This window comes from Manis pentadactyla, chromosome 9 (assembly GCF_030020395.1).
Source record: "Manis pentadactyla isolate mManPen7 chromosome 9, mManPen7.hap1, whole genome shotgun sequence".
Classification (NCBI taxonomy): Eukaryota; Metazoa; Chordata; class Mammalia; order Pholidota; family Manidae; genus Manis; species Manis pentadactyla.
The window spans coordinates 121,169,660-121,453,300 of NC_080027.1; the positions used below are offsets into that span (position 1 = coordinate 121,169,660).

The window sequence follows — 283,641 nt, forward strand, 5'->3', positions numbered from 1 at the left end:
TTTTTTTAAATAATTATTTTTTATTGAAGGGTAGTTGACACACAGTATTACATTACATGAGTTTCAAGTGTACAACACAGTGGTAGAACATTTATATACATAATTCTAGGTTCCAGCTATCACCCTACCAGGCTGTTACAATATCTTGACTATATTCCTTATGCTATACATTACATCCCAGTTACTAATTTATTTTACCATTGGAAGTCTGTCCTTTTTTTTTTTTTTTTTTTTGTTTTGTGAGGGCATCTCTCATATTTATTGATCAAATGGTTGTTAACGACAATAAAATTCTGTATAGGGGAGTCAATGCTCAATGCACAATCATTATTCCACCCCAAGCTCCAATCTTCTGAGGCATAACAAACAAGTTTTTACATGTAGAACAAATTCTTACATAATGAATAAGTTACATAGTGAACAGTACAAGGGCAGTCATCACAGAAACTTTCGGTTTTGCTCATGCATTATGAACTATAAACAGTCGGTTCAAATATGAATACTCATTTGGTTTTTATACTTGATTTATATGTGGATACCACATTTCTCTCTTTATTATTATTATTTTTAATAAAATGCTGAAGTGGTAGGTAGATACAAGATAAAGGTAGAAAACATAGTTTAGTGTTGTAAGAGAGCACATGTAGATGATCAGGTGTGTGCCTGTAGACTATGTGTTAATCCAAGCTAGACCAGGGCAATAAAACATCCACGTATGCAGATTTCTCTCAGAACAGGGGGGGTGAGGTTCTAAGCCTCACCTCTGTTGATCCCCAATTTCTCACCTGATGGCCCCCCTGCGACTGTGCCTGTCTTAGGTTGTTCCTCCCTTGAGGAATCTTACCCGTCTCTGGCTAACCAGTCATCTTCCGGGGCCATACAGGGAAATGTGAAGTTGGTAAGTGAGAGAGAAGCCTTATTTTTTGAAAAAGTTAGCTTTTTACTTCTTTGCATATTTATGCCCTGTGGCTTCTATGCCCAGCATTTGTCTTGAGGTATCTTTACCACTTGGAAGAATTATGATACTCGGTAGATTTGATATGAGGCACGAATTCTATTTAAGGGTTGTAATTAGGAAGGAAGAAGAAAAGCTATAGAAGTAGCAGGCGGAAGAAAACATGGGAAGATTGATTATTTCTTTGATATATCTTCTTGTAGAGTAACTTCAGCATGTATAGGTTTTAAGCTACTACTTAAATTGCACACACACATTAACATAATAGGAGTATAGTTACATAACCAAAGCATATCTGTAATTACCAGCCATCTGCAGTGAAACCAAGAAAACCAGTTAGGCACCTTAGGCATTTGTGAAAACTTATCTATGATATGGTGGATATTGTCCAAATGAACTTGAACAGTCTGAGAGAAATCAGACAAATTAAAACAACCCATTCCTGGGGACTGTTCACATGCCATATGTTCTTTTAACAATAAATAGTTTGTAGTTGTAAGACTTTGGAGCGCTACAATTTGCACTTCTCCAAATTCTTGGTTGAGTTCCAACAGTATAGATCCAGTCCAATTTTGTTGTTTTACTGTATGCACAGGCCAGCTTAGATATCTCCTTCCTCATTCCCATGGCAAGTCCAGGAACTGGTGGGATGAGTGCATCTACAGCTGTAGCAGTGCGTGGATCTTTGTTGGGGTTTTTTGATGATCATCTTCTGGCATGAGTCTTCCAGAGGGTGCAGATGTTGGAAGTTCTTTTTCATATCATATCTTAGTTCATTTTCAGGGTAGCCCAATTAGGCTTTGATCCTCTGTATAAACACAAACAGACCCTTTGCCTACACTTTTATATGCCCTTTATACCCTTGTGTAGAACTCGTTGGAGGTTACCACACAGGAACTGCCCTTTTTTTTTTTTTTTTTTTTTTTTTTGCTATCACTAATCTACACTTACATGACGAATATTATGTTTACTAGGCTCTCCCCTATACCAGGTCTCCCCTATAAACCCCTTTACAGTCACTGTCCATCAGCATAGCAAAATGTTGTAGAATCACTACTTGCCTTCTCTGTGTTGTACAGCCCTCCCTTTTCTCCTACCCCCCCATGCATGTTAATCTTAATACCCCCCTACTTCTCCCCCCCTTATCCCTCCCTACCCACCCATCCTCCCCAGTCCCTTTCCCTTTGGTACCTGTTAGTCCATTCTTGAGTTCTGTGATTCTGCTGCTGTTTTGTTCCTTTGTTCTTATATTCCACAGATAAGTGAAATCATTTGGTATTTCTCTTTCTCCGCTTGGCTTGTTTCACTGAGCATAATACCCTCCAGCTCCATCCATGTTGCTGCAAATGATTGGATTTGCCCTTTTCTTATAGCTGAGTAGTATTCCATTGTGTATATGTACCACATCTTCTTTATCCATTCATCTATTGATGGACATTTAGGTTGCTTCCAATTCTTGGCTATTGTAAATAGTGCTGCAATAAACATAGGGGTGCATCTGTCTTTCTCAAACTTGATTGCTGCATTCTTAGGGTAAATTCCTAGGAGTGGAATTCCTGGGTCAAATGGTAAGTCTGTTTTGAGCATTTTGATGTACCTCCATACTGCTTTCCACAATGGTTGAACTAACTTACATTCCCACCAGCAGTGTAGGAGGGTTCCCCTTTCTCCACAGCCTCGCCAACATTTGTTGTTGTTTGTCTTTTGGATGGCAGCCATCCTTACTGGTGTGAGGTGATACCTCATTGTAGTTTTAATTTGCATTTCTCTGATAATTAGCGATGTGGAGCATCTTTTCATGTGTCTGTTGGCCATCTGTATTTCTTTTTTGGAGAACTGTCTGTTCAGTTCCTCTGCCCATTTTTTAATTGGGTTATTTGTTTTTTGTTTGTTGAGGCGTGAGAGCTCCTTATATATTCTGGACGTCAAGCCTTTATCGGATGTGTCATTTTCAAATATATTCTCCCATACTGTAGGGATCCTTCTTGTTCTATTGATGGTGTCTTTTGCTGTACAGAAGCTTTTCAGCTTAATATAGTCCCACTTACTCATTTTTGCTGTTGTTTTCCTTGCCCGGGGAGATATGTTCAAGAAGAGGTCACTCATGTTTATGTCTAAGAGGTTTTCGCCTATGTTTTCTTCCAGGAGTTTAATGGTTTCATGACTTACATTCAGGTCTTTGATCCATTTTGAGTTTACTTTTGTATATGGGGTTAGACAATGGTCCAGTTTCATTCTCCTACATGTAGCTGTCCAGTTTTGCCAGCACCACCTGTTGAAGAGACTGTCATTTCGCCATTGTATGTCCATGGCTCCTTTATCAAATATTAATTGACCATATATGTCTGGGTTAATGTCTGGATTCTCTAGTCTGTTCCATTGGTCTGTGGCTCTGCTCTTGTGCCAGTACCAAATTGTCTTGATTACTATGGCTTTATAGTAGAGCTTGAAGTTGGGGAGTGAGATCCCCCCTACTTTATTCTTCTTTCTCAGGATTGCTTTGGCTATTCGGGGTCTTTGGTGTTTCCATATGAATTTTTGAATTATTTGTTCCAGTTCATTGAAGAATGTTGCTGGTAGTTTCATAGGGATTGCATCAAATCTGTATATTGCTTTGGGCAGGATGGCCATTTTGACGATATTAATTCTTCCTAGCCACGAGCATGGGATGAGTTTCCATCTGTTAGTGTCCCCTTTAATTTCTCTTAAGAGTGACTTGTAGTTTTCAGAGTATAAGTCTTTCACTTCTTTGGTTAGGTTTATTCCTAGGTATTTTATTTTTTTTGATGCAATTGTGAATGGAGTTGTTTTCCTGATTTCTCTCTCTGTTGGTTCATTGTTAGTATATAGGAAAGCCACAGATTTCTGTGTATTGATTTTGTATCCTGCAACTTTGCTGTATTCCGATATCAGTTCTAGTAGTTTTGGGGTGGAGTCTTTAGGGTTTTTTATGTACAGTATCATGTCATCTGCAAATAGTGACAGTTTAACTTCTTCTTTACCAATCTGGATTCCTTGTATTTCTTTATTTTGTCTGATTGCCGTGGCTAGGACCTCCAGTACTATGTTAAATAACAGTGGAGAGAGTGGGCATCCCTGTCTAGTTCCCGATCTCAGAGGAAATGCTTTCAGCTTCTCGCTGTTCAATATAATGTTGGCTGTGGGTTTATCATAGATGGCCTTTATTATGTTGAGGTACTTGCCCTCTATTCCCATTTTGCTGAGAGTTTTTAACATGAATGGATGTTGAACTTTGTCAAATGCTTTTTCAGCATCTATGGAGATGATCATGTGGTTTTTGTCTTTCTTTTTGTTGATGTGGTGGATGATGTTGATGGACTTTCGAATGTTGTACCATCCTTGCATCCCTGGAATGAATCCCACTTGGTCATGGTGTATGATCCTTTTGATGTATTTTTGAATTCGGTTTGCTAATATTTTGTTGAGTATTTTTGCATCTACGTTCATCAGGGATATTGGTCTGTAGTTTTCTTTTTTGGTGGGATCTTTGCCTGGTTTTGGTATTAGGGTGATGTTAGCTTCATAGAATGAGTTTGGGAGTATCCCCTCCTCCTCTATTTTTTGGAAGACTTTAAGGAGAATGGGTATTATGTCTTCCCTGTATGTCTGATAAAATTCTGAGGTAAATCCATCTGGCCCGGGGGTTTTGTTCTTTGGTAGTTTTTTGATTACCTCTTCAATTTCATTGCTGGTAATTGGTCTGTTTAGATTTTCTGTTTCTTCCTGGGTCAATCTTGGAAGGTTATATTTTTCTAGGAAGTTGTCCATTTCTCCTAGGTTTCCCAGCTTGTTAGCATATAGGTTTTCATAGTATTCTCCAATAATTCTTTGCATTTCCGTGGGGTCCGTCGTGATTTTTCCTTTCTCGTTTCTGATACTGTTGATTTGTGTTGACTCTCTTTTCTTCTTAATAAGTCTGGCTAGAGGCTTATCTATTTTGTTTATATTCTCGAAGAACCAGCTCTTGGTTTCATTGATTTTTGCTATTGTTTTATTCTTCTCAATTTTATTTATTTCTTCTCTGATCTTTATTATGTCCCTCCTTCTGCTGACCTTAGGCCTCATCTGTTCTTCTTTTTCCAATTTCGATAATTGTGACATTAGACCATTCATTTGGGATTGCTCTTCCTTTTTTAAATATGCTTGGATTGCTATATACTTTCCTCTTAAGACTGCTTTTGCTGTGTCCCACAGAAGTTGGGGCTTAGTGTTGTTGTTGTCATTTGTTTCCATATATTGCTGGATCTCCATTTTGATTTGGTCATTGATCCATTGATTATTTAGGAGCGTGTTGTTAAGCCTCCATGTGTTCGTGAGCCTCTTTGCTTTCTTTGTACAGTTTATTTCTAGTTTTATGCCTTTGTGGTCTGAAAAGTTGGTTGGTAGGATTTCAATCTTTTGGAATTTTCTGAGGCTCTTTTTGTGGCCTAGTATGTGGTCTATTCTGGAGAATGTTCCATGTGCACTTGAGAAGAATGTATATCCCGCTGCTTTTGGATGTAGAGTTCTATAGATGTCTATTAGGTCCATCTGCTCTACTGTGTTGTTCAGTGCTTCCGTGTCCTTACTTATTTTCTGCCCAGTGGATCTATCCTTTGGGGTGAGTGGTGTGTTGAAGTCTCCTAGAATGAATGCATTGCAGTCTATATCCCCCTTTAGTTCTGTTAGTATTTGTTTCACATATGCTGGTGCTCCTGTGTTGGGTGCATATATATTTAGAATGGTTATATCCTCTTGTTTGACTGAGCCCTTTATCATTATGTAGTGTCCTTCTTTATCTCTTGTTACTTTCTTTGTTTTGAAGTCTATTTTGTCTGATATTAGTACTGCAACCCCTGCTTTCTTCTCACTGTTGTTTGCTTGAAATATGTTTTTCCATCCCTTGACTTTTAGTCTGTACATGTCTTTGGGTTTGAGGTGAGTTTCTTGTAAGCAGCATATAGATGGGTCTTGCTTTTTTATCCATTCTGTTACTCTGTGTCTTTTGATTGGTGCATTCAACCCATTAACATTTAGGGTGACTATTGAAAGATATGTACTTATTGCCATTGCAGACTTTAAATTCGTGGTTACCAAAGGTTCAAGGTTAGCCTCTTTAGTATCTTACTGCCTAACTTAGCTCGCTTATTGAGCTGTTATATACACTGTCTGGAGATTCTTTTCTTCTCTCCCTTCTTGTTCCTCCTCCTCGATTCTTCATATGTTGGGTGTTTTGTGCTGTGCTCTTTCTAGGAGTGCTCCCATCTAGAGCAGTCCCTGTAAGATGTTCTGTAGAGGTGGTTTGTGGAAAGCAAATTCCCTCAGCTTTTGTTTGTCTGGGAATTGTTTAATCCCACCGTCATATTTGAATGATAGTCGTGCTGGATACAGTATCCTTGGTTCAAGGCCCTTCTGTTTCATTGTATTAAATATATCATGCCATTCTCTTCTGGCCTGTAGGGTTTCTGTTGAGAAATCTGACGTTAGCCTGATGGGTTTCCCTTTATAGGTGACCTTTTTCTCTCTAGCTGCCTTTAACACTCTTTCCTTGTCCTTGATCTTTGCCATTTTAATTATTATGTGTCTTGGTGTTGCCCTTCTTGGATCCTTTCTGTTGGGGGTTCTGTGTATTTCCGTGGTCTGTTTGATTACTTCCTCCCCCAGTTTTCAGCAATTATTTCTTCTAAGATACTTTCCATCTCTTTGCCTCTCTCTTCTTCTTCTGGGACCCCTATAATACGGATATTGCTCCTTTTAGATTGGTCACACAGTTCTCTTAATATTGTTTCATTCCTGGAGATCCTTTTGTCTCTCTCTATGTCAGCTTCCATGCGTTCCTGTTCTCTGATTTCAATTCCATCAATGGCCTCTTGCATTCTATCCATTCTGCTTATAAACCCTTCCAGAGTTTGTTTCATTTCTGCGATCTCCTTTCTGGCATCTGTGATCTCTTTCCGGACTTCATCCCATTTTTCTTGCGTATTTCTCTGCATCTCTGTCAGCATGTTTATGATTCTTATTTTGAATTCTTTGTCAGGAAGACTGGTTAGGTCTGTCTCCTTCTCTGGTGTTGTCTCTGTGATCTCTGTCTGCCTGTAGCTTTGCCTTTTCATGGTGATAGGAATAGTCTGCAGAACTGGGACGAGTGACGGCTGGAAGGACTTCCTTTCTTGTTGGTTTGTGGCCCTCCTCTCCTGGGAGAACAGCGGCCTCTAGTGGCTTGTGCTGCGCAGCTGCGCGCAGACAGGGTTTCTGCTTCCTGCCCGGCTGCTATGGAGTTAATCTCCGCTGTTGCTGTGGGCGTGGCCTGGCTCGGGCAGCTACTCCAAAATGGTGGAGTCGCGTTGGAGCAGGAGCTGCTGGGAGGCTATTTATCTCCGTAAGGGGCCTCCCTGCTCCCTGCAGCCCAGGGGTTAGGGTGCCCAGAGGTCCCGGATTCCCTACCTCTGGATTAAGTGGCCCGCCCTGCCCCTTTAAGACTTCCAAAAAGCACCCGCCAAAACAAAACAACGACCACAAAAAAAAACAAGAAAAAAAATTTTTTTAATTAAAAAAAAAAAAAAATTTTTTATTTAAAAAAAAAAAAAAAGGTGGTCGTTCGTTTTTCTTTATTCTCCGGTGTCAGCCTCAGGCCTCTGCTCACCGGTCTTTCTGCCCTGTTTCCCTAATATTGGGGTCCCTGTCCCTTTAAGACTTCCAAACAGCGCTCGCCAAAACAAAGCAGCAAAAAAGCAAAAAAAAAAAAAAAATGGTCGCGCGCTTTTCTTATGTCCTCTGTCGCCCAGCCTCCAGTGCCTGCTCACTGTTCTTGCTGCCCTGTTTTCCCAGTATCGAGGGCCCTACACTCTGGCCCGGATGGCTGGGGCTGGGTGTTGGGCAGTCCTGGGCTCCGTCTCCCTCCCGCTCTGCCTGCTCTTCTCCCGCCGGGAGCTGGGGGGAGGGGCGCTCGGCTCCCGCGGGGCCGGGGCTTGTATCTTACCCCCTTCGCGAGGCGCTGGGTTCTCTCAGGTGTGGATGTGGTCTGGATATTGTCCTGTGTCCTCTGGTCTTTATTCTAGGAAGGGTTGTCTTTGTTATATTTTCATAGATATATGTTGTTTTGGGAGGAGATTTCCGCTGCTCTACTCACGCCGCCATCTTCCGCCCCCCTCCTCGTATTTTGTTTTTTTTAAATCCACTTCTCTCTACTGTTTGGGATTCACATAATTTATTTCTATTCCCATAGTTCTTAATCTTAGTTTTTAATGTGCTTATGAAACTTAGTCTAAAACACTATGACTGTCCCTACCTTCTTCCAAAACAACAAATCGGCCTTGGAATTGATGTCAGGCAGGAACATGGGACAACCATCTTGTTTAATTTTCCTGCCTATGATGAAAAATACCGAGATACAAACAGTATAGTAAGAACAGGAGGGATTCCATTCTTAAGGCTAAGATTCCATTTCAAAAAACCAAGGAGTTAGGAGACAGGATTCCTAACATACTTTATGGTAATCAGCCAATAGCCTACCCTATCTTAAGGCAGGGCAAGCAGTCCTAAATAATATGTCCCCACTGCTTGAGGGTAAGCACTATCTTGGAGAAGAACAGGATCAAGAAATTCCTTATGTAAAGTTTATCTTGACAGAATATCTAGAGGACTGACTATGGGTAGTGACATAATGTCTCTCACTGGAGACAGACATCAGGAAACCACATATCAAGCCTATGCCGCATGGCCCTTTGCCCCATCCTTGAAATCCTTAAAAGACAGAATCCTTAAAAGCCTTTAAGCATGCTTCCTGTCTGAGGCTGCCCTCACTCCCCTTTCTTTGAGGATATGTACTTGGCCTTAAATAAAGACTTCTCGCTGCTCAGCTTGCATTTTGGCTCTGACCTCTTCCAGTGGCAAGCATCTTAGTTACTTTCAATTTCATTCAATTTTCTAGACTTAAGCACAAGTCTTTACTTTCTCTGTCCTACTTCAGACAAGTAGAGAAGAGCTACTAAGATCTCTGATTTGGGCTTGCAAGTTCCCGTCGCCTGGGTGACCCAGGAGAGACTGCGGCTATATGATCCCGCTCTTTAGTAGCCTGCCCAAAAATCTCCTTTCTTTGCTTTGGGAAGTTCTCAGAACATCATCTCATGCCATTCAGAGGTCTGTGGCTCTCCCAAATCCTGGGGTGGTAAGGGCTTAGATCCCACGCCATGCAGATTCAAGCAGACATCGGATGCCGGGTGACTCTGGCTTCAGGAGGTGGCAAGGGATCTGTCCTACGCGGAGCAGGAATTCGGTGAGCTCCCCTTTCCTACCTGTGCTCTTCCTTGCTCTCTGCTGCCTGCATGGCTGCTGCCATTTGCTACAACTCTCGCTTTAATGAATTCCTCCTTACCTACACTCATCCAACCTGTTCGAGAATTCTTTCTTGTTCAGAGTCAAGAACCCTCCCCCATCCAGCATGAGGTTTCACCTGGTGCACAGAGACCTCCCCAGATGCAGCTGCCCGACAACAGAGGGATGGGCCTTGGATTTTTGCCTTCGTACCACCTAAAATATTTTGAAAATCTACTATGGATGGGTGGATCTTAACTAGATTTACTGTGATCATTTTGCAATATCTACATACATTGAGCCATTATGCTGCATATCTGAAACTAATATTTTATATGTCAATTATATCTCAATAAAAAAAATGTGCCACTGTAAAAAGACACAAAGAGAATGGAAATGTCTGGAGGGAAATGGGACCCTGGAGCTTGGGATGGGACATGTGGGTGGATGACCTCCCCCCAGTTTTAACTCCTGGATTTGTCTAAACTCTCTGAGCCTGTCCAACTAGCCCACCCCTCTAGTAAGAGCTCACATTACTTTCTCACCCCCCAGGCCCACCCCCACCTTGCATGAAGACACTGCAGAGACCTCACCCCACCAACTCCCCTCATGACCCACCTGGGATGTGCTGGGCCTGACCATGAAAGAAAGGTGTTAATCGAAACTCAACTGAGTCAATTTTAAGATATGATTGGCTTTATTTAGTGATTTATGAACCAGGCAGCATCCCATCTTAGCAGACAGAAAAGAGCTCATCAGAGGAGCTGTACAAATGGAAGACTTCTTAATAGGAAGAAAGAGGTGGGGCAGTGGAGTTATTCCAGCAAAGAATAAATTGTTTCAGGCAAGGTCACCTTCCTTTGGGGGAAAGGGTGTGTGTCGGGGGTCTTTCAGGCCAATTTCCTCACCAGGGCTGACCAGGTAAGTCCAGATGGACCGGTTAAAGCTTATGTTCCTGGGAGAGGCTGAAACTACAGTTAGGTTAGATATTAAGTCTTGGTTTTTGTAGCAAGAGTGACCCCATTTGGGGGCCTCTTGTTTCTATTTGAAACAAGGTGTCGACCTCAAATGAGCTGCAAGTCCTAACCAGCGTGTACCAGCAAAGTCGGAGGAGTCCATGAGGGACTGGATGCTGAATGTGTTGGATGGAGGCGGACGAAACACGAGACAGGACAGGGAGCAGCTTATGGTTTGGGGAACCCTGTCCAGGGATATAAGGTTCAACACCCCGGCAAGAATTCCAGGAGGTAATCCGGCCTCCCTGTTCAAATGGCTCCCAGAAGGATGGAGAAAATGATGGCCCAACATGAGCGGAAGCTGAGATGCCAGGGCTGCCCCCACAGGCAATGGAGGGAGAAATGAAAAAGCTCAGGAAGGTGAGCGTCCGAGAGAGGGCGTCCCAAAGCGGGGCCACTCCCCAGATGACGCTGCTCCAGGACAAGGCCGGGGGAACACAAAATTCACAGAGGAAATGAGCCAGCGAGGACCCCAGCGTTACCAAAATATCAACTGAGGCTCTTGTCTGTAAACCAGAGCTGTCGGCGGGAGAGGTGGGGGAGAGAATGTGGCTCAGCAATACTGTTCGGAATGTTAGGTGGCAAGATAGATGAGCAGCCAGCAAAGGGGATGACAAGGCTCAAAGAAGCCATTCAGATAAGGTGCAAAGAAAAAGCCGCCCGAAGTCAGCCCAGGGAGGGGGTCCCAGGTGGAGAAAACAAAGGCTTTGCAGGGAGATAACTTCCTCCCCAAAGAGATCCCAATGGATGGAACCAAGAATGACCAGAATCACACCACAGCACAGGCACAGGCCACGCTCACTGAGAGGGACGACTGTACGGAAAGACCTGTACATCATACACCCCCCACCTTGTCAGTCACAGCGGTGTCTCCTAACCAGCATGCAATGCATAAGCCTCCTGCCTAACCGATGGAGGCCTTTGTCTACCTCGACTCTGGCCGGATCCTTCCTTGGAGGGTCTTCAAATAAAACTGTCCCTCAGCTTCACTATTGTGTCTCTGCCTTTCAATTCTTTGTCGCAGCGGGAACAAGGACCGAGGAGAACGAACTCAGGCCAGAACAATGCCAGTGGCTACGACAGGCCCACCAGAGAGGCCAGGCGGATGCAGTTCTCATCATCTGCAACAGGATCAGAGTGGCCTGATCCACAGGGCTGGGGAGGTTATTTTTAAAACACAGTGTCCCTAGAAGGCAAAATCGACACTCAACGGACAAGGGTGTTTCTTAACTTGGACCATTAAAATAAGTTAAGGATGGAGAACAAAGAGTGTCAGGGCAGCAGCCCCATAAAATCTCATGATCTCTTGCCCATCTTCTGAGCCTGAGTCAGTTTTCAGACTCAGCAAGGTCCCCAGGAGAAAAAACCCAGCAACACCACAGCATCCACCTGGCCTCTCTGGTGGGCCTGTTGTCACCACTGGCATTGTTCTGGCCTGAGTTCGTTCTCGGTCCTTGTTCCTGCTGCGACAAAGAACTGAAAGGCAGAGACACAATAGTGAAGCTGAGGCGCAGTTTTATTTGAAGAGCCTCCAAGGGAGGAGCCAGCCAGAGTCGAGGTAGACAAAGGCCTCCATCGGTTAGGCGGGGGGCTTATGTATTGCATGCTGGTTAGGAGACACCACTTTGACTGCATAAGGATTCCCTACGTCCTTCCCGAAGGGATCCCCAGCCAACTGTTCACTAGGGAAAAGGAACTCCCAGGTGTTCTGAGGACTATTGGACACAGTGCAAGCTGGCATGATTCCTAGAGAACCAGAGCATCACGGCCCCTGGTCTAACTCGTGGGGCACGTGGGGGCCAGGTAATAAAGTCCTGGCCAAGATCTGGCTTACGGTGTGTCCCACTGGCTCTGCAGATGTGCCCAGTCCCTGAACTTCATTAGGGCTGACATGCTTGTTAGTTGGATCCCTGGGTCTTGGGCTTGTGGGGTAAGAGCTGTCAGAGTGGGGAAGGCCAAATGGAAGCCTCTGAAGCTGCCCACCCCAAGCCAAGATAATAAATACGAAACAGCACCACATGGTGGGGGGAATTACTGATACTAGTATCACCCTGAAGAGTCTAAAGGATGCGCAGTAGTGGTTCCCTAGTATCTCCATTCAATTCAATAGCTGGTCCCTGCAGGATGACAATGAACTACTGCAAGCTCAACCAAACATTAGTCCCAGTTCCAGCTAGTTTGCTTATCTGTTACCGACTGACATGGCCTCGGGTTCATAGTATGTAGCCTTGATTTGGAGAATGCCTTCTTCCCGTTGCCTTCAGAGATGGGGATTAGAAACCATTTGCATCTGTGTGGGGGAAAAACGACATATATTTACAATTTTACCTCCCCTGCAGTCTGTCAGGACAGAGTCCAAAGGGATCTGGACCATCTGAGCATCATGAAGGACCTCACATTGGACCCATTATTTATTGATGATATTATGCTAATCAGGCCATGCGAGCAAGAAATAGCCTTATGTTGGAGGCTTTAGTAAAACCCACATGACTCAGGGGATGGGAGATAAACCTCATGAAGATTCAGGAGACTGTGACAACAGCAATATTTTTAGGGGCCCCATGATCAGGAGAAATCTCACCCCCAGGATAAAACAAGACACTGCATCTTGTACCTCCCACCACAGTGAAGGAAGCAACATATCTGACAGGCCTCTCTGGTTCTGGGGGCAGCATATTCCAAATCTGGAAATCCTTCTCCAGCTCATCCACCAAGGGGCATGAATGCTTTGTCAACCTTAAAAATAAAATGGCCTGTTATTTTACCAGCAAAATGACTTTTTTTTCAGGAAGAGCAAAGAAATTGCCATTCAGGACAAGCAAATCATGGCCAACCAGAGGCAAGTCCAGAGAGAGAGAGGGAAGGTCAGTTTTTATTTTATTAAGTCTTAGGAGAAAATTAGGGTGGGTTGTTTGGAACAAAAGTTCATTAGAGAAGAAAAAAAGTTTGAGGTTGTGGTGGTTTCTCATTGGCTGCAAGTGGTGGTTACTGTGTTACTGCCGAAGGAGGGAGGGGTCTTGCTTTTTTCTCCTTAGAAACAGAAGATAAAATTCCTCTGTAAAAATGTCCTTCCTAGTCAAGATATTTTTCTCTTCCTTCTTGCCCCCTAGGCAGGATGCAAGGATTGGTTCATGCATGAGAGCGCCCCCTACAGGGCTCCTCAACTCCATTTTAAATGAGGTTTCTTCTATTACCACAGATTGTACCTCTGAGTGGGGCCCAGAGCAGGAAAGGGCTGTGCAGCAGGTCCTGGCCAATCTGTAAGTAGTCTTGCCACTTAATATCAGCGATGCAGGTGTTGGCAAAGGGTGTTATGAGGAGCTTAGGGCAAGCACAGTGGAAGAACTACAGCCGGGACACAGAGTCCCCTGGGGTTCTTTTGCAAGGCCGCACCATCTGCAAGGGAGAATCACCTGTCTTTAAAAACCACCCCCTGATGTGATATGGGGCCCTGGTAGAGATGTGATACCCGAACACAGGACGCATATGAGGGCAGAACAGCCCATCATGAACTGAGAGTATTTCCACCCACGAAGTTGTAGGGTCAGGAAGCAGTACTCCATCATAGGTAGACAGTGGTATAGCTGGGACTGAGAACAATAAGGACTTGAGGGCACAAGCCAGTTGCATGAGCAGTTAGCCCAGCCCCTCATATCAACTGCGGTAATTCTTGCACCAGCGCTCCACCCTCAGCTTGCAAAGGACCACATAGGAGGATACCTGATAACGCTTGGCAGAGGGGGACAAAGCACACACTGCATTTATAGGCTGGTTGGTTTGATATGCAAGCTCAAGTTCAAAGCGAACAGTAGGTGTGTTACAAGGAGTGGCCTTGAAAACAGGAGCAAGAGAAAGTCCTTTCAACTGGCAGAACTTTGGGCAGTGCACATGGTCATCTACTGTGCATGAAAGGAAAAGTAGTCTGATGTTAGACTATGTACAGAGGTCTGGAAAGAGCAAGATTGGACTGATCAGAGACAGTGGGTGGACGTGGGAGTGGCATGAAGTGTGAGGTATCGTATGCTAATGCCCAGCAGAGAATATCCACAGTGGAGACACCGAACTACCAAGCAGACAGAATGACTTGGCTATCCGACCTCAGCCATCCCTGGTGATGGGCACTGTGGTGCTGGCACAATGGACACGTGAGGGACGTGACCACAGTCAAAGGGAGAGGGTGCTGTATGGGCTCCACAAATGGCATGGGCTCCACAAACTGAGGTTCAGTTTAGCACTGTTGCCAACGAACACCCAACTTGCCAGCAAAGGAACTCAGCACCACGTTCCCCATAGAGCACCATTCCTCAGGGAGACCAGCTGCCTCCTGGGTGGCACATTGGTTATTCTGAGCCCCTTCCATCCCACGAGGGTCAGGGGTTCATTAGCACAGAATAACAGCATAACATCTGTTTCCAATAGCATCATAACCAAAATAATCCCAACCAGAAAGAGAGATGTTTGTTTCAATCCCCAGACTCAAGTCACTCTAGAAAGCACTGCTGATCATGTTTTTCTGCAATGATCTATACCAACATCCTGAGATGAGGTGCAGCTAAGGTCTTAGGCTAAAAACTGCTGTGATCCATGAAATAATCCATGAAGTGATTGCCTGGGATTCTTTACTCCTTGTCTTTACCAGCCGTCTGTACGGGAACTTACACCGTTTCAGCACTCCACCGACTGCCTTGGGAATGTCTTCTGTACTTGGAGGCGGGAATGTTGCTGGATCACAATCTTTGCTATCAGTCAAACGGTGGTCGAGGTTATAAAAGCCTGCCAAATGTCATTATGAAATGATTATTTGTGCTATACAGATACCTTTGTTATTCGGAAGAGTGACGAATCACATAGCCCCCCTCCACCAGGAGTTAATGAATGAGCCATCAAGGACTTGTAGTGATCCGGCTGTTTTTAAATAACGTTCTCTTCAGCTTTCAGTACTGTGATCAGAGCGTGAGTGGGGGCGGGGGAAGGATGTATTTCTGTCACAAATGCTGAGGATAGAGAAAAGATTACCTGTGTGTAAGTAAGCAGAAAACTTTGGGATGCTGTTGAGGAAGGATGCAAGCTTGACTGCCAGCCACGTGGATGCATCGAACATCTCTATACATTGCCCTTCATTATTCATTAGAAAACATGTTTCGGAAAAAGGAAGAGATCAGTACAGATTGTTTGGCAGCACGAATGACTTTCCTTGCACTGGTTAGCTTTCTGTGTGCTGAGTTTTACTCCTGTGTGTTTATTCAGCAAATAAAATCCTTTGCTAAAACTGGGATTGGGGGGATTGGAGATTGGAGGCCAGGGAGTGGATAAAGCTCTTCCCAGGTCTGACATTGGATTCAAGTATTATTTAACATTTTCTGGAATCTGGCACCTGCAGAAGGTCACAGTGTCCTAAACCAATGTAAAAACGCCATCTCTGACTTTGTGCTAGGCAAGCAAATTCAGGTACATGCCCAAGAGGAGGAGCCAGAACAGACTTACCCCCCACCCCATAAAGCTTCGGAAAGGGACTATCTTGGCCAAGGTCTTATGTGATACTTAACTTAAACGACTCTGTGCCCTTCCCAGAGTAGGCTGGCTCAAGTCCCAGGAGGCCAAGGAAGATTCTGGAATGCAGGCCACTGCATCTTCTTCCTGCCTCCCTACTCTTCTGCTCACTCCCACGCTCCCTCCCACTTCAGTGCATGATTCCTTAGAGGCCCTGGAGTAATTTAGAACCAACAAACTTTAGAGAGAGAAAGAAACATGGGAAGCAGGCAGCTAGAGCTCTTCTGTTGCAGCGCAGAAAAAAGATGCATTGCCTCCTGGTTATTCTCCTGCCGCGGGCAAAGCAGAACCTCCTGGATCCGGCCTCTGTGCTCTTCCCTCTACACCACGCTGGCTCCTTCCTCTCCCGTCTGCTGCCCAGGGTTGGGAGAAGAGGGGAGAAGTTGGAGGGGGTGGGCAGTAGGGATTGTAGGGAGTCCTACATCAGCCTGCACTGAAGACGAGGTAGATGCCCTGGGTCATTGCTTTGAAAACTGGTCCAGTATTTTACAACTAATTGGCCTTTACTATAATTTATGTCTTTAGTAATCAAAAAGTCTTCAAAGTGTTCAAAAGTAAAAAATATATAGGAAAGATACCCTTAAGGGATGCAAAATAACATCATTTATAAATTTGACAAATATCTATTTTAGAATATAAAATCAATCCAGACCAGTCCTTAGACAAATGCTTTTTTAATCTTTCAAATGCCAAAATGATCAAATAGAAAAAAAGAAAAGAAAAAGAAAGTAGCAGACCTCTGAATAGATAAAAACCTTCAAAAAGGACATTTTTTTAAAGGTTTGATCATTATAAGACACCTGGCCCCTGTTCCTGCAAACAAAGCTATTAATATTATCAGCTACTGAGCATCTCCCTGGGAATTTACTGCATGCCAGGTACTTTGAGTTACATGGATTGTCACACTTAATCTACATAATAACTTTATGAGATAGGTGCTATTTTCTCCTGTTCTACAGATTAGGGAAATGAGGTTTAAAGAGGATAAGTAATCTGACCCATATCATTTTCCCAGTAAAAAATAAGGCTGGAATATTAACTTGGCAGGAGTCTGACTCCAAAGTCTATGTGAACAATCATGATGCTATACAGCTTCCTGAGGAGCTGGGAGGGGATAATCGAGCCAGGCATTAACCCTCTCTACCACCTGCACAGGGATCATTCAGTTCTGGAGAGAAGCCTGTGAAGTCCAGGCCACTGTGTACAGTTCTTCAGGTTGTGCACTGCTCAAGCATAACACACATTGAGATGCCATTCACATTGTGGATGTGTTCTTACTTACATGGGAGGCTATATGTGTTTGTGAAGATCTGGAGCTCCGGGACTGGAGCTCAAGACCAAGTCCTGGGATAGGAGCACACACAGCTGTGCACGCAGTCAATGCACATGCACATGTGCAAGACTAACTTTTCCCAGCCACACTCCAGACATCCTATGGAGCTGTTTCTTTCCCTCTCCTATTGCTTTCAGTGACTCAATTACTACTCTCACATTTGTCTTCAAACCTGGGAGGGGAACGCACAGAGAACACATGCTGCCATGTGGGTTATCCAAATTATGCAACAATATACTAACACTTCCAGGAAATTTTTTTTTCCTAAGGAAGAGGTGCCCTGTCTAATTGGCCCAAGGGGGCTGCATTGTCTATCAGAGACTTGTGAGAGTCTTTAACTGTCATCTGCAGCACTTCCATCCCCGCGAGGCCTTTAGTTGCTGAGTGCTTGGCCTGTACCAGCCATTATAATGTCAGTTTCAAACCAACAGAGACAGGCAGATCACATAATCTTTACAAGGAAAAAAAAAGAAGAAAGCTCACCCATAAGATATTTTCTGAAGGGAAATATTGGGGTATTTTCTCAGCAGGTCATGCATCTGGCTAAGCCACGCTTGCCAGTGTTCTTTTTCCATGGAGATCATCTCATTTACTGTATGGCACTTTGTCCAGAGTATGAATAAGAAACCACCAGGCACGCAGTTGAACAGGAGGCAGCGACCCAGACGGCCTCTGCCTGGTTGCTGAAGGGGCCAGGTCATCTAGAAGTCGCCAGCTGCCAGCCAGATAGCAGGGGAATTCCTCTCCTGAATTTTGTCTCTGCCAGCTTGTTACATCACTTATCTGGGAGAAGCCTGAGTGGGAGGCTAAGCTGGGGCATCCTGAAAAGGCTGGGACCCTGGACTAGAGGGGAAATGTGAGGCGAAGAGAGTGGATCAGTGCGTTTCCCTTGAAGCTCCTGTCACAGCCCTGGAAAAGTTCTGCAGGAATAAGTGACAGTAAGAACGACAAAGGACCAGGACTGGCTCCCTCTTATAAGGCATCAATCCAAGGCCTGGGTCATAGTGACTCGCTGCACTTTGTGGGAGGTGAGTGGCTGAGGATCCCCTGCACCTCCATCTTCAAGTGTGCACCCCAGCTGCTTTCCAACAAAGCCCTCTGTCTCAAGCTTTCAAACAAAGAAACCAGAAGACATCCAAGCGTCAGCATCTCAAAGAGAGGAAAAGAAAAGTTCGAGTGGATTTTATTTCTGGAGTGAGATGGATGGAAAAGCCCCAACTGAGCCGGGAGAACAAAAGGTGAGATGAGGTTTCCTCCCAGGACTGGCGTTCTGTGTCGGAAAGTGGGTGATGAATTGCCCAGTTGTCCATATGCACTTATGTGCCCTTCCCAGAGTAGGCTGGCTCAAGTCCCAGGAGGCCAAGGAAGATTCTGGAATGCAGGCCACAGCATCTTGCTCCTGCCTCCCTACCCTTCTGCCCCCTCCCACACTCCCTCCCACTTCAGTGCATGATTCCTTAGAGGCCCTGGAGTAATTTAGAACCAACAAACTTTAGAGAGAGAAAGAAACATGGGAAGCAGGCAGCTAGAGCTCTTCTGTTGCAGCACAGAAAAAAGATGCATTGCCTCCTGGTTATTCTGCCTGCCGCGGGCAAAGCAGAACCTCCTGGATCCGGCCTCTGTGCTCTTCCCTCTACACCACGCTGGCTCCTTCCTCTCCCGTCTGCTGCCCAGGGTTGGGAGAAGAGGGGAGAAGTTGGGGTGGGGGGCAGTAGGGATTGTAGGGAGTCCTACATCAGCCTGCACTGAAGACGAGGTAGATGCCCTTCCCAAGGAACAGGGACAAGAGAGATCCCCATGTCGCCATCATCCCTGAAAATGCCGTGGGCTGTACCAGAGCCCCGTGCCCCAGGCTGCCCAGCTGGGACTCGCCTCCTGAGAAAGGTTTCGTGAAGGTCATGGCGGGTGTGTCAGAGACATTCGCTGAACATTATCCTTGCAGCCCCCAGTCAAGGTTGATAACTCCTGGAGTCGTTTTATCTCACACTCTGGCTTCCTCATTGCCCCTGCGGAGGCTTTTGTTCCTGAGTCCCATTGTGCTACTGAAGTCGAAGGCCCTGGGTGTGGCACAGACACTTTGGCCTCAAAGTTAACCGCATCAGCACGTAGCCCTTCAGGAAAGCCAGCCCAGAGGAACCTGGGCCCCAACCTCAGTACTGGCCTGGGTTTGGTGAATATTAATCAAACAACTGATTAGGCGCAGGCACTCCTGCAAGGACCTCCAGGCAGGGGCAGGAAGAGGGGCTCTGAAAGCAGGAAGGGCAGGAACCAGGTGGAAGGCCAGAAGGCCTGGGCTGCCATGGCTGGGCCCCAGAGAGGGAGGTGCCCTGGGCACAGCATAGAACGAGGGGTGCGGAGCCCATGGCCTGTTCAAACCCGACCACCCTCAAGGCCCCCCCGGGATAGAGCAGGCAGAGGCCTTGGGGGACTGGGCTGGCCCAAGCCAAGTTGAGGTGACAGCTTGCAGCTACAGGGCCAGCCCACGGAGCCGCCTCTTGTCCTCCCCTCTCTTCCCTTCTCCTTTCTTTCACCTCCCACCCTTCCTTTTCTCGCCCCTTCTCCTACTTCCTCTGCCTTCTCTTTTCCACCCCTTTTCCCCCCTCCCCCACCCCACATTCTTTTTTTAGCCCATGTCCCAGCCTGGCCAGAGGCCTTGTGGGACCCAGCCTAGCTGGGCAAAGGGCAGGGTGTGCGAGGGGCTCCTGCCCATGGGCCAGACCACTGACTGTCGGCATCTGTTCTCAACATCAGTGAGGAATATATCCAAGTAGGGAGGAGCAAGCAACAGCAAAGTTCAGTTTGCTTTAAAAAAAAAACAAAAACACAAACTATAGGTCCCAGGAACTGCAGGCAGTAGATAGATTCAATGAACAGAACTCTAATCAGTCCAAAAGTACCCATGAAAACCATATAGGGAATACAGAAGAAACATAATGTACAGTCTGTGTCTTTTTAATCAGCAACCATAGAAGACCAATGAGTCGTGATCAGCCTGGTGTCCGCTAGCAGAGCAGGAGGTTCCTGTGTGTCAGGTACCTGCGCTCTGCTGGGTCCTGTTTCAGACCTAGAGGGAGAGCGGTGAGATGACAGCTGTGCCCTCAAGGAGCTTGTCCGGCTGGCAGGAGGGGCCAGAGCAGGCAGAAGATCGTCGTGGGCTGGGGGTCAAGCAGGGCTTTCTAGAAGTTGTGGAGAAGAAACAGAATAGGAACACGTGTGCAGACAACACTTTGGCCCGAGGGTTAATTTTTAGTTCTTTGTACTGACCACAGGCGCACTACCAGGGAAACAAAGTCTCTTGGAGGACTCAATTCTCCTTTTGCAAAAAAGGAATGGGTGAGGAGAGAAGGGGGAGAGGCTGCTCTGAGCCAGGCACCTGTTGGCACTTCTGAGGCAATCTCATTTAAATTGTGCACCAACCCATGTGGTTCTCCATTCCCCGACAGCAAGCCATTCCCCAAGGCTGAGTGACCTTTCTGAGGTCCCCCAGTTCCAGCTCAAGTTTAAACTTCCAGCATGTAGTCTGTCCTCTGTACTGTGCTCCCACCAGCTCAGAGCTCCGTGTGAGCAAGTGCGTGCAGGGGCTGGACTCCTCCGGGAGTTTCACACCTTCTGAATACAGACACCTCAAGAGCAGGGGACATTTTGGCCTTGGTGGCAGAGACCCAGGCCAAATGTGCGTGTTTGGAGTGGGAGGGTGGACCCATGCTCCTCTCAGAGAGGGCAGCTCCTGTCTGGCTCTTAGACAGAAGCAATCCAACCCCACCACTGAGCAAATTGAGATCCGAACGTGAGAAGGGGGCAGCTTCAGGTCTCGCCACTGCTCAGTCCAGCTTCTCACTCACCTCCTCTCGGGCCTCTTCACTTACAGTGCTTTTTGCAGGTCACCAGCCAGAGGGCAGGATGGACAATGCAGATCCTCTTCACACTATGCCTGCTGCACGGTGAGTCTCAAACACAGCCCAGATTCAGAGCTTACCAAACCAGACCCGAACCTTCCAGGCTGCCGAGATTCCTGGGGGGCCCCTCAGTGGCATTTCAGGGCTCCCTCAGCTATCTGGGAATATCCATGGCTTTCTCTCCTGAGATGCAAGGCCATGCAGTGGACACAGGGAATGGTCGGATCCAGGCCCAGGATGGCTGAACTCGCAAGAACTCAGATGACTTGATGATTTCCAGCTTACTAACGAGAGTATTTTGAGTTCCCTATGTTTCTGTTCTCTTCCAGTCACGTTGATGACTGAAAATGGGCTGCATTTGCAAGAAAAAGGTTTTAGGGTATCAAACAGAAGTAGCACTGCTCCCCTATCACTGATTTTAAACACCCTCAAGTGCCAAACCCAGTACTAGGACATAAAGATGAAGACCCTACCCTACTTTAAAGAGTTTAGAGGCTACAAAGAAACTGGATGGGTAATTAAAAACCTTAACTGTGCATTTACTTATTCAGTCAACACACATTTACCAAGGGCCTACCATGTGCCAGGCACTAGGGCCGGATGGATGAAAGGCAGGATCTCTACCTTGTAGGTCCTGGCAGGCTGGTATGGTGAGGCTGGCCAGATATAAATCAGGCTCAGATGATCAGTGGCCCTGTCTCCACACTGTGGTGACTGGATTTTATTTGGTTGGTCATGGGGAGGCATTGAGGAATGCAGTCAGTATATACCTAGAGTGTCTGGTACCTATAACCTAGTCTCAGGTAGATGCTTAACAAATAATTGTTGAATGAACAAATGAATAAATGAATGAAAATGCTATGAAAATACTAACAAAAATTCACAACTGTGTTTGACTTATAAACACATCAGAATTTTGTTGCATCAAAGGCAGCCAATGTTTCAGAATGCTCATGATATAATCACACCACCTTTTTAGTTGAATCTCCTACTGCTCCCTTTAAAATTTTTCCATAAGAGGAGGCTTCCCCTGCCCCCAAAGGAAAACTCAGGCTGGCCCATGGTTTTTCTGCTAATATATAGGTAATAATCCTAAGTTTATTCCTTTAAGTCTCAAATGTTCTAAATTCGATCTTTTTAAGTATACAGTTATGTATTTTGAACAGCACTTTGTCATTCAAAGATATGCCCCCTTACCTACCTGAGGCCAGCAGTCAGGAGGGCAGGTAGGGGGTGTGGTGGTACCTTCTGCTTCACCTACTCTTACTCCTCCCCATGTGGGCAGCTGGACTTGGGACCCCAGCAGGGTCACAGAGGCAGGAAGGACAGGCCGGAGGCAGCTCTTACTTGATGGGATGCATGGAGCTCTCAGGCCAGACTGGGGTTTAAGCCAGCTCTTCCTCTTGTGGGTGCTTTTGAAGGGTCCCTTCCATGGCCCCTGATGGCCCATCTCCTCCCTTTGGCCCAGGTTCTGCTTTGGCCCCTGCACACCGAAGACCCCATCTCAGATGGCTGCAGCCTGGCTCTCTCCCCTCCAGACCCCACCTCGGGACCAAGGGAACTACTCCCACCTTTCTCACCCCACTGCTGGTGGTGGTGCTGCGGCAGGGGTTGCATCGCAGGTCCAAGCCTTACTCTCCCTCTGTCCTGCCACAGACCTCCCCTGCTCTCAGTCCGTGGTCTCACTCGCCCTCCCTGATAGAAGCCGCAGCAACAGACAATTGCAGGGAACTGATGGGCACATGAAAGCGGGGGCCCCTGCCTCTATTGGAGGGCAGGGAATCTCCATCAGGGACCAAGTGGGCACCACCTAGATCCTAAAACGCTAGCCCCTTCTATAATTCTCACGGTGACTAATAAAAAAATTCCCAAGATCTAAATTATATGTAATTAAGAGCTACTCATCTGTAATCCACCAAATGAGTTCTTAAGGGTAAGCAAAATTTGGTACCAATAAAATTTTAAAATGTGCATTGCAAGTGCTGATTAAGGATTCTCAAGCAGCTTTGCCCTGTGAAGTGGGACCACCCCATCCTGCTGATTAATGGGGAAAAGCTCCTGTTGCATGTGCCACACATAGATCACTAGAATTCCTAGAATCTGGGGTATAAACACTGCACCACTGCTGTCCTGAGATGGTCCATGTTTGTAACTGTGAATGCTCTTGGCTTTAATGAGAAATTGCCATTTAACTTGACCCACAGTGGTATAGTTGGTACTAAGTCATTTAACTCACCCTACAGTAAGCATTGATATGTCCATAGTGTTGATGGCTTTGATACTTCCTATAATTAGACCTCAAGACACATGTTAACAAGCAGAGCCAGCTTCATGGGTGTGTGGCCCATGTGCAGTTACGTCATGGGGCCCTGTACAAGGTGCTCAGTTTCTTGATCTGCTATTGCCAGAGTGAAATTCTTAATAACCTTTGAACAAAGGGTCCTGCATTTTCCTTTTGCACTGGGCCCTGCAAATTAGGTAGGCAGTCCTGCTAACTGGATATTAACCTGGTTTCAGAGGCCCTGAAGACATATAATAAATTGCTGGATGCCAGGCACCCACATCCTAAAGCAAAATGTTGAACCATTTTGTACAGGACAATGGATACCGATTTCAAAGCTGGGTGTTCCAGCAACGGTCCACCGTGAAGCCATCTGTGGATCATCAGAGGGTAGGAAAGCTCACTGTAAGAGCTGTTTTGGGAGAGACATCAGTGTATGATGCTCTCCTCCACCTGTCTCGGAGGGACGGAAGGGATCCCTTCCCCCTACTTTAAGCCAAGTAAGAGAAAAAACTTCTAGAAAGCTACTCAGCAAGCATGCTGTATGCCCCAGGTAGCCAGACAAAGGTGTGCTTCCTGGGACCTAGTGTGGGGCCTACAGAAAGGAGCTGGCCTGAGGCCTCCACCAAGAGGGGCCCCCCAGGACTGTGACCACAAAAAGAGGGGTAGATGGCCAGAAGTCCAGGCTTGGTGGTGGTAAGAGTCATACTAGGCCAGCAGGAGGAGAGGCAATTCTTGCACAGAGTGCGGTGCACCCAAGGGCCATGGAAAGGAGAGTGGGGAGACAGAAGGGAAGGACGCCGCTCTGGCCAGCACCGTGCCCAGATAGCACTAGGATCAGATCGTAACTGTCCCACTCAGCTGTCCTTTCCCCAGCCCCATCCCAAACCCAGAGCCTACAACAGTGATTGTGAGGAAAGGAAGGGGTGGAGAGCAAAGCAAGAGATCCGAACACATCCCCTTCCTCCGCAATAGGCCTCAAAGCCTGGCTGGGAGAAAGGAGAAGCCTTCAGCTGGGTAAGAGATTGGAGCTGCAACTGGTCACTACTTGTCCTGGGAATATAGTTTTAGACCACACTGGACTTCTTCTTATCTGAGTGAGACTATGAAAGCCCCTACCTGAGATTTCAAGGAGCAGGGAAGTCCTCAGAGCGAGTATGAAAAAGCAGTGAGAGAAAGAATAATAAACTTTGTTCCTGCTTGCCCCCCATCAAATTTAAGTCATTCTGAAAACGGGCCATGCACCGTGGCTCAACTATGATTCATGCCTATTGCCACAGTAGGCAGACTCACAATACTGCTCAGCTGTGCTTTGATGGTGGTGCTTGGCTGCTTCTGGTTCTATAGAAAAGTGGTCATTGTAACCATTTTTGCAACCGCAGGCCTGGGGAGGCACCCGTCTGGCAGACCAGTACCCTCTGTGTGTCAGGATGCCCTCTCCCTGCAGCAGAAACCACGCTGATCTGTTCTCACTATTCGACATCTCTCTCTTACATTCCATGCGAACACACTGCAGTCCTGTCAGATGCTGCTTTAGTCCTTTTACAGGTGCTTAGGTGGCAGCTTTTTAAATATCCGCATTAAAGCCGGTGGAAGGAACACCCGCTCTGGGCAGACTTGCATGAGCACACCCGGCACATGAGAAGCGTTAGCTGACCAGTGGGAAAGAGAATTCTCGCATTTCCGTCTCTTGCGTGGGGCCTTGGATACAGCCCCATCCTGGGGCTACTTTCCACCAAGTGGCTCAGCTCTGGGATTTCTATACTGAGTCTTAACTTCACTTTCACGAAGGCATTTTCCGACCTGTCCCCTAATTCTGGCAGAGTTTGGAGGTTGTAACTGCCCAGTCACTGTCTCCAGCACTCTCATTCCTTTGATTTCTTTTTTTCTCTGCCTGCAGCCGCAAATGCATTGAAGGGCCCGAGGCTGGTGACCGGGGAGCCAGGGGGAGCTGTCACCATCCAGTGTCGTTATGCCCCCTTGTCCATCTACAGGCACCAGAGGAAGTACTGGTGCCGCCTAAACCCCCTGACGTGGATCTGCCACACCATCGTGTCCACCAACAGCTACACTCACCGTCAGTACCACGGCCGCGTGGCTCTCACAGACTTCCGACACAGTGGCTTATTTGTGGTGAGGTTGTCCCAGTTGTCCCCAGACGATGTGGGGTACTACCGCTGTGGCGTCGGAAACCAAAACGACATACTGTTCTTCAGCATGAACCTGACCATCTCTGCAGGCATGGGCCGCGGGCTGGTGGGTCAAGTCGGCAAGGAGAATGCTAGGAAGCAGAAGGTACAAGAAGGTTCAAGAGAAGAGGCCCTTGAACACAAAGGGAGTGAGTGACGTGTAAAGCTGGCGTGAAGGCAAGGACTTGGAGAAGTCCTTTCATTTCAGAGGGATGCTGCCTTCAGAAGGAAGGTAGATGTTAGGGTAAACTGCAAGTACATAAGCTGTTTCACACAATTCCCCCTGCCACCTGTGGCATATGTATTTGGACAGAATTCCAAGATGGGAGTGAATTGGCTAATGTGGCTTCTTACGGTCATGATGTCTCTTTGCTCAGACGCACAGGGCAGGTCAGACAGGCAGGACAGAAGCATTAAGAGGGGCTCTGCCTGAGACCGAGGCCCACAGCAGACCACTGACAGCTACCAGGTCCATGCCCTGTGTGCCAAGTTCTGGCGAACTGATCCAAAGTCAGGTGCCCAGAGACTGAGAAGGGCATCCAGGCTGTGAAAAGCCAGTCTACAGGGGAGAAGGCATGTTAGGGAGCAGGCAGGCACAGTGCTGGGAAGGGACTCGTCTTATTAGGTGTCACTACCTCAACCTACCAGGATCGGCTTCTCTGCTGCAGCTGGAGGCCTGCTTCCTGTATCTGAGGAGCACCACATGGTGGGCTGTGGGCCTCTGGGAAGGGGCAGTGTGGAGGTCCCGACAGCTGGATAGGGAGTATGTGGGCATAGAAGGAGATAAGAACACAGAGTGTCGGTATGTACGACAGACCGGAGGATACATCTGGTTTTCCCAAATTTTTATTTTATTCCACATATTGGCCAAAGAGCGCATCGCTAGCGAGGTTGCATTCCGTGTAGCAAACACTTTAAGCCAGGCGTCTTTTGCTGAGTCCTGCAGGCAGCCTGGAGAGCCTTCCCAGGTGGTCTCCCTCTGCTTTCACACAGGTCCTCCCAGCACCCTCCCTGCCGCTGCTGGCGAACTCCTCACGGGATCCTTTGGAACAGCAACACTGGCGGCCAACAGAGGGACCCCAGGAACCGCCCAGACCATAGAAAGACAGGGGACAGGATGGGAGAGAGCTGCTGTGACTCCAGGAACCAGCAAAACAACAGCTTCAGCTAAGGGAAGGCCAAGCCCAGGAACAGCAGGGGCAGGAGCGCCAGGGACAGACAACTGGGTAGATGCTTCCCTCTGGGCAACCGTCTCCATTCCAAGGAGTCCGGCTGCAGCCACCAGAGGTGTGTCTGATATGACAGAAGGTGTCTGGGTGCGGGGCTCCAGAAGCTCAGTAGCGGGTGGGGCTGGGGTTAGCGAGAGAGAGAGGGAGATAAGTCCCGAAGCCGATAGGCCAGGAGAGGAAACAGAGAGCATCAGAATAGCCCTGGATGCAGCCAGGAAGGTCATGGGGACCGTTAGGCCATCAGCCCTGGTCTCAGAAAAATGGTTGCGGGAAACCCTCCGAGAAGCAACATCAGTTTCTAAGGCACAAGTCCTGTGCTCCACTGCAGGAACTTCGCCATCTGCAGGCATGTGGACCTTGGGGCCCAGCGGCTTGGAGACGGCAGCTGCAGAGGGAAGTGCTGACAGGGACTTAGACACCGCTGACGGAGACCGTGGTCCCCAAGCCACACCAAACCAGGCCCCGGCATCAGGGCCCCAGAGGCCCCTGGAGAAGGGGTCCTCCATGAAAAGGTAAACCCCCAGGCCCTCCTCTGGGTTGGGGCTCCACACTGCCCCGTTCCTGACTTCTGGAGCCTTGTGCATCTGCTCACTTCTCTCCCTTTGTAACCACAAGTCAGTAAAGGGCAAGAGACATAAAAGCCAGACACCTGCCCTCATTCAAGGCTCCTTGCTAGGAGAGTGCAGAGTATTTTCATGTAGTTTTCAAGCAAATAGCTAAACAGTAGAATCACAGAATACTCAGGTGGAACCTTTGGGACTTTTTTTAAAGATGAGGAACAGAAGGTCCCAGGAGGGGAGGGGACCTGCTGAAGCCACAGGAGATCACAGCAGCACCCAGGGCCAAGCATGGGCTCCCCAACGCTCACTCAGCTCTCTGTGCTGGAATGGGGCGTTGGTGGGCACCCACGCAGGTGGTGGAATAGGGACAGGATTCAGGGATTCTGGTCCCGGATCTGCTGTTAACCTGCCCCAGGGATGAAGGCACAGCTTCTAGCCTGTGAAATGAGGGGCGACGGCCAAATGGTCCTCAGCCTCCTGTGCTCTTCCCTCTGCCGCCCCCACTACTTCTATTCCAGTGCTTCTCCAGAAGAGAAAAGCATTTCTCGGGTCCTGACTCCGGTCTCTACCATGCTGCTCCCCCTTATGTTTGTGGCTCTTGCTCTACTGCAGAGGAAGCTCCAGAGAAAGCAGATGTGTGAGTTGAGTTTCAGTCGCCCCAAGGCTGGGGAAGGGGGTGCTTGGTCCATGAGACATCCTCAGCACGGGGTCGGGTCAGAGTTGGTGCCAGGACTTCCGGATGTAGAAATGCTAAATTCTAGTCTGAGCCAATTAACCACCCTTGGCTTCCTCATCAAGCAAAAGGGCAAATCATCCCTGCACTTGTGTGTTAGTGGCATCCCAGAGCTTAAGAAACTCTTGGAAGATGGCAAGACATATGCTAACCATGGACCACATGAGCACCAGACAGCAGGTGTGCAGGGCCCAGATGCGGCACCACACTGCATTGGTACCCTCCGCAGGACCCAGCTGAAAGTCTCTTACAGCAATGTGCCCAGGTTTAAACGCTTCTCAGTTGAGTGTTCCATGGTGTTTAGATCTGGCACAGAAAGGGTGAGGTTTCCTGGGAGCAAATGGAGGAGGCTAAGAGTCTCGGCCCCAGGGCCCCGAACGCCTGGCCCAATGCCTGTCAGTATAAGGGTTCAAATGCAATTCTGTGTGAGGGGTTCTTGAAGCCTCGTGGTGGCGGTGGTGGTGGGGCTGGGGGGAGAGGCATTCTCAGGAATCAAATTCAGTGCCTAGGACCCTCACAGCCTGCCCTGTATCTGTGCAGCTCAGGAGGCAGGAAGGGCAGCAGGAGTCACCTTGGTTCGGATGACACACCTCCTGGCATGCCAGCCTGACTGTCCCGGAGAAGGACCCTGGACCTTGAACATGGAAGGATCAGCTGCTCAGACACCATGGAAGGAGAACCAGGACCAAACACTGTGACTCCAGCCTCTTGTCATTCTGTCTCAACCAGTACAGAGGGAAGCTGACCGAGCTGGGGCTTCATCTGGGGAAGTAAACGCTGACCACCCTGGAGCCTAGGAAGGTCAGACACTTGCCAAAGGTGACAGTGACTCGAAGAAGGTTCAAAAAGGATTCTTAAACACTGGTGGAGGTCACCCAGGAAAAGTGTGGAATTTCCATTCCTGGAGGTTTGAAAACATAAGGGGCTTCCAATCTGGGTGAAAATTATGAATTCTCACCATCACTCCTGGTCCTTGCTAGATGCCCACTTTCTGATGCACTCAGCCGACTGCCCACAGTTAATTACATTCATGAATACTGGGCTTGCCTTCTCAAGTAGATGCTAAGCTCCTTTGGGGCATTAATTGTGCTTTATCCATCTCGCTATGCCCCAGAGAACTTCCAGCTCAATAGGACTCCCAACTCAATGTGACTGAACGGCTGCCATGCACTCAGGCCCCTGGAGGGCAAGCAGGTGCTCTGACTTCCCTTCATCTGGGCATCCCCTGGATGACTCCATAGGCAGGTGGCTTCTACATAGAGACCACAAGGGACACCACCCAATCCTCAAACCATCACTTTCCATTTGTCCCCATACTCATTATGCTGTAGACCTTTTCACCCAGTCAAGACTTTCTGGGATTTTCCTAAATTCATGGAAGAGGAGGGTATTTCTCAGTAGAGTCTCGCCTTCTTCATAAAGTTCCTCTTGTTCGACTGTTTATAAATCTTTGATGTCACAGATGGCTGGTGTGGCTGGAAACGGGTTGGGGGTGGGAGTAAGAGAGAAGACAGCCAGGAGGAATTTTATGTGGATTCTGCTTTAGAAGCACTTCATTTCATGCCTGTTGGGGGACTTTTGCTCCACCCGTGGTCCTACTGTCCCTTTAGGAGTCGTATCTGCTCTTTTATTTTGCCAAATCTGTTAACCAGCTGTCTGAGCTTCGTGTTTGGCTAGAACAGTCTTTGAGTGATGGAAGAGAAAGGAAGGGAAGGCTCCAACATCCAGCTGAGAACTGAAGGACAGACATTCCCAGAAGGCTCGGCCCTGTCTCCTGAGGCTGTCAGCAGCACCGTTACCCCTTTGTTGATACCACCTCAGGGCTGGTGCTGAACCCTGACACTCTCCCAAGGAAATCAAGGAGAGGCATTCTTCACAGTTACGACAGGGACCCCCATTATTTTGGAAAAGTAGGGAAGTTGCACGCATCGAACCAGCTGGCATCATGAAATTTCAGAGCTAATAGATCCTTACAGATAAACCAGTCCTAAACCTTCCATGTAGGGTGAGGTGACCGAGGACCCTTGGAGGAAGTAACTTGTCGAAACCTAGTTAATAAAACCAGAGTGAGGACGAGAAAAGGGAACTCACGACTTGATCTAGTGCTTTCTCCATTTCCCAAGCACTGAAAAATGGATCTAAGACAAACTCGAGAAAAAAATCAATGACATCAGAGTTTTCTTGTTCCAGGCCATTTTCATGCACAGTATCTCAGTGACCTGCCTGAAAACCCTGGGAGAGCTGTAAAGAGAGGACAGCCACCATTACTCCATTCAGCCACTGAGGGAACAGGTCCTGAGGGGGACATAATTCAGCCAAGGTCGCTCAGCTCATTAAAGAGCAGGGATGGGCAGAGAACCCAGTCTGTATAAGATCGGGCCGTTTAACTAGTATTTACCAGGGGCGTCCACTGAACACTAGCTTCTCAAGGTTGTTAAAAGGATTGGGAAAAGGAAGGTTTGGTAGATCAAACGAGTCTGAGAAATGTGGGTTAAACAGCAAACAGGTTCTTGTGTGTGGGATTTTCTGGAACCTTTAATACATTAAGGTACACTGTGAATAGCCCGCAGTGGTGTGTAGGGACAGACATTATGTCCCCAGCTTTTCTGACTATTGATTTTTGGTGAAGCGATCTCCCAGGACTGGATTCCTCCAATCACTCCTTATTTGAGGAAACTTGATGCATTAAACCAGGGGCCTGCAACTCTTCTGTTGCGGGCCAGAGAGTAAATATTTTAGACTGTGCCATCCTCTGCTGAGCTCTGATTATTGTAGTACAGAAGCAGCCAGAGATAATACATAAATAAATGGCTTTGGCTGTGTTCCAACAAAACTTTATTTACAGAAGCAGGCAGCAGGCTGCATCCAGCCCTACAGCCATAATGTGCCAATGCCTGCACGAAACCATAAAACTATCACAAGAATCTCCTGTCCCCACTCTGATGTGAAGGATCCGACCTCATCCTCCCCAAAAGTTTCCCTGACCACCCTTCTCAAGGACCCTTCCATTCTCCAGACTCTGATAATATTTTCTGGCTGGGATTCAAAAGTTAGAAGGAGTTCTGCCTGACTCAGGGCAAAGAGGGGGCCAGGCTGGCAAGGGTTAGCCATATGGCTGGAGTTGGGGGCAGCTTCCAGAAGCAGGAAAAGCTGCTAAGTCAGGGTGCTTTAGGGAAAGCTGAGGCCCACCAGCAGGAAGGGCCAGTACAAGTTCAAAGGGGCAGAGCAGAGCCACAGTCAGAGTCTCAGGGCCAGGAGTTTGGAGCCGAGCATGGTAATCATTAGAGATGAGATCTGAATGAAATCCTCTGGAGGAAGGAAAATGGCAGCCCCCAGGGTTCACAGCTCTCTCCGGTGGGCTAACCAAGGCCTGGGGTGGGGCAGGAGACATCGGCTCAAAGGGCCAGAGGCCAGGCAGGCCGACACTGCCACTTGGTATTACCAGCAATTTGGTTTTCTTCTTGTATCCCCAGCTGGCATGATAGGCACATCACCGGGACGAGGGGCGGGGGACATCCATCCCCAGGCTGGAATCAGGGAAGTGTCCCTGGAGATGTCTAATCCAAGACGCAGGGCAGCGCTGACTTTCCTACGGTCCAGCAGGTTCCTGGGGCGAGGGCACAAGTCTCCTTTTCTCACACGTGTACTTGGTGCTGCCACCACGGGTCAGGTGTCTCTACACAGCAGGCCCTGCCCTAGTGTGTTCACATTGCTCACAACATTTGATGCAATCTTTCTGTAAGGCAGGTGGGATGGCGCCCATTTTACAGATGAGAAAACTGAAGGCACAGAAATTAAGGTAAACTCCTAAGGAAAAGGCAAGCTGGGACCTGAATGCAGAGCAGTCTGCAGACACAGCTTAAATCCTTGAACGGTGCACTGCCCTGCCTTCCTCTGTTCCTGGATTTTGGGCCTGGGTATCTGATGAGGTCCTTTCCTCTTCAAGGTTCTAAACCTTCCTTGTTTTCCTTTTTCTTTCATAATCATTTCCAGGAACTTGTTTTATTCAGTCACCTCACCGGCTTGTTCCTGTCCCGGCTAAGTGAAGTGTAAAAGTCAGGGAACTGAAAGCTAAGAATTCAGTCACTGACCCTGAGGTCCCTACTGGCATCTGTGCAAACAGAGGTCAGCTCGTAATCGCCTGTGGGGGTGTCCATCTATCTCAGGGAACTCCGGGCAAATGTCTGACCCCCAACCAGCTTCTCTTTCTCCACTAAGTCTTTGGGGGTGTCTCCCTCTTCTCCAGTAGCCAGTGTGGTCTGGGAAACACAGAATCCACTTACTAACAGCTTCAGTTAGACACTAAGAGGAAGCTCTTGCCTCGGAAAGACCCGTAACGCACTTGAGCCAAGCAGACGCAGATTATGTGATTTTTTTCCATTGGTCCAGACATTCCAGGGCTAAGAGCTTGACAAACGTTGAATAGACAGTGGAGTTTCTATGCAAAAGGAAACGGACCTTCTGTGGGTGGCCATGAGGGTCCAGCACCATCAAGCTCTCCGTGTTTCATTAAGTGATGCTGGCTTAAAGGCCCTGGCCCTCCAGGCCAATCTGCTCGCTTCACTGTCAGCAAGAGGATGCGCTGTCACCCACGGCCTGCTCTCCAGGAGGGGGTGACTGAAACCCAGGTGGGTAGCAGAGGTGCCAGCTACAGCCGAGGACCTGTGCCGCACCTCTGGAGGCATGCAGAGATCACGAGCATGGAAGCACTGGGCCACCGCTGGCCTCCTGGTTCCACTTTGTTGGAGACACACGGTCCCTGATTAGCATCTAGAGTGTTCTGTGTTCAGCCTCTTCTCACCTCTGGCCAGTTCCTACCCCTTACTTATCTGCTGCCTGGATCCAGAGCTACTCGTTCTGCTCCCAGTGTGCAGGGTCACAGAAGAGTCACTACTTTCCCTAATGTCACAGATTCCTGGCTCCCTGACCCTGAGAATCTCAGATGGGAGGAAGAGAGCTGGCACCGCCATGACCAAAGGCATTGTCCAAGTTGCCCTGCAGTTCATCTGAGGATGTCACACTTCAGGCAAGAGTTTGGGAAAAGGGCACTGGGGAGTTTTCTTCTTTAAAGCCATCATGGGGAGGACAGACTGGCTAGCAGACGCAACTGGTCCAAACTCTTCATTTTGCCAGCACTCTTCTTCACCGTGTAGTGTAGACAATTCGATTCAATTACAGCATACATCACCACACTATACGCCATTATACAGATGGGAATGTTGAGGCTCAGATGGGCACAGGCTACAGGGGATATTTTTCCAGTGGCTGCCTGCCAGGCAAACCCTGGGCTGAAGGCCAGGCTCAGAGCAGGAACAAGGAAACTGCAGGTCCCCAGGAGGGACCCTGATGGCTTATGAGAGAGGCTGGGCCCTGTCACCTGACACCCCACCTGTTGACTTTGGATGTCTACTCCAAAAATCTTCCTCCTTCCGCCCCTCCCTGGCCAGGGTATGGAGGTAAGAGAGGGTAAGAGAGTGGTTTGGTAACCTCAAAATGTTTTTTCATTTGTTCCTGACTCTCAGAACCAGAGAATAAAAGTCCCTGGGGCCCCAGGGGGAATTGAGAGAGCCCTTGGAAGGCCAACTTTGCACCTTCGGGTTCTATTGTGTTCTTTCTCCATCACTTACCCTCCACAATGGCTCCTCAGACTGGGACCCCGTCGGTCTTGGGGGCTCACATCACAGTTGCTGCCAAGCACTCCTCCACCAGCCAAAATGATAAGGAGTACAGACAACTCCGACCCCAGAACCCCAGAAGAAATTTGCACTCTGATTGGGAGTCAACAGAGCTAGGAAAACAGCCAAGGGATTGGATATCTGGGCAATGACATGGAGAGGCAGGTAGTCAGGGAGAAGAAGGTGACTCAGTGAGCTCCTGTAGCAAAGAGAAAATATCTGAGGCTCCCGTGTGTTCTTCTGCCTGGTAAGTCAGCCTCTCCGGCAATATCCAGGGACTAGAACCACTCATCTGACCACAGATCTCTCACACCCACCGTGTGTCTGCCACTTGCTGGGCCACCCTGACTTCCCCCTCATTCAGGCTGCCCTTGGCATTGACACTATGCTGCCAGGTCATCGATGCTATGCCCCAAGCTTCAGAAGAGCCCTGAAGAGCCCCTCTGACATCAGCCAATAGCCAGGCAGATATGGAGGGTGTATAATTCACTTTTTTCCTATTACTCCCAAACGGGAGACTCACCTGGGAAAAGGCCTCCAAACATAAGTCTGGGCTTAGAAACTCCCAGAAAGCTTGCCAGAGTTCAGCCAGCTGGACTGCCCCAGTCCCCAGTCCCTCAGTGGGGTCCCCAGCAGGCACTGCCCTGTGGAGCACATTGCCTGCCAGCAGCTCACAGCGGGGCAACAAAGGCAGCCATCCGCATCTCATGGCCACGGCCTATCCCCAGCCCAAAAGGCAAAACTGGTACAGGGAGAGTAAATGCCGTGTTCCTGCCAATGGATGACAGCTAAGATCAGGAGAGAGCAGATTATTATCTGCTAATGGTGAGGGTGGAGTTACTTGGGTATGGATAATCCCAGTCAATGTCCTTAGAAGGGGGTGGAGGGGCTTGTTATTTAGCTTTGGTAGATTCACTGTCACAATTCTATTTTCCTCTGATTGATACTAAAATGAGTCTACATTATTGGTTTACTGAGGAATGCGGATTTCATGGCTGACTGCCCTGCGATTAAACATTGACTCAAAAAAGGGGTTAAACATTGACTCGGCAGAAGACCTGAGCAGGGGAGCCGAGAGCTGGCAGTAAACTTCAGGGACAGACATTTCATGTGTCCACTTTTATCTCATCGTCTGGCAAAAGCCACATTCCTAAGACCATCCTCAGTGAGGGGTGCTGGGGAAGGACTGTATGGCTTGGGCCTCCCCTTCTCTACTGGTGGCTGGGTCAACCCAGGCTCGTGATGCCAGTCTGAGGGCTAGGACCTGCAGAGACCTGTGTACTTGGCCCACTCCGATCTTCCCTAGATCGATAGGAGGTGAAAATGGCAGGCCCTTTGCTGCCCGTGGAAACGCAATTCAAAGGATTCATCCCGAGAGCGAAGGCTTTGGGAAGTGGAGGAAAATGCTCAATGCCGGGAGACCTTAATTCTTGACCCCTCCATGCCATTACCTCCCTGAAAAAAATTGGGCCAGTCGTCCCACTTCTCTGACCTTGGTTCCTTATTGATCAGTGAGGAATCACTCTTTGTTCTGAACACCTGTGTTGTCCCATCATATGAAGCTGAATCATAAGCCCCTTTTAGATGCCAGCCATTGCACATATTGTGCTTAATCTTTATAACCTACTTATGGGGTAATTATAATTAGCCCTGTTTTATAAATGAGAAAACTAAGGTCCAGAGACATTTAAAAACTTGTTAAGGGTCCCCCAGTTTGCAGGTATGGATCCAGATCAGATCCAGATCTGGCCTTGGAGATGAATCCAGATCATTCTGGGACTGGAGCCTATGAGATTTCCACGAGGGTGCCCTGCCTCATCATGCTGGCTACCACCTGGCTGGTGTTGCTCCTTGGCAGGGGTGTGTGAGGGTGACAACTCCTGAGTTAGGCTACATGTCCTTGGGGAAGAGGGATGCGCATTCCTACACGTTTAAAATCTCCTTGGACCTCAGACTGGTCATAGGCACAGTAGATGCTTGTGGTAGGCTGAAAAATGCTCTCCCCCACACCCCCAGCCAAGACATGTCCACCTTCTGATCCCTGTAAATGTTACTTTATTTGGGAAAAGTGTCTTTGCAGATATGATTTGGTTTAGGATATTGAGGTAAGGGGGTCATCCTGGACTATCCACGGGGACCCTAAACCCCATCACAAGTGTCCTTATAAGAGAAATATTTGAGACACACACGGAAGGCAATATGTGCCCAGGGCAGGGACTGAGTGACGCAGCCACTGAGACAAGCCAAAGAATGCCAAGGAACGCCAGCAGCAACCGGAAACTAGGAGAGGCACGGAGATCCTCTCCTGGAGCTTCCAGAGGGGCCACAGGCTCATCCACAGCTTGACCTTAGACGTTTGACTTCCAGAACTGAGAGGGAAAATAATTCTATTGTTTGAAGCCACCGAGGTTATGGTAATTTGTTTCAGCAGCCACAGGAATCAAATGCAGTGCTGGATCAAAACAGAATCCTGGAACTAGAAACTAAGCTTTGGAAGCCATTTGGCCCAGCCCTTCCATTTAACAGATGAAAGCGCTGCAGCCTTAAAGGAGGAAGCGACTTGGCAAAGGTGGCTCGGCAAGTTAGAGGCAGAGCCAGAATCAGGGCACGTGTGTTCTGACCCAAGACCCGTGCCCTGCGCCTCCCCACGCTGACTCACGCCCGGTCCCAGCCTCGGGAAAGTCAAACGAGAGGCTGTTCTTCTTATATTCTTTTCATATTACTTTTTTAAAAGGGTGGGGGAGCTTTTAAGAAGTGATGTTAGGCTTTAGAAGGTGTAATTAGCGCTGTTACCACCGTTATTGCCGTGTTGGGCAGTTGGATCCGCTTGGCCGGTCCCTCTCCCCGGGACTGGGATGCAGGGGCTCCGTTTCAGGGCCGCTGGGTTCCAGGTGGGGAAACCACAGCGAGAGAGGGGAAGCTGGGTGACCCCAATCACGCCACTAGAGTGTGGCTGGGCCCAAAATAGGACACAGGGCTTTTGAGTTGCTGGCTCTCCCCTGGGACTGACTTCTCCTCCCCTTTCCTGAGCGGGATCAGTAGGTTAGCTTGCTTTTCATGTGTGAATGTGCATTTCTGACATAGTCGGCTAAGTTCTGGGGAGTCCTGGGAACACGCACCAGGGTCTGACCTAGGCCGGCATGTGGCTATCACAGAATAAGGGAGTGCGGAAGGGGACCTGGGACCCCGAGGCGCATGAGGAGCAGCTGTTTCCCGGAGGTGCCTCCCTCCCCCCTCACAAGCCACACTCTCTAAGTGTCTGTCCTGGTGGTCAGAGGGCCTCCCTGAACCCCCCTGCAGCCCAGATAAACAAACACAAATCATCCCTTACTGTGGGGGAAGTGAGTTAGTGAGAAATAAGAAAACAAAACCCACAGATAGCTTGACAATGGTGTTCCAAAGGAGAGACGTATCAGAAGGAAGGCCCTAAGACAGAGCCGTAACCCGGCAGAAGCAGGCTCGCCCCGACGCTGTCCCCACATCGGCTTCTCCTCCCCACCTCCGCTTGCTAGTGGGCCTGGAACCAGGGAGAAGAAGGACTGCTTAGCTGCGGGTGCATCTGGGTGCCCACCCCCCACCACGGGGCTTAGCCCGGGGTGGCCGTCGGGGAGAGGAGGTGGACAACCGATGGAGATACTGGGAAAGGTTTGGAGACGACAGAGCCAAGGGGGCCTGTCCCTTGCTTGTCCTGAATAGACCTCGGGTGGTCAGCAGCCCCGCCGGCCTCAGTGCAGCCGCCAGCGGGGCACACAGGCTGCAGGGGCCTTGGGGGACAATGAGGCTCTGCTGCACAGGATCTCCCGAAGGCCTCAGAAAGATGCAGATGGGCCAAACTCACTCCACCCAAAGAAGGGCCAAGAAGGGCTGAGGGGGCCTGGCAGTCCTACCCGAAGGAACCCGGAAACAGCAGCAAGGAGAGCGCAGAGTGGACCACAGACCTCTCGGGGCGAGCAGGGACAAAGGCCACTCATCTCGGTGCTGTTTCCTTCGGGAGCACGAGGCCAACACAGGACCAGGACAAAGCAAGACCAAAATAACAGGGTGCACCTCACTGTCTTGACAGTAACGCTGGCATAAACCACCCCCTGCCCCAGGCCCACTTATCCCAGACTTAACATAAATACAGAGGAGGGAAGGAGGGAAGAAAATCCAAACAAGACCGTGTTAAATCGGGAATGAAGTGACTGAGATGTCACTGAATTGACTGAGCTTGCCTGGAAGTGACCGGGTAATCTGTCCTCACATCACTAAGATTGTGAGTTTAGGATCTGAAATTAAATTCCATAATAGCAAACGCAGTTTCTTTCTCGCCATACAAATGCATGATTGCGGACTGATACCTCCCCGTGAGTGAGTGGTTAGCTAAAATAAGACCCGGGGCTCTGACCGCCCTGTGGTTTGCCGGGACTCTATTTCTCCTTTTCCTGGTTCTGCTTCTGGGGTTTGGCCTATAGGACGCTGTAGGGAGAGCCTGGGTCAGCCACACACAGGTAGGATGGGGGCAGGATCCTGGGTGCGGGGGACGTGTGTGTGTGTGTATCGGGGAGTGGGCTTCACTTGTGTGACACAGGACACCTACGATCATTTGGGGACCCCCTGGGAGTCCTAACCAGGTCATGTCCAAGGACTAACTGAACTAGAGAAGGATCGGCACCCCTTTGCTGTGGTGCCCAGCCCAGGTCCTAACAGGACCCCAGGGCCAACCGTTTGCAGGGAGCCCAGAGTCTTTAATTTCTCCAGGGAGTGGGAAGGGAAGAGCCACGGTCCCCCGAGCTCCTGGAAGTGTCAGGGTTGGTAAAGGGGCTCCACAGGAGATGTGCAAAGAATGGACTCAATTCATGTTAAGCATCCTAGGGAATGGGGGGCGATGTTCCTGAATGAGTGGGGGGATGTGAGGGAGGCCAGGGACTGAGAGCCAGCCTGCCATGCGTGTCGCATCACATGCATACCCGCTTCGTACCGTGCCCTGAGCCAGGTGTTTCACGTCTAGGCCATCCCCTTGGCCTGCAGGTTTTGTATTACTATACCTGTTTTCCAGGTGAAAACAAATATGAAGGTGACTTGCCTAGAATCTTGCAGCCAGGAAGGGGCAGAATAGGTCTCCATGCTTGGTACTCTGTGTCGCACCCTGTAGCTGCAATGATGGAGGATTTCCAAGGAACAGTGTCTCCCAAGGTCAGGAAAGCCTAAAGGAAAGGAAAGCAAGGGCTCCGTGAGAGTCACGTGCCGCTGGCCAGCCGCCATGCCTGTGGGAGAGTGTCCCTTTAAGAGCCCAGGTGTGGGTCAAGCGCGGCACAGTTTCAGTTTTAGCAGTGGCATCCAGCGTCCTCCTGGCAGCTTCTAGGAAGGCAGGGGTTGTGGACTGGCCAGCAGATTGTGTCCCCGAAACTGAGTCGACGGGAGAGGAGGAAGTGGCTAAAAAGTAAGTGTGGCTGCTCTGGGATCCCCAGAGGGGATGCCATCTGGGAAGGGCCTGGGATGGCCGCTCGGGCAGCGCCCCCGTTCCCAGCTCCCAGCCGACAGAGCGTGGGCTGAGGAGGGCAAGGGCCGCTGCCCGTGTGGCTGAGCACGCGTGGGGGAGGAGAGGGATGAGTGAGGATGCCCGTGGGCAGAAGCCCCCACTCCCTCGCTGCAAAATAGCAGGTGGGAAGAAGGAAGGTCTGTGGTCAGCTAAGTGTGGCCCCTGAATTCCCTGACCTTTCCATAGTTTAACTGGGTGTCCTTAGGCTAGTCACCTAATCACTCTCTGAGTCTGTTTCTTAATCTGTAAAATGGGGATACAAATAACACCTGTCACTCAGGGTTGATGTGAGATTCCAGTGAGAAAATGTGTGTGAAGTTGCTTTGTAACCTCTAGAGTGAAATAACAAGCACTTGCTGTTTTTCAATGAACTTTTAATTACTCAAGGACTTACTCAGCAGCAGACGGACCAGGGTAAGATAATGCATATAAAGTGCCTGGCAGGCACATAGCCGGTTCTTTTCTAGTCTTTGGAGTTGTCCACTTCCAGCTTTCTGGTGAGGGCATGTGCAGCCCCTTGTTCTGGGCTTCAAAGAGGCTCTGCGCTCCTTTCCAACTTCAACCCAGCTTTGCTCCAGCTGATTCCTGCCACACCAAGGCATAACGTGTACCACGTCACCCTGCCCTGGCTACGGTGGGGACAGTGAGGTCCTTCCAGGGTCAGTGAGCAAGGCGAGCAGGGCCCACTCCTGGGCATGGGCAGCATTCCTGAGTCCTGGTGCTCCTGCTGGCTGTGCGGCCAGGTGGCCTCAGACATAGGCCTCCCCACTGCCTGCCCTGACGGCATCCCCAAGTCAGCATGGGCCCTGCGGCACAGGTGTAGCATCTGCACGAGCTCCATCCCTCCAACCCCTCCAGTTCCTTTTGAGCATCTGCCCCCGGGGCTGGGGCCACCCCAGCTGCCTGTGCTGTTTTGCACCAAAGCCTTTGCCATTGCTCTCCACCCTCACTACGGGGAATTACAGGTTCCTTAACATCTGGAGCCTGGTTGTGCCAGTGCATGGCTGAGGGCAGAAGGCAGCCCTCTGGTCTGCCCAGAGCCAGCCCTGGAACTCTCCATCCCTCCTTCTCCTTGGCCCTGGAAGAGGTATGTAGCTACAAGAGCAAAGAGCCAGGGCTCGGGAGAACAACTAGCTCTGTGATCACGGCCATCCTCACGCGTGGCTTCATTTCATACATCACGCAATAGCAGCAGCATCCACGCAGTGCACCCACTTACCTGGGCTTCCACGGCTTCATCTCATCCCCACCTGAACCAAAGCTGGGAGGGAGGGAGGGCAGGCATCGCGGTCCCACTTGACATCCGAGGAAACCGAGACTCCGTGAGTTAATGTGAGTGGTGTAAGGCCACCCAACAAGTGCAAATGATGACACAAATGATGACATCCTGGCACGGCCCTTTTGATAAGGTCATGGAGACCTTTTGACCTCACCCAAAAAACAAGATACCCAGCTTGAAAAGAAAAAGTCGTAGTGACCATACGTGTGCTCAGCGGAGCCCCCCTCATCCCTGCCTTGCCCTCTCCCTGGGTGGGCTCTGTGCCGATCCCGGAGTCATGGGCATTGGCGGTGTGGAGTAGAAAGGAGCTTTGCAGGCAATGGATCTGATGACAGGAAACAAAGATGACATGCCTTACACATGGTAGATGCTAAATAAACAGCAGCTATTATTAGTTTCCAGGAGGAAATTTCTCTGTTGGCACGTAGCTCTGGGTTCAGGTCGCTCTTCACAGGAACTACCTTTCCTGTGAAAAGTGGGGAGGAAAGAACTGGGTTGACTTCTCTAGGATTGGACTTCCTGCTCTCTCCTCCCTCGGCTGCTTCCTCGCAACCTCAAGACCCTCCCCAGTGTAACACAGCGACTGAGAGCTTACACCCGGGCTCCAGAGCACCTGCCGTGGGGTCCTGCTGCCGTCACTTAGCAGCTGTACTATGCTGGGCACACGTCTTCCTTCTGTGCGCCTCAATTGTCTCATCTGGGAAAAGAGTTTGCCCTCCTGGGGGGACCACGAAGATCGAATGAGTTAACACAAGGGAAGCACTTGAAAGTGACTCAGTAGGTGCCAGCCGTAATGATCATCCCCCGCGTCTAACCTAGTCCATCATGCGTACCTCCTCTTTCAGGCCAGGCTGGTCCAACCCGAGCAGCTCACCCCCAGTCTTCAAAAGATGCCTAACAGACTTCTATTCTCTTCTCACACTGGTACAGGAAAACGAGAAGGCTGTGTTGGTTTTAGAGAGGAGATGGAAAAGGAACTCACTTTTTTTAAGCTGGCCATTATACAGGCCATAAAGTCCTGTATATAAACAACCTAGATGTTGTTTCATTTATTCTGTATCATGACTCTCGATAGGAGGTAGAATTATCTCCAGTTTACAGACAAGGACTTGCGGCTCAAAGAGTTTAAGTAGCCCGCCTTCAAATCACACAGCCCCCAAGTCAGAGAGCTGCCAGCCACGCTGAGGAGTCCGTGCTCTGTGCTGCCCTTCAGGGGGAGGTCAAGTGCGCAGACCCCCACCCTCCTGTAGGAACACTATACTTTTCAGAGTGCTTCCGTATACATTATCTCATTGCCCCCTTCCACGTTCCCCCGTCCGACAGGAGCGCTTCCATCTAGTTGGGGACTATGATGCCCATTTTACAGACAAGTTTGTCGAGCCAGCGTATTTTGCCCAAGTGGCAGGACTCTTCTGGCAGTCTGTAACAGAGGACCACTCTGGACCTCTGGGTCCTCTTCCATCCTCCAGGCTTCTCTTCATGTTACTGTCCCTTGAGAGCCCAGATCAAAAAGGCATTTGGCACAGTGGAAGACATCAGCCCTGACTTTGTCCTTCGCAGAGAGGGAATGAGCACGTGACCATTCCCAATCCCACCCGACTTTGCTGAGCAGCTCGTCCTGGCCAGGCACTCTCACACAGGGCCCTCTGGGGACGGCCATATTGGCCTCAGTCAGCCCCTGCCTTCCGAAACTTGCTACCTGGTAGACTGTATGAGACAAATACCTACACATCAAGACAGAACGGGATGGAGTCTTGCTGAAAGGTGGCCTGGAAATCCAAAAGGCTTATTCCCAGAGCTTCGTGGAGCTGGTATTTCACATGCTTAATTTCTGCTTAAGTCTTGCAGGCCTCTTTTGACAGGGATGCGGCCAGAAAGTCTTGAATCCTTCCAACTCATACATTCTCCACATCCCTTGACTGTATGCTCTCCATCTCTCAGTCCTCTGGGGTTCTGACCCTCTTCCCCCAACAGTACCTTTACCTGGAGACTCTCCCACATACCAGGGCTTATGCAAACTACATAAATTCTCTAGAGTTCCTGCCTGTCCTTACACGTCTGAGACCCTCCCAAGGCTCTTCCAGACCACACAGAATGCTCTTCCTCTAGTCTGTGCTTGGCCTCTGCGCCCATGGGACATGAGAGTGGGGGTCCCAAATGGACCCAGGCACCTCACCTGGAAGCAGGGGAAGGGGCCAAGGAGAGCCTCCTCCCAGGGCAGGCCAGCTGTTTCCGACCCCTCTGAGCTCCACGCTTCCTGCTCCTCCAAATTCATGGTCACAGGAAGTTCTCAGAAAATGCTACCTTGCTTCATGTCCCCAAAGTGCATGCCCTCTGTCCCCTCTGAAGCCTCTGATGCTGTGAGTCCCAACTTATCCTCTGCTATGCACCAAACGGGTGAAGAGCCCAGAGTGGCCGAAGGCCATGTGGCTCACCAGCAGCCAAGCCAGGACCTGGTCCAGGCAATCCCTCTCTCTCTTGAAAAGGAGGAAACCTAAGATGAGAGGGAGAAAGGTTTGGACTCCAAGCCATGAGAGCTGAAGATCAGTCATTCTAACTGAAGGGGAACTAGTTGTATCAATTTTCTAAGAAGACCAACGCTGTTCTCCAACATGGCCTATACCCCGGTCCCAGTCCACAACTGTGTAGACGTATGTTGTGAATATATCAGTGGAGGTAACTTGGCAATATGAGGATGATCTAGAGTAGCCCAGCCTTGTTTAAGTGAAAAACAGCTCCTACTTAAGAACCAGAAAATGTACCTTCTTGCATAATGTACTAGCATCTGTATATCCCAAAGAACAGGCCCCTCCCTCTGTTCCTCCAAGGAGTGATGAACCGTGGTGATCCAATTCTTCTGTGGATCCAGGAGCCAGGAATCTTTCTAGCACTTACATTTCCCATCTGCAACATGAAGATAATTTCCACCTCTTGGGTTGCTGTGAAGATGGATGAAGCCACATAAGAAAAGCAGTTAGCAAAGCACCTGGTGCACAACAGGAGTCCGATAAATACCTTGTTCTTTATTTCCTTCCTTAAGCATATCCTGTAATACATCTTCAGCCACCATGGAACTGGGGCTGCCCTGACACCTGACTCTCCAGGTTTGGGAGATTGTCTGGTTTTGAAAGGAAGGGATCTCTAATGATTCCCAAAGCCCAGGGTCCTTTCAGCTGCTAGCAGAGAAACTGTGCTTCAAGTTTAGCTTTGGGACAAGAAGGTTTCCTGCTCCTGAGAGCATGGGGGTCTTGGCCCTCCCATCCTCTCCCCTGGGCGGAACTGTGTGCTTCCTCGCCAAGGTCACCCTCTGTGGCTGTGCGTGCCTGATGCTCTCATTCCTGGCTTAGTGCTGTGCAAAGGGTAGTGGGCACACGTGCATGTTGTCCCCATTATGGACATTGATGGCCACCCAAATATGTCACAGATGAGAGGATGCCTAGGCTGGAAGTCAGGATCCCCAGTTTGGAAAAGCTGGCATCTGACTCTCTGTAGCTCAGGGCAAATCCCTTTTACCAAATCCAAGGGAGGGTTTGTACGCCCAGCTCAGCCCGTGGGAAGACCACTCCTGTCTCACAGAAATGTTAGGAAGCTTGCTTATCTAAAGGTGAGAACAGGAACTAGAACCAAGAAGAGTGCTGCTGGCTTGGGCTCTTGACAGCAGGTGGCATTTTGCCCCCCACCACCTGCCTCTGTACCCATGGCTGGTGCAAATGGCAAGTGGCAGATCACTAGGGACTCTGCAGCCAGCCCATCCCCAGTGTTCCGGGGGAGATGCACTCCCCAGCCTTCTGGCACTGCTCCCCGAGAGCCTCTCCCACTGTGATCGTTGTGCCCACTCAGGTGGTCCCCCAGCCAGCGTCCCCTGAGTGCGTCCAGGTTGGGACTGACGCTGGCTTTTGGCTAAAGCCCCACTCCAGAGGTTAATCATTGACCTGATGTGAAATGTCCGGGGCAATTAACCGGAATCAAGAGAGCTTCAGGCTGCCACCTGACACCCATATCTGTCCCCACCTCCCCTAACCCGCTCTCCTCACTCCTCCAGAGAACTGGGGAAACAGAATACCTTTATCTCCACAAGGAAACAATAAGGTACTTTGCTGGGAAATTCCCCCACAGAAAAGAAAGAAGCAAGATAAACAGTTCTATTGCCTTTGGCTCAGGCTGGTGAAGGGAGTCTCTGGGAGCAGGGGCAGGACCAAGGCAATTAGGGGAGTTGGGCGATCATGCCCCAGGTTCCTTCTGCTTTGCGCTTCCTCCTCTTTACAGGTGCTCATTACCACCCAGGGCTGTTACAAGGTTTTCTCTTTAACACTCTCGTCAAGTCCATCCCTAAGTTTCAAGCCTGTCAAAGCCCACGAGGAAGCAGGGACCCCTCTCCCTCCCTCTAGGCTGCAGTTTGGGTCCTGAGAACAGCTGCAGTCAGGCTGGGGCCTGTGACCCTCAACCCTCCCCAGCCCTGGGCTATGCCCCAGACCTTACCTTGATTCTCCATCTTCATGAACTGGCTCATCACGCAGGAGAGCAAAGGCTACAACACCTGCATTGTTAACCCTGACCCCATAACCAAGTCTCTGGGAAATCTTGGGCATGTCACCCAGCATCTCAAGACCTTGATTTCCTTACCCATAAAATGGTTTTGATTATCTCCTTTCTGTCTTATGTAAAGGAAGTGATATAGCTCCGTGAAATCGTGTGAATGCTGGTCCTGTGGTAGTGATGGGGTCTACAAATAACAGGAATAAGAGCAAGGGATGAGCGCACTGCTGTATTTCGGTATATACAGTACAATCCAGTGCCTTGGGGAGCCTCAGAGCTGGGACTTCAGAATCAGACAAAGCTAGGTTCAAATCTTGCCCCCCTCCACCCCACCTGCCCACATGCTTACTCCCCTACGTGACCCTGAGGAAGGCACTTAACCTTTAAGCTTTCATTTCCTCCTGTGTAACGTATGGATAAGAATACCCTCCTCATAGGAGTGATGTCAAGTTTAAATGAGACAATACAAGTACATGATTTAACATGGTGCCTGAAACATGGCAGAGAACAATGGGTGGTTCTGACCCTCTTCGCTACATCTACAACTTTAATTTTTACTAGGTCTCTTCTGTGGGTCTTGGTTCACTCACAGGAACCCACCGTAAAATATGCCAGGCTGCCTCCTCCTTCTAGGGATGTAGGGATGGCAGCTGAGACGGGGAGACGGGGCCACTTGTCGGGTATCGCCTGGCCAGCTGTTTCTGAGATCTTAGGGACCGTGCCTCCCGGACAGAGATACAGAGGAAATGGCACTGTGTCCCTATCCCAAAGGAACTCCCTGCTTAGTTGAGAAAACAAGCATCTACCTAGAACTATTAAACGACCAAACACAATGAGGGATAATGGGACTTTGAGCTGTAAAAGGAAGGCGGAGTCATTCATTCTTTCCCCAGAATTTATGTGAGTTACTGAGGACACCAAGCCGAGCAGGTGTTACAGGAACTCCCAGGTCAGTTAGCCTTGGAAGGCTTTGGCACTCCCTCCCTTTGTGCACTGTCTTTCAGCAGCCCTTGAGAGAAGTTGGCCCGGGCGGCGCAGCCCCGCAGAAGCCACCAGCGATGAAGCTACTCTTCCTCACCTGTCTACTCACTCTTTTCTCAGGTGTGTCTGCCAGGTCCCAGCCCTCCCCTCCCTCGTAGGACCCAACGCCCTGGGGACACCCATATCAGGCCCATCCCCAGGGATGCCTCTCTGAAACTGGACTGGTGAGCAAGCACGGGGATGAGAGATGGCGATTCCCCACTTCCAGGCCAGGGGTCTGGTGAAGGGTCCCCACTGGGAATAGTAATAATAATAATAAAAGACCTCGACCTTGAACTAAACATCTCTGTGTGTTTCTATGGGGTTTTAGGGAAATGACTTCTCCTTTCTGGATCTCAGTATTTTGCCCCAGAAAAAAAAGAAAGTAATCTACAAAGTGGTTTTGGAATTTTAAGAAATTATACATAACAAATGCGAAGGGTGGCTTTGTTTTTTTTAATAAACGAGGGACATCATTAAATAAATTCGCCATTCCATCGTCCTTAAAATGCTTATCATGAATGCATTACAATTAGAATTTAATGATTAATCAGTCATTTTACCTGATCACAGCAATTGTCCAACAGCACCTGTCCAGCTGCAATGCTGGTAAATAACCCACAAGAGGCACATGTGTTAGGAGGAAAATGTCATCTCCCAAGGTGGGCAGCCTGGATCCTTCCAGCAAGTTCTGCCTCCCACGGCCTCAGAAAGTCTCTGTCTTTTGTCCCCCAGCCGTCTCCATGAAGAGTCCCATATTCGGTCCCCAGGAGGTGCAAAGCGTGGAAGGCGGCTCAGCGTCCATCACGTGCTACTACCCGGACACCTCTGTCAACCGGCATTCCCGGAAGTACTGGTGCCGGCAGGGAGCCAAGGGCCGCTGCACAACCCTCATCTCCTCCGAGGGCTACGTCTCTGAGGAGTACAGAGGCAGGGCCAACCTCACCAACTTCCCGGAGAGCAACACGTTTGTGGTGGACATTGGCCGTCTCACCCAGAGCGACGTTGGGCACTACAAGTGTGGCCTGGGCATCAGCAGCCGGGGCCTGTCCTTTGATGTGAGCCTGGAGGTCAGGCTGGGTAAGGATGCAGGTCCCTTAGGTTCCTGTGGAAAAGCGAGAGGGGTAAAAGCAGGGTTTGAGGAAGAATTTCCTGAGAGGAAAGGGTGTCCTGGCACAGGGTGGGGAAGGCGGAGTCCTCCCCTCTCTGGAGGCAAGCACTTTTCATAAAAGAACATGGGAATGAGATAGATGGGACCTCCTTGGGGCTGGTGAACCTTGCAGGCCTTCAAAGCCTGTAACATTTTAGGGTTTAATCAGGCTCCAGCTTAGAAGAGCATCAGGAGGACTGCTTCTCTCACTGTGTTTGTTGCAGGTGGGACAAGAGGTCTATAAGCAGGGGAAGACAGAAAAGGCAGGGAGAGATTTAGAGGGATCCTTAAATTCCTGCCATTAGCGCACCCTTTAGATCCAGACCTTGGTCAAGAAAAGGCTTCTTTTAAAATGTATTTTTTACCTGGAATCCATAAAGTAAATGATCAGTTATTGCTCAAAGATCAGGACCCCGAAGGAATGGGCCGCTGAATGTGCTGAAGCCTGTTCTAATTGAGAAAAGAGAAAAATAAGAAAGACCTTTCTGACGAGGGCCCAACAACAGGGCATTTTAGGCAATCAGGGGAAATTCAAAGATAAAGAGGCCCTAGGTCTTAAGTCTTAGGTCTTAGGTCCTGAGGAAATTTGGAGGGATTCCCAAAGGTATATGCTTTGCTCCTTCGGGACATGCCCAGTATTATCTGTAGACCGAGCAGAGGGTTCATTCAGGTGCTCACAGAGATTGGAAAGCAGACGCTTAAGAGCCAAGGACAGCTCAGAGTTGCCCCTATATAGGAGGTCCAGGACACTGGCGACAGGTACGCAGCCTCTGATTAAACCCTCTAAAAGGCAGAAGTTCATGACTTCACAGAGCAGCCCATTGCATGTTTCCACTGTTGTACATTTTAGAAACTTGTATCATAACACACCAAAATCCACCACCCTACTTACATTCATTCTGTTTGCTTCAAAACGTGTTAATTTGCATCCCTACTATGTACAGGTACCATGCTAGGCAGGTCAGGGGAGTCACATATGAATGAAGCACATCTTTACCCTCCAGGGACTTCCTGGGGGGAAACAATTAGCTACACACAGATGGGATGTAGTGACATGAGAACACAGAGGAAGCAGAGATTAGTTGCCAGCTGGGGGAGGGCTCCATGGGAGAGACAGCAGTAAAGCTGGGCCTGGGAAGACATACGCTTAACAGTGTCCCTCTGGGGAGGAGGGCATTCCAGGTGACAGGCATACCCAGAGCCTTACTGGGAACAATGAACAGTCCTGTAGTGCAAGACAGTGAAATCACAGCTTGCCCCCTACTCCTTATTTTGCAGGTCCTGGGCTCGTAAATGACACTCAAGTCTACACAGCAGACCTGGGTGGAGCAGTGACCATCAACTGCCCTTTCAAGGCTGAGAATTCTCAGAAGAAGAAGTCTGTGTGCAAGAAGATAGGCCAGCTCTGTGTCCTAGTCATTGACTCCAACGGGTATGTGAACCCCAGCTACAGCGGCAGGGCAGAGCTTAGTATTTACGGTACCAGCCAGTTAGCATACAGCTTGGTCATCAGCAACCTGCGGCTCAGCGATGCCGGGATGTATGTCTGCCAGGCTGGGGATGATCCCAGCCATGATAAGAGAAATGCTGACCTCCAAGTGATAAAGCCTGAGCCTGAGCTGCTTTATGGAGACCTGAGGGGCTCGGTGACCTTTGACTGTGCCCTGGACCCCGAGAAGGCAAAGGGGGCCCAATTTCTGTGCCGAGCAGGCAGTGGGGAAGACTGCGATGTTATCATCAACACTCTTGGGAAGAGGGCTCAGAACTTCGAGGGCAGGATCCTGCTCCTGCTCAGTGACAAGAAAGGCTTATTCAGTGTGCATATCACCGGGCTGAGGAAAGAAGACGCAGGGCTCTACCTGTGCGGAGCCGACCCTCATGGTCAGCCCCAGGACGGCTCCCCCACCCAGGCTTGGCAACTCTTCGTCAATGAAGGTGAGACCTGGGAGAGGGAGGGGAGGCAGGTGGCCGTCTGGCAGGCGAGCGCGCAGCTCACCCCTGTGAATCTATTCAATACTCGCCAGTCAGCCAGCGATATCTGCTCACTGACAAGCCCCAAACTGGACGTACAGTGGGCAGCTGTGCAGGAGAGCTGGGAAACAGCCTCTGCCTGGTGTTTCCTCCTGATTCTTCTCTGTTTTCAAAGGCCTTTTGGTGGTTGTCCCTCACTAATAAGAATGAGGAGACTGAAGCTCCTGATAGAGGCAAACCCTGTGGACTGTCTGGGTTTCAAAAGAGCCATGGTGAGGACGTAACGTGGAGTCCAGTGTTGTGGCCGGGCGTGCCGGGGCTGCTTGCCCCTTCGCCCCTACCCTTGAGCAGGGTGGCACCTCATCCCTCACACTCAGGGAAAGGATTGGCTTATCTTGGTCTCAAAGCTTCCGAGGAAGGCAGTGTGCCCCAGCCTCCAAATGTCCCCCTCCAACATCCCTTAGGGTTATTGTTTTTGCTACAGTCTGGCCTACTTGGCTCTGCTTGGGCAAACCACCGACTTGGCGAAATAATTAAATCCCTGCTCCTTCTCATCCCAGAGCACTCTGCGTCGTGTTACCTCATGAGAAGCAGCCAACTGCACTTGCAGGACAGTGTCGCTATCCATGCGACTTTTCTTTTAGGGGCTTACATGCCGTGCGCATCATTTCTGTAGCCTGCATGACCCTCACCGCATTCCTCAGTTGTCCAGGATTCTCCCTGGACCTCGGCTTTAGCTTCTTGGAGACAGACCTTCCTTCTCTCTGAGATGGTCCTCAACAGTCAAACTTATCTATGCTATGTGGTTTTATATTTTAGATCATGCCTTTCTAAATATATTTTCTTAATTTGGAATAAAACCATCTGGCCATTTTTTTGTGGGACAAGCTAATAAACAGACAACATTTCCTGTATAGGGAGATTTTGTAAGAAAGCCAAGGAGAAGGGCTGATAGTTTCTCCTAAACTCCTTCCATTCTCTGTTCAGAAATAAGGTGGGGAAGGGGAATGAAATGGCCAGACTAGGGGTCAAGGTCACTGGCATCTTGTTGAATGGCTCCAGCTGCAGGCTCTGTGATTTTAGGAAAGTCTTTTACATCTTCTGAGGAAGATGAATGATGAGGATGAACCTCACTCCCCAGCCTGGTTGGGACCGTGAGGAAGGAGCTGCCAGACCATTTTCCATTCTTTCACGCCATCTCTGTTTGTGCTTCTAGAGTCCGTGATTCCCCGTAGTCCCTCTGTGGTCAAGGGTGTTGTAGGAGGCTCTGTGGCTGTGCTCTGCCCCTACAACCCGAAGGAGACAAACAGCCTCAAGTACTGGTGTCGCTGGGAAAACAGCCAGTGCCTACAGTTGGTGGAGAGCAAGGGGCTGGTGAAGGAACAGTATGGGGGCAGGCTGGCACTGTACGAGGAGCCAGGGAACGGCACCTACACGGTCATTCTCAACCAGCTCACTGCCCAGGATGCCGGCTTCTACTGGTGTCTGACCAGCGGTGATCCTCGCTGGAGGTCCACAGTGGAGCTCAAGATCGTTGAAGGTAAGAGCCGAACCAGAGCAAGAGGGAAAGAAGGCAGCCCCAGGACCCTCCAGTCGGCAGCTGCCCCCACAAGCTCTCATTCTCTGACCTCACTGCTCCATGCCCATGGGGCAGACCTCTGGAGGGAGCCCACCTGCAGAGGTCATGTGTGCATGCCTGCAACAAGCTCCCGTCCCTGCACACACCTCGCACTCCCAACTACCATACGTAGCACTGCCTATTATCAGAAGCATCTGCCTATTTTACACTAGATATGGCGTCGGCTGAGGCAGAGTGCTCTTCGTATTGAGTCTAGAAGAGAAGAGCAAGGAAAGCGAGGTGAAGTCACTTTGCAAAGTTCTGTGTTCCGTGACAGGCTGCACTGGTTCATGGTGGTGGCCAGTAATAATTATCACACAGGCACAGAATTACATTTCTAACGTATTCAGTAGAATGCATTTACTTACCATGCTGTCCAAAGAGGGAGCAGGCTGTGGACAAAGGGCCCCACCGCAGCCTTTCCCTGCATCATCACCCATCCAAGCTCTGTGCCTGTTGCTCCCTCCCTCCCTGCTCCAGGAGAGCCAAGCCTCAAGGCACCAGAGAATGTCACTGCTTGGCTGGGTGAGACTCTGCAGCTCCCCTGCCACTTCCCGTGCAAATACTACGCTTACGAGAAATACTGGTGCAAGTGGAGCAAAACAGGATGCAGGGCCCTGCCCAGCAAAGCCAAGGGCCCCAGCCAGGCCTTCACGGACTGCAACCAGAGAAGCCAGCTGTTCTCCCTGACCCTGAACCCAGTCACCGAGGGCGACGAAGGCTGGTACTGGTGCGGCGTGAAGGAGGGCCTCCGCTATACAGAGACCGTGGCTGTCTACGTGGCGGTCAAGCAGAGAGTGAGGGGTGAGTCTCCAAGAGTGAGGCCTGTACCCCCCAGAGAACCCCAGAGAAAGGCCCTGCCTACCAGCTTCTCCCCTGGGAGGTGGGGGGCTAGGTTTGGCTATAAGAGGCTGTGGGCAGGGGGAGATTTAGCTCCACATAATCTTATTCTGCCCTCCAAAAAGGGCACCCCACCCAAACAAACATACACATTAAGAAAGACTAGTGGGCTTGCCATTTAACCTCATCCTCAAGACAAGTCCCACAGATGCCCTTCAGCCCATTCTGAAGCCTTTCTGTAGGCAGAGAGATCTTCTTCTGCACAGAGACATTTCAAAGTCACTATCACGTGCAATAGATTCTGTCAAGCCTGCTTTCAAGAGAAGCCAGGTGCCTTCGTGTACAAGGCCCGATAAAGAAAATTAAGGTGACCGCTTCCAGTAAGCTTGCATTTTAAGCCTCTTTTGGAAATGTCACTTGAAATGTTTTATCCCTAATGAGGGTATTTTTAGTCCCTCTGGAAATCCTACTGTGCTGGGTGCGGCGGCTCCGGCTCACTGAGGCACCCATTGCCAAGCTACCACCAGGGGGCAGCACTATTGCACCCTGTCCTGATGTCAGCAGGCCTTGGGCAGGGTCTCAAAGCTGTGAAAAATCTGCCAGTCCCCAAATGATGGGTTAGTCCTTATGCACAAGATCTAAGCATCAGAGCCTTGTAGATGGAAATGAATTTGATATTAATGGACAGAGATCATCTCAGACAACTGGAGAAGACCATCACGCCTCTGTTCCTAGTGTCATCCTGGGCCCTACCTAACAGTTGTGAGACCTCACCCTGACCCTGTGATTCCACAGGAAGTCCCTCTCCACAGACTCCCTGACCTCAAGGAGTAGAAACATGGAGAAAGAACCATAATCCAGACCCACTCTGCTCTCTCCAGGGTCCCAGGCTGTCGTCCCAGTGAATGCTGCTCCCAGTGGGGAGGGGAGTGTCAGAGACATTGAGAACAAAGTCATTCGGGACCCCGGCCTTTTCGCGGAGGACAGAGCAGCGAAGGATACTGGAGACCTAGCTCGGGGGAGTGGTGCACCCACGGACCCCGGCAGGTGAGGAGGAACGCCGCAGGCCGAGCACTTGCGGGTGGGCCAGCAGGACCGTGGAGGAAAGCCCGCCACCCATCCATAGCGGGTGGCTCTCCGTCCTCAGGAGGGGCTGGCAGTGCTCCCTGTCCTTCTTCACGGCTGGGCCATGTCTGCTGTTCAGTTCAATTTCCCAGGCCTGGGACCCAGAGGAGCCGCCATCCTATGCCGTATCTGGGGAAGGCTCCGTGGAAGAATGGTGCTGGGGGCCGTAGCAGGAGGAAGGCATGGGTTAACTGGGAGGGGGGGCAGCCAGAGCCAACCTACCAGCATGTCCCAGGAGCCCAGGCTTCCCTTCCAGAGACTGACTCACCTAATCCTCCTTCCAGCTCTGCGGGCCACAGTGGGGGCTCCCACGTGCTGGTGTCCACGCTGGTGCCCCTGGCCCTGGTGCTGGCACTGGGGGCTGTGGCGGTGGCGGTGGTCAGAGCCCGGCACCGGAAAAACGTCGGTGAGTCCCCAGGACGCTCCCCAACCTCCCTGCTCAGCTGCTCTTAGTGGGCATCTCACAGTCCCTTCTCTTTCATAGGCTCCGAGAAAGGGTCCTGGGAGAGCAGTGTGGGAAAAGATAAATCCAGGCTACCCAAAACTCACATTGAGTGCTGCAGGCCAGCTGTCTCTGGGAGGCCATCTCCGACGGCTCAGGGTCTGAGTTCAGAGGCAGGACTACCAGGACGATGACAGGAGATGCTGGGTCCACACTTCCAGGCCAGTTTGAGAACTACTCAGCCGTGTGATGTGAGGTGTCTCCATTTCATGCCTCAGTTTCCCTGTGGCTCAAGACAGGGACAATAATAACCACCTCACAGGGCTGATATGAGGACAAAGCGAAGTGCTATACTTTGAAAAGTCACAGAGTACAGACAAAGGTCAGGGGAGTTGAGTCTTGATTATCTGTGAGGAAGGGCTGGGGAGGAGACGCAGGTCATTTCCCTTCTGCTTTGGTCATAGTCAGGGAGGAGCAGGCGGAGCCCCTTCCCCTACTTAAGCTGTCCTGGGGGTCCCTCAGAGGAGAGCCGCACATCTTGCTCTCTGTTGTGCCTGGACCCTATTCCTGTACCAACTCCTGCCTCCCACAGACCGGGTTTCAATTAGAAGCTACAGGACAGACATCAGCATGTCGGACTTTGACAACTCCAGGGATTTTGGAGCCAATGACAACACGGGAGCCTCTTCCATCACTCAGGAGACGTCCCTCGAAGGAAAGGATGGTACGTCCCTCCCTCGAGGGGGTGCTGGACCCCCAGGAGAGCCCCAGTTAGACCTGACTGTGCATCTGGGGTGGGACTACAAGGCTAGTGAGGGTGATCCACCTTCCCTGCTTCACACAGAGCTCAGCACCACTGCCGAGGGCACCACACAGCCCGAAGAACCTAAGAAGGCGAAAAGGGTAAGTAAGACGGAGGCGGGGGAGGGAGGCTCCTTTGTTGTGACAAGGCAGTGTAGCCGAGAGATTGCAGTTGGGTGTCCTGGGCAACGACCTCAAAGGGGGACTTTTCGGGGGGGGTGAGACATGTCTTCCTGGCTGTGGGGGTGATGTGGTAGAGGTCAGAAGGGAGCTGCATTTACATGAGCAGCTGTAAGCATGCAGCAGGGAGGGAGTCTAAGGGTGGTGGGGGAAGGCAAGTGCTTAGAAGATTCAGCTGCGGGAGGGGAAGGTCTAATGTCCTGTGCGCTGATTGGGGGGCTTCTCTCCCTGGGCTGTGGGGCTCATGGCCACCACCACCCTCTCCTGAGTGTTTGCTCAGGACCAGCCTTTTGCCTGAGCCTGAAGGACATTTGCTGGTGGCGAGCAATCTGATAGTTACTAGAAGCTCCTCCCCACCCCAACCAAGTGTCACATTCCTTAAAACGCTACCAGAGATGATTCCTAAGTTTGGGTCACATATTGCTCTCCCCTCGTGCCTCCCTAATCTCAAGGCATTAATGCTTGTCCTCACATCTGCTGTCCCTCATGGCAGCAGAGACCCAAGCCTGGAACAACCAGGCGGGGGAGTTTGTCCTAGATACAGCCTTCCCCTCTAACCGTGTGTTGCTGAAAAGCTCCGGCTGGGAGAGAAAGAAAAATGTAAACCATTGCAGCTGACGCCAGCCCCGCCACGTTGCCCCTGGACTGTGTGGGCAGGGCTTCCGGGGACAGGCCCAGGCAGCAGAGGTGGTTCCACTCCATGTGTTGGAAGGAGGTAGTGAGACAGAGGGAGATATTTTTAGAAACTGCAACTTTCCGTTTCTCAAAATCAGTCCCTCTTGGTGAGCATGGGCGCTGGAATAGGTACAGCACGTCAACACAAGCTTGGGTTGCTTAGGCCAAGATGATGAATTCAGGATTCTCAGTGCAGCCCCTCCCTCCAACGCCCACCGCTGAGCCAGTGCCCAAATGCTGACTTCTCCCCTGATGTCCCCGTAGTCCTCCAAGGAGGAAGCGGACATGGCCTATACCGCCTTCCTGCTCCAGGCCAACAGCATGGCTGCCGACGCCCCCGACGGCCGCACCGAAGCCTAGGCCGAGTGCCGGCTGCATTCTCCCAGAGCCCCTGACAATCACCTTCAGAATCACGCTGATCCTCGGGGCCCTCAGCTCAGGGGGCTCCACTGCCTGCGCTCAGCACCCCCTAGGCTTCTCCCACCTGTCCCCAGAGGGCGTGCTGGTCCCTCCCCAGCGGCATCCAAGCCTGGCCTCTGTTCCTGCTGGAGGTGAGGGGACGTGAGGAGTCCCCGCCAGCAGCTTATCTCTAATGACAGGGGCTGATGTGCACAAGGAGAATTAAGATCTTAGAAAGCAGACAGACCAAGGTGGGTGGTGAGGTAATTTCAGGAAGGAGAGCCATTCACCGTTTCTCTGCACCCTCATTATGGGATGTCAATAGGATTGCCCCTCCACTCCGCCCCTCCATCCCTTCTTCCTCTTTCCCTTCCTTCCATGTCTCTTCTTCTCTCCTCCACGGAAAATACATATTTGAATACTCACTAGAATCCAGGCGCTCTGCTAGACACTGGGGCGGAGAAGCTGTGGACCCAGCATGTAGCCTTTCTGTAAAATCACTGAACCCCTGGAAGCCACAGCTCCGCTCGGTGTGTTTACGTTCCCTAAGGCCTGAGATCCTTGGCAGGTACACTCACCTCTACTCGTACTGGGAGAAACCAGAAGCCGCCTGGAGTCCTAAGGCCTTAGGGACCATGTAACATGGGCACCTGCACAAGAAATCATAAACGTACATTCCGATCGTTTTGCAGGTGAGAAACTTGAGATCCTGAGAGGTGAAGAGCTTTGCCCAAGGGCCCCAAGAGGATAAACTAGTGCCCAAGCCAGATTTGGGAACTATTTGGACAGGGATCTCTCTGTGAGACTGCCTGCTTTCCTTATGAAGGCAGAGTTCTAGAATATGGAGAAGGAGGAAGAGAAAAATGTACAGGAGACTCATCTTTCTCAGGCCCCCACCCCAGGGAAGATGTCCCTTCCCCTTTCTGTCACTCACACGGACCAAAGAGGATAGGAGAACGGTCAAACCCTCATAGCCCCTCCATTTGAAGACTTCCGTACCGAAGGGTAGAAAGAGGGTGTCTGAGGGTGCCAGGTACAGGCTGATCTCCCAAGAGCTAAGGTTTAAGGTCTTTTCCCCTCTGAGCTCTGTATTTCCACCAGCACCTATGAGCTGGCACTTGCTAACAAATCAAGAGTGTGACGTCATTAATAATTAAAGACCGTGATTGCCACCAAGAAGGCTCAGACTGCATTTGTCCCCCATACATTCTGCTTCGTAGACGACCCTTCCAGAATACTGCTCTGGCCCCCCTTTCCCTATGTAGTAGGACATGTATCTAAACCCAAGTTTCCCCCATATCCCGTGCTGGACTGAGACTGCCTCCCACCGGGACCCGGATGATCTTCAATAAAAGAGTAGTTTGGGTCTATACAAAAGGTCAGAAACCAAAGCTCTGTGTCCAGCACACAGACAGAGAGGGCATGAGACAGGAGGCCGCGCGGCTCTGCTGCCAGGCGAAGCAAACCCAGACCTGCTGCCCCAGCCTCAGAACCACCTGGAAAGCGGAGTGAAGCCCCCCGTCTTCACCGGCATCCCTTAGCCCAGTCAGGTTGACGCATAAAATTGATCTTCATACCCGCCCTCTGCAAATGCCCCTTCCAAAGACAGGGCCCTGGGCTGCTGGCACAGAAGGTTCTGGCACTCGGGGATAACTAGTCCAGTCTTCCCCATACATGGCCATTCTCCTCCTAGTTCTGGACACAGCGCACCCGGAGCCCTGGGCTCTGTGCTCAGAGACAGGCAGACAGGGCTTCCTTGCTGACTCTTGTCTTCTCAGAAGGTTTCCAGATTATTTCTTCACCCATCTCCAAACAAGAAGTTTTCAGCAGCCTGCTGGAGAGAGGGAGACCTTTCTGGGAGGTCACTGGGCATTATATTTCAAGGCCTTGAAAATGTGTGCTTTCCCTAACACAGCAATTACATTTGTAGAAGTAACCTAACAATAAGCAGGGATGCTAATCTGATCGAAGGACAGGCAGTTCGTCACAGCATAATTTATAATACAAAGAGTGGGCAACCTCGATGGCCAATGGTAGAAGACAGGTAAAATAAATTATGGTACAACCACCTGATGACATAGGAAGCAGGAAAGGTGCAGCTTCTGTATTAATGCCAGTAGCCTGCAAGCCAGCCCAGGAGGTCGTGCAGCCTATCCCAGCCCCTGGAATCAAAGGCCAAGAAATGTCACTAAACGCACTGACAATCACCTGCTATTCTTTTTCTTTCTTTCTTTTTTTATTAGGGTATCATTGATATACAGTCCTCTGAAGGTTTCACAAGAAAAACAATGTGGTTACTACATTCACCTTATTATCGAGGTCCCCCCATACCCCACTGCAGTCACTGTCCACCAACATAGTAAGATGTCACAGAGTCCCTACTTGTCTTCTGTGTGCTAAACTGTCTTCCCCATGACCCCACACACACTGCGTGCACTAACCATAATACCCCTCAATCCCCTTCTCCCTCCCTCCCCACCCGCCCTCCCCACCCCCACCCCTTTGGTAACCGCTAGTCCCTTCTTGGAGTCTGTGAGTCTGCTGCTATTTTGTTCCTTCAGTTTTGCTTCGTTGTTATACTCCACAAATGAGGGAAATCATTTGGTATTTGTCTTTCTCTGCCTGACTTATTTCACTGAGCATAATACCCTCTAGCTCCATCCATGTTGTTGCAAACTGTAAGACTTGTTTCTTTCTTAAGGCTGAATAGTATTCCATTAATCACCTATTATTCTTAACTGATAACGTCAATAGCTGACAGCAGGTGCAGCTCAAAGTCCACCTGACATAATGAACTCTACTAGGGTGTCTGTGCAATAAAATTAATAAGCTATCCTCTCAGAAAGACACATATCCAGGTAGATGGGGGCACACTGATGGAGAAGAGGTAAGGCTGAGACCAGTGGCCCCCAGACGGCCAGGAAGCTAATACAGAAAGGGAAGGAAGACGGTCAAGCTGCAAGATGCAAGAAGTTGTAGAGATGTGGTAAAGCCTTTCCTAAGGCTAATAAAGAAATGGGCAGGCAATCTACCCTCACTAGAGCCAAAAGTCTTTGTTTAAACATTTGGAGGTAAATATTCTAAAATCCAGGTTTTCACTGATGTATCCCATTAAAGTTCATCCATAACTCCCACTTATTTGGATTCCAACCTTAGAATACCAACAGGAATGTGCTCATACTCAGGAAAAAAACCTGACCACTTCTTGTAGCAGAGTCACAAGTAGGTTTACTAAAAAGACCACCCTTCCCAAAGCCCTGTTCAGTGGACAGCTCACTGTGAGACAGGCAAGCCTGTGGTCCAAGTTCTGGGGAAGAAGAAACCGCAGGATGCCTGAGCCAGATCCCTCTGCCTGGGTGGGCTCCCAGGGGAGTCCGGCAAGCAGGGGGATTCTCAGAGCCCGTCTTTGGGGAAAGCAGTGCTGGCTCATGGGGAGGGGCACCTGTGGACCTCAGCTGCAGGTCTGGAAGGGCCCAGGAGATGGTCCTTCAGAGCCTGGTCGCATGGGAGGTCAGAGTTGGGTAACACACTAAGTAGAAGTGGGGACAGCGGCCCCCCCCAGCGTGGCAGGGCCGATCTCCACCACACTGCGTCCTCTGGGATGCTTACGTCATGCTGTCTTCACATCCTTACGAGAAGGATTCTTCTGATTGCATCTGTGACATGGGGGGGATAACAGAACCCTAAGTTACTATGGAGATTAAATGAATTTACCTAAAAAACTTTGAACGGTTCCAGTGTTTCTGGCTTTATTTATTTCCTCAACCTGCCTATCACTGGGCTCTGAATTTTTTCCATCTGGTTCATCCCTTCTGGTCAAAAATTGCCCCTGGGGGATGTTAGGCCCTTGAGTCCCCCTGCCGGTCAGTACGCTCAGCTCAGCAGAGCTTCTCTGGGGAGCGGGATCACAGCCAACAGCGCAGCCCTGAGAGTCAGAAGGGAGAAGTCTATTTCACAAGGGAAAAAAGAGAGGATGAACAAGGATGATGAACTTACTCGGTTTGCAGTGGAGCCAGGGATCAGCCTGCCCTTGGGGTTCCAGCCCCAGTACCCTGGGGCAACATCTGAAGGTAGAGACTGGACGGGCCGAGGCCCCTTAGACTCCAGTGTTCACTGCCCACCTGACAGTCCTCAGACCCCTAAGTGTTGCCACACATGGTGTGAAAATCTCTTCTACCCACTCATCCTACATTTCCCAGCACTGCCTGGCAGGCCCAGGCCCAGTGCCACCAGCCACCTCCACAGACACATGTGTTCACACACACTCACAACACCCAACACACATTCACACTTGTGCAACACACATTCACACACACCAGACATTCAACACTCACCACACATCACACACACAGCACACATTTGCACACACACAGCACACATTTAACACAGTCATACACAAAACATCCAACACACACAACTCACACTCACACACTCAGCTATACACATACTATCATAGCATATGTGACACATTGCCACACCACTCCTCACACTGTCACATGACACATACACACTCACATACCCACACACACTCTCACACCCACAGTCACACTCACATCATATTCATTCATTTATTCTCTCTCCAAGGCAATCCCAGGCCTCGAGTCCAGGAAATGTCAGGCAATAGCTGCAGTACTGGGGAGCGCCCTCTGAACAGGGACAGGGAGAGGTTGCTGAGCCGAGGCCTCTGGCCTGAGGCTGCCCTCTGACACCTTTGCCCACTTGGTGGTTAGAGGAAATCACAACTCTAGCTGCTCTGGGCTGGTGGACACCCAAATGGGGGGTGGGCAGGGCAGGCTGTGCGCCCCCACGCGTACTTCCTCTGCACCTGCTGTGAGCCTCCCATTTGACTTCCACCACGGATGTTGTCGTTTGTGATTTGAAAAGCATGTGACAAAAATGTGTAGGTGGGGGGTGCTGGTGGGGAGCTGTGTGCACAGGACCACAGAGGACCCTGGAGCCTCTGTCAGACATACCCTCCTGGAATGGGCATGGGAATAGGCAGAGGCCTCCAGGGGCACCAGAGGCCGGAGGTGGGGGCCCCCCACCCAGCCTGCGATATAATGTCTGGGTATACAGCCCTGGGACTCCTCCCATAATAACCCAACGCATCTCCATGACAGGCTCTTAAAACACTTCCATGACTGTGTTTCGGCTGAGCCTCATGAAAGCCATATGAGGTGGACAGGGCGGGGGCTGGCTCCATTTTATCGATGGGAAAACTCAAAGCTAGAAAGTGCCATGCTAGAGCCAGAACTCAGCTCTTCCAACTGGAACCCAAAGCTCTTCCCTTTACACCTCATGGCTGATTGCCTCGGTGTTCCTCTTCTCCACCAATCCCGAGCCTCCCCGCAGGACCCTCGAGGGCCTGCAGGGGGCTTTGCCAGGCTGCTGTGACTTGAGGCAGAGTTGCTGTGTGACCTATCACACCCTCCCCCGTGGTCACTGGTGGCCTGGAGCCCTGCCAGAGGGCAGCCCCTAAGGGGGGTAGCTGGTGGGGACAAGGGGTGGCTGATCTGAGGTATTGGGTGAGCTGTGGTTAAGACCCCAAGAACCACTCTCTTCAGGAGGTAAGGCGAGGGGTCATCCCACCTATACTTCCTAGATAATCAAATCTAGGCTCAGGGAAAGGCAGTGAATCCCTCAAAATCTATGCTTAGTATTGCCACATAGTAGGTGTTCAAAACTGTTTGTCTAATGAATTCAAGGCTAAGACCAGCACCTCCTGACTTCAGGCTCAAGCTTCTATCCACACAGCTTTCCTCAGAGAAAACTGGCCATGAGGCTCTTTTATGCTGAAGACAGGGATAGAGCTCGGAAATCAGTGACTGTACGTGGAGCCTGGGAGGCCCCGCTAAGAAAACTTGTCGAAGGCCAAGAAGGAGCATGCCTGGTGGTTTTGAATAGTCTAGGAACTGCCTAGAGGCCCTTTGAACCCCGGAGACTCATTCTCACTCAGCACAACATGTTTTCTCGATTCCTGATTTCCGCTGTGGTTTGCTGGTATTTTCTTTTTTAATCTAAGACTGGTTGGCAAACAAGACAGGTTGTCATTTCCTCATTTTCAAGCCTTGCCCCTCATGCGGGCCAGAAACCTCTTTTAAGCTCCAGATCGCGCCGGGCTCCTGGGAGAGCAGTGGGTTCCCACCCACCTTACCGGAGGCTCCTGGATGGGACTTTGCTCTGGACGGAGCCATGGACCTCTGGCTTTGGCCACTGTACTTCCTACCAGGTAAGTGCCATGCGGAGACACCTCAGACTTCTCAGGACGTATGAACTGGCCACAGGTAGGGGACTGAGTGGGCTCCAGCTCTGATGTGTCTGGACAGGGTTAGTTGCAAACCAGTGTCTAGGGCAGGACAAGATGACGGCCACCTGAGGCACTGTGGCCCTCTCCACTCCCGGCAAACTCCCCTCTCTCCACTCCAGACGCATCTCCTGTTTGGCTGAGGGGTTGGTTCATAAGGGCTGAAGCCGTCACCTTTCCCAGATGTACTGGCCTGCTAATATGGGATCTTAAAGCAAGTGCCTCCAAAGTTCTTTCTTCTCGCCACTATATCCTCTTTCTTCGGATCTCTTTCACTCCTACTTTTCAACTTTCAGCTCTAAATCAGGACCCCCCCGATCCATTTCCTGGGTTCCATATCTCAATTTACAACCTCCTCCTAGGCAGCCCCCACTTCACTATCCCACCAAGACCTGAAACGCAACATGCCTAACACCCTACTTCCAATTCCTCCTCAGTCACCATCCAAGCCAGCTCTTCTGTCTGTCTGAACTATGCGTGACATCAGCTGCAAAATGCCAGAATGATATTTTATCATCTCTTACCATTTATCCCCACCCAAACTTTGGCCCAAACAATGGCCAATTCATGCAGTTTCTACTGTTGTGTTATCAGAATGAGAAGCAATGGCAGCCTCCACTAGAGGTAAAGCAGGGAAGGAAAGGAACAGAACACACATTCACCTCCTAGCAAACTTTCTCATTTCTCCAGCTTGACATGCCTGTTAGTTCCTGATTAATCTTCCTAAAGCTCGATTCTCATCACAGGGTCACCCTTCCCAGCAAACTTCCGTGGCTCCCACAGCCTATAGAATTAAATGCAAACTCCACTACCATGCTCTCCTCATCCTCTGAGCTTGCCACTCTCCCCTGTGCTTCCCTCACCTCCGTGCACATGACTCCTCCCTGAGCACGTGCTGACATTCCTGCCAGCACAGCCTTTCTCGCACCATTCCTCCCACCAGGAACGTCTTTCCTCTCACCCCAGCTTTTATGGGTCCTTTAAATTCCATCTCAACCTCCACCTCCTTCTTGGATGTGTCCCAGAGTCCCCTCTTCTGAACCCCTATAGCTGGTCCCATTCTTGTATTGTGGCTCGGGCTGTGTCTGCCTTATTTTGTTGATTACATGGTAAGCTCCTTGAGGGCCAATACAGTTGTTTACTCATATTTGCTTTCTTTGTGATGGTGTGAGTATGGAAGAAAGTCAAATGTTTGTTGAGTTGAAGATTAAAAAACTCCAAAGCCCTAGGGAATGGAGTTTTAATGAAATGTCAGATTCTATGAGAGGTAATAGGACATATGTGAAGACAGTGGATGGTTAGCTAGACTTAGACCTGAGAGGACAGAGGGGTTGGGGCCAGGGGAAGGACTCTAGGAGTAAAGGGTACTCCTGTTGGACCACCACAGTCCATCCTGAACAATACTACCATTCCAGCTGGGCCCTAGAGGGGTCCTGCTCTGGGCTCAAGAGGATGTGCCCTCCTGGAGCCCACACCCATGCCTCTTCTTCTGGACCTCTCATTCCCTTTCCAAATGACTCTGGGTCCACGTTCAATGACTGTGTGAGCTTCCTCTGTGTCTTCTATCTAGGGTGGATGACCCCTTGGCCTATATAAGGATGGCCACGAGTGGCTGTTTAGAAAGAGATGGACAGAGCTTATACACATAAGCTGGGTAATCCATCATGTATATACCAGTACCTTTATGGTGGGGCAGGAGTCAGGGAGGAGAAAAGAAGGGAGATAGGCCAGGGGCTGGGGGCAGGAAACTTGGGCCCATTCCTCCACCCAGAGCCACTTTTTAGAGTAGACATCCAAGGAATTTGTGCATTTTTCAAAATGCACACCCTTTCAAGATGCCTAACACCCTACTTCCAATTCTTCATCAGTCACCGTCCAAGCCAGGGATAGAACACATTCAACAGTTTATTAGCTTGATTTATAGCTTTAAAATATTTAGACATATTATATTTGGGCATTATCTGTATTCCTGCCCCAAGTCCTGCAAATGCTGGGGTTGTCCTGGTCCCCAGAGCCCAGGGCATTAGGCACCAGCTTTGGCCACACTGCCTGGAGCCGTAGGGGGAGTTCTGTGATAGAGCAAAGGCCCCTCGTGTGGTACAGGCGTTCCTACCTTTTTTACCTTGACCTTTAATAATAATAATAACACATACACCTATTGTTGTGACCCAGTACACACAGGCACAAACACATCTAAAATTTATTCTTGATCTTTGAACATGAGGATGAGTTTTGGGCTTTAGCAGTTGGATGGATATTCGTTTTACCTTTTTAGCTGGGAAGAGCCTGTGAAGGAACGGGTTTTGGAAGAGAAATAGAGAGCTTTTTTTCTCCTTTTCTTTTTTTTCTTTTTGCCATTGTAAGTTTGAAATGCAAATGAAGTCCAGGTGGAGATATCAGAACGACAACTGGAGCTCAGAGGGAAAGACAAGACAGGAGTACACGCTGAAATTTATACAGCGTTGGCATTAAAAGCCACAGGAGTAAATGAATTGGTGTGGGGAGAGTAAATGAGGACAGAGAAAAGAACAGGTTCAAGTACCAGGCCCCGGGGTATCCCAGCACTGAGAGGTGGATGGAGAAGACGTGAGCACAGAGATGGACAAGGAACGGTCGGTCACCCAGAGTGTGGTGTCAGTGGAGCCACAAGAAGAAAGGGTTCCAAGGTGGGAGGGCTCAAGTTCTCAAAATGCTGCCGAGGAGGCCAGGAAGTGAAGACCAAGAAGTGACCACAGGAGGCAACAAGGAGGTTTGGTGACCTTGACCGGAGCAGTGTCCATGGGATGCTGGGGGCCAAATTCCGACAGGTGTGGGTGGAAGAGGAATTGGAGGCATGGAAGTGGATCCAGTGATTTTTGTCGACTCGTTCAAGAGAGAACAGAGGAGGTGTGGCAGCTGAAAGGGAGGCAAAAGGCCAACCAGGAGTTTTTCAATGTGGGCAACATCAGAGCCTGTGCGTGAACGTGCATAAGCCATGGTGGTGCCGGAAAAGAAGAAAGCACCGGGCAGGGAGAGAAAGGGGGTGATCGCCGAAGAGATGTTCTAAGGAAGCTGAGCAGGATGGACATAGGGCACGGGAGGAGGGACTGGCTTTGGACAGGAGGGGAGACTCTCCTTTTGTTGCAAAAGGGCGAAGGGCCAACAGTGAGCTTGGACACACGTAGGTCAGTGTATGCAGAAGTGGAAAGTTGAGTAGCATGTTTCTCATCCTTTTTTAAAAAAATCCATGCTCTGTCTGATACACATAAAAATCTCAAGCCAGCTTGCTTCTTCCAGAAATTCTGCTATGATTTGAGTCAATAGAGTCCTCGTCAGCACACTGTCTAGAAAATTGCAACTGCATGGAATCCAAAGTTTATCTCCAGAGCTCTGCCACCAGCCAAGACCTTGGGGGCCTTTTTGCCAAGACCTTATTTTGCATTATGAAAATTATGCTTTTTCCCATGTCCCAAACATATGTTTATATCCAATGATATATTGAGGGTGACTTTTAAATCACACATCTCTCCCTTACCGTCACCACTGAAAATCAAAACCAGTTTAGAGATTAATGTCACTGAGTAGCTTCTCTAAAATATCAATATTAAGCAAACTAGTTCCTTTAGATACCTTGTAGCCCTCCCTTTCTTCCCCAGAATCATTCAGAAACACAGTTATATATCCTAGAACTACAAAAATTCCAGGGCACCTTGGAAGCCTATTTGACTATGCAAATTAATAGGCCCCACCCTGGACAGATGTAATCACCAAGTTGAAGGGCAGGACCAGGTCATCTGCTTCCTAGCAAGTTCCCCCACTATGAGCCTTACATACACTGTGCACAAGTTCTAACCCAAGGGGTTATATCTATATTTTCTCTGTTTTTTGAGAAAAAAAAAAACACCTGCTATTACACAAAATACCATATACTACATGGCTTAAACAACAGATATTTATTTCTCACAGTTCTGGAAACCAGAAGTCCAAGATCAAGGTGCTGGCAGAGATGATTCTTGCAGAGGGCCCTCTTCCTGACTTGCAGATGGTTGTCACCTCCCTGTGTGCACACACGGCCTCTTAGGTTTATGGAGGGAATGAGGACCCTAATCCTCTAGGGGTCCACCTCATGACTTCATCTAACCCTAATTACTCCCAAAGGCTCCCTGAGCAGAGTCAGGCCACTGGAGGTGCCTGCCTAGGAGAGGGGAGGAGCTCTCTGCTCCGTCTTGCCCCTGCCCGTTTTATAGCATCTCACTCTGGGAAAGCAGCGCTAATGCCCCTTTCTGGCCGGGTTGATCCGAAAACATTTTTGTGTTCACTCTCACATGCTGGGCTTTACACACAGGTGTGTGCCACCTGAACGCAGAGCGATTCCCCCATCCCCTTGATAGGGTCTCTGCCCACTGAACAGGTCACCCCTCCATAGCCACATTTCGTATTCATGAGGCTACTTCACGAGGCTACATACATCTCGGTTTCCAGCAGATTTAAAGCAGCGTTGAGATATTTGTGTGAGGGTTTCCATGTTGGATCTCATGTACGTGTCTGGCTGGCCCTCTGCTTCTCCCTCCCACATTAACACCAGCGGCACCTTAGATCTTAGGGAGCTCCTGTAAATGCTTCCATCCCAGCCCCTCTCTGGCCTCCTCTGCTCCCATCTCACACTCCCAGGGTATTTCTCCCTCTTTACTGTTGTGCATGTTCTTCCCTCTCCCCAGAATGTCCTCCTCAGATCTCTCTGCTCATCCAGAAGCCTCAAGCCCCGTTTCTTCCCTTGACTCTCTTCATTCTACTAAACTCCTTGGAGCTGTTCTTCACACGTGGTCCTTGCATGAATTTCAGGAAGCTGGAGAACTTCTCTCCACCCCATGAGCGCGCCCCGTTCTCACTCATAACCCGCCTTCAAGGGAGCCATTCTCACTGTCTGGAAGGGTCTCCCCTGCTGCACCCATGTCCCCCCGCCACCCCAACATGCACACGTCATCCTATGAGCCCTCTTCCAGAAATATGCCGACACTCACAGGGATCCTTTTAGTTGGCACCTAGTCTTACCTGGCCTCACCCTCTTCTCCACTGGTTCAGCTGCATTAGACCTGCCTTCTCTCAGCCAAAGCATAAGCTTTTTGATGTCAGGCACACATGAACCACGTCTTCTATCCCTCCCTGCTCCACAGCCTCCCCAACACACACACAATGTGCACACACGCACACACATCCATATACCCCCTTGCCTTCCCTCTGCCCATTTCCCACTTCAGTAAAGAGAATCATTCTCTCAGTTGCCCTCCACACCCAGTCCTTCCGGTTGCAAATTAGACCTGATTTACTCCAGAAAGCCTTCCTCAAACCACATCATCCCACTGCAACTGCCTGGACCAGGTGCCCCTGCTTGCTGCTTCCAGGGAACCCTGTGCATCTCTGTCACGGGGCTTGTTACCCCGGCTGGGGGCGCTGTCCATTTGTATCACCCGCCAAATGATTCGTTCTGTGAGGGGAGGGATAACTGCCATCTTACTGTCACACGAAAGGCATTCAATAAATGCTTGATGAATGGTTTAACAAAGAGGATTGGGGGTGAGTGGTTGTTTTGGCTGAATGGATCTGCAAAACAAAACTGGGCTGGGAAACCTGCTGTAGCAGAGCTGAGCCTTGCCTCCCAACACCACCTGAAGCCACTTGGGAGTCAAGTTCCGGGTGGGGTCACCACCGCACAACAACTGTCCCTGGGTGGGATAGCAAGCATGGCTATGGTCTCAGGGGGCTGGTGTCACCAGTCCTTATCGGTGTGGGTTGAATGAGGCTGAAGGTTACTTTAAGGCTTCGGCTGGGAAGAGGTCTGAGGGACCCCCACAGGGCTGGGGACAGACATAGAGATGGACAGGGGGTGTAAACAGGGTTAAGGATGGGAAGAGGCTGAGGATGGGACCAGGACTAGAGATCAGGAAAGGGCTGAGGGGTTACCTTTGCTTCTGGGCCGATAGTGGGCATGGAGCTGGATCGGGGATGAGTGTGACGCTGGGCTGGGGCCTGGGTGGGAAACAGGGCTGGAGATGTGGCCGGGGTGAGGCTCCCTCTACATTAACTGCCTTTCCTCGCAGTAGCTGCGGCTCTGAGGATCCTCCCGGAAGTAAAGCTGGAGGGAATTCTGGGTGGATCCATTATCATCGAATGCCCGCTTCCTGAAGTGCACGTGAGGATATACCTGTGCCGGGAGGTAGCCGAGTCTGGAGTATGTGCCACTGTGGTGTCCAACAAGAACTTTGTCAGGGAGGAATACAAGCGCCGAGTCACCCTGAAGTCGTGTCCGGACAAGAATCTATTCCTAGTGGAGGTGATGGAGCTGACTGAGAGCGACAGCGGAGTCTATGCCTGCGGGACGGGCTTGAACACGGACCGGGGCAAGACCCAGCAAGTCACCCTGAATGTCCACAGTGGTAGGTGCCCGCCTGGCGGAGGCTTGGGAAATGGTGCCACTCAGGAAGGCTGGGACAACCATCAAGCTTTAGCCGTCCTCCGGATTCACATTATTGCCCTATTAGCCAGTCCAACCAATAATAATCAGGATTTCTGTAGTTGAAAACCTCACAGAGTCAGTTAACTTCACGGTGCACAGAACTTTCTATCCAAACTGTAAGAAAGGAACAAGCCAGGCGCTCTCCTCATGTGGCACTGTGCCATGGAGCGTGAGGGAAGCGGGGCGGGGGTGGGACTGAGGAGAGACTCGGGCTGGAGGACACTGGAAGCAAAGAACGTAATCACCTTACATAATCGTCCCGTGAGAAATATCAGGGACAAGTGCAAAGGGAAAAGAGTCATTTTTCGAGCCACACCGATAGACCAAACTTGTTACATTATGGTGCAACCTTCTGCGTATTTTTCCTGAATCCTGCCTTTCTCATTGTCTCCACTGACATACCCACACATACGCAGCACTGATCCAACAGCCTAGGATCTCAGTGGCCTCTGGTGGTTTGGCAGGAAATGTTGACTGGGTTGGGTGAACAAGAATTGCTTGCAGGGAAGTCCCTCGCTCGGTTCTTTATCAGCTCCACTTGGTGGATGGACCCTGCCTGCATCCCCTCCCCGCCACCCCCCGGGCTGAGTCAGCTTCAGCTCAGACCAACAGTCCTTCCCAGGCCTGTCCCCTCCTAGAGCTCACCATGTAGTCCTCTTTCTCTAATAGACTATGGGCCATTCTGGGAAGAGGAGCCAATTCCTGAGATTCCAACATGGTTCAGTAGATTTCTACAAATGCCGATGCCCGCTTGGCTCCATGTGCCTGAGCTCGCCAGTTCTTTGGAATTCACATCCAAAGGTCAGTTCACCAAAGAGAAGGTAGGAGAGGTGGGGGAGATGATGTGGCATTGTAAAAATGGAGGAGGTGGCATGTATTTAGTTCCTAGAGTGGTTGGCAGAGCAGAGCTGAGTCTCAGATGTGTAAGTGCCTGACTTAGGAGAGGGTGCCTCCCTGAGATGTGCTTCTCGGTCCTTGACGTTCATCCTACAGCCTTGTGTTCACTTGGTCTGGTTGCAAAACTTACATATTACCACCAGGTGGCCCTGCTAGTAATGAACTTTGTGCTCCATTCACAAAATCCAACTCTTTTATGAATGGCAGAAACAAAAGACTGGGCAGACAACTCCCAGCCAGAAATCCTCATGCCTCCTGTTCCCCACAGGGTTGTCTTCCACTTTCTGGCATACAGTAATTTTAACAACTCTATATTGCAATAAAAAGATCACTGATGATTATACTAATGATACTTCTACATTTCCAAATCATTTCCTGTTTTAGCTGCATTTTGACATGTAATATTTCCATCATACCTTCACATTTACCCTGTGAGGTAGACACACTAGTTGAATGCTGTTACACTAGACTGCCAAATAGGATAGTGTAAACTGAGTACATCATATACCAGTTTGTGACTGGTAGGTGTGGGCTGGGGGAGACGAGACCAGCTCACACATACAGCACAAAGTGGAGTGGGAACAGAACTACAAACAAGGTTTTTCTCCATGCTCAGAGGAGGGCAAGCTCTTCTGCCTAGAAGTCAGGGAAGGCTTCTTGGAGGAAATGGTGTTTGAAGTAAATAAAGGTAGAATCTGCTGGGTGTAGACAGCATACTAAGAGGGCATTGCAGGCCAGGAGGACTGCGAGAACAAAGACAGTCTAGGTAAAAGGGAACAGTGTGCTCAGGAAAGAGACTAGAGCATATATAAGGAAGGTTGCTTTTTCCCGCCCCACTATCTCTGGCAGCTACCACACCAGCTCAAAGGATGGAGGCCTCTCCAGTGACCCACCCCACCCCCACCCCTCCAACCACCCACAGCCCTCGAGTTTCCAGAGCATCTCCAGTAGCAGCTGCCAAGCCCCCAACCTTCCTGCCATCCACCACAGCCTCAAAGACCTCAGCTCGGGAGGGACTGCTTAGGCCCCAGACAGCCAGCTTCAACCACCACACCAGGCTTCACAGGCAGAGGTAAGGCTGGGCTAGAAACCAGGCGAAGGAGCTTCAGGTGAGGAGAGCCGCTGAAATCTTCCTGCAGCGTCCACCAGCAGAGACCTGTCTTGGCTTTGTCTCCAGAAGCCACTGTGAAATCTACTGTGATGACAGCACATTAACTCATTGGTCCCATTAAACGAATACACTTGTCCACGTTCCGGCAGGAGATCTTGGAGAAGTGAGACCCCAATCTTTGAGCCACTTGGCATTCATGCAAATCTGTTTTGATGGCAAAGAACTAAATGACAATAAAATTAACCATGAAACTCTTAACTATGGAAACTACTTTCACCTGTCTCCTTTTACTTTTTCAGTGTGGTCTAGGAAATTTTAAATTACCCACGTGACTATGTGGTCCTTCCATTGGACAGCCCTGGTCTGAAGGCTAGGGTGCAATGCAGGGCACTGCTGCAATGGACCTTTAAGGGCAGCATGAGAGCAGACTCCACAGAAAACCTCTATTGGGATTCTCTTTGCCTAGGCAAAGACAAATGTGTCAGTAACCTACATCATTTGGGTTTTATAGATGAGGAAATTGAGGTCATGAGAGCTTAAATGGATTCAAATAGAACCAGGACTTCTGATTCCTAGTTCAATAAACTGTACCAGCCTACAAGCAGACAAGAATTCAAGTCAATTCAACAGACATTTTCTTAGTCTCTTTTATGTGCCAGGTATCTTGCTATGTCCTGAAGATGAAAAAAGATGAAAGCATGCAATATCCGGGTCTTATCTTAGTAACTAATCCAAGTCTGAATGTGGTAAGACTTGTAACTGTATGAACTGGGGACAGAGAGGAAAAAAATTGATTCTGGTTTACCAGGCTTGGAGAGGAAAAGAGGACTTATATACTGGCCCTTTAAGGAAAGTAAGATTTCAATATGCCAAGAAAATTGAGGGAAGACTCAGGCAGAGGGAGCATCCTCAGAAAAGCATCCTCTTTCCCACAGTTATAAGAAACTAACTCATTTAATGTGTGCAATATCCTTGCGACGAAGCTGAGGTTCATGACGTTGGAAGAACTGACATCTATTGCCTGCTGCTTAGCCAGGTCGTTCATATGCACTGTTTGGTTTCATTCTAAAACAGTTCTGTGACATAGGTTTTACTATATCCGTGTACTGAGAAATAAGACTCCCTAAGTTAGGAGACTGGTCCAAGATCACCCAGCCAGTAAAAAAGCTGAACCTGAATTTGAATCCAGGTGTCCTGACTCCCCAGACAAGGCGCTCTGGGGGGAGGAGCGATCATTCTGTTAAACCTGTGAATCATCTCCAAAAATGTTGGCGGCTCAAGAGTGCTGCCTCAGCCCTCCGTCTCTCCTTCCCTCCTCAGAGCCCTCGACCACGGCCATCCCACGCCCCAGGTGGAAGACCAAGGGTTTCATATCCTCATCCCCACCGTGCTGGGCCTCATCCTGCTGGTGCTGCTGGGGCTGGTGGTGAGAAAGGTCATTCAAAGGAGGAAAGGTGAGAGGCCGGGGTAGGTTTGGGAGGCTGAGCTGCGCAAAGAGCCCTGGGCCTTTAGTCTTCAGTGTCCGGCCAGGCTGTGCCTCTGGCGTGCTGAGCATCTACACCTCGCGCGTCGCCAAGCGCAGGGGAGGGAGACGGCCTTTAGATTCCGGAGGCCCAGGGGAGGGGGGTTGGGGGGCATGCCCTCTGACGCCCCTGTCCTCTCTCCTCTCCCTCGCTGGGCCGAGCAGCTCTCTCCAGGCGGGCCCGCCGACTGGCGGTGAGGATGCGCACCCTAGAGGCCGCCCGGCGGCCGCGCGTGTCCCAGCGACCTCGCTCCCAAAACAACGTCTACAGCACCTGCCCTCGGCGCCCTCGCGGGGCGGACGCTGCGGGTGAGCGGGAGCGCGGCCGGGGGCGCGCAGGGGAGGGGCGGGCGCAGGCGCTGAGGAGCAGGAGCGGGGAGCAGGGCAGGGGGGCTGCCGAGCGGGGCAGGGGGGCGAGCTGAACCTGCAGAAACAGCCTGAGCGTGGAGGGGAGGCAGGGGCGGGCGGCAGGAGCGGGGAGCAGGGCAGGGGGCTGCCGAGCGGGGCAGGGGGGCGAGCTGAACCTGCAGAAACAGCCTGAGCGTGGAGGGGAGGCAGGGGCGGGGGGCAGGAGCGGGGAGCAGGGCCGGGGGGCTGCCGAGCGGGGCAGGGGGGCGAGCTGAACCTGCAGAAACAGTCTGAGCGTGGAGGGGCCGCCGCAGACGCAGGCGTCCGGGGAAGCCCGGCGCAGCGGGACCCGCTCCTCCCTCCCCGGCCTTCCGCAGGGCCGGGGGTGCGGCCGGAGCCGCCGCACGGCCTCAGCTCAGCCTCCCTATCCCCCCAGGTGAGCGGCAGGACCCCGCCAGCGGCCCCGGAGCCTCGGCACCCCCCGCCCCGCCGCAGGTAAGCGCGGCCGCCGGGTTGGCAGGCGCGGCCGGAACGGGCGGCCCCGGGCCTGGGCGCGGGCTTTCCCAGCGGCTCCTGGGCCGGGAGGCCGGGAACCTCACGTACCGTTTCTTCCTGGGTGTCAGTGAGCTGACTACCCCACAGGCGTGGTAGACCTAGTTACCTGGCTTGTAGCCAAGCACCTCTCGTGGGAAGGACGGGTGCTCAGCAGAGGATAATAGACGGTCACTCTGTGAATAGAAACGGGCTTTCATGTGGAGATTCCATTTCTAGGAGGTCTTAAGGGAGTGGAAGCTACCCAGTTTCACTTCAATATGACGGAGAACTTTCTAGTTACCTCTCTGAGAGGAGGTAGCTTACCCATCCCCGGAGGCAGTTAAGCCTGGCCTAAGGGATGACTGGGCAGGTGTCAAGATGTAGGCTGGTGTTGAGTAGGAAGATTCCTCTTGTCATCTAGGAATGGACATAGGGAACTCGCGTTTCTATAAATCGCCATTGGCAAATGGGTAATAAGCCTCCAACCTCTCCATTCAGCTTTGTTTTCCCAAACTAGGAAGAGAAAACATTTTATTCTCCAGCACATTTTCCTCTCACAGTAGTTAAAACACTGTTACCTCAGGATCCAGGCAAAACTAAGGGTGGCCCACGTCCCTGTTGTCATTAGGGTATGGACTGAGCTAATGCAACAGACCTAAAACCAAGGGCTCCCAAGATGGAAGCCCGTTTTCCTCCCAGACAAAAGCAGGGGGCCAGGTAGAGGTGGCCTGAGCCGTGAGGTCTTCAAGGGACTCAGATGCCTCCTGCCTTGTTTCTCCACCATCATCTGGAGTCTTGCCTGATCCGTAGGCAATGCTAAATCCTGAGCACCATGCCTGCACTCCAGCTTTTAGGCGGGAGAAAGATGCAAGCTGCTTCCTTAAGACCATGACCCGGAAGTTTCACACACCATCTCCACTCATATCATATTGGCCATAACTTACTCATGTGGTCACACCTACCTTCAAGGGAGGCTTAGGACTACAGTCTGGCTGGGCCCTGGTGTGCCTCACTGGAAAGGGGAGAGTGATACCCAGCAACAGTATCAGCTCTGCCAGCCGTCTCCAGGTTCTTGACCTTGCCCTCATCCACCCCTGCTACGCACACTAGCTTAGGTGTGGTCCAGCGGAGCCCATCCTGTCCACCCACCCTCACACCAGCCCTTTTCTCTCGAACTGCGCTCCGATCACACATGCCCTCACTTGGGCCTGTATCTTGCTTAGATCTTACCCTTCCTTCCAAATATTTTAACCTTCACAGGGAGTATCCTCATTTTTTTAAGCCAAATAAATTAATCTCAAAGGATGAACTGTAACGGGCAGTGGAAGCTATATTTTTGAAGCAAGCTGCTGCTCATTTCCCCTCTGGTAAAATACAAAAGGTAATAGTCCCTTTCCATGAACACTTACTGAGTGCCTACTATGTTCTGGGGGCTGGACTTCTAGTTCTCATCTCTTGTGTTTAAATATGTGCCGCTCCCTCCCACAGCCTCTTGGGTGGGTGTTCCCATAATTGAACTACAGTGAGATCGTGACACAGCCCTGTCCCCCAAGAACTGACCCAGCCTGAAGGCAGATGATCCTGAAGTTTCTGTCTGGGAAAGAGGGACGCCACTGTCTGCACATGCTCTGCCTCCTTCCTCCCCTTGGCCACCAAGCCCCTTCCTAGAAGGCACTGTCATACCATGTCACGGCCTCTCCAAGCCCTTGCAGAGGTGCAGGGGATGAGTCACTGCTTCTGAATAACTGCCTGAGAAGATGCATATTTATTCCACAAGTCACATCACCTAATCCCAGAGGGGAATCTCCGCCAGCAACTGGATTTCTTTCAGACCCGTGCTTAGCCACATGATTTTACTGAGCCCCATTGAGACTATTTCCTGCCTCATTAGATCTAAGTGTTTTCCAGTCACCTAAGGTGAGACACCACCCTAAAAATTCCCAGGGTTGGGCCGCTTGATGGAGCTCAGGAATTCCCTTCATGTCTGCCTTCTAGAAGTCAGCGACCATGCATATACACCACTATCGCCCAATTGCCTGCTGTGGAAATCTGCCTGGAGAGAGACTGAAATCACCCTACGCAGATCCAGTGATGTTTCTTTGGTTGTTCCCAGGTGTCTGAAGCTCTCTGGCTCCATGCCGCATCTCTGAAGGCCAGCTGTGAATGTGTGAGCATCTACCACCAGCCCGTTGCCAGGTTGGAGGACACTGATTCAGATGACTACGTCAATATCCCCTCCCAGATTCACCTCTCCAGCTGTCTCCCCGGGCCCAGACCTTGGTGCCAGTGAGCCTTGTCTGTCTGCTGGCTTCCCAAACTCCCTCTGTTTCTGGAGCCCTCATTTACTTCCCACGTCTCACCTTGAATTTTGTCCCTGTTTCTCTGCCCTGAGCATACACAGCTCAGTGCCCCCAATTCTTCTTGCACACCATTGCAGCCCCTGTGGTTTTCAGGTGGGCTGTGGGTATCCAGAGCATTTCTCCTGAGGTGGCATGCTTCCTTTCCAAGCCATATCCCTTCTCTTAACTTTTCTGAGCAAGGGCCTAGGCAGACATTGTATCGCTGGATCAAAGTCAGCGACAAAGTTCGGCCAGAGCTTGAGACTAGAAAATACCCAGGCTTACTATTAGGGAAAAAGCCCTTCCCAGAGACACAATTCAGCCTCACTGGGCACGTGTCCAGAAATAGAAAGGAGAGGCTGCCCAGACTTGAATTCCTTGGCTCTTATTAGCAGGGAATGTCATTAGATTGGACAGTACATCCAGTTATGATGACACCGTAGCCTGACTGGCACCTGCTCAAGCAGGAGATAAGGAAAGGATGAGTAGGATAAGAATGAAGGGACCCAAGGGGAAGGGATGGTGGGAGTGGGATGGGCAGAACCAGCAAGAACAGGAATGTTTGGTGAGTGCCTGCTTTGTGCTGGGCGCTTACCGCACATTGTATCTTTTATCATTTACACTTCAAACCAGTGCCTTTCACCCCCACCCCGATGCCTGTTCCTTCAGATCCCATGACAGTGTGATTTCCATGCCCTCGAGTTCAGCTTCACATCCCAGCGCCCCTCCTTGTTCTTCAACATTTCAAAGACAGGCAAAAACTCCAGTTTATTAGGCATTTACCAAGTATCTCTTCACCACCCCACATGGCAATGAGGCTTTTGGAGGAGAGAGAGGCCTGGGGCACTATTCCTGCTGCCTTCACAGAACTTACAGTCTACAAATAAATACACGTCAGTTAAAACACCGACAGGACTCAAGTTGCATCATAATAAATATAGGAATCTGCTTGTAGATTATTCACAGCATCTCAGAGAACTTCCATGACTGTCACTGGGGCCACTTAAAGGATGAAGTCTTTGTGGACAAGCCTGGGCCAAGAAGGGGACCCATCATCTAAGGTGTGAAGTGCCCGGAGTACATCACAGGAAGGACACTTGTTTGAAATGATGCAGAGAACCAGGAGGGTGTCTAGGTCTAGGCGATCAGAGCCGGTAGAATCTCTCCATCCAGGCCAAGAGAATGTCCACTTCTCCAAAGGCTTTGATCCGAGCCGCTTCTATGTCCAACTAAAGGGACAGGAGAGTTGAAGATCTGCCATGTTAGCCCCAAGAATAGGTTTCCTTGGCCCCCACTCCCAGAGCTGGCCTGACTCCAAATCGTGGAGATAACCTTTGGGATGGCCTCCAATGAACTCACCCACCCAGCACCTGTTCCCTGTCTTTGTGTGTTGTTGCCTTTGGGGTAACAACAAAGGGACCAGTGAGCAGCAGCAGCAGGGGAGACGCCGGACAAGAGCCATGGAATCCCAGAGGGGGTGGATCTGCTCTGCCTCCCCGAGCCTGCTGTGCAGATGAGGAAACCGAGGCCCAAAGGCCCCTTTCCTTTGTATGTTACTGCTCTTCACTGTTTATTTTTAGGCTGATATATCTGTTTCTCAAAAACATGATCAAAATTGGCCAGTATAGGGAGGTTCTGGGGATGAAATTTGAACTTTCTTTGTTTATCTTAATTTGGGAGATGGTAATATATTTCCCCATTTGAGAAACTGGACCATTTGAGGAGTATGAAAAACACTGCAGGCGTTGTGGGGAGGGCTCCCGACTTTCTCCTTCACTTGGGACTCCAACTGCCCAGTTCAAGCAGCCATAGAACTCTCTTGGGGAAAGTCCCCGTCAGTGAAATCATCTCATAGGGGAATATAACAGCGTTTTAATGTGAAACCGACAGGAAAGTAGACTGTGTAGTTTGTGGTGCTTGTGCAAAGTATGTGCTAACTGATGCAGATATACCTGTGCTCTGCTAAGTCAGGTGGAGTCACCTACACTGAATTCTGCACTAGGTTACGCACCCCGGGTGGGGTCACCCACCCTGAATTCTGCACTGGTTTTCTGAGGCTCCCTCATGTGGCAGCCATTCAGGTCAGTCCACCTGCTGGATGAGTAAGGTCTCAGCTCCTGGCTTTGAGTACCTTTTTAAACGCTCTCTGGAACCGCAGAAACCGCCTGCGTGCACTCTCGCTCGTAGAGAACATCTCATTTTCCTGCTGGAGAATAGAAAAAAAAAAAGCTGTGCCCAGAATTGGGTAGGAGCAGAGACAAACGCCCTCCCACTCCTTCCTGGTGAAGCCAGAGGGCCTCCCAAGGCCTGAAATCCTACATCTTCAAGGTGCCGCTGCTGAACTCCTGTTAGATGCAGGGGCTGCCTCCTTTAACTCTCCCAGCAATCTTGCCAGGTAGGGGTGATCCTCCCCGTTTTGTAGCTAAGAAAACTGAGGCCCAGAGAGGCTGACTGCCTTACAACGGGTCACCCAGCTGGTTAGAAGCAGACCCGGGCTGGTCCCCAGAATTGCTGGTGCCCAGAGCCTGCACTCTTTTCCACGACACCCACGAACCCCTGTCAGGGAATAAAAGCCAGAACCACATAAGGAGGTGGGGGGAGGGGGTGTTTCTGAAAACACGCGGTTTCCACGGGCCACAGTCTCAGCTTTGTTCTACTCACGCTGGGTTGTAGTTTTGACACGATGACGATGAAGTTGTTGGCCAGAGTAGAGAAGGACTTCAGGATCTTGGATTCAGCTGCCTTACTGGGGTAGTTTTTGAAGACGGCGTTCAAGTAGAACTTCAGCAGTGCATGGATGAGGTGACAGCTTTCAGCATCCTGGGGGGGGTCCGGGTCACTGCGGAGCCAGGCCTCCGCCCACCCCAGCCCTGGGCGAGCAACCACATGCCGCACAAGGCAATAGGAGCACCGCAGAGGCAGGGGTCTGCTCGGTGCTGCTGGACACTAGAGCGGAAGGGGCCTTCAGGGGCATGTAGGGGGGCACCTCTGGTTTACAGGAGGAGCCGCAGACTCAGGGAGGAGAGACTTGCCCAGGTCGCACAGCCGGGCAGTGGCAGCCAAGGGCCTAGCTCCAGGACTCCTGAGTCCCCATCTGGTAATATCCTTGCTTCTGCACCATGTGGCCTCTCTAATGGCTGTGGGAGGGGATGGACCCTAAAAAGCACCAGACATCTGATGTCTGAAAGTTGCCAGGGAAGAGGACTGCAAGGAGAAATGAGGGGAGGAGAAAGCTCTTATCCTGGAACACAAGGAGTTCACTCTAGCCCCCTCGAGATCTGACACTGATGCTCAGCACCTTGCAGTGACCAGGGCTCAGCCCCTGTGTGCTCAGTGAGTGTCCAGATGGGTGGGGATTAGACAGCAGTGGGTGAGGAAGAAGGATTGAGTGGGAGGCCTAAGCAGATGCCCATGGGGTCACACACGCAAAAGAGAAATAAAGATCGATGGCAACTCCCTGGTGAAAGGTATTTCCAAACCTTAATCCCCACACCCCTCCTATACCCTCATAAACCAGGTACTGGGGTGATGACCCCAGACATGGACTTCTCTGCCTTCCTGCCACCCTGTCCTGTGCAAGCTCAGCCCGGGTCTTCTATCAGCCCCTCAGCCCCACCCAGGGAACACCAGCCGCCTCAGAGGGAGGCCCTGTCCTTCCCCAAGGTTGGATTACCGAGACGTTCTGTAGAACCTCCTTCTGCAGCAGCTGGACGCTCTTGACGTTATCCTGAGCTTGCTTCAGAAAGAGAAAGAGAGGATGTCTCCAGGTTGGGGTTGGCACAGAAGCCAGCCTTGCCAATATGTGCTTCTTCCCCAGGCTCCTGCACCCACCCAGTCTGAGCTCTCTGAGGCCAGAGGGACCAAAGGTGGCCCAGGAAGGGTGGTGCCGAGCTAGCCTGTGGTGGGAGAGAAGGTGCCAGCCATAGAAACTCGCTAAGCGTGACACCCAGGGGCAGATGGAATCCCAGGGGTTCTTAGAGCCCTGGCGAGGGACCTGGGTGATTCCTCTGGTCACTTGAGATGGGAGGAAGGAAGCCTAACTGGTGTAACACCCACTAGGGGCAGGGCTTTGCTCCATATTCCCTGGGGCTGGGGGGCTGCACCTCTGAGCTGCCTCAAGCCCTCGGAGCTCCTCCCGCCACCCACCACGCATCCCAGATCTTGGATTGCAGTCTGAGATTCCTTGTGATGACTGAGCTTTAGAGCTCATTTATCCCACCTCCTCACTTCCTGGTTGTGCAGGAAAGGACACTGATGGAACAGGGGTACTGTACCCCTTGTGCATTGGTTTCCAGGTCAGGATCACCCCTAGGTGCCCTGTCCCCTCCTCCAGGCTGCCCCATCCAGCTCCTCTTTCTGCCTTGCACCTGGACAGTTGTTTAGGGAGTTGGGTGCATTTGCGAGGGTACATGTTAGATCACCTTCAGGCCCAGGATAAATCCACAGTCACATTTCATAGCTGCCCCATCCCACCTCAGCATCAGCCATTCTCTCTACATTTAGCCAAGGCCCAGGCCGGTGGAACAGACTAGTAGGAGGCAGGCAAAGCCATAGGTGAAACTCCAGAAATCGAAAGATTTCCCATGACTCCTCATTGGTGGAGTCCCCTGACATGTAGTCCCTTCTTTATTCCTTTTGGGCTGTATTTCTTTTCCTATAGATTGATCCCATCTTTCTGAGCCTCAGTTTCCTCATGTGTGAGAGGATCTGTGGGCTTGTGCTGCCTCAGACGCCACAAAGTTACAGTCAGCAAGCTGCAAAGGGCTCCTTCACCATAAAATATCAGCCTGCGTGCGCAGTAATGGCTGCAGCTGGGTCCAGAACAACACTTGTCACTCACCACGATGTCTTTGGTGGCCCGGAAGGCCTCCCACAGTTCCTGGAGAACAACCCCCTCTACTCGGCAGGGCCCGAATTGGAATTCTTGGCCTTGGACCCCTGGCCCTTGGCTCCAGAGAAACAGGGTCAGACCCAGGCAGGGGACAGCAGCCATCCGCACTGAGGAGTTCATCTGCTGCAAAGGAAGGACCAGGAGGATCCTGCTGGGTGGAGGGAGGCGTCCCTGAGCCAGGCTGTTTGCCCCATGAGCCACATACCCCAGAATAATGCTCCTGGGCTCTGCCTCAGCCAGCCTCAGGGACACACACATGGAAACCGGAGAGAGGGTGGGTTCCCACGTTAGCAAATTGCTAGCATGTGGCCTTGCTGGGGTGTCTAGGGGTCTTTCTGCCCCTCAATCTCATACCCCCTGGTGTTGCTCCCTATCTGCCCTCCGTGGACATGCCCATCTGCCCCAAACACACCTGACATCTCATTCCTTACTCCATTACAGTTCTCCCTAATCAACCTGCTGCTCAGAATTTGACCAAGAAGAGGGGAGAAATGGGGGAGGGGGGCGAGGGTCACAGTGTGCCAAAGAACATGTGCTGGGAGCCCTACCTGGGGAGGACAGAGCTTTTCCAGGCACCTGCCTCCCTGAGCTCCGCCCGTAAGTCTCCGGGCGCACACAGGCAAGCCTTTTTCTCCTCCCCGAGAACTGATCAGCAAGCTCCATCATGAGGGAGCCGAGAGATCCCTCCAGCCCACAGACAGCAGGTCAGCATCTCATACTCACTCTGCCCCCTCAAATGGCTGACTCACTCTTGACTCTAAAAATCAACTTTTCAGGTAATTGAACAAGAAGGAAGAATCAGATTTCCAGATGAATCACCTTTAAAGCCTTCCACTAAAGTGCCGATTGGAATGACAGCGAAGAGGCCCCAAGCAGGAGGAAGGTAGGCCATTATCCATCATAACAGTGGACAAGGAATTTCTTCTCCCTGCCTTCTTTGCCCTTTGCTTTTCTTCTTTCTTTCCTTCCTCTCTTCCTCCCTCCTTCCCTACCTTTCTTTCTTACTTCCTTCCACAAACATTTAAGAGTCTTTCTCATTCCAGGCTCTGGTCTCACACCTGGTAACACCCAGTCCTTCACCCCACACTGGGCTGGAAGACGGAAAGGGACCTGCTTCTGAAATGCCAACACACACACACAGGGGCTGGAGAAGTGGGGCCCTGGGCCAGCACCCACATCCTCTGTCCTGCTGGTCTGCATTTCAGTGTCTCCCACAAAGTCTTTCTATTCTGTTCCTTCAAACTCCACAGGCTCTGTAGCCAATCTTGAGAATTCTGCTCCGGGCTTTGGAATCCCCCTGGCCTTCCTTGCATCTGGTCCAAATCCCTCTTGGTGTTAAATCAGAGAACACAGTTACATCATCCACAGTCGTATCTTACCCTTACAGAGACTCTGGAAAAGGTGACTTCCGCCAACCCCCTACCCGCCCCGTTCCCAGGGAAGCAGCATCTAATGCTTCAGGAGCCGAGCGCTCAGGAATCCCCACTGCTCACCTTAGGCCCCGGAACTGATGCTTGCGCTTGCTGCCTGGAGGAGGCTGGCTCCTGTCTTAGAGGGAGAGCCAGGCAGGCACCCTCTCCGCTCACCTCTCAGGGGTATAACTGTGGGTGTCGTGTCAGCAGGAAAGGTGTGCAGGCAAGCGAGGCTTTGTGGAGATTCATATACATGGGGACTGAGGGGGGAGGGACGGAGGAAGAAGAGGGAGGTGGAGAAAGGGAAATTGGTCATGCTTTCCCAGAGAATTACTTCACTGCCTAGTCACCTTCGCTTTAAGACAATGGGGCAATGAAGAAAGCAGCCCTTGAGGTGAGATGAGACCTGGGTCTGAGTTCCGGCCCTGCTGCTACCTGTGTGACCAGGGGCAAGTCTCCTGGCTACCCCAGGCCCCTTTCTGCATCTGTAAAGCTAAAAAACCAACAAAAAGCTGTCCCACCTCCCCCAGGGGGCGGCTGTAAGGAGCAAATGAGACACAGAGGGGCTTTGTAAACTGTATACACATGTAAATACATTATTACTGAGCAGAGTAACCCAGTTCCCTTACAGACAAAATCATTCAATAATTATGCCTTATTGACGATGGGACAGTAACCCAGAGGCTAAGGACAGCCCATAAGTACTTCTTTAATTGCACAAGAACAGGAAATTTAGGAATATTTCATGACATGCAACCATCCAGGATGATAAACACTCAACCAAAACATGCCCTTCCTTACGTCCAGGAAGAATAAGGAAGCCCAGAAAGCTGGGACCTGGTGTCCTGGTGGGCTACCCTCGGCCGGTGCTGCCCGGCCTGGGATCACCCAGCGGATGTAGCCGTGTGGCACGTTCAGAGCACCAGTGCGGTCAGGTGACCTGGCTGTCCAGCTGGTGAGGTGCTCAGGCCTCGGTGTTCCCAGGTGTAAAGCAGGGGTAGGCTGGAGCGGCGTGCCCAAGGCGTGTTCCACAGAATCTAGTCCTCGGGGACGTTGGTCTACAAGACGTTCCCTGAAACCAGAGGTTTCATGGTCAGGAAAGGCAGAGCAGCCTGGCATGTGCCAGCCCCTCTGGCCAGTGTATAATGCTTCTGAGAATAATGGAGACCGAGAAGTCCCGTGAGGGCAGGGGCCAGGGGCATGTGGCTAACTTGGCTTAACCCAGCATTTCCCGTAACTATTTGCCCATGTCCTGGGAAACATTTTGGGGAACAGCGGGCTCTGAATCAGGGATTGGCAAACCACGGGCCAGGAATAAGCCAGGAATGGCTTAGCCCTGTGACCTAAGAATGGTTTTTACATTTTTTAATGTTTGAAAAAAAAAAAATCAGAAGAACAATATTTTGTGACACATGAGAAGTATGTGAAGTTCAAGTTTTAGTGTCCATAAATAAAGTTTCACTGGACTTTATAAAGCCACCCCCATTTATTTACATATTGTCTGTGGTGCTTTTGTGCTGCGGTGACAGAGATGAGTAGCTGGGCTGAGCCTGCGTGGCCCACAAAGCCGGAACACCTAGTCTCTGGGCCTTTACAGAGAGAGGCTGCTGAGTCGGGCTCTCAGTTACCTGCCTGCACGAACATTCCAAGAGTCTCTTAAACCTGAGTCCACGTGAGAACGCGGGAGGAGGACTCTGGCGTGAGAAGTAGGATAGCTTCCTCCAGCTCCGTGGAGAAGAGCGAGCGCAGGACAGTGTGGGAAGCAGCCCTTCCCAGTCTCCCCAGTTGGCAGACCCTGCCCAGTCGCTCCGGCACCAGCACCCCCTCCCTCCACCACACATGCCATGCTGTTTGTTTCCTTAAGCAGACCAGACGTGTGCCCCAATCCCTGGCCAGCAGCCTGCTCTGCTACCGATGCCTCTACAAGGACCAAGCTTGAGTCCCGTGCTCCTGGAGGACCCAGGCAAGGGCCCCCAGCACGCCCTTCCCCCCACCCCCCCGTATCTAGGGCATTACTAAAAAACCCCTAACTCCCGTGGGAAGAAGATGCCAGGAGGCACTGAAGAGACGGGAAAGAAGTAAGAGTGTTGGGGCAATAGATGAGGGGGAGGCAGAAGAGGGCCGGAGAGTGGAGACCGCTAAGGCAGGAAGCTGACGGGGAATGTGAGCCCCCAGGGCAGCTGACAGCCATCTGCTGATAGGCAGGACGGCAGGAAGGATGGGCTGTGAGCAGGGCAGGCTAGAACAGAGGCATGAGGTCATGGGTACATCCACCTGGGATCACGAGTAACTCATTCTGTCTAAGGGAGTTACAGTGGAACATGGACATTCCAGGCAAACACATGCCTGAGCTTAGTGTTGCACAACTACCTGGGAAGGAAGGGTAAGGAGAGGACTCCAGGACTTTGCCCCCACATCAAATGAGATTGCTGGTTGTGAGGATGCGCTTTGCACCAGGCCCACTGGGGTTCAAATGTGACTGAGCCGCCCACTAGCCCTCGGAGTCTCAGCTTCTCAGCTGTGAAGTCGAGTCCTCCCAGCGGCAGGACACACTGACGCAGAGCCTTGCTACTGAACGTGTGGTCTGTGGACGAGCAGCAACAGTGATATCTGGGAGCTCGTTAGAAATGCAGAATCCAAATCCTTTCCCCAAAACTGAATGAGAATGAGCATTTGAAGAAACTCCCAGCGTGACCCTTATGTATATTAAAATTTGGGAAGCATCTATATAAAACACACAGACAACCCAGTCTTCCACGTGGTAAATGTTTCACAAAGGCTTCAAGTGAGACGGACAGCCTAGAGTAGGGTCCTCAGTGGGGCAATTTTGCCCCTAGAGGACCATTTGGCAATGTCTGGAGACGTTCTGGGTGTCATTTTCATTGACATGTGGTGGAACGGGCCAGAGATGCTGCTACACCTCCTACAGGGCATAGATGGCCCTTCACCACAAAGAAGTATTGCCCCTGGATGCCAATAGTGCAGAGGCTAAGATATTCTGGACCCGAGGAAAGTAGTGGCTGTGGAGGAGAGAGCTGAAATAGGGACGAAGTCAGAGAAAAGGGAGCTCTCATTGGGTGAGGGAGCAGGGGCTGAAGGGATGGCCAGGGGAGCAGAAAAGCAAGACAGCAATGGGAAGGCTGTGCCCAAGGGCTTCTGGGCGGGAGCAGGTGGGCAGGGCCCGGCCCACCAGCTCACCCTGGGCAAGGTCCCAGTCCAGACTTTGAGAAGTTGGTCCTATGGTTCAGATCCACATATTTTTATCCAAAACTCACCCAGACCAGACTGAAACCTGAGGCTTTTCTAATCTCTGTAATTTCTGTGTCTCTCGAACTTGAGGAATTTCCTTTACAGGGTTGGGAAAGAAGGTCCTCTGAAGATAAACTTTGATTTACAGAACCACTTCCCCCCCCAAAATCATCTTCATTAGATTTAGGGCTTTTCATTTGATAACCTCAGGCCCCCTGTCACATATATCCTTCTGCAGAGTGTGAATTTTAAATTTAAGAAAATCTACTCCCCCCACCCACATCCCCTACAAATTCCCTCACCCTGTAGAGACAGAAAGGGACTGAACCAGGATGGAGAAGGGACCCTTCTTCACTCCTGGGTGAACCAATCAAGAGCCCACTCTTAAATCTGAAGCCCCCTCTGTCTGACTGATGGAAATGCTGTCAGGACAGAAGTGATGAGCACACTGTTGGGGACTTCCCGAGAGCCTAGAGGTTAGAGAAACTTCCATCACCATTTTTCTTCCAGTGAACTGAGTTTAATCTTCACTCTACAACAGATTTTTATCTCCCTATTGGGCTGGGAAACTCATGCAGTAATAGATGTGGGATACCTGGGCATTTTGTCAGCCCTGTCTTGGCTGTAGTCATTCTAAGAGCAGAGAGAGCAGAGGTGACTATCTACTGATTGGCCCCCTTTGACTGGCACTCTGCCATCCTACCTTCTCCTCTGTCACTGGCATAATAAATTATTTGTGATTGCAGGCATTTCAAAGGACAAAAGTAAAAACAAACATAAATTTATTCTTACATTTGTACAGCCTGCTTAGATATACCAACTACTTCCATGTGATACATACAAATAATACTTCCTTTGATAGTCACCATAACCTTTTGCAATAGGGAGGACAGATTTTATTTCTTTGCAGACTAGAAAGCTGAGAGTCAGAAAAGTGGAATGACTTTCTGTAGGTCGTATAAATAAATGACAGAACCAGAACTGGGAGGCAGGGCTACTGGCTTTTAGCCCAGCCTTCCTTCCCCTGTACCACCTTACCCTGCAACTTCCCAATCTTACACACATCTGTCATTTGCTGAACAAACATTTCCTAAGCACCTGCTGAGTGTCAGAAGAGGCAATACATAAAGTGAATTAGTATGATAGCATTTATGTAAAATGGCCAAAAGGATAAATGTAGAGACAGAAAATAGAGAAGTGCTTGTCTAGGGCTTGGAGTTAGGGGCTGGTGGGTGGGAGGCACAGAAACAACTGCTGATTAACACAGGGTTTCGTTTGGGGGCAAAGAAAGATATACTGTGAGAGTATACTAAAACCATTGTATAGTTTAAGCAGTTAAACTCTATGGCATGTAAATTATATCTCAAGAGAGCTGTTAAAAATGATTTAAGACACTGTGCTTGTGCTCTAATGAGTCAGTATGGAGATACACTTGCAAACAGATAACTTGCAGCACTGTGCCCTGGGTGCCATTGACAGAATGACGGAGTCTGTGGATGCGGCAGGATGAGGCAGCCCCTCCCAATCTCCGAGCAGCGCTGGGAGGGGTGGAGAGGCCGCGGGGGACATTTGATCTGAGGCTTGAAGCCTGCGCAGGAGTTTATCAGCAAAAATAAAGGGAGCGCACCTTCCTGAGACCACTGTGACCTCGACAAATTGTACGGCCACACAGATACTGTAGACCAAGGAAAGGAAGGTTCTGGAAGCTGCTGGAAGAGGGATGGCCACTTACTGTTCTTTTGCTTAATGATTAATGGAAATCGGTGAGGAACAGCAACTTAAATACAACTTAAGAGCATGAAAGGGGATCTAGGATGTTGCTGCCCCCTCGGAGCTGCAGGCAGGAATGGTGGGGAAAAGGGCAGGGTCCCAGCTTCCTAAGCAAGGACTTTAGCCACTCACAGGAAACAGAACCGCAAGAGACAGCCAGTTCTGAAAACTGCCACTCCCTCCAGAAGTCAGGCTCCTGCACCCTCCCAGCCTGCAGAAAACATCAGCGTGGGTTCCCAAGGGCATGGGTGCTGTAAATAAACATAGGGCAGTGCGCACGTTGGGTAAAATGACAGTTACAGGGTCTCCTGAGCAGATCCAGGTAAAGAACTGTGGTCATTTTCTCTGTGTCACTGTCTTTCACACACCCCAGACAGCTTTTCTAGCAGAGAATTTTTTTCTTTTAAATAAAGGAAGGAAAATGAAGAGTCTCTAAGACTCTCTTAACAGTCTCATCCCTCTTTAAGAAAATGCACACTGCTCTAGGAGAGCCTTTTAAATGCACAATTCGATCATATTATTTCTCAGCCCCTGAACGGTCTTGGGTTTCTGGTAAGAATGATCTCGCCGCCCCCATTCCTCTTCTTTTGCGTATCTGTGCTCCAGCCGTGCCTAGAACAGAGTTCTCCACCTATCAGGTGTTTGGTAAATGTGGTTGTTCTCCAATCCTTAATTTCAAAATCAAGTAAACGGGGTGCATTTAAAGAAGGAGATAAGTTAAATTTGTGTGACACTCAACTGGTTATTTCTACTGGTAAAAGTCTATATAATGGATGCTATCCAACCACTATATAATCTATATCTACATTCTGAAAAAAACTTTTGTAACATTTTAGGTTTAAAACCCAGGTTACAGAATAGCATCTGCAGTATGATCCCATTTTTGCAAAAAATAAAACGGGCGTATGTGTTGAAAATCATCTAGAAAACCTGAGTACCAAGGTATTAACAGAACTGGCTGAGTGGTGAGGTAATGGCTGTTTTCCTCCTCTATAGTTGGTATTTTCCAAGTTCATGCAAATTCAATAGAAGTACAAGGTTTTTAGTTATTTTAAATTTAAATAAGTCATTCATTTTCCTATCACCCACTGAAAATTATTGAAATTCCCTGACCTGGAAGTGCATATTCTCTGAGACCCAGTCCAGTCACCTTCCCTTTGTGCCTTCACTAACCTCCACGCACCGAGCCCCAGCCAAGCCGACGTCCTCGTCTCCACCTCCGCCTCTGCTCTTCTGTTTGTACGTCTGGGATTCTCTCACCACCATTCCCTTAACCCTAACCGCCGTCTATCGCCTTGACATGGAAAGACTGTCATGATATGTTGTTGACTTTCTAAAGCAGATTGCATATGTACATGTGTGTAAATATATACACACATACGTATACTATAGAGATGTATACACACATGCATATATAAAGTGTTTGTATGTATGTGCACACACACACACACATGCATCCTATTAAGTATACTTATTTTGAAGGAGTAAGATTACAGACTGGGTAGCCTTTTATTTTCATCTTGAAACCATTTGTGTAATTGGCATTATATTCAACAAGCCCCTAGCCCATGAGAGAGAGATTTGCATTAAAAATTTTACCTCTTTTCCAAGGTCTCTTCATTGTAGCCGTTCCCAAAAGCTGCAAGGAATTCCTATCACCCCGGAACACAACAGCGATTTAAACATTTGTGTGGCACTGAACCTCATCCCACCTCCTCCCGTCCCTTCTCTCTCGCTCTCTCTTGTGCACTAAGGTCTTGGGAGGGCAAAGGGGCAGATCTTACTTCTCCACACACTGCTCAGCAGAGCAAAGCAGGTTGTTGGATAAATAAATAGTGAGTAAGATACTTACTATGATTGGAAATCTGCATTTCCACACACACACACACACACACACACACACGAGTGCGTGCATCACTTTCTCTCTCTCCCCACACATATGCACTTACCACATGGATTTTGAAACTGGCAGAGGCTGGCAGGTCTAAGCTTGCCCTAGAATATGAGAAACTAAAAATTATGTCCCCGAAAAGGCTTACATATGATGCTTGAAATGCGAAGTGACTTGGGTTCTTAAAAACATTTTTTTTTTCTTTGGTTCCTTATCTCTAGCATTTATCCCCCGTAATTGATCAAATCCATGAAAGTCAATTAAAAGTCAAAGGACTGCTGAAGAGTAGAAGCTGCTTCCAGGAACGGCGGGTGGGGCCCTCAGACTCTGCCTCCAACTTCCGAAAAATATCCTTTTGGAAAATGTATTACTCATGAAAATGCAGATAGGGTGTTTCCCTCTGTGAAGTATTTCGGCCTCAAAAAGTCATCGCCCCTCTTCCCAGGCCGGAGAGACGGCCCCACAAGAGAGTAGAGCTAATGGACCTCATTACTTCATCCTACTGGAGTGAATTTGGCTTTCCCACAATAAGATAATAATAATTTTAAAAAATGACCTGGGATAACATAACCTGAATATCCAAGTTTCATTAACCTGTGGTTAAAAATTAGAAATTAAAAATCTCAAAGTTTTACGATCCCAAATGCTCAAGTAAGTATTGCAGGCTCTTTGAGTCCCTCTCTCTAGAGTGTTTCTAGAATTCCCAAAGGGGTATTTCTCAAAGGTATGTCCATGAGTCAGTCTGTGCCATCGGGGCTGGCTGAGCCCGCTGTTGCAAGATCTGGCAACTGCCCCAGTGATGGTAAGAATAGAATTTTCCTCGCCAGGTTCTGATTGCTTCAGCGAAAAATGTTTCAAGGTCACATTCACCCCTAATGGATGTTCGGCCCAAAGTATTACAGAGTTCAGTGAGACAGCGTTCCCAGTTTATACTCAGAGCCTTTCTTGGCCCTATGTTGCCCAAATACCACCAGACTGATTGGTTTGGGGGCGGTTTCTGGTAGCATGGGACTAGAATTCAGCATGCCCATCATTGGGTGGTGGCAGAGCAGGGCCAGTTCTCAGCTCCAGTCCAATAAGCCAACTTGTTGTGTAGTACTTTACAAAATATTTCCACAATTTGAGAGTCACAAATTAATGAATTGGTGAGAGAGCAGATATCATCATCTCTGTTTTATCAATTAGAATACCAAGGTGAAGAGAAGTTTAATGATGTGCCTAAGCTCACAGAGCTAGAAAATGGAACTACCTACACTTGACCCCAGGTCTCCAACTCCAAGCCTAGGCATGTGGGAGGCAGGGCAGTGCATTGGGAACCATGCAGCCGTGGAGTCACACTTTGTGTCTGGATTCCTGGCTTTGCAACTTACTAGCTGTGTGACCTTGGATAAGTCACTCGATTCCTCTATGCTTCAATTTCCTCATCCATAAAGTGAGAATAACAATACTACCCATCTAATGGGTATTTATAAGGATTAAAGGAGAAAATGTATGTGAAGAATATGCTGAAGAGAGCCTGACACATTAGGAAGCTTGAGGAAGAATTAGCTATTATTAAAATATTACTAACATTATTTTTATATTTTACCATGACACACATTAAAGTCTTTTATCAATGGAAAGAGCTTGGCACAGCTATAAACAACTTTTTACCCTTTAACTATATAATAATCCATTTAGGAAAAAATTTCAAAAGCATTCAGAATAGTACCCCATGTGGTAACAATAGAATATACTGTGCTAATCCCACTTTCTATCTGTCTGTTTAGGGAGACTACAAAGGTGCTTTAAAACAATAGTAGTCTAACCCCAAGAGAAGTCATATAAGAATATGATATGAAAACTTCAGACCAGAATTCACTGAGTGGGCTTTTTTTTTATTAACAATTGTAATGAAAGTAAATGAGAATTTAATCATTTCCTAATAAGCCAAATCATTTTGTCTTAAAATAATTATGCCCTAAATAACTATTTCTACTTTCCGCTCAAGTTTATTGATCTGAAGATGTCTCTATTTCATCTTCCTTTTTAAAATAAAAACTTTATTGAGATATAATTCACATACCATGAAATTCACCCTTTTGAAGTGTACGGTTCAGCAATTTTTGGTATATTCACAGAGTTGTGCAACCGGCACCATTATTGAATTCCAGAACATTTTTATCAACCCATAAAGCAACCTCATACCCATTAGCAGTCGCTCCTCTTAGTCCCTGGAATTCCCTACTCTGAATGTTTCCAGACACTATATTTGAAAAAGTGTAAAAATAATTTTAACCTTAGAATATTATCTTCCTCGGAGGTGGATTTATATTTGCTTTTAGAAGGAAGGCAGGGATTGGTAACCCCAAATTACTTTAATCCAATCATAGATTGAGATGATTCCAAATGGATTTCCTGTCGCTTTTAGGGCCACCCTGTTCATGGCATCCCAGGACTTCCAGGGGCAGCACTTTGGGATCTCAACCTGTACCTTGGCAGAGACATTACTCTTGCCCCTCTTCAGCAGGCTCTGAGCACGTAATTGTTGCCCCTGTCCTGCAAATCCATGACAAATGCTATACATCTTCTCAGTCTCCCAACTTTTTCATCAACTCTTCTGAATTCAGATGACTTCCCTTGGGGAAAAACAGCTCCAGTGCTGGCCTAACTTCTCTGGGCTTCCAACTCCTGAACCATGGCCCTATAATGATACCCGTCTTGTTTACCTCTCTGATACCATCAAATAGGTTTTTTGTTTGCGTTTCTGATTTTTCCAACTTTTCTTGAATTCTTTACAGAGGGAAGGATCTTAAAAGCCAGCAGCTGTTTCCTCCTTTGTGCAGAGCAGATGGAGGAAGATACTTCAGCATCTCCACCAGCTCCCTGGCAGCTTCAGGAAAAATCCCTCTCTAGGAAAGACCCCCCTCCAACCATGCAGGTCTGTGAGGACTGATGGAGATGATGTAGACCAAGTGCTCGGTGAGTTTTGGAATGATCATGTTTCCCATTTTGCCCCCGCCTCCATAAAACTCAGCCAAAATTTGATCCTTTCAGCAATTTATGATTCAGAACCTTATAATTCATCCTTTGTGAAACAATCGCAGCTCAGCATCATTGTATTGTCTGTGTCCAAGTGTTTTGTCTGTTTTCCTAAATCTTGTTGTATTGCATGGATCCTTATAAGCTGCTCTAAAATGCTTTTATAGGAGGTGGACATAAGTAAATTAAGTCAGTTAAATAAAGGTATTTGGACTGTTGTGTGCTGGACATGTGACAGGAAGTATTGATATTAACACAGGATTGAACCACTCCCTGGGGTAGCAGGGCTTTGAGGTTCTTTGTCAGCCACTTGCTCACATCCTTGCTCATGCTTCAAGGTCTAATCCAAGGACCTCTTCTTCAGAAAGCCTTCCCTGGTCTCCCCAGATAGATGTCTTTCCTTGACCACATTGGGCCTTATATTGTTGGGCAGTGACTTGCCCTACCAACCTCACTCTTTGTATGCCTGGAATCTCCACAACGCCTAGAAAGAGAAATTGCCTTGAAATGAGTTATTTTTTTTTTACAACCTTACTGGTATCATATAATTATCATGCATAAACTGCACATATTTAAAATGTACAATTTGATAAGTTCTAGAATATGCATATATCTGTAAAACCATCACCACCATTAAGATAATGAATGTATCCACCACAGTTTGTTTAATCATTCATTTGTTGGTGGACTTCAAGGCTGTTTCAAATTTGGGGCTGTTGAAAAGAGAGCTGCATGGGCGTTCATGTAGAACTCTTTGCGTGGACACATACGCTTTCTTTCCTCTTAGACATGTACCTAGGAATGGAATGGCTGGGTGATACGGCAGGCGTTTCCTTCATTTTTTACTAAACTGCCATACTGTTCATTTTGCATTCTTAACAACAGTATATGGTGGTTTCAGTTCCCTCACACCCTCCCCAACACCTAGTAGGGTCAATCTTTTAAATTTTAGCTATTCTAATAAGTATGTCATTGTATCTCACTGTGATTTTAATTTGCATTACCTAATGACAGGTGACGCTGAGCATCTTTCCACGTGCTTTTTCTTTCTCTTTTGTCAACTATTTATCTTTGTTGTCTGTCCAAATCTTTTGCTTATTTTTTTAATTGGGTTGATTTCTTACAGTTGAGTTTTGAGTATTCTTTATATTTTCTGGATACAAGTCCATATGATATACAGGACTTGCAAATATTTACTCCCAGACTGTCTTGTCTTTTCATTTTCTTAGGTGTCTTTTAAATAGCAGAAGTGGTTAATGGATCCAATTTATCAATTCTTTTATGGATTTGCTTTTGGTGTCATATCTAAGAAATCTTCAGATAACTCAAAGTCACAAAGGTTTTTTCTCAGGTTTTCTCTGAGAAATTTTGTAGTTATAGATGGTATATTTTGGCCTATGGTACATTTTGAGTTAATTTTATATATGGAGTAAGTATGCTCCAAGTTCATTTATTTTTCCATAAAATATGCAATTGTTTTAACACCAATTCTTGAAAAGACTATTCTATCTTACTAAATTTCCATTATACCTTTGTCAAAAATCAGTTGCCCATGTAGGGGTAGGTCTTTTTCTAGTTTCTGTTCCATTAATCTATTTGTCTATTTTTACATCAGTACTATCCTGCCTGATTGCCATCATCATTGCTTTATATAATCCTCCAATTTATACAATCCCTCATATAATTTATGTAATCCTTTGATAACTTTGTTGTTAAAGTTATTCTGGTTATTTTAGATCTGTTGCATTTAAATATGAATTTGAAAGTGAGTTTGTCAATTTCTGTCTTTAAAAAGGCTACTGAAAGTTTTATTGTGATTGCATTGAATTCATAAATCAGTTTGGGGAGAATTGATGTCTTAATATTGAGCATTCCAATCCATGAACATTGTATATCTCTCCATTATTTAGGTCCTCTTCCATTTCTCCCGGCAATAGTTGGCAGTTTTCAGTGCAGTGATCTTTCTTACATCTTTTGTCATTATTTATCCTGAAGTATTTCAAAATTTTTTATTCTTTTATGAATAATTCTTCTTTCAAGTTCCAATTCTATGTTGCTGGTATATGGAAATAACAATTGATCTTTATATGTTGATCTTATATTCTGTTATCAAATGAAACTTTCTTATTAGTTCTATAGCTTTTTGTAGATTCCACTGGGTATTTCTACATAGACAGGCAGAACATCTATGAATAAAGACAGTTTTACTTCATTTCCAATCTGGATGACTGCTATTTCTTTTTGAATTGAGGTTTAAGGGTCCAGGAGGTACAGGGACCTGAATTTTAATACCAGCTCTGTCATAACTCACTGTGTAATCTTTGACAAGCCACTTTCCTTCTCTGAAACCCCATTATCCTGTAAAATGATCTGTATGTTCTCTCCCACTTCTAACCTTCAGTGAGACAAAGAATGCACTCTGAAAGGTATTAGTTGTAATCCAGTTTCCTGCCTCCAGGCTTCTGAGTCTTACCCTCTTCCCGTTAAGCGGCTGACTCACTGGGCACCTGACAGTTGGGTTGAACTTCACCATTTCTCCTCCCAACCTCCCAGTGAAATAGGGGAGTGGCTGTATTCATTCTTCCACCATTTGTTCTGCGGCCTCCTGTTGGTAAGGCCCAGTCCACAGGGTGGGTTATCTGTTTTCTACCAAGTCCAAAGACTTAACTTATTAAAAGATTATTAGCTGAGGGACACACACCTAGAAAAAGCAATTTCATTTAGTATACTTAAAATTTTTCCTTTTAACATATTCCATTCTCTTGCTTGTGAATTCAGTCCTTATTGGCAATATAATATTATCCTGTGCTGAGATAGGTAGTATAGTCTAAAAAGCTGGAAAGACATATCCCTGTCCCCTAAAATTCCAGCAGGGGAATGGTCCATTCACCCTCGCTGTGTATGGGAGAGGCAAGGGTAGATAAAGTTATATTCGCCTATGTTGGAGAAGGCCCAAATCCTTGAAAATAGGGAAGTTGGGCAACCCTAACCTATGGTGGGCATGAGAGACATAGAGACCTTTTTTAAATTCTTTTGGATCACCCTGATCTGGATCTCATGTCTAGGTTTGGAAGACGCCCATCCTTCTAAGAAAGAGCCCACCTGCCACCAGAGGGAGGGCCTATCCAGCCTCCCTGGCATCCGGGTCATCCCCTAGGCAGCCGTCACCAGTGAGATGGGCTCACCTCAAATTCTAAATCCAAAGCCTGTGATAAAGAAAAGAAGCAAATTCCTCCTGGCAAGAAGTAGCAACTTCATACGATTCCCTGAGACAGACATTTTCTAGAATTCAGAATCATCTGTTCCAACTCTTTCATTTTACAAATGCAGTGTGGGATAAATAAAGATTAACCAAACAAGAATAGGCATAGGCTATTTATTCAGAGCTTGCTATAGCAAGAAAGTCAGCCATGCTTGCATGTGTTCTGACAGAGACTCAAATGCCTGCAGAAGAGGCAAAGCTTTACAGGAGAAAACAAGGAAGCTTTGGGGATGCCTTGATTCAAAGCTGTCGGCATGAAAAAACTGTCAGTGGACTAACTATAAGTAGGACAATCTATGTGATGGGTTAGAAGGGCATTTATAGCTTCTTGTTCATATTAAGTTGGAAGTGGGGACAAAAATTAGGGAAGCTTCAGTCATTAGTCAAGCCCTGGCCATTTGGGACCAATCACTACAGAGATTATGGTTTGGCTTCTTGGGCCAGTTGCTCAAGATAGTGGTCAAATAAATAACCAAGAGAATTGAGAACATATGTCCACACAGAAAGTTGTACACAAACGTTCATACCAACATTATTCACAGTAGCCAAAACGTGGCTTAGAAAAGACCCTAAATGTCCAGCCACTGATAAATGCATAAACAAACTGAGGTATATCCATGTAATGGAATATTCAGTCACAAAAAGAAATAAAGTATTGATACATGTGACATGAGTGAATCTTGAAACATTATGTTAAGGGGAAGAAGCCAGTCACAAAAGGTCACATTTTGTGTGAATTAGTTTACATGCAATGTCCAGAATACGCAAATCCACAGAAACAGAAATTAAATTAGTAGTTGTCAGAAGCTGAGGGCAAAGGGAGACTGGCCAGTTGGGGAGTGACTGCTAATAGGTAAGGGGTTTCTTTTTTGGAGTGACAGAAATGTTCTGGAATTGATGGTTGTATAACTCTATGAATATGCTAAAAACCACTCCGTTGAATACTTTTTAAAGGGACTTGAAGGGTGAACTTGATGGTATGTAAATGACAACTCCATAAAGCTATTATAATAAAAAAAAAAGCAATCTGACTTTGTACAAGTCTGACTTGGAGATAGCAGACTGGCTTCTGGGGCTGGTTACTGTAGATAATGGGTTAGTTTCTTGGGCTGCACATTGTGGATCAGAGTTATGTTTTTATACATAGTCTAGCCATGGTCCATGTGTACAGTCAATCTCTCAGCAGAAACTGAGGCCCAGAGAGGTAAACTGGCTTATTAAGAAGTCTAACAGCTAAAAATAACCAGAGCTGATAGGAGGCCAACCTGAGGTTTAGCATATTTATCTTGTCCAAAAGAACTTACATTCTGCTTGTTGAGGAGACCAAGATTAGACCCAGGGAAAAAATTAAGTTCAATACAGATATCGAGATAAGTTACACCAGGAATTTATAGCTCGTGCTACAGCTTAGCAGGAATGCGCACCACTTTCCTCTCCAGGCAGAACCACTGGTCTGTGCAAAGACTTTATTGATCAAGTAAGTGCTCCCTATGTTCTGGGCATTCCAGCCAGCCAGCAAAGTGAAGAGGTAAAATGCACGGTTCTCTAGTCTGCCTACCGTATTCATATTTTATGTCCACCATTGTTAGCTGCGTGGACTTGAACAAGATACTGGACTTTTCTGGTCTTCAGTTTCCTCATCTGTAAAACGGGAATAACAATGGCACCTGAATTGTAGTGCTTTTGTGCAAATTAAGTGAGCTGACCCTTGCCACACACTTAGAACAGTACTTGATACATAATAGGTTCTTGTACAAGTTCACTAGGACAACCTCATTCAGTCCTCACATCAACCCAGTGTGTTAAGCAGGATAATCCCCACTTTGCAGGTGAAGAAACTGAGGATAGTTAGATCACCTGCCCAAGATAGTGAGTGTCAGAGTCAGGATTTACACTCATGTCTCTGTGAAGCCAAAGCTCGTTTTTCCTTCCTACTGTGCTTCTGAACACAAGATGCCACTGTTGGGTATGAGGACAGTAGAGTGGGAAAGCAAATAGGGCTGTGGTATCAGGGTGCCCACTTTCAACTTTTGGTTCTATCCTTGCACAAATTATTTAGTATCTCTGAACACCTTATCACTTGCAAACTGGCAGTAATATCACTTACCTCACAAGGTTGTCCTAAGGATTAAATAATGTATACAAAGTTCCCAGTGCAGTGTCTGGCGCATGATAAGTACTTAGTACATGACAACAATCATTTTAATTATTGACATTGGAAGTGAGAATCATACACCATTCTTTAGAGTCTTCCCCTCAGTGACCCACCTTCATGAATTTTCCCTTAGCCCCCAACCTAGCTTGATCATTACTGGTTATGAATTTCCCATTATTGGTACTATAGTAGGTCAGGCAGATAGGAGACAAAGGTCTTAGAGGAGAAGACAGGCCCCGTGAGGGGGAGGAATAGACAGGCACAGAGGTAACAAGACAGTGGTAACATGGTAACGTGGAGCTCCTGTGGCCCAGACATCAGAAGACTCAAAAACGCTCTTCTGGGGTCAACTCTGTGGGTCAACCTGAGATACACCCAGATGGGAGATGCACATCCTTGGCAGGTAAAACCGGACTCCTTATTGCCATTCAATGGCTCATGGAAGAAGGAAGTGTTCTAATTTTAGCACTGCGTTCAGCAAAGTTGGTTTCTCAATAGTTCACTGAGAGTTGAAGCCAAATTGTTTATCAGACTGGGTCAGAGAAAACCAGGAGACGTGCAACTGGAAAATATGATAGAAGAAGGATGAGATGGGGTAAAAACCTGGTGGGAATGGGTGATGATATGCAGAATATGAAAGCAGAAAATGCCTTGTTTTCAAAGGAACATAAAAGACCATTTCCTCCATCATCCTGCTTTCCAGAGGAAGAAATTACACTGCAAGAAGCTTAAGCTTTACAGCCCAAATTACTCGGCTAATAAGGGTTCAGTCATGACTTGAATGCAAGAAAAAAGATCTGGAAAAAGTGCCACTAAGTGTTTAAGAGTAGCTAACTGTGGGTGATAAGATTATGGGTGATTTCTATTTATTTTGTTATGTTTCCCTATATTTTCCAAATTTTCTCTGTTGGGTGGTTGCTACTTGTATAATGAGAATTCAAAAGTTATTTAAACTTCATCAGGGCCCAGGCTGAGGACTGGGAGCGGAAGCCAGCGGCCGTAAGGGAAGCCAGTGTGGGAGCCTGGCTACTAGCCTCGGTCTGCTGGCTCCTGAAACTGTGAAGATCAGACTCCTCAATTGGGTGTACAGTTCACAGTGAGGGGAGGAGGAAGAAGGCAAGCAACCCAGGCCAGAATTCTGGCTCTTAGAGCCCAGGGAAGCTCAGCATGAGAGGGGCCTAGAAAGAGGACGCTGACATATTTGGTCATAAAGAATTGACCCAGGAACAACTTAGCCACGAAGCTGGCCAGAATCCAAACTGGGAGGACCACAAAGGGGGGCTCAACACTACCCCACTCTACTGTCCTCTTTTCCATACTCATAACTACACTTTGTACCTGTGTGTTCTTAAACCTCATAATAGAGCCTCCAGCCCATTGTAATTTGTGTTACAATTAGGACTGCTGATGCAAAAGCGAGAGAACCTAAAGTGAGAAAGAAAACCGGGGTACAGAAAGGACAGTGTTCAAAGCTAATGTGGTACAAGCAGGCATGACTGACACCCCTCACTTGGGCACAGTCCCTCTATGTGGAGGGCTGAGCTGTGGGATCACAGATGGGAAGGGATTAAGAGCAGGGAGTGCGTTCGGTAGGAGAGAGAAGACCCAGGTGCCCACCTGCACCTTGCTTCCCCAAAGGACAAGAGGGCCCTGTGTCATATGGGATTCAAGCTCACCCCCTTCATTATTTCTGCTCTTGAAGCACTTTCCAACTCCAGATATTATGCAAAGAAGGCTTTATTCGTAGAAATGCCTTTTGGCCATACAGAACTGCATAGCTGGGAGATACACATGCACGGGCTTGGCGGGGAAGGGGGAAGGGAAGGATCAGTAATTGTGAGACAATTTCCCATCAGAACTTCTTCTTCCACAACCTACACTCAGTAACCATTGATCCAGTTTTAAATGTCTCACAGAACATTGGCAGCCATAGACATGTCCTTAATTTAATAACAATGCATGACGCCTCTAGCCATTCCTCTAGAATTTAGAGGGTTTATTTACTGCGTGAAAACCTGCTCTAGTCAGGTTATAAATATAATCTGTGAATTTCTTTAAATCTTATCATCAAGTATAAAAATAAATAAGTAAAATAGAAAAAAATAAATAAATATATTAAGTAATAAATATACCCAGCGGTAGAAAAGGTATTACCAAAATGTTATAAAACCTTGGTCTAGATTAAGAGTGGGAATGCATAAAACGACCTCAACAAGGACACAAATAATAAGTAAATAGTATACACAGTGACCAGCACTAGACTATAGAACAAAGAGGTGGTGATTCGGGATCATGCCTCTGCAGGTACGGAGGCCTGGGACCCTTGGCCAGGGATTCCCTGAGCAGCGTCATTATTCCGTACTTCCTCTGATGCCATCTCCTCCATCCACTGCAGGAGAATGTCTAGCTCCCCCAAAGCCTTCACCACGGCTGCCTGAGGCGTGAGCTGAAAGACACACACATATGTGGTGAGTGATTCATAAGGCGACAACATGTACGCAGCTCTGATCCTCTCCTTTCATGGGAGGTCTCCTGGGGGATTAAAGGCAACAACATTCTTTTCAAAATGAAGAGCTTGAAAGAAGTTATGGAACCCGAAGAGCTCACAGAGGAAAGAAAATCACTGAGTCCATCACCCTAGTTGTACTTGGGGAAACTGAGGGCTCGGGAGTAGCAGAACTGGGATGACAACCCAAGGTTTTTGAATCATAGGATTAAACTAACTAGACTGGGCTTTTAAAAGAAAGGAGTGTGTGTGTGTGTGTGTGTGTGTGTGTGTGTGTGTGTGTGTGTGTGTGTGTAAGGGCTGAGCATACTTGGACTGAAGAGATATTTATCATGCTAAGCGTAGGACTGGCTGGGTACTCAGAGGTGAATGGCACAACCCCCACCTACAGGGAACTCACAGTCGAGGGAGGGAGAGAGGCAGATGCGGGGGATTGAATAGATGATGGAGTTTCCGTGGAATGACAGAGTTAGTAACTCAGACAGAAGGAGCCGGGACCTTCCTGGAGGGGATGCCTATGTTTCAAGGATGCTTGAAGACTATGCCTCGTCTCCAAGGATGAGTTGGTGTTAGTGAAGAGTGGACTCCAGGCTTCCCCAAAGATATGCAAAAACATTAAGGTGAGAAACGGTATGGCACCGGCATGTGTGACACTGTGTGACTGTCTTTGAGGGTTTGTGTAACTACATGAATGTTGGAAAACTATTGCCTCTTGTTTATGCAGCTTGAAGAACTGCATGTCTCTGGAGTGACTTGAAGGAATCATGGCCATTCCCTCTTGAGTCCCAGAGCATCTTCCAGAGATCACACTCTTTTAAGAGCCTGGGTGGGTATCCCCTGGTTAGAGCAGAGGAATAGTCCACATGACCTCAGAGGGCTATGAACCTGAGAGCTGCAGTATGAATACTCATCCCATCCATCTCAGCTGTGAAAACACACCCTCCCAGCCAAGTCAAAATTGCATCTACCTCTTCGAAGTGACTCAGAATCTGGCTGTATTTCTCCATTGCTTCATCCCCGCAAGGGCATGTCATATGGGCATGCTGAAAGAAATGCCAAAGAATGATAGATTTTTGTTTAATGATGATTAAACATTCTAATTTTCTGCCCTTGCCATGGACAAGAAGTAGGGGGGACCTCTACTCTTTCACCTCTGTTCCTGTAGATACTCTGTTCCTATGGAAAAGTCTTTTCAAACCTCATCATTTGGGATCATTACACTAGCCATCAGCTAGAAGGGGAAGCCAGCTTTTTGGCTCAAATACCTCTGCTTCTTTTTAGAACCAGGGGACACTGGAGGGGCTTGTGACCGCTGTATCAAAGCTGGCCTGCACCCCCAGCCCCAGCTCTAATCTAGATCCCTCCCAGGAAGCCCCCAGGGGAAGAGAGAATTGGATTCCTAAATCCTATTCAGGCCCTATCTTGAGAAAGAGTCCAGTGGTCTGCTGATTGGCTGCTTGGACATGGGATGCATTATTACACTGTAAGATATGTCATCTACAGGAAAAGTGTAATTTTGTGAATGGGTAATTATCACTAATATCAAATAGCTAGCATTTTATAATTCCTTAGACTTTTAGCATGGAGCATATACCTCACAGTCAATAAACCTGAGTTCTTATTACCTAGTCACATGGCCCAACATAGATTATTAGAACTTTTGCACCCAGCTTTTTCCATCCATTAAACAGGGGTGAGAAGGGGCTTGGTTGCTAAGCCACTGAAACTATGCCCTGCGATGGATCTTTTTACCCAAGACCTTTACTCACACAGAGCCGGAGGTCCTTCTTGATGTTAAGAAAAGAGTTGGCGAGACTGCTGATCTTCCGAAGGATATGGTGGTCAGGGGTCTGATAGGATTTGAATATCCTGTCCAGGTAGAGTCTCAGTACGTGGCGGAGGAGGCAGCACCGATCTGCAGGCTGTAAAGAAGGCTAGTGTGTTGGTAGGCGGAGGGTGTCCAGGGAGGGACAAGACCCCAGGGCGATGGAGATCCCCCGACGCATACTTCTCCCAGAACTCCGACCAGCCGAGTGCATACCTTTGTATTCTGCAAAGACTCGGTCTTCCTCAAGATTCTGATGTCAATGATTTCATCTTTGGCTTGCTTTGAAAGAAGGCAAGGCAAGAAAGGATAGGTCAGTGATGGCTGCCAGTGTCTAGACATCAAGACGTCCCATCCCCTCCTTGACCCAGCCCAGTGGGCAGTGTCTCTTTCCAAAACACTTAAATTATGGGCTACAGATGTTTCCTGGGAATGCATCCTCCTGGTAGGGAGTCCCCAGGTGGCCTCTTTGTGTGATCACACTGCCAAGCTGCCAGGGGCCAGAGAAAGACAAGCAGAGAAAGGAAGAGGCAGCCAGGAGGTGGGGGGAGGCCCTGACTCACATACCACACCGTCTCGTATCCCAGAAAAGCCATTTCGCATTTCCTGAAGGTTTGTGGTGATCACACAGCTTCCCAAATGGAGTGTCTTTAGCCCAGCCGAAGGTGTCCAGAAGAGGTAAAACACAGCAGAGAGAAGGCAGAAGGGAAGACCAGGGCATTTCATCTTCTGCCGGAATCTGGAGACCACAGGAGCTAAGAATTGAAAGGAAAGAGCAAAATTTACTGATTACCCCATCTCATGCATTAAGAAGCCGATCCAGTCACCAGGGACATGCCTCCCCCAGGTGGTTTCAGATGGTTTCCGATGTCAGGCCTGTGCATCTAACTTACTCTGAGGAGTCTCCTGGAACAGAAGTCTTCTGGTCCTTGCTCAGGTCTGAGTGTGAGTTGGTGCTACAGGTCCCGGCTCCTTTATTCTGTCCCCCATCCCAACCCTATCGTCATTGCCCAGCAGGTGAGGCCCGGAGCAGCAGGCATTTGAAGTGAGTAGAGGATTACACTTCAGGGAAAAAGTCAAAACTTGTTTTGGCAAATTGACGTATAGAGTCTTTCCTTCCAGAATGCCAGTGTAGCTCACCCTTGTGTTCTCCTTAAACGTGCAGAGGAACATGGGGAAAACAGAACATCTGTTGCTGTTGCTGAGCCACTAAAAACACGTGGGGATAATTGTGTGGATTTTATGGCCACCCTCGAGGGCAGAGAAGCTTAGCTCTGATCAGCATTTGTCTGGGATCAGATTGGCTATTTGGGGATAATAAATTTATTTCAGCCCCAAAGGCAAATAGAAAGTCAATGATTTCATAGCAGTCCTATTGCCAGGAAAAGACAAGATCTGATGGGCAATCAGCCCGATTCCACCTAACACTTCTCTTCCCCTCCAGGGTTCTGGGCACCCTCTACAGGAAGACTGTGGTCAGGCACACTGGGGTAGAATCCAGGAGTACACTACTCTGCAACTCAGGCCAAAGGCTTAATAAGTGATCCCAAAAAAAAGACAGAGATGGAACTCATTCCCTCTTGTGGTGAGGCTGCTTTGTAAGAGAGCACTTTATCGTGTCTGCTGAGTTTTTAGATAAAATGATGAAGGGCTGAGATTAGAATGAGGAGGGCGAAAGCACTTAACTCAGACACAATATTTAAGGTCTCAGTAATCAAGCACTATTTTAATGCAATATCAGAATGAATGAAAGAAATCTATGATGCACAATATATCAACATTTTAAGTAAAGACAGAATCTCACACTGCCATGTTGAGCCATATTTGCTACAAGTTGCCATCAGTGTAGGTTGTCTCTGTTTGTCTAGGACCGAGGGGAGTCCCAGGACACAGGACTTTCAGTTTTAAACTAGAAAAGTAAGTAGATGAATGGATAAAGAAGAGGTGGTACATATATACAATGGAATATTATTTACCCATAAGAAGAAAACAGATCCTACCATTTGCAACAACATGGATGAAGCTAGAGAGTATTATGCTCAGTGAAATAAGCCAGGCAGAGAAAGACAAGTATCAAATGATTTCACTCATCTGTGGAGCATAAGACCAAAGCAAAAACTGAAGAAACAAAACAGCAGCAGACTCACAGAACCCAAGAATGGACTAACAGTTACCAAAGGGAAAGGGACTGGGGAGGGTGGGTGGGAAGGGAGGGATAAGGGGAATAGGGGGCATTACGATTAGCAGACATAATGTAAGCGGGATGGGGGGGCACTGGGAAGGCACTATAGCACAGAGAAGACAAGTAGTGACTCTATAGCACCTTACTATGCTGATGGACAGTGACTGTAATGAGGTATGTGGTGGGGACTAGATAATGGGGGGAATCTAGTAACCACAGTGTTGCTCATGTGATTGTATATTAATGATACCAAAATAAAAAAACAACAAGAAATACTAGAAAAGTCACTGGTAAACCTGAATGAGTTAATCACCCTACCTCTATGTGACCTTGAACAAGTCAACGTACCTCTGTTTTGTTTTCTTAGCCCCAAAATGGTGATAATTAAAATTACCCCAGAAACTAGTTTTGACATTTAAATAAAACGATGTGCAATTTATACACCTAGCACAGAATGAGTGAGCAATTCATTTTAAATAGAGAATGATGTTGATTGTCTTGAATATAGTGGATGTCTAGTAAATACATGCTAAATTCAACAGTTGAGTCAGCACTTGCTGAGCCCCCAGTATCTTGAGTGCCATGCTAGGTGCTAGAGTACAAAGGTAGACATGACGACTCCCGACCCTCTAGGATATTCTGTCTACATGGAAAGGGCTTCTTTAGATGTGGCCTTGAGCACACCTGGGCAAATGATCAGAAGAACTGGGTAGATGCCCAGGACTGTGTGAATAGTGTGGAGGGAGGGAACTCTTCTTACCTGAACTCAGGAAGCGCTGCTGCCCTGGGCTCCTGGGAGTCTGCCTAAAGCAAGAGGCTTCCAGTTACTTAAATATGGCACAGGAAGGAAGTGAGCACCAGCAGGTGACGGATGAAACTCCTTTGGAATTTCTCTGGTGGCATCACACTCCCTCCCATTCTAAGGCAGCCTCGTTTCAGGCAGGATTACCTTAACACCTCCCTCCCCTAAGAAGCCTCTGAGAAGCATTTAGGTGATTATTGGCTATCCTTTGAATGATAAATGTTGTGCATCTTTCTGGCTCCCTTCCAGAAGGAAGATCAAATGGTAATTAGGACAGAAAAGATCACTACATTACAGGACTGGAAGAGAATTCCAGGAGATGCTAGCCCCCCTCTCCTGAAATCCAGACATTGTGGACCCCCTCCTGCTGTTTCTCCTTTGTTTTGCTATTCCCACCATTTCTCCCCAACAGTGGCCACTTTTATCTTCCTCTATTATCACTAAAGAGTGGACCCCAGTTCTTTATTCCTGAACTAGTAGAGCTCACACCAATCCCTTCCCCCATCTGGCTTCCAAAAGCAGGTTTTTCTTGGATACAAGAGATTGTCTAATGTTGCCTTCTGTTTCACGTGCGTTAGCTTTTTCTCCCTAAGGATACTGCAGATTCTCTTAGACAGGGACTAATCTACCAGGTGAGAGCACACTTCTAGACAAGATTAAACCAGATCCGCTGAGATTAACTACAGGCAATACATTGAAAACTATCAATATAGTAGAGATTACAATATATTCATTTTTAAATTCTTTGCTACTTCATACCTAAGATTCTGAAGCCCTGTGTTTGAGTCCAGGATTCTATTACTCACAGGATCATTTTGGCATGCTATTTTATCTTCCTGGATTTCAGTTTATGTAGTGATACAATGTAAACAATAGAATAGATCGTGTATAAGATCTTTTCCAGTTCCATCAATGCTACTGTGATTCTTTGCTTTTCTATCTTTTGGATCAGAACACTCTTCTTTTAAAATTTCCTTTCTTTTCTTTATTGAACTATCGTTGATACACAATCTTATGTTGATTTCAAATATACAACATAGCAGTTCAACAGTTACCCATATCATTAAATCTTCGCACCCACCTGTGTGGTTGCAATCTGTCAACACAGAAAGATGCAGAACACTTTTTTTTTAATGTCCTCCTAAAGTTCATTGAAAATGAAGACCAAAATTTTTCATTGTAATGCTTGATACATATTGAAAATATGTGTGACTATCTCATCTAAGTATCTCTTGAGCTCATGCCTATTTTTCCATCATTGATGCTAAGTAAACAATTTCTCATGATCATCCATAACCATGATAAAAGTAACATTGAGAAACATGGTCTGGCAAGAATACTTGAAATCAAGACTTCTAGAAACTATAAGCTGCTCCCATATCAGTCAATTCTTCTCCATTGACCAAGAAGAACCCAATTGCTTTGTTAAGTTAGCTGCAATGATCAAACTTCATGGGTGATCCCAATTTTAATAATCTAGTCTCTCCTTTTCCTAAGTATCAAAATACTTTAAAATCTATTGAATAGGTCCCATTCCATACTCTGTACAGACACCAATTCAACTCACCTCCTCTATAAAACCTTCCCTGCCTCACCCTAACCTCTCTCTCTCTCTCTCCACCTCCATTTCCCAAGCAAAATTGGCCCCTCCCACCTGCGGAGCTCTGCTTTACCTTGTATATATTCCTTTTTACTTATGAGACTCCGTGGCAATTTTTTGGTTGCATATCTGTAACCCCCACCAGCCTGAGAGCTTGTTCATCTTCATGCGCACAGCACTCAATGGCTTCTGGTAGGTGATCAGTTCATATTGATGACTACTGCATGAGCATACTGCTTTAAAATTGTTCTTCTTTATTTTATATTATACCCTGAGGCCACAGGAGCTCAGGCTCGGCCAAACCCAAAATTGGAGAGATATAAAACAATCAGTAATCACCAAACAGCCTAAAATTAGAGCCAGATAAAAAGATGGGGAGATGAGCATAAAAGATAAGCTGGTTTGAGGTCAGAAGTAATAGCAGTCCCATTAAGGAGTTTGGACTTCGTCCAAAAACAAGGAGTTATGAAAGATTTTGGCAAGGAGCAACAAGATTAGATAGAAATCTACTTGAAGCCGTTGAAATTAAAAGTAGGGAGACTGACTATTGCAGTCATCCCAGAGAGAGATTCAATTGTGGCCTGAACTAGCAGCAATAGAGAGAGAGAGATGTGGGTGAACTTAAGATAATTTAAGTACATTTTAAAACCATTTGGAGACTGACTGTGTAGGCTCAGGAGGAGGAATCAAGGATAGTAGAAATATTGCTAGGTTGAACCACACACAATTTCCATCTATTGTAGGTCAAGTCTGGTCTGGTATTGGCAGTCATATGATTCAACCTGATAATTACTATGGTAACGCTAATGTATACAGTATCCTTTGCCCAGTACTTGGGTCTACATACTAAATGCTCTATACATTGTAATCATCATATATGCAATATATATATAACATACAATGCAAACATTTTATTACATGTATTATATGCATATTCTAATCCAATTCTCATAAAATCCCACTGAGAGCATAAGCTTCTTTAGAGCAAGAATTTTGTCCATCTTACCCACCCCTTCATTAAATACCTGGAATAATTTTGTCCATCTTATCCACTCCTTTATTAAATGGAGTCTAGTTCTTAGTAACCTTTTAATACACACATATTAAATATTCTCTCTATGAGGCAAGACTTGGAACCAAATTTTCTCATGAAGAACCTTAAGCTTAGAGGTTGGTTTTCCCAAGTTCACCCAGCCAGCAAGTGACACAACTTACTGAAAAAATAGCATCTTTCTACTATTATACTGATGTGAGGATATGGAGGCCCAGAGAGGCAACATGAAAATCAAGGAGAGTCAGTGGCAAATCGGGGACTTCCATCTGGGTTTCCTAATTGGAAATTAATGCTCTTTGTGTTAAACTGTGAGTCCTCCCCTGAAAAGTGGTGGGAATGGGGGTGCCAGGGAACAGGATTCCCAGTTCTACATCTGTCCCTACAGGGGAGAGGCCTGGCGAGATGTTCCGTTATGAGGACAGACCCCCTCATCTCCCTGAGAACTTCTCTAAATTAATACACTGCATCTACAATATTAGAAACTCTCTCGCCCTAGCACTTTCCATCATCACCCCCAGGATTTCTGAATCACTGGGATAATTCCATCCGATCATAGACAAGAGCTCAATGTTTGAGCTGAGCCTTGAAGGACAGCAAGAATTGAAATGGGCCAAAATTCAGGGGACGGTGGAGGAGGAAGAGAGGGCTTCCAGGATGGAGATGAGGTGACAGGGTATTTGAAGCCTGGCCAATGGACTGGTTGGGCTGGAGCTAGATGTCATGGAGTGGGGCAGCGGGAGATCGGACTGGAAATATGGCTTTATCATCAAGAACCAAGACTATCATGCCAAGGAATGTGAATTTAGACTAGGAGTCTAGAAATCTATTCTCTAGCTCTTACGTCAGCCCACTATGTGGTCTTGGGGAAATCACTTCCCTTCTCTGGGCCTCAGTTTCCTCAACTGTGAATTGTGGGGAAATGAAATGATTTCAGTCCATTTCAGCTTTGCCTTTTGATTCTATAATTCTTTGGTTTCCTCTCAAGGCAATAGGGAGCCATGAAGGGTCTTAGAGTAGGGGAGAGAAGTACTGATCCCTGTACTAACCATGAGGTCGTCAAGGGCAGCCCCGTGGGTGGCATACTGTTAGTGCTCAGATGGAATAGTTGGGGGATGATATGGCCCTGGTGGAGAAATAGGGGTTACATTTCACAAATGCATCAAGCTAACTTTAGGAAGTAGGGTTTCAAAAATGGGGGTCAGCATGTAATCAGTGCCACTGTAATTATAAAGACAAGCTGGACAGAGGAGAGGGGAAGAAGAATTCCTTCTGATCAGCCACTTTGGGGCAGGAAACAATTTTCTAAACCCCAAGAAGAAAAATCCAGCCACTCTTTGTCTCCCATGGCAAGTCCAGAGTTGGCAGCTCAGGGTTTTCCTGTCTATACGACGTCACAGTGGCTGGCATCTGGGCTTCCTGCCCGGTTGCATCACTTTCCAGGGAAACACACAGGCCTTCAAATTCCACTGGAGGAAGAGCCTCAGCTCACTGGGTGGGCAGGTAGAGGCCTTTCCCAATCTCGTGCTGGGAACTTAGCTCCCCTGCCACCCTGCTGGCCTCCCCTGCCACCTCCCTGCAGGGCGGGGATGGGCGGGGCAGCTGACTGTCTAAAGGGAACGTTTTTTCGGTTCCCTGTCCTCAAAGCCTACCAGAGTAGTCACGTCATTTCCTTTTCCTGCATTTTTTCCATCATGCTGTGTTTAACCAGCTCAACTCACTGCCATCCTTTTCCTGAGTGTTCCTCTGACATAGCTCGGTCCCCAAAGTTGGCTGATTCTTACAGCCCCCTGCCTGCAAAGTAGGAGCCACCAGCGAAAGCCTCTCCTGAACATGGAGTATGAGAACAAAACCCCAGGCATGGCCTCGAATTAACAAGTTTCCTCACTCAGGAGAATAGGGATGTACTCAGTTCCTTTCCTTTAAATTCTACAACTTAGCATGGAGATCCTCCTGGGTGTGGGCACTGGGCCAGATGAACCCCAGGTACTCAATACTTCAGAAGATAATGTCTCATTTGATCCTCATTGGTCCCTCAGGGCATGGTAGGGGAACAGACCCTCTGAAGTAGGAGTTCTTAACATGGGAGAGGGTATATGGGAAAAAAACACATCTTTTCACTAACCTCTAATGATAATTTAGCAGTTTCTTCAGTTATGAGAATAGGAAACAAATACAAATCATAACAATTATTAGCAGGGCTTATGACTTTGTCACTGATAAAAATCACAGCTGTGCTATTTTGTATCACATTACAGTTGTTTCAGACACCTCAAAATATCATTTATATTTACTGCTATTTCAAAATGCTGCTAGATCTTAACTAATACAGTCGCAAAGGAGCACATTTATTATATATTACCTATGGTCATTGGCACATTTCAATAGCTACATTTTAATTGACTGGTTTCTTCTGTAATCCTATGTGTTTTATTTCATGCATTTAGAGATGTTATTCTAAGCAGGCTCAATATGCTTTGCTGGTGTGCCAAGGGGTCCGTGGCACACAAAAGGTTAGCATTCTGGGTTCTAATGGCAGGCACAAAGGCCCATGGGTATGGCAACCATACCTTCCCAATTGTGACACAAAGTCTGAGAAAGATGAAGCTATCTAGGGGGATGGTGGAAGAGATTGTTTTTATCAGGTCTTTCCTAGAAAATTAAGAGTCTATATTCATCACAGGTATCACGGTAGGAGGGTTGAGATGATTTCTGAGCGACAAGGAGGATATCTGGGCTGGTTTGTTGAAGAGTGTCTGGTTTGAGCAAGGCTTAGAAGAACAAATGATTTTATGAGCTTTGGGGATGGAGAGACTGTGGTGGGAGCAGAAGGAACCTTACTCCTTACAGCTGGAGGAGATAGAACAAAATTCTGAGAGCAGAGAGCATCTCTGTACGTGAGGGCTGGCATGCCTGTGGGTGCTGGGTGGGGTAGGAGCAGCTATTGAAGAAGGTTGAAAAGGGTCAATGCAGTGAGCTGTGAACATCATTCTGAGGAAGTTGCACTCTGACACTTTCTGTTTCTAAGAATCAATGACTGTTTCCCTTTGTTCACCTGCTCAGGATCTAGATCAACATCACACACATCACAAGAGCTCAGCAGACTTGCTTACTGATGCATTTCCCTAACTAAACTCAAAGAACATTTCCATGTACTGATATCCTGCAGAGAGACTGCGCTCTCTGATACCCAGTAACGCTCACGTTAGACATCATTCCCAGTCCCCGAAAGAATGTGGCTCTTTTGCTGTTTGTAGCACTTACTGCATGCCAGGCACTAAATACTTCATGAGATAACGACTCATTTGATCCTCAGGCAACACGTGAGATAAGTATAATTACTGTCTTCATTTTCAAAATAAAAAAACTGAGATACAGAGTCTTCCTAGAGTCCCTAGGAAAGTGAACAGACAGAGGTATCCAGACCAGGGACATGCAAAGACAAATTTATCTCCTGGTGTGAAGGCTGGATTCTGAGCCCTCTCTGGGGCCCTGATACCTAGATCAAGCCTGGTGCTTGCCCAGAAGAGGCCTCTGTGACCACACCCAAATCTTTACTGAGGTGGTTCCATGGCAGAGGTCTGAGACTGGGCTGACTGTCTTCAGCAATAGAACTGGATGCAGCGCTTGTCTAGAACACTCTGGAGTTCATACCAAAGAATTTATCCTTCCCGGACTCCTTGGCCAAACGTGATGTGCTGACCCCCAAACCTCCCTGCAGAAATGATTGGGCATTTGCATGGGGGGTATCAAGTGATTTGTCTGCACCAGGGATGGTGCCAAGTGAGAGCAAAGAAAGGTTCAGATAGTCAAAGGGAGAGCCCTGCACAGGGATGAGCCTGCACTAGAGAAAGGACAACTGTGGTCGAGCCTGCAGGAGGGGTGTCTGAGTAGCAGTGAGAATCAGAAGGGCTGCTTGGAGCCTGGCTGGGGCCACAGGAACTGCACACACCCGCATCGAGGACTCAGCTAAGAACCTTCTAGAGATGCAGGCCCAGAGGGAAGCACTGTTGGCCTGGGCCACTGCCTTTTGCCTTGTCTCTCTTGCTAGTTTAAAAAACAAGTAAGATGAAGGTTTTCTCCCAAAACAACATTTATGGGAAATCAGATTCGAAAAGCCAAGAATCATTAAGTGGTAACAACCAACATTTTTAATGAGCACCTACTATACCTCAACTATATACAGGTACTGTGAATGGTATCTTGAATCCTTGGAACAGTTGCGTGAGGCAGCTGTCTCCTTCATTTGTACAGATGAGGAAACCAAGGCTCAGGTTAAATAGATTGTCCAAGTCACACAGTAAGTGACAGGACCAGGATTTCACAAAAAGCCTATCCTTTGATCCATTTGGTCAAATTTCTGGCAAGTTCTGGTTCTAAAAGAGCTGCTCTGAGCATGCCCGGCCACCATGCAGCTGTCAGCGATTTGCTGTGAACGCTGGAAGGAGGATGGAGGGCCCTCCAGGAGGAGCCCAGGCTCTCAGCTGGGCCAGGAACATAGTGTGACACATTCAGAAGTCAGCCTGAGCTTCTTGGCCCTGTGTCGGTCCACGAATTTGCGTGCAACTCCACAGGCTTGTTGCTGGCAAGTCCAGGCCTCTTTTTAAACACCCAGGCTTAGTGGTCCACACAGCTGGTACCCAGAGGGTTAGACAGTCTTGGCCAGAACAAAGTGACTCCCCCAGCAGCGAGGGCAGCGAGCACCAGGGCCAGGAACACCGGACACGGGTTCACTATCTGGATCTGCGGTCTCTCAGCCACGTGACTTGGGCAAGTCCCCCAACCTGCACCTCAGGCGCCTTGGCTGACCACTTGGGGATAAGACCTTCGACTTCCTCTGCTCCCCAGAGGCTTGAGTGAGCTCATATAGGTAAGTGCCTGCCTTGGTTCCTGCCCTTGCACCTTAGCAGTTGAAGGAGGGCCACAGATTTCTCCAGGAAGCCCACTAGGGGCTGATAGAGGACTCAGAGGGTGTTGTGGTCTGGGGGAGAATTTCATACTTGATTCCTAAGCAAGTACTTGTTAAGCACCAGCTCTATGAAAGCAAAAAAACAAAAACCACCACCACAGAAACCAAAAACGCAGCTCTGTCCCAGACGCACCATGGACTACAAACAAGTCAGGACACATTCTTCAAGCCTGGAAGGAGAAAAAGCCCAGGGAGACAAGTGAAGTGGTCAAAGAGAAGTCAGCAGGCAAGAGCAATGGGAGAAGAGAGAGAGAGAGAGAGCTTCTCCTTCAATATTTCTTCCTACCCCTGCTCCCTCCCCCTCCTACTCCTCTCCTGCTTGCACTTCTGCAACCGCTGATAGGACATATTCCTCCATGTGGATGCAGTTCATTGTACCATAAAGCCCTTCTCCTCTCTGTCTCCTCGTGTACGCAGGATTCGCAGGCTGTTTCATTGTAACTGAGGGCCCAGGCTTTTGAGCAGGGCTCCCTGAGTTGAATCCCAGGTCCACAACTAGCTGTATGACCCTAAGTGCATTGCTGCAATTTACTGACCTGTGTAATTGGGCTGGTCAAGAATCTTTACCTTAGAGGTTTATGGTGAGGAGTAAAGGAGAAGGCACAAGAAATTTTCCACCTCATTGCTTGGCCCAAAATGAGTACTCAACATGTATACATTGTTGTGGACATTACAGTTCATTCTGGAACCAGGTTGCTAGGATTGGAAGCCCCTGCCTCTGCCTGCTTATAAGCTGTGTGACTTCAGGTAAGTTGCTTAACCTATCTGTGCCCAGTTCACTCCTTAGGGTTTCATTATCTGTATTGCTAGCATTTATTGAAGTAGCCTTCTGCATCTTATTCATTCTCAGAAATTCTACAGGCTTGTCATGAGAATTAAATGAAAAAATATATATATATTCATATGATGATACACTAAGTATAGTTCTTAGACTATTGCCTGACATATAGAAAGCAGTTTGCTATTATTAGTTTTAGTTCATCCAGATCATTTATTCCATAAATATGAATTTAATGCCTACAAAGTGCCAGTCAGTGAAGAACCAAACTATCCTCACCCTCTGAGTCAGGGAACAGAATAAAACAAGATGCTGGGAAAGAAGAAAAGGGGTATGAAGTGTGCTGAAGGTGAAAATGGGAGTTTTATGCTTAAACAATATGCCTTTTGAGCAAGGAACTGAAGGGGGTGCAGGTGGAGGCACAAGCCCCGAGGGGGTCTGCAGGTGCCCCCTCCGAGGTGCTGTAAACAAAGCTGGTCCTGCGGTCGGCCAGCCGGCTCAGGATGGGTGTCCGCCCAAGGTCACCTCGTAAACGTTGAATCTTCTCCCAGCAGCCTTGCTTCCTCTTAATAGATTATTAATCCCTTTAAAGCATAGCATTGGGGGACTTTTTAGAACCTCAGTTTACACGTGTGCATGCCTCCGAAGCTCAAAGGCTCTGAGATGAGCACAGGCCTGGTGCGCTTGAGGAACACGGTGTAGGCCGGTATGGCTGGGTCAGGGTGAGCCCTGGCGAGCAGTGGGGCGCTCCGTCAGCAGGTAGGGAGGCACTGTGTGCAGCTAGTAGGGCTCCAGGCCGTCCTAATGAGTCTGGCTTTTAAATTATCATACACAGTCGATAGTATAGGAGTCAGTACCCACATTACCAACAGCCAAGGACCAACAGAATTTACTGACCTGCCCCAGGCAATTCACGGCAGGAGAAGCCCCGAAACCAGCAGGGCTCCTGGCTTGGTGCTCTTTATGCTGCAACAAGCAGACTCTCCCCTCGCTGGGGCTGCAGTGAGGGGTGGGGCTGGGCCCTGACCTCACTCCATGCTCACAGCAGCACTTTGAGACCAGTTTTCTGGTCTCCATTTTACTGAAGACGACACTGAGACTTAGGACATTAAGTTGTTCAAAATCACACAGGATTGGAACCAGATCTGTCTGATGTCAGAGGTCCGGCTCTGTCCCCCAAAGCATGCCCTGTAAAATCTCTTGGGTGGAAGTAAAGAAAGGATGCTTCAGCAGCCAGTTACATTATAGATATTGACCCAGGATGGTGCACACAAAGTGTAGTTTCAGCACCGGGCACGTGGCAGAGGCTCTGCAAGTGCCAGCCGTTATTGTTGCTGACCATCTGAGGATGTCCGTCTGCAAACTGGTGTCCATTTTGGCCTCTCTTCACTGGGCACTGGGCCTGAAACCTCCACCCAGGACACCCAGGCCTTGGGCTGCATTGGTTCAGTTCTGTCACCATGACAACCATCCCTCTGTCAGAAACTCTCTCTAGCCTGACATACACACCCACAGAGGATGAGTGTAGGGTCTCAGAAATGTATGTAGGTTGGGAGCAGTAAGAAAAGCAGAGACAAAGACAGAGAAAGTCAGAGACACAGAGAGAAAAGACAGAGACTCAGAGGAGAGGGGAACAGAAATGGAGTGACGTCGAGGAGTCGGTGGTCAGGAGCCCTGCATCCTTGATGATTACCTGGAGGTCAGGATGCTGTTTGGAGACATTTGAGCACAAGTCTGGAAACTTCTCTGCACTAACTCACTTCGGGACTCTGAGTAAATTCTTTTCCCTCTCTAGGCCTCCATTTGCCCATCTGTCTGTGGTCTTTAGGGCCCCTTTCATTTCTAATAGTCGGGCCTCCTCAAATCAGAAGACACTTCCAGTCATTGGTAAAGAACAGTGTTTATTTGGAAAAATCATTCAGTACAATATGCACTACGGCATTTCACTCAGCTCACATCAGAGACATGGGATAAACTCGACAATAAGTTAGCGGGGAAGCCGGCCCCTTTCTGCCGAGATGGCCCACAGGACCTTTCAACAGACATATTTCATTATAAACATAAGAGTAAATAATTTGATCACTTTCAAGTGGGATCAGACAGCCCGGGCCCAGCCAGTGGGATTTCCAGCTGCAGGGTGAGCTCAAACCTAGATGGTCCCCGACCACACCTGAGCCTAGCGGAGAGAATTCCAAAGCAGCTGAGGGGCATCGGCCCAAAGACCCTCATCTGCATAAATATAGGGCCCTCCCCATGCCCCTCCCCTTCAAAATCAGGTGCATCTGAGGGAACCTCTCAGGGGCTGTTCTCCCTGCCTAATGAGGTTCCTTGTCGTCCATCAGCTGAAGATCCTTGATGGTTCTTGTCAATCCAGGCTAGAAAGACGTCCAGCTCTCCCAGAGACTTAATGGCAGCGGATCGGACCTCCAGCTGAAACCAGGGAATTCGTCATAAGAACCTGCCTTGCTAGACTGTAATGGTTTTCCAATCAATTTCTCCATGTTCCCATCCCCACCAGGCTTTCTTTTGACTCGATTATATTTACAAAGCATACAGACCCAAAATTATTTTCCTAACAGGCAACCCAAATTGTTTTCCACAAATAAGCCATTGAATCATGTCAACAACTTCTAAACAAATTTTTTTTAATTCTTCATTCTTTGCCCTCTGTTTTTCTTTTTACTGTTTTTGACAGAAAAAAAGAACATTTGCCTTAACTGGTAAGGTCTGCTTATTTTCCTTCCCACGTAAGCTTGCTTTAGTACTTCTGCGGGCCCAGAAAGTCCCAACCCTATGCAGTGGGGGGGAGAACATGTCCTCCATCTGACATATTAAAAACACCGAAGCTCCTAAGTGTCCTGCCCAGCACCACACAGCCGGTTGGTAGCAGACCTGGAAGTAGAAACCAAGTCCCCTGGCTTATTTCATTTCTTCCTCAGCAAACTAGGAGAGGGTACAATCTAAAAGTATGTCCTATGAAGCCAGATGGCATGGGATCAAGTCCTACCTCCGCTACTTGGTTGTGATATGAAACACATACTAAGTTAGTATGAACTTAGTTAACTTGCTTAACCAGTTGCCTAACTGACAAAATGCAAATAGTGCATATTGCATTGTTGTGAGGAATAAATGTGTTAATACCTGCAGAGTGCTTAGAACAATGCCCGGCTCATAGTAAGAGCAATAGGAGTCTTACTTAGCCACTGTTACAGTATTATACCACGGAGCCTCTCCAAAGAAGCAAAGGTCTGAACAGACTCCCCCTGCCTCCTTGTTATTCAAAGCACTGGTGTCATTTGAGAGTGTGGTCAAAATGCAGACTCTCTCTCGGGACTCCTTCCAGACCTGCTGCGCCAGAATCTGCATGATAACAAACTCCCCAAATGATGCGTGTGAAAAGCACTGCTCCGGTCACCTCTGCAGGAGATGTGCCTTCCACAGCACCATGAGATACCCTGTTAATCACAGCACCAAGTGCAATGACCATACCAGCCACAGTGACACTGGCAGGTAACATGTGTCAGGCCTAACAGCCTATAATTCCCAGGGATCTTTGCTCCCTCTCTATCGCCCACCTTGAGCAGTGTGTGATTTCCCCACGGAATTTAATACAGGTTAGGTCTGATATGTGAGGGTATGAGAAAATGGTGGCAGAATGATGGGGAACGGGGGCCCAGGAAATGAGCAAATAAGAAGACCGACACTCTTTGCAGACACATAGATTGCAAAGGCCTGCAAAAAAATGCTGGTTGAGTAAATGAGTGAACAGGAGTGGAGAGGAGGCTGGAGGGAGGGCACTTCCCCCACTCAGGCTCCTACTTCCAGTGGCCACGTCCACTCCCCCCCCTGCTCTTACCTGATTGTAGTTGTCATGGATGATTCTGGTGGCATTGGTGACTTCCGGCCTGCAGCGACACAGCCTCTGCTCCTGCTGGGATAAAGTGGCGGCAGCACCCATCAGAGGGCCGCCCCACCCTGCCCACTCTTTCCATTCCCTCCACCCCCCGCCCCCATGAGCATTGACACTGCTTCTTCTCACAGTGAGATTCAGGTACGAGAACACAGGCTGGGACCGCGTGGGGAGGAGGGTCTGTTTGTAGGGTCACCCTCTGCTAGACCAGGGCTTTTGCTTTTACTGGGTTTTCAGTTCCCAGACTGGAAGGGGCAGACAGCACCCTGCAAGGTAGGCACTCAATAAATACCTGTTGGGTTAATTAATTAAATCATTGGTTAAATGAATCTTAATGTGAGTGAGACAGGGATCATTCATGACCTCTCCTAACAATTCTAGAATCTGCGGCACAGAGAGGTGAAGTAACTTGCCACAAAGTCACAAAGGACGTCACTGGCACGGGGGTGGGGTGGGGGCGGGGGCCAGAGGCCAGGATCCTAGTCTAAGTTTTTATCAGTTTGTTTGGGTTTGGTTTTATTTCTGATGGTTGTTTTTAATAGGTCACAATGAACTTACAGGTGACCTTTAGGGACAGGCTATACCAGGGAACCCTCCAGAGGTTAATTTGTATGGAAATCCCAAAGGAACAGAAATAAAGAAACTAGGGGTGCACTTCTCACGAACCAGGTACCCCTGGCATGCCTTTCTCACCAGCCAGCCCAGGGATCACTGAGGGGAACACTGCACATGCGCAGTCACCGCAGGAGGAGAATCCCTGGGGACACCGGTTGTGATGAGGCATCAGTGGGGAGGAAGCCCTGCGGGTGGAGTGACCCTTGCAGGAGGCTCTGGGCAGTTTCCCCATGGACAGGCGGGGCGGGGAACTTCCTTTAACTCCAGGAACCATTTCAGAAGGCTGCTTGGGGCCTGCGTGCCCAGGGTTCTCCCTGGGGCGGACAGGGAACAGATGCTTGGAGGTGTGCCGGGCTCTCTGCAGGGCAGACAAGGGACGATGCTTGGAGGCTGATGTGATGAGTGACTCACACACTGTTGCAGAGTTTTCTGCATGTAGAGGAAAGAGTTGGCAATGCTGCTGATTTTTCTCAAGATTTGAGGGTTCAGCTCCTGATGGTCCTTGAACACCCTGTCCACGTAAAACGCCAGGAGGTTCTTTGTCACACAGCACACGTCCAACGGCTACAGACACAAAGTAGAGAAAGTCTCAGGGGCCCCCTTTTATAATCTTAGAGGGCAAAGCAGCCTATGTAGGGGCAGCTGGGAGCGAGATAACAAAAAGTCATTTTTTAAAATTCATATTGGCTTTGGTGTGTCCACTTCTCTTACCACATCAAAGCTACTTATGATGAAGAAACTGAGAGGTTGGGTTCACCCCTCACCTTTTTAGATGGCCAGGAGATGTGGTAAAAAGAGATGGAGCCTAGTCACAGACTAGAATTCTCTCTACAGTGGACCTGACATGGTATCACTGACTTCTGCTTAAACTCTTCCAAGAATCAGTCATCTTGCTTTTGAAAGGACCGATGTCTGAGCAGCTTTCTTGAAAAGTACTTGCTTACATTATGAAGTCTGCCTCTCTGTAACGTCTCCCATCCATCAAAATGTGTTTATTCATTGCATGCCAGGCATGTGCTGGGCATGTATTCTTTCCATTGTAATGATATGTTTATCTTGGCCTCTCTGCTTGGCTTTCCTCCAGTCTGGCCTTTCTAAACTGAAGCGATCATTTGGATGGAGCTCAGATTTGCAAGAATTGCACAAACATCTGGGCAGTTCTGGTCTGCAGCTGTCAGAGCGCAGATCTTTCTAAAGGAGGGCTCCTGAATTCCCAGAGCGCAGCTCAGAGGCTCAGAGCTGCTGGCCAGGTTGTTTCCTTCCAGCAGTTTGCACCCGCCCTAGGACCCAGCAAGTTACTCTACAGGAGATTTACAGCTCAGCCTGAGAAGGAGGTCTGCAGTCTGGACAGTGCTTTTATCCTCATTAGCATTCAAACAGCAAAGCCTCCCTGGCCCCCCAGGCAGCTTTTCCTAGATGGCGAACTCTGCTTGCGACACAAAGCCCTTCTCTTCCTGGGCTCCTACCGGATCCCTTAACTAAAGGGGCAAAAAGTTGCACACCTTTGTTCAATGAAGGGATGAGGGAGGAAAGATAAAGACCTGCATCCTCACTGGCCTCTCTCCTTATGCCACGTCAGTGGTTTCTAGACCTTGAGAAGAGAAAGACTCTGAAGCCAGAGGTATGAGCTTGGAAGGTCTATTCCTGACTCAACCACTAACTAGTCATTCTCCCCCCCAAAGTACACAGTTGGCTCATTTGAAAATGATGGTCTGGGAATAGATGGCCTTTCAGGTCCCTTCCAGCTATGATGTATCCTGCGAGTCCCTTATACAGTTGGCTGGAATAGTCTTTGGTAGATGACTACATCTGTTGACCACAAACAAATCAGGCCCAATAATGCCTAGAAGAATCATCTCGTGCAGAGAAGCCCAGGGAAAAAGAAACTCATTGCAGACATATCTCATACTCTGTCACATAAATACCTGGAAAACAAACCAATGGATGTTTCTGGAATGCCTACAAGGACTGGAGGAGCTCACTTTTAAACACACTCCTCAGTGGCCCCTTCTGTAAACTGAATCATCACCTGGTAAGTCAGCTGTTTCATAAACACACTTATTCTTGTCCCCTTTCATTTGGGCTGATCTCACTGGCCTTCCTGCCTCATCTGTTGTAAAGAACATCAACAGATTTTAAAAGATTTTGTGGTCATGCAGTGTTTGGCTCAGACAGTGGCTACTGCCTCTATTTTAAAGCTGAGGCTTAGCCTGGCTCTTAAGCTTGTTGGTGACAAAACTTCAGGGTGTTTTCTACCTTATCCTCAGCTGCTCATCTTCACGTCCCTCACACCACATGCCTGGCTGCCGTACTGTCCCTGACACATGCCCATTGATCTTCTCCCATGCTCCCAAACCCTCCCTGTGATCCTCTAACCCACAGCCTGCTCGGTTTTTAAGGGACTGCTCAGATCACCTTCCAGAATCATCCTGAGCCACAGACATCCTGTCCCACTTGAGCGCGTGGCACTTCCACTCACTGTCTAGGGAAATGGCACTTCGATAATGCCTCCCAGGAGTTCCCAAGTCCGTGAGACGCAATTTGCCCTAACACAGCAGTTGACACACGAGAAGTCATGAGCGTTTATATCACACTGCTGGTTGGGAAGGGGAAGAAGACAGGGTGATTTCTTTCTCAGCCCAGGGCCACTTCACCACAAAAATAACAATACAGGAAAGAGCAGACACAGGCCAATACCTTAATGCCATGCAGGGTCTCTGATGTGGACAAGATGGTGACATTTTGGAAGGTGTCCTTAGCTTGCTATGGAAGGAAACACAAACATAGACACGAGCAATGAGTACCCAGGTCCTCCTGACACAAAAGCTCATGAAATGAGAAGGAACTTGCTCTTCAAGCTAAGATGTAAGGTGAGGCACACCTTGCTCACACCTTCACCCCGAACCCACACTCACCATGTCTTTTTTGATTTCTCTGAAACTCTCTTCTATAAGGCGCATGTCCACGGAAATCAGACATCTCCTGAGACTTCGGGCGTGCACTGAGCACAGGATAAGCACTGCACTCAGGCAGAGGGAAGCACACCGGGCCTTCATGTCCTGCAGGAAGGAGTGGGAGTCAGCGACCCAGTCAAGCATGGGAAACAACGAAAGACCCCAGATTGAGCTCCCCTTTGGACCCTGCGGCACGAGCCGGATGGCGGCCCAGAAAATAAGGCTCAGTACACCGCCTTGTGGAGTTCAGGGGCACATGTTTCTCCTCTGTCTTTCCTGGACCAGTTGAATGAGCCCTCCCCCTCCCCCCATGCCTCTGCCTTTACCCCCAGAAAGCATAATACAGACCTCTCTCAAGTCCCAGGGAGTATATTTGTGTGTTTATTACTCTATGATGACTCAATACAGCTCACTTCGTCAGCAGGGGTGAAAAGCATTGTTTTTAATAAATTAAGTAGGAAAAACAGGGTTGGTAATATGCCCTAGGAATTAGGCAAGAGGTCTGAAAAATCATAAAAGTACATTTGGTTTGTCATGTTTGCCCCTGAAATAGGTGACACCCTTTAATAATACCCCCAATGTGTATCTGCTTGAAATCATTTGTTCTAAGCCAACTATGAACATGGGAAAAGATGGGAAAGACAAGACATCTGAAAGCTAGTTGGCCGCAGTGGAGAGGGGAGGGCTGCCCTGCAGAGGGCGAGCTGGCGGCTTCCCCTCAGGGCCCGCTGGGCCGAGGGGATGTTTGCAGCTAGTCCCTGGGCAGGGCCAGGCTGGGAGATCCTCGCTGCCTGTTCTGATCCCCCAGCCTCCGTGCCTGTCCTTCTCTCTGCCTCTTTCATTCCAGGCCCTGACAGGGCGCCATAATGCACACACTGAGAAAAGCGCACGAAACCTAATTGTCAGCTTGTCGAGGTCTTTCCCTGACTTTCCCCAGCACGAGCATAGGCTTCACCGAGCTTAGCCTTAAAGGTAAGTCTCGGGACCACGCCTGTGAATAGACCAACCCTCTGTCCTGCATCCTCCGTGACACCTACCACGCCCGCTAGCTTCGGGCGCTGCATGTGCCAAGGCGAGTGGAGTGTGTGTGGCAGTGGAAGAAAAGGAGGAACCAAGCACAGGAACCCAGCAGAGGGGCTGTGGAGTGCCAACTGCTAACCATAGCTACAAAGCACCTACTGTCCCTGCTCCCACCACCACTCCCAGATCTTCCTCGGGAGTCCCAGGCTCTTCTCTGGAGAGCCAAGAAACAGCAAATCCCGCTTAGAGAATCATGTTATCTCTTCTCTCCTTAATTCAGCATCATTCCTAGTGAGCAGACAGCTATACGTTGAAACCTCACCGAGAAGCAGGCATTATGCTAAAAAGCTTGATGGCTCTTTTTCCAACCTCGGTCTTTCTGGCAACACAAGAAAGCAGGCCCCATTGGCAGGGAAGACTGTAGAGTCCCCCAGACCTCTATCTCCTTTAAAGGCAACTGGGATCCTTCTGAAAAGCCAAGTGACTAAGAAGAGAACAGTTTTTCTTCTGACAAGATGACTCTCAGAAGCAGTAGTGTCTGCTCACCCCATGCCAGAAGCCCCAGACACGCTGTGGAGGAGAAAGATGCCTCCCTTAGCTGGTGAGGCGGGTCCAGGCTTCTTGGACCATTCAGATAACAGTAGTTGCTAACATTTATCAAATGCACCACATGCATTAAGCCCTGTGCCAAGCATTTTCCATAATTATCTCATTTAATGCTCACCACCACCCTGTGAGGTAGGTTCTGTTTCTGTCCCCACTTTATCAAAGAAAAACCTGAGATTTAGAGAACTGAAGTAACCTGGCCAAGGTCTGTAGCCAGCAAGCGGCCGAGCCAGGACTAGAAGGCAGGCGGGCTGGCCCTTCAGCCGGCTCTCCTTACTGCCTTCCACCCATCCTGCTCACAGCGCCGGAGATCCCAGCAGATCCCCTTACGGCAGACAGACAGGAACACATTTCTGATCAGGTCCCACTGAGCCACTGGTACTCCTTACATTCAAAAGATATATTTAATACTGCAAAGGATCCAAAAGGTATAAAACAAAAAGGTTATAGTAGGCATCAGATTCCTTCCATCCTTCCTTCCTTCTTTCTTCCCCACTCTCCATCTCTTCTTGTTGAGAATAAGGTACTGGAAAGTTCATCCTCTGCATGGCAAACCCCTCCGCATTCTACAAAACACCTAGGGCCTAAAACATCTTGTGCCGTGCATGAGGAAGGCTAGGATGGCGATGAACAAAGGCCTCAGATGAAGGCTGACACAAAGCTCACCTGTTCCTGGGTGCTCTCGGACTGCTCCTGCGACTTCTCTCCAGGTGATCTTTACCTCTTGGGAAGGGCTGGTCACTTTTATGCAGGTGGATAAGAGGAAATGCTGTCAAGCCTTACTGGGTGGGTCCGCCTGGGGGAACTTGTTTTTCCCCCTCATTTCCTTAGCATCTTATTTCCTTAATTGTTTTCTTTCTTCTTCGAGATAGAGTTGATTAATCACTATTAAGAAATGCCTTTTTCTTCTGGGTCTTGACATGCAGCTTCTAGGAAAAATAAACTCCCCATATCCATGCAAATGAGAATTTCTGGCAATTTTGTGTCCACAGAGAAAAATCCAAGTTAGGTCACTTTCCTAAGAGCTGTGGCATGCCATCAGCAGTGCCCCGCTGGCGAACTCAGGAAGCGTTCTCCCGACAGCCACACCCTGCAGAGCCAGCCGCAGGACACGCTGCAGGTGCGGCTGGCTCCTGCACGCTCCATCTTTCCAATGCCTTGTACAGCTATTGAGCACCTACTGTGTGCCAAGTACTAAATTCTCACCATGCATTATTTTGTTTAATTCGTAATCATTTGTTTTTCCCTCAGGAATGCAAGGATTTCTTTGGACATCACCTCTTTCCTCTTCATCCTGTCCCTTGTAAATAAAGCCCTTTCATTCCTGATTAATGCAGAAAGAGAAAGTGAGGCTGGGAAGTGGAGGGCCTTAGAAGCCATGGCAAAGCCAGGAATAGAGCCTGGAATCCTTGCTTGAGGGCCAGAAGACTGTCGATCTACATTACTTTTTTACACAAACTCTGTATCATGAATTCCCCAGGATTCAGGGTTTGGTGATGGTGAATGAAAGATGGGGTCTAAAACAGGCTTCCTTCCCAAACATGTACTCCCCCAATAAACAGAGCTGGTTTTTATCAAATGAAGCTACTCTGGGATGGAGTACAATTGAAGGAGACCCCATGGGCCCCTTGGACAAAGGGTTAGTACGACAGGCTGGAGCAGACCCTGCCCTTCGGCCAGACTGGAGGCAGAATGGTTGGTCAGGCACTGGTGGAGAAGACAGAGGGACAGGGAGGACTGGGGCTTTTTATGGGGGTAGGTGCAAGGGGAAGGGGCCCCCGGGGCTAAAGCCTTGCTGTCCAGCATCTTGCACATGATGAAATAATGCATGTTAAGAGAAGCGGTGGATTGCAGTGGCCGCAAGGCAGCTCTCAATTTAAACCCTGGCTCTCCATCTTCTCTGTGAGCCACTGGACAAGCTGCCTAAGACTTTTCTTAAGCTACATAAAATAGGTAAAATAAACTGTAAGGATGTGAATGAACTAGTGGGCTTGATCTATGGTAAGTACTTAATAAACATTATTCATTCTGATGCTGTGTGTCCAGCACCTGGAAAAGGAGAACACACCTTTGTCAAGTGTTAATAGGTATCCCCCTGCTCCTTCTGGGGAGGGGAGAAAGAGCTACTCTGGAGTCCAGCGGTCTCCCCCACCCCACCCCAGCTTCCCCACAGAGGGGGTGGCCAGGAGAGGGGGGTGCTGCTTTCCCAGCATGGCCTGAGCTGCCACACATGAGATGATTGCAAAACTGCCCGTGCTGACTCCCACCCTGCTTTATCTCTTTGTTCTCAGACTGTATGTTCTGACCCAGCTTTCATTTCAGGGCAAAGATGTTATATCAGGAAGCTTGCAGAGGAAGGAAAAATATGTGATGTGTTTATAGCTCCTCTGCAGCATGCAGTGTATCACAGTGTCTGGGACTAGAGCTCTGGGGTCAGCCCAGCTAGGCTGCCTACCTCTGCTCCCTTTGGCCGACAGACTGCAGGGCAAGCCAGTTCATCTCCGCACCTCTGTTTATTCATCTGCAAAATGGTGCTAATTGTCTACTGAATATTCACCAAGTAGGTATGGCATGTCGATTAAATGGTGAAATGTAAGCCCTCAGTACAGTGCCTGGCATATAATGAGAGATTAAAAAATGATAACCTTTGTCATTAGTTTTACAATGCCCTTTGGATCCCCTAAATTGGGAGGAGGGACAGTAAGAAATGATTTCCCTCCATTCTGGGCCTGGCTGCCTAACACTTAATATAAACAAATAAGAAAACAGATTGAAATAGAATGGCATCCCTCCCAGGACTGCAATCAAGCTATGGATTTGATCCACAGATTGTAGGCTATGCCTAGTCTTAGAATTGAGGCTTCTAGAACCAGTTGAGTCACGATTGGGATATCAGAATTCAATTTTCCATTCGTTACACAGGGAAGCAAAAAGAATGTGAAGGAAGGCTTGAGAGCCAGATTGGAGAAAGCTATGTGCTGGCCATGGGCTGGGCACAGCTGTCTCCCCCCTCCCAATCCCCCTTCCCCACCCACTACCCACTCCAGCTTCATGGACCGCTCAAGGTGAAGCTAGGGCAAGTTCCTCTCCATGGACGTGTGGTGCCTGCCCACTCCTAAGCACTAAGTCCTGGGGCTCAGCCAACATGTGGGCCGGGCATTGCACAACTCCAGAGGGCACCGCACTCTTTGCCACCTGTGGCAGCGTGGCTGCATGGGGTTGAGCAGCGTGACCCTACCGGGTGATCTTGATAAAATGAATTAGGTCTGTGTGAGTAATTTCAGTCAGATTCAAGGTAGAACCTATCACTGTGAGGACTACACAATGCTAGAAAGTATGCTAGAGAAAGGATCAATAAAAGAAAGGAATATGGATGCTGGTGGACGGGTATTTCATTGGGGAATGAAAAGGGACTTAAGAACAGAAAGAATATAAATGTCTCAATGACTTGGGAAATATATCTGGATTGTAATGATATGTTTGGAGTTTGTATATAGTTTTGAAAAGAAAGCAAAATAAATAAACATGTTTTCCAGTTGTAGGATTCTTTAAACCTAAAAAGTTCCTCCTCTATTTGGGATTCAGAAACGAGAGTCAGACAAGAGCAAAGAGAACCCAGCGCAACATTCCCGCTGTAACAGTGAACAACGGGGACAGGAAGCAGCTCGCCTGCCGCTGCACCATAAGGGGGTGGTGCCCTGTTCTCAAGACCCCATCTCCTGACCTCTAGCTCCGTGCCCTTCCTGACCCCGTGCCACCTCTCACCTGAGGATCAGGCTGAGTGAGACAGAACATGAAGCCGTGGGGAACCTCAAGCCTGTTTCGCAGGGGAGGTGATGTAACTCTCCCAGACCAGGCTGTCCTGACTTGCCTCGACCCAGGAAGTGGATGACCTAAGGAAATCCTCCCTGGCTGCTCCTGTGCTGGAGGGGAGGGAGGGAAAACCCAACCTTGGGCACCTGTGCTGCATCAACCTGGCCTTTCCTTCTTTTTTACCCACAGGGCTCAGTTTGACACATTATGTCCATGGGTTCTGTGACTCAGAGGCCATAAAACAGCCCCTGTGGACACTGGGAAGGAGAGCCAGTAACAGGTCATGGGTGGAGTCCAAGCACCGCCAACCCCTTCCTCTCCTGGACCCACTGACCTGGCCTCACTTCCAACGACGCATTCTCTCCCAGGCAGCCGGGCCTCCTGAAATGCAAACCCAGTCTTGGTGCTCCCCAGCCCAAAACTCCCAGCACGGCCCCTGGGGGCCTCCAGGGTAAACAGTAAGCTGTTCGTCATGCCCCTCAAGACCCATAGGACCCGGACCGTGCCCACTTCTCCAACTTCATCTCTGTGGACGAGCCCCCACCCCTTCACCTCCCTCGCTTTTCTGCTTTCAAATTCCTGCCCAACTTGCAAGCCTTACCTCCAGCGGGACGCCCTTTGTGAAGTCTCTCCCCTCTTCCTTGCCCTCTCCCCTCCCCTCCTCCCACCTCCAACCTGGGGGATTCCTAGTTCTTTCCTAGTCCCACCTGATGCATATAAGACATCCAGTTAACTTGGAGTTCCAGATAAACACATTTCAGTGCTTATCCCTCTAAAATTCCAAGTGAACTGGGAGTCCTGAATTTTTATTTGCTAAATCTGGCAACCCTGCCACTGGACCCTCTACAGACTTGAACCCCAGCCAGGGTCAGGACCAGCTTATATGAGGACAGCTTGTGTGAGCAGCTGGGGAAGGAGGGGGTATGTTTTAAGAAAAGGAACTTAAAAATAGAAGTACAAATTTTGAGACAAAAGTGAGTATTTATTTAGAAAGAGAAAAAAGAAATCACAGCAAATTATACATTTTTTAAAGCTGACAAGTACCACACTACAAAATACAGAAAGATAACTCAATGTTTTTATGAATTAACTCCCTGACATCCCTAACTCACTGCTTCTCCTTAGACAATGATTTTTAAATGTTATTTTCTATAAAGAGATTAAAAAGAGAAGTCTGTCTCCTGGTGTGGCTGTTCAAAATTGGGTTTTTGTTCTTGAACATACAGCACGTGCTACAGGTTTGTGCCCTACAAACACAGAAATTCTGATAAATCCTGCCTCACCAAATTCTTATCAGAAAAGAAAAAACTATGTGATTCACTTCTAATTGTATATATTACATTACTGAGCAAAGTATTCCATGCTGACTAGATTTTAATGAACACCAAATCTTTGGCTACTAATTTTACATGTCTGATGACTGGAAGAATTTTAACACACTTCCTTCTGTCTTCCTACATCTCAAACCCTGCTTTTCCTCCACTACCTACATACTTCCAGTAAGAGGAGTCAGCACGGTGGGTGGAAGGAGCCCTTCAGGGTGCCATCGTTACCCCAAGATGACTAGCAATATTTTAACCACACACAGATGTGATTATGAGCTACAGAAATAATCTCTCTAGAGGTCAAATGCACCCGCACATCAACCACTCCTTAGCCAGATTCCCCAGATAATGTGGCTTCATTAATGTCATCTGACTTGAGGGGAATTGTGACAGAGGGTAAGTCAGAGTGGAAAAGGACACTGATCTTCATTGATTAAGGCTCACAATATCTTACTCTTTTGCATTTTATAAGAACTTTTGACATGTAGACATGGTGCTCGGGCCCTTTCAGCGACTTGAAAAGAATCCATGCAAGCAAGGAGCCCAAAGCTTAATACCCCCTCCCCCGACCACAGACCTTAGGATAATGTATTGCACTAACTTGTATTTTCTAATTCATTTTTTATTTCTAATCAAAGACTTCCACTTTCATGATTTGACAAGACCCACATATGATGAAAAGTTGCAGTCTGTTGTCCTAGTCCTGCCTACCCCCATTCCTTCGCCCCGTAGGCAGCCGCTTTCAATATTAACTTCCTCTTCTGCTACTAAACCCGTAATTCTAAAGAACATGTAATTTATTGCTAATTCTTAACTCTTCATTTTAGAAATAATCTATCAGCTTTCTACAGTGGAAAATAAAGATAGAACTCTTGTATATGACCCCATACGAACATGCTCACTTCCCTCACCCATCCTGCCAATATAAACATAGCACAGTTGCACATCTTTGGAGGCAAAGCATCACACAAGTCCACCCATGCAGGAATGAGCCTCTGGGAGAAGGCAAACGCCTGCTCGCTGGTCCCTTGTCTCAACTAAGGGGGAACCAGACAGATGGTATGAGGTCCAAATGTTCCATGTGCCTTTCATTCCATTATCTTTCATTTCTCACGGTCACAGACTCAAAATTCATAGACCAGAGGAACTAGACCAATTGCACTAGCTAACAAGTACTGAGCACATTTATCAGCCTGGGCACAGTATTAAGCCCCTATAGGCACTGTCTTTCTTGATCTTCACACCCGCTCCATGAGACAGACACTATTTTCATGTCTATTGTTTCAGAGAAGAAAGCTGAAACTTCGAGCTGGCAAGTACCTTGCCCAAGGTGAATATCCAGGAGAAGGTGAATATCCAGCCTTCTCCTTTGCAGAAGAGGAAACAGCAGAAACTCGGGGAGAAGTGCCTGGTCCAAAGCCACACAGCTGAATAGCAGTGGACCACAGACCTGAACTCTGCATCCAGGGCTCTTTTCATTCACATGACTTTTGTCACCTCTTCTGACTTCAGACCTTCTTCCTATAGGGAAAAATAAAAGAAAATCTCTTCCCTCCAAGTAAAGGAAAAGCAGAAAAGCAAATGGTGTGGAGGATGGCTCAAGAGCACCCTTCCCAACCAGCAAATCCAGGCATGTCAGCAGAAACGGCAACTCTGTGGAAATCAGTGTGGATTTTCCAGTATTGGTAAAATGAACCATGTCACTTGATAAGAGCTTTTGTGCACTGGGAGCCAGGGAGTTCCTGGGGGGAGCTTCCTGGGGCCCTGGGGGGACGAGGAGCTTGGGCAGGAAGCATTGGCTTACTATGATGTAATTGCAGGCAGCAGGCAGCAGGACAAGGGCTAATGGATGTGAGATGCTTGAGGTGTGGCGGCAGGCCAGGCACAGGGGCGACTTCCCGCGTCCACGCTGCTTCCTGGAGGAGACCCTCAAAAGCAACACTGTCCCGTGGTAGCATCCCAACTCAGGATCCTGGCTATCTGAGAGCCAAAGGCTTTGCTTCGAGTTCTTTTCCTGGAGGATTTTCTCCCCTGGGTTGGCTAAACCTCCACCATATTCCACATATAGATTCCTTCAATCTGACAAGCTGGATGGAAGCCGGCTGTTGGCATCTCAGAGAGGTGACCTAGCATCTTCAGAGCAGGGCTCAAACTTAGAGCAAGATACATTTCCTGCAGGAATCCCTCTCTTGCTGCCCTCGCTGCATTTTTTTTCTGCCTGGTCTCCCCTCAGTACTTGCGGACTGACTTGGTACTTTGTTCATTTCCACTGAGAGTTGTTATTCTGCAATCTCTCTCCCATCAGGCTTGAAGCTGGGGGAGGACGGAGTCTGTGTCTCCCCATCAGAGAGAGTGCACCCCACCTGGCACCCACATGGCTCCTTCGTTAGCTGGAGAATCCAACTTCAAGTCCTTGCTCAGATATAAATGCCATCATGGCAGGGATCTTGTCTGTCTTGTTTATTACAGTACCTCCAAAATGTAACACTTAGCAGGCACTCCATAATGTCTGAGTGAATGAAGGCATGAATGACAGGGAATGGGTCCTCCAGGAAGGGTTGGAGGCAGGCAACCCTGGCTATTGGAGAGTTGAATTCTATGGGCCTTTTTCTTTCAGTATGTGCACCTACCTGTGTTGAGGATTAAATAAAATATGGTCCCGGAAGAAAAGAGTCTGAGCATAGTGTTTCAGAAATATTGAAGAATTATCAAATAGGAAGAAAGAAAAAAGTTGAACGTGGCCACCTGAACCAAAGTGAAATTAATCATTTTGCCTAATATTCTTGAAGCACATTTTAAGTGCCATCAGTAAAGATTTTCTTGTAGCACCATCAATGTTTAAACAGAAAAAGTTAATCATGCACTATAGACCTGAGACGTCAGATTCATTCCTTTGAGAAATTGGTGAAATATCTGGGATAATCTCCCAAAAAGTCCAGAGCACACTAGCTTTCCCTGTGATGTCCATCTGTGGACATTCAGGAGTCCATAAACACTACATTTAAAACCTTAAAAGACTTGGTTTTGGGTCTAATTTTGACATTCGCCGGCTGCACGACTTCTCTGTGCCTCAGTTTCCTCACCTGGAGAAATGAGGGTGGTGTTTCCTGCCCTGCCCTCTGACACCACACATCACATGCTGTCTCCGTGTGGAAGGGATGATGAGCACACAGGGAGGGGCGTTCATCCGGAAAGGAAGAGTTGCCTTTTTCTCTACCTGTTTACCTAAGAGCAGGTTACAGCGTGCTCTGTGATGGAGGTCACACACTCAGGGAAACGGATCTGAAGTCAGCAGAGAGCTGACCCCCTGGTCTTCCTGTTGAGTTTGCTCAGTTGTCCTGCCTGCCAAAGGGTCCTCCCAGCGCTGGGGGCTTGAATCATTTCTCCCTTCGGAAGAACCAGGGGCAAATCATTTCTGGCTCCCATAGATCTACAGCCCCACCGTGACCGGCAAAGCTAAATGATGCTGACTTACGGAATGAGACCCGGACTTCAGGTGATTAACTGTCCCAGGGTGCTGGGACTGAGGGGGTTCCTGGAACACAGAACTCCTGGTCCTAAAGATGGAAAAATCCTGGGCAAACTGAGACAAGAAGGTCACCTTAAGTTGAATTGTGAAAGAAGAGCTGGATCTGAGTTCTGGCCCTGCCACGTACTAGCTGTGTGGCCTTGGGCACATCCCATAGGGCTAGCTTCAATCACCTCAGTCTGCTCATCTATAACATGGACAAGTGAAGGTGAGCCACTATGACACATAGGATAGCTCCTAGCTAAAGGGGGAAACTCCATTTTTCCACTGAGGGAAGCACCAGGGGACAACGTCTTACCTCTTACCATGCCCGTGATCATTTCATTTAATGGAGCCACAAGATTCAAAGCTCAAAATGCCCTTCCCTCTGAACACGTGGAGGTCCAGTGAGAGCTCAAACCTCTCAGTCAGACTCTTCTTAAGATATGAAAGACAGGAATCTCATCTGCAGGGCTCCATGCTTTGAGAGTTCCCTTTGCAGGAAGCAGCCTGTGAGACTCTGAGGGGCCTGGAGGTTGGAGAAGGCCGAGGGGAAGGAGAGCAGAAACACAGACCATCCCCTGCATGACTTACCAGTCCTTGGCCTTCAGTTACATCTCCTGCCTTCCAGACAATGCATAGCATTATGTTGTTAAATCATTTTCTCTTTTTTAACCATTGGAAAGTAATCCTTGTTTTGCTCTGGAAAAACTGTGGAGATTACAGAAAAAAAGAAGGAAAGAAAAATGCCCTTCATAGTCATTCTATCTGGGAATAACCTTGGTGTCTTTTTGGGGTCACCTAGAGACTGTTTAGAGGGTACATATAGTGAACTGTAGCTCTAGACTCTAACTCCTGCAAGGCCCTAACCCAAGCCCATCTCAGTCTCTCATACATTCATTCAACAAACACTCACTGAGCCCATGCGATGGGCTGGGCACTGCACTAGGTTCTGGGGATATACAGTCATGGAAAACACAAACAGTCCCTGGCCCCCACAGACCTCAGAGTAGCCAGGGAAACAGGCCACCAATCTTTGTCATCCCATCACTGTCACCATTCAAGAACTGGCCTCTGTGCTAAACACTTCCAACATACTATTTTATGTCATCTTTACAACCCTTTGAGGAGGTACTGTTTTCAGCCACATTACAGATTAAGGGAACTTAGGTTTAAAAAAAAAACATAAATACCTGGACAAGGCCACAGAGCTAGTAAGGAAGGAGCTGGGGTCTGGACCCACAGAGTCCGACTGTAGAATAGGAGAAGCGTTGTGACAGTGGTGCCCTGAACAGGAAAAGTCTTACAGGAGGACCCAACCTGGTCCACAGGGCAAAGAAGGCCTCCCCCGGGAAGTGAGTTTCAGTGGAAAAAACCTGCATTCCATTCTTCCCTCTGGATCATCCTCTAGACTCTAATGTCCTCCCCTGGGATTCTGGCCCTATCTTTGCTCCTAGCTGTGGCTCTTCAAGGGCCAACATCTATCATCCCTGCATGTCTTGCTTTTCAGTCCTTCTATCTTGGGGTGTGTGGGTAAAATTGTAATATTTCCAGAATATCTCACCTGCCTTTAGTGCATCAGCATATCAACAGGCCTTCAAGGGTGGAGAGAAGAATGGCTTTAGTGCATTGCATATCAATAGGTGTTCCTCAGGGGTGGAGAAAGTTCATCGCCATATCATTGGGTAATTACCTGGGCAACGGAGGGCTTATCTGAATCTGAGAGGTGAGGGGGGTGCTGGTTTTGCTTCTGGCAGAGCAGGAAAGAGAGACAGCCCTGGACTGCATTTTTGTGAGCAATAAATGGATTTTAAACTTTATTTCTCCCTTTGACTGATTTCGGTTTTAGAGGTATTTTGCCCTGGGATTTTTCTCTCCCTGAACTACAGTGTTTCCCCATTAGCCTTCCTCCATTCCCCGCTGCACTCAAGCCTTTTACCCAGGACCCTGCCCTGTTCCCTTCTCTCAGGGTCATCTTGGAAATTCCCCATTCTCGGTCACTCAAAAATTTTTCAAGCTTAGCCCGGAACCCCAGTTTTCCCAGCACCAAATATTAATCATAGTTTGGGCTAAAACTGCCACACTCAAGTTCCCCAAATTCCAGGCAGGGTGGGGCAGGGATGTAATGAGGAGAAATCTGGGACTTTTTAGCTTCTGGCTACCCACAGAGAGGCAGGGCAAGAGCAAGACTTGAGGAAACTTGAAAAAGCACTTCCTCCAAATTAAGGTGCAGACCAAGCCTCCTCTCCAGATGTAATTAGCTTTCATTCTAGTGTGTGTGATTTCCCTCCACCCACCCCCCAAGATGACCCCAGGTTCAAAGGGCAAAAGGAAGGTGGCTACTGATCCCAGGGTGGCAGATACCAGAGAAGTCTGTTACTGACTTGCTTCTGCCCCTCCTTGGCTCTGCCGGACCTGGGGAAGCTCAGAAACACCTGGCAGGTGGTAGGCAACCCCTGTATCCACCTGTTGCACTGGAAGCCAGTAGGAGAGAGATGACGGTGCGGGAGTAGGATCTAAGCTTTGCCAAGAGAAAGACACACCCAGACTCTCTTAGTCTGGAACATACTTCCTCCTGCAGAGGATTCCTTTTTCGGGAATCCTGAACTCAGGGAACTCCCAGGGCTTGAGGAGGAGGTGGAGCATCTGGGAGGGTGCCTAGGTTGTTCAAGGTCCTGTTCTGGGGAAAAGCCTAATGGAAGAACAAAAAGAAACTTTTCACAAGGACAACTCTACCTCTGAAAGCTGCAGAAGTCACCGTCGTAGTAGCAGTTGTAAGAGCAGCAACCACCCTCACATAGCGCTCACTCTGCGTGAGACATGCTCTGGGATGTCTTACATACTTGAACTCATTTCAACTTTGATCCAGGAGAGAAGCTTTACTGAGGCCCTTGGTAGGTGCTGGGTCCTGCTGCTGATCCTGTAACTTGATAGCACCATGTTAATTTACAAAATCATTCATTGATTCAACATACTAAGCATCTACTATACCCCACATCCTGGGAATACAAAAATACAACAGTTTCTTCCCTTAAAGAGCTAAGTGGGAGGGACAGGGAAATGAAAAGGACAATACATTACAGGAGGATACGTGCTTTGAAGAAGGGAAACGCACGTGCTGTGAGATCCCAGTGAAGAGGTACCTAATGCAAACTGAATGCAAACTGAAGTATGAATGGAGAGTATCAGAGGAGGCTTCCAGGAGGAGGTGGTGCTTTGACTGAGTCTTCAAGAATGCATAGGAGTCAATTTAGGAAAGGGGAAAGAGAGGCATGCTAGATACAGGCCTTGAGATTGCTGAGGATGGCAAGTCCTGGGAAACGCATGTTGGTCAACAACACGGGCCGAGTTTGGAAGTGGGTTGGGGAGGAAGGTGGCAGGAAGACATGATGCGAAATCACAAGATCCTCAGAGTTTACACTTAATGAGCTTGTGTCAGAGGAACCTCAGTATGTCAGTACACAGCACCCAGCTGTCCTTCAAGCCACCCAAGCTAGTGCCACATGGAATAAATGCAAAATGTTCTCACCAAGCCATGACCAAATTTCACATTCATGAGCAAATAAATGATTATTATTGTTTGAAGCCCGTGTTTTGAGATGGTTTATTTTGTGGCAACAGATAATCAAAACAAGCACTTTAAAGATGGGGGAAGCCAAGGAAGAGGAGGGTTAAACGGAAAGCGACAAGCATCAACACTGGGTGCCAACATCGGGATTCTCCCAGGCCCCAGGTTTGGCTAGAAACACACAATGTTTGGCTGACATCTGGAAGCTAGTTATATCAGCTAATTAATATCAGCATATGATTCTAGATGGTTCTAAAGGGCTTTTAGGCTCTAACTACAGACATATCCCTACAATCTTGATATAAGGACAGGAATGGGATAGGATGCCAGCAGCCTGAAGAGTACAGACTGGTAAACCGACGTCAAGGGAGGTTTCTGATAGCTGCCGTGGGCCTCTGTCCTGTGCCATGACCTCCTGATTTTTATCCATCCCTTGGATAAAGTCTAAGAAGCCATGCTTATCAAAGCTGCTAAAGACATGAAGCTTGGGAGACTAGTGGGCACATGGAGTAAAGAATGAGAACCCTAAAATATTCTCACAATCAGAGGCAACACACTTAATCCAACAAGATAAACTTTTTCTTTGGAACAGCGACTTTTTTTTTTGTTTTTGGTATCATTAATGTACAATTACATGAGCAACATTATAGTTACTAGACTCCTCCCATCATCAAGTCCCCACCCCATACCCCATTACAGTCGCTGTCCATCAGCATAGAAAGATGTTATAGAATCCCTGTCTTCTCTGTGTTGTACTGCCTTCCCCGTGCCCCCAACCACAGCTACGTTATATTCACTAATCATAATGCCCCTTTTCCCCCACTTATCCCTCCCTTCCCACCCGTCCTCCCCAGTCCCTTTCCCTTTGGTACCTGTTAGTCCATTCTTGGGTTCTGTGAGTCTGCTGCTGTTTCGTTCCTTCAGTTTTTTCTTTGTTCTTATACTCCACAGATGAGTGAAATCATTTGATACTTGTCTTTCTCCACCTGGCTTATTTCACTGAGCATAATACCCTCTAGCTCCATCCATGTTGTTGCAAATGGTAGGATTTGTTTTCTTCTTATGGCTGAATAATATTCCATTGTGTATATGAACCACATCTTCTTTATCCATTCATCTACTGATGGACACTTAGGTTGCTTCCATTTCTTGGCTACTGTAAATAGTACAGCTATAAACATAGGGGTGCGTATGTCTTTTTCAAACTGGGCTCCTGCATTCTTAGGGCAAATTCCTAGGAGTGGAATTCCTGGGTCAAATGGTATTTCTATTTTGAGTTTTTTGAGGAACCTCCATACTGCTTTCCATAATGGTTGTACTATTTTACATTCCAACCAGCAGTGTAGGAGGATTCCCTCAACAAGGTAAACTTTAGGAGGGATAAATATCAGACTCCATGGTTGAATCTAAAAAGAAAATCTTCACAAGTTATGGAATGAAAAAGTTGTATCTTAGCCACAAAATACATGAGAAGCAAGTAAGCATTTAAGCTTTGGGCTTAGATAGATGTAGGCTTACATTTTAGCTACCACCACTTAGTGACTGAGTCTGGAGAAAATATTTATTTATTTATAAATTTTTTTAAAATAGACTTGATACACAATACTACATTGTTTTCAAGTGTGCAACATAGTAATTCGACAATTATGTGTATTACTAAATGCTCACCACAATAAGTGTAGTTACCATCTGTCAACATAACAAAAATATTACAATATCATTGACTAAGTTCCCTATGCTGTACTTTCATCCCTGTGACTAATTTATTTTATAATTGAAATTTCTATCTCTTTATCCCCTTCACTAATTTCACCCATTCCCTCCACCTTCCTCCCCTGTGGCAACTACCAGTCTGTTCTCTGTGTTTCTGGGTCTATTTCTGTTTTGTTTGGTTGGGGTTTTTTTTCAGATTCTACATATGAGAAGTCATAATATTTGTCTTTCTCTATCTGAATTATTTCACTTAGGATAATACCCCTAGGCCCATGATGCTGTCACAAATGGCAAGATTTCATTCTTTTTATGGCTGAGTAATATTCCATGGTACATATGTACCATGTCTTCTTTGCCCATTCATGTATTGCTGGGCACTTAGATTGCTTCCATATCTTGACTATTGTAAATAATGCTGCATAAACATAGGAGTGTTTATATCTTTTCCAGACTAAATTCCCAGAGTGAGATTACTGGGTCATATGGTATTTTTATTTTTAGTTTTTTGGGAAACCTCCATACTGCTTCCTATAGTGGCTGTACCAATCTGCCTTCCCACCAGCACTGCACGAGGATTGCCTTTTCTCCACATTCTTGCCAACACTTGTTTCGTCTAATCTTGATACTAGCCATTTTGACTGATATTAGACAATCAAATCAACTGATGGTGGTTTTGATTTGCATTTCCCAGATGACTCTTGATGTTGAGCACCTATTCATGCATCTGTTGGCCATGTGTATGTCTTCTTTTTTTTTTTTTGTAGATAATTATTTTTTATTGAAGGGTAGTTGACACACAGTATTACATTACATTAGTTTCAGGTGTACAACATAGTGATTCAACATTTATATACATGACAATTCTAGGTACCAGCTATCACCATACCAAGCTGTTACAATATCTTGACTATATTCATTACATCCCAGTTACTTATTTATTTTACCATTGGAAGTGTGTACTTTTTTTTTGTTTGTTTGTTTGTGAGGGCATCTCTCATATTTATTGATCAAATGGTTGTTAACGACAATAAAATTCTGTATAGGGGAGTCAATGCTCAATGCACAATCATTAATCCACCCCAAGCCTAATTTTCGTCAGTCTCCAATCTTCTGAGGCATAACAAACAAGTTCTTACATGGAGAACAAATTCTTACATAATGAATAAGTTACATAGTGAACAGTACAAGGGCAGTCATCACAGAAACTTTCAGTTTTGCTCATGCATTATGAACTCTAAACAGTCAGTTCAAATATGAATACTCATTTGATTTTTATACTTGATTTATGTGTGGATACCACATTTCTCTCTTTATTATTATTATTTTTAATAAAATGCTGAAGTGGTAGGTAGATACAAGATAAAGGTAGAAAACATAGTTTAGTGTTGTAAGAGAGCAAATGTAGATGATCAGGTGTGTGCCTGTAGACTATGTGTTAATCCAAGCTAGACAAGGGCAATAAAACATCCACGTATGCAGAAGATTTCTCTCAGAACAGGGGGGGTGAGGTTCTAAGCCTCACCTCTGTTGATCCCCAATTTCTCACCTGATGACCCCCCTGTGACTGTGCCTGTCTTAGGTTGTTCCTCCCTTGAGGAATCTTACCCGTCTCTGGCTAACCAGTCATCTTCCAGGGCCATACAGGGAAATGTAAAGTTGGTAAGTGAGAGAGAAGCCTTATTGTTTGAAATGGTTAGCTTTTTATTTCTTTGCATATTTATGCCCTGTAGCTTCTATGCCCAGCATTCGTCTTGAGGTATCTTTACCACTTGGAAGAATTATGATACTCGGTAAATTTGATATGAGGCACGAATTCTATTTAAGGGTTGTAATTAGGAAGGAAGAAGAAAAGCTATAGAAGTAGCAGGTGGCATAAAACATGGGAAGATTGATTATTTCTTTGACATATCTTCTTGTAGAGTAACTTCAGCACGTATAGGTTTTAAGCTACTACTTAAATTACACACACACATTAACATAATAGGAGTATAGCTACATAACCAAAGCATACCTGTAATTACCAGCCATCTCCAGTGAAACCAAGAAAACCAGTTAGGCACCTTAGGCATTTGTGAAAACTTATCTATGATATGGTGGATATTGTCCAACTGAACTTGAACAGTCTGAGAGAAATCAGACAAATTAAAACAACCCATTCCTGGGGAATGTTCACATCCCTTATGTTCTTTTAACAGTAAATAGTCTGTAGTTGTAAGATTTTGGAGCGCTACAATTTGTACTTCTCCTAATTCTTGATTGAGTTCCAACAGTATAGATCCAGTCAAATTTGTTGTTTTACTGTATGCACAGGCCAGCTTAGATATCTCCTTCCTCATTCCCATGGCAAGTCCAGGAGCTGGTGGGATGAGTGCATCTACAGCTGTAGCAGTGCGTGGATCTTTGTTGGGGTTTTTTGATGATCATCTTCTGGCATGAGTCTTCCAGAGAGTGCTGATGTTGGAAGTTCTTTTTCATATCGTATCTTAGTTCATTTTCGGGGTAGCCCAATTAGGCTTTGATCCTCTGTATAAACACAAACAGACCCTTTGCCTACACTTTTATATGCCCTTTACACTCTTGTGTAGAACTCATTGGAAGTTACCACACAGGAACTGCCCTTTTTTTTTTTGTATCACTAATCTACACTTACATGACGAATATTATGTTTACTAGGCTCTCCCCTATACCAGGTCCCCCCTATAAACCCCTTTACAGTCACTGTCCATCAGCATAGCAAAATGTTGTAGAATCACTACTTGCCTTCTCTGTGTTGTACAGCCCTCCCTTTTCTCCTACCCCCCCATGCATGCTAATCTTAATACCCCCCTACTTCTCCCCCCCCTTATCCCTCCCTACCCACCCATCCTCCCCAGTCCCTTTCCCTTTGGTACCTGTTAGTCCATTCTTGAGTTCTGTGATTCTGCTGCTGTTTTGTTCCTTCAGTTTTTCCTTTGTTCTTATATTCCACAGATAAGTGAAATCATTTGGTATTTCTCTTTCTCTGCTTGGCTTGTTTCACTGAGCATAATACCCTCCAGCTCCATCCATGTTGCTGCAAATGATTGGATTTGCCCTTTTCTTATGGCTGAGTAGTATTCCATTGTGTATATGTACCACATCTTCTTTATCCATTCATCTGTCGATGGACATTTAGGTTGCTTCCAATTCTTGGCTATTGTAAATAGTGCTGCGATAAACATAGGGGTGCACTGATCTTTCTCATACTTGATTGCTGCATTCTTAGGGTAAATTCCTAGGAGTGCAATTCCTGGGTCAAATGGTAGGTCTGTTTTAAGCATTTTGATGTACCTCCATACTGCTTTCCACAATGGTTGAACTAACTTACATTCCCACCAGCAGTGTAGGAGGGTTCCCCTTTCTCCACAGCCTTGACAACATTTGTTGTTGTTTGTCTTTTGGATGGCAGCCATCCTTACTGGTGTGAGGTGATACCTCATTGTAGTTTTAATTTGCATTTCTCTGATAATTAGCAATGTGGAGCATCTTTTCATGTGTCTGTTGGCCATCTGTATTTCTTTTTTGGAGAACTGTCTGTTCAGTTCCTCTGCCCATTTTTTAATTGGGTTATTTGTTTTTTGCTTGTTGAGGCGTGTGAGCTCTTTATATATTCTGGACGTCAAGCCTTTATCGGATGTGTCATTTTCAAATATATTCTCCCATACTGTAGGGTTCCTTTTGGTTCTATTGATGGTGTCTTTTGCTGTACAGAAGCTTTTCAGCTTAATATAGCCCCACTTATTCATTTTTGCTGTTGTTTTCCTTGCCCGGGGAGATATGTTCAAGAAGAGGTCACTCATGTTTATGTCTAAGAGGTTTTTGCCTATGTTTTCTTCCAAGAGTTTAATGTTTCATGACTTACATTCAGGTCTTTGATCCATTTTGAGTTTACTTTTGTATATGGGGTTAGACAATGGTCCAGTTTCATTCTCTTACATGTAGCTGTCCAGTTTTGCCAGCACCACCTGTTGAAGAGACTGTCATTTCGCCATTGTATGTCCATGGCTCCTTTATCAAATATTAATTGACCATATATGTCTGGGTTAATGTCTGGATTCTCTAGTCTGTTCCATTGGTCTGTGGCTCTGCTCTTGTGCCAGTACCAAACTGTCTCGATTACTATGGCTTTATAGTAGAGCTTGAAGTTGGGGAGTGAGATCCCCCCTACTTTATTCTTCTTTCTCAGGATTGCTTTGGCTATTCGGGGTCTTTGGTGTTTCCATATGAATTTTTGAATTATTTGTTCCAGTTCATTGAAGAATGTTGCTGGTAGTTTCATAGGGATTGCATCAAATCTGTATATTGCTTTGGGCAGGATGGCCATTTTGACGATATTAATTCTTCCTAGCCACGAGCATGGGATGAGTTTCCATCTGTTAGTGTCCCCTTTAATTTCTCTTAAGAGTGACTTGTAGTTTTCAGAGTATAAGTCTTTCACTTCTTTGGTTAGGTTTATTCCTAGGTATTTTATTTTTTTGATGCAATTGTGAATGGAGTTGTTTTCCTGATTTCTCTTTCTGTTGGTTCATTGTTAGTGTATAGGAAAGCCACAGATTTCTGTGTGTTGATTTTGTATCCTGCAACTTTGCTGTATTCCGATATCAGTTCTAGTAGTTTTGGGGTGGAGTCTTTAGGGTTTTTTATGTACAGTATCATGTCATCTGCAAATAGTGACAGTTTAACTTCTTCTTTACCAATCTGGATTCCTTCTATTTCTTTGTTTTGTCTGATTGCCATGGCTAGGACCTCCAGTACTATGTTAAATAACAGTGGAGAGAGTGGGCATCCCTGTCTAGTTCACGATCTCAGAGGAAATGCTTTCAGCTTCTCGCTGTTCAATATAATGTTGGCTGTGGGTTTTTCATAGATGGCCTTTATTATGTTGAGGTACTTGCCCTCTATTCCCATTTTGCTGAGAATTTTTAACATGAATGGATGTTGAACTTTGTCGAATGCTTTTTCAGCATCTATGGAGATGATCATGTGGTTTTTGTCTTTCTTTTTGTTGATGTGGTGGATGATGTTGATGGACTTTTGAATGTTGTACCATCCTTGCATCCCTGGGATGGATCCCACTTGGTCATGGTGTATGATCCTTTTGATGTATTTTTTAATTCGGTTTGCTAATATTTTGTTGAGTATTTTTGCATCTACGTTCATCAGGGATATTGGTCTGTAGTTTTCTTTTTTGGTGGGGTCTTTGCCTGATTTTGGTATTAGGGTGATGTTAGCTTCATAGAATGAGTTTGGGAGTATCCCCTCCTCCTCTATTTTTTGGAAAACTTTAAGGAGAATGGGTATTATGTCTTCCTTGTATGTCTGATAAAATTCCTAGGTAAATCCATCTGGCCCAGGGGTTTTGTTTTTTGGTAGTTTTTTGATTACCGCTTCAATTTTGTTGCTGGTAATTGGTCTGTTTAGATTTTCTGTTTCTTTCTGGGTCAGTCTTGAAAGGTTGTATTTTTCTAGGAAGTTGTCCATTTCTCCTAGGTTTCCCAGCTTGTTAGCATATAGGTTTTCATAGTATTCTCTAATAATTCTTTGTATTTCTGTGGGGTCCATCGTGATTTTTCCTTTCTCATTTCTGATACTGTTGATTTGTGTTGACTCTCTTTTCTTCTTAATAAGTCTGGCTAGAGGCTTATCTATTTTGTTTATTTTCTCGAAGAACCAGCTCTTGGTTTCATTGATTTTTGCTATTGTTTTATTCTTCTCAATTTTATTTATTTCTTCTCTGATCTTTATTATGTCCCTCCTTCTGCTGACCTTAGGCTTCATTTGTTCTTCTTTTTCCAATTTCGATAATTGTGACATTAGACCATTCATTTGGGATTGTTCTTCCTTTTTTAAATATGCTTGGATTGCTATATACTTTCCTCTTAAGACTGCTTTTGCTGTGTCCCACAGAAGTTGGGGCTTAGTGGTGGTGTTGTCATTTGTTTCCATATATTGCTGCATCTCCATTTTGATTTGGTCATTGATCCATTGAGTATTTAGGAGCGTGTTGTTAAGCCTCCATGTGTTTGTGAGCCTCTTTGCTTTCTTTGTACAGTTTATTTCTAGTTTTATGCCTTTGTGGTCTGAAAAGTTGGTTGGTAGGATTTCAATCTTTTGGAATTTTCTGAGGCTCCTTTTGTGGCCTAGTATGTGGTCTATTCTGGAGAATGTTCCATGTGCACTTGAGAAGAATGTATATCCTGTTGCTTTTGGATGTAGAGTTCTATAGATGTCTATTAGGTCTATCTGCTCTACTGTGTTGTTCAGTGCTTCCGTGTCCTTACTTATTTTCTGCCCGGTGGATCTATCCTTTGGGGTGAGTGGTGTGTTGAAGTCTCCTAGAATGAATGCATTGCAGTCTATTTCCCCCTTTAGTTCTGTTAGTATTTGTTTCACATATGCTGGTGCTCCCGTGTTGGGTGCATATATATTTAGAATGGTTATATCCTCTTGTTGGACTGAGCCCTTTATCATTGTGTATTGTCCTTCTTTATCTCTTGTTACTTTCTTTGTTTTGAAGTCTATTTTGTCTGATATTAGTACTGCAACCCCTGCTTTCTTCTTGCTGTTGTTTGCTTGAAATATGTTTTTCCATCCCTTGACTTTTAGTCTGTACATGTCTTTGGGTTTGAGGTGAGTTTCTTGTAAGCAGCATATAGATGGGTCTTGTTTTTTTATCCATTCTATTACTCTGTGTCTTTTGATTGGTGCATTCAGCCCATTAACATTTAGGGTAACTATTGAAAGATATGTACTTATTGCCATTGCAGGCTTTAAATTCGTGGTTACCAAAGGTTCAAGGTTAGCCTCTTTAGTATCTTACTGCCTAACTTAGCTCGCTTATTGAGCTGTTATATACACTGTCTGGAGATTCTTTTCTTCTCTCCCTTCTTATTCCTCCTCCTCGATTCTTCATATGTTGGGTGTTTTGTGCTGTGCTCTTTCTAGGAGTGCTCCCATCTAGAGCAGTCCCTGTAAGATGTTCTGTAGAGGTGGTTTGTGAGAAGCAAATTCCCTCAGCTTTTGTTTGTCTGGGAATTGTTTAATCCCACCGTCATATTTGAATGATAGTTGTGCTGGATACAGTATCCTTGGTTCAAGGCCCTTCTGTTTCATTGCATTAAATATATCATGCCATTCTCTTCTGGCCTGTAGGGTTTCTGTCGAGAAGTCTGATGTTAGCCTGATGGGTTTTCCTTTATAGGTGACCTTTTTCTCTCTAGCTGCCTTTAAAACTCTTTCCTTGTCCTTGATCTTTGCCATTTTAATTATTATGTGTCTTGCTGTTGTCCTCCTTGGATCCTTTCTGTTGGGGGTTCTGTGTATTTCCATGGTCTGTTCGATTATTTCCTCCCCCAGTTTGGGGAAGTTTTCAGCAATTATTTCTTCTAAGATACTTTCCATCTCTTTTCCTCTCTCTTCTTCTTCTGGAACCCCTATAATACGGATATTGTTCCTTTTGGATTGGTCACACAGTTCTCTTAACATTGTTTCATTCCTGGAGATCCTTTTGTCTCTCTCTATGTCAGCTTCTATGCGTTCCTGTTCTCTGGTTTCAATTCCATCAATGGCCTCTTGCATCCTATCCATTCTGCTTATAAACCCTTCCAGAGTTTGTTTCATTTCTGCGATCTTCTTTCTGGCATCTGTGATCTCCCTCCGGACTTCATCCCATATCTCTTGCGTATTTCTCTGCATCTCTGTCAGCATGTTTATGATTCTTATTTTGAATTCTTTGTCAGGAAGACTGGTTAGGTCTGTCTCCTTCTCTGGTGTTGTCTCTGTGATCTCTGTCTGCCTGTAGCTTTGCCTTTTCATGGTGATAGGAATAGTCTGCAGAACTGGGACGAGTGACGGCTGGAAGGACTTCCTTTCTTGTTGGTTTGTGGCCCTCCTCTCCTGGGAGAACAGCGGCCTCTAGTGGCTTGTGCTGCGCAGCTGCGCGCAGACAGGGTTTCTGCTTCCTGCCCGGTTGCTATGGAGTTAATCTCCGCTGTTGCTGTGGGCGTGGCCTGGCTCGGGCAGCTGCTCCAAAGTGGTGGAGTCGCGTTGGAGCAGGAGCTGCTGGGAGGCTATTTATCTCCGTAAGGGGCCTCCCTGCTCCCTGCAGCCCAGGGGTTAGGGTGCCCAGAGACCCCCGGATTCCCTACCTCTGGATTAAGTGACCGGCCCTGCCCCTTTAAGACTTCCAAAAAGCACCCGCCAAAACAAAACAACGACCACAAAAAAAAAAAAAAAAAAAAAGGGTGGCCGCTCGTTTTTCTTTATTCTCCGGCGCCAGCCTCAGGCATCTGCTCACCAGTCTTGCTGCCCTGTTTCCCTAGTATTGGGGTCCCTATCCGTTTAAGACTTCCAAAAAGCACTCGCCAAAACAAAACAGCAAAAAAAAAAAAAAAAAATTGGTCGCTCGCTTTTCTGGTGTCCCCCCGCACCCGGCCTCCAGTGCCCGCTCACTGTTCTTGCTGCCCTGTTTTCCTAGTATCCAGGGCCCTGCACTCTGGCCCGGATGGCGGGGGCTGGGTGCTCGGCAGTCCTGGGCTCCGTCTCCCTCCCGCTCTGCCTGCTCTTCTCCCGCCGGGAGCTGGGGGGAGGGGCGCTCGGCTCCCGCGGGGCCGGGACTTGTATCTTACCCACTTCGCGAGGCGCTGGGTTCTCTCAGGTGCGGATGTGGTCTGGATATTGTCCTGTGTCCTCTGGTCTTTATTCTAGGAAGGGTTGTCTTTGTTATATTTTCATAGATATATGTGGTTTTGGGAGGAGATTTCCACTGCTCTACTCATGCCGCCATCTTCCGCCCCTCTCTTCATGTGTATGTCTTCTTTAGAAAAAATGTCTATTCAAGTTCTGTACCCATTTTTTAATCAGAATATTTGTTTTTATGACTTTTTTTAGTGTTGAGTTGTATGAGTTCATTATATACTTTGGATATTGGCCACTTATTGGATGGCTATCCCTATCTTTTGAAAAATGAACTTAGATCTTTACCCTATACAACATGCAAAAATGGATGATAGATTTAAGTGTACAACTTAAAATTATAAAACCTCTAGAGAAAATCTTTTGATCTTGGCTCATGCAAAGACTCCACAGATATGACACCAAAAGCCCAATCTATAAAAGAACAAGTTGATAAATTAGACTTTTCCAAAATTTAAAACTTCTCTTCAGAAGGCACTGTTAATAAGAGAATGTACTGACAAGACACAGAATAGGAGAAAATATTTACAAAGCATATATCTGATGAAAGACTTCTATCCAGAAAATAGAAAGGGCCCTCTAAACTTTATAATAAGAAACAAACAATTCAATTTTAAACAAGGGCAAAAGATTTGAACAGGCAATTCACCGGTAATGTTATATAGATGGCAAATAATGGGAAGATGTTCAACACTATGAATCATTAGGGAAATGCAAAATAAAACTACAATGAGATAACTACTACATTGGAACATATTAGAATGGTTAAAATTTTAAAAGGCTGCCATTACCAAGTGTTGACGAGGGTTCTCATATCACTGTTGGTGGGAATGTAAAATGGTACAATCACTTTGGAAAACAGTTTGACAGATTTTTAAAAATCTAAACAGGCATCTGCCACATGATCCAACTATTTTACTACAAGGCATTTACCCAAGAGAAAAGAAAACACATCCATATAAAAATGTTTAAATGAGTGTTCATAGCACTTCTATTTGAAATAGTTTGAAATTGGAAACAGCTCAAACGTCCATTAGAAGTTGAATGAATAAAGAAATTGTGGCATATTCATGCAATGGATACTACTCAGCAAAAAAAAAAGAAATGAAATATTTATACATGTAACACTATGGATGAATCTCATGGGTGAATTATGTTGAGTTAAAGAAGCCACACAAAAAAAAGACTATATACTATATGATGCTATTTACATATTTATATAATATATAAAATATGCTATTATATTTATATAATACACAAAAATCCTCAAACTAATATATACTGCCAAATATCCAAAATATATAATGAACTCATACAACTTAACACTAAAAAAAAAAGTCATAAAAACAAATACTCTGATTAAAAAATGGGTACAGAACCTGAATAAACATTTTTTCTAAAGAAGACATACAGATGGCCAACAGACGCATGAACAGATGCTCAACATCAAGAATCATCTGGGAAATGCAAATCAAAACCACCATCAGTTGGTTTGATTGGCTAATATCAGTCAAAATTGCTAGTATCAACAAGACTAACTAAACAAGTGTTGGCAAGGATGTACAGAAAAGGCAATCCTCGTGCAGTGCTGGTGGGAAAGCAGATTGGTACAGCCACTATAGGAAGCAGTATGGAGGTCTCCCAAAAAACTAAAAATAAAAATACCGTTTGACCCAGTAATCTCACTCTGGGAATTTACCCAAAGAAAGGTTGAAAAGATATAAACACTCCTATGTTTATGCAGCATTATTTACAACAGTCAAGATATGGAAGCAATCTAAGTGCCCATCAATACATAAATGGGCAAAGAAGACATGGTACATAGGTACCATGGAATATTACTCAGCCATAAAAAGAATGAAATCTTGCCATTTGTGACAACATGATGGGCCATGCCTAGAGTGTATTATCCTAAATGAAATAAGTCAGACAGAGAAAGATAAATACCACGATTTCACTCATATGTGGAATCTAAAAAAAAACCAACCAAACAAAACAGAAATAGACTCAGAAACACAGAGAACAGACTGGTGGTTGCCATAGGGACAAAAGGTGGAGGGAATGGGTGAAATCAGTGAAGGGGATAAAGAGATAGAAATTTCATTATAAAATAAATTAGTCATAGGGATGAAAGCATAGGAAACTTAGGCAATAATATTGTAATATCTCTGTTGCCATATGGTAACTACACTTATCGTGGTGAGTATTAAGGAACATACATAATTGTCAATTATGTTGTGTACCTGAATCCAATATAATATTGTATACCAAATACACTTGAATTTAATAAAATTAAAGAAGTAAATTAAAAAATTTAAACTATCTAAAAAATATGGATATTTAATTGTTACCGCACCATTTGCTAAGAAGACTATCTTTTCATCACTGAATGTCTTTACATGTTTATCAAAAATCACTTATCTGCATGTGTACAGGTCTAGTTCTAGATTCCCTATTCTGTTTCACTAATCCATTTATCTTTACACACTCTCTTGATCACTATAGCTTTGTAATTTGTCTTGAAATCAGGAAGTGTTAGCCTTCCAAATTTATTCTTCTTTCACAAAGTTGTTTTAGCTGTTCTCAGTCCTCTGAATTTCTACATGCCTTATAGAATAAGCTTGTCAATTTCTACAAAAAGTGTCTGTTCGTATTTTGATTGTTATATGTGGAATACATAGATCAATTTGAAGAGAATTGCTATATTAACAACATTGAGTCTTCTGACACATATGCAAGGTATTCTTTCCATTTATTTAGGCTTCCTTTAATTTCTCTTGACAATATTTTATAGTTTCACTGCACAGTTTTTCATATATTTTATCAAATTTAAATATAGGTATTTTACATTTTTTGCTAATATAAATAGTTTTTCTATTACTTATATTATTCGTATTTATATTTCAATTTCTGATTGTTCATTGCAAGTATATAGAAACACGACTTTAGTACATTTAGAAAAACAATCAATTTTGTATATTAATCCTTTGTTCTGAAACCTTGCTTATCTCACTTACTAGTTCCAGTAGTCTATAGAATTTTTTATGTGGACTACAAATAAAGACAGTTCTTCTTCTTCCTTTCCAATCTGGATGCCTTTTATTTTATTTATGTATTCGTTCATTCATTTATTTTTGCCTTTTTACAGTGGCTATTATCTCAAAAACATTAAATATGAGTGGTGAGAATGCATATCCTTGTGTTATTCCTTATATTCTGTTTTGATTAAGTATGACATTAGCTATAGGTTTTTCATAGCTGCCTTTCAGCAGATTGAGAAAATTATTTTCTAATACAAGCAATTGTTGCTATAAATTTCACTCCAAGTATTGCTGTAGTAGCATTCCACAAATTCTTTGTAGTGTTTTTGTATTTATTCAGTTTGACTAAATTATTCTAATCTCTCTTTTGATTTTTTTCTTTAATCCAAGGGTTATTTAGAAGTGTGTTATTTAGTTTCCAAATATTTGGGAATTTTCCAATTATCTTTCTCTTATTGATTTCTAATTTAATTCCATTGTGGTCAGAAAATGTGTGTGTGTGTGTGTGTGTGTGTGTGTGTGTAATCTCCAACTTACTTTTGACTAGTGTTAGCATGGTACATTTTTTGAAATCGTTTGCATTTCTTTTTACTTTTAACTTATTTGTGCCTTTAAAAGTGTGTTTCTTGTAAACACCATATATTTGGGTCTTATTTTTTTAATCCAATCTGATGAGTTCTGCTTTTTTAACTGGGGTATTTAGATAATTTGCATTTAATGTGATTATTGATATAATTAGGTTTAACTCTATTCCCTGGCTATTTGTTTTCTATTTGTACCATCAATTATAAATAACTTTTTTCCTCTTTTTCTGCCTTCTTTTGATTTCACTGAGTTTATTATTATTCCATTTTATCTCCTTTGTTGGCTATAAATTGCCTTAAGGGTTTAGTACATATCTTTAACTCATTACAATCTACTTTCAAATCATATTATGCCAGTTCATGTAAAGTATAAAACCTTACAATAGTGTACTTTCATTTCTTCCCTTCCAGCATTTATACTGTTGTCATATTTTACCCGTACTTATGTCATAAACTCCAAAATACATTATTGCTATTTTAAGTTAATTATTGTTTGAAGTGATTCTTAAAAGGAAAAAAACCTGATACATTTATTTATGTAGAACCATTTATTCCTTTCTTTGCATTCATATTTCCATCTAGTATCATTTTTCTTCTGCCCACAGGACTTTAACATTTCTTGTAGTGCAGGTCTGCTGACAATGACGTCTTTGTATGCCTGAAAAAGTTATTTTATCTTCATTTTTGAAAGATATTTTCACTGGGTATGGGATTCTACATTGACAGGTTTTTTTTTCCTCCAGTACTTTAAAGATAATGTTCTACTGTCTTCTCACTTACATTGTTTCCAATGAGAAATCTCCTATAATTCTTATCTTTGATCCTCTGTACATAATCTGTCTTTTATCTGTCTGCTTCTAAGATATATTTGATTAAGAGTTACCTTGATGTCATTTTCTTACTATGTTTCATATAGGATTAGATACTTCCATTTTACTGATTCTAATCCCCAGAATCATGTGGATAATCAGATAGGGTTGACCTAGCCAAGAATAACACATATATAACAATAAAAAGGGGGGTTCTTTAACTCAGGATTTCAAAAGGACTTGTATGATTGGATCCACCTAATGGAAAAAGACAGTTACATACACCTTACCAGTTAACTTGGCCACCTAGGCATTCTCAAAGTAAAATTTTGATTGCAGCTTCTAATCCTTCCTCTGTGGCAGTTTTAAAACATGGCCCCTAAAATTCTTTGACATTCTTCCCATGGAGAAGTGGGATCGCTATCTCCTGCTCTTAAATCTGGGTTCTGTGACCACTTGATTAATGAAATGCCGAAGAAGAAGCACTGTGCCAGTTTCTGGGCCCACTCTTTAAGACACTGTCATTTTCTATTTTCTTTCTCTAAGGATGCTTGTTCTTTGATCCCAGCCACTCAGCCATAAATGACCCCAAACAGCCTGGAGACAGGCCCACATGCAAAGAAGGCTCACGGCCCAGCGCCTTGGCTGAGCTCCCAGAGAGCCAGTCCCAGTCACATGAGTAACACACTTTGGAAGTTGATCTTCCAGTCCCAGTCTAGCTGCTACATCTAATACTGTGTAAAATAGAAGTGATCTGTCTGCAGCGAGCCCTACCCAATCAGTAGATTTGCAAGCAAAATGAATGTTTGGCATTGTTTTAGGCTTCTTTGTTTCTGGTTTGTTCCATAGGAATAGATAAACAGAACAATTCCCAACAGAACTGGACTCTAAACCAGTATCTCAAACAGGTATTTCTCCTGTGATCCACTGTGGGTTCCTTTTGTCCAACGTCTAATCTTTTATATGACCCAAGGTGTTCTTTCCTCTTTTACTTCTGCACTGGGGTAATCCTGTCCTTCTAGAGGACTTGCACTGCTATTTGTAGACGTACTTATTCTTCAAATCTGTATGTTCAAAATGTATTCTAATTACAGCTCTATTAACTGTTTTCTTATGAAGCTCTGATTCCCTCCATTATGCTGAAGAATGCTGTTTACTTGCTCTATCTGTTAATTATTGTCTCTTGCTAGTCTGCTTACCTACACACTCTACTTTGGGATCCATTTCCTCTGCCTAGTAATGTTCTATTTACTGGCTGCAATCTGTGCTCACATTAGCTGTTTAAACTCGTATTTAGTACAGGAGTCTTTATTCAAAACTTCCACCAGTTATGAGTCACTGAGTCAGTTAGGGTTCAGTTAGGAAATCAAAACCACACCAGTTATTTGAATAGAGAAAGTTTAATATATGTTAATAGATAAAGATATTAACTAGATAACTGTATCAGTCAGAGATTTTCAGAGAAATAGAATCAAAATCTCTTAATACATGTAAATAGATTTATTTCAAGGAATTAACACAATTATGGGTGCCAACAAGTCTCAAATATGTAGGGCAGGTGGGCAGGCTATAAATTCTCAGGCAAGAGCTAGTGTTACAGTCTTGAAGCACACTTTCTTCTTCCTCCAGGAAGCCTCAGTTCTTGCTCTTAAGGTCCTTCAACAGATTGAATGAGGAACATCCATACTTTTTAGAGTAATTTCCTTTACTTAAACTCAACTGATTATAAATGTTCACCACATCTACAACATATCCTCACAGCGACACCTGGATTAGTGTTTCATTAAATAACAGGTACTATGGACTAGCCAAGTTGACAAATAAAAATAACCGTATGCAGTAACTAAAGGAGATAAAAGAGAACTGTAAAATATCATAGAAGCTACAATGGCTGAGATCCTGAAGAAGCAAAGGAAAAAGTTTGAAATTATTAAAACTTAGAAACTCAGTGGAGAGGCCCTAAAGAACTGAAAGTCAGACCTCTGAGTAGGAGCCACTGTCCAGCTAATGTTAGTCTTCTGAGTTCAGAAGAGGGAACCCAGAAGACCGCGACCCCGATCTGTCCAGATGGGGCGCTGGCTGGGTGCTGCTGGCATCCCCCAGGGAGACACGATGAGGCTGATACTGAAAGTGTGAGAAAAACAGCACCCCGGACAAAGAAGCTTTACTAGGGTAATACTCAAAGGAATCACAAGACAAGAAACCCTCAGGAAATACACAGCAAGGAGCGAACCCCTTGAAGCTTCTCTCTAGCCTTGCGGTCTCCATCTAGTGTCCCTATTAGCAGGGCCAACTGGGAAAGCAAAATTATGGTCTTTAAGAGTCCCTGCTCTAGGATTTTTGGTGCCCAAGGTCATCAAGGCCACCAGCACCAACAAAAAAAGTGGGTTTGGGACTGAGAGGCAATGACTTAATCACTGACATAGTCCATCTCTCTGGCTATTCAGCACACATAACACTACTCTATAAAAATTTGAATTTTGATATGACCACAAAAAAACCTCTGTGTCCTTCTCAAGTTTTCTGCATATAAACAGACAATAAAGGCTTCTCCCCAAATTCAGATCTCTGAAGTCCCAGCTGTCGTTGCACCCACCTCTGAGCAACAATCATTATTTCTCCAGTGCTGTTGTAATTGCTTCTGAAAAACGTGTCCAAAAAACCCAACTATAAAGTTAACTTCCAACAACCACTTGTAAAAATAGTAAGGATGAGGAGAGAGAAGAATAAATTTGTACTTGTCACCCTCAAAGAAGAATAAAATAGTTAATGTATGCAATTATACACACACATACACACACACACACCCAATAAGCAAATAACAGGGCATGAGGCCATAATTCATATTTATAACTTCCTTGTTCCCCTACTCATTTCCTATTTCCTTTGCCTTCATCCAATACCTCAATTTTTTCTTTCTTTTCTTTGTTATGGTGGTGTACTCCATGTTGCCTGAAATGTCTAAATCATCACTGATTATGCCTTTGGCAAGAGGGTGTGAAAATTGTCGTCTGCTGTTAGTTTTTTCTATTGACATGAAAATACTAAAAGCCACCCCAGAGAGCAAACTGGGTTCTGGATGTAGTCCTCCCCACCCACCGTTGAGATTTCCTTTGGCAATCAGCATCAGCCGGCCAGCCAGGAGAGTAACTCTTGCTTGCCTGTTGGTTCTGTAGCATGAGGAGCCCAAAATGGCCCAGTGGCAGTCTTATCTTTGAAATCAATGCAATAGTGGTTTCTGTCAGGGTAAAAGAAAAACACTGTTTCTTGGGAATCAAGGCTCCAAACTGGCAAAGCTCTAAGTCATAGGGATTGGGGGGTTGTGGGGGGAGATCTGTGGGCAGACTAGGAGATTCAGTAGTGAGAGGACTTTAGTCTGCTTCCCCCTCTGATTCCTAAACCCACACAGTCTGGCTATGGAAAACACAGAACCATATATTTGTTTATGATTCAAAGTATAATCTACATCCTTTGAAGAAGAACTGTGGTCCTTTCAGAGTATAATCTCCCAACTGCCACCCAACCTCTGGAAGGTCATGCAACTTTGTAGTGATCCAGCTGCTTCTGGGTGGTATGGGGTTGTTCTAGTTAATTCCATGGGCACGAGCCCACTGCTTCACTTCTTTTGAAATGACTGTCTTGATCAGAAGCATTGTTGTACAAAGTACACCACATTTTGTAACCACAGATGGTGCTAGAAGACAATTCTGGGCAGGAAAGCAAATATGTGCTCAGAACACATGTCTCACCCAGTAAGGAAAAATTTTTGCTCCCTTCCATGATGCTGAAGGGGTGCAATGGGATCAACCTGCCCCTGGGGGCTGGCTGCACCCCCTAGGGAACAGTGGCACATCAAGGGCTTCGTTTAGTCGGCAAGTTGGGCATTTAGCAGCACCGACAGTCAGAAATGCCTTGATCAGTAAAGTCCATGTTGTTGAGCCCACACGTAGTCCCCATCCCCACCATTACAGCCACTTGATACACAGGTCCATTAAGCAAGCACTGGTTCCTGCCAACCTACATTACAAAATCTTGCTCTTCTTCTAGCATATAAACTATTTCCTCCTAAGTCAGACTTTGTACTTGTCCCCCCTAGAGGAAGCTAAGATTTGACCCTGCCTGTGAGTCTAGAGGCAATAAAAAGTGGTTGGGTTGGGTCTTCAGTAGAGTGGGCATCCTTTGGAAGGCAACTGCCCCCAGGTGAGGTTGCTATAGGGTTTTCAAAAACATACATGGGATGCTTTCTGCCGTACGTGGCAGTTGCTGAGCCCCAGCTAGGCATCTACTGATTAATTAGAGGAAATCCCTGTCAATGTCATTAGAAATGATGAAAAGTAACTTGTAAGTCATTTAATGGAAATAGAGCCCCCTCACCACGCCAGCCCACCCTACGACTACCATAGTTCCTTCTGTGGCAGTTACCCAATGCATTGCGACTGCTATGGTGCCCTCTAGTGGCAATGGCCCGTCGAACCTTATTTTCTCACGGGCTGCTTTTAACAAGCGAAGAGGACACAGATGGACCTTTCCTGGTGATTCTCCTAAAACTAGATAAATGTCCAGAGATTGGGATGCATATGTTGCAGACTTTCCTCATAGACAGAGACAGGGTGAAGGATTGAATCATCTTTTTAAAGTCTCTGTTAAGAGCTGAGGATGGGGCAGAGGAATGTTCTACTCATCTGGCCAACAGAGGCTTTCTTTGAGGCCCAGCAAAAGTGAGGACCTGGCGGGGAAAACACGTGGAAGTCAGGCCCCCAGGCAGCATTTCCAGAAGCTCATGCCCACCCACCCCTAGCATTCTCCAGGACCAAGTAACTCTGACATTGTGGGCCACAGAGCCTATCACATTTGGGGACCATACAGAGGATGTGGGGATCATTATCATGTCTTTCTTTCAACAAAAGCAGTCTTAAAATATTGAACTAGCTTGCGATTACAGAGATATGAGATGGCAGAGACAGGCAAGCCAGCCCAGCTCTTCTACATGAGAAGGCTTCATCTGCCTCTCTGCCCTGTTCCTTGAGACACCCAGTCCGCAGACAGCAACACCCATGGGGGCCACACCTTGAGGGACCTCATTATCAAACACAGAAAGATGCTTTTCCAGGAACAGACAGCAGCTTTGCTGGCTCCCCACAAACATGACCTACTCCTGGGTTCATGGGGAGTCATGGAAGTTTGTTTCTGGAGGCTTCTGTCTTCCTTTTCTGTCCTCCACAATCCTCACTCCCCCCTTCACTGGTGACACCCCCACCCCTGGCCCTTCCTTTCTTAGGCTTCCAGTGCCTGTAGCCTCTTTGTTACCTCTATCTTGCTCCTTTCTTATTGAGCCACAAGGTGTCCTTGTTGTCCACAGACCAAAGGTCCTGGGCTGATGCAGGTATGCACACAGACCACTAAGCCCATCCAAGAAGAGGGCTTTGGCCTCACGGTGACAGTTTCTGGATTTCTTCCGAATTTTAACCCACTGTGAGTCCTCTGGCACATGGAAGCCTTGCTGTCCTCACTGTCCTGTGCTTCACCTCACTACATGTTCTCCTCAGCTTACTTAATCTTTTCTTGTCTTACTGCGACACACACATTCCTGAATCACTAAATTCTACCCTTCCTCCTAGGCCACAATCTCTCTCCACGCACTGCTGATTCTGCTCTAGGACCTTCCACATCACATCAGTATAGACCAGTTTTTATGCCACTAAATCAGGAGCAGAGAGCACTATATACTGGATTTGTTCATTTAACAGAGAACTTTAAAATCTGCCCCCTAGTCCATTTTTTTTAACATGGTAGCTCGCTCTTTAATAGAAAAGTTCGCCACCACCTTAGAAATTAAAGTTAAATTGATCCCTTCAACTGTATATAGATTTCTCTGCCTACTTATAACTGTGTTCCTTCACTCCTCCCCCTAGAGGTATATATTATGCACCATTCCCGTGTCCTACACAGGGCTACATCCTGTAATTCAGTGGTGAACAAAATAGATGTGGTCCCTAGCTTCATGGGGCTCCCATTGTAGGACTCGGCAGACATAACACAGGTAAACACAAGCAAAAATGTACTTCCAGATTGTGATTAGTGGTTAGAGATGACAGTGCCAAGAAAAATAGAAGGAAGCCTATTTTTAGATCGTGAGACCAGAGAACATCCGAGGAAGCAGTATAAGTAACCTGAGATTTAGTGAAAGAGAGAATTGCAAGAAGAGAGTTCCAAGCAAAGGGAACAGCCTGTGGGGGGGCCCCTGCAGAGGATGAGTATGACAGTCCCTGAAACGTAGCGATGTGACTGTCATGCAGAAAGCAGAGGATGGTGTGGCTGAAGGATAGTGTGCAGAGGCTGAGTCAGGCAAGGTCTCCAAGGAGCTTGAGTTTATTCTATGTGCCATACGAAGCCATAAATGATGAAAAGCAAGGAAATAACAATCTAGTTTACTAGGAGACCATTGGAAAATATGTGAGGAATGGCTTACAATCATTGAGAGTGGAAGAGAAGGACAAGTGAAGAGGTTGTGGCAGTGGTCCCGCTGAGAGATGCCAGTGGTTTGGACCAAGGTAATAATATAGGTGATGGTGGGAAGGGAACTCATTTCAGAGGTAAAATCACAGGACTTGGTGATCATTTGTACCTACTTTTAATTTATCCTTATTGTCCGGGAACACATTTTTTTACCAATTTGTTCAAGGACAATCCTGGGGATTATATTTTCTGAGTATATGAATGACAATTTGCCTAGGCACAGAATTCTTCTTGGGTCACGCAACCTCTTTCCTTCACAATACAAAAGGCTTTGTGCCACTGTCGTCTAATGTTTAGAAATATGGGGGAGAAATCTGAAGTAGTGACTTTTTTTCTTCTGGCATATTTACTTATAGGATTTTTATGCTGTTTTAGATTTAAAAATTCTACAGGAATAGGTTTGAGAGTGATTCCTTTACGAACCTGCCCCACACAGTATTTCGCCTACTCAGTATCCACCCCCATTTCCTCTGGAGTCAGCAACCCCATGATCCTCTGGAAAACTGCCTCTCCCTTTCTGGCAATCCGTGTAGACACTGGATAGAGCTGACCGCCCTTCTTGCCAGGAGTGGGAGTACGTTCCCACTGAAACTAATGTAAAAAGCCTTCTCAGTCACCTAGATCCATTCAAGGGTAAGTACAAGACCCAAAAGAGGCTGATCAGAGCCAGTGAGTATTAACCCGAAGTTAATGCCACGAGTATTAGAAATGAACTCTTTCCTTCCATTGGGCTTGGAATGCTAGGAAAAGTGTAAGCCTGGAGTGACGGGATGCCACCCTAAGAGCAATCTATCAAGAATGAAGCCAACTTAGAGGAAAGCTGGAGCTGGAGAGACGGTTTCCCCGTGACCCCTTGGACTTTTATGTGAGCCAATAAAAACCCTCTTTTGTTTAAGTTAGTTTGAGCTGGGATTCTGACACAACCCAAAGATTCCTGACAATAAGCACATTCAATTTTAAAACCAAGATTTTGCTTAAGGCCAATAAACATTCTACGTATGTCTTCGGCTCCAAATGATTCTATTAACTGTTTTAGGAACTCCAGTAATTTGTGGGTTGGCTTTTTGATATTTGACTTTCACAATTATTTTATTCTTTCATTTTTGTTCTCTATCTTGTGCTTTTGTGTTCTAGGAAATTTATCTTCCCTTTGTCGTCCACTCACTGATTTAGTTCCCTGCAGTGTCGATTTGCAAGCCCTGGCTTCTTCCTTTAGAGTTTAACTCAATAACCATGTATTCCAGACTAATGATATTTTCCTTCCATTTGGATCATTTACTTTTTATAATGGCTGGTTCTAGTCACAGAGACAGAATTTTTTTAGCATCTAGCATATGGTATTCTTTGATAAATAAACAAAAAATAATGAATGCAATTGTCACTCATTTGCCTGATTAATGACTTCCCTTATATTATTCAACTCCCCTTAGCCTGCTTCATCTTTATAGCTCCAACCACTTGAGAGAGAGATAGTTACAGATTAGAGAAATAGAGAGAGATGGAGATGATGGAGATAGGGATAGAGACCTCCCAAGACTTAGAACAATGCCTGGCACAAGTTGCACTCAAGAACTATTTGTTGGACGTGTAAATGAATGACATAAATGCAATAATTTGTTCACAGTGTCCTTGAGAAAGTAAACCAGCATGAAAAGATAAGTAACAGTCCAAGGAAGCTAATTGAGGGCAATCAGAAATATAGACATGACTAGGAGCCAAGTGAATTGTACAGATACAAGTATATTCTAGAATCAGAGCTGGAGGGGGCAGGGGACATCACTTAGTGCTTGAGTGATCAGAACAGAGTCCACAGAAGAACCAAGGATGAAGGGGAACTTGGAAGAAGGGACATGATTTGGAAAGGAAGGGAGCTGGTGGAGTCTTCTTCCAAAGAGCATTCCTCTAGGATTCAGATCATTGCACCCACAGCAGTTGGCACCCAGTCAGTCCTTGTAAGGCATGGCAGCTTTGCCTATCATGTAATGGAATTTCAGGGCCCAAACAAATCAAGGATTTTAGGTTGAAAAATCCCAGCCCATCTCTTCCTCCTCCATCACCAAATCAAGGTGCAGAAACAGTCATGGAGACCGTCTGGGAGATGTTTGTTGGGCAAGTCGCTCTCTGGTGTTTCTGCTTGACTCCTAGGCCGTCGTGTCAGGCATCTAAGGAGCAAATGTCCTCCTGATTGGGCTTGTACTATTTCTAGAAAGATGCTGACATCAACAAAAGTTTGTTATTGAGAGTAAAGACACAGCCTATGACTCAGATGATGCAGGCTCTGGGGGACTCCATACACCCTAATTCCTTCCATCTCTAGTCACTTTCAGCTTCTCACCACCCACATGATTTCAATGCACCCAACCAGCAGGGAATCAAGGAGGTGTAGAAAACAGATGAAAATAAGAAAATCAGTTAACCTCGAAGCCAGGGAATGTCTGTGCTGGAAAGAACTTCCCTGACCCCAGCTCTCCCAGTGCAGGGGCCCTCTATGCCATGGCTTGGACAGATGTCACCCAGCTCGGCTCCATGGCTGCCAGGGCCTGGGAGCCCGCATCCAGCAATTGCCATCAGCAAACTCAGCAGGCAAGTATAAATGGCAAGCCACCCATATTTAAATATAATGAAAATAAATATATGTAATATATTTAAATGTATAAAGCCCTTCCGGGTTTTACACAGCTAGATAGATCCCTGTGCTGCCCTACAGGACAAAGAGAGGCAACACTTTTCTAAGCCTCCTGCCATGTTATGGTGGGAGGGGAAAAGACGAAGACGGAGGTGGGGGAGAGAGAAAGCGATTTGATATTGTAATGCTCAGGCTGGAAATGATTTTCTCTCTCCCCTTAGTGGAGTAGCCTCCAAATGCTACTCCTGGAGCAATGCTAGACTGGCCTTTCCAGAATCCACAGGGAGATTTATGCAGAGCCCCAGATCCTCCCCCCAAAAGCCCAACTTCAGTAGAACTGGGGGTGAGGCCTGGGCATGTCTATTTCCTAAAGGTTCAGATTATTTTGTAGTGCATCCAGGTTGAAATCCACTTCCTTATGGAGTTGTGGTCTGGACCACCCCATCCCTGATGATTAAAAAAAAAAAAATGCTATAATCCCTAAAACTCTTGCAAGCAGATAGCTCTTTGAGGACCTCTTAGATTCCCTCAGGCCATGTTTTCTGAAATCATATTTTTGAACTACTGAAGGCAGGCCGATGAATGCTTTCCAAGGCCCCGGCCCAACCACACCCTAAAGCCTCACCTGAGGCTGCAGCCAAGCCTCCCCACCTCAGCTCACCCTCTTTGTTGCAGGCCGCCCAAGATGCTGACAGGAACAAAAACGACTTGTTTTTGAGAATTAAGATACAAGCTATGATTAAGATGACGCACACATGTTCACGGAGGGAGACTCTCACATCCGACCTACCTTCCTCCATCCACAGAGAGTCACGTTGCTACTCTAACCACATCACTAATTCCGAAAGACGGGGACTCCTACACACAGCCTCCAGGTCAATGCCTCCGACTGGGGCAGCGCCCTGGAAGGGGGCCAGCCCCGGTTCCTGGCACCTCAGGTTCTCTTGGCATTAACACCTCAAGCCCATGGGTGCACCGCATTGTGCAGGGCAAGGTTCTCATCTCGTGGACTCTTTGGCGTGCTTGTTTAAAAAGGCAGACTTTGGAGCCCCACAGAAAACTGAATACCTGGAGTGGGGCCAGGAAATCCACCTTTTGAACAGCAGGCCAAGGTAATCTGAGCAAGGCTGCTCTTGAACTTCACCCACTTAGGGCTGAATGCCTAAAGAGGGAAAGTATATAGACGAGGGGACAACTTCTTCCCTGCCCTCCCAGGGCCGCGGTGGCATCTCTTCTTGAGATCTGGGTTGGGTCCCCTATTTTTTGACATTCCCTTCACCTTCCTATCTATTCTCTTCCTCAAGGAAAGTTCTTATCTGTCAGAAGATGGGTCTTTTATTTTTTAAGCCTAGCAGTTACCCTTGTGTGAAGATCCAGCTCTATCCATTTAGGCAGAGGGGACAGAACAAAGAGACAAGACACGTGGGCAGACAGACTGTACAGGGAGGAAAGGACATGGGTGGGGGACAAGCCCAGGGTTGGAACTGCCCGGGTCAGAAAAGAAAAACCCATGCCCCATCATGGCATTCAGAATTGAATTCTCAAGTGATTCCTTACCCACTAATTTTTTTTTCCCAACAAGCCCAGGAAATCAAAAATATCTGGATTGAGTCATGGCTCCCTCGCTTATTGGCTGTTACTGGGCATATTATTGAACCACTCTGAGATGTAGCCCCCTTATCTGTAAAATGGGGGTGATCACTCCATAAGGCTGCTGTGGGCTTTAATGAGGTGACATATTTAAAGTGCCTGGCCTCGATTTTGGTCCATGATAGGCAGTCTAAAATCCCTACATCTTATTAATCACATGACTGTCATGTGCACCTTTCTGCTCTTCCTCCTCTTGTTCCTCTTCACTCCCTCTAGGCTTCAGCCCACCCACATGACTTACTGTTCTCTGGAGTCCCAACAAGCCACGGGCTTTGGAATCTCACGGCACTGGTCCAGTCCTGTCTCCATCACCAACTCATGAGCCGTGTGGCCCTCCTTGGCTTCTGTCTCCTCCTCTGGCGGTAACAGCCACTTGGCCAGGTTGTCATAAAGGTCTGGCACAGCAGTGCACTTAAGGAGCCCAGCGCCACCCTTGGCACCTAGAATGTTCCGTCCGTCCTTCCCTCCCCACTTCCCTCCAGGATCCCGTATCTTCTATAATTCTCCACCTTGGTGACATTGTTCAAACTGCTTCTTTCACCTGGAATGCCCCTTCCCCATTTTCTGCTTGTTGGAATTCTTCCCAAAGCCGTCTTCATACAACCCAATCCCAACAGACAGGATGCCCAGATAAACCACACGCCATTAATAAATAGAGAATTCACTGAGAGTCTGCTATATGTCAGGCACTGTTGCTAGTGCCCAGAGATTCAGAGATGACTGAGGTCTCATCCCTGAGCTCCACAAATACAGTCAACCTGACCTAAGAACAAATAATGGTAATTCTTTGAGGTGAGAGTAGTAACAGCAGTGCGTCTAAAGTGCTGCCTGAGTACAGAGGAGGATGCTCGAGTCAGACGGAGTGGGGAAGCCTCCCCAGAGACGAGGACCTTTGGCTCTGAACCAGAGCTTGAGTGACGTTTAATAGGCAGAGAAGAAGAAAAAGGTCATCCTAACCTTGGGAGCTAGGCAGGGAAGTCTGCATGGCTGGAGGCCTACCTGGAGAAGGAAGGGGATGAGGACAGCTCTGGGAAGGTAGGAGGGGACTAGGGCATGAATGGTGGTTCCCTGTGACCAGGGAAAGGTCCCAAGAAATTGGCTCCATTCCGCGCCTGCCTACGCATGTTGGGACAGTGGAGAGCAGACCTCCAGTCCCATGAGTGATCACACTCCAGGACAGAAGCAGTCTCTAGAAATCACTTATCCTGAGCCCTCATCATATCATGGGCTCAGGGGCCTTAGGCAGTAGGATTGTAACTCAGAGGACATGGAATGGAGATGCCATTCTGCTGACTTTTTTTTTTTAACTACATATGGGCATTTCTTTTGATTTCTTAAATTCAGTTACAAAATTTAGAAAATCCCACTCCACTCACGAGGGAGTGAAAGTTAGAAGACTCAGTACTTTCTGAGGAAGGTTGCAATTTGGGAGTGAAAATTTCATCTCACCATCCAGCCGTCTCTCTCTATGAGCCAGAGGTCAATGACCACAGGGCTGGTGCAATGCCCCATGCTGGGGCCTTCTAGAATATGCTCCATGCCAGATACTGTTGCTGGTCTCCAGGATCTGCCTGGTCCCATGCCTGAAGCAGCCAACATCATTGCCGCCCAGATGCCAGGGCAACTGGCTGTTGATTCTTGCTCATCACTGCCTGGGCTTAGCACACAAGACCAAGCTAGGTCCCTGGTCAACCTCACCATTCCTTCCCCACATGTTCCTTGTGCTGCTGCAGCCACACTGAATGCACAGTAGGCCTTCCATATTGCCTGGAATCTCCTTCGCCTGTGCCTGTTTGGAAGGGTCTGATCACAGTCACTCCTTGGTCCTTTCCTATGCTCCCAAGACCCCAAACACATACTCACATCCAACTCACATGCCACTGTTTCTGATAAAACCTTCCTTGACTAACCTCCTCTCCCCTAGGTTGTAACACTCTCTCGGTGAAGTCTTAGAGCACTTCTCCTGTTGTGCAGGCACATATCTGATGATTCATCTGTGACCCCCAAGGAAACCAGGCTCCTTCAGGGCAGTGCAGGACACTTAGCACATCTCTAGCCTCAGTGCCTGGCATAAAGTCCAGTTCACAGTAAACATTGTGTATTGATGGTCTCCACCACTAAGTAGGAAGTTCCATGGGGAAAGGGTTTTCTTTGTGTTGTTTAGTGTTGTAGCCCCTGCACCGCCAGGACAGTGCCTGGTATGAAGAAGGCACTCAATAAAAATGCATTGAATTAACTGGATTTAATCAACTCAAGACAATGCAGTGATGAAAGATGTGGCCATGTTGTTTAAGTTTCCTGAAAATTTACTTATTTGGGGATTGTCATGACTTCAAATATTTATTGAGCACTTGCCCAACTTTTTTTTTTTGCACAAGCAATGAGATACATGAAGATAAACAAACTAGCTCATAGATATGTGGGATGAGGGATAAACTGTTTATAACAGCAATGCTAACACAGACAGGAAGCGGTAAGTGCCATGGAAGAGGGACAGATAAAGTCCCTTCTCTCATAGGATGGGACCAGGATCTTCATGATGGACAAGCCATTTGACTTGGGACACCTTTGTGATGTTTTCCCAGTCTGCCTCTGGCCGCCACTGGTCCCCTGATGGTAGCTGATTAGAGAGTGGACATCTGATCGAGGCTGAGCCTTTAGCCTCTGTCTCCCAGGATTGGGGATTAGGAATTTCAGAGCGCTACTCCATTTTTACTGGTCCTTGAATTAAAGGCAAACAGCTTCCAGAGCTGCGTGCTGTGGTCTTTTGCAAACTGCTCAAAAATGCAGAGAAGGCTGGTCTGGGGAGAGGGCAGAATCAGGGGCACCAAGGAAAGCAGAACAGAGCGGACACCCAGCCTCGGCTAGCAAGAGGCTGATGCCTGGCTCTCTGACGACGTCCGCTTCTGGAGCAGCCCCTCAGTGACCTGCAACAGCTTCTGCCCCTGGATATTCGGAGACACCCCAGGCTCCCTACAATAAACACCCACTTTTTGCTCCAACTAGACCCTATCACACCAGCCAGCGCACCTTGGTGAAGGTGGTGTAGGTGTAAATAAACGGGTCATGGCTGAGATGCGAGCTAATGGGGAGGGGAACAAGGTCAAAGTTTATTGGTCATCATTTGCAGTCCATGTTTCCTCACTCCCCCTAGCCTCTCAAGTCCCAGGGCCCCTCCAGCCCCTCTCAGCCTGGCCCACAGCCTAGAAGCCAGGGACTTTCATGGCTCAGGCTAAAGCAGTCCCAGCAATTTGAGGGTATCTGGCAGCAGTCTTCCAGATCCCTAGAATAAACTGGATACCCTCAATCCCAGAGAATGACTTCAAGTTCCCTGTAACAGAAGTGATTCACGGCATGAAACAAAGCTAAGAAATGTCTGCAAATATGCATACTTACGTCCATCCACATGTGTGGGTGGTGAGGAACACACAGATTCATTTGTAAATACTGTCTATATGTCTTCTTGGAATCATGTCAGTGCATGCAAGCATCTATCTATGGAGAAAAATCATAACAAGTCATCATTACAAAGAAAGTACTGTAAGCTCCCACTTTCTGGTGGCTTTGAGGTCTGTTAAAGTGCAGACACTGCAACCTTTTTACAAAAACTTAACCCAGCTGCTCTGAGCCAAGTCACACCTTCAATCAAGGCTTGTGCTGTGTGTGAGGGCTCCAGGAGGAGAGGAGGGTCTCTGGTGTTTCTCAGAGGATTGTAGGACCCTGCCGTTTGGCTTATGGGATGGGGGAGGTTTGGGTGGAGTCCTGAGGCATAGACAATCGGAGGAGAGCTCTTCTTAAGAAAAAATGAATAAATATGTATATACATCATTAATATAAAAATAGGTCAGGGGTTTTGGAAGGGCCAGTGCCAGTGAGAGACCCCAAAGCTTTCATTTTCATTAGCTTCGTGAGAAATCAACTTGGGGGTGGGAGGATGGGAACTTGAACTTGAACTTCACTTTCCTTCCTTTGGCCTTTGTCATTTCCATACACATTGAAGTCCTGGAAGGAGCGTAGATCCACGAACACAACCACTTTGCTCAGAGAGGTGATGTGTGGGCTGGGATGAGGGCTTCCACAGGACCCCCCACAGGCTGGGTGACACACCCGGCCAGGTGGGAGGGAGAACACGGGCTAGGCAGCTGGAAAGCACGAGAAATGAGCAGTTTCTCTCCCATTCTTGCCATCCCTCTAAGCAGCAGTTCCCAGACATTTTAATACCGATCACTTCATTTCTCCTTTTCACAGATTTCCCTCCTTTTCAGCCCCCAGCTCACACAATCCTTTCCTGTAGCGGGTGGGGGTGGGCAGAGAGACTCACCCTCCCCTTGCAGCACCACCCCAAGCCCGGGTCCAGGCAAGGAGGCCATGCCACTAAGAATGTGGGCTCAGAGTCAGGTTCCCTGCACTTGAAGCCCATTTCAGCCCGCTGTCAGCCCAGTGGCCTTGGGCAAGTATTTGCAGCTTTCTCTCGGACTTTCAATTTCCTCTCTGTACAACCGAGATGAAATTAGGCCCCACCCCACGGGGGGTATTGTGCAAATAATTCAAGGAAAATGTCTAACACAGTCAATCACTGTCAGTGCTTGTAAGTTGACTCCCACGCATCACGACTTGCCAGCCCTGCCGGCCACTAGCTGTGGGATTTAGTTTTCTGGTTTCCCCACCTCCTGGAGGGTCATGTCCTATTGGAGAGTCTCCTCTGTTGTCCCTCTCTCTGAGGAACTCGAAGCATCGCTCAGATGTACTGCCTTGGAGCGGTAGACAAGGAACTTGGGACAATTTTTCTCTTTTTTGCAGCTGGCCAAGGTAAGGCCCAGAGCTATTAGGGGCAGGACCAAAGCTTCAGAAAAGGCCGAGGCTTGTCTACAAGCGGAACCAAAGCCCCATGGCCCCTTAGGACCGTTCTCAGGATTGGGAAGCTGTGTGGGATTGCCTCTCCCCAACGACCCTACTGGGGACAGAAGGGTGGGCAGCCAATGGTCCAGGGGAAATCACCTGTCCTCACCACCTACAGCAGGTAGGGACAGGGCTCCTCCTTCAATTCTAGCTCACAACCAAACCAAGAAATTTCTGGGTTCACTGAGTGGTCAGGAGGTCTGTGGCCCTGATCCATCTCTAGCTCTGGCATTAGCTAGCTCTGGGATTCAGTTCTTTTGTCTCTAAAATCAGAGGCTGAAATGGCCAACTACTGTTATTTTTTGGCCATGGACACAGCTAAGTGTTTGTGAAGACCAGGAATGGGTCTGGAGGTGACAGCAGGAAGTCTGGTGGGGCCTTGAGCAAGAAAAAAAAAATCAGGGAACTGAGGTGCTCCAATCTGGAGAGCAACTGTTGAAGTAATATTTCTCTTTAGGCATAAATGAGCATAAATACCTGCCCATTCCCATGTTGGCAGGAAAACAGTGAGGGGCTCCAGATCAAATTACTGTAGCAGAAATTAAGGTGTTTCCAAGAATAGCTAAACTTTCTGAGGTGCGGAACATTGAAATGAGTGACCACAGGTAAATGTAGAAGCCCTTTGGTGTCTCTGACTTCCATGTGTTCTGCTTAGGAGGAGACATGACAGCATACATGTTACGTCCCCACCCCACCTATTCCCCACCACAGATTCCTTCCCTGCCTGAGAATTCTAGAATTCTGCATGAGTTGAGCAAGAAATTACAAAGGAGGACTGACTTGGCGAAAGGGATAGGTTTGGCAATGAATGTGTCATAGTGTGACCCCAGACAAGTTACTTAACTTGACAATGCAAAACTTGACAATGTTCACATCCTGTGCACCAGCAAGCTGTGCACTGCATGGGGAGAGCCCTGACCCTCAGAGGATGACCCCAGCACTGGAGTCAGGGAAGGTTCTTCTTCCTCGAAATCTTGCCCCAGCTTCACACTCCGCACAGAGACTGTGACCTGGGTCATCGGGCAATGCTACCCACCTCTGGACAGTGAGCATCCCTCAGTTTGCAGCCCTGAGCTGGACAAAGGGTGAGGGAGGATCCAGAGGAAGAGGATGACGGTCTTCAAGGGATCCTAGAATGATGGGGAAACAATTATGGACTCTACCCCCAGGAGCTGCCAAACTAATGGCGACGCTAACACACTGAAACAATCCTACAGGAGCTACGGAGGAAAAAACAATATTGTGCGAAAATAAGCATAGCTCAAGCCACCCACCTCGTGAAGGAAGAAGAATGAACTGAATTAATTAGAGAAGGCTTCTTAGAGAAGGTGAGTTCTAACACCAGTACTAGAAGGAATAAGGAGAAGGGAGTCATTGATTCAGGCACGACTGACAGAATGTGAGTAGGACGAGAGAACGCAAGTGCCCGGCTGTCCATGTGCAGAGGCCACACGGACTCACAGCAAGTTTCTCCCAAGCGCTGGGTCTGTCTCCCCATCCATGGAATGAGGGAGATGGCAGATTAGCTTGACCCTACAGCTCCTTCCAGCTCCGGCATGCCACATGCTACAATCTTAACATATGAGGAAGAGTCCGAGGGTGAGCTGGCTTAGACAGAGAGGAAAATGGGTGTAAGTAGGAGGGAGAGAGTCCAGGCTCTGGAGGCGTCTAATCTGAGTGTAATCCAAGTACATCACCTTGGGCTGAACGAACTCAAAGCCTGCCCCCAACTCGAGCATGACCCAGGACTGGTCCCTGTAAAGCAGCCCCAGGGCAGAAGGCAACCTGTGTATATGACAGAATAAACGCAGCTGGATGCAGAAACCAAAATGTGTCAAGAAGGTGGGGCTGGGTCTAGAAAGGCCCTACAGCTTTAAAATGACTCATCTGTCCCCTCTAACAACAGACCACTGGCCGACTGAACAGTCCCAGCTCTGGCTGCCAGGTCTTACTCTCAATTCTCAAATTCTTCAGCTGACCTGTGAGTCTGGATCTAGAATGGCTCCGATGTCTGAGCTGTTTGCACAGAGAGAAGAGAGAGACCCCTGCTCCAAGACAGTGGCCTAGTCTAGAGCAGGGCAGCCAGGATTGCTTCAGTTGGAGCCGGGAGAAGCTGAGGGTAAGAGGGTACATTGGGAGGCCGTGGGTGGTCTGCAGAGCACAAGGTGTGGGGCCCCTCATCCTGCCGACAGGATGAATTCACCAGACTCTGCCCTGAGATTTCCAACATTTTCCACCATACGGCACTTTGCTCATTCAAACGTACATCGTGGGTAGAAATAGATACCGAGTGGAGTGAGTGCAGCAGTATTATAGTTTGACAAAGCAAAGGGCTTGGCACAGGTCATGAAACGTGGTCCAGGGAAATCCCCAAACACAAGAGCCCCAGCTGGTTTCCCCATCACTTTGGGTAACTTTCCATTGCCACCCCTCACTCTCACCCCCACTCAGGGCTCTTCTAAAGAACCTACTACTCATGTCGTGACTTGTTTGATATGGGAATCCAAAGAAGCAATGAGCCCAGTTCCTCAACTTGTGAAATTAAAGTCTACATAGAAGACAGAACTTACATTCATGCCACAAGTAGGGAGGACTCAAGAAGGTATATGACAGTCAAGGGCCAGAGGGAAATATGATGCTCAGAGAAGGACAGGGCAATGAGAACTGAAGAAGTCGGAAGAGGTCTCGGGGAGAAGGAACTTCTGGGGCACAGTAGCATACAATCTGTGGGCATATGGGGGGCAAGAAGGCAGGGGGAGTGGTTTAGGGAAGTATATGATAGGACAGACCACAGAGAGAAACCAGAGAGTGAAATAAGCCACCATTTGTTGAGTGCCCACTGTATGCCCTATGCTGCAACAGGCACCTTCCATCTGTTATTTCATTTTATCCTCCCAGCAAGAGTGTTGGTGTCTATTTCCATTTTGCAGATGGGGAAATGAGGTGTTTATATGAATCTAGCCTTGACCTGGTGGTCATTAAGAAGTCTCTGCCTATGGTCAAGCTGTGTAGCAACTTGATGGCCACAGTGATGGAGTAAGGCTGGCCTGGCAGTGGCACCTAGGATAGAGAACACTGTCCATCTATCACCTGAGGGGTCAAGAGGAGACAGGAGCCAGGAGCCCTCTAGATGTCTTTGGGATACTGTGTGATGACCTCTGACCTGGGGATTCACCCCTGTGGCTCATGCACTAAAATTAGCCTTTGCCCCAAGGGTCTTTACCCATACCTGGTGCCAGCCCTGTCCCACTCTCCTTCCCCTGGTGCTCAGCTTCTCCATCTTCTTAACAGGCACACTCCTTCCTGGTGCAGCGAATATTTGATTTAATTAATCATCACCAACTGTGAAGGAGGCCAGCGAGGTGTTATCATCACAGCCACCCAAACTGCAGCTATGACTAACCAATTAGTGTCAGAGATACAGAAAGCAGTGATAATTATTGTCATTATTTTTCCAGCCTTTGTGTATTTCCGATTTTCAAGGTTCCAGGTGTGAAAGGAAAGTCCAACCTTTCCCAGAATTGAGAGAACACAACGTTTTGCTCAGCCTCCCGCCCAGCCTTGTGGTCCTCATGGGGTCCTCTTGACTTGCCCAACAGCACCTGATGGGAGTCTGAGTGTCACTGAGCCATCTGGGGCCGGGGTGAGTCAGGCCAGATGGGGGAATCGGAGGCATTCTACAGAGCGTGGTGCCAGAGCGTGCAGTCGGGGAATCCCTCAAGGGAACCGTGGACCCGTGCTGACCAAGGCCGGCCTGAAGGAAAACCCTGTCTTGCTACATGACTCCTGATTCATGGCTTTTCCCTCCTGGGACTGGGCTCACGTGCTGTCCCCGAGGCAGCCATCACCAGCTGTCTCACATTACTTTAAAAATAGCCACCCCCCAAATTCCTCAGACAGCAAATTCCACCTGACATGGAGAGACTCAAGTGTCAGACACTATAAAGTCATCTGCCTGGTCGAGATGCAACTCCAGGACCTGCCTAGCTGACTGTCAGCGGCCCACTTGGGTGGATCCCACAAACACATCCAACACGAATCCATGAATCCACTCGGGAATTGATCTTAAAAGCCCTTCATGCTTTTAGAATACATGTTAGTAGAATACAAACCATTCCCAACAAAGCGACAGAAAAAGGGACAAGGGAACTAACATTTATAGGGTATTTTCTATGTGCTGGACACCATCTGGTGAACTTTAAACACTTCATTTGAACTCCTCTTCACATGGGCCTATGAAATGTGTCACTGTGAGTCTGACTGGAGGGGACGCTGAAGCTCAGGGGCTCCGTAATTTGCTCAAGGAAGCCCAGCAGAAGCTGGCAGAGTTGGAATTAGGGCTGAAATGTCTTTGATTCCAAAGCCCATGTTTTCTTACTATGCCAACCAGTTACACCATAACTCTGTCTATTAAGAGACAGAAGCACTGTACCAATCCTGGTTCAAATCCTGGTTCTGATACCAGCTAAGTGAGGGGGGTTTGGGCACATGGCCCCTCTGACACTCAGTTTCTCCCAACTCTATCTTACATTACACAGTCTTACAGCTACTGTATTTTACATTATATCTTACAGTTACTGTACCTTACTTTACTGTATCTTACATTAGCCCATCTAGGCTAATGAAGTACTGACATCAATCACACAAATCTGTTAGGATGATTGTGGAGATGAAAGGAGTTGATATATGTACACCCTTTAGACCAGTGCCCGATGCATTCCAAGAGTTAGCTCTGAGTTGGTTTCTATTATTTATTCTAAAGAATACATGATATAAGTATCAGGTTCAGTCCTGAGAACAGCCCTTAAAAAGAGAGGCATCATGAATGTGCAGAACCCCAAAGGGGCAACCAGGACAACGGTGTTCGGGGCATTACCTCCATTTCCCTTGGGAGGCACTGAGAGCATACAGCAGTTCTAACTAAATGCAGCCTTTAACAGGCAGGGAGGGGGCCACGGCCATGCCAGGGTGGGAGTGCTGTGCCCGTGGGGAAGGAGAAGATGGTCTGAGGATTCAGACCTGTGCCCAGGCTCAAGAATACGCGGCCACATCCATTCAGGGAATGGCTGGACTGCTGGTTTACTTGTATATTACTTCCAGGAATTTCTTTGCTCTTCCCCAGCCCTCCTCAGAAGCTGAGAACAGAGAAGTCATCTCAGACTCAGCCCTTAGAAGTCACAGATGTGACCGGGATGGGGCAATTCCAGAGAAGTAGGCATCTGCCTGTGACTGGCACTATTCATCTATCATATTGGGAAGGGCAGAAGAGATGATAAATGCAGCCAGTCGGGGAAGGCCCAGGGCCTGCCCCCACTCTGACTTCAGATGCGTGGACACACACACACACACACACACACACACACACACACACACAGAGCCAGGGGTGCTCCAGTTCGCTTAGACACCCCATCTGTAATAATACCAGTGAAAATGACAGGAGGCATGCTGGGTGGCTGAGAACTTGCAGTTACCTCTTGTCAGGGTTCGGTTGGCCAGCTGCCTATAAGAAAATGGGGATTTTGTAGGGGGAAGAGAGGAGCATCTGGTAAAGATGAAGCTGTTGGTCAAGGAAACCTCACTGAGGCTTGGAAGCCAGAGAGCTGATGAGAGGGCACTGTGGGGCATGGGGTGGAGAGAGAGAGGGGACCAGCCACAGTCTGCAGAGACCCAGGTTCAAAGCCTAGAGCCCTCTGGATACAGCCAGTGGCTGGGCCACTGGGAATCGGCCCAGCCTTGCCCTAATCATGAACAAATCACGTCCATTGATTAGTTTTCTCTCTCTCCAGCCCTACAGCCTTCTCTGGAAACAATCTCCTTCCTCTCAAGAGGAAGTGGAAGAGGCCACTCTGGCCCCCCAATTAGAATCTATCAGTGGATGCGACAGGCACTGTCCATCTTGCATGCGGTGATCAGCAGAGGAGAACAGCCCTGGAAAGTCTCCTGTCCTGGAAGCCTCACACACACAAGCACAGCCCGAGAGAGAGAACACCTTGGCAGGAAGGCTCAAGGCGAGATATCGACTGGCATCTATCAAGTCCGTCTGCACTTTCTGGAATGTGTTCTAGAGAAACCCCTGAGGAACCCAGAACCTTGCCTTCCGTGGTGTTCGCTCTGCCCCCAGGCCGCGGGCATGTGCTGAGGGGATTCTGGAGATGGCAAAGCCCTGATTCCTTTCCAGCACCTCCAACGGCTTCTGCCCCAGCTGGGCTGGTGGTGGCAGAAGAGGGAGGAGAGGTGGGGTGTGGAGATGAGCTGTCGGAGGCCAGAGATGGGCTTGTAAACCCCAGACACCTGCCAGAGCCCTGAACCTGCGTCAGAACCTGCCTCCATCGAAAGGAAAGAAAGCAAGTCAGCCGCAACCAAAGCACAGTGGCCAGAGCGGAAAATGTAGCTCTGACATGGGCCGTTGGCTCTGGGGAAAATTCTGCCAATGAACCATTTTGAGATTCAGCGTTGTTCATCTTCTATGGTTGCTGAGCTCGGGTTTTGTTTTTTGGTGTGTTTTTTTTTTTTCCTCTTTTTTTGTTTGGGAGGTGGTGGGCATTTTCTTTTCCCTGCAGGGGAAGGGGCTACTGCTGTGTGCCCTGAGGCAGGCCACAGTCCGGAAAAGAGGCCGAATATCTGCAGTGACAGAATTTCACGGGGCTGGGGTTTCCTTCCAGGATACCGAGAGGATGTGGGAGGTGGCGGGACCACACCCTTGTGACTTTCTTTTTTAATTGAGATATAATTGACATATAACATTATATTAGTGTCAGGTGTGAAGACATTTAGCCTTTAAAAAATTATTGACACCACACTGCTTTTCTCAGTATGGTGATCTAGGTAGAAATGAACTGATCAGCAGGAGACCAGAGTTCTAATTCTGCTCTGCCACCAGGCAAGTTATTTAAAGGCTCTGGACTTCGGTTTCCTCATCTGTGAAAAGAGAAGGTTAATATGGAAATAAACTCTGAACATCCCTCCTGGCTCTAAAAGCCCTAAGCACTTCGAGTTAAGTCTAAACTCTATATATACAGGCTGCCTAATTTTGGGGCAAGTCAGAGCCAACTCCACTAAGTCTCAGTTTCTTCATTTACAAAACCCCAACAGGAGCCCCGGCCTTGCCCACCTTCTAAGGCAGGTGGCAGGACCGAGTGATACACTACATGTAAGTGCACTTCGAAAACCTTGATGCTCTAGACATGTAGGGACGGTTTGTATCATCTCCACGTACCAGGGCAAGTAGTGACGGAAGGCTCTGGTTAGCTGGAGCTCCTGGTGCTCTGGGAAGCTGGCAACAAGCCTGTAGTGAAGCAGGACAGGGTTTTGCTGGACTGAAGAACATTTTCTGACCACCAGGATTATTAGACACTATGGAGTCTTTTCTGAAATGTTTCAGAAAAGGATAGGAAAGCGTTGGTGCCAGACTATTTAGTCATGTCTTGAAAACAAGGACTAGACCAAATGATTCCTACCTCTCTTTCAGTGTAGGAATTTTTTGCCTCCTATGTAAGAGGTACACTGGGAAACTTATCTACATGGATAACAGCCCTTTGAATTTAAACTGGACCATTTCCAATCTCTAGGCTTACTGAAATATGGGGGTGGTTTCTGGAAGACGCTTTGAGAGGGTGTCGGGGAGGGGCAATGTTTTCTGAAGCAATGGATTAGGGAGACAGGAGACTTGGCAAGGGAGTAAGATTAAGAAAGAATAAAGAGAGGTAGTGTAATCGTTTCTAAGAAGAGTTCAGTGAGCCATTACGGCTACTCAGAGAAAATTCTTGCTCTTATTAGAAGCTACATGGCACAGTTTTTTTTAAATCTACATTTTGGGGTCAAATCTGGGTTCACATTTCTGCCTCAACCACTATTAACTGAGTGTGTTACTCGAGCCTCATTTTACTCTTTCTATAAAATAGGATTAATGACTGAACTCTTGAGGCTGTTGTAAAACTTAAACTGAAATAATACAAATAAATTGCCTGGCATATACTAAGAAATCAAAGAATGATAAAGGAACCAATTAACCAAGGAACGGTGAGCTGTGGGCATCAGCAGGGCGTCATGGGCTCGCTGCCTCGTGTCGGGGTACGCCCAGCCCCTGGCATGGAGCAGGCACACGTTACACAGGGGCAGACAGCTGGCATGGTCATTCACAGGAGAGCTGCAGAGTCACATACCCCCCCATACACACGGGCACATGCTCACACCAGGGCAGATTGCTTAAGCTCACCCTCTCCAGACTGAGAAGATGAATAAGAGATCTGCAGACCCATGTGTTTCCCCAGCCATGTCACAGGAAGGAAGGTCCACAAGGGTCCCTGCAAACCCTGGGCACAGGGGGATTTTAGAAGGAAGCTTCTAAAAGCCCAGATTTCCATGGTTGTAATGCGGTTGGTAGAAAGGACAGAGAGCCCCAACAAGCCGCATCCCACCAGGCCCAGGGAGAGGCTGTGGGACTTGGGATTTGTGGTGCGGCCACGGAGGAGAAACTCCTGGATCCCACTCCTCCTACCGCTTGTGGGAAAAGCCACCAGGGCCTCCTTCCTTAAGTAGAAAACCACAAAGAGGCAAACCCTTCCACATCTTGAGCTGCTTTGTGGCTCGAAACTATTTCTCTCTACTGGCAAACTTCTTTGATCCTCTACCAGAGAGGAAAAAGAACTGAAGAGAGAGACAGAAACTGAGGCTCACTGAAGTGGGAGGACACCTCTACGGTCACACAGAAGAAAGACTAAAACTCCAGGGGCTCTCCTTTTCCAGGGCCCAGGTCTTTACCGTCGGAGAATCTCAGCCCCCCGTGGCAGCCAAAGGAGCAAGCTCTGCACACCCAGTGTGCACACTGGTGCACACAAGCTCTGCACACTGGCCCCATTCACACTCTCTGGCCCTGGAATATACAAAACATGGGTCTGGGCCCCAACGACAGAATACATACCTGCACACATCCACAACATGGGCGTGCAGACACACGCGTGCGCACACACACATATACAGAAGATGCTTCACAACGGTAGGTGGGATGCACCGAGGGCAGCCAAGTAGAGTCATAAGCCCTGGAGATTTTTTTTTTTTTTTAAGCCAAGCGTGGGTCAGATTGGTAAAGAAATGGTAAAGAAAGGCTCAAGAAAGAGGCGCAACTGAAGAATTCTGTCGGATGGAAAGGTGTGGGGGTGCAGGTGGCCAGCCCAGGCCTGTAAAGCCACCAGGGGAGGCAAGGGGTTGGGAGAGGGCGGGGTATCTGCTGACAACAGACGGAGCCCTCCTGTTTTGGCCAGAGACCTTGGGCAGAGCATGTGTGAGAAAGAAGGGGATGAAGGCATTTGGGATTGCAAATGCCCAGCCGGGATGGCTGTGCCCTCTCCTGAAGGCACAGGGCAGCCACTGAATGTCGGTGCCCGTGGGAGTTGGGTGATGGAATTGCGGTTCCTAGGGTGGAAGGGAACAACCCGCATGAAGAGCTAAGTTGGTCGGCCTTAGAATGGCAATGTCAGGAGCCACCACCTGTAGCTGAACCTCCACTTGGCCTTTAGCTCAGCGAGAGTGGGGAGCACAGGGGCTGGGTGGGGTCAATGTGAAGAACTCGTTTCTGCAGCCCTCGGTCTCAGTTGTGGTGGCCCCAGCAGCCTCAAACCCAATGTTTTCACCACTGCAGCCCATACAGGAGCAAGCCCGGCCCCTACGCTCAGCCCACTCTCTCCTCCTCACCCCCAGTTTACTCTAAAGCCCTCTAATTTTACATGAAATGAAACAGAAGCCCCGGCTGTGGTCTTAGTAACCAGAGGCTCCCGTGTCCGGCTCCCCAGCTCATCTGCCTCCCCCAAGGGCTCCGTCTCATTAGTCCCTAGCAGCCCCCACCCTTGCAGCAAGGGCTCGGTGGGGAGATCAGCTCTCCCTCCACTTGTACCACCCTTTGGAAGTTCAAAGTCATTTCAGGAGAAGGGAAAGCAAAATTGTGGTAGTATCAGTGATCGGAGCTGTTCTGGTAGTAGTGGCCGTGGTGGCTGTCACAGTGGCAGTGTTGTTACGTAGCAGTCACAGGGTAAGCAGCAGAGGGCCAGGTATTAGCCGTTGAGTGCCCACTATGCGCCAGGCACTGAGACAAGCATTTGTTCCATTTTCCCCTCATAACCAGGAGATGGGCATTATCCTACAGATATAATAGGGTTTTCTGGGTTTGGGTATATGTATGAGGTTCTGATTCTAATGACAGAGCCACAGCAAGGCCAGTGTGCCCATGACACCCCACTAAGGATGCCCTGTTGTCCCTCCTCCTTCATGTCCCCAGCCCCAAGACCCCATCACATCATTCCCAACACACAGCCGAATCTTACAGCCCTTTTGATGAGGTAGGTCCAGGTTTGTGCACTTCAGTGCAAACAGCTTACACACAGGTAATGGTGAGACCCTCTTGTAGAACTTGGAACAATGTCTTATAAAATGGGAAACTCATTTTACAAATGTTGATTGGTTCCTAACCTACAAGGAACTCGGCTTTACTATAAAGAGCACCAACTTCAGTCCAGGTTCTCGGAGCTGGCATCTACAAGATTTACAAAGGAGAGTTTCTTTTATTTTATTGAAGAATAATTGACAAACAATATTATATTAGTTTAAGGTATACTGTGTAGTGATTCGACATTGCATACATTGCAAATTGATCACTACAGTAAGTCTAGTTGCCATCTGTCACCATACAAAGTTAATAGTGTTATTGACTATATTCCCCATGCTGTATATTATATCCCTATGACTTATTTATTTTATAACTGGAAGCTTGTACCTCTTGATCTTCTTTACTCCTTCTCCCCCACCTCCCCTTCTCTGGCAACCACCACCCTGTTCTCTGTATCTATGAGCCTGAGATGTCTTTGGTTTTGTCTGTTTTTTAGATTTTACTTATAAGTAAAGTCAAGGGGTATTTGTCTTGTTTCACTTAGCATAATACCTTCGAGGTCCATCCATGTTGTTACAAATGACAAGATTTCGTTCTTTTTTTACAGCCGAGTAGTATTCATTGTATGTATGTGCCACATCTTTATCTATTCATCTATCCGTGAATGTTTAGGTTGTTTCCATGTTTTAACTATTGTAAATAATGCTGCAATGAACATGCAGGTGCATATATCTTTTTGAATTAATGCTTTCGTTTTCTTCAGAGAAATACCCAGAAGTGAAATTGCTAGATCAAATGAGAGTTCTGTTTTTAATTCTTTGAGAAAACTTCGTACTGTTTCCCAGAGTGACTGTACCAATTTACATTCCCACCAATGGTGTACAAGGGTCCCCTTTTCTCCATATCCTCACCAACACTAGTTATTTCTTGTCTTGTTGATATCTGCCATTCTGTCTGGTGTGTGGTGGTACCCGGTTGTGGTTTTGATTTGCATCTCCGTGATGAGTAGTGATGTGGAGCATCTTTTCATGGGCCTGTTGGCCACCTGCATATTGTTTCTTTCTCCTACTGGACATAAACCAGCCTTAGGAAACCCTTGAAATAGATCAATGTCTTGGGTCACCTCCTGTCACAGTCTGCTCCCTCTCCCTGAGCCCACTCTCTGGAAAGGCCCTGCCCACTTTCCCCTCTGAGCATACCCTCACTTGAAAGCCCCTATTAGGACCCCTCTACTGAAATCCCTACCTTCTGTCCCACTTGCCCAGAGGCTCCCAGAGGCTCCCAGATGACCCACTCTGCTCCCCACCTTTCCCAGCTCATGACCGAGCCCCACATACAGCTCTGCCTCCGAGGTCACCACTCTAAGGGGTTCCTGCTTCCTTTACATTTCTTCTTCCCTACCTCTGAGTCCGACCCCAATGGCACTCTAGAAGTTACTTGTTACTTCATAACGGATTTCTCAGAGGCAGAATCCTGAGTTAAGGGGTCCCTTACCTCAGAAGGGTAAGAAAGAGCCCATCAACACCATTCAAGTCTATAAAAACAGGCATTTCTAAACTGGGGTGGCCCACATATTCTCTCGCACTCTGTATGTTCCTGTTATGGGCCTTTGGTCTACATGCTCTGTGGAGCTTCTGTGATCAGATCCAGGAGTCTGCTGCGATGGAGCCTGTGCGCGGCGAGCATTCCTGCACAACGGTTTCCCCTGTGTCCGGCCCTGGCCACCCCTCCCTGCCTTCTCTCCTCCCCCCCAGTGAGACACAACCAAGGGAAGACACCGATCTTCAAAGCCTGCAGTGCCTGGCACCCCCCCAAGGCTGAGGCAGCATGCAGTGTGCCCTGTCGTGGGACTCCCACACCCCAAGGGCACCCCCACCGAGAAAGCCCACCATCTGAGACCCATGTCATGAGCAGACTTCACCAAGAACACCTCCTCCTGGGCGCTGGCCTGCCTCACAGCAGACGTTTCACCACATAGGGCGAATAATTTCTTGAGAATGTGAAGGCCCTTCTGAAAGAGATGTGAAGCGATCTTTAGGGCTTTCCAGTAATATTCTTTCCTCCCAGGGACAGTCAATGTGAAAATCCACTTCCGGAAGGTGATCGCCTCCCTCCCACACCCCCACGGCCCCCTCAAGCCACGCTCTTGAGGAAAAGGCAGCATCAGCGAAGGCGTCTCTGGTTTCCACTGCTCTCAGCAGGCCTGACTCACAGCGAAACCGCACCTCGAGACAGCCCGGGGCCGGGACTGCAAGAAGGAAATACAGGTGAATACACGCAAAAGCAGCCTGAGGGAAAGGTTTTGTTTCTCTTACAGAATGGCACTTCCAGGGCTGGGCAGAAGGGTGAACTGCAAGTGGCTGAAGGGACCTGGTATCGAGCTGACCTAGTGGGTTTAGCAAGGAAGGAAAGCGTGCGTCAGACCGGCACGTGCCAGCTAACTCCTGCCAAGCAGGGTACACGGAGCAAGATGGGGAGGGGAGATAAAAGAATTACGAATTCTAGGATGTTCGATTTGGAAAGTACCTTAGAAAAACAACTTTGTCAAGCCCTCCACTTCCAGATGCAGAAAAAGACTGGGAGGTGGAAAGGGATGTGTCCGGGGTCTCACAGTGGAGCCCAGGGCTGGCAGCCATTCCCCTGGATGCCTGGACCAGGGCTCTTCCTACTATGGACTGACATCCCTGTCCCCTGTAACATCCTCAGAATATTGGGGTGGGGAACCTGACCTATTCTGAGTCATCGGGTTCATGAAGAGATGCATCCGGCTCCAGCAGCTTGGCATTCCTTAGAGAAACATCCAGAACCACACCTCAGATGTACCGGCTGCTTCTTATGTGCCAGGCACTTACTAAGCACTCATGCACAAACACTATTTCATTCGGTCCTTGCAACATCCCCATGGTGCCAGTCATCACCCCCAAGTGGCAGATACAACAGCACAGGAAAGCTCAGTAAGGTGCCCAAGGCCACATCAAAGGTAAGGGACAGAGCTGGGTTGCAAATCGAGTCTGACTCTAGAGCACACACACTTGGCCAACCACACTCTATCGCAGAGACCAGCCCAAAGGCAGGGCAGGCCATGTGGTTTCCAGTAACCAAACACTTGGACCCAAGGGGATGTGGGATGGCAAAGCACAGAAGACAGGAGCTTTACTGTCAAAGGTCCAGCCTTTGCCATCAGAGGTATACGAGGTCTGCCACATTAGAAAGGCTCGAGTGTGCACGATTCTTAGCCACTCTTTCATGAAAGCAATCCGTTGACTACTTGATGCCAATTTATATCCAACACCCTGCTTGAGGCTCCTGACCTTACTACTAGGAACAGTCCCAGATCACCCAAAAGCTAAGGCACAAACAGCCTCTCTTCAGTTTTTTGAAAGAATAATATATTTTTTTTAAAGTACCGCTGCAATAATCAGAGTATCAGAACCCTGTTGGACTTCCTTAGGTGTCTTAGGGCCTGGGGAGGTCTTATTCTAGCTCTGGGGGAAAGAAAAGAGCGTCTGTCTCCACTCTGCACAGAGAGCCTCCCACCAGCTGGATGGGCACTGAGGAGTCAAGCGTTAAGTTGAACACAGAACATCTGACCCAGTTCCTAAATGAGTGCCTGTCTTATCAAAGTGATTTCTAATCAGTCAGATCAATAACAACCCACTGATCGCGAACGCCACACAACTTCCCACGGGATGAGAAGAGAGTGGAAAACAAATTGCATTGATTTCACTGGACAAATCCTGTCCAGTGGGACTGGGAAATGTCTGGTTTTATTTTCAAGGTTGTTTGGAAAACTGAGAAAGTGAAAGGCTAACTGATGAGAAAGCAGGGCTTTTTCACTGCTCCTCAGAACTGAAGGAAAGAGAGGGACAAAGATGGAAAAGAAGTAAAAGTGGAAGTAGAAAGTAAAACCCCAAAGAAGTCCTGAGCCCTGGGACTACAACCTGGTCCTAAGCCTGGGCCCCTTGGAGAAGGGGACTTACAGTAATAGGTAGGGCCCTGCAGATCAGCCCCAAAACTCCTATGGGTTCTGACTTGAAACCACAAACACTGTGTGTGAGGTACTTTGGCTTCCATGACATACGCGATGCTCACAGGAGCCACCACGCTCAAGGACTCACTGGCTATTTGGAAACTCTGAATAAGGGAGACAGCGGTGAGGCAGCAGGCATCTCCCTTGTCTATCCAGACCAGCTGTCCTGAGGGTATATCTCCTACCCCTTCCTCTGAGACCAAACGTAGATTAAGCCAGCAGTTTGCAAGCGTGGTCCAAGGACCCCAGGGGGGTCCTCCCTTTTACAACTATAGATCTATGTGAGGCTGCATTTTCCTTCTCTATTTCCACCAAAACAAGATATTCCAACAGACTGGATATACAGGCAGATATAAGAATGCAAGTTCTTCTATTAAATCAGATATTGAAGAGATTTGGATCAAATGTCAAACAATGCCACTCTGTTCACTAAATGTGTTCTGACTTAGAAAATAAAGTGACTTCTCATTAAGAAATATGTTAGTTATGTTAACATGTAATGGGTCTTTTTATTATTATTATGGCTTTTAAATGCCATAAATAGATTTTTTTAAGTTCCTGTTTTAGTTTTGAATATAATAAATATTGATAGATCTAACCCACATAAGTAAAAGCTCTTTGGGGTCTTCAACAATTTTTAGGACCAGAAAGGGGTCCTGAGTCCAAATAGTTTGAGGAACAGCTCAATCAGGGAGGCCAGGGTCACACTAGGCACGTATCTGTGCATCTGTCTATCCCCAGAGAGTTTATGGCCTAAGGCTGCATGTAAATGACAGTCACAGTGAAGCGGTGGGAATCCAGGATGAAGGGGGCACCTGGCTCCTTAGATGAAATGCCGACGTGCATCTACAACACACATCAAAGCCACGTGGAGTGTGTTGAGGATTTAGAACTGGGTGCATTTTAGAGATAAAGATCAGAATAGGCAAGATGAAGGGAAATATTCACCTTTCTGCCTTCTTGAAGGAGATGGTGCTTTAGAAGAACTGTAGGGGGAGGGCATGCCATCCTATGCCTTTTAACATCACTGCAAGTCATGTCTGAGACAAAATTCATAGAAACCCTTTTTCTGTCTACAAATGCTCTAAGGCTTGAAATATTTCCCTAAGACAAAAATATCTAAGCAACCTTCACCCCCCCCATCTCCAGCTCCTAATCACAGGGCTACACACCCTATGAGTGTATAATAGATTCATAATTGTTTTAGGGATGGGAACTTATTTTCACAGACTTCTCATGACTAGAACCCCACAGGCCATACACATCTCAGACAACTCCCCCACTTGCTGGTGCTGCCCATTCGAATGCAGGGTGATTTAATACTCATCTGAGTCAAGGAATTAGGTACCGATTTGAGAATAATAATGCAAAGAATATGGGATCAGATTCCATCTTTGCCGTTAACCATCTGTAGTGCTTGGGAAAGTCATTTTCTTCTTTGGGCCGCAGTTTGCTTATGTGTAAAATGAGAAGCATGTATTAGGTAATGTCTAAGGTCCTTCCTCTTCTGACATCCTCGGACAGAGGACATGTATAATACTCCCAACACCCATGAGGGATTAGGTTAACATCTGCCTGGAAGAGTGTTCATTAGTACTGATATCAATTTTTTTTCATGGAAATGCTAAATGGAAGTATGCATATAATTTGTGAGCGTAGCTGTTTCCCCAAATGAAATCATCCTCTACTTTATATGAAATGGGAGACAAACATACAGCCAGCTGCAGCTATAAGAAATTTAGGTAGCACAAACTCAGTTACACAGTCAACAAATATTCTGTGAGAACCTTGGATGTGCCCAGAATTGTGCTGAGTATAGGCAAACAGTGACCAAAACAGACAGGGGTCCTGCCTTGTGGAGGGCAGTCTAATGGGCCAAACGACCACATAGCCACACATCGAATTACAGACCGACATATGTACTGGAAAGGAAAGGAACAAGGTGTTCTGATATGCCCGGAAGATCTGACCTAGGTTGGGAAGAAGGAAACACTCAATGGAGGAAGTGACATCTGAGCTGAGAACTGAAGGAGGAGAAGAGGGGAAACAATCCAGGAAGGGAACTACATGTGCAAAGGCCCTGTGGTAGGAGAAAGCATGGGTCACTGGAGGGAAAAGAGAAAAAAGTCAATGAGGTCAGTGTACAGAGAGAAGTGGAAAGTGGGGAAAGTCTGGCAGAAAATATAGACAGGGTCAAACAATAAAGGGATTTGTAGATGGTATGAAGAATATGGGTCTTTATTTTACCAAAAAAAAGGGAAAGTGGGATGCTTTCGAAGGGTTGGTCATGATCAGGTTGATGTTTGGAAATAATCACTCTGGCTACAAGGTAGAGAAAGTCGAAGAATGGATGTTAGAATATCAATTAGGCATTTATTTTGGAGCCCAAGAGAGGTAAGATGGAAGCTTGAGCCAGAGAGTTGCTGCTGCTGCTGCTGGAAATGCAGAGAATTGAGCAGATTAGAAAGATGTTTGTGAAGAAAAATCTGGAGAACCTGATACCAGACTGGACAAAGATTGGCGAGGGAGGGGGAAGAACCAACAGGTTATTTCTAGGTTTCCAGCTGGTCTGTTGGGTTCGATGGTGGTGCCTTTTACTGAGTTAGGGGGCACTGGATGAAGGTAAGCAAGAGAAAGAAGATGGCTTTAGTCTCAAATACAGAATCGACTACATAAACTAGGGCCCCAGCACAAAATGAAAATGTGGGACCCCTTGTTCCACGATTATTAAGAATTTCAAGACAGTGGCAGCAGAGCAAGGGCAGGTCCTTCTCAGGTCACAGGGTCACCCAGCCAGCCCTGCTTGGCTATGCTGGCTTTGAGGTGTTAGCCAGTGGACCAAATCCCATCACAGGGATAGCCCTGCAGCTGAAAGACTCCACTGATGCCCCACACTCAGGAGCCCACTAGTCACTCTAGGTAGTCACGTGGACGGAGCAGAAACAGCTGTATCCTATGAGTGGCAAGGGCTCTAACACCTGGCGGCCTGGCCCCTGTAAGCCAAATGTCTCACATGAGAAGTTACAGAGCACAGTGTCCGTCCTCTAAGGAAAATCCAAATTGCTTGATTTGGTGCCCCAGTTGCACAAAGGGGAATTCCACACTGGCTGTCCAAAGATCAGCCCTTCCGCTGTGGTTTGCAATGTCTGCCGGCCACAATCCTGGGAAGGGCACCCAATCCAGTTTGCATAACCCTTGCTTGATTGGCCCTAGGGGCCGGCCCCAAGTGGGGCTCCTTTGGATCTTCTGACCCTCCAGGCCTTTATTCTGAAGCACCCCAGCCATAAGACCGAAGTCAGAGGAGCCCAGAGAAAGACAGTGCCATGGAGCCCTGTCCCCTTGGACCCCCACCCGACCGCACGTGGGGTGTGACGCCAGACTGCGCTGTTGACGGGGCCTGTTGCAGCATAGCTGCCAAGGAAGCTTCTGTCCAGGGAGCTGAGGAAGGTTATTCAAGGGAATTCTAGAAATTTCAAGCTGGGGAAACTATTGTACACACTGGATGTCCTGAATAAGAAGAAATGAAACTCCCATTATCAGCCTTAAAATAATAATGGGCAAGTAGGAGCTAAGCCCCAAGGGGATTTTTCACCGGATCAGTCATCTCACTCACCCCAGGTGGCCACCATCCCACCTTCTCTGCCTGCGTCACTCACCTGCCTGCTCCCTCCCCAGTGACCCTATTGCCAGGCAAGCTCATTGAACACTGAGTCGATCAAGCCTTGATCCCTTAGCCTTCCCCACGGGGCTGTTTCTACTCCTGGTCTGAGTCATGGAATTGCTGCAAAGTACAGACCAGTTATACCAGGAGGGCTGCCATTTTGCTGAGCATGAGGGTAGATGGGAGGTGACTCCTTATAAGATTTTGTGCCCTGCAGAGAGGACCCTTCAAACCTATTAACCGCCACTCACCACCCCCACTACAGACATAGCAGTTCTTATCTGCCTGGACTCCTCTCCCACTAAAGTGCTGAAACTCACTGGGTGGAGCTTTCTGGAAAGATAATGAGGATCTACTGGCTGACATGCCTTTGGACTTAGACGCTTCACCCATGTGCACCATGGATGGTTCCCTGAGATCTTTCAACAAAGGACAGGCAAGCAGGAAGACAGAAAAGGCCGGATCTGGATGACGTATGAGTGCTCCACCAGCCCCGGACTGCCTGCTTCTGGACATCTTGGATGAGACCAAAAAAAAAATCATACGCTTTTCTTTTTTAAGCCATGCTTAGTCAGATTTTCTTTTGTTTGTAGCTGAATACAGATGTCAGGGAATATTCTGGAGCAGAGGTGAAGAGGAGAGGTATTTCCCCTCCTACAACCTTCCTCTGATTCCCCAGTGAGTCCTCACTGGAAAAGTTCATCTAAATTCAAGTTAATAAGCATTTATTACACATCTGCCACACATCCGGACTTGAGGGAATATGACTCAGGCCTTTTGCGCTCAAGGAACTCACAGTCTGACAAGCAGCGTTTGCGTCCTCTTGAAATACACAAAACCAAATGGTGCTTAGACAGACGCTCACCCTCCACGGATACCTGCTCTCTCCCTTACTTCCCTACATGGGGTTTTCCCTCAGACTAAAACCCAGACTCAAATCTCCTAACGTGATTATAGACATTTATGTCTCAGATGTGACCTATAAGTTTGGAACCTTTCCCAACGGATGCTAGTGACTTTTCAGATAAACAGATATCTTCACAACCTTAGAAATTACTATTTTTTTGTTCAAAGGGTCTTAACTTTTCTCACAATGCTCATCCTTATTTTCTTGTATCAGCTTGACATCAATGCTATATGCCGATAAAGAAGGTACTGTTATCTCCACTAGTTAATTAAGGGATTGCATCAAAAAGAAACATGCCTATGGTTTTCTCTGACCATTTAGATTCTGAAATTTTAAGATTAGAGCAGACAATAACTCCAAACGATGGGGAAAGGATCAACTATTCAACAAATGGCCTGAAATAATTGACCACACATTCTAAATAAGCAATGCAAATAAAGGATTCAATGCCTAATCTTAACCCTACTTAATGGAGTGTGGATTAAAGAGAGAGAGAATGGCTTTTGCCCACCTCCCCTCTCCCTGCCATCTTATGCATGGCTGTGTGTATTTACACACGTAGCTCACATTACAAGAAGTATAAGAGATGCTACCTGACCCCCTGAATTGCTCTCCCTCGCCCTCTGAATGCTTGCCTGTGCCCAGACCAGCCTCCACAGTGTTGCTTCCTCCAGCCTGGGTCCAGGCTCACCAGGCCCTCTGCTGTGCCCACCCAACATAGAAAAGGGGAAGCTGTGTATTTGGCACCTTCTATGGGCCAGACCCTGAGCTTGGCAACAGGTACACAGAGGATAATAAAACAGTGTCCTGCTTCAGGGCACCCACAGCTGATCAGAGAGGCAATGGATGCACATGGATGATAGCGATATCAGGTTGTAGATCTAGTAGTGGAGGAAAGGACAGGGTGTGGTGGCCAGCAACGGTAGGAGGGGATCTGTGCTGCCAGGCCAGGGCCTCAGAGCCCCGCCCAGGGCTCCAGCAGGCATGCTGAGTCCGCACCAACGCCCCCTGAGCTCAGAGAGGGGCTGGAGCCCCCAAGGGCTGAGGCAGGCACCACCTAGAAAACCCGGGAGCCAGGTGGGGGGGGCGAAGGTGGAAGGGGTGCAAAACCCTGACCTGGCCCCTTCTCTGTGCTTCCTGGCAGCCAAGCTGCTCCTGAGCCCAGGGTGAACCTGCAGGAGCCGCTGCTAAGCCAGCTCCGCTCCTGCCTCTAAAAGGCGTTCTCGCCTCACATTCCTGGGTCTCTGCATAGGCACACGGAAGGGTTAGAAGCAGAGACCACAGCCGCCTGACCCTGGCCCATCCCCAGGCTGGACCTAGACCCTCTCGCTTCTCCCTTCTCCTCCCTTCAAACTGGCCCTCGGGACTTGCTCTGCACTGTGACTTCTCCGACGGGGCAGGCTCAGACCTGGTGCCATCTGAGGGGTCCCAGCGCCGACGCAGGAGGGCAAGGAATAACAGAAGCTCTGCAAAGACTCAGCATCTGGGTTCCACTGTTACTTCCCCAAGCCCCTCCCATGTGAAGCCCGAAGGCGTCTGGCAGGCGGGAGGATGGGCGCTGTGGCCCCGTTGGGACAGATGGAAAACAGACATAGGACAGTCAAGTCACTTGCCCTGGGCTTACAGAGTGACAGGGCGAGGGCAGAGCCTGGGCCTCCTGGCCACCTAAGTCAGAGCTCTTCCCAGTTACTGTCTTCACCGGGGTGGTGGGGGAGCCCCTGAGGAGGGTGAGGCCAGGACTCAATAAAGGACCCCCCAGAGACTTTCCAGATATCTGAAGAAGTGATACAATTACCCCATCCTTCCCTTACCAGAGATAGAGCGGCATTCCCCACCACATCTGGCTCCCCTGCCCATCCCCACCTCACAAATCCAAGACGAGGCCACGAAGGCTTCTTTGGAAGAGGGAGCAGAGATTGCTAAGAGAGAAGAAAGCGCCTGCTGTACAGCCTTCCCGGAATCCCGACTTCCCTTGCTGTGCCTACTTCCTTTCCATCTTTCCAGCTTGTCCCCAGCCATGGAAGCTCACAACTGAAAGAAACCTGAAGGACACTTGAATCCAAGCCTCTCATTCCACACATTGTGGACAGTGGAGAGAAGGGTAAGAAGCACGGGGTCACCGTCAGGCGGGCCTGGGTGCACATTCTGACTTCCTCACTCAGCACCCGTGTAATCTTGTGCACATCACTTAATATCTCTCTGCCTTGAATTGCTCCCTATGAAGTGGAGATAATGAGGGTCACAGTGACTAGAAGATACCAGGCTTTCAGTAAGCATGAGCTCCTCTTACTAACTTCCTGCAAATACTGGGATAATTAAGAAGGTGGAGACAGGGACCTGAGAATCTAAATGAACCCAGGTTTAGGGAAGGGGCCTGCAGCACATCCCAGGGGAATGTCCTGTGGGAAGCCAGCCTCTTCAAGGGGCAGTCTTGGAACATGAAATGAAAGAACCAGAAGGGAGCTTGAAGGACATGTAGCTCACCCCCATGTTTTCACTTGGAGAAACTGAGTTCCAGATTGCTGAGGTGACTTTCCAATTCAGCAAGGAGAAGCCTTGGTTATTCAACTCAGGTTGGGGAGGGGATCCAATAATTTCTCAATCCCAGTGTATTCTGGAATGGCCCATTTGTCCACGTCACTGTGACCTAGGAACACGCGAATGGAACCCACAACTGTGGGTCTCTGCGCACAGAGCAGCTGTTCACCCCAGGAAATCAGCTTTTTTTTTTTATTAAGAGAAGCTGAAAAAAATATTTTAAAAGAGAGAGAGAGGTAGCGCATCCTAAAAATAACTGTATGCAGAAGTTCATTTTTCAACCATTGCTTTTGCTTACAATGCAAACTTTAGAATTTTACAAAGTTCAACGAATGCAAAGCTGGAGAGATCTAGGGAAGGGAGGAGCTTAGAAAAAACCTTTGCCAGGAAATCTGTGACTGTGGCTTTTTATGAATGGCAAGGCCTCCCAGAACCCACAATATAAAAGGGGGACACAGGAGGTGAAGGTCTACACAACAGGGGCTTGCTCTTGCAAAGCCAAACCACAAGGCCAACTTGCAGAAGCAGCAGATCTCTACCATGCCCAACTCAGTGCTGCTATGTTGCCTGGTCCTCTTGGCTGGGGTGGGAGCCAGCCTAAACCAGGACACCCCATCTGAGAACAGCTGCACCCACTTTCCAGCCAGCCTGCCCCACATGCTCCGAGAGCTCCGAGCTGCCTTCAGCAAGGTGAAGGCTTTCTTTGTAAGTATGACGCCCTCCTGTCCGTCCTTCCTTCCTTCCTGGGACTGCCTGAACCAGGCATTCTGTTAGAGCTCTTAGAGACTTCCTTCTTGTTTGCCTCCATCCCCAGCACCCATTCTCCCCATTCTTTTAAATTATTAAGAGAGACCAGGTCAAGCCATGGGTTCAGTGAGCTAAGCTAAGCCCAGGTGCAGCAAATGTGCAGGAAAAGCTGCCTAAAAGGCAAATGCACTATCTTTCCCTGTGCTCAGAAACTTCTGTGTTTAAGTTATAAGATCCTGTACTTCACTGCCTGGGAGAAATCACAGGGGGTCTGACTGGGGTCTGACTGGAGGTGAGGATGTTCCCCATCCCCTGTGGCAGGACAACATAAATTGCCTCTGCATTAGAGGGCTTCCAGAACCTGAAAGACTGATGGTTTGAGGAAGTGCCATACCGGAGGACACCTGCAATTAGGAGATGCTTCCCATCCCCAGAGAGCTTTTAAAGCTGCAGCTGGGTGTCTGTAACAGAGAGAAAGAAAAGCAAGGAGCACAGAAAAGCCGGCTTGGGTGACTCCTTGGAACGTGCTATGTCTCTGCAGAAAGAAGATCCAGACCGGGTCAAGCTTCTGCCTTGGCTTCAAAATGGGCCAGAACTTTTTAAAACAGCTTGATCCCAACGGGGAGAACCTGATTTAACTAAGGGTGCCAGCCCCGTGGAATGCCCTGTTGTGACAAGTCTCCTTTCCAGTTTTGCACCAGTGCTGCATTGATTAAAGATAAAAAACTCTCAAATAAAAGGGCGTCAGAGAGACATTCACTTCAGGTATTTCCCCAAACCTCAAGTTCATTCTCCTTTTGCTCTCCTTGCAGCAGATGAAGGACCAGCTGGACGACATGCTGTTGAGCAGTTCCTTGCTGGAGGACTTTAAGGTGAGAGCGGGTGTGTGAGGGCTGGGGGAGCGCACGGCGTGACTCAGAGGGAGGCATGGCTGCGTGCCTGCAGGGAGCTGGGTCTGCTTTCTTCACTTCGAAAAGGAGAAGTGGGAAGATCTTAACTCAGCATCTAGCTAGCAGCCGGAGGCTTACAGAGGGCCCAGTCCTCCCAGTTCTGGGGGGAGGTGGCTAGCTAAGAAAGGTCCCTGGAGACAGAGCCGTCCTCTCAAGCTAGGGCAGCAGCCCTTCCGCCCCATCACCGCTAACCCTGGGTCCTGCCCTTAGGGTTACCTGGGTTGCCAAGCCTTGTCAGAGATGATCCAGTTTTACCTGAAGGAAGTGATGCCCCTGGCTGAGAACCACAGCCCAGACATCAACGAGCATGTGAACTCCCTGGGGGAAAAGCTGAAGACTCTCAGGCTGAGGCTGCGACGCTGTGTGAGTAGCCACGGCTCTTGCCCCTGGGGCTCTGTAGCTCCTGAAACACCATCTCCCAACACCACGCACGGCAGAGGCACAGACTGGCAAGAGTGCTCTTGGGAAAGGCACTGGAGTTCAGTCTCTTGCTCATTTCTCTCTGAGCAGGGGTGGGGGTGGCTGCTAGGCATTTACATGTGAAGATTTGCAAACAGCTTTCCTGTTATTTGTGAGTCATTTGTGGGTTATTAACTACTCCCCTCTCTCTTCATGAAAGAGGCCCAGAGCCTTCAGGCAGGGCTTCCTTGGCCCTTTGAACCGGCCCCCCGGGCCAGGCAGGTGAGAGGAAACTCCACTTGCCTCTTACTCTCAGTCTTTTGAAAGCAGAGCTCCAAGTGGGACCCACCTGACAGACAGGTTTTTCCCTGATACTTTAGAAGAGCCAGGGAGCTGCTCATTCCCCGGCCAGGGCCTAGTTTATTTCTGCAGCTGAAACACCATACCCGCTGGTTTCCTTCATTCTCTCACTGATGCTGGGAAGTCAGCTCATCTCTATGTGTAGGACGGAACTATACCAAGGGTTTGCTCCCTGTAGAGGAGACTGTGTCTCTATTCCTCACGACTTAGAAGTGATCCTGGGTAGCTGGGAAAAAAGAGGGACAGAGAAGCAGGAAGGGACAAAATGCCTGGCCCAGCATGCTAGCTGGCACCGTGGCATTCCTGGGGAGGAAGCTCCGAGACCTGGGTTTCCGTGCGAGCTTGCAGACACCTCAGGGAGCCCCCTGAGGAACACATTTCATCTTCACGTCCATTTCCTGTGTCTGGTGCAGAAGGGTGGGGTAGGGCTTGGCTCTCCCCAGGAGCTGTGGGAGGAGGGGGGCATTCAAGATGAGTGTGGCCCCTTCTTCCTGCTACCAGCTTGTCCCCCAAGTGCTGCGGACACGGGGGCTGGGAGCCAGTGACATTAACACTTTCTCTTTCCCTCCACAGCATCGATTTCTGCCCTGCGAGAACAGGAGCAAGGCCGTGGAGCAGGTGAAGACCGCCTTCAGTAAGGTGAGCCTGGGCGGCGGCAGAGGGGGTTCAGGGAACACAACCGCTGCCCACTCCCCAGGGGGCAGGGGCTGTCAGATGCTAGCAGGCCCGTCTCCCAGAGGGAGTGTGAGAACCCAGCAAATGGCGTGACCTCGGTGGCCAGTGAGGAGATGCCACCTCAGTTATATTTGTTTTCTGTGAGTGTGTTTGGGGGTTTCTAAATGACTGCTTCGGCCTTTGCAGGCCTGTGGGCTGAGCTGGCGAGCCGCCCTGTGAACACAGCAAGCTGGGTGCTGGGGAGAGTGACAAAGGAAACAGAAAGTAGTAGGTTGGAAAGCTGGGCTGAAGCCACACGTGCAGGAAGCCGACACGTGAATGCACACACACAAACACACCCAGGGGTTCAGAATGGACTCCCCAAAACTCCGAGCAGGAAGCAGAACTCTCCCACCTCTCTGGGGTTGGTCCGTGCTCCCTCTCCATTGGCCCGTCACACCTCCCAAAGCGCCTGAGAGTGTCAGCTCTCAAACCCAGTGAGGTTTCACACTTCCAACTGTCTGTGAACTCTCAAACCCTGCTTCTCAGAAGCCTGTTGGCCTCTGCCCTCTTCATGGGCTGGGGACAGACACCAAGCAGGGCTCCAACATCAGGGGGCATGAATCCCCAGACAATAGGCTGGAGCAGCCTAGCAGGACCAGCTCAATCTGTTGGTGGGGGAGCACGCACATAAAAAAGGTTTCCTTCTCTCTCACTGTGTTGCTTTGAAAGTGGTTCCTCTAATGTCTTTTCATTAAATTCTGAATAAGCATCATGTGAGCCCATGACCTTTAAAATTGTTGAAAAGGCACCATTTTGAAGATTGGGCTTTGCAAAGAATGTTCCTCTTACCGCCCACTAGCCTGTGCTTCCAGTCAATGCACAGCCTCTCCCAAGGCAGCTGTGCATATCCTCAGGTTCCCTTCACCTCCCAATGTGGGGGAGCAAGCGCACCTTCTGGGCCCCGGGGATGTGCCCATCTAAGCCAGGGACTCGCATGGCCACTCGGATGGGGGTTTTCCCTGAACATCTCTTATCTCCCTGCACAGCTCCAAGAGAAAGGTGTCTACAAAGCCATGAGTGAGTTTGACATCTTCATCAACTACATAGAAGCCTACATGACAATGAGAATGAAAAACTGAAACAACCTAGGAAACCAAAGCACCAGGACGTAGCTCTGCTAGACTCTCAGACGAACATCGGAGATCTCCAAACTCTGATCCAGGATTCGGAGAGAGCCGAACCACCTCCTTGGAAAACCCTGCCGTACCTCTCGCCTAGAATATTTATTACCTCTGATACCTCAACCCCCATTTCTATTTATTTACTGTGCTTCTCTGTGAACTATTTAGAAAGAAGTCCAGTATTATAATTTTTTTCAATATTTATTATTTTCACCTGTGTTTAAGCTGTTTCCACAGGGTGACACCCTATGGTCTTTGAGTATTTTAAGAGAAATTGTAAGTTATATAAGGAAACAAATGTTGCTTGGGGAGCCAAATGAAGCTTCCATGCCAAGCCTGACCACACTTTTTAGCTGTTGAGGTGTTTTCCCTGACCTTCCTGTAATTTCTCTTGTTCCTGGGCTTGGGGCTCCCAGAATGTCACAAAGACTCTTACACTCTTCAGAAAGAGAAGCTAGGGAGCCCTATGATAACTATTATACCAGTGGCTCAGAGAGATTCCCCTGACCTCAGTGTCCAACTACTTCATTCTTGAAAGCTGTGGCCAGCTTGTTATTTATAACAACTTACAGTTGGTTCTAATAGAACTCAGTTTTAACTTAGAAGTAATTCAATTCCTCTGGGAATGTTACATTGTTTGTCTGTCTTCATAGCAGATTTTAATTTTGAATAAATAAATGTGTCTTATTAAAATCCATTCTTGTGTCAGTTGACTTCTGTCTAACTAAAAGTATTCCCTCAACGTTTCCAAGATAGGAGAGAGTAGATGGATGAATTGTTCTGCATTGCAGAGAAAGAACGCCAGCTATCCTCTCCAGAGACAGAGAAGCCTCCAAATCTGATGGGGGATGGGGGGGTGGGAAGCTATTCTTGCTTCAAAAGCCAACAGTGTAGACTACCATAGTTCTCCCATAAATGCATTCCTTTAAGGAATTACCGTTAAATCCTTAAGGATCATGCTTATTTTCACAGCTAAGAATGAGACCCTGCACATACTAAACTTAAAAAATTAGGAAGAGAAGCAGAAGTTTTTAGTTTTCTTTTCTTTTTCTTTTGCTTCTTCAAGCCCCAAATATCCAGGATGAATAATTCGTCTAGGCTATTGTGAGGATTATGATTAAGTGCTAACATGGATCCCAGCACTAGGAGACGGTCCCAATGTACAGAGTGGTTGTTACAGGTATTCACAACTAACAATTCTTACCAAATCCTCCTTAAGTTGAGATCAGAGGCATGAGGCTGGATCCAATAGAGTGGAATATAAGCAAATTAGCCCACTTGATAGGACACCCCAGGATTCAAGCTGCCGCCACTCCTTCTGTTTGCCTCCTTGGGCCACCAAACCAATGTGAGCCTGACTTCAGATTGCGGTCTGTTGGGAGGGGCATGGTGGCTGGGGAAGCCCTACTCAGAGCCCCATGGTTCAGAGAGGAGAGGGAAAGAATGGGCTGAGGAAACACGGATCCCCTTCACGCTCTCTCCAGGCAGGCCTGTCCTGGGGCAGGGTGGGAGCCAACTGCCTGTGGTCAGTTTTTCAGTAAGACCTGACTCACTTCGGTTAAAGTAACCACAGGAAGGAAGTGGGAAGCATCAAAGCTGAAATTCTGAGATGAAAGGTTAGGGTTAAAAATGGAAGCTAGCAGAAGATGAGAGAGGAGTGAGGGAGGGACCTTTGGGAGGCTCTCCGTACTGAAATGGGGAAAAAGCTCTAAGTCCCTCAGACTAGAGAGTTTAGGCAGGTGGGGCTCTCTCCTGGGTCCTGCACACTAACTTAAGTTTGAGCTTGGCACCCCAGGTGAGGGAAGTGGGCATCTGAAACTAAGAGGCAAAAACCTACTAGGAGAAGCCACACAACTGATAAGGTGTCGACGACAGCCACAATTTATTGGGTGCTTCTTTTGAGCTGGTCAGTATCAGGTAAAGTGTATCAGGCATGCTGTGTGGTGTTATTATCACTATTTTCTACCAGAGGAAACTGATGCTCAGCAATGTTGGCATGGCTTGTCAAGTGGGTAACGTGGAGAATGGGGAACTGGCAATAGCATAACATGCCTTTCCCTTTGCGTTACTTATCTATGGCTGCTCCCAAAATCTGGCAACCAGAAACAAAAGAATATTTATTATCTCACAGTTCTGTAGGTCAGAAATCTAAAAGTGACAACTAGGAGTTTTGGCTCAGGGTGTCTAGGGAGGTTGCCATCAAAATGATAGCCAGGGCTGCAGTCATCTGAAGGCTTGACTGGGGCTGGACAACTTACATCCAAGATGGTGCACCCACATGGCTGTTGGTGGAACGTCTCAGTTCCTCACTGGCCATTGGCAGATGGCCTTGGTTCCTCACTACACGGGCCCTTCTATGGGGCTTCTTGAGCATCCTGACACAGGAAGCTGTCTTTCCCAAAGCCAATGATCTGAGAGAGAGCAAAGAGGAAGTCACAGTGTCTTTTAGACTTAATCTCAGAAATCGTATACCATCACTCATGACACATTCTATTCGTTAGAAGTGAGTTGGTAAGTATAGTCCATATTCAAGGGGAGAAGAATTAGATTCCACTTTTTGAACAGAGGAGTATCAAAGAATGTGTGTGTATATTTTGAAACTCCTACACCCTTCTAAGAATGTAGAAGAAATAGCTCTGGCTGGAACGGCCCACTGAGCTCCTGTATTGATCGAGGGAAAGGGAGGGGTTGGGTGGGCATCATGTGCATGGAGCGGTCATCATGATGGACACGACCCTCCTTCGGTCCTCTCTCTTGTTGCCTCAGTCTGATATATTTACTTCTCTGAGCCTTACTTTCTCATCTGGAAAACTAGCAAAGTTTCTTTCCCAGGGGTCATGGACTGAATGCTTATGTCCCCTTGAAATTCGTTTGTTGAAGCCCTAACCCTGCAGTGTGATGGTATTTGGGAGATGAGGCCTTTGGGAGGCAACTAGGGATAGATGAGGTCATGCAGTTGGGGCCCTCAGGATGAGATTGGTGCCCTGGCATGAGGAGACACCAAGAGTTTGCCCTCTCTCCCTTTCTCTGTCTCTGGCACACAATAAAGAGGACTTACAAGCACACAGCAAGGTGCATCCACAGGCCAAGAAGAGGCCTCAGAATTAAACCTACCTTGCCTGCACCTTGATCTTGGACTTCCAGCCTCCAGAACTATAGGGAAATACATTTTATTCAAGCCACCTGGTCTATGGCATTTTGTTGTGGCAGCCTGAGCTAATACACCAAGTTTATACAAGGGTCAATGGCATGTCAGGTATGTGGATATGTATGTGTTTCAGAGAGGAAGCATAGAAATAAGATTCAGATGGGCATTTTTTTTTTTGAGAGGGCATCTCTCATATTTATTGATCATGTGGTTGTTAACAACAATAAAATTCTGTATAGGGGACTCAATGCACAATCATTAATCAACCCCAAGCCTAATTCTCAACAGTCTCCAATCTTCTGAAGCATAACGAACAAGTTTTTACATGGTGAACAAGTTCTTACATGGTGAACAGTACAAGGGCAGTCATCACAGAAACTTTCGGTTTTGATCACGCATCATGAACTATAAACAATCAGGTCAATTATGATTATTCGTTTGATTTTTATACTTGATTTATATGTGAATCCCACATTTCTCCCTTATTATTATTATTCTTCTTTTTAATAAAATGCTGAAGTGGTAGGTAGATGCAAGATAAAGGTAGAAAACATAGTTTAGTGCTGTAAGAGGGCAAATGTAGATGATCAGGTGTGTGCCTATAGACTAAGTATTAATCCAAGCTAGACGAGGGCAACAAAACATCCACGGATGCAGAAGATTTCTCTCAGAACAGGGGGGGGAAGGTTCTAAGCCTCACCTCTGTTGATCCCCAATTTCTCACCTGATGGCCCCCTGCGACTGTGCCTGTCTTAGGTTGTTCCTCTCAGATGGGCATTTTTATTCCTTATTTTGCAACAAGCCTTTATTCTCTAAGAAGAGCAACCACCTCATCTCCTCCCATGTCCCTCGGTCCCCTCACACCAGAGTTTAGATAACAATGGAGAATGAGAATTTCTATTTATCTGTGATCCCAGCTGCTGAGGTGAGGAGGGTAGGACAGTGGGAGAAGCTTCCAAAATCTGTGGTGACAATGCAGTGACCCCTACCTAGTCACTGACAGAAATCAGACAGGTAAGAAGCCAACAGGTTCATGCACCTTGGGCATAAGACACAATCTGGGAGGATGCAGCTGAGGTCAGAGGTTAAAAGAAAGAGGAAAGAGGAGAACTGGCTTGATGGTGGAACAGCTCTCAAAACACTTGAATAAGTGGATTTCATTATGGAATGTGGGGACCAGTTCTTAGCCTGGGGTGATTTAGGGGAAAGCAGACATAACACACCAAAGAAATAGGAGCCGGATCATTAAGGACATACGCTCAGGATTAAAAGCAGCAGGAAGATCTTTTAACTTCCATAAACTGCAGAACTGTACACACAATGAACCCATCAACTCTCTGAGTTGTTAATGGGGCCCAGGTGACACCTGTGTCCCACTATCCAGTACTCCTTTTATGCAGTAACTTATTCGGTGACTTTGGAAATTTTATTTACCCTGTCTGGGCCTCAGGTTCCTCGATAATAAAATAAGGATGTAGGTCTGGATCAATGGTTTCCTACTGCAGCCACCAGATTCATGTGGGTTCCTAAAGGCCTGTCAGGACAGGGAGAGGATTGTTTTTGAACAGTTTCCAAAATTTGGAAAAGACTGATGAAACTGAACATTTGCCACCCCACCTCCCATAAGTCTGCAACAGGCTCACTAAAAAGCACTCAAATGTGCTTGGCTGAAGTAAGAGTCACTTTGCATGGAAAGCGAGGTTGCCTCAGTCTGGTCAGAAGCTCTATTTGGCAATCATCTCTTACACCTTTGATTAACAAAATCAGAAAACAGAATTATTTCTTTAAAAATGCTTTAACCAGGCAAAATATTTTCAAGTAGAGGGTCTCTGGGGAAAATGAATGGCAAGAGTCCTTTGCAACTAAAAGCTTCAAAACCACAAAGTTAGATGACCTCCAAGCTCCGCCTCAAGCCCAGGGCTCCTAATTCCAGCATCTGATTCCTTCGGTCAGGGGTCCATACGCACTTAAACCCTCCTCCATACACGTTCCCACGTGTACAGAGGCTACACTGACGATTTTCCAAGCAGCTTCCTAGCCATCTGTGTACCACCAACAGCCTTTCCCGCAGGGCTGAGCAGCCGTGGGACCCTTAGCTTCCACAAGCCTCCCTGACACTCTGGCCAGAGAGGATGTGGAGGAGATAAAGGACCAGAGGAGAAGCCACACAGCCTCTGGAGCCTGTCCAACTTTTGCTCCAAGAAGCACAACCCAGAGACCTCACTGCCACAGTGAACTCCTCTGCACCCAGAGACAATAGCCATCCCTTCAAGGTGGTGGTGTTCTAAGAATTAAAGGCATGAATACATATAAAGCACAGAGTCAATACTTAGTAGAAGCAGCTCTGTCCCTTCGACATTTGGAAAATTGCTCACATGGGACCAGATGGTAAGATTGGTGCTAATACCATGGAAAACAGCTGGATACACTTTGTGTGCCAGTCACTAGACCTGGACCTTTCCTTACAACACTTTCTGACTCACTACACACCCTATCTGGGCAGAAGGAGAAAATGGACCATTGCTACACTTGGGAGGGAAAGAAAGGAAATGACAATTTTTTGAGTGCCTGAAGCTGGCCTCAGAAAAACCAGGGTGGTGAAGTAAAAAAATACATATATGAATTACAGCTATTAGAGTTGCATAAGCCCAGTGAATTGCTTAACGTAAGCGCCTAATGTGCCTAATTGTCATTCAGAGCAATTATAGTCATACACACCATTAAATGTAGATTAACTTAACTTTGTAGAAAGTTTTCATTGATTACAACACCAGACTTTGTGCATATATGCTCATTATCCATCATTGCTTATCTGCTAACAACCTAAAAACTGAGATGGCCTACTACCCTGCTTTTTCCCTTAGCATTACTCAAGAAAAATATTTTTTTTCCCAAAGTAAAGAAGCCATTGCATAACAGAGCCCATTAATTCATCTAATATACAACCCTACCTCATGAGTATCTGAAGACATCTTCCTGGATTATGTAGAGCAGGGGAGATCATTTCCCCAGCCAAAGCTATCGTACCCCTTCCACAGGGCTAACTTTGTAGCTGTGGCTCGTACACAGCATAAATAAGTAACCTTACGACAATAATTTGTCCCTGGCAAGGATGAGACTCAAATCAAAACAGGCAGACTGGCTCCTCCCCGGCCTTGGCCCCAAATCAGAGCTCTTATGAGATGTACATTTGCTCACTCAGAACTTATCATGTTCTAGGAACTATGTTGGGCACTGGGGGAGAAGCAGTGAACAGACAGACATGCCTACCCTCATGCACTTAGGAGCTAGAGGTGGAAAAAGACATTACAAATTTCTCTACACACTTGTATTATAATTGTGATAATACTAAATGAAGCTCTTGACAGAGTGACTCACCTGGGCTCGTGGTTAGGAAGAGGCTCCCATGAGAAGGTATGTACAGCTGGACACGAAGGAGTGGGAGTTGACCCGATGAAGGAGGGGGTGACAGGAACCCCAGGCAGAGAGAGCCACATATTTAAAACCACTCAGAAGTGCAAAGCGGGAGGGGAGTGTCTCTGAAATAAAGGTAGATTTGTTCTGATGCTCAGCATAGCTGGGTCCTGGGTCCTCCTCCGGACCTTTCTCCAACTCCCCTCGCGTTCTGAGGCCCTGACGTAGGAAGGGAGCTCAACTGTCTCAGGACCTAATATACAATGCACAGCAAGCAGGGGACATTATGCATGAGGCAGAGAGATCGAATATGGGCTGGAAGAAATTGGGCAGGAATAAAAAGTTTAGGCTTTAGCCTATGAAAGGGTTGGGGAAAGAGAAAGCCATTGATGGCTGTTAAGTAGAGAGAAGAATATGTATCTTCTGAATGAGACCCTTCAGGGGCCTTTTGCTTCGAGTCCAGACAAGAAGAAATTGTCGTGTGGACTAAGATGGTAATACCTCAGAATTCAGAGAAGTGCAAGCGGTCAAATATTCAGCAACGACTTACTTGAGAGCGGGGATGGCAGGTGACGGCCATCTAAGCCTCAGGTTTGCAGCCTGAACAATGGGGCGGGGAGGAAACAGATTTGGCGGGGAAGGTGGTCCGTTCTGCATGGCCCCAGCTGGAGGTGCCCTTGGGACTTTGAGTGAATATGTCCAGAGTGGTTAGCTGGACATCGAGATCCAGTCTGGAGATAAGTAAGCAGGAGTCATTGCTATAGAGACGGTAAGTGAAATTATGGGAGTGGAGAAATTCACCAAGGGCAAGACTGTCTGGTGAGAAGAGAGGAGAGCCCAGAACCAAGCCCAGGAGGACCCAGATATTTTTAAGTCAGAGCAGGAGATGCTGACAGAGGAACTTGTAAAGAGCAGCCTGAATGGTAAAAAGAAATGCCAGGATAGAGTGGCTTCCTTGAGGACAAGGGAGGAGAGAAACTATCTTAAGAAAGAGGGCATGATATGCTGGGTCAGATGCTACTGGGAAGTCAAGTAAAAGCAAGGAAAAAGGGCTCTTACTGGCTATAAGTGGGGGTCTGGTGACCTTATCAAGAGGTGGGAAGAGGAGTGGCAGGGATGGGAGAGAGACGGAGATTGTGCATTAAATTGCAGGCGAAAAGGTGGAAGGACAAGTGGGCGACTCTTTCAGGATGATGGGCCAATACAGGAGGAACAGAGGTTGAATACAGATGAGGGAACTGATGAAGACAGTTGACTCAGAGGCAGTAGGTTGCAGGGGGAGGAAAGGACAGCCTCGAAAGGAGGAGGAACACCTCCAGCAAATCATAACGGGAAGGAACTAGGAGCAGCGGGTACAGGAGCAGGTTAGTTTCAAGATTTGTTGGCAGGAAGTTGAGGTTGTTTCCATCAGTTGGTTTCTGTGTTCTCTGAAAAGAGTCAATAAGAAAGAGAGAATGCAAGGAGGTTTGAGGAGATAAACAAAGATTTGAAATGATGTTTGCAGGTATGTGGAAAGTGAACAAATCTGGAGAAACACAGTAGATCCCCCGGCAGTGTTGAGCCCAGTTTCGGCAGGTGATTATGAATTGAAGTGATCTGCCAGATTATACAATTTTTTCTCAGGATTCTCTTGGCAGCCTGGAGTGACACACAGAAGGCAGAACTGTTTTTCCCCATGAATATAATAAAAGGACCAGGGGGAGAGGAGGTTGAGAGTATAGGTAACAGGCTGACTGGAAAGATGGACTCAAAGTTAACTCAAAGTCGAATAACGAGGGAAGTGAAGGCAGAAGAAAGTTGACAAGAAGAGATAATGTAGATGAGCCAATGGACTGGAGGTTGTGATGAGGTCAAGGAACAGTTATGGTGGTTGGACTTGAATCACCAAGGAGAGGAGGCCATGGTCAGAGAGTGAAAAGATTGAATGAAGAGATTTTAGAGGTGGGTGTTTTTCAGGAATGACACAGTCCAGGCTGTAACCATTAGAACAGATAACCAAGTAAAAGGCAGAGGAAAAGGTGATTGGAAATATGAGCATCATGGAACTGAGAAGGCACATTTTGCATAAGTCACCCACAAGGGCATTGAAGTCCATGAGTTTCTTGGCAGTAGAAGGGAATGGGAGGGACAGTATGAGATAGGTGCTCAGAGGATTTGTGAATGAAAGGGAGGTAGAAGATGTTTGAGTATCCTGGAGCTTCTGGTGGATTCTAATTTCCCCAGAGGTAGAGTTTTCCAAGTTTCATACACTAGACAAATGATGATTTTAAATTTCCTAAATCTTAGGGTAGAACAGATCTAGATTTCTTGGAAGATTCTCAAACATAGACTTCTAGGAATTTCCTAATAAAGAAAAGGACCTATATATTTGTAAACATACCTTACCAGATTGAAGAAAAGTAACATCAGAAAAATAATAAACATTCAAGCATTAACCACATGCAACCCTGCCATCACTCAAATGAGGAAGCTTATATTTCTTGGCAAGAAGAATCATCATCCAATGACACTTCCAACTGGGAAAGTCCAGCAAACCTCCAAATACAGACCCTTCCTCGGTTGGCACGTCCTGGGTCTTTTCTATCTTGCATACAGTCGTCCCCGGTATACACAGTTTCACTGTCCACCGTTTCAGTTACCCGTGGTCAACCACGGTCCGGAAGCAGATGATCCTCCTTCTGACGTGTCGTCAGAGGGTCAGTAGTCGCTTAACATTACATCACCACGCCTCCGTCACTCGCCTCACTTCATCTCATCACCTAGGCATTTTATCACCTCACATGATCATCAGGAGAAGGGTGAGTGCAATACAAGATATTCCGAGAGAGAGAGACCACTGTCACTTCACTTTTATTACACTATATTGTTATGATTGTTCTGTTTTATTATAATTTATTGTTCATCTTTCTCTGTGCCTACTTTATAAATTAAACTTTATCATAAGCATATATGTATAGGAAAAAAAAACATAGTAAATAGAGCGCTTGGAACTATCCAGGGTATTGGAATATATTCCCCTGTGGCTAAGTGGGGACAACTGTATGACTGTTGTGCCCAGTCTCTTTCCTTCTTAGCAGAAGGATCGAAAATCACCATTAAGAAAGTGTTTCTCCAAATATAAATCTGTTGATGAAAAAAATGTCCCCATGAAAACAGCAGTGCAGAATTTAACCTCTTCCTCTAATGCTTGGCTCAACATTACAACCAGCAGTTCCGTGCCCCGTCGCCCCACCTCATCTCGGCCGAGGCACCAAAAGCAACAAATTCCCGAATTGCAGTCTAAGGATGAGGACGGAGGCGGAAAACAGTCTAATCAGCGCTGCCCTGTGCGGCCTGAAGACCAGCGCTGGTCTGCCAACTGTTCCCAGTCTGGGGCAGGGGGAGTACAGAAATGAAGACAAGGGTGTTGAGAAAACTTTATAGCCATGTGAGAGTGTCTTTTGTTTGTTAGACTGAATCAGTGAAAACTTGTATTCTGTATATCTTTGTTATTTTTTCCTAATTTTTCCTTTGTAATTTTTCCTTTGAATTTTCTTGAATTCATGAAAAATGAATTTCATTTTCCTAGTACACCTTTTGACTGTATTTTATTAAAATGTTGGTCTATAATGAATTGGATTTTTTTAAAAATCTGGTTCTTAGCCAAAGATAGTTTGAGAAGCATGGATCTAAATCACATTAGAAGGCTTATTCCCAGATTTATGGAAACTCTAAGTTGGTAGAAAGAGTTAATGAGATACAAGTGGTAGAAATATATATATTAGGCTTAGACTAACCTGATTTCAGATCCCACACTATGACTTACGGTTGACCTTGGGTATTAATTTCAGTTCCTTATCTGAAGGTCAGATTAATAGTCCTTGACTTGTAGGTTTAAGATGAGGACTATACACTGTACTACTGGTAGCACAATACCAGGCCCATAATAAAGACTGTGAGTTGCCTTAAAGATCATCTGGTTGAACCCAAAGCCTATTGCTCCAGTGAGAACCCCAGACCCAACAATGAACCAAACACAGGAACCCTAATACATGGAACATATCCTGACAAGGTCATCTCTCCCCTTGTCTCCACGATACCTAAAGAATTTAGCATCCTAACTAGGACAGAAATGTTGCAGCTGCTGTTGGCTGCCATCCCCCCCTTCTCTCACAAAGAACCCTGATTTTGTTCAGGCATCCATGTGCCTGAGGAGCTGGGCCCTTCCCATAGGAATTCCACCTCCCCTGTCCAGTGACTGGCCTATGAAACAGTTTGAGATGTAACCCACTCAATGAGACATGAAAAGGGCTTGGCTGAGGGGCTACTGGGAAATGTTCTTATTATTCTTAAAAGCAAAGAAACAAGGCTTTTTCCTGCTTCTGGATGTTGTCCCCAGTGGAAGTCTGGAATGGCTGAGGGCTTCTTGAGAGCACGAGGGCACTCAGACTAAGGGGATAAACCAAAAAACGGAAAACAGCAAACAGAATGGAAAGAAGTAGGTATTTGATGACTTTATTAAACCCATGAATTAACTAATCCTAGATGAGAATGATTTCAGAATTTTCAATATGTGAGACAATTTTCCTTTTGACTAAGTCACTGCTCATTGGGTTTTAGGTTCTTTGCAGCCAAAAGTAGGTACCAAAGATACACATGCACTCTCAGGCCATAAACAGTGGGACAACTTCAATCCAGGGGCTTCCCCTACTCTCTTCCTTCTGAGGAGCTGAGTCACCTCTGACTCATCCACTGAACCCCAAATATTTGAGGGAGCTCAGAAGAGGCAGGGAGTTCATTCTCTTTCACCACAGGACATGACTCCTGAGTTCCAGCAAATTCTCAGGCCAGTCCCCATCCCATCTTCCACATTGTTTCGCCTAAGGCACCCAGAGCTCTGCAGAGCTCAGTGCACGCTCTATGCAGGGAACGGAACGTCAGAGGGCACCGTATGTCTGGCCCACATCTGCCTTTCTCGCAGGGCTCTGCCATCAAACCCCCTTTCCCCTGATGTGGACTTTCCTTTACAGCTGTTTCCCATCCTCTTAGGCCCTCTTCAAATGCCTCCTCTACGAAGAGTTGCACCACAGTGGAAGAACCACCCTGTTGCCTCCAAGAATTGGCCAAACCACTGTACCACACATTTAGACGATTGACGATAGTCTGAAAAGTTCTGCCTTCTGATTGTTCCCTAAGAGCTTGACATTGTCCCTCAAACCTGATGGCGCCTTTGGTGCAGGGATGGGTCTTGCCCTCCTGTGTCCCCTACAGAGTCAAGCATGATGAAAGCATTAAATGCTCGAGTTCGACTGAGAAGAAAACTTGCCTCATAGCCACAAATCACATTTTGAGTTAGACCCTCCAAGGCTCTCTTGTCCACTGTTACCCACACGATGCTAACAGATGGCCTCTAGCTTACATTTCAGTGTCTGCAGTGAAGCAGAGCTCATTCCCTTGTGGGACACCTGTTTCATTTCAGGACAGTTCTCCTTTCAATTTTATCATCAAGCCCAGATTTGCTTCCCTGTAACTTGCCTTTGGTTGTTACTTATACTTTCTGCGATAAAAGCAAAATAAATATAAATACATTCCATTTTTACATGGATAACTCTTTAAATATTGAAGGCAGCCAGTCTAAATCTTAATTTCTTTATGCTAACCATCTTCAGTTATTTAAATTATTCTGTAAAAGGTATGGTTACCAGAATCTTTTTCTACTCCCACATTGTTTTTTTTGTATGCACTTATTAAGAGAGTCATTTCTCTCTTATACCTTACTTATGATTCCAACAAATACTGATTGAGTTCTTACTCTGTGTCAGGAGTACAGCAGAGAATCAGATGTGGAGATTGGGGGCCCAGGAAGGAAGACAAACACTGACAGTGAGGAACAATGTGTGCTTGCTCACTGCATTGCATAACTTCAGGGGCACTGTTTACAATAGTGCAATACACAATCATGCAATAATACAATACAAATTTCACCCCTTGGAGTTGTGCAACATGGTAGACCAGTCACTGATGGGAGCGAGCAAACTGTGGATCAGGAAAGGTCTCTCTAGAAGAAAGGACATTTACACTGAGACCTGAAATATGAGTATCAGTTAATTAGGCAAAGAGAGAAAGGAACAGTGTGCTTGGGTGTGGGAACAGCAGCTATAAATAAATAGAGAAGGGGAAGGGTATGAAAGTAATAAGAGGGAATAGAGAGAAATGAGGCATGAGAAGTAAGCAGGAATCAGGTTGCACTGTTTCTTTCAGACTGTGTTAGGGTGGTTGACTCATACCCTAAAGAGGATGGGAATTCATTGAAGGGTTTTAAGTAGGGAAATAACATTATCATATTTGCATTCTGGCTGCTGTATGGAAAGTGGATTAGAGGAGAATAAGACCAGAGATGGGGAGACCCAAATCAAAATCTGTTACTGTTAATCCAAACAAAAAAAATATCAGACAGTGACCTGAACCAAGGTACCAGCAGTAGAAATAAAAAGGAAATCACATAGACATATTTGTGCGATAGTTCAGAGGTAGTGTCGATCAGATTGCATGGCTGCTGGATGTGGAGAGTGACAAGAAGGGAGAAATCAAGGCTATCTTAGACAAATGAGCAAATGCTGGTGCCATCAACTGACACTGGAAACGCTGGACAAGGCCCAGTTTTTAAAAAAGGAGGAACATGAAGAGCCCCATGTTGGCTCTATTCAGTTGAGATATTTGGAGATACTTAAGTGCAGATGTCTAATTGGGCTTCAGGAGGCATCTCTGCAAGATTGTGGAGGCATCAATATATAAATGGTAACTGAAGTCATGAGAGAGGACATCAACTCCCTCAGAAAGAAATACATAGAATGAGAAGAGAAGGTTTAAAGCACTGAGTAATATAGTCATTTCACAGGTGAGTAGAGGAAGAGTATCAACAATGGAAGCCAAGAAGAAACAGCCAGAAACACAAAAGGAAAAATGGAGTGTGATGCACGGAAGCCAAGGGAAGCAAGAGGAGCCACGTCCGGCCAAGAGGCCCCTGAGAGAGCCTGCCTAGGCGCGGTGGGACCCGTCACCCTCCCTCCCTCCCCAGGAGGGTCTATCGTGATGCAGCCTCACACTTTCATGCCGACCTTTTAGCAGCAGCTGCACCACATCATTGGCGGTACCTGGTGTTGCAGGTGGAATCGTATTTCCCAAAAGGCTAAGTTCAAGTCCTTATTCCCCTAAGATCTGTGCATGTGATCTTATTTGGATTAGGGTCACTGGACCCTATTCCAGGGACTGGTGTCCTTATAACACAAGGTAAATTTGGACACAGGACATAGATACACAGGGAAGATGGCCATGTGAAGACAGAGGCAGAATTGAAGTCATGCTGTTACACACCCACAAACACAGGAGTTGCTGGCGACCCCCAGAGACACGGAGGCAAGGAGGACTCTTGCCAAGAGCCTTTGGAATGACTGGGGCCTTGCTAACACTTGATTTTGGACTTCTAGCCTCCAGAACTATAAAAGAACCCATTTGTATTGTTGTAAGCCACCGATTTTTGGTACTTTGTTCCAGCAGCCCTAGGGAACTCAGACCCCGGGGGCAGCTAAAACCCCAAGTCTTTTTATTTGAACTATGACCAAGTTAGCTCACTCACATTCTGTGTTGCACACTGAAGTTTTTAAAATTAAATCGGTGACTTCTGCTCATCCATGTCCGCTTTACTCTAAGATATTTGGGGCAGTCGATCTAGCTTTTGATAAGGCTGGCTTCTATACCTTTGCCCAGGTTGACAGAACCTTAAACATGATCAAGGGCATAACACATCAGATGTCAATTTAAAGTCCCTCTCCCAGCTGGAAATAATAAATATCTTATCCACAAATTATCACATAAGACTTTCTCAGATGAAATCCAGATACACCAAGTCTACTGGAAGTCCGAATCTACCAGTCCAGTGGCCACATGAAACGAATAGCTTATCTGGATCAGAATGACCTCAGATCTACCTTCTCCACTTGACAGGCACCATGCAAAAGCATCTCTTCATTTCATGGAGTGAACCTCAAGTTCTCTCCACCAGCCATTCTGCCCACTGACCGCCCTCCTTGGTCTATTCTTGCCAACCTTCGGATCTGAGGTTTGTCTCCCAGGCTTGACTCTGAGAAGCCTCTGAAACCTGACTCAGCACCCACATCTAAAGACTCTTCCTGACGCAGGTGTCTCCCTAAGCACAGTCCCAACAAGTGGCTTTTGCAGCCCTAAGGGTGGGACCTAAACAGTAAACCTTTACTACATCCTAGTGACTGCTGCCTTCTCTTCAACTTGCTCACACACCATTGATTGAATCACCTGCCATCTCCACTCCACTCCTAAGAAAGAGAGAAGCAGTGGGGAGCCTTTCACACAGAAATTAGGAGTGAGAACAGAAAGATACAGGCATATCAGGAACAACATGTGTCACAGAAGCTGGACTTTGCTAGGGAGGACAGGGGGCAAATGTAACTCCATATTTCCTGGCAGAAACCAAAGCTTTGTGTGAAATCTTGAATCCATAGAGAGGACAGAAGGTGGGGAAGATCTTGACCTACAGATCCCTTGGGCTTTGGTGATCCCATGACTGGGGTATGTTTATTTGATGGTTTGACTTTGCTGTCCTGGGTTCCTCCTTTCCCTGTCTTCTCCTATTATTTCACAACATATAATAACCATTTTCTTCCTCCCCTCTTTTTCCCATGGGAAAATAGTAAGGATGAATAAAGTCATATTAATACTGTGAAATAAAGAAATAATTCATCATTCCAGAATCACAGTATCTTTATTCTTATATCCCAAATCAAATGGTTTTGCTGTCCACAACCTCTTTATTAGATAAAGCGCACCTTCTCGTGGGCCAGAAAGCAAAATACCCAGTGATTTTGTCAGATTTCCCAAAGCTACTTAAGAGTATTGGGATTCATTAGACAGAAATGATTGGAACTAGAGAGTTAGCTTTATCACAGGGTACGCTCTAGCACTAGCTGATGTAACGGGTAAACCCTGAAATCTCAGTGACTAAACACATCAGAAGTTTATTTCTCACTCACAGAAAGAATGTGGTTGGAAGGGGCAGTGGTGAGATACAGGCAAGAACTCTGTCCCACGGAGCCATTCGTGCTGATGGAGGCTCGGTGTTACAGTCAGGATGGACCCCCCACTGCCAAAATTTGGCTCAGATGTCAAGACTTGTGATGCCATGAGTGCACACACACAGTGTATGGGAAGTTTTATTACTCACATAATGAGGCTTTCTGTAGGGAACAAGGCAGTTTCCAAGAAGGTTCAAAAATGGCTTGAGGGAGTTGGGGGTTTGGGGGAACTGGCTTGGGATTTCGTGATAGCTCGGTGATGGGGCTTGGGTAAGGATTCCCAGGCACAGACTGAAATTTGCATGGCTTGAACTTCCTGCTGGCACCAAAGGAAGGTGCACTCAAACTGTTTTATCTATTTTGTAGAGCAGAAGAGAAAAGGCAGTCGTGGGTCTGAAGGCCGTCAGCAGTCAAACATCAAGAATGGGGTCAGACTCTTAATTATACTTTGCTCTCATCAACACATGGCTTCCCAGGTTGTCCTGGAAGTCAACATGCAGCCAGAAGATAAAAGAAAGAGGAAAATGGAGGACTATTTGGGAAGTTTAATAGTCACACTTGGGAATGGTGGATATATCCCTTCTTCCCACATTCCATTGGTTAGAACCAAGTTCCCAAGAAACTGAACCATACAGCTCCCAGCAACAAATATGGAAGGGGGCAGGGATCTTTGGGGTATGGCTAGTCTTTTCTACCACAGTGGAATGCAAGCAACAATGAATCTAGGTTTTGTGAGGCCTGAAGTTTGAATCATTTGGAGGCTATCTTTAGAAAAAAATTAAGTTTACAGACACCAACTTAGAAAAGGGTCCATGCAAGTCAGGGCTCTGAAGTCGAAGACTCCCCAGCTTTACTATAAAGGATTCCCTCTGCAGGTCACCCCAAGGTGGTCCTAAAGAGGACATCACTCACCATTCTTCAGGGTCACCAAGGACAAAGCAAAAGGGAAAGGGTGTGGCTCCTGGCCCACATGGCCCGGGACCACTCCTCCCTCCAGAGAGAGAGCCAACTCTGGCACAGGTGGTTAAAGCTATGGAATTCATGGGGCTCCAGTCCAGCACCTCGGAAAACAATGGCGAATGTGCTGTGACAATTGCAAAAAGAATATTGTTACATATCTTCTGTTAGTGAAAACAGATAGCAGGTGACCACAGTACCTAAAGAAATAACATCCCTGCAGGTTTTGCTCTATATGTGGCTATTCAGTGTTTGGGGACAGAGGTACTTTTTAAGTAAAAGGTGCATTGGAGAGAAGCGTGGAAAGTACTATTGGGTGTTCTATGAGAACAGCAAGTTTGAGAAACGCCAGTATCCCTTCATAGGCCTCCAACGTGGAGATTCTGCCATTCAGTGATGTCCCCAGATTGTCCATCACTCAACCTGCTCTCTGATGTGCCTGGGTAGAGGCATGTGATACAAATGAGGGAGAAGCTAGGACCCCATAAGAATCAGGACCCTGGAGGTCCTCCCCCATCGGCCCCAGAAGCAAGCAGCACGCCCCAGGCTTCTGATGACTTGTGGCCTTGCACGGCCCCCAGAATGGCTCATTCCTGGGACAGTCAAATGAGAGCCTCGGGCTTTAAACAACTGGTTTCAGCTTCACCCAGCTCCCCTGGGTTAGAGCTTCAGGGGCATACACTCTTGTCCTTACTTCCCCATTTTTAATTTTTGTCTTTGATTGTTTTATTTACTTTTCAGCTACATTGTACCGCATTGAATACAATTTTGGAAGCTGCTACTTAGGGAAAGGGGCACCAAAATAAAATATTAAACACAAGTAAATACAGTGAAACAACAATCAAAAGCGTGCTTAAATGACGTTCAAGTCTAGACAGAAGCAGGCCATCAAAGGGACTTCTTGGGGCATCTTTGAGCCCTCAGCTTCATCCATCCACTCACTCTTTCCTGAGCAGCCTCTACGTGTCACCTCTCTGGCAGGTGCTGGGAGCAGTGCTTCTGTGAGTTCTCTCTAAGGGCAAAGGGTTTCCAGCTTGCCCTTCTGGAGTGCACAAGTTTGTGGGCAATTTCTCTGCGGCAGCCCCGCTCAGCCTGCTGGGACAGCAGGTTGAGGAATGAGATAGGTTGGAATGGTAACTGTGGTTCCTGCCACAGGACCCACTGAGGGCAGAATGAGAGGAAATGGGTTGAGACAGTGGCAGGAGGGCTTGGGGTTTGGCGGAGGGAAGCAAAGCCTCGCCTCTATCAGGGAAGGAGGAGCTGTCCCAGGTGACAGGAGAGCTTAAGTCTCAGGGCGCCAGGTAACCTCCTCCAGGAGGCCTTCCCTGGTCTCACAGGTCTCTGGGGTCTGCTCCTAGCCCCGAGCACGTCCTGTCTATATCACGCTCTTTGGCATTTATTCATTCAGAGACTGGTGGCATTCTCCCACAAAACTGTCAGATCAGAGAGGGAGGGGCTCTTCTTGTGCATCTTCACTCCCCACGAAGACCCCTGGGCACGGCTAGGTTGCCGCCAACATTCAACACATATTTGAGGGCCTCCTGTGTGCCAGGCACTAGGGATATATCAGCAAATCAGGCAGACACAAATTCCTGCCTTTGGGGTGCTTATATTCCAGTCATATTAGGTAAGTTATGTATATGTTTAGAAGGTGATCAGCTCTATAGGGGGAAATTAAGTAGGTAACTTTTTGTATGTACATTGTATTTCAGTGCAAACAATTTTTAAAATATTCCCCATGGAGGGGAATGGAGAATGCCCAGAGTAAGGGAAGATCACAGGTTTAAATAGAGCAATAAGGGTAGGTGCCATTGAAAAAGTGATACATGAACAAAACTTAAAGGAACTGAGTTGTGTAGGTATCTGGAAGAGGAGCATTGCATCCTGCGGGTCTGCAGGCGGAGGGACAAATGGCCTGCCTGTGCCTTCCATGGTCCATGAGTGCTTGGTCACTGATAAGCGCTCTGAGCCTCTCTGAGGCTCCTGTGCTTTCAGGGGCTCCTCTGCCTCAGGGAGGTGTTCCAACAGGCTATGAACCTCTGCTGAGCATCAGGGTCCTGAACTACAAGGGATGGTTCACCAGACACTTAATCAAGCTGAGGCTTGTATTACAAATCTAGAAAATGGGAATAATAGTACCACTACCTCAACGGGTTGCTGGAGGTCAAAACCCAAAAGAAAAGAAGTCACAAAGGGGACTAGGGGTCTCGGAGCCGGGCTGGGGGGCTTCTTAACCAGGCTTTTTTTCACTATCTGCCAGGAACTGGGAACTGGGCCGAGGGTTTCCGCTGCTTGGCTGCTTAACGCTACAAAACACCCAGGACAAAGACCCTCTCTTGCCACAGGCTTACTAACAGGAAATCAGGCTTACAGGAGAGGGGGGCCTCGGGCCCACAGGTGGCAGAGCCACACGCGGCGGGGCTGCGGGAGCCCAGGGCTCCGCCCCGCACCCGGGCACTGGCCCCTCCCGCAGCTCTCCAGCCGCGAGTTCTGTGCTGCTGTGAGAACCAGGTTCTGAAACCCCAGCTAGACGCGGCTGCCCTCACATCTCCTCCCAGGCAGCCCTAATCTCTGCAGCCTCCCGTGTTGGCCTCTAACACAGCGGCTTTCTTTGCCAAATTCTTATAAGAGAAGAGAGTAGCACCCCTGAAATCAGGGCAACTGTGGGAGGGGAGGGGGGTCGCATTCTCAGAATTGGGGCTGAGGCCGAGACTGGCGGGGCCCTACTTTCAGCTCATGCCAGAGGTCACGGGCAGCGGGTTTTGAGAGAAGTCTTGTGACTCACTCTCACTTCTCATGGCCCCTGTTTCCCAAAAGCACTGTCTTCCCATCACCCTCCCTCGGTCCCCAAGTCTGCCCGGCAGCTAACACCCCACAACCCACCCAGCTACTCACACTGCCTTCCAGCAAGTCGGGTCCCAGCACGGGTGCGGGGCCTCGTGGTCAGGCTGAAGGGCCACCAACCCAGTGGCCTGACTGCCCTGCAGCAGACCCTGTAGCAGTCCCCTTGCTCCGCCGAAGCCACACAACACTGATCACCTTTACCCGGGCAGACAGCGAGCGGGCCAGCCCAGGACACTCAGAGCACAGCCACGGCTGCTAGAAAGGGACACGTGAGGGGGTACGCCGTCGGGAGACAGGGAACAGGGGAGCACACGCAGCAGGGAAGGGGGAGGAAGACACCCTCTGATTCCCAAACCCAAAGCCTCCTTTTCTGATAAATCCACCTGTCCCCACTGATAAAATAATAAGATGACTTACTATGGCATATGATGATAATGAGTGCTGACTGTGTGCCAGGCATTATGCTCAAGCTTTTACAAGATTTTTCATTTGTTCTTCATTACAGCCCAATGACGTAGGTGATATTATTGTGTTAGTCTGGGTCCTTGGAGAAGCAGAAGCCAAAAGTGGATTAAACATGCAGGGGTTTTATTAGGGGAAATGTCTGTATGAAGGAAAATGGGGAATGTGTTGCGTCAGGCTGGGAGAGCCATCAGGCTATGCCTGAACCCACTGAGGAGGAGAGAAGGTTGGGCACAAGCACCCTGGACTACTGTGTGGTCTACGGAAGGTTCCTGAGAGTTGCCAGAGCACCCTGAGGCCCAAGACAGCCGTCACTAGGGTCCTGGTTCCCCAGGAATCCAGAGTGCCTCAGCACCCCAGCTGGGCCCAGGCACTGGCTGTGAGCAGGCGGGGGGAATCCTGGCCTCAGCACAGATGCAACAGTGGATTTCAGATCAGAGAGCACAAAACATTAGACAATGATGCTGTAATTGGAGGTCTACGAGGCACATTCTCATGGTTAATATTACTACAATACTATTAGTAAGTAATTATGGGGGGGGGGGGTGCCACAATTTTTATCCCTGCTGTACTGGTTGATATATTGAGGCTCAGTGAGGTCAAGTCACTTTCCCATAGTTTGAACCGGTAGTGTTACTCAAACGCTTCGTCCTGTGCAGTGTGCACCTGAGCAATTACCATATCACAAGCCCGATTCCTCAGACCCAGAAATCAGTAAGGGCCAGGCCCACAATCAGTGTCCCATAAAGGACTTCCCGGGGTAATGTGGCTGAGCTCCTGTTTAGTAAGACAAAAATACCTTCAGTCTCCTGTGTCCCCCACAACCTCTGAGCCAGAGCCACCTCGTCCCCCACATGCCTGTCTTTTTCCATCTCCCTAACCACAGGGGATCCCTCCCCCACAACCTCCCACAGGGCCCTGAGCCCCTCTTACAGCACCCTCACTGTGACATAATGTCAAAGTCACTGTCATGTCCTTGGTGTTCCCAGGAGCCCTCACATCCTAATCTGAGAAGCAGGCTCAGGTAACCTGCTCAAAATCACACACCAGTAGAAGGCTGAACAAGGCTGAACTGCACATCTGACATTGAGCCATTCTGCCTCCACACCCAAAATCTATGCAAATACATATAATTGAGTGAGCAGAGCTGCTTTTGTGGGGAGAGGTTGAAAGAATCCCCTTGCCCCCTTCAGATCTGATTTTTCCAGTCGCCTACACTGCGGCCAAGGGTATGTATCTTTCAGTTTGGGGAAGTGCTTCAAATCACCTCTTCTCATCTACTCTCAGCTGACTTATTCTATCCCCAGATTGCCCCACTGCTGACAGCAAATCCTTTGATGGACTTGTGAAAGCCTTATGCAAAGTGCTTTCATTCATAAACTGATACTGTCTTTTCAGCAGTGCCTACCAAAACCTAAAACATATGTACATATACACTCTTTAATTTCACTTCAAGGACTCCATCCTGCAGAAATCCTACCTAAACGCACAAAGATATCATAAAAGATGCTTTGCTAGTAGTAAAACAAAAACGAAATAAACGAGACATCCGATAACAGCAGATAGTTCAATAAACAATGGTACACCCATACTATGGGACACTCTAGCTATTAAAAAAAGAATACAGTGGTTCTGAGTTCAGTCATAGACACTAAGATATGCTAAATTAACAAAGCAAGTTGCATGTTGATTGACAGGTATGTAAAAGTTCCAGAAACTGGTTACACAACAATGTGAATATACATGACCGAACTCTACCTTAAAAATGGCAAATTGTGTTGTTTTTCTCCACAATTCTTTTATAAAATCAAGCTGTTAAATGAAGTCATTCCCAGAGAAGGAACAGTTATAAAGAGGAACTTTCATTTATAAATATTTGTATAGATAATTATATAATTGTATATATATATGTGCATATAATTTCTCTGATGCTTGAATTACAGAAATTGTGCCCATTGTTCTTTAGATGCACTCATCCATCCAGCAAATCCCGTCCACCACACTGGGTCAGCTGCTACTTTCAGAACCTGGAATAAGCAATCAGACTAGATTTCTCATCTACCCTCTTCCTTTTCCTCACAGACCAGCTCAGAGAAGGGCCTGCCCTGGTCTGCTTCCCACCTGCCTCATCCCCACTGTGGGGGAGTGTGGGTGGGTGGGTAGTTGTCTCATTATGAGGCCATTTCCTCAGAACAAGGTTCTGATCAGAAAACCGTAGCCCCTCCGGGTCTCACTACAGACACCACATAGCCCAGCACCGCAGGCTCCAGGCACGGCTAACCAAGGTCTCAGTCTTCGACTCAGAAAAGATCGTGGTTTCTTTGAAAAGCAAACCTCTGACTGGCGAATTTAGAACCACAGGCCTCCAAATCAGAGGGTAAGGCTCAGGAGAACTCAGCTCCTTCTGAAACCGGAGGCCTCAGAGGTCCAGGAGACTCTATTTGAAGAATAAGACACCCACAGCTGCCTGGTCTGAGGAAGGGCCAAGATCACATTTCCCTTGGTCTCAGGCAGCAGTGGCCTGAGCGAGTGACTGGCCTGGGCTTGGGGCAGAGCTGCCCACACTGGGGGCTCATTTGCATGACCTTTGTGGAGACTTTGCGTCTCAGGGACCCGGGAACACTGCTCCCCTAGGTTCAGAGTGGCTAAGGCCACTATTTGGTCACATGGGGCCTGAGAGATAGAAACAACCCAGGGTGAGGAGAGAGGACTTGGGAACAGAGGGCCATTGCAAAGGGGGAAAGCCAGTCCCAGTATTTCACTTGCAAATCCTGACAGGGGTGTTGGATGGGGTAGGAAACTTCACTGTCCCTTAGAGCAAGAAAGTTATGCAAACAAATGCATTTGCATGGCAGCCCTGGCCCCTAAAAATGGCTCACCACACACAGGTTCCGGGCCTCTCAGCAGCGGCCACTCCCCCGGCCTCCCCACCTGAGGTCCCGCAGGCTTCCCAGCCAAGACTTCCTGGCCAGAGGCTCCAGGTAGTAGTTTCCCTTCAGAACGATGATTATACCCTCCAGAGCTGGGATGTGCGTTCCCAGGTAATGCCAGGTTTGAGATGGGGGGTGTGAAAAACAAAGTGTGGAGACTGAGGTACATTAACATTTGTATTTGTTACCCAGAGGCCCCCAAGCGGTTCCCATTTAACATACTGACCTGCGGCATAAGGACCTTGATGAGCAGGGACTTCAAGTGACACCCAGAGGGGAGAGAAGCTAGGAAGCCCTTGACAACCATTTGTCCCAAATTGCCAGGACCCCCAATTTCACGTACTGTTATCCTTTTCTATAAGGACTTCTAAAATGTACAACTAAAAATGATCTAAGTTTAGCTTAGAACCTTGTAAGGCTTCTTTAAAAAGTAATGAACTCAAGTTGAGGTGGGGAAATCCCTCTCAGCCATGTTCCCAAATTCTGGTTTAGGGGGAAACAAATATGGTGAAGGAGGGGAATCCAGGTTGAAGGGGCAGAAATGAGAAAACGGACAGAAAACACCGAGGACGCCCCACAGTGGGTGCGGGTCTATTTCCCACAGACAGAACTACGTGGGCAAAGGTCCGGCTGAAGCCACGAGCAGAGAGCAATTCAGACGGGCAGACAGAAGGGGGAACCTAGACTCAGAGAGGGATCTGGCTCTGGCAGAGATCAGAGCAGAAATCTGATGGGAAAAATCTCACTTCCTACCATCAAAACTGGCTTCCGCGCACCAGCTCCAAGGGCTTCGCAGGCGGCGACCCTGGGTCTCAGAGGCTCCGCGGTCCCCCACGTCCCCCCGCTCTGGCCCTGTCCTACGGAAGCCCCGGTTCTCCCTGCCGTCTGCCATGTTCACGCCCATCTCTCCTCTAGACAAAGGCCTTGGAGGGAGGCTAGCCGCTCTTCTAACTCACCCATCTGCCCAAAGTCCCGGGCACCGGATGCTGCACACAAGAGGTGCTCAAGATGAGGTGCATCAGAACGTGGCGTCTTTGCTCTTGAAAAGCAGGGAAAGGCTTCTCAGACTGCTTATAAGACAGAGGATGCCAAAGCACGGACTCCCCTACTCGGAGGGTGGCTGTAGCTTGGGGGTGCAGTCCTATCCTTGCACACCCCCAGAGTGCTGCCTCTCCAAGTCCTGGCAGGGCCGCCATTAACGCTCACACACCTGGGACCCATCTCATCCCCAGCCAGGCATGGATTTGAGGGCTTCATCCAAACAGGATGAACAGCCAGCACCTGCTTTTTCTGACCTCACTCAACCCTCCAGTCTCAAAACCTCTAGGGCCCTGAGAGGCTGCCCTGGGCCACCTGGGCTTGCATGACACCCTCACACTTTTGAATGGATCCATTCAGACCACAAAGTGATGTATCCAGGCCTGTGGATGCAGAGAAAGGAAAGACAAGACCTCTCAAGGGCGCAAGTGTGTTTTGTATCTTGCTGATTGGGGAACCAGGTCTTGTTTGCTGCAAAGCACAGCACGTGAGACAGGTGCCTGGGTGTTCAGTGATTCGCCATGCTGGATGTTCCCCTTACACTGGCCTGACTGAGTGCAGGGGGAAAAGGGGTACAGAACTCCCCCAGAAGGCCCCCAGTGCTGGAGCCCAGTGTCCCTTCCAAAGAATGGCTACTCCCAACCTTGGCCAGACTTCCCCAGCAGTAGTAGTGTGGCCCCTAAGGTGTGCTTTAAGAGCCAGAGCCAGGGAGAGCTGTATTCCTGGGGCTTATGGTGCAGAGGTGGCCCCCTACAGCTTCCTGCCTGCCCCTGCTGACCCCCCCGGGGAGTGCCCCCTGGTTTGTTTACATTCCCCAGGGGGTGGGACAGCCACTTTCCCCAGCCTCACCAACCCCTCCTCCTCCCTTGAATAACTGAATTTCCTTCACACCCAGAGCAGGCCTGACCTGACCTACCCACTCTACCCACTTGTCATTCACAGCCGTCGGCATTTCCTGTCTCCAGCCTAGTCAAAGGAAAACCCCAAATTTTACTGTTTTTGTTTACCAACCGAACTACCTCCTCGCCCCAAAGCACAGGCATGACCTCAAGCACACAGACTCAGCCTAGACCAGAACCCGCTCCAAACCAGGGGCTTCCTGTGGCCTCCGAACGGTGAGATTCTACTAACGATAAAGGCCACCTGGCACCTGGCATCTTACCTAGCGTTGAAATCCATGATCTCATTGAATTATTCACAACAGCCCCAGAGCGTGGGCATGTCACCTTCATGTCACAGAACAGGAAACTCAGCTCTACTCAGTGGATCTGCCTCCCCTTGCCCGACTTCCTTATCAAGAGGACTGGTGTTTTGTAAGAAGCTCTAAATTTGGAAGCGGAGACTCCCATCAGATTCACCTCTGCTTACGTGTGAGGCCTTGGGAGAGTCTTGTTACCTCTCTGAGGTAAACCGGAGATGAGACTGGCTGCCTCAGAGGCACTCCTGACAGTGACAAGATCAAGGGGACAAGCCAGCACAGGATCGCGGTGCTTAGTAAATGCCCACAAGGGTCCGTAAGTCCCCTTTACATCTCACGCCACTTCAGGGCTTTCAGGAGCCGTGTCCTGGCACCCCTGCAAGCAGCCTCTGCCTTTAGGCACAAATGCCCCCCATCGCCCTCTCACCTGGGGGTTTAGCAGAGGAGATGAAAGTTCTCCTTAGAGCCAGGGAATCAAGGGCCACGCCTGTGTGGAAGGCCAGGGACATAAGAGTGCAAAGGCAAGGCAAGACCCCACCTGCCAAGCCGGACCCCTCCTGGGCCATCTTCCCTGAAGACCAACTCAGACCGATCGCCACTGGCCACAGTGTCCTGGGCTGGAGCGACTCAGAGGCAGCAGCGCAACCCAGGTGTCAATGTGCGTGGTGAGAGGCTGGGAGACTGGGAGGCCGGGAGACAGGCCCCCACGGCAGACCAGTGGCCCCGCACCTGCATCCTGATCCCTGCATCATGAGCATGCACCTTACGGGGCAAACGGGCTCTGCAGACGGGGCTAAGGTGAAGGATGCGGGGTGGGGAGATCATCTGGGATCATCTGGGTAGGCCCCGCCTAGTCCCATGGTCCATGAAAGTGGAGAATCCTTCCTGGCCAGGTCAGAGAGATGTGACAACACGCTAAGGGTCAGGAAGATGCCTTGACATGGAGGAAGAGGGCCATAGGCCGGGGAATGCAGGAAGCCTCTCGAAGCTGGAACGGGCAAGGCGACAGAATCTCCTGGAGCCCCCAGAAAGGTACACGGCTCTGCTGAGACCTTAATTTTGGCCCAGGGAGACCCTACCAGACCTCTGGTCTACAGAACTGCAAGACGTTAAAGCTGTGCTGCTTTCAGCCACGAGTGTATCATGCCAGCCACAGAACACTGACGCAGGCTCCAGAGACAGCGGGATGCTGGCAGCTCCCTTCCCACTACTCGTTCCCCTTGCCCAGGTTCTGCAACCTCTGACCCCTTTATAGATGCAGCCCCGACGGGATTTCCCACGCTAGCCCATTCGAGCAGTGTTCTGGTGATGAGTAGAGTTTCAGGACAGGTACCAACCTCAGCAATCTGTTCAGGAGCTATGAAGGCCACCAGCGCCACCCTGCTTGTGCCCATGAGCCTGGGCAGTGGAGATGCGATCCCACCGATGACCAAGGGAACAAGCGGGCATCTGTCCAGCAGGGGCAGGGAACACCCCGGGCCGGGCCACCCTGAGCTCTAGTCCAAACCGACAGCTGTGTGACCTCCCACACACTCCTTCACCCTCCCAGGTTTCCTCCTCATGAAACGGGGGGAGCCATCCTGCCCTGCCTCTCTCCTGTCCACTCTGAGGATCATGGGGCACAACCTGAAATCACCCGGGATGCGTCACCTCCCGTCCGACTGGGAGGGAGAGCAGTGCGGTCAGTTTCTGCTTCAGGCCCCACGGCAAACCGTGCACCGCGTGATCTCAGACACCCCACTCGGGGCCTCAGTTTTTCCCCTGTGCACCGAGGGGAATGGGTCAGGTGAACGCTAAGGCCTCTGCCAGATCTGAGGAAGAGAGTTTGGTTTCCGCCGGGCCTGATCACCCCCTGCTGCAACTTCCAGGAACTACAGCGACCTGCGTCCTGGGCTCTTGGCCAGGTTTTGAACCAAATCATCACCACCAGCTCCTCCTGGGGCCCCAGGCCAGCCAGAGCCCGCCCCAGGATGAGGGTGCCAGCACCTGGCTGTGACGGACTAGATGGAAGAACCATGTACCAGGACACAGCTTGGCTCCTGACTCAGCATTTGGCAAAAGAGCACAGGCACCCCAATCCTTGGTGGCACCCCTGCCCCGCTCTTGAAGGGCAGCAGCACCCACCCTCCACAGGCGGTCCCGGCCAGGCCCGCACTCCTGGGCACCCCCTCTCCTCTCCTCTCCTCCCAGAGGACGCCCACACTCTGCCCTCCCAACGCATAGAGCCGCTCTCCACGGGCGAGGAGAGGATAGGTGGGGGCTCGAGGGGCTGAGCCCCATGAAGGAAGAGGAAGAAAACCTTTCAACTATTAAATCAGTTTAGTAAAGACAATTTTGCTCATACAAAACAACAGTTACAACAGTCTGCGTGCTGACAATTCATCAGAGCTGGGAAGGCACTGCAGGCACTGAGCCCTTCCCCGACGCCCGGAGGGGACCCTGGGGGCCCCTCCACCACCTTGCCCCTGAGGGAGATGAAAACTAAAGCATCACTGCCGCCCCTGCCCCGAGGGGACCGCGGCCCACAGGACCTCTCCCCATGGGGCTCCTCACTGATACTGGGGAGGGCCCACCGCACGCTCCCCTCACTGGCCTGGACACAGGAAGCTGAGTCGTCTGGGGTGGGGATGGACGGCTAATGCGGAAGGGGCAGAGTCGGGGTATCTTTGGCGCGAAGACTCCCCCCCCGGCCCGCCGGGCCACACAATGGCATTCTGCAGCAGCCCCGCAAGAGCGGCGGTCCTTTGCCCACAAGGGGCAGCTGGCCGGCGGCCCCAGAGCCCGGGCAGCACCCGGGAGGCAGGAGCTCTGCGCCACCTACTTCCCAGCCTCACCGTGTGGGCTGAGAGAAGGCTATGGAGAGATGGGTAAAAATGTAAGAAATAGAAACAAGGATGGGTGAGTGATGGCTGGAAGGGGAGGTGCAGAGGTCACTCGGTAGAGCCGCGCCTCAGAGGCCTGGACTGGCACGAGGGGCGGGGGTGGAGGGGCACGGGGGGCGGTCCAGGCTTCCTGACTGTGGGGCTAGCGCCCGAAGTCACCCCCCCACCTCCCGGAACCACCTCCGGAGGCTGGCTGGGGAGGGCCCGGCTCGGAACCTGGGCGGGCTTCCCAGGGACTTGGGCAGGGCGGGCCTGAGGGGGCAGGCGGTTCTGCAGCCGCGGCGGCGCCCCCTCCCTCCACAGCCCTGCCTGCCCGGCCCACGTGCACACACGCTCACACGGCTCCCCGGCGGGCACACTGGTGATGTCTGGGGGTCTGAGGAAAGGAGGGGCCACCCTGGCCCCAGCCCTCTATGGCCTCGAGCTAGAGGGCAGGCGGGACAACACAGGCACGCTCCCTGTGACAGGTTCCACAGGCCCCCTAACAAGCCCCAGACCCCTGCAGTATCCAGAGGGGACACGGTTTCTGGGAGAGGAGGAGAGGCAGATAGAACCATAAAAGTTTCATAAAAATCCTAAGTCAAATCACTGATAAAATTGCAAAACGAGCACAGGTTCAAGAGCATCACGCTCCCTTCTCTCTGCCCCCGGGCCTCCCAGCCTCCCTCTGTCTGGGGTGGCCGGAGCCAAAGGCAGAATTCAGCCTCGGACGGGGTTCCAGGCTCCGCGCGGCCAAGAAGGAGGGCAGCGGTAGTGAACAGTTCTGTGTCTCTTCGTTTAAAAAATATATTCGGTCGAGAGTTATTGCTTGTCGTCCAGTGGAGCAGGACGGGCTTGGGGCTCAGTGAGCCAGCGCCGCGGCCTCCAGGGCCCGAGCCTTCTTCCGCCTCTTCAGAAGCAGAGGGTTGGATGCGTCTTCGATCTTCTTTATCTTGATCTGCTCGTAGTCGACACGCATCGTGGCCAAGGCACTGGTCATCTCCTCCTGAAGGCGGCAGGGAGGGAGTTTACACCAAGAGACACTGAGAAGGGCAGGGGGAGGGTGGCAGAGGGCGGGAGCACACAGGACAGCTGCTCAGGGGGCCACAGCTGACAGCAGCCCCAGCCCCAGGGCTGTGGGCAGGGCCTGGCCACAGCATGCCACCACTGTGCCAGAGTCTCCTGGTCCCCCAGCAAGGCCGAGACCGCGGCACTGGCGGTCAGGAGACCTGGGTTCTGGACTGCCCCAGCCAGTCACTAGCTGTGTGCCCTTGAGCAGGTCACTCCCCTTGTCTGGGCCTCAGCTGCCTCACCTGCAAAATCAGGAGATGGTACCAGACGGCCCATCAGGTCCCAGAGGCTCAAGGAGTAGAGGGCTTATGGCCACAGCCACAGGCAGGCTGGGGCCGGAACGCAGACTCCTCTGCCCACAGCCTGCTCAGGGCAGTGGCTCAGAGTCGCTCTTCTTCTGGTAGCAGACGTCCCATATGGGGAGCGAACGCAGACCCGAGCTCCCCCAGCCAGGTGCCCCGTGAACTGCCCCCCCAGCCCCCACGCGGCTGCGCTGCCGCTCACCTTGACGTCCTCCCACCGCTCCTTGTCCTCCTTCAGGACCCGGCTGGTGTGCAGGGGCGTCTGAGGGACCTTCGTTGATTGCTGAGGGGAGAGAAGAAGGGCTCACCTGGAAGCTGGGTCAGGACAGAGTCCTGGCTCGGCCCCGCTTCTGGGGGACAGTTCCCACGGACCCAGGCGTCTCGGGCTGCCAGGCTCACCATGATCCAGGGGTGGTTCATGAACTCCGTGATGGTCATTCTCTGCGTCGGCTCTGTTTTCAGCAGGTTCCGGATTAGCATCTTCACTGTGGGGATGGGGCGGCGGACAGAGATGGCTCAGGGGGGCCTCCCTCCCTGCTCCTTCCCAGAGCTTTCGGGGGGAGGCCAAGCCCAAAGCAGGGCTTACGCAGAGGCAGGCTGCCTAGGAAGCTGGACCCAGGACCAAACGGCCATACCACTTTACAGGCCCTACACACCCCGGCCCTGAGCCAGGCCCCTCACCCAGGGAAGACAGAGCCAGCAGGTGTGAGCACAGGTGTAGACCCACAGCTAAACGAGACGGATGCCCGCACGTATAGATGAACACACACACACACACACACACAAGGGGGCTCTTTACCTTCCTCTGATACTTCTGACCATTCTGGGTTAGGAAATTCATACTGGCCCATTCGGATGCGACTCTTCATGCCCGGAGAGATAGCCAGGCCATGGTTGGAATAGAAGGGGGGATACCCACACAGCCTGGCCCAGGAGGAAGCAGGAAGAGAGGGACAGAGCTGGTGTTATTTAGGGGCCCTGAACCAGAAATAGTGTGAGAAACAAGCTTCTTGAAAAGGTCACAGAGAAACTGATCTCTCACAGAGAAGCTGGTCTCACTGACTCAAGCACAATATACAAAGTCAAGAACAAGGCTTAGGAATCCAATATACCAAGTATCTAAGCCACACATTTTCTTGACCATTAGCTAATTTGTACCCACCACTTAGCTATCAGAACCTGCAAAGCATGGAGAGAGGGGACATTGGGGGTTCCCAGGGAGGCCCCATCTGGAAGGGGGATGCTCTTCTCTCCTCCTCCCCTTGTCCCTGGGGGTACCAGCCTCCTCCCAGCCCCTGCCAGCCCAGGCCCAGCCCTGCACACTCACAGGATGTACATGATGACACCCAAGGACCACATATCACAGGACTTGTCATACTTCTCTGGGCCCAGCACTTCTGGGGCTGCAAATCAAAGGTCAGCGTGGGTTGGTCTGGCCCTCGGAACACTGTGCTCTACCTGTTTCTCTGTGGACAGGGCTCCCCATCTCAACCCGTCGGCCCACCAAGATGGGACTAGAGCTGGGGGCGGGAGGGGAAAAGCCATAACCCAGCCCCAGGGTGGGATGGAGGAGAGCAGAAGACCCTCCTCTAAAAGGAACCTACAGCTCGAATCATAAGATGACACAGCTACTTAACTGCAAGAGCCTTCCAGACCCTTGTGGACAAACACGTTCTGAGTTTATTCTGCACTAGTCAGCTGGGCTTCAGGACCAAATCCGTGTCCCAGACCCCACTGGCGATCTGACGGCACCGAGAGCTCTTCTCAGGAAAAGCTCACGTGTGCACAAAATCCCGCCCACCATCACAGGCAGGTAATCTCCTACAAGGCCTCAGGTCCCAGCTTTACGCTCAGGAGCCCTCCCTCCCGGCAGCTCACATCAGAGACCCAACTCCCCTAGGGCCTGGGGCCCGAGAGCTACAGGAGGGGGGTGTGAGGAGAGCCCTCCCCCAGCCTCGGCTGGACTCACCCACGTAGTACGGCGTATAACAAGGAGTGGTCAAGGAGTTATGGCTGGTGGTTTCCTTGGCAAAGCCAAAATCGGTGAGTTTCAAAATGGCATTGGGCCTTTTGGAGGTGTATAAGAGGTTCTCAGGCTAGAGAGAGAGAGAGAGAGAGAGAGAGAGATAACGAGGCTGCTGAACCCGGGTGGGGCTACCAGAAACCACCCTTCCTTCGCCCACTGAACAGCCATCTGTCTGGCCCCTACGATCCACACACTGTGAACTTCGGCTACACAGGACCCCGTCCCTGCCCTCCGAGAGCACCCAGCGTGCTTGGAGAGGAGAGAATGATGCAGAGAACCAGCAATGAACACCACAGGGACAAAGAAACCAAAGGTGTGACCATGAGGTGCTGGGTTCGGGGTTCGCACAGGGAGGGCAGGCCCTGTGGGGTGGAGAATAGCACACCCCCCACTCTGCTCTCAGGAGCCAACACATGGATGCAGGGCGAGCCTGGCCACCCTCCCTGGGGTCAGCCAGCCCCCCACAGCCCTCCACGGCCCCTGAGTTGAGGCAGGAAGAGGGGACTAACGGCGGGCACCTTGACATCCCGATGAGCAATGTTCACTGAGTGTAAATACTGGATGGCCTCACCAATGCTCTTCATGATTTCTGATGCTTCTGTAGAGAAGAGACGTGGCAGAGGGAGAGGAAGCCACGGGTGTGTCGTCAGGTTTGAAAACCCACTGCCTCCTAAGGCTTCTACATCCACTCCCCACCCCAGAAACCCAGACACGAGGTGCAGCTGAGGGCGCCGTCCCCGTAGCCCGAAGGAGGCAGCGGGCTGGGCAGCGATCCCGGGCACAGGCACTGCGGCCCCCTGCCGACACCCCCGCCCTGCCTGCCCGAGTCTGTCCCCACAACAGACCCTTTCTACCTCTTTCTGTGAACGCTTGGTCTCCTCGGTCCTGGATTCGGCTAAAGAGTTCTCCACCATCCAAACTGAAACAAAGCCACAGTCAGATTAGGGGAACCCACCATCCCGCCAGCCACTCTATCACCTCACAAAAGAAATCAAGCTTCAGGACCCAGGCCTGGGCCGTCCTCGGAGGGTGGGGGTCCTGAGCAGGGAGAGGGGACCGGCCGGGCGGGGCTGAACAGGCAGGGCGGCTCACCACTCCATGACGATCAGCAGGCACTTCCTCCCCGCGTACAGGTTCTCATAGACATCCACGATGCGCACGATGTGCGGGCACTGCGAGGCCCGCCAGTGCAGCTCCACCTCGCGCCGCGCCTTGGGGCAGTCCTGGAGCATCTGCGAGCCAAACAGCCTGCTGTACACCAACCGGCAGTGTCTCTGCAGGGGGACAGCAGGTTGCTGCCCCACGGGGGCCATTCGAAGGCCCTGGCTTGCGTGCCCACTGACACCCCCACGAACGCACCGTGAACTCCCCCCACCGCCGTTGCCTACCAGTCCCCTTGGTACTCCCCCCGGTCTCTCCTCTTCCCAAATCCTGACCGAGAGTTCTGCGGCTCCCTTGCATGCTCTAAGAGAGACCTCAAAGTGACTCCTCTGGGGCCTTGACAGCTACGCAGAGATAAGCCGTCGGACCCCTCTGTCCAGGTGGGCCCTTCCCCAGCTAAGGGCAGGAAGTTTGTTCTAAAAGGCAGGCAGCAGTTGGGCACTGGAGGTCAGGGGCAAAGGAGGCAAGGGAAGAAAGGCAGACTGAGAAGCCACTATGAGAATGGAAAGGGGCCTCCGAAAAGTGACACTCTGGAATCAATATAGAAAGATACCGCCAAGATCACACAACCCCAGCACACCAGACCCAGGGCAATGTTCTTTCTACCTCCGCAACTGACTTCGTTCGACCATGGCCTCCGAGTGGGCCACTGTGGTTTGAATCCCAGTTCTTACTAGGTTCGCAACCTTGAGCAAGTTACATAACTCATGAGCCTCCTTCCTGTCCCCTCTTCTTCCGTGGACCAGGTGGGCCAGGAGCAACTAAGGAGCCTGGAGCCCTTATCAACCTTAGGGGCTGACCCTTGACTAGTCCAGGCCAGCCTCATTAATTCCAGGCCCTTTACTAGTGATGAGCTTGGGAACAACCCTAAGACCCAACACAGGCCTAAAAGAACTTTGTAGGAAACCTGCTGAGAGGCCTCGTGAAGTGACCGAAAAGAACCTGCATCATCTCTCCTGCACAGCACCTGAGGTCAGGGCGGTCACCTTGGTGCCACACCGGGGACCAGCCTAGGAGGGTAAACCAGTGTTGGGGAAGGCAACGAGGAGAGATGGCAACTACCGCTACCCTTCCTGACGACACCAGGTATCCCTCGTGACCTCTTTTTAGTGAGATAATAATCTTTCCTTACTATTTATACTGGGTGTAGTGGAATATTTCATTGCAGAGCCAAAAGCATCCTGAAACAGACCTTGGTAAAACGGGGATAGGCTTGTTGTAAGGATTAAATGAGCCATTCTGCAAAGTGCACACCAGGGCCTGGCATGTGCTCAGTAATGGGAGCTGCCACCTTCACTGCAGAACGGCTGCTAAGTGCAAAGCACAGATGCAAAAATAATGAAGACAAGGACCCTGGCCGACTTGTCACTTGGTGGTAAGTCAAGACCAGCCCTACACAGCACATTTAGGGGGCTGGGGTATGAGGGAGGCAGCCGGGCTGAGAAGGAAATGGACAGGCAGAAGGGAAGGCAGCCAGGCAGGGCAACAAGTGGGAATCGGGGCACTGACTGAGAGGGGGCAGGGCTGGAGGGCGTGATGCAGCAGGAAGGGCCAAGAAACCTGTGGGATATGCATGAAGCTTGGTCAGAAAATCCAGGACAGAGTCTGATTGGAGGGCAGTGAAAGGCAAACACAGGGATTTCCACCAACAACGCTAGTATTCATTTGTGCTATCGTTCAGCAGATGCCAGGCCTTTTCTAACTGTACGACTGCCATTTTGCAAAATGAGGAAACTGAGGCTCAGAGAAGTAGTGTGTCCAAGGCTAAGTTCCTGGGGGAGGACAGAGCCAGGGGTGGAATCCAGGCCTGGTGGATTCCAAAGCCCAGGCCTTTTCCACGACACCACACAGCTTTTAGAGGAGGGGAGGAGGGCCACGACTTATTGTTTTCAGACCCCCAACACAACCTGACTTCGCAGAGGCAATCCCCAAACAGGGGCCCAGATATTTCAGTCTGCACAGGAGCAGGCAGGAGGCAAGGTCCCCGTGGGGTCACACTGCCACCTAGTGGCCATTTGAGGACAGGGCACAAGTCCTGAGTTCTGCCACCTTCAACTTCATTCATTTGGAAGGACAGGGGGAAGAGGTTTTCCTTTCCCATCCTCCACGAGGAGCAGAAGGCACTGGCCCATCTCACTTGCATGTAACTCAATTTAATAAGCATTAAATGAGCCATGCGTGGCACTGGATGTCAAGACCAAATTGAAGAGTCTCAATCTGAAAGAACTCAGGCTTGGTGGGGGGAGGGGGAGTGGCACACGATGGGAGGTAGACACAGAGAAAATGCTTATAACCCAGAGAAATAATGTGCCATAGTCTAATCAGTGGGTTCAGCACCCAAGTTCCCAGAGAAGCCAAACAGGAAAGACCTCTATCGCCCCCTGCGGGCGCATCGGAAACTAACACCCAGAGAGGAAGAATCAGTTGTCCAATTTACTCAGAGGCAACAGGAGGTCATGGATTTACAGTCAGCAGAGATTTGGGTCTGAAGTTTTCCAAGCTCAGGCTGGAATCTGTCAGTTCCTGGATGCACAGCCCTGGGGAGGTCATCACCTTCCGAAGCCCATTCTGCGTCTGTATGTTAGCCGGGGCAATACCTCCCCGCCCCCTCCCTCACAGAGCCATCTAATGATGTACATCTCTAAGAGTGCTTTGTTATCAACAGGCACTCATCACTGCAAACCGGGAGCAGAGCTGCTACAGCACAGGCCCCGCCCATTGCCTCTGGTTGAGGCTGAAGCATGCTGATGTGGCCCATACGTGTCACCAGCAAGACTGTAGGCTGGGTGTGTCTGCAGCCCAGGGACCATCACCTGGGAACCAGTCCATGGTCTAATCAACCGGAGTGTCCAAGGGAGGCCACACCAAAGCCCCACCCAAGTGTATGTCTGTCGGCCCCCCTTGAGCTCAGAGCGCGCATTCCACACTCTGCCCATTCTGCCATAGACACGGTAGTGGGCGGCATCAGGCAAAAGAGAACCCACAGTCAGAAAGCCTGGGCTCAGGTTCCACCTCCAGGCTTACACACGATTGTTCACCAAACACACCTGGCCTTGGGAATCACACAACTTGTGTCCCCATTCTGCACATCCTAGCTCGCGCCTTTCTGAAAAGGGTTTCCTCATCTGTAAAACTGGATTCAATCTGACGAAATAAGTAAATTAGAGCTGTACTTTTAATTCTAAGAACAACATAGTAAGAATTTCTCATGAAGACTGGTCACTGACATCCAGGTACGTGTTTATTGGAAATCTGTGAATGGATATGAAAACCAGCCCAAGCAATGAAAGCAAGGCCTTCAAGTTGGTCAGATGGGCAGCCTGGCTGACATTATGGGGGCAGAGCCAGGAAGCACCAAAGAGGCTTTGTAAACAGCTGTGGGGTGCAGTAAGCCTGGAGAAGGCAAGCCAAGGGCCTGCTAAGTTCAGGACTAAGTAAGGAACAGCAGGAGAGGTGAGGTGCCTGAGCTCCAGCCTGAGACGAGACAGAGAGAAAAGAGATTCCCAGGTGCTGCCAGGAGCCACCAGCAGAAGGACAGACAGCAGGTCCAACCTGAAGCCAGGAGAGTCACCTAGGAAAGGCCCCAATCTCTCCGGCATGGAAAAGGACAGTGGAGGCCAAAGAGCCCAAGGGCCCAAGACCCCAGCCCCGAGGGCCTGAGCCTGAAGGAAGGAAGGGTCTTCCCACTAATAAGCCCCAGTTAGAGAACAGATGGCCTGGAAGGGGTTGTGGAATATTTTAAACCCATGCTAAGCCCTAAATGGACACTGTGACTTGCCTCTGTGCCCCCAGAAGTTTGCATCTGAAATTATCTTGTTATAGAAAATATTCCTTGTTTCAAGTGCTCGACTGCAATGCGATAGGCAAGGCCACCCACCAAGAGTGGCAAGAGCCAGGGACAAGGCCACAGAGCCCACTGCGGGGAAGGAACCTCTAGGGTGAAGGCGGCACGGAGGAAGAGTGAGGGGGCCCTCCCCAAATACTCTTCCATGCCTCTGTCTTTGCTGGAACCTGAACTGAAGCAGAATGGAGCCCCCGGTTCTGGTTGCTCACGGTCTCCCTTCTCTTCCCGAGCCAGAGGAAAGGAAAGAAACAGAGCCCAGGGCTGAGGCACTGCTCACCAGCAAGGCAGATACAGGGCAGGAACAAGCCCCTGGGCCCCAGGGGATCGTCCCCTTCACAAGCTCCGCCACTTACCAGGTGTGTGAGCCCGGGGATGTTTTCACCCCTTTGTGCCTCAGTTTGTTGTCTATTAAATGGGCTAATAACCATACCTGACTATATTAAATGAGTTAATACCTGCACATTGTGTAAATTACTAAGAACGGTGCTTGACACGCAGTAAGCCCTGCATTTGTTTGCTATTATTATTCTGCCCCACCCCCACCCCACCTGGTATCAGAGCCCCACTGGGGTGGGCAGCTGGGATCCCGCTGACACCCATCTCCTCAGAGGCGTTATTAATAGCTCCAGGCAGTGGACAAGGGGGGGACCCAGAATGCTGGAGGGGAAGCTGGCTTTGGCACCTAGCCCTGAGCTCACCCTCTCCCTCCCTACACCACTTAAAGTGGGCAGCTGGGGGCAGGGATGCACATGTAAGGAGAGAAGGAAGCTGTCCCTTCCCAAGGCTGATGCGGTGCCAAGAATGATGCAAAAGCCTGAATCGGACACTGTGTTGTCAGCGTGTGGTATGCGGTGTGTGGCACTAAACGAGACCCCTGCCCTGAAGCGAGAAGGCAGGGAAGAGGCCCCAGGTGTCGGGCACCAACCCAGTAACCTGTGGGCCAGGCCTGCCTGCTCACCTCCTGCCCTGGACCACAGGGAGGGGCTGACCTGGGCGCCACACAGAGTAGAAGGGAAGAGGAGGGCTGTGGCCCTAAATCCCAGCAACCTCCTTCCTTGCACAGAGCAGGATCCGCAGGAGCCGGGAAGACGGCGCCCTCTTTCCTGGGAACGCCATGTTTAATGGCTGCCCAGCACTTCAGATGGGAAGTCCTCACACCTGCCCCAGGAGGAAGTGCATTTTATAAATGAGGAAATTCAGGCTGAGAAGTGAAGCCACTTGTTCAAGGCCTTCAGTCAGTTGTCCGTGGCAGGGCTGGAATTTGAACCCCATTCTCACTGTTCCCAAAGCCCCCTTTCTACCACCCATGTGAACAGAAAAGGCACAAAATCTGCCCAAGACCATCCATGGTATCATAGCCAAAACTGGGAGCTGCAAATGTCCACTTTTAATATTCTGCCCTGAGGTATTAATCATAGATGGTGCTTTAAGGATAGACGCATCCCAGCAGTCATTCAGCCCAACTAGAGACGGGTGGTAAACAGAATGCCTCACAGTAGGCAACAGATTGCTTTTTTTAAAGTGGGTTTATCAATACAATCTATAATCATTAAATGATGTTTCAGAAGAATATTTAATGGGAAATGGACTCCTCCATGTCTCTTAGCTTCTCGGTCACCATCACTGTCACCATCAGGGGTTACACTCTTCTTTGCAGCAGCAGCAGCAGAAATCCCAATGTTACTTTCCTTAAATTCATTTATCAGAAAGTATCTGATAGCAAGTTACAAAGCCTTACACTACAGTACAGTTATATATATTTTATATATATATGTATGCGTTTGGTACATATATATACGACATGAAGGGCAATCATACTCAGTAAAACGTTAATTATTTGTATTATATCCTTATTTTCTAGGTGATTTACAATCAGCATATGCACTTTTTAAAGGGGCAAAGAAGCTTAGCTCTCCAAATTTTCGCTGAAGATTGCTGTTCATATCCCCAGGCCCTGTGACCAGAGAGCAGCGGCTCGGGCTTCTCTGCCCAGCGGCTCAGCTGCCCCGATCCACGGACATGGGGCTGCCCCCATGGGGTCTTGAGCAGGAAGCAGCTCGTGCCCAGGGGGTGCAGGCTGCTGCGGGGGTATGGGGCAGCGACACCTCTCTCCTAAGAAGAGGAGAGGAGGAGAACCACAGCATGACCTGTCCAGTTGCTCTCGGCCCCACTCCGGCTCCACACGGCCCTGGCCCAGCCCTCCCAGTTCCCCAGCCAGCAGCAGGGCACCGTGTCTGGTTCCAAGATCACTGGACCTCTCCTTTCAGCCTGAAACCTGGGGAGCCCCACAGCCTTGTACTTGCAAAAAAAAGGCAGGTAATGAGGAGGTCCTGAGGCTGCAGGACCCGGACACTGTTACCCCTGTCGGGTCCCTCCGAAGCCCCGGTCCCTGGGTCTGGAGCCAGGGAGGGAAACAGCAAGGGCACACAAGCCGGTGCCTGCAGTGTTGCTCTCGCCCTCCCAGCAGGCCGCCACTCAGCAAACAGGACACACCACGCGTGGGTCTGGGGGGCGCTGGGCTATTGCAGAGGACACAACAAATGAAGGCCATGCCCCCGTGGAACTTACATTTTAATGCAGGGGGTACACAATAAACACGTTCTTTTCTTTAATTTTTAGTTATACAAAGTGATTTGTGCCATGAAATAAACAGGGTGCTGTCATAACAGCGGCAGTGCTGGTGAGGGAGAATGGCTCTCATCCCCCAAGTCACAGACAGCTGCTGAAAGGCTGGAGCTGTGTCACATGTCTCTTGTCATTGAGCCTGGATCAGCAACCTAAGAGATGACACATAGATAAGACTGGGTGAAATGATTTTCCTCTACAGCTATGTGGGATGGGGAGAGAGTATGTCCCCTTCTAGAACGTCTGCAAAGCTCAGTGAGGAGAAACAGCTGGTCTTCCCCTTGAAACTGATTGAGACACAAAGCAAACAGCAGATTTTTTAAATCTTAGAAAGCTGCTGAAATAAAAGATACACAGAAGTACTGCACAGGATCCCTCAGGTTGGTGCACACACTCCCAAACATTTGGTTGAGAGGTAAAGGCAGTTCTCTGTTATGACTTCCCATAACCTGACAGGGAAAAAAGTCCTCACCCAACACAAAGCTAAAACTTACAATGGGAAATGCAGTGCTAAGAGCCTTCAAACAACTGCACCACACAGCCTGGAAGATGGGCGCAACCTTCCCTGGGACCATGTGCTCCCTCTCCGGGGCCTCCCTGGGCAGCCACAAAGGGCCAAGTTTCAAAAGAAGGCAACAAGCTTAAAAGCCACACTGTAAATGAACAGTTTTTTAAAATATTTGCAACACATCATCATGATGGATAAAAGGCTAACTTAACTCTGGCAAATCAATTGTAAAAGACCAATAATCTAAATAGAAAATGGCCAAGGAATAAGAACAAACAGTTCAAAGAAACGAAGCACAGATGGCCAAATGAAGATGCTCCATGCAACTCATTAAAGAGAAATGTTTATAAAAACAACGATAGCAATTTCACCAGAATGCCAAACTGTTAACATCTGACCAAAAACAGAACAAAATAAAATTCCTCCATTTAGGCAAAATTTGGGAGGAAAGGCACTCTTCTCTTAGGCTCAGTAGGGATATAAATGAGTATATTTTTAGAGGAATTTGGCAATATCTATTAAAATTACATTCAAATGCTGGACCCTATAATTACCCAGCTAGGGAACCATCCTACAAATCGGTTCCTAAAGCATCTTAATGGGAAAAAAACTGGTAACAACCTAAATGTCTACAACTAAGTAGCTTGTCAAATATAGAGCCGCCAGCTCAATACAACAGCATATTGCACAGCCTTCTGAGTGAGCGGCAGGGCTGCACGCACCGCGTGGGGAGCAGAGGATGTTAATAAACAGGACTGCAGACAGGGAATAGTGTGATACTGTGGCTTTATGTCTTTTTTAATGGAACTGCATTTGCATTACTTAAGTAACTTTTAAGCAATGCCTAAAGACAAGAAGAAAACACACCAAAATGTCAATTAGTGGCTAATTCTAAATGGTGGTAATGGAGGTAACATTTTCTTTTGGCTCTTATATTTCCAAACATAAAAAAGTCCTGAACAGAAAGTTTAACATATTAATACCATGTGGGTGGTTTTATTGTTGTTTTGTTTTGTTTTGAAGTCAGGGGGAGAAGAGATATGAACTTGTGGATGCTTTAAAATGTTTCTGGAGGTATTACATACAAAATATTAACCATGCTGACTGGGGAGTCGATTCTAGAGAGAAAGTTTTATTTTCCTTTATTTCTTCCTTTTACTTTTTCATTTCATATCTTTCTATATTGTTTGTCTCTTTACTGTCTGCTTGTATTTCTTTTTGAAAATCAAGTCCAGGAGTTTAGATGCCTCTGGGCTTACGTGACCCCTGACCTGAGAGAGGGGCAGGGATATGCACCCAACGCAAGCCAACCTTCCTGCTGGAGGGCAAGGCAAGCACAGCCAGGAATCCCATGCCAGCCACAGCAGGAAGACAGACCTGGTGTGACTCTCAAGAAAGAGGGTGACCCAGTTAATGTAAAGGCCTGGTGTCTTCCTGGAGAATGAAACCAAATTATGATAAGAGCAGGCCAGGCCCCAAACCACCCCAGCTAACCACTTCTGACTTACATGGAAATGCACACCGCCCATGGCAGAGATGTCAACCACCCCGGAGTCCTGGGTAGGAAACTGAAAGACCAGGGGATGAAGCTATTTCTGTTTCTTCCCACAGAAGATTATGGTTTTGAAAGAGAAAGAGGAATAGTTACCCAGATGGCACCAACGTGTTTCAGGTGCACATTGACATGCAGCCTCCTAACAGCCCCCTGGAACAGAGTCAACAGCTGGCTCCATCCACAGGCGTGGTGACACAGTGTGCCCCAGGGCACAGGGCTAGTCCCTGATAGAATCGGGTCAGACCCAATTAGACTCTAAACTCCAGGTCCTTTTTTCACTATAAATGAGGCTTTGACCAACACCTGAGCTGCCCTGCCTCCCTCCAGAACGGCTCCCTTCCCGGCCCGCTCACAGGTCGGTCCCTTTGTCTCGGAACAGGGCTCAGCGCACGAGAGTCCAGCGTACGCTCAGCGCACGAGAGTCCAGCGTACACTCAGCAGCAGGCTGGGCAGCTGCGTATCCCAACAACTCTGCAGGCCCTGGCCTACCACCGGATGCACAGCATCCTCCCCGGGGACACAGGATGCACAGGGGTCAGAAGGAAACACACTCAACTCTTGAAGTGGGCTTTAAGCTAAAATCTGAGTGGCAGGAAGGAAAATGCCATTTTCTTTGTAGTACGGCTTTAAAAAATCCAGAGATGGGCAAATTATTAAGAGAAATTAAGACAGAAGGTCGGGTACACTGTTTTCTGGCCTAACACAGCCTCTATCAACTTGTCCTTGTGCAACTAACAAAGCAAATTCAAATTTTTAAGTGGAAGTGACAAGTTCTGTCTCATCTTAACAGCCCCCGTTCAGTGGGAAGGGCCTCACGGCAGGTGTGCCTTAACCTACAAGCCTAATGGGAGGTGGAGGGAGTTGAGAGAGAAAAATGGAGGAAGAGAAGGGCCCTACAAATCAAGAGGGCAGTCCACACACACACACACACACACACACACACACACACACACACCAACGCCACATGCCTAAGACTGGACGACACCAGGGTGAGTAGGGAAGCAAAAAGAACCAGAAATGACATAACTGTTGTGGCGACAGAGGGGAGAATGTAGGATAGAAGATGTGAACCACTCTTTCCTACACAGCAAAAAGGGCCCAGCAGCAAGACAAGGCTCAGGCCGCCCGACATGAATATGAGGCCGGAGGCTAAGAGCAGAGCGCCTGATAGATACTGTCCTGTCCTCTTAAAGATCTACCCCTTACACACAGCCAAAGACACCAGGAAGGGAACTGACACCCTGAACTAATGCCGACCAGGAGACAGAATACCAGTACAGTAACAGAATACCACATTGGGAAGAAGTGACCTGTCATTTTGAGTTCAAAGGAGAGAAGAAAAACCTGGGGACAAAAACAACTGCCAAGCCTAGACTTCCAAAAAACCAATATTTAGATGTTGAGACAGAGGAGCAGTGTGAGCTGAGATCCCAAAGAGAATATATTTTGAAAGATACGGCCTGGTCTCTAACAAGTGAATTCTGATCATCTAAAACACAGTAGTCCCAGAAAAAGAAACCAGAAGGAGTCATCCACAGGTGGTGTGGCCACAGCACAGCAGGAAAGACCCAGACAGTGGTGTGGGCTCATAAAACAGGATCAGAAGGCCTTGTGAAAATGCAAGAAGCACTAGAAACATGCCTTAAACCTACACACAAAGAGTAAGAAGCAGCCAGGAGGAAGTGGGCCCCTCCTGGGGACAGAGGCTGTAATCTACACAAGCGACAGAGAATAGGGGATGTTCACCTCCAATACGCTCCATCTTTTCTATCAAGGAGAACGCTCTTCAGATTTGAACAAGTCAAACATTTACACACACACTTAAGGGAAGCCTCAAATCCAAGCTAGACCAAGAACCAACTTACAGTCACCCAAGAATGACTCAGTTAAAAGATGCCGATCTTAGAAGAATCACATCCCAGGATGCAGAAAGAATCTGGTGTGATTCCAGAGCCACCAGAGGTGATCGTTCAGGATCCACGGGGCGGTGGGGGCAGTGCCCTGCCTTTGCACAGCACGGTTCCCTTGGCACCTGCAATGCTCTGGGTACCAGAAAAATAACACTTGGGGATTCAAGGAGTTCACCGTCTAGCCAACCAGAGTCAAGGAAAAAGAAACAATATGGAAATAGAATTGTTAATAAGGACTGTATAACTGCACGTGGGTCTCTGGCAAAACTCTAGAACAGATCATGAACGGGACTGTCACAACCCAGCCTGGGTTCCCGGAGCAGCCCGGGCAAACCCATCTCATTACCTTTCCAGCAGGTGACTAAGTTACAGACCAAAGGAATGCCAGATACAAGGGGACCTGACTTCTCTAAAGTATACAATGTCTCCTTCCAGGTCTCTGGGATGGCAAAGCAGAAGGGGTGAAAGGACAAAGCATTTTGATAATATTTGCAAATGTTATAAACAACCAATAATCTAATCAAATTGGTTTCAATACATCCTGAGTCAACCCCTGAAACACAAACTTGAGCAGGACATCTTCTTCCTCAAATGTGTCCATTGGCTGATGGGACAAACTCAGGTTCCTGGACTTGGTCTTTCCCAGCTCTAGGAAATACATGTCATACTATCTCTGCCATAATATCCCACAATATTTCTGCCCTCCCCTCCCAACATATTCTCTCTACCTAAGCTACACTGCACTTGAGTGTCCTCAAACAAGCCATGCCTCGTTACGGCTCCAAGTCTCTGTGTACTTCAAGCACCAGAACGGAGTTCCCTCCTCTGGGAAGCCTCCCTGATGACCTCCAGGCAGAGTCAGCTCCTCTTCCCCCTCCTACTTCAGCACTCACTGCTATTACTTGTTAAGACTGTTCCTGCTCCTGCTGAGGAGACCGTGTTCCTTTTGGAGGCTGGGACCATGTGTTGTTCACCTTTTGATTCCAGATCCTGGCCCTAAATGTGGCATTATGGACTTACTGGATAAAGATTTGCTTGTTGGCTAGACCCAGAGAACACCTCCAGTGATAAGCCAAGGAATGCCATCTTCGGCTTTGCTTCGTATTTTACCACAAGCTGACTGAAGACCTAGCAGACAGCAAGCTCATCAAACTTGCAAGGGACCCAGAAATTGGGAGAGTGCCAAATAATGGGGCTTGCAAAAGTTACAGTGGGTGAATATATGGGCCAACACTAACCCCCTAAAAAAGTCATATGCTAGGGCTCAAAAAAATCATCTAAAATCGCACATAATGAAAGAGACTTTCTCAAGGCAGATCCATGTAACACGAGGGAGAGTAAAGGCTCTGAATCAGGCTGTCTAGGGGAGTCCCAATCCCTCCGTAACTGGCGGTGGGAGCCTGGAAGCTTCCCAACCTTCTTAGACCTCCAGTTTCCTTCAGCATAACACAGAGATAAGAACAGTACCGACCTCACAGGGCTGTTGTTTAGATGATGTGACTACAGTGCATTTGCAGTGAGACATGTGCCTAACAAGACACTCTACTATTATTTTTGGTGGCTGCTGTTGTTGCTGTGAAAAGAAGGGAAGCTGTAAAGCATTGTGGTTAAAGTAAGGCCCTGAAAGCCCTGAAAGCTGTAAAGCATTGTGGTTAAAGTAAGGCCCTGCTGTTCCAAGTTCAAACAGCAGCTCTAAGCTTAGTAGCTGCCTGACCTTAGTGATTTCTCTTACTAACACTCCATCAAATGGGGCTAATGATAGTATCTGTCAGAGATATTCACTATAGCATCATTTCAAGTAGGGACGGGGGAGAAAAACTGGAGATGAACTGTCCATGCCCAGAAAACTGGTCAAATAAATGATGGTACATCCAGTATGGCATATAAAATAACATACAATTATCCAAAAAAATGGGGTAGATCTAGATATACTGAGAGCAAAGTTCTCCAAAAAAGATATTGTTGCACGAAAAAAGCAAACTGCAGATTGATACACACTCTGATCCTTTTTATAAAATGTTTTGAAAAAATAAAAGAAAAAAACTGAATGAAATGTTGTGTGTGCAGTCACCCACGCTTCTGTAAATATAGATGCCTTTGCTTTGCACAGTAGTATGCAAATGACCATGCGAAGCAATCTTAAGCGCCATCGGGGGAAATTAAGACTGTTCCATGACCTTTAGAAATTTCTGTCAAAACATTAAAAGCTCTCTTACTTTCAGTCATAAATGAATGGAGGAATGAAAAAAACAGTACAACTTTTATCTAGTAAACTGGAACAGAAAATATTAGAGACACTTAGAGTGTTTCGTTTCTTTGTAAAAAATTGATCCAGAGTAGTTTGGACGGGGCTTACCTTGCCTGTCATTGTTGAATGCACAAAACGGAATGAGCGCCCTCTCTATGCCTCTGCAAATACTTCTCTAAGTTTAGATCAGTCTCCAACATTTGATCCTTTGTGTTTTCAGTATTGCAAAAGACCTCCGAGAGCGCCTTCAATGCCAAGGTGGCTCCCTCTGTCACTTCCTCTGTAACTTCCTCGCCTTTGTCGTCACAACCACTTACGTCAGTGAGTTTGCCTTTATTGAGTTCCTCGCCTGCATATGTAGTCTTGGTTGGTGGCAGTGTCAACATTCCTACAACCAGCTGTTTATCCTCTAATTCCATTTATGTTCAGCTCCAGTTTCACTTCCAGCATCAATACTTTGCATTTCTTCCCTGAAATTTCATCACTGTAAGCCAATTCCCTCTTTCAATTAACCATTTTTGTAAAATGTCACGAGTTTATCACTAGGAGACAAGAAGGCAACTTGAGTGCACACTTTCCTGTGTGTGAATTCAATGACAGATGGGTAGTGAGCCCCACCAACGGACATGAAAGAAGGGACATGATTGGTCACTGACCATAACAAATACCTGTTATGTGCTTGGTGATTTGTAGACCGAAGAGCCAGGAGCCAAGTTGTTCAGGGAATGGTGTTACTTAACTAAACTGTGGTAACTGAAATTCATGCATATTGGAACCAGGAAAAGTGAGGACTATCTGTACAAAGGACATAATATGGAAGTATATACACTAAAGAATAACAGTGGTTACCATTCGGAAGAAAAGTGCTATATTATTTTAACTTTTCTTCAGTGACTAAGTTCCATACCCTGGGAATGGTTCTCAACCTGAGATGATTTTCCCCTACAGGGGACATTTGAAAATGTGTGGAGACATTTTTGATTGTTGTAACTTGGGGAGTGTGGAGAAGGTTGCAACTGGGATCTAATGGGTAGAGGCCAGTGATGCTGATAATCCCTATGAAGCCTACAACAACCCTCTGCATCAAAGAATTTTCTAGTCCAAATGTCAGTGGTGCCAAAGTTGAGAAACCCTATTTTAAACCAAATAGTTTTATTAAGTTCTTTTTAATAGTACCTTTCTATAAAGTGGTGGCAGATTTTAAATAAGATACTGGCAAGTAGAAAGTACACAATAAATGTTATTATTATCAGAGGCTCTAGATGACTTCAAGTTAAAGGAATATCTTAATACCTCCTTAGATTGGTGGTATTATTTACAAACCTTAACTCATCTGATTCAATGCCATGAGGTGGCTGCCAAAAAGTTAACATCACCTTCAGCTCACTGATAGATCTAGTACCTAGGTCAAGACGGAGTCCAGGTCTAATCACACTCTGTACCTCTCAGACATCTAAAATCCAGTGCTCACTTCTGGGCAACACATTTGAAAAAGAATATTACATTTCCAAAGGATGATAACAGGACATAAAAGGTCTGAGAATCACGTCTCATGAGAAGCAGTTCGACAGACTGGGATAATTACCCTGAAGAAGAAAAGCCCTGAAAGACCAGATGTGATTAACAGTCCTGAAATTCTAGGGCTGTCACAGAGAAGGGGGCTGAATCAGACTTGTCCTGTGTGGTTCCCCAAGGATAAAATCAACAAGGAGCTGCCCCCAGAGTAAGAGACCTGTAAGGTAGTAAGCTCCCTATCCCTGGAAACATTCAAGCAGAGGCCATCCGGTGGGCTCTCAGGGGATTCCTACATTAAGAGAATAACCCAGTTGAGTAATAAGGCACTTCAGGATGCATAATATAATGAGAGGGGAGGGCGGAGAGTCAGGAACAAGAAGCAACCACCTCCTTTGACCCAGCAATCCCAAATCCCACTCCTAGGTATTGACCCAAGAGAAATGAAAACATTAGGCACACAAAAAGACTTGTGCAAGAATGCCCATAGAGTTTATTTACCATAGCCAAAAACTGGAAACTTTATAAATGTCCATCAACAGGAGAATGGATAAGCAAATGATATCATACCCACAACAATGGAACACTACGCAGTATAAAAAGGAACAAAACTACCAAAAGACAAAACTCTGTGGATGAATCTTATATAAAAGAGTTCATACTGACTATTCCACTTACATGATGTTCCAGATCACACAAAACTAATCTATGGTGAAAAACACCAGAACTGTGATTGGCTGGGCAGAAGCATGAGGGGATTTACTAGGGTAACACAAATGGTTGTTCTGCATCTTGACAGCGATGTGGGTTGCACAGATGGAAGCATTTATCAAAACACATCAAATGATACACTTAAAATTTGAGCGTTTTGTTGTTATATAAAACTTTATCACTAAAAACAAAATAAATGCATGATCAAATATTGAACTCTAATTAATGCCTAAGTGTGTTGAAATGTTTAGGGGTAAAGTATACTGATTTCTGTAACCTGCTATAAAATGCATCCACAAAACAACATAGGCTGATAAATGCATAGAGATGGAAAGGTGGAGAAAGATGTGAGAAAGTAAGCAGTGTAAAATGTTAGTGGTAGAGTCTAGGTGGTTGGGTGTATGGGTGTTCACTGTATAATTCTTTGAAGTTTGCTGCATATCTAAAGTGTTTCATAATAGAGAGTGGGGGAGGGAGGGAGGAAGTAACAGGCAGTAGGGAGCACAAGGGAAAGAAGAGGAGGCTGGGAGGTCACGGGAGAAAGCAGCAAGGGGAAGAAGAGGGACTATTTCAGCCAGTATAGGGACCTCTCAAGGGCAGAATTGCAAAAGGCCCAGCTGACCCAGGGACAAGAAATGTTAGCCAATATGGAGCACATGTGAGGTTGGTGCTCAGACCTGCACAACTGTTAAGTCCTTGTTCCCATGGGATCAGCTCCATCACTATCCAACCCTGTGGTCTGGAACAAGCCCCTACACCCCTCTCTGGCTTTAGTACAGAATACTGAAGGAACCAGTTTAGAGGATCTTTAACATGCTTTCCAGCTCTGACAGTCTCCTATTCAGTGCCTTTGTGCAAACCATGTTTCTAGACAAAATAGACACAATTACAGCTTTGGCAAGCTCCAGTCAGTTCCTTCAGGCAAAAAACAAGGAAAAAGACTTCTTGAAACAGAAGAACACAACAAAACTTCAGAATAAGAACTAAATGAAATGCGGTTAAGCAATCTACTAGATAAAGAGTTCAAATTAATGATTATAAAGATGCTCACCAGACTTGAGAAAAGAGTAGATGAACTCAGTGAGAACCTCTACAAAGAGATAGAAAATATAAAACACAACAAACCAAAGACGAAGAATACAATAAATGAAATGAAAACCACTAGAGAGAATCAACAGCAGATTAGAGGATGCTGAAGAAGAGACCAGAGATCTGGAAGGCAGAGTAATGAAAAGCACTCAAGCTGAACAGCAGAGAGAAAAAAGAATAAAAAGAAGTGGGGACAGGTTAAGGGAGCTCTGAGACAATATGAAACATGAAAAGATTTGCATTATGCATTATAGGAATCCCAGAAGGAGAAAAGAAAGAAAGGAATAGAAAATTTCTTTGAAGAAATAATAGCTGAAAATGTCTCTAACCTAGGGAAGGAAACAGACACCCAGGTCCACGAAGCAGAGAGAGGCCACAAAAGATAAATCCAAGGAGGACCACACAAGACACATTATAATTAAAATTTCAAACACCAAAGGCAAAGAAAGAATCTTAAAAGCAGTAAGAGAAAAACAAGTTACCTAAAAGGAAAATCCCATAAGGCTATCAGATGATTTTTCGGCAGAAACTCTACAGGCCAGAAGGAAGTGGCATGATATATTCAAAGTGCTGAAAGAGAAAAAAAAAGAACCTCCAACCAAGAATACTCTATCCAGCAAAGTCATCATTCAGAATGGAAGGGGAGATAAAGAGCTTCCCAGATAAATAGAGGTTAAAAGAATTCACCACCACTAAGCTAGCCTTACAAGAAATGTTAAAGAGTCTTCTTTAAGAGGAAAAGAAAAGATCCTAGCCAAAAGAGAAAAATATGAAAGCAAAAAAATCTCACTGGTGAAAATAAACATATACAGAAGTAATAGATTAGTCACTTAAAACCTAGTATGAAGGTCAAAAAGACAAAAGTAGTACAACCAACTACATCTAAAAATTAGTAAAGGGAATCATGAATAAAAAGGTGTAAAAGAAGGCATTGTGTAGTGTTGTTAGAATGCATTTGAACTTAAGTGGCCATCAACTTATCACAGATTGCTAAATATGTAGGATGTCATAGAAGAACTCCAGGGTAACCACAAGCCAAAAACCTAAAAAGGATACAAAAAAAAAAAAAAAAAAACAAAGACAAGGGAATCCAAACATAGCACAATCCAAACATATCCAAACATAATGCATAAGGGGAAAGCAAGACAGGAAAAAAGGATCAAAGAAGAAAAACAAAAACAACTAGGAAACATTTAACAAAATGACCACAACCACATACCTACCAATAATTACTTTAAACGTAAATGGACTAAATGTGCCAATAAAAAAATATAGGGTGACTGAATGGATAAAAAAATAAGACCTACCTATTTGCTGCCTACAAGAGACTCACTTTAGATCTAAAGCTACACACAGGCTGAAACTGAAGAGATAGAAAAGGTATGTCATGCAAATAGGAATGAAGAAAAAAGCTGGAGCAGCAATATTTATATCAGACAAAATAGACTTTATAAAACAGAGTGTAAAACGAGATAAAGAAGGACATTATGTAATGCTTAAGGACACACAACCCAGCAAGAAGATGTAACAACTGTAAATATTTATGCACTGAACAGAGGAGCACCTAAATGTACAAAGTAAATATTAACAGACAGAAAGAGTCAGAATTGACAGTACTACAGTAATAGTATGGGACTGTAACACCCTGCTTACATCGATAGATAGACGGTCCAGATAGAAAATCAGTAAGGAAACAGTGGATTTGAATGACACATTAGGCTAAATGTAATTAAAATATATACAGAACATTATATTCAAAAACAGAAGGATACACATTCTTCTCAAGCACACAGAGAACAGTCTGTAAGAGAGATCACACATTAGGCCACAAAGCAAGTCTCAATAAATTTAAGAAGACTGAAATCATATCAAGCATCTTTCCCAACCACAAAGGTACAAAACTGGAAATCAATTGCAAGAAAAAAAGATGGAAAAAGAACAAATTGTGGAGGCTAAACAGCATGCTGCTAAACAACCAATGGATCATCAAAGAAATCAAAGGAGAAATCAAGAAGTATGTGGAGAGCAATGAAAACAGAAATAACATGGTTCAAAATCTTTGGGATTCAGGAAAAAGAGTCCAAAGAGGGAAGTTTATAGCCATACAGGCCTACCTCAAGAAGCAAGAAACATTTCAAACAATCTAACCCAACACCTAAAATAAACAGAAAAAGTAGAATAAAACCCAAAGTTAATAGAAGGAAGAAAATAGTAAACATCAGAGCATAAATAAAGAAATAGAGACAAAATAAATACAAAGTATCAATGAAACTAAGAGCTGTTCTTTGAAAAGATAAACACAATTGACAAACCTTTAGCTAGATTCATCAAGAAAAAAAAGAGAAGACTCAAGTAAATAAAATCAGAAATGAAAGAAGTTACAACTGACACCACAGAAATACAAATGATTATAAGTGAATATTATGAAATGTTATATACCAAAAACTGGACAGATTAGAAGAAACGTACAAATTCCTAGAAACATACAATCTTCTAAGATAGACCTAGGAAGAAATAGAAAATTTGAATGGCCCAATTACTAGTAATGAAGTTGATTTGGTAATCAAAAATCTCCAGACAAACAAAATTCTGGGTCCAGGTGGCTTCAGAGATGAATTCTACCAAACATTTAAAGAAGAGTTAATACTCCCTTATTCTAACTATTCCAAAAAAGTAAAGAGGAAAAAAAGCTTCCAAATTCATTCTATGAGGCCAGCATCACCCTGGTACCAAAACCAAAAATTACAGACCAATATGCCTGATGAACACAGATCCAAAAATCCTCAACAAAATATTAACAAACCAAATTCAAAAATACTTTTAAAAGATCATTCACAGTAATCAAGTAGGATGTATCCCAAGGATGCAAGAGTGGTTTAACATCCACAAATCAATCAATGTGATCCACCACATTAACAAAAGGAAGGATAAAAACCATACGATCATCTCAATAGATGCTGAAAAAGCATTTGACAAAGCTCAACATCTATTCATGACTTATGACAAATTAACAACTAATAACATACTCAATAATGAAAAGCTAAAAACTTTTCCTCTAAGATCAGGAACAAGACAAGGATTTCTCCCTCTCACCACTTTAATTCAACATAGTCCAGATGTCCTGGCCACCAAAATCAGACAAGAAAAAGAAACAAAAGGCACCCAAATGGTAAGGAAGAAGTAAATTTGTCACTATCTGCAGATGACAAATATAGAAGAACCTACAGACTCTACTAAAAACTATTATGAATTCAGTAAAGCTGCAGGATACAAAATAAATGTCAGAAATATGTTGCATTTCTCTATGTAAATAATAAACTAGCATAAAGAGAAATTAAGAAAAGAATCCCATTTATAACTGCATCAAAAAGAATAAAATACACAAAAAGAAATCCAAACAAGGACATAAAAAGGACCTGTACTCTAAAAACTATAAAACACTGATAAAAGAAATTTAAGATGATGCAAATAAATGGAAAGTTATTCTATGCTCATGGGTAGGAAAATATATTATTATTAAAATGGCCATACTTCCCAAAGCAATCTACAGATTCAATGCAAAATACCAATGGCATTTTTCACAAAACTAAAATGAATAATCCTAAAATCTGTACAGATTCACCAAAGATCCTGAAAAGCCAAAGCAATCTTAAGAAAGAACAAAGCTGGAGGTATCACACTCCCTGATTTCAAACTGTACTACAAAGCTACACTAATCAAAACAGTATGGTACTGGCACAGGAACAGATACTTAGACCAATGGGACAGAATAGAGAGCCCAGACATAAACCCATTCCTATGTGGTCAATTAATATATGACGGAGAAGGCAAGAATATACAATGGGGAAAAGACAGTCTCTTCAATAAATAGTATTGGGGAAACTGGACAGCTATGTGCACAAGAGTGAAACTAGATCACTATCTTACACCACATGCAAAAATAAACTCAGAATATCCTAAATATAAGACCTGAAACCATCACATTATTAGAAGAAAACACAGACTAAACCATTGAACATCAATATTAGACATTTTTTTCTTGCTATGTCTCCCAGGCAAGGGCAGCAAAAGCAAAAATAAACAAGTGGGACATCAACTAAAAAACTTCTGCATAGTCAAGGAAACCATCAACAGAACAAAAAGGCAACCTACTGTATAGAAGAATATATTTCTAAATATATATGTGATAAGAGATTAATATCCAAAATAAATGAAGAACTCATACAACTCATCTCTGAAAAAAACAATCTGGTTAAAAAATGGGTAGAGGACTTGAACAGACATTTTTCCAAAGAAAACATACAGATGGCCAACAGACCCTTGAAAAGATGCTCAACATCATGAATCATCAGGGAAATGTGAATCAAAACTACAATAAAATATCACCCCATACAAGTCAGAATGGCTAGTATCAACAAAACAAGAAATAGCAAGTGTTGTGAGGATGTGGAGAAAAGGGAAACTTCATATACTGCTGGTAGGATTGGAAGTGGATGCAGGCACTGTGGAAAGCAATATGGAGGTTTCTCAGAAAACTAAAAATAGAAATACCATACAACCCAGAAATTCTACTTCTGGGAATCTATCCAAAGAAAACAAAATTATTAATTCGAAAAGACAAACCCCTATATTTCCTGCAGTCAAAGGAATGGAAGTATAGCGTACGGAATATAGTTCATACTATTGGAATATCTTTGTATGGTGACAGATGATAATTAAATTTACCAGAGTAAGTATTTAATAACCTGTATAACTGGTGAATCACTAAGTTGTTCATCTGAAACCAATATAATACTGTATATAAACTATATTTCAATTAAAAAAAAGACTTTTCACAAAAAAGGCAAGGAGCTTGCTGTCATAATATGTCCTCAAAGAAAGGGACTGAGTACAACTAGCCCTCAACTGTCTGCATGTGGATTATCCACTTTGTAGATTAGCCACAGCAAACACTGAACCAATGAGCAGGAGCCCTCTGCCCCACAGTACACAGCAGGCTTCTGGGACACAGGATATTAGGGAAGCCCAAGAGGATTAAGAAGATATATTTGCTGGAGAAAAAAACAATTCACTGATATTATGAAAAGTCCAATTTCAATTATTTTAATATTATCTACTCTATTATCCCCCCTCCCCTGCCCCCAATGGCATGGATAATTTAAACCTGATTGCATACAAAACTGTCAAATTTCCTGTGGTTTATTTGACCCAGGAATTCCACTCCTAGGAATTTACCCTAAGAATACAGCAGCCCAGTTTGAAAAAGACATATGCACCCCTATGTTTATCGCAGCACTATTTACAATACCCAAGAAATGGAAGCAACCTAAGTGTCCATCAGTAGATGAATGGATAAAGAAGATGTGGTACATATACACAATGGAATACTATTCAGCCATAAGAAGAAAACAAATCCTACCATTTGCAACAACATGGATGGAGCTAGAGGGTATTATGCTCAGTGAAATAGGCCAGGTGAAGAAAGACAAGTATCAAATGATTTCACTCATCCGTGGAGTATAAGAACAAAGAAAAAAACTGAAGGAACAAAATAGCAGCAGACTCACAGAACCCAAGAATGGACTAACAGGTACCAAAGGGAAAGGGACTGGGGAGGATGGGTGGGAAGGGAGGGATAAGGGGGAGGGAAAAGAAAGGGGGCATTACGATTAGCTTGTATAATGTCGGGGTGGGGGGCACAGGGAGGGTTGTACAACACAGAGAAGACAAGTAGTGATTCTACAACATCTTACTACACTGATGGACAGTGACTGTAATGGGGTTTGTGGGGGGGACTTGGTGATGGGGGGAGTCTAGTAAACATAATGTTCCTCATGTAATTGTAGATTAATGATACCAAAAAAAAAAAGATTATAAAATTTCCTGTGATTTGATTATCTACTGATTTTGATGTATCTACTCTACCCCAAGGACACACATCCTGGAATTGACCAAGTGTAAAAGGGTATGTCGGAAAGCTGATGGACATGGTTCTAGTCCCAGCTCTACAGTCAACTTGCTGACCTGCAGACAAGTGGCTTTCACTCTGTCTCGCCCTCGGTAAACTCTACTGCAGACCCAGCCTACCTGATCTCTAAGGTTTCTTCTAACTCTAAATTCTTTGACATGATTCTCTCCTCCTAGGAAAATCATATAATCTTAAAACTTGTTTAATTTTCATAGATTATATCTCATTTACACATGATATATCATACACTAGCCCTTGCGGGTATATGTTCACCTTAAAAGTCACAATCCAGGTGGAGCTGACTTGATCCTTAGGGACAAGGAAACACGATGCAGAGAGTCTAAGCCATGTGCCAAGGCTCTACAGCTGGGTGGTAACAGAGTGAAGGCTCCAACCCAGGGCCCAGAGGAGACCCCGCAGTTTCCCCAGAAGCACAGGGAACCCTGGGAGCCCCTCATACACTTCCCATGGTACCTACAGCCGGCCCCTTCCCTCGCCATGTCACACACTCTGGCTTCCCAGGAAACCAGAATGTCTGATGCTTCTGGCCTCAGATCTTAAAAGGGAAGGAGGTATGGTTGTGTTTCTCAACCCAAAGACCGTTACCTCACAAACCAAAAAGCAACTTCTGGCAGGACTTCCTTCCCACCATTCTCCTTGCGGGGAGGGTGATGGGGGACAGACCACAGAGAGGTCAGGACTCAGAAATGGGAACCCGGGAGCCTGGAGGAAGTCTCTGGCGAGCCTGGGGGTGGGGGAATCCCACTCCTGCCCTGGAATAACTGTGGCCAGTCACCTCGGGGAAATCTGGGATCCTCGTTACACGGGACAACAGGACTCCCCAGCTAGGTCCCCTTGTGCACAGCTGCAAGTGGGGCCATGCCAGGAAAAGGAGACCCAGCAGGCTAGGACCTGTGGGAAGAGGAAGCAGTGCCACCCCTCCCCCGACTCCACTGGGGCCCACCAGCCAGTCTCAGCGGCGCATTCAGTGAGGACAGGTGAGGGGAGATGGAGAGGGAAAGACTACAGGAACGGGGCTCAGGCATGCCCTGCCTTCTCGCCTTCAGCAAGCAACAGGTAAAATGGCTTGGTCCCTCGTGGCCAGGACCGAGAAGGGGCATATCTGGAGATTCTTCCGAACAAGCCCCAACCTGGGGTAAGAATTTCCATAATGCCCAATTTGCCTAGAAGTGGCCTGAATGCCTTCCCAGCAGTGGTGATGCATCCCCAGCTGACGCGGGAAGGAAGGAGTCACCCCTCTAGCCTCCAACTCGCCAGTCTTCCTCTACCCTCACCCAACACCCACAGCACCTCGAGTGAGCTCAGCACTTCCTGGCAAGGGCTCCCTCCCCGGGGGGCACGGCAGTCTGAGGGGAGGGTCAGAGCCGCAGGTCCCTGGGGACTCAGGAGCCTGGGAGTCTGCAGAAGCATCCCCCGCTGGCAGCAGCAGCTACTGCTCCCGCTTCCCAGACCACAGGCTCACCCAGCCAGACTTCCTGTTCCGGGGGACCGAGGCTCCCCGTCCTCCCTTCTCCACTGACGCGGCGGCGATTAGTGGACCGGGTTTGCTCCTGCCCCGAGTGACACCAGCCACCACGGCTGGGGCTAAGAGGAGCGCCAGAGGAGCTGGGAGGTGAGGACACCTCACCCTAGTTCTGAAGACACACTCTCTCCCTTTGGGAGGGTCAAAAGAGAAAAAGCAACATCAAAAATATACATACATGTACACATACATACAAGCAGCCAGGAAATCCTGGGCCTGCCTGGGCCACACAGGTTCTACCCACACTGGAAGTGAGAATCCCCAGGAGGAGAGGCTGATTCCCACCCACATTCCCATTTTTCTCCCCGGATGCCAGTTTCCTTAGAAATCCCTTGCCTCCTGGCAAAGCTGCACAGGAAGGGTGCTGAGGCCTGCAACAGGCTCAGGAAGTCCCTGCACCCGGTTTGTTCCAAGTGAAGAACCCAGGGAGATGTCCCTGGCCTTTCTCAGGGAGGTGGGCATCTGGGGAACCAGTCTTTTAGGTCCATCTCCCATCACCAGTGGTCTGAAAACAATTCAAGCCAGGACCTCAAATTTTAACACTCCACAAACTTTAGTAAATCCACATCACAATTTTGAATTCTCCCTTAAATGTAAACCAAAATGCCTTCATCTCAACTCCCTTGGGTACTGGACAGCCAAGTGCCTTCCCACCCTCTAGGTGCCCTTCGGTTGGTAGAGAGGGCAGAACACATCCAGCCCAACTGCTTCTCCCTGGCTGCCATCTCAAGATTCAATACAATCTCCCCGCATCAGACAAGAATTCAGAAAGTTAAGGAAAAGGAAACTACATCTTGCTCCCCTGCACCTCCAGGATTAGCAAGCAGCTGCCCTGGACCACAGCCCCTCCCTTCTCCAATACCAAGTGGCTCTCAGCAGTCCGGGCCTCAAGCAGGGGTGTCTGCTCACTGCTTGTTCACCCCCCACGCGGCAAACGGCCACTTCCCAGGCATGACAGATGTAACTGCTATTCAGTATGTTCAAGCCAGGACAAAAGCATTCTCCAGAAGCACAAAGCCACCAGGGATGCAGACAGGGCTGACTTCAATAGAAGCCACCTGCTGGGGGTACGTCTTTGCCACACCCCCTAGCATGCACACCCGCGTGCGCACATCGCACACATACACACACACACACACACACACACACATATACACACACACACACACACACACACACACAACCTTTTTTAAACCTCTCAAATCTGTGTTGACCTACAGTCAGGTGAATTTTTCTCTTAATCACTGGACAGTTCTCCCAGAGCAGGGCGACTGCGCACCATGTCTCAAATAGCAGCGAACATTAAGTAGCTCAAATAACACCTGTGGGTTGCTACTAAACAGTAAGTAAGAAAGGCTCCTATATGTGTCAGCAGCACCAAGCTCCACAAAGTCAGATGGATTCTTTTACTACAGAACTTCTCAGGGCCTTTAAAATGTTAACTTTAACGTACACTGCAGAACATTTCCCAGATTTATTTGATCACAGAGCATCACAGGATTGGTGTTCCACCACCTTCCAGGCTGGTGCTTGGAGAAATGAGTGGCTCTTCCCTCCGTATACACACAGCCACCTGTACCCAGCTATTCTACCATTTGGAGTATGTAAGAAATGCTCTGCTTACATGTTCCCCTCAATACGCTTCCAGGGAAGAGATGAATGAACAGACTGATGACTGTACGTGCACTTGTGGCATCTCCACCATTCAGTCCCACTGGTGATGAAGCTTCTGCAGGATCATCCAAACTTCATCAAAAAGACTGGCCTCCGCACACACTCAAGCCAGCCTGAGCTGTGAATTATCTGTGCTCGTGCAATCGCAGACAAGCTGTTAGACCCCAGACGAGCCAGCTGGTTTTATTTTTCAAGTGTTCACCTGGATTTCCCCAGCAGTTTTGCATTTGGCTATCAGGGTAAGTGGGTGACTGCATTCAGTGTAACACCTATGGCCAGTGAGGGGTCACCACCATAAGCATCACACGTGGTGTAGCTGAGTTCTACTACCAACACTAATTCCAAGAGTAAAAAGGAACAGCAGGCTGACCAAGTGTAACCAACAAGGGTTCTCACCCAACCCTCCTCCCACGATGGGCCAGGTACCATTGGACAGACAATGATAAGTGACAGACATTCAGACACAGCATATATGGTCAACGTTATGCAGAAAGTCCAGTATTTTCACATTCAAACCATATAGCTCGGATTGTCTCTTGGATCTGAAAGTCCCCCCAGAAATAATGTCTATCAGGCAGATCCTTACTTTGGGTTGGAAAAATAGAGGCCAGGGACCTTGGACGATGTTGTGGAACAAACCCTCCAGCAGCCTCTCTGGCTACCAGCGTGGGCTTCCTGCTCATTCACAAGGAAGCCGACTGGGAGGGGGCATCTCCCACTGGCCCCTGCCACTGAGCCTAGGGGCTGGTGCCTTGGGGACAGGCTGTGGGGCACTCCAGCCCTTCACCTTCCCGCAGGAAGCCTCTGCCTCTGGAGCAGCTGCCCTGTTCCGCAACCACGGACTCTGAGCCTGCACGTTTCTTGGAGCACCTTCAGCAGAGACGGAGACTGTGGTTAGGACCCGGGCACCATCAGGAGGCTGAGTTCTAGCCTGGGAGGGGCGGCGGCCCCAACATCGCCTCACCCCTCCCTACCGCAGTAGCCTTAGAAGAAAGCAAGGAGAGATACCACGAGGCAGTCCTGAACAGTGTCTACTGTACACACTGAATACAGAAGTGTGTGCTTTATCACCTTGGAAAAAGCTCAAAATTTATTCTCTACCCTATTTTTCCAAATTGCTCTTCTTGCCCATGTGGCAAAATGAGACCAATCTACAGAAACTGGGAGTGAAGGGAACCCTTTCTAGAGAAGCACCTCTTTCCCCAAGCAGCCCCAGGCCCACCCCAGAGCAGAAACAAGTCCCTTTCCCAGCCCCTGCCAGCCCCGCCCCCAGGACTGGAGAGAACTCTGCGGCCCCACTCACTGCTCCGCGGCTCTCTCACCTGGGCGGGCTCATGTTTGGATGTAGCTGCTTCTGAAGCTGACACTTTAATTCTTGGTGTTACAAACTTCATTGTTTAAATACCAGTTTTGCCTCTGAGGCAGCCAAGGTTCCCTGCCCTGCTTGTTAATTATCAGCTGCTAAACAGCACTTTTCTCATCGGAGCTGATGAGGCCTCGAGGCCACCGGGGGTAAGAATTCTGGCACTGGGCAAGGGGGCTCCAGCTCTCCGATGGCAGTCTCATCAGAAAAAGAAGACAAACAGGCAACAAATAAGCCAGCTTCTGCGGGTATATACTACACCTCAGCTCTGTGCCCAGCACTGTGGGCACCAGCAAGACACAGTCCTTGTCCTGAAGGAGCTCAGAGTCTAGCAAGGGAGGACATGGGAGCGAATGTAGTAAAATTCATCAGAGACATTCATTCAACTAGTAGAAGCTACCACCAGTACAAGGGGTGGACGAGTTATTCTGCCTGGAGGTGACCGGGGTTGGGGGGCGGAGGGGGCAGGTAAAATCTAAGATAAATAACAATCCTACCAGGACATAGAAGAATGAGCAAATGGAGGGTCCAATGGTAGATGGGGGAGCATAAGAGGCACTGTAGAGGGAGAGACAGTCACCTGGGGGGCGAGTGTTTGTGTGTGCGGTGGGTGGAGGTGGAAGGGAAGGTCCGAGCCAGCTTGCTTGATACCCTGTTTCAGAGTGTGGGCGTTACAGGGAAGGCTACTGAAGGTCTCTAAACAGAAGTGACATAGTCATATCTAACCAGCAAAGGGCGGCTGAGTCTCTCAACACCTCTAAAGAAAACCGGATTGGTGGCCTGGAATAGCAAGTGCTAATCGTGCAGAGAAAGGGACTGTTTCCCTAAGGAGCAGTTTCCTATGCAGAGAGATGGGTGATGCTCATGGTCCACTTCAGCTGGATGACCCTTGGGGCTCTCAGTTGTCAGCGTCCACTAAGATGTGGACCTCTCCCGAGTCTTTCAGCAAAGTCTGACAACAGGAGGTTTGTACAAATGATGTTGCCTCCCTGCATCTCTCCAGGGCGCTTGGCAGGGGGCATGCTCTGAAGACCCACCGGGACAGGATGTCGCAGCTCAAGTACGTGCAGAAGACTGAGTGTGGCCAATGGGACTGGCGCCTTCTGCAGAGCTCTGGAACACGCAGCTAGCACCAAGGGGTATTACAAGGCCAGGGGACCCAAGCTGGAACTCGAGAAACACTGAACTTTAATAACAGCATTTTTTTGCAATGGTAAGGTTTTCTTGAAAAGGGATTTGCTGCCGTATCACTGGAGGAATTTAAGCTTAGGTCTGATAGTTTGGTAGTGGCCAAACTCAGACAATTATCACAGATAAAAACACACATTCTGAATAGCACTTCTGTGGAGTCTTGGATTCAATAGGATACAGACTAGGTCCCAAGGATCTGTGTTTTCCAATGTTACCACAGGTGATTCTGACCAACTGGGTTTGGAAGCCACTGGGCTAGATGACCATCTGCCAGGACTGTTGTCCTAAATAAGTCAACTGAGATACTATATATGGTCTCCTTTTAAATGATTACCTTATCTTTACCCTCTGGCCTGGATTTCAAAACCTCTCCTCATGCTCTTCCACAAATGCCATTCCAGTTTGTGTAAACCTTTACCAGGGCGCAGAACAACTTACCTCAGAGTCTAGTGTCGGCTCAGAAAACGCTCTGTGATGATGGACGCTCTCTGCCCCACCCGGTCACAAGCAGCAGGTGACTGCTGAGCACTTGAAAGACGGCTAGTGTTACAGGGGAATTTTCTAATTGTATTTATTAAATTTAAATAGTCATATGAGGCTAGCGCCCAGAGTACTGGCCCTCTTCCTGTGCAAGAGGGCTTGTGCATTCCCTGTGAGATCCGGGCAACAGGCAAATCCGGACTCCTCTCCCCCCGCCACGACCTCTTGGAGCTCAACTCCAGCCTGAAGAGACCTACCCGATGGCAGGAAGATTAAATTCAAAGAAAACAGCGGGAAAGGAGGATCTCCTTGCCCTCTATACCAGAGACAACAGGTACAGAGGACAAAGGGCATGAGCAAAATCTCTCAGCCCTGAGAATTTGGCTCCTCTCGGCCCAAGCAAGCAATGAACACGGCGGCCCTCAGCCCTTCCCAGGCAGCACGGCCTGTCGGCTCGCCTGCCTGCCAGCTTCTGCAGAGCGAGCAGACCTCGTTCTCAGGGACAACCCAGAACACCCCTTAATTGACTAGAGAGGGAGTCTCAAAGCTGGTTTGTACTGGAACTTGTTGGCTTTATGGGGGTATAGAAATCTGAGAGAGAGGAAATGAATCTCACCAAAAAAAAAAAAAGTTCCACTACTTTCCCAGACCTCAAAAGTTTTCATTAGGAAAATATATCATCTGCACACTTCCAAACACAACTGGATTCCTGCCCAGGTACAGCACAGAGGCCAAATTCAAACCTGACCAAGGACTCCAGACTGATGTGTGTGGTCTTCCAGCCTGGCTTTCTGCCTCCCACATTTCAGGCCCCTCTTCTCGGCATCTGCCTAGACACATGCGCTGAACCTACCAAAAAGCGGGGTCATCTGAGCTGAGAAACAAGCGCTGCCTCAGCCGCCTGGAACGCCACCAAAGGAACCCAGACCAATGCAGCGGCAGAGCGGCCAGGTGGGTATCGGGAACCACGTCATGTAAACAGCTCCCGCCGTCAGAAGAGGCCACCTGGCCACCTTCCAGGCATGAGCTGGTGCAACATGTCTCTCACCGGGAGGGCATATCAGGATGCCTTCTCAACGCCCCCTCGGCCCCTCACTGACCAGGTAGCTAGCTTGGCACAGAGACACAGTCCCTCAGAGGGGAGCGTCCCTGGAAGGCATGGATGGGGGAGAAAGAATGGAAGGCTACCTACAAAGAGCACTATGGGGAGGGCAACAGCCAGCCAGCAAAGCTTTTTGTGAGGTTTACTGGAAGATGCTTTTCCTCCTTCTTGCTCTATAGAAAGAAAGGGAGAAAGAGAGGGAAAGAGGGAAGGGGAGGAGAGAAAAGGGAAGGAAAGACGAGGGGAAGGGAGGGGAGGGAAGGAGGGGAGAGGAGGAAAAAAAATACATGTTGCAATTTCCTTTGTCAGAGCTCAGCGCTCAGGAAAAAACAGAGCAGGACCCAGTTGCTTCACTTTCCATCTGCATTAACGGTCAGCTCCATCCAAAGCCCGGGCTGCTGCTCTTCCAGCTCCCAAGAGTCAGGAAGTAAAGGTGGCCAGCTTGTGGGAACACAGGGCCTCCTGTCCCCTGCGTGCCACCTGCCCAGTCCTCCACTTGGGAGGCTCAGTGCAGGAAGGATGCGATTCTTCAGAAGTGGAGAGAAGCCCTGGGAGGGCCCGGGGCAGGATGAAAATAACCCCAGCCCAGCTCCAGGCAGCCACTGCATACTCACTGCTCCCTTCCTCCCTGGCTCTAGGCTCTGTTTGGTAGTCAATCCAATACCAGACGTTTCCTAGTACTGGCAAGATCCTGGGGGGAACACTGTCTCTTCCCCGTCAGCCAAAGAGAAGATGAAAGCACCCAGTGGAGGCCCTCACACAGCTCTTTAGAAACCCCCTCGTTGGCCTTTGTCTGCACCCTCCCCTGAGTGTGTCACAGGTGTGAGTCCATGAAGTGGCCTCTGCCAAGGGCCGGCAAAAGTGACTTCCCCCAGCCGATCCCTCCCACGCCGAGGAACCCGTGTCTCTGTGCCCTGACCCCACACTTACCCACCATCACCTCCTTGCACCTCTTGCTTCATGCGTAAAACCAGGAATCAGACCAGCTGGCCCACCTCTGTCAGTGTCAGGTGGGGGTGTGTATGAAAGGACACAATCCAGATTTTGGGGGGGCAGTTTCTTTCATTCCTTTTATATACACATAGGTGCTCACTCCTGTAAACTATAAATTCCCAAAGGCAGGGCCCACATCTTGCACTGTAGTAATTTGCTCAAAATAAGCATTCCATAAATATTTGATGATGAAATGAATCACCAGATCAACTAAGTACTGTGTTATAATGGAGCCATGAAAGAGCTAGCAGAGAGGTGGTGCTGTGAGCTTGGAAGGCTCCCAGGCTTTAGAGTTATCTGTGTCCATCGTTCATGGCCTGCAGGCTTTACACTTGCCAGCCCTGACCCCCTCCCTCCAAATACTTCCGCAGCTCATTCAAACTTCTCCTTCTCAGTGAAGCCCTTCCTGACCCCTACACCAAACACACTCCAGCATTCCAGGGCCTCCTTCCCTCTCTTATTTTTGCTCTTCCATACCTCCCACCATCTGACAAACCACACCATTTGGTTGACTATGCTTCGTCTGTCTCTGCCTGCTAGAATGCAGGCTCCGCACCCACAGGAGTTCTTGCAACTGCCTGCTGTGTGCGCTCATGCATCCCCAGAGCCCATAACAATACTCAGCACTTTGTAGTGGCTCAACAAACCATGAATGTTTTGAATTGATTTGAGCATGTTTGAACAGGCTTTCCCTTCTGCAAAATGGGGTCTGTTGGTTTGTAGTAGTATTTAAAGAATTAATAAAAGTGTAAGTCAAACACCTAACACAATGCCTGATACAAAGTATCCGTTCCATTAAAGACTTGTTACTGATCTGGGAAACCTTCACAGTGTAGCTAAATTTTCCACAGTGATTTGAAGGAGGCAGAAGACAGAAGGCTGTTGAAGGCATCAAAATCACCCTGTTCTGATCCATCTTCAGGGAAACTACAAGGGTCATTCTTGGCCCTAATTAACTTTCTTGAATAGCAAATTGCTTTAGATCTCAGGAGGATCAAAGACACCTGAAAGCAAATCCCGCTTAGAAAGGCAGAGGTCTAGTCTAAGTTGCCACCCAGAATCAACCTCATAGCTCTGAGCTCCTCTCATCTCACATAGCAGAGATACTAAAGGGGTCTATACCCAAGGGGATAGCTCTGCCTCGTCTCCCATTCTAGGCTAATCCTACCATCTGGGCCTCCTGATGGCCAGTCAGCAGGGAAGACAGAAGGCAGGCATGGAAGAAAATAAATGTTTAGAAACACTGGTTGAAAGGCAAAATAAAAATACCACAGCCTGGAGAAGGGTGAAAAAAACGGTGGCCCACAGACCGTGGGGACAGGAAGGAGGCTCCCAGCCCCGGGCTGCCTGGAACCTGGCCTGACCAGCTCTTCCCCAGCATCAGGTTGTGTCCTCAGCAGCTGGGGCTGTAGCAACAGTAATAAAGAAAGCCCTTCAACACAGCAGTCCTTTGAGACCAAGTCTGAGCCCTCTGATTTACAAATGAAGAAACTGGGTGAGACCCTGACACATCCTGCGAGCTGCTGAGGACCACACGGCCGGGGCTCTCAGACCCCAGTCCAGTCCTATTTCCCCTGTAAGTCGGTGGTATGGGGGCAAGGGGCCCCACGAGGTTCAAACCTCTGACCTCAGTCACAGCAATGTGGAGCTCAACACTGGTCCTCTTGAAACACTCAGGAGCAAGGCCAGCAGACATGTCGCCCTGGACCCCATCCGTGCATCGCTGCTGTGTCTGGAACTAACTAGAAGTTGCCAAGAGCTGTAGGGGAGCTGGCAAGTGTTACATCCGTCCCTCCCTCCATTAAAGTTCCTCGAGGGGCAGAAGGGTCATTTCCACGGCAGAACAGGAAAAGGAGGGGCTCTGGAACAGGGAGGAAGAGGAGAGGCATTAGTGGGAAACTGTGGTCAGGGCTCTTACAGGAACGAGGACTCCGTTAGCCGAAACAGAAGGTGCCAGCTTGAGTCAGCAGATCTGAGTGGGTGGAGGGAAGAAATGCCCAGGGCTGTTCTGAGAGTGGCTCTTTAGCAGACAAGAAGGGGGACTGGGACAGACCTTGGGAGACCTTCACTATACCCCTGGCTCAGGCTCAGAGCGCCTGGCCCAGTAGTGTTCCCCTCCCAGAGCTGAGCCGTCCTCCTCAACCCCGAGGACCACCGCTCCTTCCTTCCGTTCTGGTAGGCCACATCCACCATTACGCAGTTATCACACTTTTACTGGGCAGCTAGGTACGACGCACAATGCCAAAACACTCCATGAATTTGTTTTCAATGAGGGCATATAGTCACATGGAAACAGAACATAAAAATAATGAAGATGTGGGTCTTCAAGGAACTTATGATCCAATATCTAGAGGAGCACTTTGCACATGTTCAAAATGGGAAATAAACGGTAAGAGTGTCTTGGCAAGTTTGAGGGGGAGGGACAGGGAAGGCCCGCTTTTGCTGTGAAAGATTTCAGGAAAGTAGCAGCATTTGTTCAGGGCAGAGTAGGTAGATAGGCAGGGCGGGGTGGGGACAGAGGGGCTACATCCCCTGGGCAAAGGTGAGACGGTGGGAGAGCAGAGTCCTATTAAGGGAACACCATATATAAGCCACTTCAGCTGACCTAGAACGTGTATTCAGAGAAAAACAAACTGGGGTCAGATCTGGGAAGGATTTGGAAATCTCCCGTATTCCACAGGCAAAAGAAACCCGCTGAAGAGTTTAAGCTGGGAAGCTACATGATCAGAGCTTTGCTTCAGCCAAACATGCCCGTGCACTCCAAGGAATTGAGGGGGCAAGACCTTCACTCCATGGCTGAGGTTCCCAGGCACCCCCCCACCCAACTACTCTCTACTCCTCCCTTCTCTAATTGCATCTCAAACCCAACTTTGTGTCTGTTAAGAAATCTAAGGAAAGGTGACCAAATGAGTCCTTAAAATCAGGAGAGATGAGATAGGAGAAGGGGCACTCACGCCCCTCTTCCTCCTCCCCAAGAGTACAGGTGACTAGAGCACTGCTGGGAATGGGGATGTGGAGGGCATGGAATCCCTGAAAATCCACACAGGCTCTTGCTTGGGTACCTCGCAATCGGTGGGAACAGAAAAACTCGGCCCTTCTATAAAAGTGAGCACTTACAAAGCAGGTTACTATGCACACCCATTTGTCCCCGAGGCCTTCTACCTTTGGGAGATCTGGGCGCCTGTAAGGAGAGAGGCAGACGAAAGGCACAAGATGACCCCTTGCTACCCTCACGAGGACGGCGGAGCAGACCGTGCTCCAGGCTCCAAGGTACACATGGTCTCTCCACCAGTCCACCTGCATTCCTAGGATGCTCTGAGTTCCACACATGTGGCCTCGAATGCCCAGGGCTCCCCCTCTTCCTCCCCACCTCCCACAGCCCTTTGAGCTCCAGAAGTCAGGCACCTCAAGCAGTCTGCAGATCCCTCACTTAGAGAGGCTTCCCTTCGCAGCTCCCGTGAAGGCCTTAGCAATCCTACTAGCCTTCCTCTGAGAACTACAGAAGCCGGTAAGGAGATGGGATGGGGAGAGAAGAAAGGGTTCAGCTTACTCCAAGGACAGGGGCTCCTTCTGCGGAAGTTAAAAATAACTCAGCAATGGACACCCTGCTCCTCCCCTCCCAGGCCGATGGGCCTTGGCAGATAAATCTCTCCCGGCAGGGGAAGTGAGGCCCCAGGGGGACAGAGGGGAGAAGGCAGTCCTGGAGACACGGTCTGGGCATGTAACTGGCTGAAGGCAGAGGGTCCCCCAAGTCCTACCTCAGCTCCTATCACTCCCCCCACTACACCCCTTCTTCCAAATAAATTCTAATCCAGAAAACAGACCCAGAACCCTCCTGTGACGTGGTCAGTACTGACACCTGTCCAGGGATTAGAAAAATCAGAAAGAAGAGAATGCCACTGTCCAACTCAAAGAATACTCTGCCCGGTTTCTGTCAGTTAAGCAGGTCCCCCAGCGACCTGAACCCCTTTCCTCCAGGAGCCATGGGCAGTAGGGAACAAGGCCACCTCAACAGACCCCAGTGGAGACAGATCACCAATATCCCTGCACCCCCCCACATCCCCCAGTCAGGAGGCAGCAGAGACCCATGCTCTCAGTGACATCCTGCAGGTGGCTGAGCTAGGAGGGCCGGGAGGCACGGGGGGGGGGGGGGGGGGTCAGACATGGCCTGACTTGGGAAGGAGGCCCCAAGAGGCAGAGCCCAGCTATTCTTGGAAGCCAGCAAGATGAGGTCACCCCTCTGAACGCGGTAACCTGAAGCCCCACACTGCGGAGGTGGGGAGTACAGCTCAGCAGCAGGGCAGGAGTCCTCGGGCAGACAGCGTGCTGGGTCACAGGGCAGTCGGGGTGACGGCCTGGGACAGCCTCCTGCAGGGCTCTCCTCCTCAGCCCACAAACCTTCGGGCCAGGCAGCCTGCTTGCGGGTGCAGCCTGAGGGAAGCCAGACTGAAGGGAGCGCAGCGATGAATCTGTGCAGCCCTCCACCTGCCTCTACCCCTTCCCCTAACAGGGCCTGGGCAAGGCAGCCCACAGAGCCTCTGCACACATACATCTGGACACCTGCAGAACCAGTACCAGCCACAGTTTGGCACTCAGAAGAGCAAGTTGGCCCCAAACCACCTACCAGGCTCAAGCTGGAGGAGAAGGGGGCAAATGGGAAGGGCGAGAGTGAAAACAGAAGCGGCTCCACAGCCGGCAGGAAGACCTGGGGCCAAGAGCAGGGCCTGGCTGTGAGGAGGGGGGGCTGCAGCAGGTTTATTTTTAGCTATTGGGACAGAGGGGCTGAGTAAAGTTCTGGGCCCTGGGCAGGAGGCCAGGTTGCTAATGCCCAGTGCGGGCTGAGAGCCTAGGACCAATATAGATGATCGAAATGCAGCAAAGTGGTCAACTCCACCCCCTGCCCTGGGGGACCGGGAAGGTAAGGAGCCCCACGGAGAACGAAGAAGGTAAGGAAGGAGGCAGGCGCCTGTCCTGGGCCTCCTCCTGGGCCCCTCCCCTACCCGGGACTGGAGAGAGTTCACCTCCACCCCAGGCTCCGAGGAGCAATCATCATGGAGCTAAGCCCGCGAGAAGGCATCTACGGTACAGATCCCTCTGTCCCCCTCATCTTCCCTGAGACACAAAGGCTTCCAAAGGTGGCCACACAGCTTCCGCCTGTCCTCACCGCTCTTCACCTCCCAGATGAGTCCTTGGCCATGGAGATGCCTGGAAACGTCCCTCAAATGCAAGATGCCCTTTCACATGACCCTTTTGGACAGCTCTGGCTCCCAGCGGAATACACCCATGGCTTGGCTGGTCTTGGAGGGGAATATCAGTTACAGATAGGGGTTGACCTTGGGGCCCACCCCAGCCCTACCACCTGCCGGTTGCATACAAAGGATCAGAGAATAAAGACCTCAAGAACTCTACATTGCCAGAGGCTGGGCACAACTGTATCCCCTTTCCACCATGTCTCTTCTTCTTCCAACCAAATCCCAGGGCCTGGCACACAGCACCCCACAGCCCAGAGCGCCAGGGCGGAAACCACTGCTTTAGCCTCAAGTGGCAGGAAGAGGAGAGAAGAGACACCAGCAGGCATCGCCCGCCTCCTCTCCCTCCTGAAATCTTAGCCAGCCCCAACCGGAGGGCCGAGTGACACTTGGATGCAAATCCCTGTTTCCTCATCGGCTCTGGGAATCAGTCCCCACCTTCCACCTCAGCACAGCCCTTGGCCTATACTATTCTCTGGGTGAATCAAAAGAAAGACCCATTCGGATGGACCCAGCCACACGCCAAGGCAAAGCCTGACCCTGACGAGTGGACAGCCAGCTAGGTGGTGACCCGCACTCCCTCCTCCAGCCAGGTCCCCTGCGGGGGGCACAGCCCTCGACCAGTCACAGCGCCACGGCCCCTCAAGTGGGAACAGAGCTCCAGATGGGAAAGATATAGAATTCCCCATCTCTACTTGAGCCACCACCACACTATAGGATTCTTCTGATACCAAAAAAAGCATAGACTCACACCTGCACAGCTACACACCAATCCTCTCTGCCGAGGCGCTGGCTGAAACACTTTCTGAGACTTCACACGAGAGAATGAACAGCTGGTCAGTGAGATTATTAATTAACTGGACACAGGCTGCCCTGGAGCCCAGCATTAAGCCTATCGAAAGGGCACCCCTGCGGGCCCAGATCCTGCTGCCGGTCAGATGTGAGGCAGGCAGCAAGCGGTCTTGCCTGCCCTTGGCTGGCACTGCAGCACAGCCTTCCCCTCGCCCTCACTGAAGGCTCAAGGAGGCCAGCAGCCTGACCCTCCGATGGGGGCACTGAGGCCTAGGACGTTGAACTGACCTACTCAAGGTCACACAACTACTTCCCAGGGCACAAAAACTAGACCATTTTTTTGCTTTCTAATCTAGCACATCACCCATAGCAACAGACTCATCTATAAATACTTACACCCATACATATCTTAAAATATGAAATATCAGTATTCCCCTAAAGACTAGAAAAGGCACAAAATCTAATTTGGGCTCATACCTGGTATACATCAGGCTGCCCAGGGGCATGGCCCCTTCTCTTTACCAACATCCCCGTTTATAAGGTGACCTATGTAGAAGGAACCTAGTGACCGGTTAGCAGAGTTCAGTTCTGACCTGCCAGGCCTACAGTCCCAGTCTACTGCCTCTAGCAACCAGAAACCCACAGGAACCCTGACCAAGAGGAGGCCCCAGGGAGCCAGGTCCCGAGACGTGGATGGCTCTGATGCCGACATCAGGTGAGACTGTGAACATACCTCCGACCCTTTCTGGACTGGTCCAGCCTCTTCCCCAGTGAGACAGAAGGAGTCAAGAAAGACGGCCAGGCAGTGCTGCCAGCTGAAAGGAGCTAGGAGGTGTGGCTCCCTCCACCACTGGGCCTTACATCATTACCAAGAGCAGCTTCGGCCCCTTCGAACCCAAAGAACAACTCTGCCCTGTCCACCCACCTCCCTGGAAAGGAACAGTACAGGGCAGAGTGGGGGGAAAAGAGACTGCACGTGACCCTTGGAAGCATCATACACGTCAGACAACCCGGGAAGCAGCCAGGATCGGAGCCCCAGAGGGCGGCCTGGGACCTGAGAAAGGACTCAAAGCAGATGCCGGTGCCCTGCCCTGCCCTGCCTGGCTGACATTCCCCCTGGCAGAGACTTCACACACTGGGCTCTGCTGGTGACAGAAGCTTCGGCCCCTCCCACAACCCCAGGCTTTGGTCAGGGATTAAGTTTGCCTCCAGTGGCCCTGAAGCTGGGCTCCTCCCGGCCTGAATCCCCTGCACCTGCTCTTTAAATGGAATCAATTGCTGATGTCCCAACTCCTCAGCTGCCAAACAGTCAAAGCATCCCAATCATGGATACCAACACCTTCATCCTCAAAGGGTGCCCCGTCAGCTCCTAGACCCCCTCCCAACCTGGCCTGAGGCCTAGAGCTGCTTTTCTGCCCCCTTCTGTCAGTCACTGATCCCGGATCTTGGCAGAAGATTATTCTCAAGCCCCATCAAAGCCTAGAATTCACAAGTGGAAAAAGACCACGAGCAGACCAGGCTTTGATCTGCAGCAGACAGGAGCCAGGGCCACGGCCCCAGTGAGGGACAGGGTCTCTAAAACCAGGAACCAGGCCTTCCCTCAAAAAACCACACACCCCAACCTCAGAAATTCATAACCTTTCTTTGTAACATCCTGTTAGTTTACTCCATGCCCCTCAAATGCTTTAAAGCCTACTTTTTACACAAAGATGGGTCAGGTTCACCACTGAGCCATCAGCCACACTCCCCCTCACTGACCTGCTCCCCAGCTCTTCCCTCAGGACCACCGTCCCCACCTCCTGCACCTGGCAGGGAGCTATCCCAGCACCTTCGGTCCTCACAGATTTCCCTTTCAAAGCTCCTCTATTACCAGCTGCAAAACTTAACGTCTGGACCAGCAAAGTCCAGTAGAACTTTCTATAAGGATGAAAGTGACCTTCTGCACTGTTCAGTTCATTAGCCATGAGCCACATGTGGCCACTGAACACCTGAAATGTGGCCAGCAACAGATTTTTTAATTCAGTTTAATGTAATTAATTCTGATTTTAATAGCCATGCATGGGTATTGGCACCATGTTGAACAATGCAGCCTTACACTACCATTTGTTAATTTTGCCTTCTCCAAATCGGTTTCTTGGCCCCCAAAACTTTAAGGCTGCTTTATATGTCTACCCTCCAATCAACGAAGCATATGGTAGGATGCTTGGCAAACCATCCAGCACCTATAACCACAGTGAATATAAAAGAGGCTGTTTTGGTCAATGAAACTTCTGTTGCTTTGTGATTCCATCCAGGCAAACCCCAGTTTGGAACACTGCCCCTCACCCACTCACACTACCTATCTTGGTCCCTGACAGGTACACAGCACGAGGTGTGCTGGACAGGATGTGGGCTGTACTGTCGGGCATGTGGGAGCTCTTGTGTGTCCCTCTAGCAGCATCCAGACCAACCATGGAAGTTTCTAACTGTCTCCCACTCAGAACACCAAGGAAGCCACATCACAGCGACACTAAGTGACCTGGGGAGGGAGGACTGCTGGAGAATGGAAAGGAGATGAAACCTCAGGACCTTGTTTTTTCCAATGCAAGCAATGGAAAGGTAAACAGAGATAAGTTATGACAACATTCTATATTTTGTAGCGCAATAACGTGCTTCACTTAATCAGACTCGCACAGCAGAGAGGGACAGCAGGGACAGCTTTAATTAAATTTGTTTAGCTGATACCTAACAGTCACCATGACACAGTGAGGCAGGAAGCAGCTGAACGACTCCGCAAGAAATATGATCCATTGCCACACAGCTGGGTTGACGACCAAAGAAATGATTAATAGAGTTCCAATTTCTTATATAAAAAATACTACTAATAAATAAGATTTCTTTCAAAAAGGAAAAGGGGTGAGAGTGGTTAAAAAAAAATGCTTGTTACCATACATGCAAGAGTCATGGACATGCTGAGTCGGTTTATAAGCTGCCCCTCCAACTTTGGGTGTTACTGCTGGGGAGGAGATAAGTACCCACCCAGCACCCAGTTGCTGACAGTCGATGAGGGCCTGCACAGAGTGGCTCCTGGGGCTGGAGGGGCTCTGGAGAGCAGCCAGCCCCAGGCTGGAGCCTGCTGATGTCACCGCAGTTACCAGGTGGAAGAGGCCTGACACGGGCAGTCAGGCGTCCTGGGTTCAAATCCGGCTCTGCCCAGGACAGGCCTATGTCACCTTAAGTGAGTCTCTGCTCCGGGCCTTGGGTTTCTCATCTGCAGAATGAGGGGTCTCGATGAAATGACCTCTACAGGGCCTTCCATTCTGACTGTAGATGAGAATGACTCAGAACTCAGCAAAAGCAGCCGGGAGAGATGGCGAGTGAGGCCGCAGTCCCCGCCAAAGGCACGTTAGCTCTCAGAGTGGAGATACCAGCAGGGCGCCTGGGCAGCCACCACCTCCCATCAACTCCCAGAGCTATGAAATAGCAAATGTCAGAACTCCCCTCAACTCCCCTAAACCTTCTCCTTCAGGCATCTTCCTGATGGGGAGCCCATCCAGCCTACATCTTCCTCCCTTGCTCTACCATCAAACACTCTTGGGTTAGAAAATCATCTCGCCACTCAGCACCTAAGGGTAAGTCAATCAACATTCAAGATCTAGAAATCTCTTCGGTGTGCATCTCCAGAACATGCTTCTTTGGGCCAGCTTCTCCCTGCCCCCGCCCGCCAAGCTGTAATTACATCTTAGCCAATATTTGGATATGCAAATGGTATTGACATTACCATCTGTCTCTCACAGCATCCCTTTCTTCCTCAGTTATTAAGTTTTTACACAAAGATGTGTGGGAAATCTACAATTTAACAGTTGAGTCAACTTACAAAATCTGGGAACAAGCTGCCTGTCAAAACAGCCTCTGACTACAATCTTCACCCACTTCTAACCTGAGAAGGATAAACTGTGAGTGTTACTTAAAATACTGCTGGATTTTTCCTTTCAGAATTATTCAGAGGGGGAAAATAGCCAAATCTCTCTCCTATTAATTAAAACAGAAACACGAATTGCCACCCAAAAGCATTTTAGAATGTGGTTTTGTGTGTCATTAAATAAAATGAGGAGCAGAAGTTGAGAGCTTTTGTTTTGAAGTCTGTATACAGTATTCCAACTACCCAAGCGAAAGAGCAGCCAGTGTCCTCAAACTGCTGTTGGGTGAAGGCAGATGGCGTCTCAGAGGGAACAGAAAACTCTCCCAAAGAAAACGTCTGTCACTTCCCCAACAATACAGGTTAACTGCGGTTATTAAACAGTATTCACTCAACTCCACTCGCCAAGGTCATAAACATGGTCAAACAACTACCCCTTCTCCCTGCCCCCCAGTTATGAGTTATGGGGAAAAAGCGGTTTAAAGAGCAGATATTACAGTGTTCAAGATACTGGTATATTCCTTCTCCTCTGTCAACACTAAACAACCCAAAGCCCGCAGCAATACTTAGAAACCAAAGAAATGTGGCGGTGTTGGGGTTTGCCCAATGTGCAACCCAAAAAGAGGAAAGCAGAAAGAAAATAATTTCTGAGGCTTTGAAATCTGTAAGTTGGACCTACTTGCCCTTTACAACCCCGAAGTACCAGGGTTCCATTACATCTAATTATATATTCCAACAGTTCCACCCGTATGTGAAGTTCTGCATTAATTGCTGAAATACAGCGAGTCAGTGAGGATTGAGGGGGATGAGAAAATACAACACAGGAAGTATTTTTCTCCTCCTCCAATCATTAAGATACCTCGGGGGAAATAGGCGTGATGTGTCACCTTTAGAGATGTGGTTTGATCTGAAACTTCCCTAAGGGGAAAACCTTCTTAGTGACCTCGAACACTGGCTCAAACTGCAGTGGGACCCACCCATCTGATCAGATCTCCAAGTCCATTCTGTTTAACTTCTCACTTAAATCCCCATATTCCTCCACCACACCCCCTTTAAAAAAAAAAAAAAGAGGTTGGGTTTCCCCAGCTCAGGGATAACGCTCGTGTTCCCCCTGTCGACCAATCGCCCAGGCCCAGGGCTCAAGTGGCCACCTCTGATTTGCGGGATCAGCGCGGGGCCACGCCGCGGTTTGGAGAGCAGGCTTACAGGGATCAATGGAGCTACGGAAACAGCAGGCAACGCCGGGAGCCTGCTGGCCTCCCATATGGAGCCTCACCGGCACTGAAGGTAGGAGGGGGCCTGCTCTCGGATCAAAACAATCCCAACCCTGCGCGTAGAGGGCAGCGTCCGCGCGGAATCTCCAGCCTAGCACCTCCCGGGCCCTCGCGTCCCAAGGCGGCACGGCAGCGCTCACGAGGCCCAGGGAAGTGAAATCACACATTCCGGCTCCCAAATAAGGAGCGAGGCTAAATAAACCTCTGAGATCCGACTTCTCCAAACCAACCGACCAACCAGCTCAATGAGTAAGGGGCCTTTTGTGCCCGCAGAAAGAAAAGGAGGGAGGAGACGGAGAACCACAGGCCCCGATAATCGCTTCCTCGAGACGGGTGAAATTAGCAGAAGTGGTCCCAAAGCCAACCGTTGCGCCTTGGCTGGATCCGGCTCAAACCCCAAAATGGCAGAGTCCTCACGAGGGCTCCCCAGTCCCCGCCACTCACACCCGGAGGTGACCGGAAACATCTCGGCGGCGCGGTCTGCGCGGACCTGACCCCCCTGCCCGCCGCCCCCGCCGCGCGGAGCACCCCCTGGTCGGGACGCGAGCTCCGCCGCCGCCACTCCTCCGCGGCCCGGACGCCCGGTCCCAGGACAGGGTCGGTGCGATCAGGCTGAGACTGCACCTCTCCGGCTCCGGAACGCTGGGGCGCCCCGGGAGCCCCCTCTGCCCGTCCTCCCCGCTCCCCCAAACCTACTTTTAGGGCGAATTTCTCCTGGGTCCTCTTGTTGAAAATCTGCAAAACTTTCCCGTTGATGCCCAGTCCCAAGACCTGGGTGGTGACCTTGTAGTCGTCGATGATGGCGTTCTTCTTGATCTGCAGGCTCGACTTGACGTGGAACTGGGGAAACTGCTGCGGGAGCTGCGGCGGCGGCTGGGCCGGGGGGTGAGGCTGGGCCGGGGCGGGGGTCTGCTGCTGCTGCGGCGGTGGCGGCGGCGGGCTGGGGAACAGCACCGGCGGGGTCTGGCCTTGGGAGTTGGACAGCATGGTGCCCGGAGACGCGGGAGCAGAGGCGAGAGGGCCCGCGGCCGCCCCCTCCTCCGGCTCCGGACGGGGTCCCCGCCGCCCCCCGCCCTGCTGCGAAGTTCGCTCCGGGCTGGAGCCGGCTTCCCTGCCCCGGCCCGGCTCCAGGCTCGGCGGGTCGCGGGACTCCGTGGGTCCTGCCGCGCGCCGCAGGCGCCCACCGGCCCTGCTCCCTCCCTCCCTCCCCCCGGGGGCCTGGCACTCGGTGGAACGCGGGGCGGCGGGGGCCCGGCCGGGGGGAAGCGGCCGCGCGCGACAATGTACCCAGCCCGAGGGCCGGCGGCCGCGTCACAGCCTCGTCTGCGTCCGGGGCCGGTCCTTAAAGGGGAGGGCCGGAGGAGGCAGGGCTTGGAAGGCGAGGCGGGGCCCGGGAGGCGTGGGTGTTGGGGCGGGGCTTGCCTTAAAGGGGAGGACGCGAGGCCCTGAAGCGCGGAGGGCCCCGGCAGGAGTGGAACGGCGAGCTGCGGGACCCGGTTGGGGACCGAGAAATTCTAGTTCTTAATCACTCAGGGCCACGCAAAGGGCGGGGGAAGGCGTCCGAAAGTAGCGGCATCATTCAGGTAACAAATTCACTTTTCTCCAATTGCCTGGCTCTACCGCCAATTGGGAGCGGGGCTCTATTTTGATGGAGAGACCTGGCTGGGGAGTATGAGCGAGATGGGACCCCAGGGGTGAGCTGGAGGCCGCTCATCCTAGGACTGGGTGTGAGGCAAATATTAAATATTTTAACTGAACATTTCCCTCTGAGCTTTGCATTTATTTTCTCATAAATCTATTATTTTTCGGTAAAGATGTACTTTTGTGTAACGATGAGCAAATTAGTCACTATTCCTTTGAACTTGTTTTCATGTAAATTAGCTTAAAAGGGCTGCAGGGCAGAGGAGGTTAGATTGACATTCGAACTGCCTGCATTTGGGGAGCCTTCCCCACAGACTGGCTCTGTGATCCTGAGCAAGGCTTTGCACCTCTCTCAGCAGGAAAAATAGAAATACCTTTTCGTAAAATTGTGTAGAAAGTTAGATAAGACGATGTCACAGAAGGGAAGGTCTGGGGAGTAGGTTCTGATTTCCAATATGGAAAAGTTAGTCCCTGAACCTACAGCCCCTAGGAGATGCGGGTGTTTTTGAAGAAGCCAAGTGCTAGCCCAGGTTAGGCCATGTCTCCGAGGAGGATACCAAGAATCTAGCAGGACCCATAGCCCAGTCCTTTGGGGATGATCATCAAATACATCCTTGCTGACCTGCCCAGCGTCTGATAACAGAACACTTGAGAAATAAAACAAAGAAACCAGACAGGCGAAGACAAAACCTCCACCTAATTATTGATAAGGCCGAATTAATGATGGGCCTTGACCTATGGCCACACATGGCCCCTAATATGCACTCCCCACAACACTCCAGAGACCCCTTATCTGGGGAGACCCAGCTCAGGGAGGAGAGAAAGAAATTTCCCAAGAACCAGAAGCCCTTGGGGCCTGAACCCAGGCAGTGAAGGCATGAGGCGAGAGGGAAGGTAGGAGTCACCTCCCAGCACTGCCCGGTCCCCAACAGGCAGGATCAGTCCGGATCAGTCCAGGGCCCAAGGAGAGAAATGGTTCTGAACACAGAAATCCACTCTTTTCCATCAGCGGTTATTTAGTGTACAGCTTGACTGTACAGGTGCCACGTCGGCCCTGCGGTGGTGGATAGTGTTAAGCTATGGGGAAGCAGACAGACAGGTCCAAGCCGACAGCACTAGAGAGTGGCACAGCCCTGAGCCTGGGAGCTGAGCAGGAGGGATTGGCCTCTGGCAGTGACCGTGGCCAGCCTCCTCTTGACCTACAGATTGGATGCAGGTAGAAGGTTCCCCCAATCCCCTGACTCTTCAAAGACAAAGGATCTGCATAAGGCCACAGAACTTAGAAGACACCTTTCCCTCACCAGTTTTATGTTATTGCTGTCACTTCCCCAGGCACACGGGGGAGATGCCCAAGGACTGAGAATGGCACAGGCAATAGGAAGGTGGGAAGTTACAACTGTCAGTCCCTTTCTCAGTCTGGGGCTGCTCAGGGCACTGAGTTGGTGTCCCTCCCGCCACCCCACCCCAATCTCGCCCAGCAAGAAGCTGGTCACTGGGGTCTTCCTACAGCTTGGCACTGAGCTTTTACCTGCTTCTCTCCGCAATGCTAGAAAGAGGATAGTCTCTTGTTGCCCTTTCAGAGACAGCAGGACACAGTGGAAAGAAAATCGAGTTTAGAAATAAATGACCTGAATTCTCCAGTCTGTCCTCAAGTTGAGCTACCCTGAGCAAGCAATTTATCCTCTCTTTGTATCTGAGAAAAGTGAGAATCATTAAATATACTTTCAGCAAGAGAATTAAGTGATAGTATTTATGAGAACTCTTCATAAACTATAATTACCATGAAATAGTAAATATTATCATTACTGAGGCATAGCTGGCATGCTCCTCTGCTCTGTGCCCACTGCCTGGGGATCTGTCCCTGATATCAAAGTTGCCTTCCTTCCTGGCTGGGGCTCTGGGGAAATGCTGAAACCAATGACCTAGGAATAACAAGACAACTGAAACCCCATCTGGGAATTCCTCCTAGAGTGAAGTGGGCTGATTAGATGTAGGAGACACACAGGACTACAAGGGCATATATACAGGGTATGAGATTCCATAAAGTGCACACAGCACCCAGAAAACATGCACATACATAAACATAAACACACAAGCAAAATGTGCCTGGTATGTAACAGACATGGAATAAATGCCTAGTGGAAAAGTAATAACCAAGGATCGAGATGAATAAGAGCTCCGGAGTCTTAAGTCCATTGCAGGTCATCTAACTATGTAACCTCATGAAAGTCCCTTCCCTCTCAGTTCCCTTTTTCTCTTTTGTGACACATTGATAATAACAGTTGTCCTGCCCACCTTGGAGAGCTATTATAAGAATAAAATAGTTTTCCCTTAGGAAGCAGAGGTCCAAAGTCCTGATTTTACAGCACCGAGCTCTCAACCATCTGTAATGAGCTTCTTAAACAGTTTTTATGGATGCATAGAAGCACTTCAAAAATTAGAAGTCTGTGCAAATAGAAATACCATTTTTGTCCTCTGTTGACATGCAAACACACATGTCATGCAATATTGCACACACAAAGACAATTTAAAGAACTCAGGTACATAAAATTGGATTAATTATAATCCTTGACTTCTGACACACCTTCACCATTAGATCATTGGCCCATGTGGCTCTGCTTTTATTTAGTTATTAGTTATTTTTAGTAATGTGGTAAGCACCTGTGAATCCACTGCCCCAGATTAAAACTTGTACCTTGACAACAGTTAAACGTACATCTAACTAGGTTGTTCTTCCACCACCCTCAACTGACCTCTGTTTCTGCAGCCAAGATAACCATTACTTGGATCCTATCTTCACCATCCCCTGGCTTTCCTTTATTATAGAGTTTTATTTCATAAGGACACATTAAAGGTGTGGGTGTCTGACTTCCATTAAAGATGAAACTCGTAGTGTCTTAAAAGAGAGGCAGGTAAGTATGTGTTCATCAGCAAGATAAGGCTAAAATAAGGAAAATATCTTGTCATAGTTTCAAAGGATTCCCCACCTTCTCATGGTGATGATGATGAAGTCAAAGAGGACAATGATTTTTGAGTGCTTCCTCTGTGGCCAACACTGTGTTCAGTATCGCCTCATTTAAACCTCATAAAGATCTGTAGCAGACTGCTAATTGTTTGGGGCATTACACCTTTGCCCTTTCTTTGGTAGTAAAGCACCTCCAAAACATAGCTAAGCACATGACTGCCTGGGGTGAAAATTACATTCCCCAGCCTCCATGACAGCTGGTTGTGTTCATGAGATTACATTCTAGCCAGTGATTTGTAAATGGAAGTGGTAGAAGCCAAGGGATGGTTCCTCTTCCTTCTCTTTTTTCTTTCCTGCTGGCTGGAGTAAAACTGTAATGGCTGGTGCTTGAGCAGCCATCTTGGGAGCCACAGGCTGGGGATGATAGAGCAAAAGGACAGAGGAACCTGTGTCCTGGTGAGCACAGATCCATCACATCAGACCTGACCTCTTACCCAGACTTTGATATAAAAGAAAAATAAATGTTATTTCTTCTTGTTACAGTAATTGATATACTAGGTTTTCTATCATTCACAGCTAAACCTTATCCTAACTATTATGTAGACCTATGGGGTATGTTCTGTTATCTTCATTTATCTATTTTATAAATGAGAAAACTGAGTCCTAGAGAAATTAAATAACTTTCCTAGGGTCACACAGCTAGCAAAGGACAGATCCCAGGTTTTTCTGACCCAAAGTCCATATTCATGTTTTCCCACTCTAAATCCTAAGCAGACATAAACTCATATATCCTTCTTACTGTCAGAAATATAATATCTACCATTCTGGGCAGGAATGGCCCAAAGAGCTATGAGCTATACTTTCCATTTCAATAAACTTTAAATCTCCCACATTCCAATTTCTTTCAACCTCCTAGCTTGATCTGTGGCCATCTGCATGGCTGGGCTATGTTATAGGATAAATCAGTGAATCTGTGACAATCTCCTTTTTCTAAGCTTCCCCACCCTGCCTACACACCATCAGGGAGTAAAAATTTCCTATTTTACTATGATGTGTCATTATGAATGGAAGACAGACAGCAGAAATCTACAGAAGTGGATTTTGGGGGAAATTTTCAGATAACATGCTCCTAATGAGATAGGATCATCCATAGGCTATTGGATATGCATACACTCACAGATAAAGTGGCCTTTGTATCTACTGCTAGAACAGCAAACAAAATATTGTAGAAGGGAGCATGATTGACAGGAGAAGGTCTGTCCACTGAAGACTCACTGAAAGGAAAATGACTTGAGGCCAGGGAGAGAGAAACAGTCTTCATGTCATAGGCTAGTAATTCTTTAAAAAAATGAGAAATTCGCCAAAACAAGAATGACATATCTAATACTCATTAGTCACAAAAATTTCTGAAATCTCTGAAGGTGCTGAGGACTGATCCACAGAAAGAAATTCTACCCAAAACAAGAGCGGTAGGCAGTGCCTTCTATGGGGGCACCCCAGGGTGGGACACATGCTCCGTTCCCCCACTCCCAATGCCCTTGTCTGCACCCCACTCTTTGACAGCTTAATGCCACAGTGGGGAGCAGCTGGAGCAGAGGGCAAAAATGGTAAAAGAGAAAGAAGGAAGCATCCAAAAGGAACAGAAACTTAGCCTCTGCACGTCAACGGACATAACATGGTCCAAAGGGACTGCAAATGGGGCTAATTAGGACTACAGGATGCCTAATTATACATTCTGCAGCTTTGTATTGGAACTGGGGGGAAAACAGGAAATATTCCACCATATCCAAGAGGGCCCAGGGCTGTTGTCCCTGTATTAAAGGCTTTCCCCTCCAGTGTTGCCAAATCCTGCCTGTCAATTACAAATCAAAGGAATATTCAGCCTGGAGAGTAATTGGGGAAGGGAGAAAGATAAAGGGGATTTGCTGTCCAGGAACACAACCAGAGTGTCAACCCAAAGGGTCACTCCGTCTTTGCCTGGTGACTTGGTGATTCCTGGATGTTTTTTCCCCTCCCTCCTTTTGATAAGTAAGTGGAAGGTGCAGGGGGAAAAAAATTATTGAAAATACTGAGTATCTTGATCTGGTTGGTGGTTATATTAGCATATACACATGTCACAGTTCATTGTGCTGTGCATTAAGGTTTGTGTATTTTATTGTATGGACCTCAACAACAAAAAAGAATTCATAATAAGTAAATAACAAATGAAAATAATAATAAGTAAATGAAAATGGGAAAGGTAGAGAAGGAACATGTGAGTTGGGGTGTGGAATGGGTAATGATTTCCTAAGAGTATAATGATAAATATGTTCACATGAGAACATAATTTTGAGGCAGCACAGCAGGGTAGAATTGAATCCTGAGTTCAAATCCCATCTCCACCACTTGCCACTATATTAAATGCACCTCAGCACTCTTTCTATAATAAAGTGGATGATAATAATTTCCATAGATTAAATGCGTGTGCAACATTTTGAACTGTCACTGACACAAAGTGGTTGGCTCCTATAGATGTGAGCCATTGTTATGCAGTGGGTATGTTCACAGCCACCACCTCCTTCAATTCTCTCCACAAGGCTGTAAGTGGTATTATTTCTGCTATTTTGATCATTGAAAACACTGTGGCTCAGAAAGCGCCAATAACTGGCCAAAGTCATCACACTAGAATGGGAAGAGCAGGAATTCAGACTCATGCTGTTCCCACACATGTCAGAGTCTGTGCTCCTAAATGCTCTTGTAAGTGGTCCAGCTACCTGACACCAGCCAGGCCACTTTGGAGAAGCCATTCTAGCCAAGAGAAGAGAACAGTTTGTGACTTGCAACTCACTCGGATTCTAAAGGCTTTCCCTCTAAGATTGTTAGAAACAATGAATAAAGTCATGAAAACATGAATGAGTTTGGGATCCCAGCATGTGTAAGCTTTTGAGAAGGGACCTAAATATATGAGGTACATGTGACACATACTACATTTCGTTTCGATTTGACAGAGGAAGGAGCTAACTTTCCCCCCACACTTCTATTAGGTCATGAAATCTGTAATACTGTAGAGATGAGAAGGACCTATGGAGATCACCTGATCTGTCTCCTTCCAAATACCATATCTACATCATCATTTAGACACATAGGTGTGTGACCATGAAAATTTTAGGCTCTCAGATTTCCCGTGCCTCATTACACCATAAGGGAAAGTTTTCCTTTTGCGTGACCCATATAACACATGTGGTAGGCAAGTCCCTCTCCTGGAAGCTCACTCACTGATACTGGCAAGGGGTCTACCCATAGCTCTGGAGAGGTGTCTACAGTGCCCCTCCAGGGGAGCAGCTGGTTCAGGGCAGAATGGGAAGGGCTGGAAGAGTGAAGTCAGCATGTGGGCCAGCCTGAGATCTGTGCATGTCCCCCACCACCAATTTTGTGTCCCGTTTCACATCAACAAACATGGCCTGAGCACTAGTTAATGCCAAGTATTGTGCTGGGCATGAGAATACCCAGAGGTCCCTGATGGGCCTTGAGTGCCTTAAGAAGTTATATATATATATATGTTAATGTATTTAACAATGTTTTACATATACACATATATATAAATGGTGACGGTTATGTATATACATGAAATGTATCATTTTAACCATTTTGAAGTGTACAGTTCTGTGGCAATAAGTACATTCATATTGTCATGCAGCCATTACCACCATGTATCTCCAGAACTTGTCATCTTCCCAAACCGATACTCCATACCCACTGGCTCCCATTCTCCTCCCAGCTCCCGGCAGCCACCATTCTACTTTCTGAATTTGGTGACTCTAGGAAATTCACATAAGCGGAATCATACAGTATTTGTGCTGTTGTGGCTGGCTTATGTCACTTTAGCATAACGTCTTCAAGGTTCACCCATGTTGTGACATGCGTCAGAATTTCCTTCCTTTTTATGGATAAATAACATCCCCTTCTTGGTACATACCACATCTTATTTATCCATTCATCCACAGATGGACACTTGGGTTGCTCCCACCCTTCAGCTACTGCGATAATGCTCCTTTGTACATTTTATAAATATCTGTTTGAATCCCTGCTTTCAGTTATTTTGGTTATATTCCCAGAAGTAGAATTTCTGCATCATATGGTAATTTTAATGTTCAACTTTTTCAAGAACTGCCATGCTGTGTTCCATAGCAGCTGCATCCTTCTACATCCCCACCAACAAGACACACCACTCCAATTTCTCTTCATTGAGCTAACAATTGTTATTTTCTAGGTTCTTTTGGTTTTGGTTTTGGTTTTTGGTAATAACCACCCTAAAGGGTGTGGCCTTGGAAGGGTTTAAGCATGGTGCTCCAAGGCTCATTAAAGAGAGAGATTCATCCAGAAAGTCCCGCTGAAGAGATGACATCTGACCTAGGCATCTAACGATGGGCAGGAGTTCTCCAGGCAGGCAGAGGAGGAAAGCCACATAGTTGAAAGAGGTAACACTGAACGGTGGAATGGAGAGAGCCTAGAAATTCTAAGGCCTATTTAAAAGCAGCAGGTGGTCAGCATGAGCTGGAATGTAGGGTGTGTAGGGGAGAGCGTCCAGATGTGAGGCGAGAGGCAGATTTAAGGGCTAGAAATTCCACTGAGGTCTTGGGCTTTGGGCATTCGGGAGCCATTGGTAACGGTATGCGGAAGTGCTGTGCAAACTTCAACACATTATATAATTGTAAGAATTTAGATCAGAAAGGAGAGAAATGTTTTTAAAGAAACAAATGTGCTAAGAGTAATACACAGTACCCGGGAAATAGAGGCAGCTTCTGACACTGGGTCCCCAGGGTGCTGGCACCCACCCAGTCCCTCCCTGTTCGCTCCCAAGTACAGAGGCAACCGAATGCCTGCCCCTTATGCTCCTGGGAGACGGTCTCTGCTGTCCACTAGGTGGGAGAGTCACGGCCTTCTAGGCCTGGAGGGACCACGGGAGGCCAGCCTACTCTCATGGACCATTGCACTCCACAATGCCTCTCTTCTGAGTTTCCTAGAAAATCTCAAACCGAAACAGCCACCTGCCTCTGACACCTTCCAAGTCTGACGTCCGGCCCAAATGAGGCCTCTCCCACGCAGCTGTCTCACTGTTCCTTCTGCCCTGAGGAGGGGCAGAGGATTCTTCTTTATAATTTGACATACAGGAGATCTATAAACTCACAGAATCCTTTTTTAATGCAAAAGCCAAAAAGGACACTGGATAAACTGCTCCGTCTAACCCTCAGCTACTCAGTTCTCCACTCCGGTTTCTCATTGTCTATCCTTCTAGAAGTATTTGAGCCAGTCCAGACTTCCGCCTGTGAACTAGCCAGGATTGTTTCGCCTAAATCTGGAGGCATCAGGTCCTAAATTCCGAAGTCATGCTGTTAAGAGGAAAGCCCTGGACCAGGCTCACCACCCCAAGTCAGAAGGGCTGGACAGCCAACGGGCCGGCCTCCACTTGAGGGTTCCTGGGATCAAGGCTTCTCCTGGGAGGGAAGCCTACAGCTCCTCATAAAGGAGTAAGGAGTGGGGTCAACAGCCAAAGGTGGGAGCTGAGTAGGGAAGAGGGTGGGGCAATCCTGAAAAAGAAGAGATGGGCCCGATGGGCCCTGGTGCAAGTAGCCTGGATGCTGAATCTGGGGCTGGCGGCTGCCTGCTCGCATCTGCAGACCTTTGGTGCAAAGGCCGCTAGCATGACTGAAGGGCAGCACGGAAGGGCACGTGGGCAGCCTTCCCCTGAGCCATCCCCAGACGGGTCGGGGCTGAGCTGAGGTGTTTCAAGTCGTGGTGTAATCACAGCTGCTCCAGCTGCCGAGGTCCCGCCCGCGTCACTCCCCAGGAATCTGGTTCTTGTTTACCATGAAGAAGTGTGGTTATTACAGAGCCCGGTGGCCCTCCTCCAGCTTCCCAAGAGGGCGCGTGAAGGAGCCCAGGGCCTGGAGAGGGAGACGTGCTGAGTGGGAAGACACAGACTTCCAGGGCCCTGCCCCTCCCAGTTGGGGCCCAGAGGGACGTGGAGGATACTGTTGGCCCAGATGCCTGGGATCAACCTTCTACAGACTTGGGAAAAGGAAGAGCAGAGAAACAGAAGAAGCAAAAGAAGGCAGACAGGCTGGGAACAGGGTCAAGGGACCAGGAAGAACTGGCGTCAAGGCAACACGACCTATTATGTGCTCTGCACAGTGTAAATAAAATGACAGAAACCCGGGGAGGGAGCAAAGCCTCTGAGATTTATGTTCTGCAAACTGTGTCCATCCTTAGCCACTTGTGCCATGCCTGTCGCAGAATATGACACATTTTTGCCAGATGGATGGAGTCCACGGTGGATGGCACACAGAGAAAGACGGTAAAGGTCACGGTAGTCGCTCCCATTTATTGAGTGCGTTTGTTTTCCCGACCTGACTCTAAGTGCTGGACTCTAAGTGTCGACTCAGCCAGTCCCCACAACAGCCCTACAAGTAGGTGTTACTAATATTCTCCCAGGGGCCCAGTTGAGGACCCTGAGGCCCAGTGAATTTAAGTGACTTTAAGGTAGGACTGGAGTGGACATTTAGGTGCAGGAAGCTAGGACAACACTGTCCCCTTGGGCACCATGCTCTCCTGAACTGGGAGCAGGACGAGCTGGAAGAGGCGCACCCGTGGCCAGGGCTGCAGCTGGGCTGGAAGCTCCATCCTAGAATTTTCCATCTTCCATCAATGACCCTGCTGTGACCTCATCCCCATGCCTGCCACTGGGTGGGCTCCACTGTACCCCTATCCTAGGCTCAGAAAAAAATTGAATGTGACTAAGATGGTTAGGTTTTTCCCAAACCAAAATTCCAATAATCTATCAATTAAGTTCAAGATCTCGGTGCAAAAGCCGTAAAAAGGCAAGGGCCCAGGGACTGGAGCCAGAGCTCAGTGTCTTGTTCTCTCTGTCTCTTTGTGGCCTCTCCTCGACGCCTTTCCCTCTTAGGTGCCCTCCGTGTGTTTCAGAATACTGTTCAAATTAGGAGGTATTTATAAAACACCAGCTTGGTTCACTGACTCCCCATACAGCTGTCCGCTCTGTTCTCCCCGGGAAGCTGAGCTAACAAGGTAGTAGGAACATCAGGTCATTTTCTGGTTTTCAGAATTTCCAGAGGCCATCGTGCTGTAAATGGAAATGTCAATGTGGGATCATTGCATGGGCCTTGATGCCGTTTTCCAGCCACCATTTATCCGTGATCGATCCCTGAGAAAGACAGAGAACTCGAATCATCAGTCAAGCAGACAAGAGCATCAGGCAGCCAGGCCAGAAGGAAAAGCACAGCTCCCCTGAAGAGAGAGGGAAGATAGGCGTCTGGCCCAGGCAGTATCTCTGCCACGGGGACGACATGGGCTGCAGGGAAAGGCGTCGAGCTCAGACCTGGCCTCAGCAGATAAGGCGTGGAGAGAGGGCCCAGCTGATCACCGGACTTGTCCTTTCACATCTGACGGCTGTGGGAAGCTCTCTCTAGGAAATGGGGAAGGAAGGGGTGAGGAGGCACCTAAACACCTCACAAGGAGGAGGAAGCATGAGCTTTGGAGCAAGGTTGGAAGATGACAAGTCCTGGAACTAGTTAATTTAAACACACACACACACACACACACACACACACACACGACAAGTCCTGGAACTAGTTAATTTAAACACACACACACACACACACACACACACACACACACACACACACACACACACTAGTTAATTTAAACACACACACACACACACACACACACACACGACAAGTCCTGGAACTAGTTAATTTAAACACACACACACACACACACACACACACACACACACTAGTTAATTTAAACACACACACACACACACACACACACACCCCGGAGGCTGACAGCGTCTGTGGGGAGGCTACAGTTTTCTTTGGCTGGTTTCTCCGCCTTCAGGTCTGGCTGAGGACATGGGGCCAGGCATTTACCACTGGGCATTTTCGTCAGTTTCACTTCCTGTTTCTCATGCTGAAAGCATAATAATCATCATAATGATAATAACGATTCCAGCACCCTTGCCTCTGTCTCCTATTTATCTAGGGCCTCCCAGAAGTGTATGTATAAGTGGGAGGGGGAGAATACAGCTTATCTACTCATCAATCAGCAACTAGGGATGGGGGCAGGCACGGAGGTGAGAGTGGGGGATGGGAATTAGTAATGGAAATTACTAAACGGTTTTTTTCCTAGGAGGAGGAATCTAAAGGGTTTGTAGTTCCTCAAATGACTGTTCTCACCATACAGACCTTAGTAAACCCCTCTCCCAAGAGCCTCCAAAAATAAGTCCTCCTGAAAACCTTTCCACCCGCTAATCTGCCCCAGTCAGGGAAATCCTTGTGATGTGAGGCTCAGAGAGTTTAAGGTAACTTCCTAGAGTCAGCAGGAAGGGTAGGACCAGGCCAGACTTCTGGTTCCATTAAGAACTGTAACCAAGAAGGGAATTTCCAACTCTATGGGGAACTTGCAAAAGTTGGTAGGAAAAACCACAACTACTTCTGCTAAGGAAAACACACGCAGTCCCTGCAGATGCCAAACCCTAGGACAGTAAGAGAGAGCGCTCTCCCTGAGCATGTGTTGGGAACATCTAAGATTAGGAGGGGGGAAGAGGGGGTAGGTGCAGCAGCTTCCAGGCTTTGGTCAGGACAAGGGTTTGTGGAATAGAGGTATCAGCACAGTATTTTAATTTTTTACCACCAGTATAGAGCTGTATTCTAAGGACAAAGGTTGAGCGCTTTGCCAGGTGCCCGGGGGACTCAGATGGGAGAGGAGGAAGTAGGGGAGGGAGCCATATCTTGACGATAATAGTGATGCAGTCTTCCTGTAGACCCTGCCCTCCCAGTGGGCATCTGAGGTGAAGGGGAGGCAAGAAGGGAGCAGGTGGCTCAAGGGTCCTTTCCTTATGAACAAAAAAGCCAGGTGAAGAACAAGATAAAACCACCAGAGACAGCCCCCTACTCGTGTTGAAATTTTTAAAAACACTCATTTCAACCCTGGCTATCTCAGCATTGCAGAGCCCGTAGAAGGTGGTCCCTTCCCTCTGCCTCTCTTCCCAGAAGCAACTACCACAGGCCCAGGACCAGCTACATAATTTGCAGGACCCAGTATAAAATGAAAACAAGGCTGGTTGTTCAGAAATTGTTAAGAATGTCAAGAGAGTGACAGCAGAGCATTAAACCAAGCACGGGGTCCTGTAAGCCCAACACCCCTTGTGACTGCACAAGTCACATGCCCATGAAGCTGCCCTGCATAGAATCACTCTGAATCCTTGCACAATTGTGCCGCCTCCTGTTTTCTTACCGTGATATGCACGCAACTCCTGAACAAGGAAGAAGAACAGAGAAAAACACCACCCTACCCCAAATACATTGGCGTCTGTGTAGGGCTTTGTTGAAGAAGGTATTCCACATCTAAAAGGAAGTTTGGTTTTTTGAACTCGATGGAAGGGATATTTTAAATTTCTCCCAATGCTGTTTTAGGAAGTTGTCCTTTCTTGCATCCCTGTCCTCACATCCCACATCAAATTGGTCGGCAGTTCTCGCCCCCTCTGTCTCAGCAGGGCCTCCCGTATCCTGCCCTCTTTTCCATCTCCCCTGCTACTGCCCTAGTTTCCTCTCACCTAGAATATTCCAGCAACCAGATAGCTAGATTCCTTGCTTCAACCCCCAGTGTTTCCAATCCATCCTTCACTCTGCTTGTTATACTTGGGCTTCGGTTAGTTACTCTCTAAGACATTTCTCCCCTAGGTCGTAAACGGCTCGATTCCCAGTCACCTGCAGCTGCCCAGTAGCCCTGAGAAGAGGGGTCCGAGCCTTCCGGGTACTTCTGCCTCACCTCCTTTCCATACCTCTCCTTTCCCTTGAGGCCCATGTTCTGGACTACAGCTCAGCCTGCCAAACTCTCAATAAAGACAGCACTGCTCTTCTGTCTAAATTCCACAGGAAAGCATGACATCGGAAGTCCCATCTCCTATTACAACCAAAATGTGGCCAATTGGAAAGATTAGGAAGCTCTGCCTCCTATGGATCAATAAGGAGCAAAAAGGTTAATGAAAGCCATGGAGAGGGCCGCTCAGTATTTTTTGTAGACACAGGCTTGTCTGGCCTGGCATCAACCCAAAAGATAGAGAGACCTGACTTCCATAACCTCCATTATCCATCACAAAGTAATGGGCAACTCAGCATTGCCTCAAAGAGTGAGGGCCTTGACAGCTACTTTAAGGAGGAAGTCCCAATAAAAAATGCCTTGCCTTCACATTTTAAGAAGCCTTATTGGTACCCTGATCTCACTGTAAGACTAACCGAAATTACTTGGTCCAGAATATGACAGTTGCATCAAGTTAAAACCCAAAGGAAATATGATAGAGTCATGGAGCTCATTTATTTTTGCATCGATTTTTAGTTTTCACAAATTACTTACTCCATGGCCATATCTTAGAATTTGGAGGTGAGAATAAATGTACCAAGTAATTGGAATGAAGGGGTGGATGAAAGATGCATTGTGGAGAATGACTGGTAGGACTTCATTACCATTAAAACCTGGGAGCTCATAGTAAGTCCTACAGAGGAATGTAGCCAGGTTCCTGGATTTGGCAATAGTAAAAGACATGATGGTTTAGTTTAGAGGATGAGAGGAGTAGCCTGTGTGGGTGACTGTGTATTGGAAAGGAGGAAAAAGAGAACATGTAACACTAATAAACAAATCACAACAACCACATCCAATAAAATAGAGATCAGGAGGCTCGATTTCAGATAAAGGCAAAGGAACATTCCCCTTTCACATTTTCACAGTATTAGAACCCCAGCTTAAAAAGGCCAAGGCCAGAGCTCAGATAATGGGAAATATTCTCTTTCTTAGGATCTAACAAAAAAAAGGAGCCAATAGGCAATGGAACTGGAGTCAAAAAGGAGAAAGTGATTTCTGAAGATCCATTTGTGAGATTCTGTAGGAAGGGGAAGGGAGGGAGAACTAGGCCGATGGAGCCTCTGCTCTGAGTAAGGCGCCTCATATACCTTGCCTCGTTCAAGCCGCACGCCTCGCACACGTACGTAAGTTTATTATTCCCATTGTGTGGCTTAACAGAGAAAAACCTACCAAATACTCAGCAATGGACAGAAACCAGCACTTGAAACCAGGTCTTTCTGAGCCCCCAAAGCATACACCTTGTCATCTCCCTATGACTATGAGCAGCCAGCCAGAAAGTCTCCTTTCCCAGGGATGGTGATCTATCCAGATCTGTCTATCTATCCAGTGATCTGTCCAGAACATTCATTCAGTCATTAGACAGACCTTAACTGGGTGCTCATTACATGTCAGGCTATGGTTTAGCTGAAGTTGTGCTGCTTTGGGGAGGGGTATTCAAAGGACCCTTAAAGATCCCTTCTGGCAACAGAATTCAGCACCTGCAGGAAACCCAGCCATAGCTGTAGCCCCCTTCTCTGCTGTTGTCAGTATCTGACGAGTTTTGTTAGAGGGGCTGGAACAAGGCCGCACTGCCCTTCTGCCCAGGCTAGAAAGAACAGAAGAAGGGAAAGCAATCAGGAAGTCCGAGGGTCAGATTGGACTCCAACAGTCTCTCACAGGATCCTGTGTTAAAAATAGACCAGTGCACAGTCTCTGTTGAGGATAATGGAAAAGTTCTGGAGATGGACAGTGGTGATGGTTGCACAACATTGTGAACGTACTTGAATGCCAATGGAATGATACACTTGAAAACAGTTCACATTGTACATTTCCTGTTATATACATCTTACCGCAGGTTTTAAAAAAAAATTAAGGTACACTGCAAAGTAAATTCTTGAAAACAGTTTTGAAACATGCTGTGCAATACTGCTCCCAAAGGTACACCTATCCAAAGAACTGACCTCTCAGACCGTTCACACGGCTTGCTTCATTTTAGTTTTAAGCTATCAGTGCAAAAAAGGAAGGGAGGGAGGGAGGGAGGGAGGGGAAAGGAAGGAAAGAAGGGGAGGAAAAATAGCAAAAGCTCCATTCATTTACATGTGGACAGTCATGCCCTTAGTCTGTTTCCCTAAAAGAGAACAAGAATTCGTTCTGGCTTGTTTCCCACCAACAGTATCAGAGTCTGATAGATAAAGAGTAACATAAACGGAAGCGATAAAGCTCACATAAAAAGAAGGTGCCTAAAAATAAACATAAATCACAAAGATTGTTAAGTGACTGACGACAGCAACAAAATAGGCCCAGGACTATGTCTTTCCAGCCCGAGCCCCACAACCACCAGGTCACTCTGACCTCCCCTGGCAGGCAGCCCCGGGCCCATGGAAAAGGTGACTTCCTGCCCAGGATGGAAGGGGCCTGGCAGCCACGAGGGCCTGAGCCACGCAGGGCGTCTCAGGTCCGGGCCTGAGTGTCAGTGATACCGGCTTCCGAGGGGCGGACCGCGCAGCAGTGCATCTCCTGGGTCCCGGCACCACCGGGAGGTGCCCCCCCACTGCCCCCACACAGACGCCCCGCGTGCTCCTGGGGCCCGCCTGCCCGCCGCGCTGGAGGGCATCTCTGCGTTCCAGATATGGAAATAGCTAGGCTTGAATAAAGGTATTCAAACAGGTAGTTCCTTTCCCTCCATGGAGCGAAAAGGCAAAGTGACTACCTCAATGTTGTCATTGGAACCAGACTCCTATTCCAGGCACAGCTCCAGGGTCTTCCACAAAACTTTAAGAAGTTCCTGACTAGGGAACAAAACTGCAATCAGGGGAAAGGACTCAAGCCTGGACTCACAGCCTTATTATTACCGCCCCTCCTCCACCTCCCATCTTTGAGGGAGAAGCGGCCTCTATCCCTGTTTTTGTCAGCAGAGGGGGCCATTGCTCCACATCGGTGGTCTTCCTGCGGGGCTGAGCCGGTACTCGCTAAGGGCGAGGATCCCCCCTAGGCCTTGAGGGTCATTTTAGCTCTCCCCTGCCCATGTGCTGCCTGCATTTATTTAGCGAATGTCACCCTATTTTAGATAAGGAAGGACCCACAGGGATCATCTGGTCCCAGGCAGCTGGATGTTTCCCCCACTCTGCAAGAGCTCCCGAAATAAACTCCAGCACCTCACCTGACTGCTGTCACAAGGCTGTCATTGGGCTGCTGGCTACCCACAGCCCCCGCTACAGGAGCCAGGTGAGGGCAGATAACGCCTGCCCCCCGCCCCCCCCCCCCAACTCTGCATTAGCCCCTGCAGGGGGAGCAGAGGTTCCTCCTCCTGCCCAGGGCACCTGCTGCCACCCTCCTGGCCACCTGACGGACCGTGCCTGAGAGCCCAAAGGCTGGAGCCCCTTCCGCTCCCCTTTGAGGTCTTTGCTCTACGAAGCACCCTTTGTAGAGGTAAGTTCGGGCTCACGAGACAACCCCATTTAGAATCTACTCCCACCCCTCCTTGCCCCCGGTGCATCTGTCTTTTCTTCACTCCATCTGGTGTCCTCAGAGGAATGGCCAATTAAACTGAAAAGAACTGGCCTATTTTTGGTGTTTTTCAGCTAAGACCTGGAGGAATAGCCACAAAGTTTGGAAAGTGCCCCAGGGAGACTGAAAAGCTCTGGGGTTGGCTAGTTATTCTAGGATTGGCAGGTCCTAAGTCCCACAAGCTGGCTGCTCCACTTTAAGGCTCCATCCCATTCTCTGGGTCGTCAGATTTGGCCATGGGGTAAAACGGGAGGTAGGGGCAATAGCCTTTCAGGGGCTCTCCCTCCATATTGTCCCGGAAGAAAGAAGCCCATTTATTTGCCTTGTTATTTGCTGCAAAGTCAGATCAGCAACAATTTGGAAATAAGGATTGTTGTTCTCTGCAGGGTGGTGGGAGTTGGGGAGTGAGGAGGTGGGATGCAGGGAGGGAACAGGAGTGGGGGTGAAGTACAGATCACCATCTCAGGGTCCTTTACTCGCATTCAAACAAATATTGTTTCCTCCCCCAAAATTACTGTCTTTCCAAAAAGAAAATTCATCATGTTACTTCCCTGCATTAAAACATCCTTTGGTTCCTCATTTGTCTGCTTAACTGATAAACTGCTTCACTGGACTTATAATGTCCCTTTAAACCGGCCCACACTTTTCTCACCAGATTCAATTCCTGCCATCATTTGCTCTAGCCACCCTGAATTTTTCACCAGCCCCTTTCACCTATTGTTGTTACCACACATTTCAAGTCTTCTGCCAGGAATTCCCTTCTCTCCCTAGCAAATGCTACTCATTAGTGAGCTTGCAGTGCAAAAAATACATCTCTGAAGCTTTTTTTCTTTTTAAATCACCTCTAGGAACTAGTCTCTCTGCTGAGCTTCCCTAGAACTTTGATCATACGCCCATCGGACCTTAAACCAAACACATTTTAATAGTTGTTTATATGTCTCTGTTCCATGTAAAATATGAGCTTCCTGAGAGTAAGCCATGTGTTTTATACACCTGTATACACTGAGTTCTCACCATGGAATCCAGTGAATCTTTACTGATGAATAGCCTGATGAATTAGGACAACACTCTTAGAAGTGGAAAAAAACATTTCCTCCAAAAAAATCCAGGGGGAAGACAGGCAGTTTGGTGAACTGATCTCTCCCAGGGAGGTGAGGTGTCCTGTGTGGAGTCGGATAGCTAGTCAGATGGGTGCCTTTGGCCATGGCTGTTATGTAAAATCTCCGGATGGAAGATCTGAAACTTGACCATGGGTGGATCTGGTTGCCAAGTGACATTCTGCTACAATGAAGGAAGACACTACCTCCTCTTTCCTCACCTGTCCTCTGAGCCACATCTCACATTCCCATTTCCTCCAAGAAGGCCTCCCTGAACACTCCTAGTCCTCTCTCCCCAGCTTAGGGTACCAGGTTCTTGCAGTTTTTGCCTGGGTGGACAGCACAACACTGGTGTTATGTCTTCTCCTCAGAAAAAGTTTATTGATGCTGTTGAAATTGCCTGCTTAGATTCTTAGAGATTGTCCTGTACATACTCTGCCCCACTTCCCACCCTTCTCCACTGGGCTTTGTATCCTGGAAGGTTAGCCTTTGGGAACTACACCAAACAGACTATCTTGTCCTCTGGCTTTTGGTCGTGTCTGGCCAATGGGAGGCATATTGGCCCGAAGTTGGCAGTGCCTGCCTTCCTCTACAGAAGACCTGTACTGTGGCCCCCACCCCCCAACCC

The 283,641-nt window shown here is 48.0% G+C and overlaps 8 protein-coding genes and 3 long non-coding RNA genes across 24 annotated transcripts in view; 6 read left to right on the forward strand and 5 right to left on the reverse strand.

Annotated features, from left to right (window-relative positions):
• The window catches only part of LOC130684969 (uncharacterized), an 18,283-nt gene extending 8,757 nt beyond the window's left edge, over positions 1-9,526 (forward strand). Inside the window, exon 5 of the long non-coding RNA XR_008999423.1 lies at positions 9,371-9,526. This is a non-coding gene — a long non-coding RNA (uncharacterized LOC130684969). The remainder of the gene's footprint in view (positions 1-9,370) is intronic.
• Positions 9,527-16,638: 7,112 nt separating this feature from the next.
• On the forward strand, positions 16,639-30,374 carry FCAMR (Fc alpha and mu receptor). 2 transcript variants are annotated; one of them, XM_057508032.1, is made up of 7 exons: positions 16,640-18,405; positions 21,036-21,108; positions 24,320-24,361; positions 25,245-25,583; positions 26,527-27,274; positions 27,841-27,959; positions 28,596-30,374. In XM_057508032.1, exons 1-7 carry the CDS (start codon positions 18,367-18,369, stop codon positions 28,751-28,753), a joined length of 1,518 nt encoding a protein of 505 aa, XP_057364015.1. In that variant the 5' UTR covers positions 16,640-18,366; the 3' UTR covers positions 28,754-30,374. The 2 variants fall into 2 exon arrangements, 1 of the variants encoding a protein (XP_057364015.1); XR_008999422.1 differs by lacking the exons at positions 27,841-27,959; positions 28,596-30,374 and having other exon boundaries at positions 16,639-18,405; positions 25,245-26,820; positions 27,091-27,251.
• An 8,626-nt stretch (positions 30,375-39,000) lies between these two features.
• Positions 39,001-56,466, forward strand: PIGR (polymeric immunoglobulin receptor). 2 transcript variants are annotated; one of them, XM_036909815.2, is made up of 11 exons: positions 39,001-39,152; positions 46,071-46,167; positions 46,822-47,166; positions 48,515-49,171; positions 50,424-50,747; positions 51,306-51,629; positions 52,547-52,712; positions 53,075-53,196; positions 53,825-53,956; positions 54,077-54,135; positions 55,153-56,466. In XM_036909815.2, exons 2-11 carry the CDS (start codon positions 46,125-46,127, stop codon positions 55,246-55,248), a joined length of 2,268 nt encoding a protein of 755 aa, XP_036765710.2. In that variant the 5' UTR covers positions 39,001-39,152; positions 46,071-46,124; the 3' UTR covers positions 55,249-56,466. The 2 variants fall into 2 exon arrangements, with proteins under 2 accessions (XP_036765710.2, XP_036765711.2); XM_036909816.2 differs by having other exon boundaries at positions 46,074-46,167.
• A 4,848-nt stretch (positions 56,467-61,314) lies between these two features.
• On the forward strand, positions 61,315-94,460 carry FCMR (Fc mu receptor). Of its 6 annotated transcripts, none has more exons than XR_008999425.1 (10): positions 61,315-61,516; positions 67,669-68,004; positions 68,754-68,884; positions 69,827-70,053; positions 71,413-71,546; positions 71,780-71,923; positions 72,399-72,457; positions 80,503-80,609; positions 90,829-91,009; positions 94,135-94,460. XR_008999425.1 is itself a non-coding variant. In XM_057508033.1 (9 exons), the coding sequence occupies exons 1-9, from the start codon at positions 61,480-61,482 to the stop codon at positions 90,941-90,943; spliced, it is 1,290 nt and encodes a 429-aa protein (XP_057364016.1). In that variant the 5' UTR covers positions 61,315-61,479; the 3' UTR covers positions 90,944-91,528. The 6 variants fall into 6 exon arrangements, 3 of the variants coding, with proteins under 3 accessions (XP_057364016.1, XP_057364017.1, XP_036765706.2); XR_008999427.1 differs by having other exon boundaries at positions 61,318-61,516; positions 68,754-68,885; positions 69,831-70,053; positions 94,135-94,457; XR_008999428.1 differs by lacking the exons at positions 90,829-91,009; positions 94,135-94,460 and adding exons at positions 88,270-88,850; positions 89,234-89,334 and having other exon boundaries at positions 61,318-61,516.
• On the reverse strand, positions 74,993-80,194 carry IL24 (interleukin 24). Its single transcript, XM_036909814.2, has 5 exons — positions 79,676-80,194; positions 78,509-78,571; positions 77,497-77,655; positions 76,967-77,041; positions 74,993-76,064 (listed from the first exon to the last, which is right to left on the reverse strand). The coding sequence occupies exons 1-5, from the start codon at positions 79,982-79,984 to the stop codon at positions 75,981-75,983; spliced, it is 690 nt and encodes a 229-aa protein (XP_036765709.2). The 5' UTR covers positions 79,985-80,194; the 3' UTR covers positions 74,993-75,980.
• A 2,722-nt stretch (positions 94,461-97,182) lies between the features above and the next one.
• IL20 (interleukin 20) lies at positions 97,183-103,774 on the reverse strand. Of its 2 annotated transcripts, none has more exons than XM_057508035.1 (6): positions 103,760-103,774; positions 101,385-101,572; positions 101,034-101,099; positions 100,762-100,914; positions 99,961-100,035; positions 97,183-98,932 (listed from the first exon to the last, which is right to left on the reverse strand). In XM_057508035.1, exons 2-6 carry the CDS (start codon positions 101,541-101,543, stop codon positions 98,777-98,779), a joined length of 609 nt encoding a protein of 202 aa, XP_057364018.1. In that variant the 5' UTR covers positions 101,544-101,572; positions 103,760-103,774; the 3' UTR covers positions 97,183-98,776. The 2 variants fall into 2 exon arrangements, with proteins under 2 accessions (XP_057364018.1, XP_036765707.2); XM_036909812.2 differs by lacking the exon at positions 103,760-103,774 and adding an exon at positions 101,711-102,276.
• Positions 103,775-114,086: 10,312 nt separating this feature from the next.
• On the reverse strand, positions 114,087-122,064 carry IL19 (interleukin 19). Of its 2 annotated transcripts, none has more exons than XM_057506644.1 (6): positions 121,971-122,064; positions 119,640-119,783; positions 119,422-119,487; positions 117,136-117,288; positions 116,056-116,127; positions 114,087-114,629 (listed from the first exon to the last, which is right to left on the reverse strand). In XM_057506644.1, exons 2-6 carry the CDS (start codon positions 119,778-119,780, stop codon positions 114,495-114,497), a joined length of 567 nt encoding a protein of 188 aa, XP_057362627.1. In that variant the 5' UTR covers positions 119,781-119,783; positions 121,971-122,064; the 3' UTR covers positions 114,087-114,494. The 2 variants fall into 2 exon arrangements, with proteins under 2 accessions (XP_057362627.1, XP_036765696.1); XM_036909801.2 differs by having other exon boundaries at positions 116,056-116,130; positions 121,971-122,061.
• A 6,931-nt stretch (positions 122,065-128,995) lies between these two features.
• Positions 128,996-163,251, reverse strand: LOC130684970 (uncharacterized). Its single transcript, XR_008999430.1, has 3 exons — positions 163,129-163,251; positions 162,566-162,660; positions 128,996-130,661 (listed from the first exon to the last, which is right to left on the reverse strand). It is a non-coding gene; the product is annotated as an uncharacterized LOC130684970 (long non-coding RNA).
• Positions 163,252-185,767: 22,516 nt separating this feature from the next.
• On the forward strand, positions 185,768-190,565 carry IL10 (interleukin 10). Of its 2 annotated transcripts, none has more exons than XM_036909804.2 (5): positions 185,768-186,287; positions 187,145-187,201; positions 187,490-187,642; positions 188,612-188,677; positions 189,742-190,565. In XM_036909804.2, the coding sequence occupies exons 1-5, from the start codon at positions 186,123-186,125 to the stop codon at positions 189,832-189,834; spliced, it is 534 nt and encodes a 177-aa protein (XP_036765699.2). In that variant the 5' UTR covers positions 185,768-186,122; the 3' UTR covers positions 189,835-190,565. The 2 variants fall into 2 exon arrangements, with proteins under 2 accessions (XP_036765699.2, XP_036765700.1); XM_036909805.2 differs by having other exon boundaries at positions 185,771-186,287; positions 187,142-187,201.
• Positions 190,566-217,253: 26,688 nt separating this feature from the next.
• Positions 217,254-265,215, reverse strand: MAPKAPK2 (MAPK activated protein kinase 2). Of its 4 annotated transcripts, none has more exons than XM_057508036.1 (10): positions 264,600-265,215; positions 222,306-222,487; positions 222,068-222,132; positions 221,732-221,811; positions 221,157-221,283; positions 220,515-220,590; positions 219,987-220,111; positions 219,587-219,672; positions 219,390-219,495; positions 217,254-218,820 (listed from the first exon to the last, which is right to left on the reverse strand). In XM_057508036.1, exons 1-10 carry the CDS (start codon positions 264,888-264,890, stop codon positions 218,411-218,413), a joined length of 1,548 nt encoding a protein of 515 aa, XP_057364019.1. In that variant the 5' UTR covers positions 264,891-265,215; the 3' UTR covers positions 217,254-218,410. The 4 variants fall into 4 exon arrangements, with proteins under 4 accessions (XP_057364019.1, XP_057364020.1, XP_057364021.1 ...); XM_057508037.1 differs by having other exon boundaries at positions 222,306-222,445; positions 264,600-265,211; XM_057508038.1 differs by having other exon boundaries at positions 218,489-218,820; positions 219,390-219,470; positions 264,600-265,210.
• Positions 259,763-263,916, forward strand: LOC118924727 (uncharacterized). The gene is made up of 2 exons (XR_008999429.1): positions 259,763-262,342; positions 262,526-263,916. It is a non-coding gene; the product is annotated as an uncharacterized LOC118924727 (long non-coding RNA).
• Positions 265,216-283,641: the final 18,426 nt, after the last annotated feature.

What these genes read in the sequence shown, in the direction of transcription:
- PIGR (XM_036909815.2), top strand. Translation starts at nt 46,125, where the DNA reads ATGAAGCTACTCTTCCTCACCTGTCTACTCACTCTTTTCTCAG. An exon ending in TCTACTCACTCTTTTCTCAG is followed by an intron (nt 46,168 to 46,821) that starts GTGTGTCTGCCA and finishes TTTGTCCCCCAG; the next exon opens with CCGTCTCCATGAAGAGTCCC. An exon ending in GCACCCACGGACCCCGGCAG is followed by an intron (nt 52,713 to 53,074) that starts GTGAGGAGGAAC and finishes TCCTCCTTCCAG; the next exon opens with CTCTGCGGGCCACAGTGGGG.
- IL10 (XM_036909805.2), top strand. Translation starts at nt 186,123, where the DNA reads ATGCCCAACTCAGTGCTGCTATGTTGCCTGGTCCTCTTGGCTGGGGTG. An exon ending in GCAAGGTGAAGGCTTTCTTT is followed by an intron (nt 186,288 to 187,141) that starts GTAAGTATGACG and finishes CTCTCCTTGCAG; the next exon opens with CAGATGAAGGACCAGCTGGA. An exon ending in TGAAGACCGCCTTCAGTAAG is followed by an intron (nt 188,678 to 189,741) that starts GTGAGCCTGGGC and finishes CTCCCTGCACAG; the next exon opens with CTCCAAGAGAAAGGTGTCTA.
- MAPKAPK2 (XM_057508036.1), bottom strand. Translation starts at nt 264,890, where the DNA reads ATGCTGTCCAACTCCCAAGGCCAGACCCCGCCGGTGCTGTTCCCCAGC. An exon ending in CCAAGCGTTCACAGAAAGAG is followed by an intron (nt 221,812 to 222,067) that starts GTAGAAAGGGTC and finishes TCTTCTCTACAG; the next exon opens with AAGCATCAGAAATCATGAAG. An exon ending in GGTGTCATCATGTACATCCT is followed by an intron (nt 220,112 to 220,514) that starts GTGAGTGTGCAG and finishes CTCCTGGGCCAG; the next exon opens with GCTGTGTGGGTATCCCCCCT.
- IL19 (XM_036909801.2), bottom strand. Translation starts at nt 119,780, where the DNA reads ATGAAGGCCCGGTGTGCTTCCCTCTGCCTGAGTGCAGTGCTTATCCTG. An exon ending in AGAAAACTCTGCAACAGTGT is followed by an intron (nt 116,131 to 117,135) that starts GTGAGTCACTCA and finishes ACTTTATCCCAG; the next exon opens with CAGGAGCAGAGGCTGTGTCG. An exon ending in TCCATGACAACTACAATCAG is followed by an intron (nt 114,630 to 116,055) that starts GTAAGAGCAGGG and finishes CCCTGGTTTCAG; the next exon opens with CTGGAGGTCCGATCCGCTGC.
- FCMR (XM_057508033.1), top strand. Translation starts at nt 61,480, where the DNA reads ATGGACCTCTGGCTTTGGCCACTGTACTTCCTACCAG. An exon ending in GGTCATTCAAAGGAGGAAAG is followed by an intron (nt 71,547 to 71,779) that starts GTGAGAGGCCGG and finishes TGGGCCGAGCAG; the next exon opens with CTCTCTCCAGGCGGGCCCGC. An exon ending in CACCCCCCGCCCCGCCGCAG is followed by an intron (nt 72,458 to 80,502) that starts GTAAGCGCGGCC and finishes TCAACTTTTCAG; the next exon opens with GTAATTGAACAAGAAGGAAG.
- IL24 (XM_036909814.2), bottom strand. Translation starts at nt 79,984, where the DNA reads ATGTGTGTGTCCCTGAGGCTGGCTGAGGCAGAGCCCAGGAGCATTATT. An exon ending in AGGTTCTACAGAACGTCTCG is followed by an intron (nt 77,656 to 78,508) that starts GTAATCCAACCT and finishes GACCCCCCCCAG; the next exon opens with GATGCTGAAAGCTGTCACCT. An exon ending in TCCAGAGAGCGTTTAAAAAG is followed by an intron (nt 76,065 to 76,966) that starts GTACTCAAAGCC and finishes CTGTCCCTTTAG; the next exon opens with TTGGACATAGAAGCGGCTCG.
- FCAMR (XM_057508032.1), top strand. Translation starts at nt 18,367, where the DNA reads ATGGATGGAAAAGCCCCAACTGAGCCGGGAGAACAAAAG. An exon ending in CTGAGCCGGGAGAACAAAAG is followed by an intron (nt 18,406 to 21,035) that starts GTGAGATGAGGT and finishes CTTCACTTACAG; the next exon opens with TGCTTTTTGCAGGTCACCAG. An exon ending in CACACTATGCCTGCTGCACG is followed by an intron (nt 21,109 to 24,319) that starts GTGAGTCTCAAA and finishes CCTCCGCAATAG; the next exon opens with GCCTCAAAGCCTGGCTGGGA.
- IL20 (XM_057508035.1), bottom strand. Translation starts at nt 101,543, where the DNA reads ATGAAATGCCCTGGTCTTCCCTTCTGCCTTCTCTCTGCTGTGTTTTAC. An exon ending in CTGGGATACGAGACGGTGTG is followed by an intron (nt 101,100 to 101,384) that starts GTATGTGAGTCA and finishes CTTCTTTCAAAG; the next exon opens with CAAGCCAAAGATGAAATCAT. An exon ending in AGTCTTTGCAGAATACAAAG is followed by an intron (nt 100,915 to 101,033) that starts GTATGCACTCGG and finishes CCTTCTTTACAG; the next exon opens with CCTGCAGATCGGTGCTGCCT.